Source organism: Marmota monax, unplaced genomic scaffold (assembly GCF_021218885.2).
Source record: "Marmota monax isolate L192 unplaced genomic scaffold, Marmota_monax_Labrador192_F-V1.1 WCK01_AAM20220418_F8-fsc00052, whole genome shotgun sequence".
Classification (NCBI taxonomy): Eukaryota; Metazoa; Chordata; class Mammalia; order Rodentia; family Sciuridae; genus Marmota; species Marmota monax.
The window spans coordinates 6,175,629-6,422,279 of NW_026693473.1; the positions used below are offsets into that span (position 1 = coordinate 6,175,629).

The following is a 246,651-nucleotide window of genomic DNA, read 5'->3' on the forward strand; positions in this document are numbered from 1 at the left end:
AGTTGCTAAGGCTGGCCTAGAGCTTTCGATCCTCCTGCCTCAGCCTCCCAAGTTGCTGGGATGACAGGCCTGCACCACCACACCTGGCACACACACAGTTTTGAGGATTGAGTCCACAACAGGGTCACTATTCTCTACAAATACCAGGGACTACTATACCCGTGTGTAGCAGAAACTAGCTATTCCACAAAAACTGACTTCCTTTCCTTTTGGCCGCACAGGTAGGCTACATTTCCCAGCCTTTCTGCAGGTGTGGCCATGTGACATGAAGGTGGCAAAAACACCCTGGGCCCCAGCTCAGGCAGTGGTCACCGTTCTGGGCAGCATCTCTTTGCTTTTCAGTCCAAGGTCCTATGGCTGAAGGCAGCTCCCAGGGGTTACTAATCTTCAGATAACCTGACTTTCACTCTTTGCTTCTTCAGCCTTTCCAACCCCCGCCCCACCATAATCAATCCTGGGTATCAGATTCCCTGTTTAATACCTACAATAGTTTCCATTTTCCTGACTGAACACTGACCAGGTGACCCCTATGTCTTCTTCCCTTCCAAGACCCTAGGATTTTAAACCATTGTTTGGCAGCTGTTCAAGCATGAGAGGTCAGTAATTGGTTCAACAGATTCTCTGCTGGTTTTTCCAAATCAAAAAATAACCAAGGCATTTATAAACACTCAAATAGAAACCCATTACTGATAAAATTAAAAGCTTGTGGAAATACTAAAATGATCTTAAGCAAAAGCAATAGCAACTCTTACTGTAAACTGTTCCTGCATAGATTGTGTCTTCCATTACCCTCAAACTATGCAGCAAGGATTAATGATTCTCCGTGAGCGGGTTGGGGTGGATGGGGAGGAGGAGGAGCCCAACTAAGAGCCCCTGTACAGTGATTCCATCACTGGTGAGTGTGTATTATCTGCAAAAGCATAAAATACAAGAGTGCAAGAAAAAAATCTAAGATCCAGAGTCACAGGGGCACGGCTCCTCAATGGCTAAGATCAGGAGATGCAGGTATCACCTAGGGCCAAGACTGGGGCAACTACTCTTCCTCCTCTCCTGCCACACAATCACAGGCAAGGAAGGGCCTCAAATAAGCAGTGGTCACTAGATGCTGGGAAGGAAGGGGGAGGGGAAAGGGAGGTTGGGTAATGGGAAGCAACACAGAGACAAGTGGAATTAGTCCTAATGCTCCACAGCACCAAAGGGTGACTATAGTTGACAACGACTTATTATATATTTCAAAATAACTAGAAGAAATGAGTTCAAAGGTTCCCGGAAAAAAGAAATGATAAATGTTTGAGGCGATAGAGATGCTAATTACCCTGATAGGATCATTACACATTGTAGACATGTATTGAATTCTTGTACTGTAGCCCATACATATGTACAAATTTTATGGGTCATTTTTTTCTAATTTAAAAAGATACATTAGGAAAATTTTCTGCCCTAAATTTGAGTCTTTCTGGTTTCAAACATTAACAGGAAAGAAGGAGGCAAAAAACAAAGGAAGGAAGGATGGAAAGAAAGAGGCTCAAGAAATAAGTGGAGACATCAATTAAGCCACATGGGACAGATGGTTTGGGGACTCCTTGGTTTCCCTATCAGTCCTGACCGCTGAGTTCTCAGCTCCAGCTGGAGCTTCTTTTATCTGGGTACATGACAATCACAGAACCTCAAGCAATAAAGGTGACAACAGTCATTGTGGTTCAAAGAGAAGACTGACAATCTATGTTTGTCCTTGAATAGATGGTACCAAGGGACCTGCCTGGTGAATGCAGGATCGTTTTCCAGGTTCCTCATCTCAAAACTCAGGACACAGAAGACTTCCTGCATCTTCTTGTGCTCAACTTCCTATCAGAGCTTGCTGCAGACCTAATATCATTAGAAGCAGTAATAACAGCCACTATCAGCAACAAATAAGAGGAATAGTGGGCTGTGGCTGTAGCTCAGTGGTAGACAGCACTTGCTTTGTATGTGTGAGGCACTGGGTTCAATTCTCAGTACCGCATATAAATAAATGAATAAAATAAAGGTCCATCAACAAATATATTAAAAAAAAGAGTAATAGTTTAGAGAGGGTGGTCAGCTTCCATAGAAGTCTTCTTCTTTGACCCTTAGTACAACAGCCCTGGGAAGCAGGCAGGGAGAGGGGCCCTGCTTGGAGATGGGAGGACTGGCTGCCCTAAGTCCCTCAGCCAGGGATCCATCCAGGCTGTAAAATTTGTGCTTTCCCCTGTACCATACTTACCTAAAGGTTACTTGCCCTTTTCTGCCCTAAATTTAAGTCTTTCAGGTTTTAAACATTAACATTCTGGACTAGACTTAACTGCGCACCCATCTGCCTTACCCACAAAATGCCTTTGGTGATATTTTTCAACTTTTCACTCTGAAGGTTGTTTTGTTTACCTAATTGAGTGTGGAAAGCCTTCCTTTCCCTTGATCTTTTTTGTCTAGAAAACTTAAGAGTTCTTTTTTTTATTATTACTAGTTTTAGTTGTTAATGGACCTTTATTTTATTTATATTCAGGGCTGAGAATCGAACCCAGTGCCTCTACACATGCTAGGCAAACACTATACCACTGAGCTACAACCCCAGCCCACCCTTAAGGGTTCTTTACTTCTACAGCACACAGAACCTTTAGGAAACCCTTTACCCAGAGAAGGAAAATGTAACTGGTTTGAAAAGGGTTTGGTGACTGAGCCAAAGCTTGTTTCAGGATGTTTAAGGGTGTGTACCTACTTTTTATCACCAATTGATCAAAGAACATAACTGAGTCTTCCCATAGCCTATTCAACAAAAAAGGACTGGCAGGAAGAGCCTGAGTTTGACCCTAAGATTGAAATACGAAGTTTCTTAGAGAGATCACATAAGCCCATTTAGAGGGAGTGAAGGAAAAGGAAAAAACAACAGCTTGGAGAAAGGGAAAGAGGAGGAGATGGAGAATCCTCAAATGAAATGCAAGATAAGTAAAGCAGAGACCCAGAGGACCGTTCCCCAGACTGTGCTGAAACGACATGCTACTTCCTAGGCATCCACATAAAAGCACCAGCTCCGGCGTCACCACTTGTGCAATGCCATTCAACCTTGTGCTATTGCCCAGAGTTGCTTCAGGAGGGTATGGTCTCCACCGTTCAACCACTACCTGGCACGGTGACTACCAGCTCAGATGGGCTGAAGGACAGGGCCACTGTGTGCAGAGAAGGCAGTATATCAGTTCTCATGCCTACCACACACTTTGTGATTCTCCTGGGACCTCAGACTCACCTCCTTCCTCTGGGGAAGGGGAAGGAATCCCCTCTCGTGTCCCAACAAAGCCCATGGCCCAGTCATTTCCACTGCCTCAAGAGGAATGGCTGGGATGAAGGATGAGGATAGTTAGGCCAGTTCTGGGCTAGCCTGCTGAGCAGAACAGAGGTGTGATCCCAAATGTTAGTAGCTACCTTTCGAAATTAGTTGTCCACGGTTTTGAGTCCTGGTCATCAATTCCAAACTGAGGAGAATCTCCTTTGATGTTCTGTAGACACACAGGCTGGGGAAAGGGAGGAAGCTAAAGGATGCTTGCTATGCCTAATGTGGGGTCCACTGGGAAGAAGAGATGCAGGCTGAGAAGGATGAAGAAAGTGAGGAGAATTGGTCCTGCAGAAAGGGCACCATAAGTCATTCTCAGGGGCCAGACTCCTCTCTCCCCTGAGGACCCTCAGCCTGGAGGGCAGGCTTGACAGGTTACAGGGGTACTGCTACTGGGAGCCTGGCCCCAGGCAACCACTCCTTGGACTGCTCACTGCTAGAGTTCTCCTTCCCAAGCCCCCAGGACAAGAAGTCCTCAGCACCCAGGGACCTGCACTCAACACAGGGAAAGCCATGGCTACCTGGTGGATGTTTTTAGGTCCCTGAGAGTAGTCTTTCTCCTGTGAATAGAGAACTTCCACATACTTGAGCAGAGACTAAAAGGCTGGGGAAAACACTAGGTAGGAATGCACCCAGCAAGTTGAGCTGAATAAGAGATAGAAAAGTCCTGCCAGAGGCAATGATATGGGCTCATGCCTGGGAGCCTTTTAACACACCTGAAATGTGAAATGACACCTTTCCTCTCTTCTGGCAACTGAAGGGGAAAAAAATTAAAAACTCACCTTCTTCCCATCTAGGTCAGGAGTGGGTCAAAGCAAGATAGGACTTGCCCTTTTCTCCCCAGGTATACCTGCAAAGACTGGCTCTACCCAGATTATGCTGCAAACAAATGAACCAGCAGCTTGCTTTCTGAAACTTAATTATTTAATTATTAATTAAACACCAGAGAATAGGCTCGAGCTGCTGCTGAACTGTGACCCAGCGGGCAGACTGGAAGATTTATTCCTTTCCTCTGGCTCCGAACAGGCAACATGTGCCCGACCACAGTGACCAAGAAAGATTTGGACAGGAGACCAGCCCAGCCATGGGCTCAACCTGCATAAAATGCTCTGACACACCTGAACCAGAGGGTTTCTGTAGGGTTTGGGGGGAAGATAATTGCGAAAGCTTTGTGTAAGGTTGAAACACCACAGATGATCCTAAATGTGGATGAGGTATTTCTTCAGGGAAGTTGGAAGGCAGACAAAGAAAAGAGTTCTTATGGACTGTGCGGTTTCTCTTTTCCCCAGCTGACTGTTCTCATGGTGAAGGAAGAATTCTTGCTCTCAGGCTCAGATCTCAAAGCTGCCTCACTAGCCCTACCCTGCCCAAGCACTGGCGGAGCCAGCCCTCTGCACTGCAGCAGGAGTTCTAGACTGTTTTAGAAATCCAGTAGACGGCCACCCCCACTCAAGGGGGACATGGAACTAGCTCTGCAGGATGCAACTGGATGTCACCTAAACCTTATTGCCTTGGATTAGGAACATGCTATGTCCTGGCCAGTTCTGAATTAGTGATTCCTAGAGAGGTGAGGTCTTCCTGGCAGTGTCGCTCTCCTCTGCCACAGAAGCAGCTGGAATCCAGTGTCCAGGTCCAGCAGGTCATGCATGTTTGACCCGAGTACTCTCCAGGACTGTGTATCCTCAGAAGTGTCCATGGCTGCAGCTTTCTTGAGGGCACAAACCAGTCACACGGTGGGGCAGCCTCAGAGGGGAAAGACCCTTAGAGGCTGTGAAGACATTGATGCTGATGCAGAAACCCTGCGTTCTGCCACTCAGGACCAAGAGCAGCTCCTTCACCAAGAGCATCCATTTCTGCCCTGGAACACAGAGTGTGCAGACACGTGCTCTGGACACCTGATGCCAGCCCCCAAGTGACAGAATCCTGCAGTGGCAAGGCTATGGCCACCTAAACAAGAGCTTCCCCTACCCTTTCCCATCTCCTTGGCAAAAGGGGAGAGCCTTTCCTACAGGGCTCAGATTGCTGCTAGGGAGTCTACCTGGATTCCACCTGGATTTAACACAAAGAGGAGTAACAGGGACCCTAATGCCCTCTCCACAACAGTAAACCAGTTAAAAACCAACTGCAGGCCTGGGGCAGTAGCTCAGTGGTAGAGCACTTGCTTAGCATGTATGAAGCAGTAAATTATAGATAAATTTTAAAAACTGTGCACTGGGATTGTGGCTCAGACAATGGGTGAGGCCTTGGGTTCGATCCTCAGTACATAAAGATAAAGATAAATAAATAAAGGTATTGTGTCCATCTATGACTAAAAAATATCATAAAGATAAATAAATAAAGGTATTGTGTCCATCTATGACTAAAAAATATCTTAAAAATTTTAAAAAACTGCAAAAGTTTTATTCTCCAATAGATCATCCAATATTATATCCATTTAAAGAATGTTTATGTAATGAGTATATCCTTTCCTATAGTTTAGAGTTTTGGAACCATGTTAATATTTTACAGACTCAAAATCAAATCTATGAGAATTAGAGGTAAAAACTAAAACAGAATGCAAAGAAAGGGAAATCAGTGTAACTGTCTTAACACAACCACACTTCAGGTGGAAAAAATGAGATTATAGGCATGGGCCACTGTGACCAGCTTGGCGTGTTTTTTTTTTCTGTAGGGGTATACATTATTAATTCTGAATATGTTTTCTGTCAATTAGAAGTCTGTGCAAATACTTCAATATATTAACTGGAAGTCAATTTTCTCACTATTGGAGAAGAGGTTCCAACTAAGGAAAGAGGAAGAATAGTATAATGAACCCTGTGGGGATGAGCTGGAATGAGAAGTATCAGTTTGAATTTGTAGTTTTTAATACATACATATATATGCAAACATATAATGTGTGCATACATATACGTGTTGCATACATATATTTAGAGAGAGATACATATACATATGTATATTTATCTTTCTTTTCTCTGTCCACTTAAAGGGTCTATAAGCAAAGACATCCCAGTAGCAATGAACATACCTAGTACTCAGATCATGATTTCTAGATATAATTCCTTACTTAAAGAAACCAGGCGGGGTTCTTTGAAGAAGTCACTGACTCAAGGCTCAGGCAGAAAAAGTATAATATGTACCTATAAGAGCTTGTACCATAAAGTAATGAAGTGCTAAAAAAAAATGGCAAAGATATGTCAAAAGTCTATAGGAGCCAGCCTGAAAGGTCTCCCATTGGCCAAATGCTGGATTATCAAAACAAATAATAATAGCAATAAAATATTCATAGAGTAGAATAAGAATCTGAATCCATGCAAATATAAATAAATGAGTAAATTGAAATGGGAAACAGAAAAGAAAACTTTTTCTTACTGCAGAAAACCAACTAGTGCATGTGGAAGGGATTACAGTGATAGAAAATTACCATTTGCAGCCATCACAGTGATAGCAGATTGGCCAAGAATCATCAATGGATGCTAAAGCTTGTGGGTAAAAGATCAGTGAGGAACAGGATATTTCTATAGTCTCAGATGAGCACCAACAAATGATTTATTAATTATAAAAGGAAAATTAAAATATTTTTAGATTGGATTAACCTAGTGGGCACCACCTTATAGAAGTAACCAAAGTTAACATCATCATGATGGGACAAGTGGAAATCATGTACCTCCTGGTAGATAGGATGCCTTGAGAAGAACCCAACATCGCTTCTCTAGTATTCCTGCCAAAATACAATGCCTTAATCAAGTCATGAAGGATCATGTTCCAAGCTGATGAACATTCTACAAAATAACTGGTTTGTGTTCAACAAAAAATGCCAAGGTCATGAAAGACAAAAAAAAAAAAAAAATCCAGGAAAGTGTTCCATGTTCCTCCCATCTCCTGTAGTATTCTCCTCTAGGAACTGTTCTTTAGTGTCTCCTGTTAAAGAGACCAAAGAGATACAACAACTAAATGCAATGTGTGATCCTGGACTTAATTCTTCACCAGGGAAAGGCAAGGAGGAAGTAATAGGATATTAGTGGCACAACTGGCAAATTTTGCATGTGGAACTATAGATAATAGGATCGTCATGGTTGGTCAGAGAAATTCTTATTATTAAGCACACATGGAAGCATTTATGGCATTTATGGATAAAGAAACATGAATGTCTGCAAATTACTTCCAAATGATTTAGGGGAAAATGAGAGAGAAAGAGATCAAGAGTGAGAGAGAGAGAGAGAGAGAGAGAGAGAGACCCCTAAGAAAACAAAAGGGCAAAATGTTAAACAAGTGGTCAAAGAGTCAAGAATACATATAGACTTTTTTGTTATGACACTATTGCAAGTTCACTATGAATGTGAAATTTTATCAAAATGAAATTTAAAAATAAATAGGTGGTACAACTTTATCAATGATTTAACATCAGCAAACTCAACAATGAAGAATGTTTTTAAGATGGTAAATTTTATGTTGTATATAATTTACCACAATAAAATTTTGGATAATGTTATAGTTTGAATGTGAGGTGTCCCCCAAAAGCTCATGTATGTTGTGAAGTAACCTGTGAACAGGTAAGTAGGTTGTGAAACAATGCAAGAAGGTTCAGAAGAGAAATTATTGGGCTAAAAGAACCTTAATGCAATCAGTGAATTAATCACCAGATGGGATTAATTGAGTGGTAATGAAAGGCAGGTAGGATGTGTCTGCAGGAGGTGTGGTTTGGGGGGCGTGGCTTTGGGGGTATATATTTGTATCTGGCAAGTGGAGTCTCTCTCTCTGCTCTCTGATGGTCATGTTAGCGGCTTCCCTGTGCCACACTCTTCCACCATGATGTTCAGCCTCACCCAGAGCCCCAAGGAATGGAGCCAGACTTCTGTGGACTGAGACCTCTGAAATTCCCTTACAATTGTTCTAGTCAGGTCCTTTAGTCACAGCAGTGAAAAAGCTGACTAAAACGAATATAAATAATAATTTCAATAAAAGCTCTTTTATAAAAGGATCTCAACACTTATTTAAAAAAGAAAAACAAAACAAAACACCTTGTTTGCTCTTGTACCCCTAGTTGCCCAACATGGATTGGATACAGTGGCACCTCATCCCGTTCACTATCCATGGTTTCAGTTACCTGTGGTCAACCTCAGTCTGGAAATATTAATATTTGCCTTGACTCTTTCAAGAAAGAGACCACATTTACATAACTTTTATCAGAGTACATTTTTATAATTGTTCTATTTTATTATTAGTTATTGCCTAATTTGTAAGTCACAGGTAAGTATGTACAGGGAAAAGCAATGTATACAGGATTTAGCATTATGAGTGGTTTCAGGCATTCACTAGGGGTCTTGGGATGTATCTCCTATGGACATGGACTGTACTCATTAAATGTGAGTTAGCTGAATCAATGAGTGAAATGTGCTTTAGAAAGTAACATCAAGCATCTCTTTTAAGATGGCAAAGTAAGCACTTTCCTACCTTCTAAATTACCATGGAAATGACAGAAAAGATGTGGGTTTTCTTAAAGTTTGAAACTCTAATTATAACTAGAAGTGGGGGAAACAAGTGCTACCAGACTTTTGGAAAGATTCCTGCAGATGGGGTTGGAGGGGCAGAGAAAAAGCAAAGGATAGAGCAGAGTTAAGGAAGTGCTGTCTTCCATGGCTCCTGAGAAGCCCCATTTCAGAGCTAGCTTGTCCCAGAGCTGGGGCCCTATATGTGGGCCCCAGGAAATCACAGGTGAAATGCTGTCTTGAGGGCTTCATCACATACATGAAGTAATATATGTAACAGCATAAAATATGGAAAGTTGGTAAGTGAGCCAATATGGCTGCCAAGTTCCTACATTTTATATGAAGTGGCAAAATAATAACTCTAAATAAACTGAAATGCTTTAAATATATATTAAGTTTCTGCAACAGCCATTCTCAAACTTTTTGTCTTTGACCCCCTTTACATTTAAAAATTATTGAAGACCCCAAAGAACTTTTGCTTATGTGAATTATTCCTATCAATGCTTAGCACATTAAGAACTTAAAATGGGATACTGAATAACTAATTAATTTTAATAGAACAATAATAAACCCATTTTGTGTTAAGATAAAGGACATTTTCACAAAAGAATGAAACCATTTTTCTTTGTGCAAAGAAAGACCATGTTATAAATCTTGCAAATCTTCTTAGATTTTTGTCCTGATAGAAGACAGCTGGATTCTCATAGATACTTCTGCATTCAATCTGCTGCAAAATGTTGTGTTTGAAGAACATGAAAAAAAAAAATCCTGACTTCCCACAGTTCTAAAGTTAGAAAAGGAAGAAGCCACTTACTACCTCTGATCCATGTATGAAAAAAATTAGTCACCCGAATGATAAGAGAATCACCAGGAAAAGGTGACATAAGATATAAGAAATAGCAGTAGCAGCATATGAACCAGAACTAAAGAAAACTTTAAGGAAATCAAGACTTTCAAGCAGAAAAGCTTGAATGACTTAAGATTCTGTTTTCTTCTCCACGATTCCAATACTATCACTTGGTTATACAGTTACACACACACACACACATTTTACTATTTTAAACACTGTTTATTGTTCTAAAACTTTAGAACCAACTAAAATAAACATGAAAATGTGCACTACAATTACAGAAAACATACACAAATGCCATAACCTTGACAATGTAAAAATAATAATCCAACTAATAAAAAACTAGAAATTAAAGAGAAATGGAAGGAAGACTATGTGTGCCAATATCTTATTTTTCATATCAGAAAACAGTGTATTGATAACTTTATCAAAACGTTGAGGTATATTGATATTATTTAAAGTAATATTAATAACCAATAGAGGAACTAAAAACCAGAAACCACCTGCAGGGACAGCCTCTGGCGAATGGCAGGGAGGGAGGAAGGAAAAAAGCTTTTTACTGTCTATCACTCTTGTCTTGTTTAAGTGCTTTTCCCTGCACATAGGTAGTACCTCTGTGACAAAAATATATAAACTTATTTTTATTTAAAGAAAAAAAGTTTCCACATCATTAGAAATATTTTAAAAACAGAACAGGTTCTTTAGCTGACTAAATGATAGTTATCCCGTTTACAGCTATATTCAGTGGATGAATTCACCAAAGATGTTTGTGATCTAAATCACATTTTAAACACAACGAATGAGATATTAAAATATGCTAAAGGCTTTTGTAAAATTAGTGACTGCCTCCAAATTTGTGTATCTTTAAAAAAGAATCATAACTTGTTTTTGCTTTGTGTTGTTCTGATAACTGCCTAAATTTAAAAAATGACTCAGAATGAGCCAAGGCTGTTTTCTTTTAAGTTAAATTCTGTGAATTCTGAGTTTCATGTTAGAGCAAGGACACAACTATTTCTGGCTTACTGAGGGTTGCAAGGCCACTGTGGCTTCATGCTATTCATAAATACCGATAGCCTGTAGCCAGTAACAGTGACCACAGATGCGACCTACAAGCCCTACGGATTAGGAAAAGAACAAGTCAGAATTTCTACACAGATGAATGGTTTTTAACTCCACTATCTTCTTCTTTCTTTCTGCTGGTGGGGAAGAAAACATTCTTATACCAAAATAAAAATAAACAAAGGAAATGTACGTAGGACCTGACCTGCTCTGGGTGTTGAATGTCTCCCAAAGTAATTTTTTTTTCTATATCTGGCCATAGATGAAATAAATGTATCTAAGACAGTAAGAAGTTTTGAAGTCACTTAGGTCATCCATTTAAAGGTTTGGTTCCCAGCTGGTGGCATTAGAGATGCTGTGGACCTTTAAGTGGTGGGACCTAGTGTGGGAGGTCTTTTGGTCACTGGGGGCATGCTCAGAGGGGACTATACGTCCCTGGTATGTGTGGGTGTGTGTAGGTATGTGTCCCCTTGCCTTCTCTCTCTGCTTCCTGGCTCAAGATGTGATTGCTCGCTGTGCCACATGCTCCCTCCAATGCCATCTGCCACCCTTAGCAGAACTAAGTTGATGCAGGCACCATGCCTTTGAACCTCCCAAACTGTGAGCTAAAGAAACCTTTCCTCTTTACAAGTTAATTGCCTCAGGTATTTTGTTGTGCTGGTAACATGAAGCTGGCTAATACAGGACCTCCCTCCGGAGAAGTGGTAAAAGCACTATCCTATTAGAAATGTATCAAAGTCTAAATGGGTGCTCCCTTGAAAGACTTTTCACATCAAGCTGTCTCACCTCTATAAGTACCACACCTTTCAATTAAGGCATTAAAAACTTAGGGGGAAAATTAATTTTAAGAATTAGATTAGGGCTGGGGATGTGGCTCAAGCGGTAGCGCGCTCACCTGGCATGGGTGCGGCCCGGGTTCGATCCTCAGCACCACATACAAACAAGGATGTTGTGTCCGCCGAAAACCAAAAAATAAATACTAAAATTCTTTCTTTCCTCTCTCTCTCTCTCTTAAAAAAAAGAATTAGATTAAATTATACTTGATAATTATTGGAAAGCAAAGAGATACTGATTTGAATTTTATTGAGGTATGCATATTTCTTTAAGTCTAACTACAATCAATTGATATTTTTCCATGACTATAGAACTATCTAGTATTTAACTATTATCCTGAAGAAATATATTTTGGTGAGAGAGGGTACAAAATGAAGCTAAAACTCAAATACCCACCCCCATAGTCTAAACACCACCTACTAGCACCATACACAAATTACAAGAATAATACTTCAGCCTCCTTAACATAACATCTAGGATACTTCTTGTAAACCCCTATCTATTAAATGATGGCAGAGACAGTAATTTTTTTTCTATATCTGGCCATAGATTCTTCTTACTAAGACAGTAAGAAGTTTTTTTTTTTAATATTTTAAAAATCTTTTCCTTTATTTATTTATTTATTTTTCAGTAGAATATGAGCACCGTCTTTACTTTTTTCTCTCCTTCTTTTATACAGCATTGTTAATTAAAACAAAGGGAAAGAAAAAACATCCTTTCGTCAGCTTAATCCTTACAAGCATGGATAAACATTCTCAGGAAAACTTTGTTTATGGTCACAGTGCTCCGTATTTCTTATCAATTAACTTGTGGTTAGTTATTCCCAGGCAAAAACACACACACACACACACATATATATAGAGAGATGGATAGATAGATAGATGTATATAGATATATATAGATATAGATATATATATTTTTATTGGTTGTTAAAAACATTACAAAACTCTTGACATATCATATTTCATACATTAGATTCAAGTGGGTTATGAACTCCCATTTTTACCCCAAATACAGATTGCAGAATCACATCAGTTACACATCCACATTTTTACATAATGCCATATTAGTAACTGTTGTATTCTACTACCTTTCCTATCCTCTACTATCCCCCCTCCCCTCCCCTCCCATCTTCTCTCTCTACCCCATCTACTGTAACTCATTTCTCTCCTTGTTTTTTTTCCCATTCCCCTCATAACCTCTTATATGTAATTTTGTATAACAATGAGGGTCTCCTTCCATTTCCATGCAATTTCCCTTTTCTCTACCTTTCCCTCCCACCTCATGTCTCTGTTTAATGTTAATCTTTTCCTCCTGCTCTTCCGCCCTGCTCTGTTCTTAGTTGCTCTCATTATATCAAAGAAGACATTTGGCATTTGTTTTTTAGGGATTGGCTAGCTTCACTTAGCATAATCTGCTCTAGTGCCATCCATTTCCCTCAAATTCCATGATTTTGTCATTTTTTAGTGCTAGGTAGTACTCCATTGTGTATAAATGCCACATTTTTTTTATCCATTCATCTATTGAAGGGCATCTGGGTTGGTTCCACAGTCTAGCTATTGTGAATTGTGCTGCTATGAACATCCATGTGGCAGTATCCCTGTACTACGCTCTTTTAAGGTCTTCAGGGAATAGTCCAAGAAGGGCAATAGCTGGGTCAAATGGTGGTTCCATTCCCAGCTTTCCCAGGAATCTCCATACTGCTTTCCAAATTGGCCGCACCAATTTGCAGTCCCACCAGCAATGTACAAGAGTACCCTTTTCCCCACATCCTTGCCAGCACTTGTTGTTGTTTGACTTCATAATGGCTGCCAATCTTACTGGAGTGAGATGGTATCTTAGGATGGTTTTGATTTGCATTTCTCTGACTGCTAGAAATGGTGAGCATTTTTTCATGTACTTGTTGATTGACTGTATGTCCTCCTCTGAGAAGTGTCTGTTCAGGTCCTTGGCCCATTTGTTGATTGGGTTATTTGTTATCTTATTGTTTAATTTTTTGAGTTCTTTGTATACTCTGGATATTAGGGCTCTATCTGAAGTGTGAGGAGTAAAAATTTGTTCCCATGATGTAGGCTCCCTATTTACCTCTCTTATTGTTTCTCTTGCTGAGAAAAAACTTTTTAGTTTAAGTAAGTCCCATTTGTTGATTCTTGTTATTAACTCTTGTGCTATGGGTGTCCTATTAATGAATTTGGAGCCCGACCCCACAATATGTAGATCGGAGCCAACTTTTTCTTCTATCAGATGAAGAGTCTCTGATTTGATATCAAGCTCCTTGATCCATTTTGAGTTAACTTTTGTGCATGGCGAGAGGAGGGGATTCAGTTTCATTTTGTTACATATGGATTTCCAGTTTTCCCAGCACCATTTGTTGAAGATGCTATCCTTCCTCCATTGCATGCTTTTAGCCCCTTTATCAAATATAAGATAGTTGTAACTTTGTGGATTAGTCTCTGTGTCCTCTATTCTGTACCATTGGTCCACCCACCTGTTTTGGTACCAGTACCATGCTGTTTTTGTTACTATTGCTCTGTAATATAGCTTGAAATCTGGTATCGCTATACCGCCTGATTCACACTTCCTGCTTAGAGTTGCTTTTGCTATTCTAGGTCTTTTATTTTTCCATATGAATTTCATGATTGCTTTATCTATTTCTACAAGAAATGCCGTTGGGATTTTGATTGGCATTGCATGAAACCTATAGAGAACTTTTGGTAATATCGCCATTTTGATGATGTTAGTTCTGCCTATCCATGAACAGGGTATATTTTTCCATCTTCTAAGATCTTCTTCTATTTCTCTCTTTAGGGTTCTGTAGTTTTCATTGTATAAATCTTTCACCTCTTTTGTTAGGTTGATTCCCAAGTATTTTATTTTTTTTTTGAGGATATTGTGAATGGGGTGTTTTCCCTCATTTCCGTTTCAGAAGTTTTGTCGCTGATATACAGAAATGCCTTTGATTTATGTGTGTTGATTTTATATCCTGCCACTTTGCTGAATTCATTTATTAGTTCTAGTAGTTTTTTTGTAGACCCTTTTGGGTCTTCTAGGTATAGAATCATGTTGTCTGCAAATAGTGATAATTTAAGTTCTTCTTTTCCTATTTTTATGCCTTTAATTTCTTTCGTCTGTGTAATTGCTCTGGCCAGTGTTTCGAGAACTATATTGAATAGAAGTGGTGATAGAGGGCATCCCTGTCTTGTTCCAGATTTTAGAGGGAATGCCTTCAATTTTTCTCCATTCAGAATGATGCTAGCCTGAGGCTTAGCATAGATAGCTTTTACAATGTTGAGGTAAATTCCTGTTATCCCTAGTTTTTCTAATGTTTTGAACATAAAGGGATGCTGTACTTTGTCGAATGCTTTTTCTGCGTCTATCAAGATGATCATATGGTTCTTATCTTTAAGTCTATTGATGTGGTGAATAACATTTATTGATTTCCGTATATTGAACCATCCTTGCATCCCAGGGATGAATCCTACTTGATCATGGTGCACAATTTTTTTGATGTGTTTTTGTATCTGATTCGCCAGAATTTTATTGAGGATTTTTGCATCTAGGTTCATTAGAGATATTGGTCTGTAGTTTTCTTTCTTTGAGGTGTCTTTGTCTGGTTTCGGAATCAGGGTGATGTTGGCCTCACAGAATAAATTTGGAAGAGCTCCCTCTTTTTCTATTTCCTGAAATAACTTGAAAAGTATTGGTATTAATTCTTCTTTAAAGGTTTTGTAAAACTCTGCTGTATACCCATCCGGTCCTGGGCTTTTCTTGGTTGGTAGTCTTTGATTGCTTCTTCTATTTCATCCATTGATATTGGTCTGTTCAAATTGTGTGTATCCTCCTGACTCAGTCTGGGCAAATCATATGACTTAAGAAATTTATCAATGTCTTCACTATCTTCTATTTTTTGGAATATAGGTTTTCAAAATAATTCCTAATTATCTTCTGTATTTCTGTAGTATCTGTTGTGATGATGCCTTTTTCATCCTGTATGTTAGTAATTTGAGTTCTCTCTCTTCTTCTCTTCGTTAGCATGGCTAAGGGTCTGTCGATCCTTATTTATTTTTTTGAAGAACCAACTTTTAGTTTTGTCAATTTTTTCCATAGTTTCTTTTGTTTCCATTTCGTTGATTTCCGCTCTGATTTTAATTATTTCTTGCCTTCTGCTACATTTGCTGTTGTTTTGCTCTTCCTTTTCTAGGGCTTTGAGATGAAGTGTGAGCTCATTTATTTGTTGGTTTTTTCTTTTTTTGAGGAATGACCTCCAGGCGATGAATTTCCCTCTTAAAACTGCTTTCATTGTGTCCCATAGATTCTGATATGTTGTGTCTGTATTTTCATTTATCTCTAAGAATTTTTTGATTTCCTCCTTTATGTCTTCTGTAACCCATTGATCATTCAGTAACATATTGTTCATTTTCCATGTGATGTAGGGTTTTTCCTTCCTTCTTTTATCATTGATTTCCAGTTTCATTCCATTATGATCAAATAAAATGCATAGTATTATCTCCACCCCTTTATATTTACTGAGGGTTGCCCTATGGCATAATATATGGTCTATTTTTGAGAAGGATCCATGTGCTGCTGAGAAAAAAGTATATCCACTTGATGATGGTTGATATATTCTATATATGTCAATTAAGTCAAGGTTATTGATTGTGATATTGAGTTCTATAGTTTCTTTATTCAACTTTTGTTTGGAGGATCTGTCCAATGGTGAGAGAGGTGTGTTGAAGTCACCCATAATTATTGTGTTATGGTCTATTTGATTCTGGAACTTGAGGAGAATTTGTTTTATGAACGTCGCAGCACCATTATTTGGTGCATAAATATTGATAATTGTTATGTCTTGTTGGTGAATGGTTCCTTTTAACAGTATATAATGTCCTTCCTTATCCCTTTTGATTAACTTAGTCTTGAAGTCGATTTTATTCGATATGAGGATGGCCACCCCTGCTTGCTTACGAGGACCGTGTGCGTGGTATATTTTTTCCCAACCTTTCACTTTCAGCCTGTGTATGTCTTTTCCAATCAGATGTGTCTCCTGGAGGCAGCATATTCTTGGATTTGTTTTTTTAATCCATGTTACCAGCCTATGTCACTTTATTGGAGAGTTTAGGCCATTAACGTTTAGAGTTACTATTGATAGATGGTTTGTACTTCCAGCCATGTTTGATTATTTATCTTTTTTTTTAATTTAGTTTGTTTCTCCATGATTAGCTTTCCCCCCGCCCTCTGTCTTTACTGAGGCACTTCCCACTGATGGTTTTGGTTATTGTTTTTCATTTCTTCCTCGTGTAGTGTTTTGCTCAAGATGCTTTGCAACGCTGGTTTTCTGGCTGCAAATTCTTTTAACTTTTATTTATCATGAAAGATTTTTATTTTGTTGTTGTACCTGAAGCTTAATTTTGCTGGATACAAAATTCTTGGTTGGCATTCATTGTCTTTCAGTGTTTGAAATACATTGTTCCAGGATCTTCTCGCTTTCAGCGTCCGTGATGAAAAATCCATTATTAACCTTATTGGTTTACCCCTAAATGTAATCTGCCTCCTTTCTCTTGTAGCTTTTAATATTTTCTCTTTGTTCTGTATATTGGATATCTTCATAACAATGTGTCTTGGTGTTGGTCTACTGTGATTTTGTATGCTCGGTGTCCTGTATGCATCTACAATTTGTATATCCGTTTCCTTTTTTATTTCTGGAAAGTTTTCTATAATTATTTCATTCAGCAGGTTGCTCATTCCCTTGGTTTGAACCTCTATACCTTCCTCTATCCCAGTGACTCTTAAGTTTGGGTTTTTTATGTTATCCCATATCTCTTGGATGTTTTGCTCGTGATTTTTTTACCAGACTTTTTGAGTTGGCTAGACTCTTTTCAAGATGATATATTTTGTCTTCATTATCTGACGTTCTGGCTTCTACTTAAAAAATATGGAATGCTTCACGAATTTGCGTGTCATCCTTGCGCAGGGGCCATGCTAATCTTCTCTGTATCATTCCAATTTTAGTATATGTGCTGCCGAAGCAAGCACGACAGTAAGAAGTTTTGAAGTCACTTAGGTCATCCATTTACAATTAAGCAGACTGAATTACCCATGTTTTCTTTATTTATTTTTTAAATTTCCATATCTTATAATGCTATGGCAACTTAAAAATTGTGCTGGCTTAGAAGAGACTGACCCTCCCAGGACTAGCCAATTCTTAGAAATAGCAAAGGGCTTGGCAAGAACATGCCTTTCATACACAAGCCAACCAGTTCTGAGTCTACAGCTCCAACCACCACCTTGTCTAACTCTTATACACCAAGGCACTATCTTATGTGACCTAAATCATCCAGGGCTGGGTACCAGGCAACTAGAGACCACTCCTACAGTCCATAGTCCATCCGAATTATTCAAAATGGCCAATTCTAAACTGTTTTCTCTACCTTGCCTTTCCTGCAGAAATCCCGATAAAGGCTTTGGCCTGGGCTCTTCCTTCACTCCTGTCTTTGACCATGTGACCAACCCTGGAGCTTCCCCTGTAGCCCTTCAAAGTGTGGCTTATTCTGTTCTCTTGGGAAATATAAGCAATTACAATATTCTTTTCATGATATTGATCTGTCTGTATTATCATTCAGTAACCTCCACAAATTGAAATCTTGCAGATACAAATGAGACACAGAACACACCTATTTCACTTCAGTGAAAAACACTTTCATCCCAGTTTTTAGGTAGGACCCCTTTATCCAGCAAATGTCTCCACTTTACTTTCTATAAACGTGCAGCATTTTGGGCCCACTTGTCATTTGGGGGCAAAGATGCTGAAACAGTCTTAAAGATATATACCTAGTAAAAAATGGGACTATAAAATGGAAAGAGGAAAGGCAGTGGAGAAAGAGAAGGGAAGGGTATAGTATCCATGTGAAATGCCTCAGATGCATCTTGGCCCTGAGATTCTGTCATTTTTTCTCTCCCACTGACTCCAGGATCATATGCTTCTTTTCTTCTGCTACCTCTAAACATCAATTTTGTCCATTTTCTTTTCTATTTTTCTAGTTTCCCAAGATTTTTATTATATAATATTAGGTTGGACTATAAGAAATTGCCAATGTTGATCTTTTTTAATGAATATTTGATATTTTTAATTTGCAGAATTAAGGAATATTTTCAGAAAATGAGCATCTGCTAAGTTATTTATATGGGGTTTTGTCCATTTTCCAGAGATGGATTTTATGTTGACACTAATAGTTTAGATCCTTCACTTGCACTGGATGCCTTCCAGAGATTATATCTAATTTTGTATTTGTAATTTTATCGTTTTTACTAAAGAGTCCTAAAAATTGTGTAAGTTTCTTGTTCTCCAAAAACCAAGAAGGCAAGGGGGTTCATGGTTCCCCAGAACCTAAGACAAGAGCCTTATTTTCCTACCCAATCATCTAGACCAAGGTTTCCTTGTCTGTAAAAGGAGGGGCTAGTAAGACTATTTTGTCCAAAGTTCCCTTTTCCTTTCACCTCAGTTGCATTCATTTCTGTACATACTAATAAATATGCCATTGCATAACATGGGATGCCCATGCTTACTTTACACATGTGTAGAGTTTGTTTTTGCTTTTGTTTTGTGGCACTGGGGTGGACCTCAGGGTCTTCCATATGCTATGCATAGTATGGCTTTTTAAAGATGTTAAAACAGTCTTTAAAAAATGCCAAGTACCTAAACTCATCAATCAAAAGACACAGACTGGCTGACTGAGTTAAAAAACAAGACCCAACAATACACTGTCTCCAAGAAATTCACCTCATAGGCAAAGACAACCACAGACTGAAAGTGAAAAGATGGGAAAAACCATCACCCACGTGGATCTCATAAACAAGCAGGGGTTTCTATCCTCATATCAGATAAAGTGGACTTCAAGTCAAAGTTAATCAGAAGGGACAAAGAAGGACATTTCGTATTGCTTAAGGGAATTATACATCAATAAGATGTAACAATTGTAAATATTTATGCTCCAAACAATGGAGCATCTATGTACATCAAACACACCCTTCTCCATTTCAAGAATCAAATAGATCACAACTCAATAATACGGGGTAACTTTAACATGCCTCTGTCACCACTGGATAGTTCCTCTAAACAAAAACTAAATAAAGCTATTTAAGTAAAAAATATAATTGATAATTTAGACTTAACAGACATATATGGAATATTTCATCCATCAATGACTGAATACACTTTCTTCTCAGTAGCACACAGATCCTTCTCTAATATAGACCTTGTTATGTAAGCTATCACATATGTTGGCATACAATTGTAATATTACCTTAGAATATTTTTAGCATCTGTAGGGTTATTTTGATAGCTCCATTTCCACTGCTGTTAATTTTTGTGCTCTTGCTTTTTCTTGATTAGACTTGCTTATGTTTTATTAAATTTTAGCTATAGTCTTTCTTTTCTATTTCATATATTTCTGCTCCTACTCTCATTTTTTCCTTCCTACTACTTCATTTGAAAATAATTTGTTATTCTAGTTTCTGTCTCAGACAAGTACTTTAAGTTATAAATGGTCATCTGAGTACTGTTCCATCCCAGAGATCCTGATATTTTAAGCTTTTATTTCACTTAGTTCAAAAGCACTTTTATTTACTTTTCTTATGCTTTCTTCCTTGACCTCTGAGATATTTATAAGTGTGCCATTTAATTTTGAAATAGTTGACATGTGGAGGTGGGGTTCTATATATCTTAAAGTGATTAATTTCTAATGTACTAAATCATGCAGGAAACAGTCTGCATAATTTCAAATTTTAAAAAGTAATGAAAACGCTTTTTATATTGATTGTATTGGCTATATACATGTCAAAACTTATCAAACTGTATACTTCAAATATGTGCATTTTATTGTACTTCAATTTTACCTTAAAGCTATGGGGAAAAAATGCCTAGTAAAAATACAAGTCAGTTCTGAAGAGTACACTGGCTAAACAGGATTCTGAAATAAGAGCAATTTGAGATGGCAAAACCTAGCATCAATGCTCAAAATTATAACCTGAAGACTGGATCAACCCAGAGCTGTATTTGGGTCAGTAGCCTAGGTTCCAGCCCAACTGTCACTCCTTGCATGTGTCTTTGCACAAGTCATTCAATATCTCTGGCTTGTTTCCTAACTCTCTAAACAAGGAGACTAGGCTAGAGGATCTCTGAGTACCTCTCTACCTCTTGGCCTAACCCAAACTTGGCCAGACTCTGTTACTATGCCAAGTTAATTTAGGTATGAAAATTTGAGAAGTTAAAAAGAGAGACCAAAGGAGGAAAGGACAGAGAAGAGAAAGAGCAGGACATCAGACAGTGCTGGGAGACAAGGGGCAGGTGGGTCATACCCTGGGACTCATGCAGGCCTCAGACACAGGGAAGCACCTCCTCCCATACCCCCACATTCCATGATGTCATTCTAGATTTGAGACTTCTGCCTTAAGTCTTCTCCTGACTTTGTTGTGCTGAGTCATGTGTTTATTTGCCAGCGGATCCTTTTGATAATTTATACACTACTCTTTGGATTCTATTCCCCACTTTAATTTTATTATTGGCCGACATTTATTGAATGCTATGAACCAATCACTATACTAAATATTTGCAGGAATTATCTCCTTGATTCTTTTTCATTTAAATGTAGCCATTTTATAGGTGAGGAAATGGAGGCTTAATGAGGTAAGTAACTGGTCCAAGGTCACAAAGTGTTAAAGCCAATACTTGAACCCAGGTGACACATGTACTCTTGACCACCACATCATCAACCCCTAGATCTAACTACTGCCTTTCTGTAAGGGGTGCACTTATGACTGACCAATATACATATACACAGCTACCCTATCTGATCCTAAAATGATTAAAGCCAAACCAACAAATCATACATCTACTTCTCTACCTAACTCACAACCTATGAGCAACCTTCTAGTCACAATGACCAAGAGAAATATAGGTCAAGATCAAAAGTTTGTCTTGACACCACTAGCCTGTCTTCTCACTGGGCATGCCTACTTAACCCCGTGTTCCACAGGCCACAAAGCTCTTAGCAGAATTTCTGACCCCGCCAATACTGGAGTAAGGGTTTAAAAAGGTTCACAGGAAAGTTCTTGAGGGCCAGCCAATCCCAGAGTTCAGATCCAAATGCACTAGCCACCCAGCCTATTCCCTGTTCCCCCAACAAAGGCCCTTGATTTACCATCTGGGTAGCTTTGCTTATACAACTGGAACAGGCAGAAAAGATAAAAAATTGTGCCTGGGCATCAAATATGCCTGCTTTCAAAGTGCTTTAGTCCTTCATCTATAAAACAAAACTAACCATGTCTCCTCCAGAATAATATTGTGAAGATTAATTAAGGTAATGCATATTAAGTGTTCTGACCACAAAAGGTACCCAGTAACTGGCAGCAATTATCATTTCCTTACCCTCTGGGATGTGTTTCCCAAATCTGCCATATGTTCCATTTCCTTAATGCAAATGACAGCTTCTCTAACTTCTAGTTGGAAGAGTCCAACTAGGACTCAGTAGGTCCAGCACTGATGAGCATCTTCTCTGCACTGAGCACTATGGCAGGTATTGGGATGTGACATGAATAAGATGTGTCCCTGGGGCTGGGGCTGGGGCTGTAGCTCAGTGATACAGTGCTTGCTTAGCATGTGTGAAGTACTGGGTTCAATCCTAAGCACCACATTAAAAAAAAAAAAAGATATGTTCCTGATCTTGTGGAGTTCATAGACTTGAGGAAGATAAGAAAGAAACAGCTCATTTCCATGCCACACAGGCAGTGACACAGGATCCCACAGGAACAGGACAGATTAGTCAGATCATGGAGGGCCTTGGGGGTCAAGACAAGGAGTCTGAACTATATTCTAAAGGCAATGAGAAGCCACTGAAGGGGTCTAACCAGAGGAGACAAATGTACAGACTGAGACTTCAGGAAAGAGTCACTTAGTAGCAATGTGGAGAAAGAAAGAGGGTATGAATAATCCAGAGAAGATGTGGTATCCTAGACAATGCAGGAGAGAGAAAAAGGAGTAGGTTTCAATGTGTCTAGACAGTATAGGTCAAAAGTCTTGACTCTGGACATTAAACACTGTTCAACCTCTCAGTGTTTAGATATTGAGGAAGAAGGAGCTGATATAAGCCTTAGTGTCCATCACATTTTAAAAGACAACATTCTGGGCTGGGGTTGTGGCTCAGCGGTAGAGCGCTCACCTAGCATGTGACCCTGGGTTTGATCCTCAGCACCACATAAAAATAAATAAAATAAAGGTATTGTGTCCAACTACAACTAAAAAATAAATATTTTTTTTTAAAGACAACATTGTGATAGGGCATGTAAAACAACTGAAATTGCACTGTTAATCAATGGACGTTCATTGTCACTTAAATGCCAGGCATTGCCACAGATACTGGGAGGGTTCTAATGACAACTCAGTCAAGTGAGAATTATCAGCAAAGCCCAGGGAAGATACAAGCACTGGGGAATGGTGTGGTTTGCCTGAAAGTGAGGACATAGAGTGGAAGATACTGGAAACCTACCAGGGTAAGACCACACAGGGTTTAAGCTAAACGAACTCATGATAGTGGACATGGGGAGCCACTGAAGGTCTCCAACAGGGGAAAGGATGAGAGAACAGATTCTTCTCACAGAGAAAAACCCAGAATGTCTGCTTTGATTCTCTTTTTGGAATTCCTGGACCTCACATTTTCCATTTGGGGTTCTTTTTCATGCTTGACAAAGTGCCGACTAAAAGTAGTCCATAAATAAATTTATAATTATAAGACTCACATACAGTTTTACATATCCAAAGAAAACACAGGGGAAGTATATGAGAGATCAGTCAAACTAAAGAAATATAAAACCCTTAACAAATCAAACTGAGAGTCCTCAAGCACACCAAGAGCATAGTCCTGGGCCTTTCACCTGGAGTGAACAGCTCTGGGCAAGGGTAATGAAGTATCATTGAGAAACAAGCCCAAATTACCACTCATTTCTAAGCAGCTTGAATATTTCTGGGCTGGAGGCAAGTTGCTAAGAGCTAAGAGCTGGGAGTGCAGGAACATGCCCTAGACCCAGGGGAAGGCAGCAGTAGTTTTTACTGAGCTCTTATTGCCTGCCAACCACATGCTATATTTTTTTCACATGTGCCTATGAATAGAGGGTTACCATCCTCCCACCAAGCCTGAGTCCCACCTTCCTCACCATCCCCTGCCCTTTGGCTCAGGGTGCATCTGGATCCTGCTCTCTTACTGTTGTGTGAGGACTTGGTTAGTTCTTTCCCCTCTTAGGGGGCTTATTCCCCCTGTCAGAATGCTGAAAAGTCCTCTTGCCTCTTTTCACAAAGCATGAGAGAAATCCAAGAGACAATGAAAACTTGAGTGACTGTGGATGGCAGAGATCCTGGGTGTAAGTAGTTGCCTGATAAATACCTAACTTTTTCATTTCTTTCTCCTTCCTCCCATCCCCCAGTGCCAGGGCATTCCTTTAAAAATCAACTATTGCCAGGTGCAATGGCATATGCCTGGGTAACTCCAGTGACTCAGGAGGCTGAGACAGGAGGATCTCGAGTTCAAAGCCAGCCTCAGCAACAGTGAGGCACTAAGTAACTCCGTGAGATCCTGTCTCAAATCCTGTCTACAAAAAGGGCTGGGGATGTGGCTTAGTGGTTGAGTGCCCCTGAGTTCAATCCTCGGTACCAAAAGAAAAAAGAAATCAACTATTTCTGGGGAGAGCCACTTCAACTGCATATCCACATGTGGAATATTTACTATAAATAATAATCAACAGAAAAAAGATGAAGGGAAAAAATCCAGTAGACATTAGACAATCCAGAAATCCATTTGACTTCAGTACCTATGAGGTTTTCTTGTAATGAGAACTTTACAAGGAATTCATATTTTCTGAGGTTCTCACTTTGTTCATGGAAGTCTCCCAAGATGGGGAGCAGGGGTGCAAGATTCAAAATCCATTACAAATAATACCAAAGAAGATTTTCTGCACATAGACATTGAAGAGTTGTCTATGAGGTTTTCTCAATTAAACTGAATGACAAAATGAATTTCTGAGACAACTGCTTTTAATTTCTGAGACACTGTCATGTTCCCATTCCGCTGGCTGGCTGGTGACCCCTGGCTCACAGGCCTCTGGCAGCTCCATCACCAGCCACATACCTACTAACCTACCTGCTGGGCTGCCTCATGGAAGAGTTCCTGCACTGAAGACATCTGGGCCATTCTTCTGGAAATGAGATCCTGGTGCTTTGGGTGGGGAGATCCCTGTGGAAAGTAAACACCATCAACAATCATGCTAGCTCCTCCTTCCCTGCCTCCTTATTGTCCATCTGTCCTCCATACAGGGCAAGGCCCTGAGTGCAGAAAAGACTTATTGTAGCTCTGGAGATTCCTTCCAATGGCCTCTTTGCTACCCACATAGATCCTCCCCATGCTCCAGAGCCCACCTATGCTCAAAAGCTGTTATTCTAAAGCCACAGTGCCCCAGCTTGCCTTCTTTTCTGAGCTCCTTCAATATGTGGGGGTCAGAGCTAGCTGCCCAGCCCTTGAGGACCCAGTTTACACTCCTCCCTCATCCTCCTGGGTATGTATGTGCCTTAGGAGCCCTGTGTCCAGGGCAAGGGTACCATGAGATCCCTTGAACTGGAGCATGTGGTAAGTGCTTGTGGACTGGACCAAGATCAGCGTGGGGGAGGGAAGATTAGGAGACTGTCTAGGGAGACTGAAGCAGGACAAGAATGGGGTATGGCAATGAAGCCAACCGCCAGAAAAAGATTTCTGAGCATCCTTGTAAGAGCATAGTACTCATCCACCAGAAGAGTCTTCCCTTGGCACCAGGCCTGGCTTTCCTTGGGGTAGAGACCTTATCCCCTCATGGTATTTTGGAGGATGGAGGAAAAGAGAGAGTGAGAGAAGGTGCTCTCTATACTATGGGAAGAATATGACCAGTGATAGTCGCCATGGATAGTGAGGGAGGGAATGGGCACAGAGGGATATTCAGATGCAAAGAGCCGGGGGGGGGGGGGGGGGGGGGTGGACAGTGTTCGCCCAGCAAAATCTGGGGAGACTGAGGGGACTTGGTGGGCTGAGGTCTTCCAAAAGCAGGAAGATGGGTAGGGTGCTCGGTCAGCTCCACGCCACATAGACCCTGCTGCCTGGGTGCTCTCACGTCCAGCAGCCTAGGGGCAATGACACCGTCTAACGTCCACCCTTCCCCACCCCAGCTGGTTCACTGAGCACAGCCCTGACCCGCGTCTCAGACCGCCCTGGGGTGCGACCCTCACCCCAGGCTCTCAGGATCGCTGAGGCAGGACTGGGCACCCAGCTTGTGTCTGAGGGACCGGGCTGGCAGTGGGAGGAGAGCGTCTCCCTGGGCCGGGGGACCTAGGAGACCCCACGCCTGGACTCTTGCTGAGGATCAGGGCTCCTCCTGGGAAGAGGCACTGTCCTCGAGACCATCTTCTCACTCCCCCCACTGGTCCCACCGCTCTCACCTGTTCCCGGGTCGCAAGCTCCCGGCGCTGTGCCCGCCCCAGCCCCGCCCCGTCGCCACGTGGCTGACGGGGTTTTGGCCACTCGGGTCCCAGCTGTCGGGCTGGTGAAGTGGTTCCCTCCCAGTTTCGGGCACTCAATCACCCAGCACCTCTGACTCTGGGTCTAGGTGGAGGGAGGGAGCTACAGAGACTTCCCTCTCCTCCCCCTAGAGTCAGCGGCACAGCTCCCCCTGGCCCGGGGCAGGGCTTTCGCGGACCTGGGAGGAGGAGACAGGAACCTTTACCTGGCGGCCGCGGGGTGGGGTGCGGAAGGTGCGCCAGGCTACAGACTGCACCTGAGCAGCCACTAGTGCAGTGCACCCAGCTGATGCCCCTCCCTGGGACTAGGGGACTGAGACTCCAGACTCAGGGAATGCTGGGGACCACCGCAAGCGTGTGCGGGAGACCGCAGCAGGGGAAGCCCACGCTCTAGAGGCAGAAGCATCAGGACAGGAGACTGAGACCCTGCGCTCCAGGGGTCCCAACCTCGCAGGGAGTGGAACTTCTTTGCTAGGAAATTGCCTGGGGGCATGCTGAGGTGTGGGGAAATTCCCCTCATCACCTACCGCAAGACCCAGAAACACCTTAACTAGGGGTGAAATAAGGTTTCCTCCGCCTCAGATTGCAGAAGAAAACAAATTAACATACAGAGAGATTAAATTATCTCCATTTCCAATCTGGTATATTTCCTAAACCTTGAATAACTTGCTAGGCTTCCTTGTAGGCTTCTGAGAAACAGGAGGGCAGCTGGGAGCACTTCCCACACCCACATAGGCCTTTGTGTGAAATCCCTAAAAATAGAGGTTGTTCTTTTAAAAACAAAAGGGAAGGCAAAGCTACGGGAACACTGACAGAGCCTCAACCTCTCTTTTTGCTCCAGCAAAGAGGTTGTATGTGTGGAGGTATATTACATAAAAGTTGCCATTTTCTTCCATTTTCTTCCATTTTTAAGGGTACAATTCAGTGACAATCACATTCACAATTTTGTGCAACTATCATCTATTTCCAGAAACTTTCCTCATCTCAAATAGAAACTCCATACTCCTTAAGCAATAACATACCATTTCCTCTAACTCCCACCTAAGGTGGCCTCTAATTTTCTGCCTCTTTTTATTTGCCTATTTTAGATATTTCACATAAGTGGAATCATGCTGCATTTGTCCTTCTGTGTCTGGCTTACTGCATTGTATAATATCCTCAAGGTTCATTTCCAGTAAAGAAGTTTTTAATAACCCAAGAGGAAAAAAAACAGAATAAATTAGAATACTCATCTGTGATCAAAGAATGGATGGGCAGACAGGATAACATACTTGGGGAATCTACTATATATCCATATATTTATCTGTATGGCCAGTAGACTGGCCTTTCTTACTTTTGGCTTATACATGACATTTTTTCGTTTGTTTTGTTTTTTGTTTTTGTTTTGTTTTGCCTGAAGCTGGTTTTTTTTTTTTTTTTTTTTTTTTTTATTTGCTGTCACCTTCTGAAAAGCCTCCAAGCATCAGAGGAAATTTTAAGAATCCACATTCAATTCTATATTAGCTTGTATTAAAAGAGTAGAAAAAGGGCTAGGGATGTAGCTCAGTGGTAAAGCTATATCCCCATAAGCCTTGGTGAAAAAAAAATTGAAAAGGAAAACCACTCCTCTTCATAATCACCTACTTCCTACCACTTTTCATTTTCTAAATAAACGAGTTCCCTTCAAAGCTTACAAGCAACTTCTTAACATCAGAACAAATGTGTTTGTTCCTTTCCCCTGGTGTCAAAGCTAAGTAGAGAAATCTACTCCTGCCAGGCGCCACCTACACCCACCTGTAAATTCTGAAACTCAGGAGCCTGAGGCAGGAGGATGACAAGTTCAAGATAAGCCTAGGTAACCTAGGGAGACCTTGTCTCAAAATAAAAAAATAAAAAGCTGAGTAGTGGAGCAACCCTGTTTCAATCCCTAGCACTTCAAACAAAACAAAACAATAAAACCTACTCATTTTGCAAAGCAAGAAGCATATCCTGCTTAATGTCAATTTCCCTTATAACAATGACACTAACTTAAAAGAAATATTCTTGTGTTGAAAAACAGTATCTTGCATGTCCTTACAAGAGAACATTTCCATTTTTAAGATACTACCCTAGGGCTGAGGTTGTGGCTCAGCGGTAGAGCACTCACCTAGCAGGTGCAAGGCCCTGGGTTCCATCCTCAGTACCACATAAAAATAAATAAAATAAAGGTATTGTGTCCAACTACAACTAAAAAATAAATATTAAAAAAGACACTACCCTACATGAACTAATAGAAGGATGTTCATTACATCATTAATTTTTAAGAGTTGAAAAAAATAAGAACAATTAAAAATCCATCAATAGAAGACTGAATAAGTACATATGGTATAATCATATAAGGACAGCCAGCATTAGAGAATTAGGTAATTTTATTTGTACTAACATAAAGTTGCTCATGATAGGGCTGGGGACATAGCTCAGTTGGTAGAGTGTTTGCCTCACACACCACATAAGGCCCTGGGTTCAATCCCCAGCACCACTAAAAAAAATCATGATTTAATATTGAATAAAAATAGCAAGTTACAGAATCATGTATATGGTGCATCATTTATGTACTTATATATGTATATAGTTTGCATTGAATATGCTAGCAGTTTTTATATCCAGGGAATGGGATTAAGAGAGTAAAGTAGGAGAGGAAACCATTCTTGTATAAAAATTCTGGGCTTCTATTGAATTTTTTCCTACAATGAGCATGTTACTTTGGAATCTGGGCAAAAATAAGTAGACAACGTAGAGAAAATTGTATTTTTCAAAGTAGGCTGTACTAATATATCTAGCCCATATGCTTTTCTTTCAATATGAGGTTAAGATTCCTTCCAAAGGAGACAGGTCCACGTTCACGCTTATTGAGCCTGAGTGGACCTTTTAAAGTACCTCAACTGATATAGTAGGAATGGGAATTCATAGTAGGAATTATGAATTCAATGTTGAATTCATAATTCAACAGCGATAGGCTTCCTCACTATTGAGTACTTACTCTTCATTTAGCCACCATGTTGTAAGGAAGCCCAGGCCACATAAAAAGGCCAGATGTGGGTATTCCAATCAATAGCCAGTATAACCCATCAGATTTATGAGAGAAATATTCTTCAGATGAATCCAGCCCCCAGCTGAGGTCCTAGACATTGTATATCAAGGACAAGCTATGCTTGCTGAACTCTGCCTGAATTCCTGATCCACACAAGCTATGGGAGAATAAATTATTATGGTTGCTTTAAGCCACTAAGTTTTTGGGTAATTTGTTATGCAGCAATAGAGAATGTAGAATACATCTGACCAAGGTAAAAATGTTTTGTCTTCTTTTAAAATATTCTTATTCGTTTCACTGCTTGAATTCACTGGTATTGCAGCCCAGTTACATAAAATAAAATAATAATTGTTATTAAACTTACTTTTTTTTTTCCTATTCAGTAACAACCCAAGCTCAAGTTAAAGGACACAACAGTGAGGCTGTTGTATGGATCTTACCCGGCTCAACTGCAGACGGATCCTCCTTCTTCTTCCTTCCAGTGGTTGGTACTGAGAATTGCCTTCTTAGAAGAATGAAGAATGGTGAAGAAATCATGTCTTAAAGTTGACTTCATTTTTTAGAAAGTGATCTCTGGGGAGGTACCAGAGCTTGGAGAGAGTCAAGAAGTATAGAAATGTGAAAGCAGGTTGGAAGCGTTAAATCATGATGTAGGTATGTATGTACACAAAAATATGTCTTTGCAGCCTAAACCTCAGAACCAGAGTCCCAGTGCCACAAGATGGGGATCAGGTGTGCATTTTACAATACCTGGATATACTTCAAAATCACCTATAGGTGGTTTTAGAAACCCACCCTCAGAGATTCCAATTTCTGTTTTAATTGGTCTGGGGTGAGGCTTAGGCATTAGCATTTTCTTTAAAGCCCTCCAACACTTCTAATATGAAGCCAAGATTGGGATTTCTAGCCCAATAGCTTTTTCCCCTTTCTAAAATACTTGAGAGATGGAAAGCACCTGCTAAGCTGTGGGGTCTTACTCTAGTTACAATTTTTAATGGCAAGAAGGAGTGTAAAATCTGTCCCTGAGAGTGCACAGGTAGTTTACCACACGATAAATATTTATTGGTCATTGTGCCATATCTCCAAGGGGTACACCTACCTATTTAAAAATTACAGCAATCTGCACACACTCAGAAAGCTGAGCTGGCCCTGAAGGTGGAGCCAGTATTTGAACCTTGGTCTAGTTCCAGTACCAAGTTCTCCTCTACACAATGCAGCTTCTTTACTCCTAGGAAGGAATAAAACTGAAAAAGGTTATCTTCCTTCCTGGAGTTTGAAGTGTGCTTCAAGAACCCCAGACCTGGTAGGGAAGTCTGTCAGAAGGGCTGATGTGAATTCCTGGCAGCTGGAGTGATGCAAACCTGCAGCACAAGCCTCTTGCAAGGCTGAGGGCTCCTGAGTCCCAGAAAAGTAGAGTTGGGACTCTAGGGAGAGCAGAGTGCTGCTCTGGCTCCTCTGGGTAGGGCTGAGTAGAGGAGGGGCCACCACTATCCTGCCATGGGTGTCCCCAGCTCCTGTAGAGCAGGTTTTTCCTCCAGGATCTAAGCTGTTTATTGATTCTTAACATTTGTCCTGTGACAAGAGAAAGCCATTCACCCTGTATCAGCCACCTGGTACCTGTCACAGGCCAAGACCTGGCGGGAGCATGAGAAAACATTTGATGCAGGGTGAAAGCCTAAGAAGCAGAGTGCAGTTTGCTTTGTGAGGACAGTGGTGGCCTTACTGGACTGTGACAGCAGTATAATTAGCATTCACTGTTTACTTAAATATTGTGTACAGGAGCCACCGTGACAGTGCTTCAAAAGTGTAGGTGTGAGTAGTCAGGTCTGAATTTGAGTCCTGGTTCTCTTTCACTGTGTGACCTTGCCCAAGTTCTTTAATGTGTTCAAAGCTCAGTTTCCTTATTTGTCACGTGGAGTTAATGATAAGACCTGCCAGGCCTGCCTGGCAGAGTTGTTATATGGACATTCTAGAATTTTGCCGGGGATTGAAATCGAGATCAGTTGTTGTTTTCAGAGCCCATTATACTTCCTCCCATTCGGAAAATCACATGACCAGTTTTCTGGGCTGCCTGCTGTTACCCAGACAGTCTCTAAAACTGCTTCTTCTATGGGATCTATAAGCCCTCTTGCACACTTGTATTGCCTGGGCCCTCTGTCAGCTCCACATCCACCGGAGCACTGTGGCCAACATGGAAAGCACAATGGGGAGCGAGAGTGTTCTGGATTGGCAGGGAAGACAGGTACCCATCAAATTCTTGCACTGATAAGCACAGCATCTCAGACAGATATCTATGCCAGGGAAACTATGTGGGCTGGTTGGAGACTCCAGTGATTGAAATTACCTAATCAAGAAAACCAGGGTATGCTTTTCTGAGGAAGTGACGTTAGGGCTGAAATCAAAGGATGGGTGGGTGGATGAGGTTTTAGTAGAGGGTAGAGAGAAAACAATGCATTTGTGGGGAAGGGGAATATCTAGAAGTACCAAGAGCTGAAAGCAGTCAGGCTGGCCCTCCCATGAGTTGACAATCTGATTGATCAGATCATAAAATATTTATTGAACCAAATCCAGCAGTGAGCAAGGCCATTTTTTATTCATTGGCCACACATGTGAACTTGTTCATTTATTTTCCTTCTTTCTTCCTTTGTTCCTATGCAACTGGGGTGGGAAAAGGACTGAAGTCTACTGGTTCATTGTTGGAGTCCTGGCCATTCTACCCTTTAGTCTAGTCTTACCTATTGAGATGCTCTGGTCAACCACAGGGTGCCAAGGGCAAGAAATGGCTCTAGAAGTCTTCAGTCCTGGTCACATCCTCTGCTTCTTTCTATGCTAGGATTTGGGAACTCGTTTCCCACTAACCTTGGATTCTTGGGTGTCTCCTTTAGGAATTTTGGTTAGAAGCCTGTGGTACCTGTGGTTGAGGGCAGAATTCCAGCATCTCCACCAGATCCTGGCAGCATCCCGTCACTGAAAATCCACCATCATTTCTAATACCTTCAAACAGCACTCATAGTGCTTCCCAGGCCCTGTAACATTGTTCATTCACTTATTCACACATGCTTGTGTGTAAGGAAATGTGTTTAAAAAGTTTTACAAACTAATACAGGGTTCCCACAATCTTCTCCTGATGAACAATTAGTTTCGAATTTCCCCAAAACATTAATGCTAAAACAAAACAAAACAAAAAAACAGAAGCCCTTAGGTAAACCTAACTTGCACAAGAGGCAGGGCATCACATTCCATCAGTCAGTCATTTGTTTGGTATAGACCTGCAACACACATATATAGTTGTTCAGGAAGATGAAACCAGGAACAGGCAAAGAAGGGACAGAAATAGAAAATAAATGTAAGATTAAAAAAAAAGTAAAAGAGAAGACCCACCACCTCTACAAGGATAGGCTATGCCTTCCTTGTGGAGGTAAAGCTGGCTACCATATTCTAACTTCATTGTCTATAATTTTACTTTTGCCTTACGGTCCCGCAGATTCCAGTTCATGAGTGACTAATAGCTTGGGAGTGAGCAACTGGGAACTTCTATTACTTCAATATATTGCATTATTCTTATAGGATATTTCTACCTTGTTTCTAATGGGTTGTGATATACCGCAATGTTAAATAAAGATTCTTCAGAATGTTTCATACCCTTCCAGGTTTTTGATAATGGAATATTTGTTTGTGGGGGACAGAACTGGGGACTGAATCCAGGGCCTCACATATGCTAGGCAAGTGCTCTACCACTGAGCTATATTCACTGGCCTTTATATTTTTGAGACAGGGTCTAAGTTACCCAGGTTGGCCTAGAGCTTGCAATCCCCCTGCTTCAGCTTCCTGAGTAGCTGGAATTATAATCATGCACCAACACTCAGCTTTTTTTTTTTTTCTTCTTCTTCCTTTTTCTTTGAACTGTTTGAATCTGTGTCCCTGAAGTTTAGGGCATGTACTTGATAAATACTCTGTACTCCATTTGTTAGCAAATGCAAATTATTCTTTCTTTTACAGAATTCCTATTACTTCCACATCACTACTTATTTTCTGCTGGTTAATTAAATCCAGACACATTGACTTTGTCCTATCTTCAGTCTTTTGAATGATAATACAGGTTGAATATTTGTTATCTGAAATGCTTGGGGTTCCAAGTATTTCAAAATTTTTAAAATATTCATAAATGCAATAAGGTATGTTGGGAATGGGACTCAAGTCTAAATATGAAATTCGTTTCATATATACCTCATACACATAGCCTGAAGTTAACTTTATACATTTTTAGTGTATCTGTCTATTGTCAGGAACCCTCACATGAGATCACGTGGAATTTTCCAGTTGTGGCAACATGTTAGCACTCAAAGTTTCTCATTTTGGAGCATTTTGGGTTTTGGATTACAAAAGGTCAGTTTAATATTTTCTGTAAGTCAGAAATGTAGTACTTGCTGTGCTTTATATTAAACGAGGTTTCCAACACTTGTCCAACTCTGCTCTTTTGCCTTGGTGATACTTAAACTCTAAACTAGAAAATGTTTACTGCTTTACAAGTTGTTAACTTTAAGACATTCACAGCAACCTGGATAGTTTATCATCCTCCTTCCCAGATGGAAAATATTGAGGTTCAGAAAGGGCAAGTGGCTTGAAAAGGGTTAGAGATGCTCAAGGCAGATCTTCAATTTGAAAGTCCCCTGCTCACTTCAATGCTCCTTATTTGCCCCTGTAGGCTGTAGATTACAATCCCCAGCCCTCCCACAATAATTTTTAACGAGAGATAGCTCATGTTAAGCTGTCCCACGCCGCACTGGCCTTGCTGCCTGGGAGTTGGTTTCCTAAATGTTTTTTGCACACATATCACTAGACTCTGCATATTCTTCTCACCCTATGCTGAGTGCACAACTGTTCTCAAACCACGAGGGGTCCTCTTCCAGGGATGGTGTCTAGAGGCACTCAGAATGGTTTAGTGTTTGACATACTGTCAGGCTTCCCTACAATACAGCCTCTAACAAAACCAGGCTGTCTCAAACCCCTGGTAATAGAATTGTTTACCTTTATACAAAGAAATTTGGGGAAGCACCAAAATCTGTATGTGGTGTGTGCCCAGAGAGACTTCGAGGGGTTCGTGCTGTGAGATTGTTTAAAACCAAAAAACATGTCAGCAGGGCCTATGATGGTTCGGTGTGTGCTAAATGTGTCCTACAGGCTCAAGCGTGCTTTCCTTATGGAGGAACAGAAAATAGTTGTTTTAAGTATTGAAGGCACAAGCATAGAGTCCAAAAGCTAAATTTAAAAAAAAAGGAAAAAGTCAAAAGGCAAACAAAACAAATCAAACCAACCAAACCAACCCAACCAAAACCCAAAAACATGAGAGCTCAGTAAGATTCACACAACTGTCCTCACCCAGTAACCTTCTGTGAGGTCTAAATTTTATTTCCAATGCTGTGTCCTCTTCCTGCCATTTTATCTTGTGTTCTAGAAGGATTAAAAATGCTAGAGCACAAGTTGCACTGCCAAGTTGCATACGCAGTGGTGCTATAACTCCATAAACAAAGGAAAGCTACCCTATTGGAGGTTTAAACAATGGCCTAACCACCTTCCAGGAGATGGAGCACCATACATGTTGTCTGGGAGTACTGCACATTAGTATTGACTTAAGGGACTTAAAAATATCGACTGTGCTAGTATGACTAATTAGGCTTTGGTGGTTAATTTCCCTACTTTTCAGGAAAGCATCCTTCAGCACCAACCCCAACACCCCAGGGGAGTACAATGATCCTCTCTTTTCTCTCTCAGGCTTGAGAATCCCTATTGAGCACTAATTTCCCACTCCTGTGATAGGTGTTTCTTTGGAAACATATCTATTTCATTTCCATAGACTAAGCTTGAATCTAATTCACCAACTTCGTATTTTAAGTAGGAGGTAATTTCTGACAACATTCCCTATTTCCATTGTATTGGCCTGCTTCTATTTTCCATCTTCTGGAACCACCTTTTTAAAATTGTATTTCCTAGTAAACTATCCTGAAATACAAAACTGTATCTACCCATTTGTTGAGGAATGAGATGTATTCAGCACAGAACGCAACACATCTTCACAATGAATGTTTGCTTTAATAATCTCAAGTACAATACTGTAACCTGTAACTGATAGCACTATCAATGCCTTCCATATGCTCACAAATGCCTGCAGCCTCAACCATCTATTATTTGCATCTAGTACAATGCCTACTACTAAGTAGGTAATCAATGCTGAATAAATGCAGGGTCAAAGTTCTATGCCCCAGCAAGTAGGAATTCAAACCAATAGAAAACTCCATGATATTACGGGTAATGCACTTCTCTGGCTTCCTTTCCCACCTTGACAGGAGTATCATAGTTTTAGAAGCTTATTAAGAACTGGAGTAGTTAGAGAAAATAAAGGTCACAACTTTAAAACTTTACCTGCATAAATGGGTAAATACGCAAAGGTTCAAATGTTCTCTATTTTACAATTCAAGACCATTTTTAAATTTGAGTTTTCTGTTTGAAAAATGTCATTCTTATTTACAATATTACATTTCTCATCCCAGCTTTTACACATCTGCATGAGTGTATGGGTAAAAGGTTTTATTCTAAATGTCCTTTTCATTTGAAAAACTAAACTTATGAGAAACAGTTTAAATTTTAGTTCACTTAAAAATTCACCCCCATTCTTTATTCATCATACAGATGTAACTTATTCTAATATTTTATAAGATTCACCAAAGAGGGAAAGAACAGATATAACTCTGAGAAAATATTAAAACTCTATCCAAATATATAATTAGAAAACTGTTCATATTCTTTTTGTGTGATAACTTGTCAAGTAAGACTCAATGACAACACATTAATTCAAGTGACTTCAATTTTATTTTATTTTTCGTATAATCTTCAGGTGGGAGAAGTGTCATGTAGAGTATTCTTCCCACCCCTCACCCCACCAATTTGAATCATTCAAGAACTGGGATCTAAGAAATGCATTAGTAGACTATCAGTGGTATTATTATGTACAATTGGTTACAGCACCATGCTAATAAGCCGGGGTCATAGGACTCTCTGCAAGGGCCAATTAATTTACCTTTGTCCCATGGACCCAGGCTGCACTCCTGACTGCTGACAGCTTTCTTACAATGCATCCCACTGTCATGAGATAAGGTACTGGCAAAAGTGGTAGATAAATGAAAACAAATTATCTACACTAATCAAAGGGGAAAAAAATCCCATGTATGCTACTGATGGTGATTAATAGAATCTTATCTGTAAAGAAAAAAAAAAACATATGCTGTTTGCTCTACATTAAACATTTCAAGTCTAAAATATTCAATGACAGTAACATTTGACTCTTGCACTTGACAACTAATAAATAAAACATTCCACAAAAAGCTACAGTAAAGACCCTGATAATTGTTATCCAATCTGTTAACTGTTAATTCCACACAGACATCCTTTTTTAATATTAACTATGTACCATGGTTTTTGCATATTTACCACTAGTTATTTGGTTCAAAAAACTGTGAAAAATCAGCTAGAAAATTAGACATAAAACTGTATTCTGTATTTTATTTTTCAAACAGCCAGTGTCCACATTTAAAATGCAGAATTTGAAATGTAAGTCTAATAATTCAATTTAAAATAAAGCAAAACAACTTCCTTTAGTATCACAATACATAAAATGTTATTATAAACTCCTTAAGTGGCAAGACTAACTATATGACAACAGTGTCAAAAGCTGTGAAACTCATTAAACCTCTTAATGAGTAAGTCAGTTTAAAGAACATTTCTACGTTCCATGACTACACATGAAACAAGCTTTCACTGTATTATAAAGACTTAGCAAATCATGGCAATCATATGGGGTCAACCAAGACTTTTTTTTTTTAACAATGATGATAAAAATGTATTTAAACATAAAATCCTCCCAATTGTTTAAAAACAATTAAATATGGAGGACAAAATATATTTTAAAATATTCTGACTAAATTTCAATCATCAGGCTGCTGACTACTGATGTAAAAGTTTGTATTTAAAAATATCACAAATATCTTATTTAACAGTGAAAATTTCCATGTGGTAAGTTTCATCGCAAAGCGATTTTCACCTGAGTAGATTTGGAAATTTAGTGCTCATATTTTGGGGGGAGGATAAGGAAAGAGCCACTTTTTATCTGATCTGAGTTTGCAGTTGATTCCTCCACACTGATTTCCTAGGGGGCTGAAGAAACAATCTGCTGTGACTTTCCCAAGTCATACCATGCCCCCCCTTCCCTCATAAATTTGCTCTGGCATTTCATGAATTCTCAATATCCATCAAATATTTCCACTTAGTTACCCATTCAAGCTTGGCAACTAGATCCATTCAGTTCTACACAACAGCGTCTATATTATGTACATGTTTAATTATCAATAGGAAATAGAAAATAAAATTTTACAGTGATTGAGAAAAGGGTCAGAAAATTGGATAGGAAAAATAATACTGTATAATCAGAATAGCCTATTATCCTACCAGTTTCAATGACAGGGTTTTTCTTTTATTAGCTGATATACAAAGAAGGCGTAGGGAATCCCAGGAAAATAACACTATGTATCAGAAAATTCAAATGCTCCACCATCAGGATTTCCATCACACATTTAATTTCTTCTGTACAATTTTTATAAACTTGTTTTCTTTTCAAAATCATCAGATTTCCAGATTAAATTCAGCACTACACAGTATGCCCTTGAAGTAAAATGAGGTTACCTGCTTTATTTGGATACCAAGTTCCCTTCCAGACAGCATTAAAATAAAGACAAGTAAGACTACACAGATAAAATCCAGTATAATTCAAATCCAACAATGAAAAATTTCCCCCATATTGTTGCAAAATTCTTTCTACTGAAATGCTTTGCTACAATAATAAAAAGCATACATTACATATAAAAGATACCAGTGTACTAAAAAGTGACAGAAGTGGACTAGCAAATCCTTCAAAGCACATTATATAAATGACTAGCATTTAAAAACATTTCTCCTATAAAATGTAGGTCATATACATTTATAAATTGGCGGTTTTATTTCTAAAGCAGTGATGTGTGTGTTCAAATAGTTAGCTGTTCTGTACAGTATTATATTGACTCACTTCAAACTACAATAAGTTTGTCTTTCTTTGTATTGAAGTTGAATAAAGTCATCTGATTAGCTGAGAAATCAAGCTTGAAAAATAAGTATCTAAAAATCAAAGTAGAAAGTTTAGAATTATTGAAATGTAGCTATGAAATATGAAGAGAACTATCTATTTCACAATGGAGCTGAAGTCACCTCAAAACTTACGGGCTTGAATCTATATCAGAAACAAATATTAAAATCCAAAGCAAATCACAAAGTTAGGTAGCAGTACAGAAGCAGGGAAAAACAACAACAACGACAACAACAACAACAACACATCCCTTCCTTCAGTGTGATGGGCACTAAGTTTTGCGGTCTTCCTCCATCTTGCAGAAGAGTGGTAAGGCCATTCAATGCTTAGTGAAAGTGAGTACAGATGAAGCCAGATTTAGCCTGTCTCCTCTGCAACTTCAATTATGCTGTGTAAACAGTGTTACGTTCCAAAAGGAGGAACAATGGAATTTGCTTATAAAAACTGATTAAAGATAATCATCATTAAATGAAATAAGGATAATAATAACTCTGAAATGTTTTTAGAACTTTCCTGATGCTACTTGTAAAGTTAGCACTGCTATGTATTATTGCTTACATACAGTACAACATCATATGCCTTCTAACATAAAGCAGTACTGTGATTTGTTTGTACATATTTACAGATTCTTAAAAACAAGCTGTAAAAACATTACATACTTTCAGACAATACAAATTAGCACATTGGTACTCACTTCAAAACAAATGGAATGCATAACATTAATAAACATCATAAAGGAAGACTCACATGAAAGTCCTTGATTGTCAAGACACATTTATATATAAACTCTAACTGTGCAGAATTAAAGATTCAATCATAGGTACATCCTTACTTGATGAACCATATTTACAGCATGGTATTGCATAAAAAAATAAAATAATGTTTACAGGGTTTTACTTTTTTATCCATTTTGGATTAAAGAAAGCAACAAACATAACAAGAAATGTTTGTCTGCTTTAGTTTGTTTCCTACCAAAGTTTAAGTGAAAAAAAGGAAACATATGGTTTTTATTTGCAGAATATAGCAAAACAACTGGAAAATTATTTCCCTGAAATAAAGCAATTTGAAACGGAAAAGGTTTAAATTAAAATTGCAGACTCAAAAATTTCTCATTGATTATAATAGTGCTTCTTCAAGTAAATACATACTGTGAAAAAATGAGTTCTAGTTTAAAATGTTCTAAGATACGCAGTACTACAATAATGCCTACTTTTAAAGTTTCCCGGCTTTTATTTATTTATTCATTCATTTACTTATTTATTTATTTTAAACAGCCCTTTAAATACCCAAATTAATAAAGTGAAAGAAGTGGCAAAAGATCTAACCTCATAGCACTTTGCAAGTGTCTCGCATCTGTGGAAATGAAAGCCTGCCCTGAGCACAAGGCCTTTTCTGCCTCTCAAGAGAGAAAATGACCCAATTGCTGGCATCTTCAGCCAGAGCTAAGAAGATGGATTTCTACCTTACCAAGTAGCACATTTGCAATGTAGATCTAAAAAATTTAGGAGCCACCCAAATATTCTAAACCAAATGAAATATATGTGCAATAAAATTTTAAGTTAAAAAAGACACTTTTAGAAGATGTTGAAGATACTACTTTATCTAATATGATGTTTCCAATGCTCAAACATAAAAGTAGAACCTAAGAGAAAAAAAAAGCACACCTCGCTCACAGAGATCAAGGATTTAAGGGTGAAAGAGCATGTTTTTATAGAACAATTTGTTCACTGAGCGAAATGAGAAACATGAATTACAAAGGATATCTCATATCCTCCATGTTTCAAATCTAAAGCAGCACACAAGGCCACTTATTTTCTCTATTAATGCCCAGATAGAAATTAAACAATTTTCTGAACCAAAATGGGGAAACCCAAACTGTCCAGATGTTTATCATAGGATGATAATACAAGGTAAGTCTGGTAGGCATTTAGAATTTCACAGTAAAACAGTGATGACTGTACTTAAATGGTAAGTCAATAAGTTATGCTGGCTAATTATCAGTTATCTGAAAAATGCTTATAACCTGGTAGAAAAGTCTGCCATTTTGTAGATTTAAAGAAATGTGTTGAAGACAGGAATGCAACACCTGAAAATCTGCTTGCATAACTACCATTTTAAAAGGCCTTCCTTCCTAAGCTTATCCAAACTGCTCAGCAATAGTCACATTCTTAAAACTGTGCTGGTGATGTTAAAACAAACAAAAAATTTTACACAGTACCAAGAACTGCATCAAGTTCCCAAAGGAACACATTTTTGATCAGGCTTAAAAAAATAAAAATCAACTCAGGAAATAAGTGCCTACTGTCATCAAAAGTACTATAAGAAAAATGCCTATAGGATGAGCACAGTTCCATTTTTAACATCTCACCTGAAATAATTCTTCTTGCAATTAAGTGATGCATAACACAACACACATCAATCTTAAGGTCAATAATGGCAGAACTTAAATATTTACTTCAAAGAAGTCTAAATTATTGAAAACTTTGGCAGCAAAGAAAGCTGTCAAATGGGAAAACTAGTATTTCAAACAAAGCTTAATAACCAAAGTGTAGAGGAAACCACATTAAACATAATTTATATTCCTTAACATAAAAACACCAATATATTCAAAATAAATGAATATAAGTGAAGAATGTTGGAGGGGATATTTCTTTGTTCCCTTTCTTTATGAGAACAGTCTTGGGATAACATTAAATAAGAGACAAAAATAATTTAAATGGATAACATATTCTATACTGAAACAAAGAATGTAGACCTACAGGACCAATATAAAAGTTAAAATGGAAATTAACAGCTTCTTCTTCCAAAGATATTAATTTTAGGTTACCACTGGTGCTATATATCAGTACGTGCATTGTGACAAAGATTGCGGAAATTTAAAATACAAAAACCAAAAAGTTGGAACAAATTAAAGAAGATGATAGCATCAATATGACTGTTACGCTCCAAAAATCAGACCTGTCCAATGTGTAACTTAAACCATCATTCTTCAGAAAAGTATATATATATATATATAAAAGTACTATTATTGTACCATGCTGTATTATTTTAAGACAAAGTATTAAAAAAAAAAAAACATTCATGGTATAAGGATAAAGTCTGTAGTTTATTTAGATTTTGAAATGCAACAAAAAATTTCCGGTCACTCATCTAGCTGAAAAAGAAATTGTAGTTACTGGAGTTAGTAAACACTTTTGGTTTGTAAAACTGTAATGAGCAGTGTTCATTAAAAAGTAACTCAAGATAAAATAAGCAATTAAAAAGCCCATTTCTTGTTTCTCTGGACACTGTTTAATAATCCAAGAGTCTAGAAAGAGAAGGATTAAACCAAGTTTTACAGTTCCAAAGATAACCCAATTTCCTTTTATTGCCCAAAATTAAAATTGTCAATTATGAGATGATTATGACACAACCATATCAAACCTAAAACTCTAATTTTTTCACTTTTGAGAAATCAAATACCAAATAGATTCTAAGTGCTCTATGTTAACTGAAGTGTATATGTAAAGTAAAATACAATTAAGATTTAAAATGTGGAATATACATTTTGTGTAAGCATTATGTTCTTGGGAATGTAATCTACAGAATATTTTTTACTAAAACTTCAAAACCTTGATACTTGCACATGAAAAAAAATCATAAAAAAATATCTAGGTACAACTGTACAAAGAAACTGACACCAATATGCATACTTCCATAGAGAAGTGAATGCTTCAACAGTTGTGTATTTTGGTAAAAGTTTTGAAAGTATGCATATATTAAAAGTAATTAGGCTTTTAAATAGTGGAGTCTTAGACTATCAGATTTTTATTACTTTTTTTCTTAAAAAAAAAAAAACACATGTCAATATAATGCAAAATGAAAATCAAGGGTATATGGCATATCATTCTTTTTGAAAGGTGGTTTTCTTCTTTTTTCCCCCTATAGGACAAACTAATGTATTTAAGCCATAATCTCTTGACATTTAAACTTTAAGTTCACTCTGTCTGTAAAGTATACTCAGATTCCCTGCTGAAGTGCAATGACTATGCTGAAAAACTTAGAAACAGTATGAGTAAATTTCACACAATTACTAATCTCCTAAGAATGTACAATGTTATCAGTTAGGAAACAATTGTGCGAAAGTCTTTTTTTTTTTTCCTTTTTAACTTGGTGTAGGTGGAATAGCAAGTTTCTGATCTAAAACAAGTATATGCATTGCTTCTATAAAGGTGACAACATGTAAGGCAGTTCAAAGAATGCTGACTAACCAAACAAAACGTAGTTATGGGATTATCTTGCTATTCATATCAGCTTAACTTGTTATAACGCATTGCTCTTAAATCTGTACAGCACTCCATTTTACACAGAGTAACCCCACTCTTGATTAATCTGTTCTAAAGTGCCAATATTATTTACATTTTTTTTTTTTTTTAGCCAAAAGTCTGGCCAGTTGTGGCATCTGGTGAAGATGTCATCCCAGCTCTGTTATCATTTACATTCACCAAGGGAAATTCTGAAAATTCAGCACTTGTCCCTGGTCCCCGAAGGTTCACCTGTCCATTGGCAGTGCTAAATTGAGTAGCTATTCCAGCTCTGGATCCATGATATGGAGCACGGAAAGGCTGTTCAAAGGAGCTCATTTGGTAAGCTTGGTGGACAGGCTGAGCCTCAGCTTTCTTCTGAGAAGTCACTTGATCCAAAAAGTCCTGTGTTGATGTGGCAGAAGCATGGTTTGTCTCATCACCTGAAAAGGGAAATGAGTGCTGTGAATCACCAACTATTAGTCCAAAGTGGGACTTATCTGGAGTTGTTCTTAGTGGAGAATTCATTCCTGATCGAAAGCTATTGATGGGCATGGCTGCATAGACTTGCTTGTCTATGGAAGAGAATGCTGGCTGATTTGGAAGGGTCTGGTTATCAGTCACAAAGTTAAGGCTCGGGCTATTCAAATAGGCATCATTTTGGCTAGTTCTGTCCAAAGCCTGCTGCAGAAACTTTGAGTATTCCTGCAACATGTTGGCTTTATCTGATGAGGATGCTTGGGAGCTTGATCCAACATTCTCTGACTGGGTGACTTCCGGTACTTCTGATGAATTTATTGATATGCTAGAAGTCACTTCAGTGTCTGCAACACTGAAGGAAATCTCATGCTGTCCATTAGCTTTATGGGAATAATGATCCAACAAAGTCTGCAGTACCTCATCGGGAATAACATTTTTGTCATGATTACTCTTAATCTCCACATTCAGTGCTTGTGAATCTAATATGGATGCTGTGGTACTTTCATCAATGACACTTGCCACAGCTGCTTGTGTTACAGAAGGCTGCGACGCTATGGTACCCACATTCAGTGCATACTCCCTGCTGTTGTTACTTGCTGCTTGAAGATACCGCTTTTTCTTCAAAAATTGCATGGCATCATCATAATTAGTACTACTATGCACAGGTTTACTGGGTCCCTCTTGCAAGTTATCAACCTGATCAATGTCAGTATTGCCTTCTGAGTCCAGTAAAGCTTGTTTATCCACAAGTTCAAATGCATACTTTGAAACTTTGCTCTCTTCATATGTAGATAAAGGTGAAATTGTTTGATTTTGCTCCAGTGGCTGTTTCAGACTTCTCTTACTATTAATTTTTTTGAGAACCAACTTTGGTGGGTGTATTTCTCCTGATGCATCTTCTAAATGAGATCCCCCAACTGAAGAATGTGGCATTTCAACTGCATACTCTGCCACCATATACTCATCTTTAACTTTAGTACTTGAAGAATAAAGAGGCAAGTAATCATTTTTGTCTTTCTTCAGGTCAGATTTATCCAAAGAACTCTCTTTGTCCATACCAGATGATTTCTTCTCAGTTTTCTGCCTTTTCTTTTTTGGCAGTGAATTATCTTTTGGTGATGTGGAAAAGCCAGAATCTTCTTCAGATGTCAGAAGGCCACCTTTGATGGCACATCTGTTTAGTTTTTTGTCATGATTTTCATGGCACATACGTTTATGTTTCAATACACGATCTGTTCTGGAAAAATACTGTTGAATTCAGAGGTTGGAAGTGGGTTTTTTGTTGTTGTATTTGAGTTTTTGGTCAAACAAAGAAGAGAAAAAAGAAAACAATTAGTATAAGCATAATATAAGCAATTCCAAACAAATTAACAGAGCCAATTTTCTATTATAAATCTTATCAATAAGAATTTAGAAGTTCCTCAAATAGTCTTAGTAGTAAACAGCATTTTCTAATTTCTTAGATTTTATAACTTAATAAGGATAGAACAATTGCAAACTATCTATCTTACCTGTAAACAGTATTCACACTGGTAAGGTTTTTCTCCACTGTGAGTTCTCTTATGCCTTTCCATATGGTATTTTTGTATGAATCTCATACCACATTCATCACAGCGAAATGGTTTTTCACCTAGTACATGATAGAAAGTTTAAAACAAAACAAATATTGTAAAATAATGTATTACTTTGCAATAAGAAACTCTAAATATCCTTTGATAGTTATGATAATTCACTCTTTTCAAATGATAAAAAGTGCTCCCTATTCTAAAAGCTGAAAGCAGGGATACTCAATTTTCCTCCCTTCTGTTATGTGTGCATAGAACATAATCTCTAGAATGACCTGGAGAACAAGAAATTTATAGCAATATGGACATTCTTTCAGCAGAGTAGTTGATAATTTCTTATCTTTCTTTTTAATCATTTAAAATAATATATTAGAACTTTAAAAAATGTTATTCATGCAGAGTCTAATATCATTCTTAGGTACAGCTTCTTAATTCTTAATCTATTTTAGAAACATTTGTGGTTAAATGAAAATATAAACCCTGGGAAAATACTCTTTAAAATCTAATGTAAGGGCTGTGGCTGTGGCTGTGGCTCAGTGGTAGAGTGCTTGCCTAGTATGTGTGAGTGAGGCACTGGGTTTGATTCTCAGCATCGCGTATAAATAAATAAAATAAAATCTATTGACAACTATAAAAAAATTTAAAAAACATTAAGACATAAAACAAGCTTAGAGACCAAATTTCAAAAGTAAGGTTTGTTTTTTATTTTTTTAAATATTTATTTAGTTGTAGATGAACATACAGTATCTTTATTTATTTTTATGTGGTGCTGAGGATGGAACCCAGTGCCTCACACATGCGAAGCAAGCACTTTACCACTGAGCTACGGCCTCAGCCCCAAAAGTAAGGTCTGTTTATACTGATTCTTTTTGGCGGGAAGGTAGGTACTGGGGATTGAACCCAGAGGTGCTTTACCACTGAGCTACATTCCCCAACTTTTTTTAATTTTTTATATTTTTAAAATATTGAGACAGGATTTCACTATTTTCACTATATTGAGGTAGGACTTGAACTGAACTTGAGATAGTGATTGTCCTGCTTTAGCCTCCAAGTCACTGGGATTATAGGCATGTGCCACCATGCCTGGCTATATTTATTCTTTTTCTCAACTAAAACCAGCATTTCTTGTCATCTGGGGATGAATTATAAATTGAGTACAGTTAATTATACATACAACTGCTCTATCCCCATCCCTTAATTCCTTAAGAACTTTTAAGCTATAAGATACCATTACTATGGAGTTCTATAGTTTTTACTGATAAAAATTTTTAAAAAACGCTATAATGTTTGTTCTTTTTAGTTATACGTGACAGTAGAATGTATTTTGACATATTATACACACATGAAGCATAACTTTCCATTCTTGTGGTTGTACATGATGTAGAGGAATTACACTGGTCATGTATTCACATATGAACTTATAGGAAAATTATGTCCAATGCATTCTACTATCTTTCCTATTCCCATCTCTTCTCCCTTCCCTTCATTATAAATAGTTTTTGCTGATAAAACTGAAGTCTAATAAATAAACAATAAGTTACCTTGTATAATACTTGTTCGGGAAACTGCTGTTTCTACCTATCATATGCTTAATAAAATTTGACTGAATACTGCTCCTTTACCCACAGCCCTGCTGTGGGACATTAAAAATATCAGACATGCTACTTGTTTTCCAAGAGTTTATAGAATAATTGGAAAAACACGATACACATATTATAAAATGACAACACATAAAACTATATCAAGCTCTGGTTTACTTTTACAACTTTTACATTACCCTGTTTCCCTTCTTAACTTTGTCCTTCAGTCAAAATATCTACCATCTCACACTTCCTACTTTCTTTCTTTTTTTTTATTGGTTGTTCAAAACATTACAAAGCTCTTGACATATCATATTTCATACATTTGATTCAAGTGGGTTATGAACTCCCATTTTTACAGATTGCAGAATCACATCGGTTACACATCCACTTTTTTACATATTGCCATACTAGTGACTGTTGTATTCTGCTATCTTTCCTATCCTCTACTATCCCCCCTCCCCTCCCCTCCCCTCCCATCTTCTCTCTCTACCCCATCTACTGTAATTCATTTCTCTCCCTTGATTTTTTTCCCTTTCCCCTCACATCCTCTTATATGTAATTTTGTATAACAATGAGGGTCTCCTTCCATTTCCATGCAATTTCCCTTCTCTCTCCCTTTCCCTCCCACCTCTCGTCCCTGTTTAATGTTAATCTTTTTCTCATGCTCTTCCTCCCTGCTCTGTTTTCAGTTGCTCTCTTTATATCAAAGAAGACATTTGACATTTGTTTTTTAGGGATTGGCTAGCTTCACTTAGCATAATCTGCTCTAATGCCATCCATTTCCCTGCAAATTCCATGATTTTGTCATTTTTTAGTGCTGAGTAATACTCCATTGTGTATAAATGCCACATTTTTTTAACCCATTCATCTATTGAAGGGCATCTAAATTGGTTCTATAGTCTAGCTATTGTGAATTGTCACACTTCCTACTTTCACCTTGATCCATGCTGCTCCTTCAGTCAGGAATGCCCACTAAGTGTTCAGACATCACCCTCCCAATGAGACCAAATCAATCTCCTATGGGATACTTTGCTCCTTCTTCCTGAATTTCCACAGAACTCCATTAAAACAACTCCTACGGCACTTATTACTTACAACTCAATAATTATTTCATACATTTCTATTTTTTACCATATTATGCTTCCTTAGACTTAAATTATATTTAGGTAGCTCAAAAATACCTTCTGTTATCTTTAGGTGCCAAACAAATGATTACTACAGTGAATTACCAGTGAGAAAAATGTTATTATGAGTTGTTATGATTTGGAAAAGCTTTTTGGAAATGTTAGGAATCTAAGTGAAATAGCACCTGAAGTTAAAATTCCACAGAAAGAAAATTTCTGGAAGAATAACAGAGCTGCTAACTGTTTTTAGATACTGTTTGATGTCCAGGAGAAATGGTGCCTAAGAATAGAATTTAATTCGGCAACAAGTAAATTATATAACCTGGTAAGTCCCAAGTTTTCAATTCTATGCCTATTTCAACAAAATCAACACAGGTGCATTAAAATAGGTTGTAATTCATAATCTGAGTTTGTATGTTGTCTGTTAATTAACATAATTTTATAATTATTATTGTTATTATGGAATTACATATTACATACTATATTTAAGGTTTTATATGTGTTTCTTTTTTAAAATTTTTATTAGTCATTGAATGACCTTTATTTATTTAATTGCTTATATGTGGTGCTGAGAATCGAACCAAGTGCCTCATGCATGCTAGGCAAGCATTCTACCACTGAGCCACAACTCCAGCCTCTATATGTATTTCTTATCTGGGACAATGGGACAAAATAGTTAAAACTTACAAGGTTGTAACTTCTGTAACTGCTACAGAGTTACCAAATTTTAGGGAAAAAGAGACTTTCCGGTGGCTTTCAAATTGTGCTCTTACAGGTTCCATAGAGGCTGCCATGCACTGCTGCTGATATGGCAAAAGGTTCAATGCTTATTAAGCAAATTCAGTTGCAGAGTAGCTCACTTTGATATACTGGGACTCCAAGGAAACATTCCAAGGGTCCAGAGGTTAGAGGTTAGAAAGCTTTACCAATTAATCTAGACTAATTCACATTAAAGAAATACTGAAGCCCAGAAAAGTTAAGGAACTTGCACACCAAATAATTAATACAGTAGAAGTCTGGAGAGGAGAATACTTATTCAGGAAGTTTGGAAGAAATGGAATGAGAAATGAGATGAGAAATAATAAAGTAATCCATTCAAGAATACATTGTTAAAGAAAAGGAGACAAAGCTGAAGGCAAAGGAATCAGTGTAGAAGAAAAACTGAACTAAAATTGAATTATTACAGTGAATAATCAAAGGAATAAGATTCCAAAGAACCAAGAAGGAACAGATAATGTTGGAAAGAAGTAAGAAAAGGTGCACATTTTAAAATACAGAATGTAGATGATAGAGATCATTAGGTTAGAACTTAAATCATTTATCAAAAGCAAGAAAGGATACAAGAGAAAATGAGTATGTTGATTAAAATTCAATTAAATCTGCCTAATATTTGTAGACTAGAAGACAACATTGTTAAGATGGTAACATTCCTCAAACTGAGCAGAAGATTCAAAGTAGAAATTCACAACCTTATACTAAAACTCACATCCAAAAACAATTTTTAAAAACCACATAATCAAGGTAATGTGCTAATGGCTTAAGGACAGATATGTATTAAGAAATGGAACTGAGTGGGCTCGGGTGTGGCTTAGTGGTAGAGCACTAGCATATATGAAGTCCTGGTTCAATCCCTAGCACAACAAAAGCAACAAACAAACAAATACAAAAGAAATGGAGTTTAGAGTCTGGAGGAAAACCTTTACATTTATGGTCAAGTGGTTTTCTAAAAAGGTGCCAAGGCGAGGGCTGGGGTTGTAGCTCATTGGTAGAGCATTTAACTAGCTCATGTGAGACCCTGGGTTCGATCCTCAGCACCACAACTTAAAAAAAAAAAAAAAAAAAAAGAGGTGCCAAGGCAGGCTGGGGTTGTGGCTCAGTGGTAGAGCACTTGCGTAGCATGTGTGAGTTCAATTCTCAGCACCACATATAAATAAATTAATAAATAAAGGTCCATCAACAATTTAAAAAGTATTTTTTAAAAAGGTGCCAAGGCAATTCAATGGAGAAAGAATAGTGTTTTCAACAAATATGCTTGGACAACTTAATACTCACATGCAAAAGAATGAAGAAGATGCCTCCTACCTCACATCATAAATAAAAATACCTCAAAATGTATCATAGGCCTTAATGTTAGGACCAAAACTATTAAAACACAGGAATAATCTTCATGACCTTGGCTAGGCAATGGTTTTTCAGGTATGATACCAAAACACAATAACCAAACAAAAAAATAAATGAACTTCATCAAAGTTAAAACTTGTGCTTCAAAGGACACTATCCTTACCTCGCCCTGCAAAAAATGTTTGCTATTGTGGGAAACTATGGCAATTCCTCAAAGACCTATCACATGACACAAAAATTCTATTCCTAAGTATATTTTCAAAAGAATTAAAAACAGGAACTCAAACAAATACCTGTATACCAAAATATATCACAGCATTATTCAAAACAGATGAAAGGTGAAGCAAGCCACTGTCGATCAACTTAAATAGGGAGAAAAATGTGATGGGTACAAACAATGGAACAGTATTCAGTTGTAAAAATGAAACCCTGATACATACTACCTACAAACATGGGATAAACCTTGAAGATATTTTGCAAAGAGAAAGAAGTCAGATACGAAAAGGATAAACAGGGACCGAGTCTACTTATATGACGGATATAGAATAGGCAAATTCAGAAACACTGAAAATAGACCAGTGGCACAGGAACCAGGGGAGGCATCGAGGGGATGTTACTGTTTAATGGTTGTAAAGTTTCTGAAGGCTGGATTTTTTGTTTGTTTGTTGTTGTTGTTGTTGTTGTTGTTTTGTCACTTTCTGAGATGGAGTCTTGTTATGCTGCCCAGGCTGGCTTCATATTTACAATCCTCCTGACTCAGTCTGGGGAATAGATGGACTCACAGGCATACAACAAGTGCCTGGGCTTGATTACAGAGGTTGTTTATATAACCTTATAAATTTGCTTAATGCTATTACATTGTATAGTTTAAAATGATTCAAATAATAAAATTCCATGCAATCATTTTTTTAAAAGTGAAAAGACAATTCAGAATGGGACAATTTATGAATCATATATTTGATAAGGGATATAATTTAGAATATAAAACAGCTCTTTGTATAAGAAAAGATGTAAAAATGACCAATTAGCATATAAAAAGATGCTCAACATCATAATTATTTAGTAAAATATAAATCAAAACCACAATGGTTTCAAACCTACTAGGGATGGCTAAAATAGTAACAAGTATTAGCACTGAGTTGTAGATGGCTGTTATGATTATGAAATAGTATGATTACTGTGGAAAACAGTTTTGCAAGCCATCAAAATGTTATAGCTGGGCTGGGGATGTGGCTCAAGTGGTAGCGCGCTCGCCTGGCATGTGTGCGGCCCGGGTTCGATCCTCAGCACCACAAACAAAACAAAGATGTTGTATCCGCCGATAACTAAAAAATAAATATTAAAATTCTCTCTCTCTCTCTCTCTCTCTCTCTCCTCTCTCACTCTCTCTTTAAAAAAAAAAAAATGTTATAGCTACCATATGACCCAGCGATTCTATTCCTAGGCTTATAACCAAGAGAACTAAATACTTAAGCCCTCATAAGCATTGTACACAAGTATTAATTAAAATACAGCATTATTTACAATAGCCAAAAAGTAGAAACAGTCCAAATATCCACCAGTTGGATCCATGTGTGCATTATTCAGCTGAAAAAAAAGGAATAAGATACATGCTACAACATGTCCAGAATGAGCAGATCATACTGACAGAAAGCAAATTAATGGTTGCCTTGAGCTGAGAGGAAGTGGGCAATAAAGGTGAATGCTAATAGGTATGGGTTTTCTTTTGGGGGTGATGACAGTGTTCTAAAAATTAGATAGTGATAGTACAACTCTGTAAGATACTAAAAACTGCTGAACTGCATACTTTAAACAGATGGGTTTTTCTGATACTGTGAATTTTATCTCAATAAAGTTATGATTTTAAGGGGCTGGGGTTGTGGCTCAGCAGTAAAGCACGTGCAGGACCCTGAGTTTGATCCTCAGCACCACATAAAAATAAATAAGTTAAATAAAGGCATTGTGTCCAACTACAACTAAAAAATAAACATTAAAAAAAAAAAGATTATGATTTTAAAAATACAGTATAAGGGCTGGGGCTGTAGCTCAGTGGTCAAGTGCTTGCCTAGCATGTGTGAAGCACTGGGTTCAAGCCTCAGCACACATAAAATACAGGTATCGTGTCCATCTACAACCAAAAATATTTTTTTTAAATATTGCATAAGCACACAATTGGTACCACCCAAAGTATATAAATTAGAAATTCTTTCTTTTATTATATTTGGATGATAAACTCCTAGAAACAATTCTTGATCAAATAATAAATATATTTATAATTCTGAAATATATTATCAAATATATTATCAAATTGTTCTCCCTCCACAGGAGACATTATCAATCTATATCCTCTATCAGCAAAACTATTTCCCTATAACATCACCATATACTACTATGTTGTCCAACTTTTTGATAACTATATACCTAACCTGAAAACATGATCTCAGCTTGAGGTCAAACCATCTTATATCTTATTCAGTTTCTATGAACTATTCACTCATACCTTCATCCAATTTTGTGGTAGGCTGTCAGTCTTTTTCTTGAAGACTTGTAAAGGTTTTATTAAGGAGGGTGATCTTTTGTTTTTGAGTTCTAGGTTTTTTCTAGCCTTTCTATACCCCCTTGAATGGTGGAGATGAAATAAAAATTGTTAAATTTTTACACAGCTGAATGTGTCAATCTTCTCCTTGATGGATATTGGATTCTCAGTATTATTTAGAAAGGACTTCCTTACTCCTATCCACATTTTTACATATGTACTTACAGCTGCTTCTGCTGCTTTTTTTTTTTTTTTTTTTAACATTTCATCTGATATATGGAAGTCATCTTGAGGCAGAATGGGAGGTTTGAATGGTTTCTAGATGGCAATCCAGTTTTTCCAGGACTACTGATTGAAAAGTTCAGGTTTTCTTTTCCCATTTTTCTTTCCCTCTCTTATCTACTTTCTCTGGCACTGTATGAAAAAGTAGTAGTGATAATGGATTCTGTATCTTGTCCCTGGCTTGGGTACTTTGAATGTTTCTTACTTTTGAATGCAAATGAAAGTAAAATAACTGTTGCCTATTTGCCTTAAGAAAAATAAAAACATCTAAATTTCTTTTGGAAGAAAATCCTTTTTTATTTTTCCTTTTGGGGGTCTAAGTGCTTCCACTGAAAAATGAAGACAATCTATATAGTAATTTTAAGATTAACAGGAAAAACCTTGAAGAGTAGCAAGAGGGCTGGGGTTGTTGCTCAGTTGCCTAGCGTGTGTGAAGCACTGGGTTCGATCCTCAGCACCACACAAAAATAAATTAAAAAAAAAAAGTAGCAAGAAATATATTTTTTTTAAGCATTCAGGAAAGTAATAACATGGTGAGAAAAACACCCCAACGTGTCCCACAAATGGTAATTTTCTAATACTCAAAGGCCGTAGAGTTTCTCTTCTAATGATTATCCACTAAATCCCCCACTGTGCTGTTTTTCCCTGGTAACTTTGACACTGCATATAAACAGTTTTCTATGGGTGAAAAATTCTTTCTATAACAGATGGGTAACTGCTATGATTTCAATATGGTTTGAGTGAATCCCCCAAGGGTTCACCATGGAGTGGGAGCTTGGTCCTCACTGTGATAGTACTGGGAAGTGATGTGGATTAAAGAGATGGATCCTAGTGAGAAGTACTGAGAGCACTGTCCTTTAAAGGATGTGATAGTAGTTCTCTTGGGACCCTGACTACTTCTTACAAGGGTGCTTACAAAACAGCAAAACTGGCCTCTCCATAGTTGTTCTGGCTTCCCTCTCACATTCCTGCCATGATGCCATCTGTAATAATTATTACAGTTATCTTCAAAACTGATATTTTCATCTGCAAAGTGGAAATATTAATATAAAATATCACAGAACCAAACGTTAAATTAGATAACTCATGAAAAGCAGCAAATTGAGAATAAAGTCTGGACTATTATAAGAGCTCAATAAACAATTAACAATAGAAATGAAGAAGTTGCAAAGCCAAACAAGTCCTCACCAAAGGCTGAATTAATGGGGCTACATCAGTTGAATTTTCAGCCTCCAAAATAAAAAAAAACAAAAAAAACCCCTCTTTTCTTTATAAAGTACCTAGCTTCAGATATTCATAACTGTGATCATTAGGGTAAATTATATATAAAAAAGTTATGAGGGGGCTGGGGATGTGGCTCAAGCAGTAACACGCTTGCCTGGCATGTGCGGGGCGCTGGGTTCGATCCTTAGCACCACAAAAAAAATAAAATTACAAAGATGTTGTGTCCACTGAAAACTGAAAAATAAATATTTTTTAAAAAGTTATGAGGATATAAGCTTTATGCATAATCTAGCTCACTGTGGCTTAACATTAAATCTGATTTTTGACAGTTTCAACTAACCCTTTTCTCCCACTCTTCACACCATTCCAATCTTGGTTCTTGTAAATCCCCTTTAGGTCATTAATAAAACCAAATCTCTTTCATCACTTCACTAGTCCTCTCAATGACATTCAAGTGATCTCTTTCTTTTTCCTGAAACTCACTTTGCCCTTGGCTTCTATGACATCCATACTTCTTCAACTTCTCCTGACTGTTCCTTCATAGTGCTCTTTTCAGCTCACCCTCCTCCCTCCAAATGTTGAAGACTTCTTTGTAGGCTTTCTGCTCTTCTCATTCTATATTCTTTGGAAAGAAGGGAAGCTCACCTATTTCCATGGCTTTCATTACTCTCAATCTGAGCTCCAGATCCACACATCCAAAGTGCCTATTTAATATATCCACTTCTATGACACAGATCTCAAATACATTATATCTTGCACTAACTTGTGATCTTCAACCTGCAGCTGGGTTGAAGGAAAGCAATAACATGGTGAGACAAAGGTCACAAGTGGCAAGGTTATCTACCTAGTTATGTGAGCCAGGAGCCTATATGACTTTTCTCTGCTTTACCTTCTCTCTGCATATTCAACCAATTAATAGGTCCTACTGATTCTGCTTACTAAATGCCTGTCAAATCAGCCCACTTCTCTCTATTTCCACTGTTATCACTCAAGTTCAAGATACCATCATCTCCTGGTCTGAACTATAACATCCTTTTAAATTGTAGTCTCTCTGGGATCTGCTTTCTTCTCCTAATTCCACACTATTAGTCATCTTCTGTTAATATAAGTAAATGTGATTATGTTTAAAGCCTTTCAGTGGTCTAAAGTTCTTAGGATAAAATAAAAACTGAGTGGCATTATCACCTGGATTCTGCCTTTCTCTTGTGCCTGATCTTTCTTTACAATTCGCCCAACTAATTCCTCAGCTCTAATCAAAGTGGTGTTCTTTTAATTCCTAAACTGGCCTGCTTCACCTTATCTCTAACATCATTTTCTCCTTAACTCCTCCACAAAATTTCTCCAAATTAGTTCATGATTATGATAGTGAATGTAAAGTATTTAACAGTCAAAAATGTTTTATCTTTCTTTATTAATGAGAATTTAAGTAGAAATTTTCATAGTCTAGTCAAAAATATTCATGATGATATCTATGACAAAGTTCATTTGGTCTAGTAATACTACTTGACAACAGAAGTTTATGACGTACTTTTGTTAAGTCATAAAACTTGATATGACTTTTAAGTCATTAAAAAGGACAGAAAGTTTTCAAGTAAAATAAATACTATACTAACAAAAAAGAAACAGAAAAGTACTTAAGAGTGCAGATTTTAGAGCCAGATTAGCTGGTTTTTAATGCTGGTCTCAGCATTTAACTGTGAGAAATTATATGTATTATATAAACTCTTCAAAACTGATATTCTTATCTGCAAAGTAGAAATATTAATATAAAATATCACAGAACCAAACATTAAATTAGATAACTCATGAAAAGAGCAAATTGAGAATAAAGTCTGGAATATTATAAGAGCTCAATAAACAATTAACAATAGAAATGAAGAAGTTGCAAGGCATGGTAGAGAACACCTATAATCCCAGCAATTTGGGAGACTGAGACAGGTGGATTGCAAATTTAGCTGAGATCTGTCTCAAAATTAAAAATAAAAGTGCTGGGGATGTAGCTCAGTGGTAGTGAGCCCTGGGTGCCACCCGCTACCCTAAACAAAAGACAGAAGGTAAGAGATTGACAACAAATGATTAGCATTATATTTACATGTTGATTATAGCTATAACCCAGTGACTGAATCAAACATCTCAAATGAGAACACGCGTACGATACACAATAAACTTAGGAAAAAAATTAAATGATTTAGTAACCACAGACCCAATAATTTTGCTTATAACTTTAAAGAACATGGGAGTATTTTTGGCATATAGCTCTTCCAGGAAGTTAGAAAGACTATTTACCAGACTAATAAGAGAGACCATACACTATCCAAAAAAATTACATTCTATAGGAAATCATCTTAGACTAAAGTACAACCAATTAAGTACAAATAAGGTTATTAAATGAAAACTGTAGAGCTGCCACAGTACCATGAAGACATTTCACTCAATGTCATTTACACTAAATTGACAAAAATCCCAGCGGCCCTAAGATAACTAATGAAAGATCTAATTTTCCAAGGTAGCAAATTTTTTAAAACCTACCTTTCTAGGATACAATGATTTTCTTTTCCTAGAATGAAGGGCAGCAAAATACTTAACTCCTATATTTTGAACATACTAGCAACGTTCGCCCACTTTTAAAAAATAAGAGGTTGGGGTTACCACTTCCCCCCAAAAGAAAGTAGAGAAAAATTCTGGGTTTCTTTTGTAGAGCTGTGAAGTTATAATTTATAGCCACCATAATATTTAAAGTGGTTTAGGGCTGGGAGGATTAACTCAGTGGTATACTACTTGCCTAGCATGGAAGGCCCTGGGTTCAACCCCTGCTACCATAAAAAAAAATGAATGAATGAATAAATGATTACAGCAGTCTCATCCTAGATAGAGTTCCTTAGGATGAAATAGCTTATGATAGGAAGAAAACTGTTTCTTGGCTCCTGCAGATTAGATTTTAGACTTGTACTTTATGGGACAGACAATAGTGGAAAATAATAAGTGACCTCTAGAGTAAGATCAACATCCCAGGAAAACTCTAATGACAATTTTAAAGATTTGAGAGTTGGTCTAGGAACCATGTGAAAACAAAACAAAGCAAAAACAAAACAAAACAAAACAAAAACCCACCACCACCAAACAACAACAAAACCTCTCCTTTTACAGCAGTAGGCTGAATACTACATAAACATGACCATTTCTACATCTCATTTTTCTATCATCACTCAGTTGGTACAAGTACCTAAATATCTTAACACTATATAATTGATGTCCCAATGATGGAAGACCTTACAGACCTAAATTAAAGGAACATTATTAATTTACTGTAAATATACCTAAATGTAAAATATCCAATTAGTTAAAATGGTTGGATATATGAATATCAGTGTGTCCTCACAAAAAAGAAATATGAATTAAAATTCCAAAACGTAAAAATACACTTTAAACAGTGTTTAAGTAAACACTATCCTGACTTCAAGCATTTCAGATCATTATATTTCTGAACTTTCAAGACAATTCCTGAGAATAATCACTCTAAAGTACAAGATCAATAGTGAAGACGTCATTAAGCACACAAGGGGTTGGTTACCAAATCAGATGACTCCATATTGAATCTGCTAAAAAAGAAAGAATCCCCTGTTACCAACTTATTTTATTTCCTATAAAATATGTTTAAACATCTGTGTTGTTTTTTGTTTAGTTTTTGGTTGTACTAGGGACTGAACCCAAGGGGCGCTCTACTGTTGAGCTACATCCTCAGCCCTTTCTGTTTGATTTTTGAGACAGGCCTTGCTAAGTTGCTGAGGCTGGCCTCCCACCTCAGCCTCTGGAGTCCCTGGGGCTATAGTTGTGTACCAACATGCCGGACAACTGCCTCCTTCCTCTTCTAATTATTTAATGTATCTAACAATGAAGGGCCAACCTCTCAAAAGGATACTTTTGTCATCACTAAAATCCTTTACCTAATCATAGCCCTAAACAGGGGTCTTTTGACTTTTTGCCATCCCCCACAACAATGTATTATTCTGCCACAATAATTTTTCATATTACCTGCAACTTAACATTTTTCCATGTGAGAATATATTTTTCCACTTCAGGAATATATTCAGATGTTTTAATTTGAGCACAGAGCATTAACACTACTATAATCCAAAGAATCTAGACCGTATAACTCAGAATGAGCCACAATTTAAGCAACTACATTTTCTGGATTTGGCTGTCAACTGAATAAATAAAGAGAACTAACAAACACTACAATATTCTAAGACAATAAAGTGGTCTGCTACAAGCACAATACTTTTTAAACTGTCACCTTAAAAATATAGGTAAAGGGGCCAGGATTGTGGCTCAGTGAGGGGTAGAGCACTTGCCTAGCATGTGTGGGGCACTGGGCTTGATCCCCAGCACCATGTAAAATATCCAATTAGTTAAAATGGTTGGATATATGAATATCAGTGTGTCCTTACAAAAAAGAAATATGAATTAAAATTCCAAAATGCAAAAATACACTTTAAACAGTGTATTTACAAATAAACAAATAAAATTAAGGTATTGTGTCCATCTACAACTAAAAAAATATTTTAAAAAATACAGGCGAAATTTACATCTCAATCTAGAACAACTATTTTATCACATCTTTAGCTTAAAATTTTATTGAGTATCAAATAAAATTATTTGTAATTTTACAATAAAAATCAAGTCAAAATGGATTAAAAACATAAAACCTGAACCTTAAAAATCCTTGGGGAGGGGTAGGGAAAGGAAAAAAGCTCCTTTACAGTGGTTTTGGCAAGGATTTTATGGATATGACTCCAAAAGCACTGACAACAAAAGCAAAAATAAATAAGTAGGACTAAATAGTTTTGCAGAGCAAAAGACACAAAGTAACAAACTGAAAAGGCAACCTACAGAAAAAGAAAAAATATCTGAAAACTGTATATTCAATAAGGGGCTTACAACCAATATATAAAGTGGTAGAGTACTTGCCTAGCATGTGTAAGGTTTTGGGTTCCATCCCCAGCACAGGGGGAGAGTAATACAACACAGCAGCACAATTAAAAAATAAGAGACCTGAATATACATTTTTTCCCCCACAGAAGACATCCAAAAGGCCAAACAGTACATGAACGGTATCAACATCACTAATCATTAAGGAAATGAAATTCAAAACCACGAGATATCACTTCACACCTATTAGAATAGTTATTACCAAACAGTCAAATGGTAAGTGTTCTTGAGGATATGGAAAAAAGGGTACTTGGTACACTGTTGCTGAGATTGTAATGTAGGACAGTCATTAATGGAAAACCTTATGGGGGTTCCTCACAAAATTAAAAATAGAACTACCATATGACCCAGTAATTCCAATTCTGGGCATTGATTCAAAGGAGTTGAAATTAATATACTGAAAAGATAGCTGCACTACCATGTTCACAGCAGTATTATTCACAACAGCCAAGATATGGAAACAATCCAAGTGTCCACTGAAAGATGAATAGATAAAAAAAAATTTACTATGTAAGTATATATATACAATTGAATTTTATTCAGCTTTAAAAAAGGAGATTTTGGCATCTGCAACACAGAGATGACACTAAGGACATTATCTTAAGTGAAATAAACTAGGCACAGAAAGATAAAGATCTTACATATAAGATATAAAGAAGGAGAACTCAAATACACAGAAAGTAGTATGTGTGGTCAGGGGTAGGGAAAATGGGGAAAGTTCAGTCAAAAGATACACATTTTCAGTTGTACGATGGTAAGTTCTGCAGACTTAATGTACTGCACAGTAACTATAGTTAAGAATAATGTATTATGTACTTGAAATCTGCTGAAAGTAGATCTTTAGTGTTCTCAACATATACACAAAAAGGTAACTATGTAAGACAATGATTATTAATTAGTTTGATTTTGGTAATCACTTCACAATGCGTATGTATATCAAAGGGGAGGGAGGGAATGGAAGGAGGCTTGCGGGTAGTAAAGATGGTGGGATGAGATGAACATCACTATCCGAGGTACGTGTATGACTAGTGGTGAGACACTACATTCTGTACAACCAAAGAAATGAAAACTTGTGCTCTATTTGTGTACAATGAATTGAAATGCATTCTGCTATCATGCATAACTAATTAGAATTAAAAAAAATTTTAAAATCACACTGTACACCATATACAACTTCTACTTGTTAAGTATGCCTCAATATGGCTGGGGTGGGGAGGGGAATTATCCCCATTCACCAGGTAATGAAAATTTTGCCCAATGTCATGATACTAATAATAAACCAGGTCCAGGGATGAACCTTGGATGACCATCTTTCTTCTTCAAAAAAGATGCTTCTGCACCAAATTCATCTATTTTAGTCTACTTTAGAGCAGTCCCAAAATGTGGACCCTCTGATCATATGTATACACTTTTTATTTTTATTATGTTATTGTAGATGGACAGCACGCCTTTATTTCATTTATTTATTTATTTATGTGTGCAGTGCTATGGATCGAACCCAGTGCCTCACACATGCTAGGCAAGTGCTCTGCCACTGAGCCCAAGCCCCAGCCCCAGCCCAAGCCCCTCTATATACTTAAAAAAATTTTTTTAAAAAAATTTATTCTTTAGTTGTAGTTGGACATAATACCATCATTCTATTTATTTACTTTTTTTATGTGGTGCTGAGGATCGAACCCAGGGCCTCACATGCGCTAGGCGAGCGATTTACTGCTGAAGCCACAACCCCAGCCTCTCTATACACTTTGAAAAATATAGTTTTAGTTGTAGATGGACTCAACACCTTTAATTTGTTTATTTATATGTGGTGCTGAGGATAGAAACCAGTACCTCACACGTGCTAGGCAAACACTCTACCACAGAGCTATACGCCCAGCCCCAAGTATACACTTTACAAGCTAATCTGTAGCTCGCCATTAAGAAATTAGATAGTGTCCACTATTTTGTAAGAGAAAAAGGGGGAGGGGAGCAGAACAATAACATAATAAGTGGTATCTCAGTCACACATTCATTTGGGAAGTATTAAAGAGTATTAAAGAAGATCATTAGATCTTCTCTCCGGAAAATGACTGTCGCTGGGATGGTTAGAACCTAGTTTTATGATTTTTTTCTTAACACAATATGACTGTTTGGTTAGTTTTCACAAATTCATATAACTTTGCAAGCATCACCCAAATCATGACAATTAATTTACATAAAAACACAAGTTTCCTATAACTCTCTCTAATCCCTCCCCCTGCTTCTCTGTCATTTCTTCCCTGCTTCTCCAGGTCTGCTTTCTGTCCCTACAGTTCATTTGAATCACTGTTAGGGATCTTTTCAAACATACAAAAAAGTAGACAAGAAAATAAAGACCCTTCACGTACCCATTATCTAGCTTCAATAATTACAAGCAATGTGCAAATTTTATTTCATCCAAATTGTCTCATAATTTTTTCCTTTATTTTAATCAAGTAATTTTTTTATTGGAGTCATAGAAAAAGTAAATAAATCATAACCATAGTTCACGTAACTTTTAACAAAGCCCACTAACTCAAGAGACATAACAGGATGAGCTCCTCCCAAGTGCTGCCTAAAGCCCCATCTGATTGCTACCCTCTCAAAGATAACCACTATACAGACTTGTAGAACCACAGATTCTCCCTTTTTTTTAAAAAAAAAAACATATTTTTAGTTGTAGTTGGAGACAATACCTTTATTTTATTTATTTTTTATGTGGTGCTGATGATTGAACCCAGGGCCTCGCATGTGCTAGGCGAGTGCTCTACCGCTGAGCTACAACCCCAGCCCCAGATTTTCCCTTTTAGTTAACCTTCTATTATAAAAATTTTAAAACATATCAAAAGTACACAGAAGTTACACTATATTTTTCAAATAAATTTACTGAAATGCAATATGCCCACAGAAAAGTACATAAACCATAATTGCAGTCTGAGGAATTTTCTTAAAAGTTGACACGTATAATTAGTATTCTAAGGAAGACAGAAGCACCTCTAACCCCTCCATCAGTGATCACTATGCCAATTTCTGTTACAATTTTGCTTTGCTTAGGAAATGGAGTCATACAATGTATATTTTTTTGTGTCTGGCTTCTTTTTACTCAATGTCATATTTAGCCCACAATGTAGGTCTAATATGGTTATACCATGATTTACATTCAACTGTTGATAGAAATCTGGGTTGTTTACAGTTTGGGGGTCATTACTAACAATGTTGCTTTAACATTCTTGCACATGTCTTTTGGTGAAAATACATACAGAATCATACAAGGCACATAGTTAGGAGTGGAAATAACAAATCATAGGAGTTTGCATGCTCAGTCTTAAGGTTAGATAGTTTATCAAAGTGGAAGTACCAATTCACAAGCCTACCAGCAGCAAGAGAGTTCCAAATAATCTCTAAACACTCTGCACTGCCTATAGTCATTCTGGGGTGTGTTCAAGTAGTACCAAATTGCAATTTTAAGATATTTTCCTGATGACTGATGAAGTTTAGCTCCCTTTCAATACATTTACTACCATTTTTATATCATTTTTTTGTGTGTATATGTGCAGTGTCTGTTCAACTATTCTGCCTATTTTTCTTTTAGCTTGTCTTTTCTTTAGTAGATCTGTAAAAATTCTGTATGTTTTATTGTATGAATATAGTCTAACAAATCCCACTGTTGTGTATAATTATAATGCGCCAATAAAAGAGGGAAAAAAAGGATTCAGAGGAGAGGCTGGCCCACCACACTGGCGGCCCGGAGGAGAGGCCTGCCACCACGACCACGACTGGAGGACCGGAGGAGATACACGGTGAGCCACCCCCCGACTGGGGAGCCAAAATGGCTCCACAGCCCAACATAGGCTTGAGGCTACCACTGCATGAAACTAGGGTATCAACGCTTCTATCAAAGGACAACAATAAGGACCTGGTCAGACATCACCAGGTCCCTGTGGGCCTGGCGGCACCAGAAATTTCTCTACCAGGGGTGCTAACATTTATCCTGTTGCTGAGGTAACAGGGAGTCTTGCGTGGGGTTGCCTATCTCTTGTTTCTCCTAACATCCAACTTCTTATGATTACCCTCTCACTTGTCATATAACCTAATACCTCCATATTCTCACATCCTACCTCATAAACATCTCAGCCAAACCCCAGCCCCTGCCTTCTACCATTAGAAACTGTAAACCATTATGTAAACCTATTGACTATAAGGTAAAAGACAACCGAACTCATCATTTCTGATTATAGTGACAAAACTGTAAATGTAAAAATAGAAGCTGAAATATGGCTGCACATTGGGTACACTGAGTGCTGTAATATTGATCTCTCCCTTAAAAATGAGGTATCAGTAACCTGCAGGGTCACTATAAGACAATACGGCAGAAGCTGTAATACCTCCGATCTACACTGCAAGAGAGGAAGACTCACAGACATCATGACAAAACAAGGGAGGAAAGTGCCCCAAACAAACCAATATACTACAACAATAGAATCCATAGATAGCACAGTAGGTGAAGTGTCAGAGAAGGAGTTCAGAATGTACATAACTAAAATGATCCGGGAATTAAAGAACGACCTAAGTGAGCAGATACAGGCAAAAATCAATCACTCCAACAAAGAGATCAGAGTACAAATATAGGTTGCAAGAGATTACTTCAAGAAAGAGATAAAGATACTGAAAAAAAAAAAAAAACCCACCAGAAATTCTTGAAATGAAAGAAACAATAAGCCAATTAAAAAACTCAATAGATAGCATCCCTAACAGACTAGATCACTTGGAAGTAAGGACCTCTGACAATGAAGACAAAATATACATCTTGAAAATAAAGTTGACCTCACAATGAAGATAGTAAGAAACCATGAACAGAATATCCAAAATTATGGGATAACATCAAAAGACCAAATTTAAGATTTATGGGATAGAGGAAGGTTCAGATATTCAAACCAAAGGAATACAAAGTCTCTTCAATGAAATAATAGCAGAAAATATCCCAAGCATGAAGAATGAACTGGAAAATTAAATACAAGAGGCCTATAGGACACCAAATGTACAAAATTACAACAGATCTACATTAACACACATTATAATGAAAATGCCTAGCATATAGAATAAGGATAGAACTTTAAAGGTCACAAGAGAGAAAAATCAGATTACCTATAAGGGAAGACCAATTTGGATCTCAGCAGATTTTTCAACCCAGATTCTCAAAGCTAGGAGATTCTGGAACAACTTATACCAAGCTCTAAAAGATAATGGATCCCAACCAAGAATCTTATATCTAGCAAAATTAAGCTTCAAATTTGACAATGAAATAAAAACCTTCCATGACAAACAAAAGCTAAAAGAATTTACAGCAAGAAAGCCTGCACTACAGAACATTTTTGGCAAAATATTCTACGAGGAGGAAATAAAAAACAACAATGAAAATCTGCAAAGGGAAGAACTACAATAAAGGAAAAGCCAACCAAAGGAGAAACCAAGTGAAGCTAAATACCAAAAATAAAACAAAAATGACCAGTAATACAATTCGTCTCTTTCAGCCCTTTTGGATAAATTTTTACACATAAAAATTTTTAGCTATAATACCATCTCATTTTTCAGGTTTTTGTTTATTTTGTATTTTTTTGTTTTCCATTTCTCTCCACAAAGTTACACAAACATTTTCTTTAAAAGTTTTAGCATTTTATATGTTATATTTTAATCTGGTATGGGGCTGGGGTTGTGGCTCAGAGGTAGAGGGCTTGCCTAGCATGTGTAGGGCACTGAGTTTGATCCTCAGCACCACATAAAGTAAAATGAAGACATTGTGTTCATTTATCTAAAAAATAAATATTTTTTTAAAAAATAATTTACATGGTATGTGTAAATACATTGCCTGTGATATGAGATGAGGTATATTTTACTCTCTTATAATTAAAAATCCATTATTCAAGATTCAAGGATAAAAAAGGTCAATTGAAAAAATTAAATCAATTAAAAATTATTTAATAAGGTGATTATGAAGGTAAGGACAAGGTTGAGGGAAACTAACAAATTTTGTGAAGTACCTTTTCTTCCATAAACTTGGAGAGGTAGGAGGTGAAAGAAGAGAGAGCCATTATGAAAAACTTGTAGGAGAACGTAACCTAACTGAAGTTATTCCCACCAAAGGCATTTGAAACCAACTCACAGTCTAATAGAGCTTTATAGGGAGGAATAAAACACCTCGCTCTACTCTTGTATATTCTAAGTTCATCTCTTTGGTGTCCCTTTCTGATGGAACTCACAAGAAACCACATAACAAGGGGACTTATCATGCAACCTACAGCATCCGTCTCATCAAAAGGTGAAAGATGGCGAAAGGAGCCAATATGGCAGACACTGGTTACATGAGGCTACTGAGTATTTGAAATGTGTCTAGTCTGAATTGAGGTGTGCTATGTGTTAAATAGACATAAGATTCAGGACAAAGAAAATGAACATGAAATATCTTATTAACAATTATTTATTATTATTAACAATTATTATGATATTACTGCAAATTATGTTGATAATCCATTGGGTTAAATGAAAATATATTAAAATTAATTTCTCTATTTGTTTAAAAAAGAAGTAGTAAAGGAGAACATGGTAACATTCTGTATCTTCACTCCAGTACTATATATCCATATTTATATGTTGGCTTTTTTTATATTTGTTATCAAAATCCATATAACTATAAAACTAAATGGGGCAAATTGTACCATATATAAATTATATCTCAAGAAACATGACTTTAAAAAGAAATCTAGTTCATGAAATGTTTTAAATATTGGGCACATACTAACCACCTGATAAATAATGGCTATTATTATGATTCATTAAAACAACCAGCATCAAGCTGTTTCATAGTGGGGCGGGGGGGGGGGGAGCATGGGAGGAATAGAAAAACTCTAGATAGGGCAAAAGGGTGGGACGGGAAGGGAGGGGGCATGGGGTTAGAAATCATGGTGGAATGTGATGGACGTCATTTATCCAAAGTACATGTATGAAAGACACGAATGGTGTGGTGTAACTCTACTTTGTGTATAACCAGAGACATGAAAAATTGTGCTCTATATGTGTACTATGAATTGTAATACATTCTGTTGTCTTACATAACAAATCAGAATTTAAACCATAAATTTAAAAAAGGCAGGGGGAAGAATTCTGTATGTATTTGTCAGGCTTAGTTTTTCACCTTCTTAATAGTGACCCTGGTGAATGGTTGGTCTTGATGTAAGAGAACCAATTTATCAATTCTTCCCACTATGATTAGCATTCTATATCCTATTTGAGAGGGGCACATTGACACCCATCTGCAATCCCAGAGACTCGGCAGGCTGAGGCAGGAAGATCACAAATTCCAGGTCACCCTGGGTAACTTAGACCCTGTCTCAAAACAAAAAAGGCTAGAGATGTAACTGAGTGGTAGAGCACCCCTAGGTCCAATCCCCAGTACTATTTAAAAAAATTAAAAATAAAAAAGATATGTATCCTGTTTAAGAAGATTTTTCTTACTCTCAAGTTAGGAAACTATTCTTCAATGTTTTCTAACACAGGTTTTATTCCTTACATGTAGATTGACAATCCATCTAGAACTGATTTTTATGCATGGCATAAGGCGGAGAGTTAAGACTTTTTTTTTCCCCCATAGATCCAGAAACATTCAATAAAATATCATCTTTTTCTACCATATTATACTGTCATCTTTAATATAAATCAAGTGAATATATATGTGTAGGTCTATTTCCAGACCAAATGATCCTTGTTTCTTCCTGTGTAAACAAAGCACTGTCTCAAATGATTATAAGTTTTATAATATATATTGATGTTCAATACTATAAATCTATCAGCTTCTCAAAGACAAGCTTATCTTGGCTATTCTTAGCTCTTTGCTTTTAATTAAAATCAGTTTCAAAGTTCTTCCCCCCCATTCTTCTCCTTCTGTTTCTGTCTCTCTTTATCTCTCTTCTCTCTCTCACATACATACACACACACAAACACACAATTTGTATTTTAAATAGAATTCATTCTATACATAAATCAATAAGAAGGGTAGAACAGTAAAGTCTTCTAATAAATGAACATATTATGTCCCTCCCTCTTTCTTTAGTATCTCCTAATATCAGTTTAGAAGTCTTGTGTATCATTTATCAGATTCACTTCCAATTATATGATATTTTCTTATTTTTAAGTTGTATCATTAAAATTCTCATTTTCTATTTGTTCATTGGTATACCTAACAATATAATTCATTTTTGAATACTGATGTATGCCATGATGACCTTGATGAATTCACTGTAAATTATCTGTATATTATTTTGGATTTTGATGTATACCAAATAATTTATGAATGATAGAAACTTTCTTTTTTGTTCTGGCCTTATTGCACTGGCTAGGACTGCCAATACAATGTTGAATAGAAGTGGTGATACTAGGCATCATTATCTCATTCCCACTCCAGGGAAATTTCACTGTTAAGTATTTCAATAGTTGCTAGAGGTGTCTGATACACAGTAATCCTCTCTTATCTGTAAGGGATAAGATCAAAGACCTTCAGCATAGGCCGGAAACCTCAAACAATACTGAACACTACATATACTTTGTTTTTGTTTTTTTTTCCTATACATGTATATCTATGATAAAGGCACAGTAAGAGATTATAAACAGCTAATACTAAAACAGAAAAATTATTAAAAAAAATACTCTGTAGTGAAAGTTAAGTGAATAGGTCTCCCTCAAAATATCTTATAATACTTGCAGTTTTTCACTTAAAGGATGCACTTTATTGTTTCTCTTTGGCATATTCAAATTGACAGCATTACTACTCTTGTGATTTGCAACCATTAATAAGTAAAATAAGGTTTACCTGAACCCAAGAACTGTGATACTATGACAAATAACCTGTTAACAGAGATGGCTACTAAGTGTGAATAAGTGAAACAAGGAATGACTCACATTCCCAGGCAGATGGAACAGGAAGACACAAGATTTATCTGCATTACTTAGAATGGCATGCAACTTAAAACTTATTATTACTAACAGTTTCTATGTACTATTTTGGACAACAATTAACAACAGGTAACCAACACCATGGAAAGTGAAACCAAGGATTAGACAGGACTAATATACTCTTATTCCCAGTTACCTAAAAGCTTACTTTCTTAACCATAAAAGAGATGTTAAATGTCATCAGGTTGAAATGTAAGTTAACTTCTGTCTTAAGAATCTAGAATATAACTAGTTATGTACTATCTTTGAGAGAAGTGAGAAATGCGAATTATGAAAGGTTGCATCCTATATCTCTTTTTCTGTTTTTCTTTTGTCTCTCTTTTTCTGTTTTTCTTTTGTCTCTGTTTTTCTTTTGTCTCAAATATCGCTATTGATGCCTTGCAATTCACTAGTCTTCTCTTTTATAACCTCTATTCTTTCTTCCAACTGGGCCTATATGTTGTTCTTTATATTAGTTATTGCATTTTTCAGTTCTAGGGTTTCCATTGCTCCTTTTTAAAAGAATGCAATTCTCAAGTAAAATTCTGTATCTTTTCATCTACGTTCTGTATCTTTTCTTCTGTTTTCTTAAATGCATTGGTCACAGTTTAAATTTTAAAGTCCTTCCCTAATAATCATATAAAGAACACGTGGAAAAATGAAAATTCATACCCTATTTGAATCAAATGTATGATATGTCAAGATCATTGTATTGTCTTGAGCAACTAATAAAAAAATAAATAAAAATAAAAATTACTTTAAAAAAAGAACAGATTATCTTATTTTCTCTTAGCTTTCTGATATTCTTTCCCATCACTTGGCAAGTGCTACAATTTTTGACTGAATGAGAAACACTGTGTATCATAAACTAAAAAGACTCTAAATGATTATCTTCTGAGGAGGGTTTTCTTTCTTTTCCAGAACACATAGAAAAGATTAGGACAATTAAGACTGGATTATTTTATAATAAATCTAAGATTCTGTGGCTTCTCAAAGAAATGCTTCTTTTCCTTTCTCATTTCCATTCTACCCTCAAAATTATTTTTTAAAAATTTTAAATAAAAAAAAAAATGCCCACAGCTTACCCCTGGCTTCACAAACACTTGCACAGTAGGAGAGATATTGCACTTGTTTATTCTTTCTTCTCAATTCTCAGATTTCCCTTCTTCTAAATACTACTTTATCCTTGTTTGTTTATTTATTAATTTCCTATTCTGTTTCCTTCACTTTCTCTACCTTTATAGTCCTCTGGTAAGTGACAAGCAAACTGTCATTGAGATTTACAACATATTATTTGGTATTAACAACCAAAATACTATTAAAATAGTTCATTTTAAACTTTTCTATAACCTATTCTCTTTAATAGCATCAGGTATTTATGAATTTTATTATGGACTTTTAGATTATTCAATGTGAATGAGGGTTTTTGTTACTGAGACTGCAATGGTAATTTCATATATAATGTGATAAATGCATTTTGGGGGGCAGGAGGTACCAAGGATTGAACTCAGAGATACTTAACCACTAAGCCACATCCCCAGCCCTTTTTATTTTGAGACAGGGTCTCAAATATGCTTGGGGCCTTGCACTTGTGATCTTCCTGCTTCATCCTCCCAACCTGATGGGATTTCAGGCCTAAGCCACCATGCCTGGCAGATAACTGCATTCTAATTGTTGCAGGTATACAGTGACTCTTGTGAATTCATCTTCTACTCACTAGTTTGGGGGCTTGAACACAGGGATGCTCTACTACTTAGTTACATCCTCAGCCTTTTTTTTTTTTTTTAATATTTATTTTTTAGTTTTAGGTGAATACAATATCTTTATTTTACTTTTATGTGGTGCTGAGGATCGAACCCAGTGCCTCACAGGTGCTAAGCGAGCACTCTACTACTTGAGCCACAACCCCAGCTCCCATTTTCAGCCTTTTAAATGAAACCTTTTACAGAAAATGTTTGTAGATGCTTTATTCAAAACACCAAATATTAGAAATAACCCAAATATACTTCAACAAGGGAATGGAGGAACCAATTGTGGTATTCACATGCAACGTAATACTACCCCCAGTAATAACAGGAATAAACTTTTGATAAATCAACAACATAGATGACTCTTGACTGCAGTATGCTAACTGGGAGAGGTTACTCAATGGCTACAAAAAGTCATGTGATTACATTGAAATGATATCCTGGAAAAGGCAAAATTAAGCAGAAAACATACCACTATCTGTCACAGGATTAAGAACTTAAGATACAAAGGAATCTTGGGGAATGACAGAACTATCTTGATTGTGATGGTGGTTCACAAATGCATGTCTGTTAAAAGCTAAATACAATAAAAAAAATGGTAAAGTCCATTGTGTGTTAATTATGTCAAAAGAACTCTAAAGTCAACAAAACACATTTCCCCTAAAATTAAAAAGACATTTTAAATAGATAGTTTAAATAACTATCTACATGCATACCTATTTAATGCAGGGGAAAATCTTCAGCTTTTTTGTAAAATAAAATAAATCTTTCCAAGCACTGCCTCCTATCATTGCTGCTCATGCCATTTACTATGCAGATTTCATTAATCTTTTGTCTGCACTACAATCTAGTGATTCTACTCCTTTCCATCAAATCTTCACTACCCTTATCCAATCTAAATTTTGTCATTATTCAAAGAAAAGTTATTAGCCCACCTTCCCCCAAAATATCAAAACCTTCCAACACATGAGTGAATAGATGTAGTACTAGGAACTTATTGAATTTCTCTTCTAGAGTAATCAATTCAGTTATACAGGAAATAGGCAACCTGTTAAATATGAGAAGGGATGAGGATATGTAAGAGGTTTGTGGAAACAAAGTGTGAAGAATTTGGGGAAAAAGGTTGATAAGCTTTTTTCTGAAAAGGGCCATAGACTCTGTCCAACTACTCAGCTCTGCTCTGTTGGGAGAAAACAGCCACACAGGTGTGTGTGTGCGCGCACACAAACACACACAAGTCAGTACAGCTGTTCCAATACAATTTTAATTACAGAAATAGATGGCAGGTGAAACTGGCTCACTGGCTAAACTATAGATCCAATCTAGATGAATAGAAAAGTGAATGCACTAAGGACATCATTTCCAATAGGCATTAAAAGTCCATTTAAAGCATAAAGTGACCTGAATTCAGTGTCACTTTCTGTTTTATTCCAACAGTTGAGCAAATGGAAAAACCCGAGTTAAATTTACCTAAAATTGTAAGCCAAGTAAGTACTATGTATGACAGAGAGCAAGGGAGGGCTAGGAATATAAGCCACTGGTAGAACACCTCCCCAGGAAGCATGAGGCCTCAAGTTCCACCCACAGCATTAATGAAGTCTTCTGTAGAAAGGGCAAGGTTATGAATGTAACCAAGCAAGCGATTATGATAAATGAAGACAGAATTCAGAGTGGATAAGGACAGTGAAGATTTGAGGGAAATGAAGGACAGTGAAAAGGAGGCAGAGTCACCAGGCTATAGGTGCTATTCGAGACAAAAGTCTGTTGAAATCTAAGTACTGAATGGCATGAGAAGGAATGACAGGAGGTAGTGAGATGGTAGGGCATTCATAGAATAATCTCTTTCTCTTCAGGGGCCAGATATGAAACACATTGGGCTTGTTGGACCAACGGGTAAAAATCAAGGCTACTGTGTGCATACTCTCATAACAAAGGAGAAAACAACTTCCACAAGGATTTTATTAATGAAGTTCAAACTATAATATGATAATGTATAATTTTTTTCCTCAAACAGGTTTACTAATGAGAATAACAGAATTGTCTTTTATGGGGGAAGCTAATATTTCAGTGAAGGGAGGTTTAAAATCAGTGTTCCCTGTCATAAAAGTCAGCTGCAAATAATTATCTGTTTAATGCCCGAATGCAATGAGATTTTTACATATCCCACCTTTGAAATTATTGTCAATGTACTGAAATCAATCCATGAAATTATTATTTTGTTATGCATTATTTATTACTTGGAAGGCATTTATAAAACTATATTAAGATTCTTGACATTTGGCTTTTCACATGTTATATCACAGATTAATCACATTCAATTGAAGATTAGGTGAAATGGTACATTAAATGGATTCTGAAACATGGGAAATTTTTTTGCATCTTTACCAAGGTCCAAAAAGTGATGAAACTATAGTTTGAGCTCAGAATATATGTCCATGGAATATTTGGATAGGAATGGAGTTTTTGCTTGTTGTTGTAACAATACGGGAAGTGTATTAAGTAGCATTTTGTGATTCAATGAGCTTCTGTCAATGTAACTTTATTACAAAAGAAGTTCTGAACACAAGTAGAAGTTCTGAACATAAGGACTGTTTTCCTTTGTAATATTAAGTTAAATATATAATACTTTAAAAACTGAAGCAAAAGCTAATTTCCAAAACTGTTTTTTGTTCCATAATAATGACTGAAAATGGTTTTATTCATTCAGAAAGTAATTAATCTTGGCTCTACACTCAAAAACTTCCAATAAATCTTTGCCATTTCTAACACCAGACTGATTGTTGTTTAGTAGGAAAAGTCAGGACACGCAGCTTCTTTTTCTGACAAAACTTCCCTGAATCTACGATGGTTAAGTTCATTAGAACAAATAAAGTTCACCGCAAACCATGCTGATTCAATGACAAATAATACATTCAAGTACATTCTTCAAAGTACTACCCAAGAATAATATAATGAACCACCACCACAGGTTTAAATGCTTTACATTTGCACAAGTTTTTCTGGGGGGGAGGGTGGTGGTGGGGTGTCACGGTTCTGGAGATTGGACCCAGAGGTGCTTTACCACTAAGCTACATCCACAGGCCTTTATTTATTTATTTATTTGTTTGTTTTGAGACAGGGTCTCCCTAGTAAGTTGTTGGGGCTGGCCTCAAACTTGCGATCCTCCTCCCTCAGCCTCAAGCCTGTGGAACCATAGGGGTAAGCCACCACCTGGGTTATATTTGCTCAAGCTTTGTAAATTAATCCAACTAAATTTTTTTTTTCTTTTTCACAAATTTATTTTTCCAACTTTCAATTTTAGTTAAAACAAAATCTGAAGTAGATTAAAACAAAACCTGAAGTAGGCCATATCAAAATAATATTTTCTCAAGTTCTTTTTCTTTCTTAATATTTTTTAGGTGTCAATGGACCTTTATTTTATTTATTTATATGTGGTGCTGAGAATTGAACCCAGTGCCTCACACATGCCAGGCAAGTGCTCTACCACTGAGTCACTACTCTAGCCCCTGTTTACTCAAGTTCTTTAAAAAAAAAAAAAAAAGCTTTATTGATTTTTAATTCACATACCTTACAATTCTTCTATTTAAAGTGTGTAATTCCATTTTGAAACTATTCTTGCCTATTAGTTGTTCCACAGAGGTTAATTCTTCAGTCACTTTAAACAACATTGACCTCTTGAATAAACAACAAAAAGTGCTATTGGTACAGCACAATAATAAGAAATATGTATTTGATCTTTGTCCACTGGCCCTGACAAAGAGCTCCTAAAATCCTTATAATTTCCTGAGTGATAGGGATGAGACAGCATCTTTTGTTCTAGTATCTGGTCTTTGACCCTGATTCCTGACACAGAGCTCCTAAAATGATTGCAATTTCCTGAGTGACAGGAGTAGTTAAGAGTGTCTTTTGTTCCTGACAAATACAGCCAGCAGAAATTCCTGGGCTACAGTTCTCTTTTATTCTAATGAGGTGACTCCTGCTAGAATCCTGGCAAGGGGGTCCTCAGAACAGACTTTGATTAAAGCCTACAACTTTCCGCCCTCCCCCCTGGACACTTGAGGGAAGGGCTGCAGACTGAGTTAATAATCTATCATAACTACAACATTAAACCTCCTAAGTGACCTTAACTGATCCAAGGTTCAGAGAGTTTCTAGGCTGATGAACACATCCATTTGCGAGGAGGGTGTTGCGCCCTAATTCAACAAGATAGAAGGTCCTGCTCAGGATACTTTCAGACCTCACCCTACATGCCTATCATCTGTATCCTTTTTTTTTTTTTTCGTTTTTGTACCAGGTATTGAATCCAGGAGTGCACAACCAGTGAGCAACATCCTTCACCCTTTTCATTTTTTATTTAGAAACAGGGTCTCACCGAGTTGCTCAGGCCTAGCTAAGTTGCTGAGCCTGGCTTTGAACTTACAATTAATCCTTCTGCCTCAGCCTCCCAACCTGCTGGAATTACAGCATGCCTAGCTCATAGTGTCCTTTTATAATAAAATAGTAAATGTAAGTAAAGCACTGAGTTCTATGAATTATCACACCCAAGAAAGGGATGATGGGAACCCTCAATTTATAGATGGTCAGAATTATGGGAGGCTGAACTAGTGACTGCAGTTTTAAGTAGGGGCAGCCTTGTGGACTTTAACCTATGTATAGGATACTAATCTAGGTAGTGTCAGAGTTGGATTAAAACACAGGGCACCCAACTGGCATCCAAAGAGTGAGAAAACTGGTAATGGGGAGGGGGATTTTTTTTTTTCTTTTGCAGTGCCAGGGATGGAACCCAGAGCCTCATGCATGCAAAGTACACACTCCACCACTGAGCTCCAGCCCTAGTTCCATTGTAGGCATCTGGTGTCAGAAGTGTTCTGTGAGGAGAAACAGTTTATAATAATTGGTATCATCTACCAGCATATCAAGAGCTTACTGAAATCATTTACCTTGAGATTTTTTTGTTTTAGGTTGTTGTTTTGTTTTTTTGCAGAGCCAAGGATCAAAACGTTTTTTAAAATTGATTTAATATTACTCTCAGGATGCATTTCATTTGAAAACCAGAGTTTAAAAAAAAACAAGTTCGAAAATCACTGTCCTACACTAGTTTCTCTCCTTCAGTACCTTCTTTTTAAATTGCTGTAAATTTTATCTGTATTTATTCTTCCTTAGAAACGTCTTTCACAGGCACTTCATTCAATTTTTAGTCTTAAAGCCTTGTTCATAGGTTCAGGCTCAATCAACTTAACATATACTTTGCTAGAGTATGACTGACAGTGGCATTCCTAAGGAATCTCATTATAAAAGCAATAATTTCAGTGAGGTAGGGGAAAGTCTGGGATTCATTTAAAAAGTTACTTTCCTGAGGGGGAGGGGGTTGTAGCTAATTAATTAAAACCCATACACTGCTGAGCAAATAAATCGATTTAGCAGAGTATGATTTAAAGTAAACCTTAATTTTATATACAATTTTATATATTGAATAACTCAATTAAAGTTAAAACAATGCAAATTTAACAGATTTGGAGGATAAAATATCACATACAAGGGGGAGAAAGGATCAAAAATGCTTTTATTACACTAACATACTCTATTATTATTGTTTATTTTTTCTCTCTCTCTTTTTTCAACATCAGAAAAGGCTTAGGTAATATTAGTCAGTCACTGGCCAAATTCTTCTACTCAATATAATCTAGCAGAAGTCTACATGATTAAAGTAGAGCACCAAGCACTGTTTTTGGTAGCCAGCCTGTGATTGTCACATCGTTCTCTCCTCTATCATTGGTTAGTATCTCATCTCCTAACAACAGCCTCTCAAATTTCTCCAAGTCAGATCCTAGAATTTATGTCCATGGTTTCTGTAGTTGACACTGAATGTTAACATTTTTTAAAATAACACCTTTTTATTACAGGTTCCCATAAGTCCACTGTCCATTTCTCTCAATTCTCATTAAAAATAAATAAATAATGTCTGAAGAACATGCAGAGCAAAATTTTTTCTATGTGGACAAAGCTAGTTAAACTTTCTCATAGTAGAGTTACAGCTGATCAGACTCCATGTCCCTCCCTCCCATCCAATATAAAGGACTAAAAGGGAGATGCTACAATGTATCCAATTGATTTTTTTTTTTTTTAAAGATGAGCAGAGTACCTTCATTACTGAAGCACAACAGGCCTACATAGTACATTATGTGGGCTTCAAAGGATAGCAAAAAAAATTTCTTGTTCTTTCTGTTTACAATCATTCATTTTTTGACAAACGCAATTGTCCTTTTAAATTTAAAATAACTGTACAACCTGTTTATTCACTTCTAGGTAAGTTGATTGGATATATTTTCTGGAATAATTTAAAATATACTTTTAAAGGACTCAGGAAAAAAATAGATAATCAATGTGGTTAAGGAAGCAACAAGTGCTGAAAAGCATTTACAGAGGGGTTAAATACATGTGGGGTAAATAAGATTTATAGTTAATTTTATCAGCTCTTTTTATATAGCAATTAATTCCTATTAATTGCAGACAGAGCAGAAACAAGAAAAGGATGTCCATTCTCACCACTTTTTTCAATAGTGTTCTCAAAATAGTAGCAGGAAATTAAGAAGCTAAACTGTTGACAATGTGATCCTATATCTAGAAGACCCCAAAAAAACTCCACCAGAAGACTGTTAGAGATGATAAATGAATATGGCAAAGTAGCAGGACACAACACCCACAAATCAACAACTTTCCTGTGCCCATCAGTGATTCTGCTGAGAGAGAAATCAGAAAAACTATCCCATCCACAATAAGCTCAAATAAATAAATATAAATAAAATACTTGGGAATTCATCTAAGGAGGTGAAAGATCTCAAAAATGAAAAATACAAATTGAAGAAGACCTTAGAATATGCAAAGACCTCCCATGTTCTTGGAGAGGCAGGATTAATATTATCAAAATAGCCATATTACCAAAAGCAACATACAGATTCAATGCAATCCCCATCAAAATACCAGTGACATTCTTCACAGAACTAGAAAAAACAGTCTTAAATTCATTTGAAAGAATAAAAGACCCAGAATAACCATAGCAAACTGGGCAAGAAGAGAGATGCAGGAGGCATCACAATACCTGATCTGAAATTATACTGCAGAGCTGTAGTAACAATAATAGTATGGTGTTAGCATCAAAATAGGCACAAAGATAATGGAATACACAGAAACAAACTCACATGCTTACAGTCATCTGATAGTTGGCAAATGTGCCAAAAATATTTGTTGGAGGAAAAGACAGCACTTTAAACAAATGATTTGGGAAAAACTAGGGAGTCACATGTAGAAGAATAAAACAAGATCTCTATCTCTCACCATGCACATAAGTCAAATCAAAATGGATCCAAGACTTAGGAATTAGACCAGAAACCTTGCAACTGCTAGAAAAAAAACACAGGATCAACACAGGTTCTGGCACTGACTTCCTTAACAAGATCTCTAAAGCTTAATAAAACAAACCAAGAATCAATAAGTGTTATGCCATCAAATTAAAAAGCTTCTGCACAGCAAAGGAAACAGGGCAAAAGGAAAGAGCATATACAATGGTATAAAATCTTTATAAAGAACTCAAAAAAAAAAACAAAAAAACCATAACATCATGAACTGAAATAAAAAAAAATCAATCAATATTGATTTTTTAAGCAATTTAATTAAATAGTTCTCAAAAGAAGAAACAGAAATACTCAACAAGTGTTCAAAAAAATGTTCATATCTCTAGCAATCAGGAAAATGCAAATCGAAACTATACTAAGCCTTCATTTCACTCCAGTAAGAATGGCAACTATCAAGAACACAAACAATAATAAATGCTGGCGAAGTCATGGGAAAAAGGCACACTTGTATATTCCTATTGGGCCTGAAGACTAGTACAAGCACTCTGAAAAGCAGTATGGAGATTCCTCAAAAAACTAGGAATGGAACCACCATATGACTCAGCTATCCCACCTCTGGGTATTTATCCGAAAGAATTAAAATCAGTATTCTCAGTGTACAACCACTCCAATGTCCATAGCAGAAAAATTCATATTAGCCAAATTGCAGAATCAACTCAGATGCTAGTCAATTGATGAACAGACTAAGAAACTGTGGTATGTGTATACAATGGATTTTTACTCAGCCATAAAAAATAAGAAAATTGTGGCATTTGCTGGTAAATAGATGGAAATGGAGAATATCATGGTAAATGAAATAAGCCAGTCTCAGAAAAATCAAGGTTCAAATGTTTTCTCTCATATGTCAAAGCCAGAGCAAAATAAAGGAAAGAAGGAGGGATGGATATCATAAAGAGATACAGAAGATCGGCAGAGTAGAAGGAGGAGATCAAGGTGCGGGGGAGGAATGAATGGTAAAGGGGAGGAAATGTGAAATGAGTTTTTAAAAAATCATGCTATGTGCTTGTGTAAATATACCACAGGGAGTTTCAGCTCTATGTATAAGTACAAAGAACCAATAAAAATAAATAAATAGATGGGTAAAAGGAAGATAAGTGGAGAAAAGAGAATTGGGGGAAAAGAACAGGGGAGGGAAAAGGAGGAATATGAACTGAAATCAAATTTCATGGATGTGTGAATTTATTGAGATGAATCCAACTACTATGTATAACTAAAATGCTCTAAAAAAGAAAAAAAATAGGAGACACAGTTTAACTTGTAAAACAACAACAGAAAGACCAAATACAACAGGAAACAAACAATGGGAAGTATTTGCATTGATGAACAATAAGGAAAGCAGCCGGCTGATGAAATTGGTATATCTTAGTATACCATTTCTATGAGCCATTCACTACGAAATCAGAATGACTCCAAAAGATTTATGGAAGAGCAAAAAATAAGAATTATTTTGATATAAATTTAGATTGATCAAAAGATTCTAAATTCTGGTTTCTTCATGCTGATTTGTTTCTATATCTGACAGTGTATTTTATTAGTCATTCTTCTGTCAAAGGCACCAATAAAATATATATAAATTTGAAGACAGTCATCAAAAGTTAGTCAATTTAGGCATAGTGGCACATGCCAGTAATCCTGGGAGACTGAGAAAACAGGATGATAAGTTAGTTCAAGGGCAGCCTGAGCAGCTTAGTAAAACCCTGTCTCAAAATAAAATATAAAAAGGGATGGGGATATAGCTTAGTGGTAGAACACTTGTTTAACATTTGTAGAGCCCTGTGATTCAATCCCCAGTCTGCATTAAAAAAAAAAAGTCAAATGAAAACCTTTATCAACAAATGGAAAAATATTGTTGTCAGTCAACCCAGGCATCTGAACACTCAATTAACTCATGATTTGAATACTGACGATACACTACATGAATACTGACTATCCACTAAAAAGGTTCCCCTGCACCCATAGTACTAAGGATTGAACCCAGGGCCTAGCACATGCTAGGCAAGTGCTCTACCACTGACCTACATGCCCAGCCCTCTACTGGGTTTTGAAATAAGATCCAGTAATTGCCCCCAAATGGGCAGCTCCAAAACACTAGAAAAGTCAGAAGGTGTTCAGGAGAGTGAGTTCAAAGAAGTAATTGGGTATTTTTCCAAAAGAATATGTTGGCAAAAGATTTGTAAAGCAAAGCATCAGATCTAGACTCAACTGCATAAATGCTTCATCTTCTATAGCAATGTAAAATAATTTTCAGAGGGCAAAGAAAAACCTTTTTAAAGGGAAAAAAGCTAATTAAGTAGAAGAGTAGATAAATTTACTTTGTTCTAAACTAACTATATTTTCTACTATTAAGACAAAAAAAATGGAAAAAAGAAAACATCAAAAATAAACTACTGGGTCTGGGGTTATGGCTCAGTGGTAGAGTGCTTGCCTTGCATTCGTGATGCATTGGGTTTGAATCTCAGTACCACATAAAATAAATAAAGCTATTGTGTTCATCTACAACTAAAAAAAAATAATAAGAAACTACTTCCATGAGTTAAATTAAATTTGGGGGATTTCTGAAAATTAGTGTTTTCTATACTGTTCAAAAATGAAAAGGCTCTAAAGTCCAGGAAACATCATTTTCTTTGTTTTGCTATAATATTCTATGGTTTCCAAGTTTAGTCTACTTCTCAACCTGGCCAGAACTAAAATAACGCTTGAAGCTTAACAATATTGTTCTATTATGTTTAAAACTATTTTTAAATATTTAAAGATGAACTTGACCAATATATTTGCAATTATACAAATAAATTATATTTAAGGTAAAAATATTATATTACAGAAAAATTCTTGTTATCATTAACAAAAAGTTAAATATTCCCCCAAATTTCCATCTTTTCTCACAAAATAGTCTTCTAATCATGGAAGTTAAATACCCTGTAATTTATAATGCTTTCAGGATAAATCTGACACTCCTTGGGCTGGCATCAAGCTAGTCAATCTACTGCTAAATTCAAGCTTTCTAGTCTTATCTCCTCATCCATACACTCTACTCACCCTCCCTTTCTGCTTCATGAAAAATGACCATTTACATGTTGTCCATCTTGCCTCTGTTTACTCCACACTAACTAAGATTTACTCTTACCCCTATAGCTGCAAACTTTATTTCAGGCAGGCATATACAATTATCCACAGGCCAGAGACTAGGTCTAGTAATGGTTTTGTTCTTGCCTTAACAAAATAAAAACCTTCATTGTTAAAAGCAAAGATTGTTGTCAATTCAAAAACTTCCTTTCCCACAGCAATTTGTTAAGGGCATGAACTCTGAAAAACCTAAATTGTGTCATTAATCAGTTGTGTATAGTTGGGCAAGTTACTTAAATCATTGTGAGAACCTTGGTTTCCTTGTCTGTAAAACAGGAATATGGGAATCATCTCCTTATAGGACTGATACACTGAAAATTAAAAGTCTGAAGGTGTTCAGGAGTTATATGTTGTGATTAATTCATCGATTGGCAGATAACAGGTATTCAATAATGTTTGTTGGGTTTACGATAATAATGAACTCTTAGAAATTCCTAGCTTTTTTTTTGGTACCGGGGATTGAACCCAGAGTTGCTTAACCACTGTGTCACATCCCCAGCCCTTTTTATTTTGAGACAGGGTCTCACTAATTTGCTTGGGTCCTTGCCTGGAATTATAGCACCCAGTTAATTTCTAGCTTTTATGTCTGCTTCTGGTTCTTTTAAGCCAGTATATATGACCCAGGGCTGGCCTTGTTGTTCAGTGTCTGCAACTGTCTGGTATCTGTTCATCTGCCTGATTTTTAACCTGGCACTCTCTGTGTATTCCTGAAGTAATTATCATTCCCAACTATAGTACACCACAGATTGTTCTCCTGGTCCTGGCTTCCTATAGTTCCTAAGATTACATGAATGAGATGGTCCTGACTCCCGTGTACCACACAGACTATATGATCTCTAAATCTAACTCATTATTAGGGCTGCTTACAGTCTACCTTCCCTGAAGCTATGCATCTGAATTATCTCTAGACCATTTCATCTGAACTCCTGAAGTACAGACTGTCTGTACCAATTTTTTTTTTTTTTTTTTTTTGGAAAATTTGACACATCCTTTGTTAATGTGAGTCAAATGATTCACATGTTCATTCATAAGAAAAGAATGAGACCACTGTAACTGCTCCAATTTATTAAACTAGAAACTTATCAAACAAACAGTAAATAAAATTTTTCTTTCTACTATAGCCATATGAACTAACAAAGAATATTATTAAACAAAATTTTTCTACTATAGCCATGATGAACTAACAAAGAATATTATATATTGTATGGCTATGAGAGCAAGGAATACTCATACAAATATATACTCAATTGAAAACAAGCCAACCTTCACCATAAAGCCTCTGATTCTCCATAATTTGGTTCTAAAACACAATATTAAAATGAAGTTAATCTTATAGATAACTTCCCCTCCTCCCAAACAAAAAACTTTAAAAAGTATGGTATCACTATGATTTTTGATGTCTTCAACTGAGATGTTTCATTGTATAGTGTTAAGGTGTATGTGTGTATGTGTGTGTGTGTGTGTGTGTATGGTTTGTGAAGCTTTTATGTTTGTGTGTAATTGAATCTTTTTGTAAGAATTATTAACAGTTTGGCAGAGCAAGGGGGAAAAAATCTGGTTTCTGAAAGCTTTGTTAAATAGAGAGTATCCACAGCAATTGTTTCTTCCTTGCTTCATCTTCTTTGGAAGCTCTACTCACACCAGTGCTGTCTGGCTTTAGCAATCACAATTCTAAGGGTGTAGTGCAAACAAACACTCCTTCAACCTCACAAATAAAGAGTTAAACTTTCCAGATCTGTAACATTTTCTTTCAGCAAGGCTTCTCTATGATGCTAAAATGGTATAAATTAGGGATTCAGAAAACAATAAGAGGGAAACTATTTTTCATCAGTAACTGAACCACATTGAAAGAAATATGAACTGCTGAGCTAAGGTAGTCAACATATTCTCCAACAACACTCCACTAACTCAATTAGTTAAATAAATTTTAAAAAATGCTATTATACATAGTTGTAAAAACACAGTCAGGAGAAGAGGCCCATCATGTGTTTTCAGGGTGAAGAATACTAACTTAGAAGACAGGTTTTCCAGCATTTCTTATTGTCATGGTAAGAGAGAACTGTATAATCTAAGAAATAAAGCCTTAAAGAATTTTGTGGGAAAATAAACCTAGTAATCAAGCACAATTCTGAATAATTTGGTTTATTTTAAAACTCTCTTTTATTTGGGGGGAGAAAAATTATTTACAAAAATTTACCTGTAAGTAGAAAGGGTTTCAAAACATTTTTATTAAATGAAATAAACAAATTATGAAAACTGCCACAACCATAAAATGCAACCATAATTTGCTACAACAGTCAGAATAGCAGATTAGGTATTCTGTGGCTTACTATTTAGAGAAACTTAGAAAAATAAAGCAAAATTTAAAACTATACTTAAGATTTTTTACTCCTTGAATTCTCCCCCACCATGGTGTTAAGACTAGTGTTTTCGTGGAGTAGAACAGTCACAAGATGAGGCGAAAAGAACACAACTGATTATATGTTGTTCTACATATGCATTTTGAAAACACAAGGGAAAAGGCATCATTCACCAAAGCACCTGATCACAAAGCAAATCTGTCAATAAAGGTTTAACCTTGATATATAACTGACCGATGATTCTGGTTCTGAACAAAATCATCAGAATTATCATCTTCAATCTTAGCCCCTATCTTCCCTTCATTCCCCAAATGTACCATAAGTAAAGGATCTATAATATTCACAAAGAGATACACATTTCCCATAATTGCTAAAAATAACGGTCTAGAGAACATTTGAATTGTGATAGTTTTCCAATCAGAATTTCAGGGATCAGCCCCTAGAGGAGAAAGTACTACCCCTAAAATAGTATTTAACAGACAAGCCCAAATTTAGGAATAGAATTAGGATAGTCTGTCTGGGACCAGTTAATAATATCTCTATTTAAAGATCAAATCAAACTAAAAAAGTTATCAATTTTAAAAGCCACAGAAGATATCCTTACTGTTGGTCAGATCAGCCAGAGAGGTAATGATTTTTACACAAGTTGTAAATGGAGCAGGGACTGGGTTTAAGGGTGAAGGACTAGGAGGAGATGGTATAATGAAACCTAAGGGGATGTGGAAGGTTGCAAAGAAAATAGGGACTTTCAGAACCAGTGGTCCTTCTCTCTCTACAACCTTTGAGGATTAGTTGATGAGTAACTTATTATCTGCTTGACAATTTAATAATGGTAGAAATATCAGATTTTTTTTTTTTACTGCCAGAACTACTTTAAACACATTCTCACCTGAAAGCCTACAGAGAAAGAAAGTCCCGACATGAACAAACTTAATGGCACTATCCTCCTCCTAAAATAAAAGCCACGAAAGAAAGGACCAAATAATAAGTGAAGAGAACGTATCTATGGGTCCATATATATTATCCCCAAGTTTAGCTTACAAATAATTTGACTATAAGACCCACCCCCACACACACCAAAAAAAAAAAAAAAAAAATCAAGAATATGAAGTAAATAAGGAAAATCTATTCCTTTTCTCAGTTCCACTTAGAGGTGTGGCAGGTAGAGGAGGGAGATGGGACAGGAAAGGACAACATTACAGAACTAAGTCTCCCTTCAAAAGAAACTTTCCTTTGTTAAAGAATCCTGAAGAATATGTTGTCCTGATCCCTCTAGCCTTATCTTCTTCTAAACTCTTCTCTATAACATGAAAACTCCAACCTTTGTTTCCACCTCTTTTAGATGTTTCTAAACCACAAAAGCCCAAAAGCTGTATTTTTGTTTCTAGTCCCATTCTGCACAGTCAGTGGTTGCACATTGTACTCTAAAATCATGGAGACTTGAGCTGGAATCTGAGCTTCATCATTTACTAGATTATATAAATTTAGGGAAGTCTCTCAACTTCAGTGTGCTTCCCACTATTTCCTCAGCTATAAAATGAGGATAGTAATAGCTCCTGCCTTTCAAAACTAATGTGAGAACTAAATGAAATATTTAATAAAACATTTAGTACAGTATCTGATATTTAGTAAATTCTCAATAAATGTTAACTATAATAAATCCAAGATGATCCCATGGCTTAACACAGTTTTTCCAATGATGGGTTAAGAGACTCATAATCAACACTTTAAGACTCATAATCAACACTTTTAAATCACTAAAATAAATATATATCTTAACATAATATGTGCACAATTTCAAAAAAAAAATTCAGATACACTCCTACCCAATCACACACACACATATATTTTGAACTTAGCCTGATGATGATTTTTTGTGATGCCTCTCCTAAGTAACTTTCAAACAAGAGCATAACACTTTGCATAAAACCCTACAATGCCTAACTACACTGTATGTTTATGTCTGCATCTCCAAATGGTCTAATATTCTCCCTCTATTCCTAGTGCCTAAAAATGCTGGAGGATCAGTAAATTCTTGTTGAATAAATCATCAAAACTTAATAGGTATTAAAAACATGAAAATATTTAACCACTTTTATTTTTTCTGATCACGTTTTATTACTGCATAGAAACTGAAATTTAGCTATAATGTCATACAAAATCTACAAAATCGTTCTTTCTTCCATAGTACCTAGTATACTCCCTTTTCACAAAAAATGAGGAATTAATGTTTACTTAGGAAACTAAAAAAAGTGATGTGCAAAAATGATCTTTAAAAAGGAGAACATCAGAGCTGGGGACATAGCTCAGTGGTAGGATGCTTGCCTAGCATGAACTAGGTTTAGCTGGGTTAGATCACTAGAACCACAAACACAAAACAAAAAGTAGAACATCAAAACATACAGATGGGCTATGTAATTGAAGTTTTATTTTAGCAGACTAGCCACAATCATGATTCCTTTTAAAGAGCAAAGAAAGCTGAAGACAAGTTATTAGACATAAAAGATATCTATATGATAAACAGTCCAAGGATTCCTTTTCACGGGTACTACATATACTATGAGAATACATCTAAATAACAACTAGGCAGATACTTGCTTGAGTACTTAATACAGAGAAATATGAAAAACTTCAATACTTTCAATATTCATATTATCACCATCATTTTCAATTCTATTGAAATGTAAAAAAGTTGTACAAATTTACTAACTCTACACATGATCTCCTTGCTATTTATCCCAGAGATTTTTTTTTATTCTGTTGCAAAAAAGCAAAACACTATAAATCACTTCTAATACAATACCTTTTACCATGTTAGAGGCATCCAAGATCTACTAAATCAAAGTTATTTATAAAACCTGGTTTTACATTTGTTTAAAAAAATACAAATAAATATTTGCTCTAAAATGAGACTTAAATTTTAAGGTATAGATTCCTTTAATCTGTCCAAATATTTGTTTCTGTATCCTTAATAACTTAACCGAGAAATTGGAAGTTCACAACTTTCTAAGATTATCTCTCTCTTCATGTGGTAAATTATATAAATGAAATAAAGAAGGGGACGGGGTAAGAATAGTACTGCTCAGGCTAATCAGTCCAGAGACTAATTAATGCAAATGATAACTTTACCCCCTCTGAAATTGTTAAACACCTAAGGAAACTGCTATTTCAGAAAAGTTTCCTACTTCTGTAACTTACAAAATATATTTTAATTTCTTAAGAGGTTCTATTTCAAACTGGACTTGAACATAAAAGCCAAGACTTAATAGTTAACACTGATTTATTTAAGGAAGAAAAAAGATAAGCTGTGACTTTTGGTCTTAAGAAATAAAACCAATGAAACTGGCAACAAGCTGTTGCTACTTATTTAAAAAAAAAAAAAAAAAAACTCCCCTACATTTGAAATAGTAATTTCAATGACCCTAGTAAGGGTGACAACACTCACCAGTATGAATCTTCTCATGTCTCTGTAGCAGGTACTTCTGTATGAAACGCATGTCACATTGACTACATTGAAATGGTTTTTCGCCTTAAAATAATTTCACATCCACAGATTAGTTAATGAACAAAAGAACAGTTGTTTAGTTACTATTTCTGAGGAAATATATATCTTAGAAGCCCAAAATTTTGGAAAATTCCAAAATATCCACACAATTTTTTAATACTTTTGATTAACTTATTAGCTTTATTTCCTCTCAAAATGTCCCCCAGGATTTCACATTCTCATAATCACAGAAAAATGAGATTAAATTTGATTTATATCAAAGAAAAAAACAAAGCAGAATTTAAAAAACATAAGTTGAGAAAGAACTCTACCCACCACCTTATAACCTTAAATATCTCTTCTTTCCAAGATGTATCCATCCTGTTCTCTGTGGCTAACCATCCCTTTTTTGCCCTATCAACTCCTTTCTTAAGAACCTTCAAAACTTTCTAAACATTCCTTTTAAACAAATTTCTGTCTCTTCAAACTTTCCCTCTCTGCTGAAGCTCCTCCTTTTAAAGGAGAGTACCTTTTAGTCTGCTTCACGCTGAGAAACCTTGCTCCAACCCTGGACTGATCCTACATTCATATTTTTCTCTCCTTCCCTTTCACCACAACACCTTCTTAAAAAAGGAGCAGTCTACCCAAGCCTCAAAACCTTCACCACTCATTTGTGGCTTGACCCTTCTATTCTGCTCTCTGAAAAGCTACACATGATCTCCTTCCTATTTATCCCAGAGATTTTTTTATTTTTTTCAGTTCTTCAATCCTCTCTATCCTGAGGATGTGACACTGTTGATCCTCCCTGGTATTCTCTTCTTTTGGCTTCGGGGATACCACTGTATTTTCCTAGTTCATCACTTCCTTTATTACTCTGAATTCCTCTTACATACCCCTATCCATCTTACTTGTCTAGCTTGTTTCCCCAAAGAGCTGTGTTCAGTCTTTAGTTCTTTTCTCAATAGTTTCATGATCTTAGCTACTACTTTTTATATTTGATTCTCAAATCCATATTTCAAACTCTGTATGGAGTATACTGTACAAAAAAAATAAATGTTGACAATAATACATTCTTTTAGCACTTATCCAGCTGAAAGGAGCACTTTAAGCCAAATAAGTGTCCAATTAAGACTATTTAACTAATTTTATACATCCATGTTAACTGATTTTTCATTTAAATTCTCTCCTGGTTTCCTTGTGATATTCTGGCCTATGAAATCTGATTGGTAATGCCAGATTAGTTATGGTCTTAGGAATGGATGACACTTACACAAAAATGAAAATAACAAAGATAATAATTTTAATGGCCATAAGCCCATTTTAATTCAAGAAATACCTGTATGAATGAAGACATGCCTCTGTAAGTGATAGTTCGTTCTAAAGGCAGCATTGCAGTGCTCACAAACGTGAGATTTAGGGGTTTTCAAACCAAGTGATCCATCCTCATTTATTGTAAGGATCTAGTTTAAAAAAAAAAAAAGGCAAAAACAAAGAAGTTTTTAAAATGTAATTAAATATTAATTTTTTAAAAAGGATAATATAAACAAAGGTCATCAGTGGTTATAAGTATTTTTCCATAAATAATCTTGAAAAGACTATTAAAATGATGCTATTTTAATTGTATGAAAGTACAATTTGACTCAGAATGGGTAAAAAGTCATTAATAAAACCCTGAAAGTTGGTTAAGATCTCATCACTCTGCCACCTCCCCTGTATTACTGATGGAGTCCCTAAGTGTTCTATTCTAGACTGAGCACAGTTATATTTTCAATTTAAAACTCTTATACATGCAGGGAGGAAAGTCTTATGTTTTAAACATGATCTTAATATCAATCAGTATTGGGCATATTAAATAAATCATGGGAAATGAATAAAATTAGCATTATATGATTGTAAAATAAAATGAGAAAACTCCCTATAAACTCATAGGGAAAGCACACTAGAATTTAAGTTAAAAAAAATTTATATATATAGAGAGAGGGGGGGGGGAGTGTTTAGAGCCCAGTGTATAATTTTCCTAATTTCTGTTTACAAAAAAATATATATAGAAATGTACATTTGTATATGCATAAAAACTACTTAAGAAAGATTTACACAAAATGTATATAATATTGTTTGTGATAGCTAGGGACCTGGGCCGATAAGAGATAAGACCGGAGGGATAGCTTACCTGTATATTTAAAACATTTTTTAACATGAAAGTATTTGTTTATTATATACTTTTAAAAAAAGAGAGAAAATTAAATTTTCATGTCATCCTAGAGTAAAATTTGGAGTTTCAGCCTGGGATCTCTAAGGTTAATCTAGAACTACTACCAGTATTAAACATATTCCTAAAAACATTCGTTGGTTAGAGGTAGGTAATGGAAAAGGAAGAGGGGAGACAAAGAAATCAACTTCATCTTTTTGGGATTCTTGAGATTGAGAATATTGTGAGCCTGGTCTAGACAGTTACCAGAGAACAACACACCTTGAGCCTTATGAATTCCAATTAACAACTTGGTCATCATGCAACATTAAACTGCCTCTCATCAGACATGTAATGGAATGAAAATAAGAAACGATCCCTTTTTCCATTACTGAGGAGAGAAAAAAGATGGCAGAATCTGATGTGAAGAAGCAAAGAAAATTAGAAGATCAGATCAGGAGGGACATGGTCAGTGAGAAGGAAAAAAATACTAGAGACAGAAGTACACAGAATGCAAGCTAAAACACTGTCTAGTACAGGAAAGAGACATCTTGAAAATATCTTTAACAAAGGACTGTGAAGTGATGAGGACCTACAAACACATAGCTATGATCCCTTTTCTAACCCAGGCAAAGGGTATAAGAAAAAAAGGCTTTAAACTTTAAAAAAGGGGGCTGGGGTTGTGGCTCAGTGGAACACACTTGCTTAGCATGTGTATAGCACTGGGTTCTATCCTCAGCATCATTCATAAATAAATAAATAAATAGATAGATAGATAGATAGATAGATAAATAAATAAATAAATTTTATCCGCCTACAACTAAAAATATTTTTTAAAAAAAAAATCTTTAAAACATTTTTTACTTTAAATTTTCAGGAAGGCAGCTCAGCCTATACTATATGCAAATCATTGGTGATTATTATGCAAATTACACAGGGCATTTGGGTTCTGGGCAAACTGCCAATGTGGTCAACAATGCTTCAAAGTCTATGCACTGAAGTCATAGAAGGGAAACATTGGCAAGAGAATGGAAGTGGGTGTCACAGCTTCCTGAACAGTCAGTGAGAATGGAAAGTTTCATCTCTGGCTGGTCAAACATTTTTCCACTCCTCCAAGTCACATAAAAATATGCAAGTTAATAACATTCAAAAAGAAGACACAAAACCCTTTAAATTATGATTCAAAACTATTTCTAAAATAAATTTTAAAAAAAGATTAAGTATTTTATATAAAAGAGAACTAAAGAAGACAGCATCATCAGGGTTATTTTCCCCCTTAATACATGTTGATAACAAATAAGAAGCTCTAAGTGCCAAAAAACATGGCAGTTCAATAGCTTTCTGTGGCATAGCAACTGCAAGGAAAGGCTTTATAAAGAACAAATCTGGCCCAAGTTGCCTAATGTGAAACGGATGTAATCCCTGACTGTACAAAGCCCTTTTATGAACCATTTAAGAAGTTCTAGATCATTGTTTTCTGGCACTGGAGGTATATTGCCCTTCACTGTGAGTTCAGGTTTAACACAAGGTAGAATTTAATGGATGAAACGGCTACCACTGCCTTGTAGATAAACACAATTAAATTTCTGGCATAGTTATAAATTCAAAAACAGTGTCACCAAATTCTAGAATCTTTTATATTTAATTTTCTTTTTTTCCCCTTCTGAAGGCCAGAGTAATAGAATCTTCTCTTAAAGGACACAGAGTAAAATCCACCTTGCCTCAAACAAATACCAATGGCCTCTCCAATTTCTAATGCTTTAAATGTATCTAAGGATTTTGTCTCTTTTATTCCCCACTAAATCTTGTAACCAAAATGGTGTTTAGCGCATAGTGGGGACACTATGCATATCTATTGACAAGGCTGCCTGCTATCTACACCAAAAAAATCCTTCACAGCTTACCACTTCATTCTTTTAAAAACATTTTTGCTAAACTAGTATTTTTCAGTCGTTCACAGTTCATATCATTGAGTAGTGTCACAGAGGTGGGCATGAAATGAACAAAATTCCTTAGTGGAACAAAAATAGCACACTGATGCAGCAACATTTTCTTTCTTCATATAGACTTGGCTTGGCTTCTTTTCTTTTTTGCATCCTTGTAAGATCTTTTAGTAGAATGTGCTCTACCAAAGGAATATGTTTGCCTTAAGAGATTAGCAGATTTACCGACTACTGATACCATAAAATAATTTTTCTTTTTTCCAGCAACATATGAATATTATTACAGTAAGAGAATCTGAAGTTTCAATATTTTAAATCTTAAAATGCCAGCTACAGCATCATTGGATGCTTTTCTTGTTTCTTGTCACTATTACAGAAATAAGTTATATTATAAATATCAAGCAACTGGAGAAATTAGAAATAATCTAAATAATATGCAACACAATTAGCTGTAAGTAGGATAGTCAAGATGTGATGGTTATTGCTCTGGGTGACTTTGTTCTTTTGTTGTATGTCTTCAAGGTCGCACTATTCTTCCATTTCTGATTGGATTTAGAGAATTTTAAAAGCTCTTACTTCCCACCATCAGTTGTACTAAAATGGCTCATAATAGATGAGAATTCAAATTCTCTGTTAAGTCATCTTTTAGATTTTAGTGGCTTAGATGCTGATTACAATAGATTTAAGAAGGTGTAATAAAACATACAGTCACTAATTTAAAACAGGAATTATGAATTATCCCATCTTACAATCAGTTTATCTTCAAAGAAGACACTTCTTCCTAAAGCAAACTAACATAACTAAGTATGACAAATTCCCGGTACATCCATTTCCCTGCTCCTTTTAAATAAATTAAAATTTTTTAATATAAAAAAATTGAATATTTTTTAAGAAACCAATGATATATAATAAGTTTCTGGGAAAGGTTTCTCTATATAGCTCAAAATCTATTTCTATGTAGAATATGTCTTCCTTCCTGAGTTCAGCATAACCTTTAATAAGCAATTTACCTGAAATATTCTAACACTGTCCTAACACCTAATAAGAGATCCCTTCATATAACAGCCAAATTTTTGTTGAATAAATTAAAAAAGGAAAAACATTTCAAAATAAAGAGAATTAAAAATATACTGCTCTTTTTCATTGAATTGCTAAGGAATTTGAAAAAACCTATAGAACATAAACAGTACTGGATTATGATATAATTTACTGAAAAGCATTCTTAGACCTCATCAATGTTAACCCAGCAATCCTGATAAAACCCATCTGCAGTGGAAAATAATCCCTCCTAACTCACCTAACAAGTCAATAGCAACATCAAGTGATAATACTCATTTATCCAAAAACTTCTAAGTTCAAGACTCGAAGGTCTTAAGCTTAAGTATACATCATAATCACCTTTGCTCTTTTTCATAGTATAGATATGAACCACATGAATAAGAATTTCCAGGGATGGAGTCTGGACATTAGTAACTAGAAAAAGTCCTATAGTTGACTAATGCAGAGCCAGGAGGTAGAACCACAAACATATAGCTACACAGACTTTTCATACACTTCTAATAACTTTAGCTATCTGGGGTCCTATCCAAAACAAAACCAAAACAGATTCAAAGGGGCAAAGGAAAAGTGGTGATAAATGGCCACATAGAGCAATGTAAAAATAAAATAACATTGTCCTTAAAGAAATGAGACAGTGTAGCAAGTATTAGCAGTCAAAAACACTTAAAAAGTCTAACATTCAAGTTTAACACTAGAGCAAGAGGATCAAGAGCCCTAAAACTGTCCTGAGGGCTTCATTATAATACATATATGATTTTTAAAAAATGTTCAAAACATCAGCACCAAGACATTAAAAGCTGACTTTTGTTCAAAAGCAGTGCATTTAAAAAATAAAATAAAATTTACAACAAAGCAGTTAAAATAAAATTTGGGCTATGGTGTTAGTTCAGTGGTAGAGAGCTTGTCTGCTATAAGCAAGCCCTAGGTTCCATCCCAAGCAGCACTACAAAGAAAAATAAATTTAAAATAAGTAAATAAAAGGGGCAAGCTTCTACTATGTAGAAATTTACTTTCATAAAACAGATAATTCCAAAATCCAGTAAATACTTTGACCTACATAATATTCCCTATTTCATTTACCCTCCTCTTCATCAGATATGTTGCCAAGTGTTGGGCCATTTTCAAGTACTAACTAGTATTAATATAACTAGATTTGCCATAAAAAATAGGTTCAAAAAGCAATTACTGCTTAAAACGCATGGCAGCTAAAGATGGCATAACAATATAATATTTCTTACAAAGGTTATTTTGAAGGGAATTTCATCTAGAAGTATCTAAATTCAGACATTACTAAAAATCACATTATTTTAAATATTTCCTGAATATATCTCTAATTTGACACAAGGTGACATCTACTCAAAATATTCATAAAAGCAAAAATCAAGATTTGGAAAAGGTGTTGGGCAGAGACCAGTCTTTGAAGCACAATAAATTACAATTCTCACACCCCTGTTACATATTATTTTTAGTCATTTCATCCTCCTAAGCATTTCCTAAAAAGAATGCTCCTAAAACAATGTCTTATATACATTATACTTAGAGTTGGCCAAAACTGTGAGGAACTTGTTTCTAAGCAATTTAAAAGAAGCAACACACTGATTTATAAACCCAAGATAAACTTTTATTTCTCTTCATAGAAAATGGCAGAATAAGTTACTTTAATGAAAAATCTCAAGTGTGACTTTTTATCACACTCTCGCAAAAATAAAAACAATTAATTTATTATACCTGAAAGTTCGGAGACTCCAGATACAAAAAAAAAAAAAAATTATCTGGAGACTGTTGATCAGTGTTAAAATTCTACACCTATTCTCTATATAATAACTCAAAAATAATTGTTTTTATTATTCATATACCCATCTGCTATATATTATTTCTGGTCACTTCACCCTTTTAAGGATTTCCAAAAAAAGATTGTCCTAAAAATGTTTTCTTATATCTGTTAGAATAGGCCAAGTCATTCATCTGACTACAACATAAGTGTAAATACTTAATACCATTAGAAATATTATAAAATAACAATGAGTTAATCTGAAATTAAACAAGCAAAATGGCTGAAAAGCTAAATATCTGATCTATATTTAGAAACACCTGGAACATATCATAATAAAAGGATTCCCAATAACATTAGAAGATAATAATTTAAATTTTAGTGGGAATTTCAGAAAGATATTACGCTCCATAATAGCACCAGAAAAACTTGGTACTAAAATAGCCAGGAAAACACAGAACTTATATATATCATGTTGGTTTAGAATCTTTAAATAGATTCCCCATAGATTAGCAGTGAACCCAAAGTAACACAATCAATCACTATCACCATTTTAGAAAATATTTTTTTCTCAACCCCTGGAATTATTCTACATGAGTCACTTGATTTACTCATTAATGTAAAGAACAAAAAATATACATCACATAGCCAGGAGTCATGGCACACACCTATAATCCCACCAACTCAGGAGGTTGAGGCAGGAGGATTTCAAGTTTGAGGCAAGTCTTAGCAACTTAGCAAGACCCTGTTTCAAAATAAAAAGGACTGGGGATATAACTCAGTAGTAGAGCACTTGCCTAGTATGTGCCAGGTCCTGGGTTCATTCCCTAATACCACATACACGTGCACACACACACACAAAATCATAAGAATCACTAAGAAAAACTTTAAGACCCCAAGAAAAAGAAGATGGGAGAGAAGACTTCAGAAAACGTGAAACATAAAATGCCAGTAAAAGGAGGGAAAAAATTAGCATAACCACAATTAAACAAATTCAAATTTAAACTACAATGATATACCCATTGTAAGCCATAAAAAAATCAAAGTCTGATACTCAAGGCTGATAAGAGTGTAAAGGGATACACTGTAGGTCCACTTGGGTAGGAATGTAATAGGTACAGTTCTGGAATGAGTAACATTATCTTCATGTCAAAGTTCACACTTTTTGATTCAATCATATACAATTATAAATACATGATTTTTTTTTAGTACAGCATAGTTTTAAATGGAGACGAAAAGAATACAACTTTCCAAGAACACAGCAATGTTCAACACAATAATCATTAAATACATGACCTATCAAAAATAATACATTAGCTAATAAAAATGTTTTTTAGCCATTAATAACTTTAAATGTAAAAACAGCTTACACACACTTTAAGGGTTAAAAATCAGGAAATTAAATCAGTATCTATTTATATCCCAAAAAATTGAAAAAAAAGATAGAAAGGGAATATGGCAGAAAATCCAAGTGGTTATCTCTAAGAAATGAAACTATGAAGTAATTTTAGTCTCTATATTTTTTCAAAAATTTCTATTTCATACCTCTATATCGCCCAAACTGACAAATGTTTAACAACCAGCTAGGTAATGAGAGGGTTGGAAAGTGTCTGCTGATTTCCATGGGATAAATACTCTCACCATGACTAATTATAAACTACCAATGGTTTCAGCAACTGGCTCACAAAATTCCTGAAATTTTAGCAATCAGCACTTGCAAGCCAGTGTGAGCTACTCCAGTACAAGTCAGCCTCAATACATTACAGTTTAAAAGGTATACAAGATATTTAAAGAATAGTGATAATTATGACTTCAAATCACATATACAAAGAGAGGGAAGAAAAAAGGATGAAAAACTGACCGTATAGATACAAATATACCAACTTCAAAGATTTCCTAAGAATATCAAAAAGGCTATATATAGCCAACTACCACTGTGCAAGACAGAAAAACAAACAAACAAACAAAAACAAGAGGTAACTTCCAGGGCTGGGGCTATAGCTCAGTGGCAGAGCACCTGCCTAGCATGTGTGAGGCTCTGGGTTCAATCCTTAGCACCACATAAAAATTAACAAAAATAAATTAATTAATTAATTAAAAAAAAAGAAGAGGTAACTTCCAATAGTATATACTGGTCATTTTTGTAATTTACTCATCATTCAACAACAAAATATTCACTAAGAGCCCATTATGTCTCCTATAATAAGCTCCTGGGGTATAATAGAGTAAAATGAAATCCCTGCCCTCATGGAGCTTACATTCTATTAAAGGTATTCAACAAGCTTTTCCTGATGAATAACTGGTATTTAATTTTACTTTACTTAATATTAAAGTAAGTTAAACTACCTGGGTACAGTGGCTCACATTTGTAATCCCAATAACCCATGAAGCTGAAGCAAGAGGCTCTCAAGTTCAAGGCCAGCCTCCACAACTCAGTAAGACCCTCTTCTCATAATAAAAGTAAAAATAAAAATAAAAAGGGCTGGGGATGCTGGGCATGGTGGTGCACACTTGTAATTCCAGCTACTCAGGAGGCTGATGAAGAAGAATCTCAAGTCTGAATCCAGCCTATGCAACTTAGTGAGGCCCTGTTGCAAAATAAAAAATAAAAGGGCTGGGTATGTAGCTCAGGAGTAAAAGCACCAACGGGTCCAATGCCCAATACCAGACATACGTGTACACACACAGACACACACACACGTATTAATAAATTATTATGTATACACGTGTGTGTACATTATATATGTGTATTATGTGTATGTAAAACCAGTATAAATGATAAGCAAGGTGCTACATATCATCCCCTAGTTTTAGGAGAATAAAAGACATGTGAGAAAAGAAAAGCTCATTTTCAGGAAAAAAGAGGGACATGATGAAAAGGTAGAAAAACTTGAAAGTCATGGTCCACCATCTCTGGGCAGGCATCCCTCCCTCCTCCCTCTTGTTGAAACTGGTGCAACATGCCAACTTTACTAAATCACACAAGATTTTTATATCTGCCTTAAGGTCCAACCAGGTTCCTGTCTATAAGCTATACCAATAGTTTGAGATTAAAAGATTAGCAACCACCACCTTAATACATTCTCTTACTTTTGCAGGAGACCGCTGTTTCCGCTTCTTCTTTTTCTGTAAGTCTACTGGCTCTCTGATTTGTTTTTTGTCTCTCATCAGTTGTTCAGATACATCAGTAAAAGTAATTTCCTGCTTTACACTTATCTGTTCAAAAAAAAAAGCTGATTTTAGAAATACATAAAAAGTCCATTGTAAAAAAAAGTCATTGTATGTTAAATCCTTTGCTGAACCTACATGTAGGTGCTCACACAGCGACTATGTGGTGTGTGCCAACTAAACAGTGTTGATAGAATTTATTAATAGGCAGTTGAGAAATAAAACTCAAGAGTACTTAAGCTGAAGGTGAAACTAAGATGTGTGTGTGTGTGTGAGTGTGTACACACACACACACACACACACACACGTGGTTTTTTTAAAAATCTACCTGGAATAAGGATTAAAGATGTCCTGAGAAAAGATAATCAAAGTGGAATACAGTAGAAGTCAGGACATCAAAACATCAATTTCACTGCCACATTTAAGAACTGATGTGAGATTACAAGCACCAAAAGAGGTTAAGTTCCAAAAATCAATACAATACTGGGGGGGACATAGGGACATTTAGATATCTTGATGGGGTTGCTTTTATAAAATATCAAGAATACAACACAAACTTATAAAATATGATACATTAAAAGAAAAGATAGACTAACAATGAAAACTTTATTATTTTATGTTCAATGTCTTTGCCAAGATAGTAGTCAGTATTTTCCTAAGCTTTACAATAAACCATCACCAAATAGGTGATCATGAGATTGTGTATGAATTAAGGCCACTACTCTGCCCAAGATCTGATGCTTACTATATATAAGTAGAGACATTATTCCATTTTTAGATCTCAGTTCTCACAGTGATGCTTGTCCTAAAAGAAACCAAAGGTCTAAGGTCACTAATGGTACGGTCAATTCTCATTAGAACTAACAGTGCTCCTTTATATCCCTCTTCACTGCTACTTTTTCAATCTATCCTTGAAGTGAAAACACAAGGACTTTAAAAGAAATCTTTAACAGGCTATGAAATATAGCAAAAATCCTCAAGAATCATCTGAGAAGCAGAATGTGCTAATGACCACATTTTTAAAGAACACTAAAAATGTGCAAAAGATTATCAGCATCTTATAGATTCATAGTATAAGCTGGAAGACAGACAGCTATGTAGAAAAGGCTCATGAATAAAATGTTTAAAGATAAGCCATGGATTTCAGATTGACAAAATAAGGAAGTAGAAACTGCCATAAATTCCTGAAATGTGGACAATATAAGAATCACAAATCAAGAAGCTTGGCATAAGAAAACTATGATGTAAATTACTATTTACCTAATTAATAATTTTATCAAGCTATAGAACAGTAAAATGACTGCTCTTAGGACTTCTTATATTACTAATCAATTAGAACATAAAACAGAAGGTCATATCACCACCAACAAGGCTTTGGGTAGGACATCATACCACCTCTGAAGTGATGTTTAATAAAATACAACTACACTCTTGGGCTAAGTATGAGACAAAGAGAGATAAGAGACTTTAAGCAGCTGTGGAATTGCTCTGTCCTATTTTGCAGGGCATCCATAAGCTGGGGATATAGCTCAGGTGGTAGAGTGCTTGTCTTGCATACACAAGGCCCTGGGTTCTAATCTCCAGCACCACACCAAAAAAAAAAAAAAAAAAAAAGAAAGAAGAAATGCCTATTTTGTAGGGCCTCCAAAAAAAAAGTAATCCAAACATTTCTGTAGGCTTATAAATTGCAAAGAAACCATGAAATGTAACATGCAGTAAGAAGAAACAGAGGAACTCTTTTCAGTAAAAGTATTAAGTACAGTCAAGCACAGTGAAACATGTTTGTAATCTAAGTCACTCTGAAGGCTGAGACAGGAGGATCTCAAGTTTGAAGCCAGCCTCAGCAACTTAGCAAATCCTTAAGCAATTTAGTGAGAACCTGTCTCAAAATAAAAATTAATAGAAATGGGAATGTAGCTCAATGGTCAAGTACCCCTGGGTTCAATCCCAAGTACAAAAATGGAAGGATGTCAAGTAGAGTATAATACAGACTTATAAATAAGCTATTCTCAAAGCAAAGAGCCTTGTGTACAAATATAAAAAAAGTTAGTACATGTATATTTAAAGCTAATACATAACCATTTAGTTACTATCATATTATACATGTAATCATATTAATTTTCAAATATGAGGCATACTTTTAACATTAAAAATACCTAAACCTAGAAGTATCAGTTGATCGGTAAGCACTATAAATTACATTTTTAGACTTATCTAAAATGTTCCATTAGGCTTATCACTCATAAATGGAATAATCTGTCTTTAACTTATAATCATACAATAAAAGTGGTCTAGCCTAAGGCACTTAGAAAAGATGTTGGCAAATCCAAAAACTTAAAGAGATATATGATAATAAGACAACTACAAAGAATGATTTGCAAAAGTCTGGAAAAAAACTTAAGACTTCTTTTTACCAAGGAAGACTACAATAGCAACCTATAAAAACAAGAAAACTTCTTAAGCAAGATGAAGAAATAATTCATTCTTATCTACCCTTTCCTTAAGAACTCTCTTTAAAAGAAAAATGTGTTCTCCATGTTACTTTTCACCAAAAAAAAAAAGTGTAATTAATAAAAAGTAGGTGTCAGTAGGAGAGTAATGTTAGAAAACATTGGTTTGCTGCATTAAAAAAAAAAAAAAACTGTTACCAAAAATTGATTTTTTTTTGGGGGGGGGGGACTGGATAGCAGCAACACCTAGAGAACATATTTATTTTTGTAAATATTCATATTACAGCAATCCAATCGTGAGATACAAAGTTTTACCTCAGTTTTCAACTTAGAAAACTTTGTCATTTGGAAAAAAAATTATTTAAACCTACTTTCTAATATCTATACTTATTTAGTTTCATCTCTGATTATTTTGGCCACAACTTTCAAATCCATGTAAATAAATATGAAGTATTAAACAATTACCTTGCCCTTAATTTTAATGGAAATGTTGGTAATAGTTCCCCAAAATGAGTATTTCAGCTTTTTTCCCTTTTTACTTCAGTTTTGAATTCCTTAAAATATCAGTAATGTATGTTACATACTACCATATTTTTGTTCTTTTTAGATTCACATGTGTATTTGGACACATTATACATACATGGTGTATAATTTATTCTAATGAAAAACCCATTCTGGTGGTTGTACATGATTGGAGTTACACTGATCATGTATTCATATATGAACATTAAAAAGTTATGTCGGATTCATTCTACTGTCTTGCCTATTCCCATCCTCCCCCCCATCCATTCATTCCCCTTTGTCTTAATCCAATGAACATTTTTGGGGGTGGGGGAAGAGGGATCAAGGATTGAATTCAGGGGCTCTCAACCACTGAGCCACATCCCAGCGCCATTTTGCATTTTATTTACAGACAGGGTCTCATTGTGTTGCTTAGCACTTTGCTTTTGCTGAGGCTGGTTTTGAACTCAGATCCTCCTGCCTCAGCCTCCCAAGCCACTGGGATTGAGACGCTGCTCCTCCCTTATTATGTGTTAGCATCCAAAATATCAGAGAGAACATTTGGCCTTCGGTATTTGGGGATTGGCTTACATCACTTTGGTTTGCTGCATTTTTAAAATCCACTAAACACGAAGAAAATCAAGTCTAGAAAAAGTCAATTAAAACAAACAAAAAACCCTCCTTTCTTCTGACATTTGAGTTTAACTATTTCACTCAATCTCATCAGCACATTCATGACTATTAGATCTGAATTTCAATGCACTCTCACACTATCCAGAAATAGCATCACCACTTCCAAAAAAAAAAAAGTTCTTTTTCATTTAGACTTAATTAAACCCAGAAAATTCACCTCCTAAAACTCTAGTCTCTGCTCATTCCCTGATCCAAGTTGTCTCCAACACAGAAGTCCTATAGTGTCATGATTCCTTGAGACTTCTAAAATGTATCTCCCTCTTCGTATCTAAAATTTAGGTCCCAACTTTGAACATAAAGAAGTCTTCCTATATTGAAAAAAAATCTTTTCTTGATTCTCAAGCTCCAAATCTAATTCAAGTCCAGAATCCAGAATGTCTTTCTTTTCCAAGACTTATTTCATTTTAGGCCCCAAAATAAAAAGTCTTTCTTTTATATTTAACTATCTTACATACATGTATTTTTCACTGGCATTTCTCATAATATCTTTCACTAATTTATTCACTCAACAGTTATTAGGGGCCTGCTCTGTGCTAAATTCAGTTAGACTAAAATAACAAAAACCAAAAACATTTACTGAGATCCATATATGTGCAAAGTATAATTTTAGAACGAAGAGATCATGCTAAACAGTAGTTTCCTCTTCAAAGGTCTTAACAATGAATAATTCAAGATAGCAATGTCCTGCTCTAAATGAATGGTACTCGGAATAAAGGTAGGAATTCCAAGGAAAGAATGGAAAATCAAAGATAGTTGAAATAACTGCAACAGACCTATGGATAAAAAATATGGATAAAAAAAAGTCTTAATTATTATGTATTCCCTTTTTATTTTTTCTTCCAAAACTGCTTTCTACTCTCCCCAACTTTTTCCTCCAAGACTCTTCCTTCTTTTCATTCCCAACATCCTTATTTACATATCCAGCGACATCCATTTCACTCCAATTAATAGTACCAATTTGCTGACTTGGGCATTATCATTATCAATTAATATAAAGTTGCTTACTTGTCATTTCTCTAGTAATGATTCTGCAATACTGCCTCGCTGCCAACAGTATCAACTGCAAGCTCCCCAGAGCAGATTATTCAAGATTCTATGTGATCGATCGATTTTTGCAAGGGACATAAGTCACCTGGTAGAAGTATCTATCCTTACACCATCTCTCCTCTCCATTTCTGGAGCTATATGGTCCTATCAAGTTTCAATTTCAATTTCTGGTAGTCTTTCTTATCCTCCCACTCACGGAGAAAAAGAAAGGTATTCTGCTTTCCTCTATACTGTGTATTGATGCTTCCATTCCCACCCATCATCAAGGGTCTGCAGCTTCATTGCCTCTCTAGTGCCCCTGACTCCCCATCAGCTATTTCTTCTCTACCCAAAAGCATACTGCAGTTTCTCCTATAAATTTCTGAGCTGGGCACTGTGGTGCACACCTGTAATCCTAGCTACTCAGGAGGCTGAGGCAGGAGAACTGCAAGTTAGAGTCCAGCCTCGGCAACTTAGTCAGATCCTATCTCAAAATTTTAAAAAGGGCTTGGGATTTAGCTTAGTAGCAGAGCACCTGCCAAGCATGTGCAAGGCCCTGGTTCAGTCCCCAGTACTGCAAATACATACATACATACATACATACACACACACACACACACAATTTTTGTGGATTCAAATATTTCTACCTACTATCCTTTTTTTGGCAAACATTTTGAAAGAATAATCTGTACTTGGCATATAGAGACAAAATAACTGTTCCCAAATTTAGGAAAACAGTTATCCTGAGAGTAAAAGTAGTACACAGCCATATAAAAAGAACGTGTTTAAATATCACCAGAAGAAATCTATTTCAAAATATTGCCTAGGAAACACTTAAGTTGAATCAAGGTGACCACAAGTACAAATATTTAAATGTAAAAGGATATAACACAACTGACTATACTACAAACATACATAATAGCTAAACAACAAATGTTAGCAATATTTGGGGGGTATCTATGGAATACAGAAAAGGAAAAACTTCAGAGAGAGAATGTGAGACAGAGCATGAGCACACACGCGCGCGCGTGTTGTGTGTGTGTGTGTGTGTGTGTGCGTGTGTATTTCCAGGGTGGTTTTGACAAGAACAGTTAGATGTAACCAGCCAACAGGAAGATTTCAAATTCCAAGCTTATAAAACTGCAGAAAATAGCAAGGAGGTAAAGCAGTACACTGACAGATAAGACATAGTGAAATATAAGCCATATCTTTCACTCTGCCTGACCCATAATTACATGAAAACTTTTCAAAGGAGTGACATTTGTCAGGAGAGAAAGCTGACCAACAGTCCTTTGATCTGAAAAATTTGAAAGATCTGCAATTCAAATTATGGTCTACTTTCATATATATATATATATACATATACATATACATATTTGTTACTATAAATTTATACTCTGATTGCTCTATCAGCATCTAATAGTTTAAGTAACTATAGATGGACAAAGTGATTAAATCAAGTTATCTTACCTGGAATGGTACTGACCACCCTACTTGGAAATGCCATTCTTCCAACTTTCAGGACATCATATGATTTTAGTTCTCTCATTTACCTTCTGGTAGTTCTGGATTCATCCTTCCAGTAAAACGTGCCTTTATTTTGTAGGAGTTTCAGTAAATCTACATCAATGGTTCTTAAATATAAGGAATCAAGAAGATCCTGACTCCATTTCAGTGTCAGGTTTCCTGATCAAACTACTTTCATAACCTACTATTTTTATTCCTTTCTCTTAAGGACTCCTTAAAGAAATGCATCAGTAGGTTTGAAAACTTAGTTATATTAAACTAGACAATGAAGAGATTCACAAATGTTTTTTAAAAAATCTCACTAAATTATTTTAGAAAACAGGATTATGTTTCATTTAAAAATGTTATATGCGAATGTGTAATGGGTCTTATTGTTACTTTCAAATTAAAAAGTAAAACTTAAAATTTCTGAATTTTTAGTTTCTGATACAGTAAACACTGGTATATACAATCAACATTAGCAAAAGCTCTTGGGAGTTCTCAATATTCCTTAAGAGAAAGGATCCCAAGACCAAAATGTTTGAGAATTGTTAATCTAGATATTATAACCATATTTTGCATTCCCTTCTCCTCCATTCAATCTCTTTTAATATAGATGGCTGGGTCCTATTAAAATAAGGAAATTAGTATGGATACTGTGTTCATCTGGGTCAGTACACATAAATATACTTCCTAGTTTGTTTGCTGAAGTTACCATGGAGGGATGACATTCACCATAAAGAACGTAACCTTTATTTTTTGGTTGTTTTTTGTTTGTTTCTGTTTGTTTCTTGTTGTTGTTTTTTTGTTTTGTTTTGTTTTTTTAACCAGGGATTGAACTCAGAGGCACTTAACTACTGAGCCACATTCTCGGCCCTTTTTTGTATTTTATTTTAGAGACAGGGTCTCAATGAATTGCTTAGTTGCTGAGGCTGGCTTTGAACTCATGATTCTCCTGTCTCAGCCTCCTGAGCTGCTGAGATTATAAGGATGCACCACCATGCCTGACAAGAACTTAACTTCTAAAATAAATTATCCAAATAAAAAAGGCTAAGGACTCTGGGAAATAGCTGATTCTAGAGCTAAGGCAGAGGAAAATGGATGATGACCATGAAAAGTTGTGGTGCCAGAAGCTAACATGCTTGAAAAGCAATCAGAGCACATCAAAAGGACATAGAGCTGAGAGTGGTGACAAAAGCCAACAATCCCAGTGACTCAGGAGGCAGAGGCAGAAGGATCCAAGTTCAAGGCCAACCTTAGGAACTTAGCAAGGCTCTATGCAACTTAGCAAGACGCTGTTTCAAAATAAAATGGGCTAGGGATGTAGCTCAGTATAAGCGCTCCTGGGTATAATCCCCATTACCTCAAAAAAAGGACATAGAACCTAGCCTGAAAGAACTTGTAATGGCCAAAGCTTAGAGCAATATGAGCAAGAACATATGATAATACTATATTATAAACCATACAATAAAATAAATATCTATACTAATAAATATACTGTTTCAAAGTATCTTCTGCAAGGTATTTGTCAATTGTAAAGGAAAAAGTAGTAACTTTACAGAGGAACAACCTGGAAGATACCACCTTAACAAAGGGTAAAAGTTAAATCACCAGTATGAAGACATAGCCATATTATGTCCACCTGATATGACGCCCTGAAAAAGACACAACATTCCTTTTTCAGGATTGTCAAAACTGCAGAGCTTCAATCTAACTAAAGGAGACATCAGACAAACTCAAATTGAGAGTCAGTCTACTAAATAATTGACTAGTGTTCCTCAAAAATATCATGGTCACAAAAGACAAGGAAAGTCTAAGCAACTGCTACAGATTGGAGGAATCTAAGAAGATACAACTACTAAATGAAATGTGGGATCTGAATCAAATCTTGGAATAGAAAAACGACTTTAAAGAGTAGCAACTAAAATTCAAATGAGGTCTATAGTTTATTGGTATTTTTGTCTAAGTTTCAGGTTTTGACAATTGTACTATGTTTGTGTAAGGTTTAACATTAGGGAAAGATGAGTGAAGGGTTTATGTGAACTCTACTATTTCTGCAACATTTTTTAAGTCCAAATTTTTTTCAAAGGTAGAAGTTAAAAAAATTGTTCTAGATCTGGCTTTTCTAACTTTAAAAATACTTTATCATTTATATGGTGTTTTTAAGTTTGTGATTTCTCTTTCTCAGCATAGTAAACTAAGATTTAGCTAACATTTATTATGTATCAGGTACTGTCCTTGTCACTAAGAACACAATGGACTTTAGTAGCAGGCAGGGGAAATATGGTCTGGACATATGGCCTGTTACAGTCTATGGCATTTAAGCTTATAGTAAGTCTATGGAAAAATATTTTTATCCCACTTTAAAAATAAAACTAAGCAACAGAAAGTGAATTACTGTCTAAAATCACATTAATCAAGAGTGAAAACCAAACTTTAAACTCATGTCTTCCTTATGCTAAGACTAAAATCCTAACTATTGTGATCTATGAATTATTCCTTATACTTATGTTGCCAATAAGGAAACTAAAACTTCAGAGGTGTCTCTTTCATCCATATTTATAAAGTTTTAAAACTAGCACCAAGATCTGATACTTTTCAGTTCAAGAGTTATTTACACTACTGTAACTGCTTCTTAATAAATCTAGGTTATTCAGATATGTTAAAATGCTTTTTGCACAAACATATTATATCTTTCTATATATTATCTATAGTTTGGATGGCTTCCAGAGTATGAAATGAATTTCTAGCTATTCTGGAATATGACTAAGGAAATGAAAGTAATTTAAAAAATAAAGTGGCCAAGTACTAACAATACTTAGGTAAAGCATTAGAAGACTTTGAGTTTTTCAATGCCACCTCGTCCAATTACCAGCTGAGTAAACTTGGCTTTCAGAGGTAGAATGGTTAAAAACATAGGCTGGGAGTTAAAAGAAATACAATCCAATTACAAATAGTAATATTTGCAGTGTGAGGATGAACAAATAAAATCTAATCATTTTGACCTTGTTCACATGTAACTTACAGAAAATCCTCAAAGGATTTCTGTAGCATTAAATAAGATTATATAAGTAAAATACCAAAACTACAGTACACAACACTGTACAATAGATTCTTGATGCTGTTCATTATTATAATCATTTCCTCATCTGTTAATTGTTGGTAGTAATACTATCCACCTTATCTCAGAAAATCAAGTGAGATTAGACAAAGGAGACTGAGGCAAGAGGATCCAAGTTCGAGTTCAACCTCAGCAACTTAACAAGACCCTGCCCTCAAAATAAAAATAAGATGAGCAAAACCTTGAGAACTTTCACGTACTAAGTAAATACATATGGTTATTAATCATTACCACACAACTGCAGATGTGTAACTGCTTGTATACACAAAGCTTTAACAAACGTTACAAAACTTTTCCACTCAGACATCTTGATATCTAAAATTCAATACAGCTAAAATTCCTTCACATTAAATCCTCCTTGTAATTTCCTTACCTTTCAATAAGACTATCCATCCCCCGTCTAAGTAGTCTCTTCTAAAATAATTTTCTTCTCTACCCTCCACCCAAGATCAAGCTCACTTGTTTTTTTTACCCCCTCACAATCATATATGAATCAAAAAATGATTTCACATTTCCCTTTAAAAATCATTATAAAGATATTAAGTTGGGAATCTTATATAGTATTAGAGGAAACCAAATTGGAAGTCTTTTGTAAATTATATTTTGGTCAATATGTATCAAGAGCCTTAAGAAAATTTAACTAAAGAAATAATTTCACGTGACAACAAGACCACATAACAAATATCACACTATTATTTATAATAAAAATTACAAATGTCTAATATCCAATAATAAATAGTAAAATAAGTTACAATATCAACTATATGGCATTATGCATATTTTGACTAATATTAATGACAGGATAAGATTCACAGTTTATGATTAAGTGATAAAATAAAGATAAATACACCTTTACAATTTCATAAACACAAATATACATGAAGAAATTTTACACAAACACACAAATATCTATACAGGAAAGCAACAAAAAAAGGAAACACTAAAATGCTGACAAAGGAACATAAATAGCAGTTATTTCAGAGTAATAAGGTTATAGCTATTTTTATGATGATCTTTACAGCTTTAAAATTTTTGCATTTTCTGTGTATATTACTTTATAATCTTAAAACAACATTAAGATGAATTTTAGCACAAATCCTAGTATAATCAAAGAAAAAAATCTATTCGCCATTATTTAAAATTATTAAGTTGTTCTAAAAACTAAAACATTACATCAGCAGCAGGAAACAAAATCTCTGTGGGTGAATCTTTAAAACGTAACCAACAAGTAAATCTTGATCCTCACCTCACATCACCAGCAAAAATCAATTCTAAATGGACTGTCAATCTAAATGGGAAAGGAAAAAAACATTAAGCCTTCTAGAAGTTAATAAAGGGAAATATCTTCTTGATGTTGGGATAGGCAAAAACTTCTTAAACAGGACACAAAATACTAGCAAAAAGGAAAGATTTATAAATTGAACCTTATTAACTACTTGTTAATCAAAAGTAAACTGGCAAGCCAAAGTCGAAAAACATAATTGCAATACACACACCAACAAACACATAAAACAATACCACTACAAGTTTATAAACATAAAAATAAAACAACCTAATAGAAAAGTGGGCAAGAGAACAACTTATCTTACCAATAAATAATATATAAATTCTAAATAAATGTGAGAAAGTAAGTATTCAACTTCATTACTTAATCAGTGAAATGAAACCTAATATCACACTGCAATTCCACTACACAACCAGCAAAATGGCTAAAATTAAAATCTGGTGTGTGACAATACCAAATAGCAAGGACACAGAGCAATTATTATAAATTGGCAAAACCAACTAGAAAAACTTCTGGCATAAGTGCTAAAGCTGGACATAAGCAAATTCAAATCTAAGCATATGACTAACAGAAATGAGTACAAACACGCACCACAAAGCACATCCAAGATTATTCACAGTGCCATTTTGCATTATAGCCAACATCTAGAAACTCTGGGCCGGGGGGCGGGGGGGACAGTGCTGGGGATCAAAACCTTGAGCAGGCTAGGCGAGCACTCTACAAAAGCCATAACTCCAGCTTCTCTAGAAAAAATCTAAATGCTTATTATACTAGAACAAATATATAGTCATACAACTGATCATACAGAAATGAGACTAAGTTAATACTATATGCAATAAGATAGCTATATCTCATAAACAATGTAAAACAAAGAAACCAGACATGAGAGTATGCTATATGTAATGCTATTTATACTGAATCCAAATTGAGTGAACTAAAGGCCACAATAAAAGCATTAGGGCAGTGGTAATCTCTAGGAATGAAAGGAGAGTTGTACCTAAGAGGGATAGAAGAGGTGGGGCTTCTGGGATGCTAGTGATGTTCTATGTCTTGAGCTGGTTAGCGCTTATACAAGATGCTCACTTTTGATTAAAGACACCAAAATGTACATGTTAGGGTTTGAATATGTGGTGTCCCCCAAAAGCTCCTGTGTTAATTCGGGAATGTTCAGAGGTAAAAAGATTGGATTGTGAGAGCTGTAACCTAATTCAGTCCACCCTAGATTGAATGGATTGACTGGATGGTAACTATACACAGAAGGGATGTGGACAGAGTAGATGGGTTACTGGGAGCAAGCCCTGGAAAGGTACACCTTTCCTGTAGCCCCTTCTCAACTCCCTCTCTCTCTGCTTCCAGGCTATCATGAAATGAATGGTGCTCTTCTGCCATGCCCTTCTGCCATGATTCTGCCTCACCTTGGGGCCAAGAGCAATGGAGATGGCTGACCATGGACTGAACCTATGAAACTGTTGAGTCGAAATAAACTTTTCCTCCTCTAAGTTGTCCTTGTCAAATATTATGGTCATGGGGGAAAAAAAAAAAACACTGACCAACATAGTACACTTAATAACTTGCATACTTTTCTATATGAATGTTATGTTTTAGTAAAAACACATATACTTAGGCAAATAATGCCAAAAATGTGCATGTACACACAAACATAAATGCATAAAAACATAAGCAAATTCCTTTTACTATTTTTTCACTCAAACCAACCAACCAATAACATAAATGTCTATCAACAGGGTGGTGGCTAAATAAATGATGCCATACCATTTAATCAGCCATTAAGATAAATAAGGCAGTTTTATATGCAATAACATAAATCTCTACAAAATGCCATTAAATTAATGCAGATTTCAAACACATACATATATTTATGCTAAATATATGTATTATATATCTAAAACATATTACACAGACATAAATACATACACAATATATTTGTTTATAAATTAAAAATTTCCAGAAGAATATCAATATTAGTAACTTCTTCAGAATTAAGAGTAAGCCGAGGTTAGGAACTTTTTACCTTTTCCATGTTGCTGAGGATCAAACCCTGGTCCCACATATGCTAGGTAGGTGCTATATCACTGAGCAATACCCTGACTCTAAGGAACTTCTACTTTTATATCATTTTATTAACTTCCATGTCACTTTAATACTTAGTAGCCCACCAAACTCCTATTGAATCCCTTAAATGAATTATAAAAGAAATGTAATAGCAACAAGATATGGCTATAATTTATAAATGGCTCTGAAAAAGTTTACAATATAATGGATGACAAGAAGGAAACAGCCAAAGATAGAGGAACAAACTTCCTACTAATGGCTATTTCAAGCAAATAAAAGGCAAAGAAGTTTGTCACCTTCCAGGATGATTTTGAAAAATCATTTGTCATCAATAAATGCAATCCAATTTCTGCAATTAAACCACAGTGCAAAATGTGCAGCAAAAATAATAAATACCTTAAGGAACAGTGAGATAAGTATAATGAATTTTTTTATTTAATAAGAGGAAAGAAATTACCTACTGCAAAATATGTACATAAATTAACAGCATCTGCATGTTAGATTTTTATTGACTTAACCATGAGATATTTGGGATAAATACTATACCATCCTCCTAAACTAATAACAAGATTTAAGAAAATTTTTAAAATAAAACAGAATTTTCATACCAAATATATGAAATATATTTTTAATTTTCTGAGCCATTAAACAAAATTTTTCAGACACACAAAATGCATGAAAGCATGCCTAGGATTTTATTCATGCTGCTTTATAGCACAAAAATTTGTGAGTAAAATAAAATGCCACACAAATGTTTATGTACATTTTTCCCTTGGAATTATACATATCAGAATATTTTATATTATTATATGAGTAGAATATTATTTTTTACGTATCTCCTAATTTATAAAAATACTTTTGCTCAAGGAGTATAATCCAACAGTTTATTAGAATACAAACGTAGCATGTATCATGATTTATAATTTGCTCCATTTTGTTAATATAAAACGTAAGTCTTTCCTCTTAACATGCTTGCCATCAAACTAGAAAAATAAAGAAGATAAAAACTTATATGACTTCCCAGGACTAGGGGTGTAGCTCAGACATAGAACATATGTCTAGCAAGTGTGAGACCCTAGGTTCAATTCCTGGTACTGCAAAAAAGAAAAATTATGACTTCCCAAATCTTCCTGAGTAGATTTGACAAGAATAAAAAGAATATCCAAATACTTTTCTTAAAATTTCTGAAATAAATTTAGTTTCTTGGTTGAGAAGCTTTCTACAGTACTATCAGCCTGAAATGATGGAAATCTTATTTATCTATGTTGTCAAATACAAGTCATGAGCCCAGATAACTACTAAGCATTTGAAATATATAACTAGTGAGCCTAAGTAACTGAAAAACTAATTTTATTTAATCTTCATTTAAATGTCTAACATGTTAGGAAACAAACTTCTAATAAATAAACTACAGACATTAAAAGGTTGACTTGTACTTTGCTATTGAAAACACAGGGTCACTGAGCTGAATCTGGGTGACTGATTTAAAGTAGTGATCAAGATAAATCCTGAAAACTAACAATTACCACAAATGAAGAACTGTTTACTTAAACTGTCACCAGACATTAAGGAGAGTTTCCATGGGCTACAGAACCTAAAAATCTTTAACCATTTAAGAAAACTCAACTTTTTGTTCTGAATGAACAAACAAAAAAAAAAAAAAATCAGTTCTTTGTAACTTCCAAGTGAATGAATCAATGAAAGAAGAAAGCCATTAACACCTTCAGTATCATTTTGGGGGTGGGGGGTATTACCAGGGTTTGAACTTGGGGCTCTTAACTACTGAGCCACATTCCTAGCCCTTTGTATTTTTTATTTTGAGACAGGGTCTCACTGAGTTGCTTAGGACCTTGCTAAATTACTGAGGCTGGCATTAACTTGTAATCCTCTTGCCTCAGTCTCCCAAATTGCTGGGATTACAGGCATATGCTACCGCATTTGGCTTAGTATTCATTTTTATTTATTTATTTTTTTTTTAACATTTATTTTAGTTTTCGGCGGACACAACATCTTTGTTGGTATGTGGTGCTGAGGATCGAACCCGGGCCGCACGCATGCCAGGCGAGCGCGCTACCACTTGAGCCACATCCCCAGCCCCCATAGTATTCATTTTTAAAAGGCTATTTATAGCACAATCTATATAGCATGTGAAGAAGACATGTTAGCTTTAAGTTTGATACACTTTACACTTTTTAATATAACATTTATTTATTTGTTTGTTGGTTGGTTTATTTATTTATGTGGTGCTGAGGAACGAACCCAGTGCCTCATATGTGCTAGGCAAACACCCTACCACTGAGCCACAACCCCAACCCCAAGGTTGATACACTACTGTAGACCTGGATCATATTGTTCTAGGTAAATGTTCTCTTTTCAGCTTAACAAATACATATTCATGCCATAATCAGCATATAGTTCTAAGTCAATGTTCTCTTTTCATGTCAAAATACCATAATCCCAGCTACTCTGGAGCCAGAGGCACAAAGATTGCAAACTGAAGATCATCCTCAGCAACTTAGGGAGACTCTGTCTCAAAAAGTTTAGAAGGGATGGGGATACAGCTCAGTGGTAGAGCACCCCTGGGTTTAATTCCCAGTACTGGGGATAGGGGTGTATATTCATGATACTAAGACCCACATGGACACATAAATAAGGAATAAGGTATAAGTACACGTATGAAGACATGAACTGGTATGAAAATACTTCATTACAAACAGAGATATGAAAAATTGTGCTCTATATGTGTAATATGAATTGTAATGCATTCCACTGTCATGTATTTAAAAAATAAAATTGAAAAAACAAGGGAATAAGGTATAAAATTTATTCTGTCTGCTATGTTCTATAAAAACAATGTTACATGAACCCTGAATAAAGTGTTTCAAAGATTAATTTATCATTATCTCTCTCTCTTTTTTTTTTTTTTTTTGGTATTAAAGCATCCCCAGCCTCTTTTTATATTTAATTTAAAAACAGGGTCTTGTTGAGTTGCTTAGCGCCTTGCTAAGTTGCTGAGGTGGCTTTGAACTCAACAACCCTCCTGCCTCAGTCTCCTGGGCCACTGGGATAGCAGGTATATGCCACCATGTCTGGGTTTTGGTTTTTTTTTTTTTTTAAGTTGTAGATGGACACAATACCTTTATTTATCTTTATGTGGTGCTAAGGATTGAACCCAGGGCTTCACATGTGTTTGGCAAGCACTTTAGCACTAAGCTACAACCCCAGCCCCTATGGTTATCTTTTAAAAAATAATAGCATTCGATTTTGGGTAATCATAAAAACAGAATATCAAGCAGATATTGGAGAACTTTTAGAAGGGGGTTGAGAAAAGTTCAAAATATGCTAGCAAGCAGAAAGAGTAGGTTAATATGTGCAATATGCATATGAAAAAAAAGTACAAAACATAGTGATTATATCTGAGAGACAAGGGAGTAGTAGGCTATTCTGGGAGATATGGACACCTATGTCATACAAAACCTGCATACCAATGTTCACAAAAGCTGTATTCATAACAGCAAAACTTAGAAACAACTACAATGTCCCCCCAATACAAGAATGGTTAAACTATAGTACAACCATACTGTAGAATACTACTCTATAATAAAAAGGAACAAATTACTGATACAACAATCTGGATGATTCTCAATAACGTATGTTGAGGTTAAAAAAAAAAGTCAATCCCAAAAGATCACATACTGTATGATTTCACTGAAAAAAACATTTTCAAAATGACAAAGCTCCAGGGATGGAAAAATGGATTTGGGATAGCCAGGGGTTAGGAATGGTAGGGGAAGGGGAAGAGATATGACTGCAAATGGACCGATCTTGTCCCTTCCCCTTTCTGCTCCTCCGCATCCCCTTTCCCTCATGAGACAGCCTGAAAGCTCTAGGCTGGGCCAGAACAAGGTATCCAATAAGAGTCAGGATGAAGACGGCATCAGTGTGAAAAAGGTGCCCAATACAAGATGTCAGAGGCCAACTAGGGTGCGGAGATTCTCCACACAGAAGGGAAGCTCAACATGAGATTTTAGGAATTCAAGCAGCATAAGGAAGGGTCTACATTGTGGGGGAGTAAGAGCTTAGAGCAAGGTATCAGAAGCTGAGTTACATGAAGAAAGTATCAGAGTTGGTGTGGATCAGCACAGTCTATCAAAGCAAGAGTGCCATAAGGATGAGGATCCATGTAGTGTCAAGTCCCAGTCAAGGTGTCAAAGCACATGCTGTGGGAGAAGGGCATCCATGCAGGGGATGGGGAGTCAAGCACTGCTATGGAGTAGAAGCTAGGGACAGCTCCACTGGTAAGGACAAAATAATAATAGGAAACACATTAAAGACAACCAAGTCAGATTCTCACTGTCTAATATACTCTCTAGTTGTTGAACTCAATTAGAGATGTTTGCTGTGAACCTAACAATATTTTCAATAATGACAGATGGATATTAAAAATATATATACAAAAGCAAATGTGTGCATAAATAAATGTAGATAATTACATATACAGAATACAAACACATATATACATACAGTATGTACGTATATACATGAATACATATATTTTCATATTCTGCAGCTATGTCCATTGAGAAGCCTGGGAGCAGCTATATCCCAATAACAGGGCACAGTGTGTTGAAAACTAAGATCCTAGCTTCTAAATACTATTCTCCACTAAAATGAACTAGAATTCCTTGGGGAAATGGCTGACTCCAGGACTGAGGCAAGAAGAGTACAAGATAAGCCTAGATCATCTTGTGCCAGAAAGCAAGAAAGTTTTTGAAGATTGATGGGGATAGGATCCCATTGGCCAAATCTTAAACAAAGCATTAAAATAACTTATTAAAATGATTAAAATATTTTTGTGAATAAAATAAAAATCTAAGTTTATGTTAATGCACATAAATAAATGAATAAATTCTTAAAATGAGAGAAGAGGAAGGGATATAGCTCAGGAGTACATGTGCTGCCTAGCATGCACAATGCCCTGGGTTCAAACCAAATACTACAAACAAAGGAAAGAAAGAAAAGAGAAATAGGATTAACTCTGTAGTGACAACTCCTAGTTGACACCACCTTATCAAGTAAGCAAAATCAATCAGAATAAAGGTAACAAAAATCATGTGCCAACTGTCAGAATGCAATGGGGAGAAATTAAGCATCACTTCTACAATATTCCTGCCAAAGATGATTAACTTATAAGGGGAAAAAAAATCAGATAAATCCAAGTAAAGGACATTCTGTAAAATAAATGCAAAAAATAAGTTTAAAACCTGAAAAACTGACCTAAATTAATGACAACTAAAGAGGGATAAGAATTAAATACAACATTAATTACAAAACTGGGTCCTTTTGCAGATTAACTTTAACTGTTGGAAACACCAACAGTCCTCTCTCAGTAATTGACAAACTAAAGCAAAGATACAAGAGTTGGAGAACATAACCATACAACTTGACCTAACTGACATATACAAAAAAATAACTCACCCAACAACAGCCAGACACATATTCTTTTCAAATGAACACAGTATATCAACCAATTAGATCATATGCTAGCCACTGAAACAAAAATCTTAATAAATATATTTAAAAGGACTGAAATCATACAATGTATATTCTGACAACAAAGATTAGATACCAGTGATAAGATGATACCTGGGAATTTCAAAGTACTCAGAATAGTTCTAATTATTCATCAGTCAAGAAGAAATTTTAAAAGTATTTTGATATGTAATAAAAATAACACATCAAAAGCAGTGCTTAGAGAAAAATTTAGAGCTTCAAATGCTTACATCAAAATGAAGGAAGGTCTAAAATCAGTCATCTCATCTTCTACTTTTTTAAGAAAAGAAGAGCAAATGAACATCAAAATAGTAAAAGGAAACAATATAAATAGTAAAAATTAATGGAAGTTAAATAATAATGAAGATTTTTAAAATGTCAAAATTTGATTCTTTTAAGAGATTAGGAAAACTGCTAAATATCTACCCAGCTTAATTAAAAAATAAGCAAATTACCAATATCAGGAATAAGAAAACATCACTATAGATCCTTTAAACAACAAAAGAAATTGTGTAGAATCTGTCCATTAAACAATTAAAAAGATAGAAGATAGGCACAAATTCCTTAGAAAGTACAATTTACCAAAAATTATTGAAGAAAAAATTTAAATCTGATTAGACTTATGCACATTTTAAAAATTAAATTTGTAATTTAAAGCCTTCATAAAAAGAAAACTCAGGTCAGACTAATCTTACTGGTGACATCCATCAAATATGTAAAGCAGAAATAACAACAACTATATACAAACTCTTTCAGAAAATAAAGGAGGAAATACTTCCTAACCCATTTATAATGAAGTCCACATACCTAAATACAAAGATATTGCAAGAAGATATAACTAGAGATTAATATTCCTCATGAATATACATATAACAATTTTGAAATTAGTAAGCTAAACCCAACAACATATAACCAAGTATAATAACATATAGCCAACATCATGACCAAGTGTAGTTTATCCCAGGAATGCATGATTTAATATTTCAAAATCAGTACAATTCATTACATTAAGAGAATAAGAGAAAAAATTTTTATGATCATCTCAATACATGCAGAAAAATCATTTAAATATCCCTTCATGGTTTAAAAAAAAAACAAAGCATTTAAATATCCCTTCATGGTCTTTAAAAAAAAAAAAAAAACACTGCAAATAAAGAGGAAACCTTTTTCAACCTAACAAAAATCACCAATGAAATCCCTTCAGCTAACAAAATTCTCCATGGCAAAATACTGGATTTGGACTCTCCTTAAGATCTAGAACAAATCAAGATGTCTGCTCTTACCACTTCTGCGCATCAATTATTCTGTGGGCCCTAGTCAGTACAATAAGGAAAGAAAGAGAAAAAGGCATACAAATCAGAAAAGAAGAAGTGAAACATATGGACAACATGATACTAAGCAAACCTAAAGAACATATAACTATAAGAACTAATAAGAAAATGTTAACAGTCTCAGAATACATGTTCAAAATAAAAAAAAAATCAACAGCATTTCTATATTCAAATAATGACATTTTTTAAAATGGCATTTTAAAATGTGTCCAATTACCCTACACTGAAAACTATATAACAATGATGAGATAAATTAAAGAAAACCTAAATAAATGTAGAGATATAACATGCTCATGGCCTAGAAGCTGGTATTATTTAAATGTTGATTTTCCTCAAATCAACATATAAAATCAATGCAATCCCAATCAAAACTCAGCTGGCTCTTTTTATAGAAATTGAAAGGCTGGTTCTATGCTTTTCACAAAAACACTAAGGATATAAAATAACCAATCAGTCTCCTTAAAATAGTAACAGGATATATATAAAAGAGTCACAGTGTGTCTTGTAAAAGTATCGAAAATGGAGGTCTTAATACTATCTGACTTTGAAATTTACTACGTAAAAACTCAGCAATCAAAACAATGTGATATTGATTTAAAGACAAATCAAACATAATGAAAACTCAAGAGATATAATATTTGTACAAAAATGTACCAAAAGAAGACTCATACAAAATTTTTCATAGCAGCTTTATTCACAATGATTAAAAGTAAGAGACAACAAAAATAACCATAAGGAAAAATGAGTAAACAAGTTTCATAATATTAAAATAGAACACTAATCAACAAGAAAAAAGAATAAACTACTGATACTCAACCAACATAAATGAACCATAAAAATACAATGCTGCGCAAAAGGAGCCAGAGTTACATATAATGCCATTTACAGGAAGTTCCCAAGGGACAACAATAATCTATGATGAAATAATCATTAACAATTGTGAAGGGCATTGACTACAAAGAAATACAAACAAAACTTATAGGATGATTGCATATCATGCATCCCATCTATACCTTAATGTATTGGAGATCATGTAAGTTTATGCTGTTGTCAAAATTCTGAACTATAAACAGGGTCTCAGCATTTTCCTTTAATTTTTTTCTCAATTAAAAATATAATATATGATTTGGGAGGGATGGCAAACATCCCTCCCAAATCAATAGATAAAAGGCCAATAAATTCATTAGAGAACATTAAAAAATAAAAATTAAAAATAAAATAAAATATATCTTTCCACTCAAATAATACCTAACTGCCTATTGTAGCCCAAGAACTAAAAACCATAAAATTTAAAGGCAGACTATAGGAAAGAAAAGTTAAAGCATACTGCATACTCACAAGAATCCTGCAAGCAAAGATAGTCAAAGCAAGTTAGTATCATAATGACCACCATGCAAAAGAGAAAGCACACAACTCTAGATTGCCAAACAAGAATACTACAGGCATACACTATGTGTTCAAAATAACAGAATAATATCATAGTGTGAGCAATTAAAGTAACCTGATACACTTAAAGCATAAAATATAGGAGAGGAGATATGAACTACTGTATAAGTTGGATAAGCAGGAACCTATATGTCAGATACAGTGGTGTATATAATTCCAACTAGTCAGAAGGCTGAGGCAGGAGAATCGCAAGTTAGAGGGCAGGCTCAGCAGCAAAAAAGGGCTCTATCTTAAGACTTTAAAAAATAAAAATATGGGCTGGGGATGTGGCTCAAGCCGGTAGCGCGCTCGCCTGGCATGCGCATGGCCCGGGTTCGATCCTCAGCACCACATACAAAGATGTTGTGTCTGCCAAAAACTAAAAAATAAACATTAAAAAAATAATAATAATAAAAAAATAAAAAAAATAAAAAATAAAAATAAAAATAAAAAAGGCTGGGAATGTAGCTGAGTAAGTAACCCCTGAGTTCAATTCCCAAGTATTGGGGAAAGGAAAGGAAAACAAAACAAAACAAAAAGGACCTGATTATAAGGATTCTTTCCATTTATGCCCCCCCCCCCCCAAAAAAAGGTTCATTTTATCTGTTTGGCACTGAGGAAACACTGAAAAAGTTTTAGTAGGGGAGTGAGAAGTTATACATCTCATATAGGAAGATCACTATAGAACTATCTAAAAGATCAAGGATGGCTCAGGCATTCACCAAGATAGATCACATCATGGATCATAAAACACACCTTAAATTTAAAAGGAGAATAATCATACTATTCATAATTCTGACAATAATGGAATTAAGGTAGGAAAAAAACTGGAAAATACCCCAAAGACTTGGAGATCAAGCAATATACTTCAAAGTAATAAACGATTGAAAAGAAGAAAAATCTCATGAGAAGTTAGACATATTTAACTAAATGAAAATAAAAATGCAAATGGGATACAGCTGAAGCAGTAATTCCAAGGAAGTTTATAGGATTGAATACACATATTAGAAAATAAAGATCTAAAATCAATAGTCTAAACTTCCCCCTATAGAAAAAAAATTTGAAACCACAGTAAACCTAAGAAATAATAAGACTCTGAGCAGAAATACATTAATTAAAAAAAAAAAAAACAGAAAAACCAAAACATTTTGAAAACACCAATAAAATCTATAAACCTATACTGGGGAGAAGGAAAATGGGGAGTTGTTCAACAAATAGTTTCAGGTTTTGCCAGATAAAGTTCTTTGCAAATGCTCAATGGCTGAGTATTTGCCTACTAACATGTTTAAGGCCCTGGATTTGATTCCTCCATTAATACTTGTAGAGAGCTATGGTACACTAAGAATATAATTACACTACTGAACTATAAATTTGAGAATGATAAAAATGGTAATTAAAAAGTCAACTCTGTAGCCATGCTAAAAGAAAAATAGAGAAGATATAAATTACAAATATCAGAAATGAAAGAAAGGAAACTCCATAGACACTAAAAGCATAATAAAAGAATGCCAAGAGCAGCTTCATAACCACAAATTTGATAACCTTGATGAAATGGACCAATTCCTTGAAAGACAATCTGGACAATCTGATAAAATTCACACAAGAAATAAAACAATCTATTAAAGAAATTTAACCAATGATTTATAACCTTCTGAAACAGAAAGTACAAAGCAAAGAAGGGTGTGCTGATGAATTCCACGAAACATTTAAAGAAATTATGCCAGTTCTCTACAATCTCTTCCAGAAGACAAAAGCAGAAGGAATACCTACTAATTCATTTTATGAAACCAACACTACCCTAAAATCAAAACAAGACAATGACATTACTAAGAAACTACAGATAAACAACTCTCATAAGCAGAAATGTAAAAATGTTATGAAATCAAACCCAACAGTGTATAAAAAGAATTATACTTGAAATTTATTCAAGACATTCAAGACTGATTCAACATTTGAAAATCAATTAATATAATACACGATATCAACAGACTGAAAGTAGAAAAAGTATTACTATAGACTAAGTTGGCAAGCCCACATTTTAGAACATAATTATAAGTAATTATCCATTCATTCAACCTATGTGGCAACATCTCAGAGTAGAAAATAAGAAACCTCTGCTCTTGTAGAGTATATAAGCCTATTACATAGACAGACACTGAACAAGTAAACATAAGTCCCTATGGCAGAGCTCAATCTAGGGTCAATAGAAGTGGGCAGGGTGATTATGACTGAAGCACTATCTTAAGTTAAAAAACAGGGAAAGGTATGGCTGAGGGGAATAGTCCAAGCAGCATATACAAAGATCCTAAAGCAAAGGTACAGTGAATTACATAAACTGAAAGGAACCCAGTTTTAAAACCACAGAAAGAAAAATGAGAATTACATTATGTTGGTGATTTTACTGATCATAGGGCAAGAATCAAAGTAGAGAAGGCAAGAAAGACATGAGTGACTACAAAAGACTACCTTAGGTGCTGAACCATTGTCTATGGTGGGGTAAGAGAGAATGAAGGGCTGGTATGATTTTTAAAAGATACATATTAAGCAAGGAGAGAATGAAAAGAAGACACAGAATAGGGGTGTATCACAAAAAGTTGTTGAAGGCAAGGAACTGGGTATAGCTCAGTTAAGTACAGTGCATACTTAGAATGCTTGAGGCCCTGGGTTCAAATTAAGCTAGAACTACCACACCCACTCCACCCACCCACCCTCAAAAAAAAGAGGTGGGAATTTTTAACATTTTTTTTAACAATTTAAACCTATTCTTTAAAAATAAAAATAGAATTTAAAATGTCTTTACAAATTAAACACTAAAAATTCAATACACACATAATTCTGAGAAATAAAAGTTATAGAAAAGACAAATTTCTATAATTATGTAATATGAAAACTTAATTTTGACTTCAAGTATGATTTCTGCCAATATTTTAGTGAATGTATTCAAGAACACTATTTAGCCTTTAAATATTTTCTGATATTTCTTCAAAAACACAATATTAAGACAAAATTAATACTTTTTAACCATAAGTTCAATGTCTTATAAATTAATTACTTACAGGGACATTAAGTGCATACTGAAGTCCTTGAGGAAGTCTTTCATGTGCTTCCATCTGTTCTTCATCATTTTTCACTGTCTCCTCATGAACCATGAGTTCATCGTGTGATATCATATCCTGTTGTCTCATTTCACTTTCTTGTAACACTTCATCGGCAGCAAGGATCTCTTGGTGTGGCATACTTCGATCCTGAAGTACTGACTCCTGCAGTTCTCCAGACACAGTAGACTGGCCAGACACTCCACCCATTACAACCATTGCCCTGGAAGACTGCATTTCGTCTATGCCGCCACATTTAAGAAACAATCCTTCCAGTTTGTCGTCAATGTTCATGCTTAAGTATAACTGCCTAGAAAGACCAAGTTTGGCAACAAAGCATAATAAATTAGTTTTATACGACTTATTGACATTTTTTTAAATTTCAAGTTATAAAAGGTACACATTTGAAAGATAAGTTTTTATCCATGAAATTCACAATTTTTAAATTACCAAGATAGGTTTCCAAAGACTAGTTGAGTACATTTTTATATTAAGGCATAAAATTCTAATCTACCTGATTATTGAAAAATGATTCTGCTATAAAGCAAATTGGGAGAAAGCATTTTCAACTTTAAAGGACCCATTTCCTTTAATGCATCAAAGTGTCTTAAGTCGAAAAGGACACATTCAAGAAGGCCTTTTTTGACAGAGAACACTCTCAAGCAAATCATTAAAGAAAACTTAAAAATAGTCACCAATCATATAAAAATAGTCATAGTAGTAATCAAAGATATCAATGCTAAAACAATGGTACCATATTCACCCACCACTCTGGTAAAAACTTTCAAATACATTCAATATGGAGATAGTAAAAAAAAAGAGACAAGTAACCTACAGAGGGAATATAAATTAGATCAATTATTTTCGAAGGCAACTTAGTAGTATATAACCAAAGCTACAAAAATGCATATCCTTTTACACCAGTAATTCTATGACTAGGAATTTATTTACAGACACATACAGAGAAAAGCAGTGCAGCAATAATCATCACAATAAAAAACTAGAAATACATCATGTGTTCAAGAAACAGGTTAAAATATGTTTCAACATATTTTTTTATAATTGGACTATAGTGATGGTTGCCAGATGCACAACTCAGGAAATTTAAAAAAAAAATCATAAATCTCTGAAATATTTCAAATGAGTGGGTTTTACTGTAGTTTTTTTGTTTTGTTTTGTTTTGTTTGTTTGTTTTTTGTTTTTTAAATAATAAAACCAGAATAGTGGGTGCCTCTTGAGTGGGGAAGGGACAATGCTGATAGGAGGAAGGAAAGGGAAGCTTCTGGGGACACAGTGATTTTTTTTTCTTGAAAGGAAGGCTGATTGCACAGGTAGACTCTGAAATTTCAAGATGTACACCTGTGATACCTGCATTTTTCTCTCAGTTATTACAATAAGAAGGTGAAGTTTGTTGCAGCTGAACAATAATTCATACAGTCAATAAAAAGTTTTCCTGAAAAATATCTGAAGACTTGGGGAAATAGCTTAAAGTGTTAAAGAGAATATATGCAAATGTATGTGGGCGGGAGTGTAAATGTACACAGGATTATCTAAAATGGTAACAACATTAACATTACCACAGGGTGATGAACATTCCTCTTTTTCTTATTTACATTTATCTCTTTCTACACTAAATTATTACTTTCATGAATGTTTTTAAATGTATTAATTATTAAAAATAAAATGTGTTAAAATGAAATAATAATGTCATTACTAGTATATTTTAAGTCACAAAGGACTAAATAGATTGTGATAAGAAATTAAGAACTAAACACTATAAAAATAATTATATTACCTTATTATAGAAAAGAGAGACAATATTTAAAATCTGCTTTTCTAATTTAGCTATAAATTCATGAATATTAATTAATTAACATTAATTACTATAATGACTAATATAACAATTATTAGGAAACCCAAAGAGATCTCATCTCAAAGAAGACCGAAATGTTTTTAAAAACTACTATTATTAAGATTATGAGAAGTAAATACAACATTCACTACCTAATATGAAGGACCTACAATTAGTAAATGTACTATATTTCAGTTTAACTACCTCTTTCCCAACTAAATCACATGAAGATCACCTCCTTAATCATGGTTTCCAGAGGTCAAATAAATAAGTTAAATTCCAACCACTACTGAAACCAAAATACTCCTTCATTTACTAACATCAAGGGAATAACCTTTACTTTAAAAAAAAAAAAAAGCCTTATTAACAGCAGAATAAACAAAAGCATACTTAGCACTTGCTTTTCTTGCCTTCCCTGTTAAGATCAACCATCTGATTTTACTTTTAAAAATCTTTAGGTAACAAACTTAAAATATTAAAAGTCAAAGATTTTAAATATATTACCAAATAATTGCTCTTTTCAAATATCCCAATTCCCTCAGCCATATCCTGTCCCTGATTTTTAACTATCTTACAACTAAGTGGATGTCTTTTAAGGCTAAACTTGGGTTACTCTAGCAATTCTTTGGGAATCTTTGCAAATCAATTATAGTCTTTTCTAAACTATTTACTTTTTTCTTAAAGAATGTGGAAAGTCCCTGAATTATTTATAAACTTATACATTCAAGGGCCCACCACTCTTATTTACAGTCATACCATTATTTTGGTATGTTGCTACTACAGTCATACCATTATTTTGAAAAACTTATAAGTTATTTAGAGAATATAGGAGATGTCAAAGAAGTTACTAAAAGACCAACTGAGCTAGGAGCACACTCTGATTTTTTGTTTTGTTTTTTAAAAAACACTCAAGAGCTGGAGATATAGCTCAGTTAGTAGAGTGTTTGCCTTGCATGCAAATCCCCAGCACCAAAAAAAAAAAAAAAATTCAAACTTGAAGCCTAATTTGTTAACTACCCCAAGCTCTTTATTTCCTTACGTGCATAAACCTCAACTTCAATACTTTTGATCACCAACTTTAAAAACTTTAGTGTAACCTAATATTATGCATACTATTTAAAATTATATTCCCATTTTATTATACCTATAAAATATGAATTTTTACTACCTGTGTTCCTAATACAAATCTAAAATAATCAGTACTGAAGAAATAAAAGTACTCTGGGAATAGACAGTATTTGGGGGGAAAAAGTGGGGGGGGATAAAAGTACACAAGAGTAAGGGAATTGGGACAGGAAGACAGCAAAACAAAAGAAAGTAAATTGAAAAGGAAATAGAAACATTGCCAAATAGAAGACAAACTTGACCTATTCAACAAATTTTCTGAAAACAGATCATGGGCAAAACAAAAGGAATCTGTCTTTCTTTTTAACCATAATTTGTTAATCCTATGGTCACCCCAAATTAAGCCAGACATCTGGAGTTAAATTGGATAGCCTGGACATTATTTCTGTGATAAATGCCCTGAAATATCAGAAAATACTACAATATTTACACAGGATTCATATCAATGAATACTGCTCAAAGTTTTAAAATGAGCTTAGAAATAACAAAGTAAAAACTGCATGTACTCTCTTGACCAAGCAACTTCACTGGTAGAGATATACATGATCCGCTAGAGTTATTTATATACATGAACCAGAATATTTGATGCAACTCCCTCATTTACAGCAAAAGACCAGAAACAATCAAACCATCCACTAATAAGGAGACTTCTTTACAATAATTATGATTCAACCATACAACAGAATGTATACAACCATAAAAAGAAGAGGTTAGCCATATGTGCTGGTTATACAACATAAAGCAGGTGAAAAAAATCAACATCTATATAGACAGTAAGACCCTTTATACATAATTTTTTTAAAAGAACAGCTCTGATCAATAGTTATTCTGGAGAAATTTTTTTTTCTTCCTGCAAAGAAACAATGGAATTTGGGAACTGAAATAAGAAAGGAATCTGCAGGGAAAAGACTAATCCTGATATTTTGTTTCATTCTTTTTTCAAACCATGTAAATCTTAATATAAATATATATGTATGTATTCTCATATACATTCTTATATTCAAATATATGTACATATTCTTATGTACATGTATTTTTATATAATATATATTTTATATATTTTATGCATGTGTATATATATACACATACACAAAAACATGTTGTTTTTATAATAAGGATGCTGATCAAACCCAGGGCCTCAACACATCAAACACTCTTAATTAAAATTGAGCTATACCCCCAGACCTTCCTTTTCTTTTCTAATTTTACAATATGGTAACAGGTGTGGGTAATATGAAAGACTTAGTGTTTTTTTAAAATGTGTTTTAAGACAAAATGAAGCAAATTAAGGTATTGCACACCTCAATTTGTCTCTGTAAACAGGATAGTAAACAGGACAGGAAATGAAATAAGGACCACATACAAAGAAAGAAAACTTCCAAAAGCCTATGAAGAAAGGAAAGAGTACAAACCTATGATACAAAAAGTGATAAAGTAGGAAAAGTACATTTATGTATTGTCCTTGCACCTCCCTTTTAAACCATAATAGTTTCATCACCACCCCTAATAACTCTTAGTCACGCCTCACTGCATGTTCCGAAATCCAAATACAACAAAGGGTCCCATGCTCAAGACTTAACACGTGTTACTTCCCTTCTGTAATTTAGTAATTTTCAGGGAGGCTCAGCAAAGCGTAAAGAAAAAAGAAAAGAAAAACAGATGTAATCAATTCACATTAATATGTGAATAGTTAAATGTCTCTCCCCTTTTACCCCTGAAAAAGCCAACTAATTTTTGACCCAAATGTGCCTATGGAAATTCAAAGGTTAGGAATGTTACACAGGAAAAGAAAAGAAATACTGCTTCCCTTAAGTCATCTGTCACATAAAAGACATAATACTAAACAATAAGTTCCCATGAATTTCTGTCTAACTGGAGAAAAAGAAAATAGGTGGAATAATAATCCACTCTGAGTATCCTGTGAAGACTATTTTATAATTGGATGAACCTTGGGAACTGATGCACAGGATACAAAATGGCAGAGCTGTTAAAAACCAAGACAGAGCCAGGCATGGTGCACACACCTATCATCCCAGCAGTGTGGGAAGCTGAGGCAGAAAGATTGAGAGTCCAAAGTCAGTGCAGCAACCACCCCTCTGTCTGAAAAGAGCAAAGTATGGGAACCAGGTATTTAAGTACTACCAAAGTTTCCTGACCCTTCATTCACTCATTAATATGGACTGACTATATCTGTTTCCTTTCTTTACACTTTGCTAAGCCTCCCTGAAAATACTAAACTAGAGAAGTAGCATGTGTTAAGTTTTGAGCATGGGACCTTTCTTGTATTTGAATTTCTGAATGTGCAGTGAAACATGAGAATTTTGGCTGAAATAGCCTAAGAGTTATGAGGGGGGAAGGTAATAATGATTATGATTTTAAAGGGAGGCACAAAGACAATACAAAAATATACTTTTCCTACTTTATCATTTTTTGTAGCATAGGTTTGTACTGTTTCCTTTTTCCATAGGCTTTTGGAAGCTTCCTTTATATATGTGTGTACATGTTTGGGGGGGCCCTGTCTGTACCCCTGTCCCATCCACCTACCATTCTTTCCTGACAAATATTTGGTTCAGCTATATAAAAAATAATCCTAACTATCGCAGTTTTCACCTAGTTTTTTAAGTCTAGTAACAAAGATTAACTTAGAGAGAAATAAATTTATGACCCATTACTTTCTCCTATTTTCTAAGAGAGTTTACTCTTCTTGTCATCTTCTACTTTAATGTTTCTTATCATCTAAGTGCAAGCAATCAGAAACTAAGCTTTACAGTCTTACACGCTGACACAGAACAAATAATCTTTGAGTCAGTGCTTTTAACAATGAAGTAAAATATGCAAGTTTTTAATACACTGAGGTGGTGGGACCAAAGCCTGTCTTACAGAACTATAGTGGCTCAAAAAAATGCGAAATTTCTTCCATGAAGTGTTTGGTTCTACCCTGTTTTCTTATGCCAACCAAAATATTTCATTGAATCTAAAACTTTGTGGGATCCCACCTACAGTAAGTCTGCTCTGTGATCATGGATCTTAACAAATATTGAAAAAGAGAATCTCAAGCTAGGTGTGGTGGCTATGTCTAACAATCCCAGTGACACAGGAGGCACAGGCAGGAAAATGGCAGGTTTGAGACCAGACTGGGCAACTTAGGCCCTAAGAAACTTAGAGAGACCCTGTCTCAAAACAGAAAATAAAAAGAGGTGAGTATGTAGTTCAGTGGTAAAGCACCCTGGGTTCAATCACCAGTATAAAAAAGAAAGAAAAGGGGTGGTAGAGAGAAGGGAGGAAGGGAGGAGGAAGGAAGAAATTCATGGATGGAAGAAATCAAAAAATGCATCCCAGCTGGTATTGAAAGGATTGAGAATTGGCCAAATTATGCTCTGGGCGTATGTGAATGTATCACAATGAATTTCACTTTTTTGTATAACTGTAATGCACCAATTAAAAAAATGTTAATAAATAAATAAATACAAAGACCAACAGAATAGAGGACAGGGATCAAGGAGACAGAGGAGGAGAGGGAGAGGAAAGTACTGAGGACTGAGAACGAGCATATATACCTTTATGAATATGTCACTATGAACCCCACTATTATGGACACCAATAATGCATTAATAAAAATATTAAAATAGGGCTGGGGTTCTAGCTCAGTGGTAGAAGACTTGTCTAGCATATGTGAGGCACTGGGTTCAATCCTCAGCACCACATAAAAATAAATAAACAAAATAAAGGTACTGTGTCCATCTACAACCAAAAAATATTTTTAAAAATTTTTTAAATATTAAAATAAAAAATTCAAGTTTTAATACAAACACTGCAAAAATTACTTCCAAAATCCAGGCAACTGTATGGGCTTCTTTCCAAAGACAAACTTAACAGAAGTATATAAGGAACTTAAAATACTTAATGAGGTTTCTAATTGGGGATTTAGGTAATTAATGAGGAAACTACCCTTCCAAATTTATTAATACGTGTGTATTTGTAATCTAAGTTTCAAAGATATGGGAACCTGGACAGGAAAGACAACTAACACAATGAGGACACACTAGATGTAAGATACTGTGCTGGACACATTTATACATATTACCTTACTTAATATTTATAATAATCTTCAAGACAGTAACAATGCAAAGACAAACTGAGGATTACTGAAAACTACATAGCTCCGAAGTAAATTGGAATTTCAAACCAAGTTTACTTGCTTCAATGCACTTTTTACCATATCATACCACTTCCTGACTTTTAAAGGCCCTGGAAACCTTAAAGTCCTTGAACTCATCCTCATCTCACCACCTACTTCTGAGGCCTCTGGATCACCAATGCTTGGCTTGGTAAAGCAATCTCCTTAGCTGAGCAACCCATCTCATAGCTAATACCAGAGAACTTTCTGATGCAGAATCTTTATTTCTTCTTAAAGTGGACTGGACTCTTTGCATATTCTCTACTTTCCAACTTCATCTACTATTCACACCTTAGAGAATTTCCCTTTAGCCAGTCCTTTTTTTTTTTTTCCCACAAGTTGACATACACCCTCTTAAATTAACTTCTTTCCTCCATTTTTTCTTCAATTACCAGAAAAATCTCTCTCTTAATATTCCATTTCCAATTAGAAATTTTTTAAAATCCTAAATATGGCTAATAAACCAAAGACCAAAGAAAGGATGGCTGTTCGTTTTTAAATGAAAACAGATTTGAAGGCCTGTGCCACAACCCTCTAAAATCCTTATCCCCCTTCAGATCATACACAGACTATCTACATGCCACTTACCACCTTTAATTAATCTGCATTCAAGCATGAAAGAAAAAAATATTTTTCATTTAATATCCCGCATTTCTGCTTTATTTATTGAGTTTGGCATTAATATTTTCCATCAACTATAACTAAATAATGTGAAACTTTAATTATATACTACGAGTCAAAACAGTATAATGGTCAAGGTTAGGAAACTAAAAATCACTGCATTTTCCAAGAGTAATTTTCAAATAAAATATTCTCCCAAATTCAACAACACCCCACCCTTATACCAGAAGTGATTACACCTAAAAAGAAACTTCACTTTAGGCAGGAGAGGCACTTAAAGGAATTTGTTCTGAAAACAAGAAACAGAGAACAAATTACTTCTAAATCCTACAAATTACTTCTGATCCAAATAATTTTCAGCAAACCTCTTTTGTATAGAGGATGCCAGTTACATTAATTTCTAACATCCAGTTAACATGCCAGTTACATCAATTTCTAACCTTTGCATGACTCAGGAAGAAATTATATTTTTAAAATGACAGCATTAAAAATACAAATATCAATCAAGGGCTGGGGATGTGGCTCAAGCGGTAGCGCGCTCGCCTGCCATGTGTGCGGCCCGGGTTCGATCCTCAGCACCACATACAAACAAAGATGTTGTATCCGCAGAAAAACTAGAAAATAAATATTAAAATTCTCTCTCTCTCTCTCTCTCTCTCTCTCTCTCTCATATATATATCAAGACTGAGGATGTAGCATGTGCAAGGCCCTGGGTTCAATCCCAGCACACACAAATACCTCAATTAAAAAAGAAATATAAAATATAAATATCAGCTTTAAGATAATTTGGTAAGATGAATAAATCAGTGGTCAATATAAGAAACTTAAAATTTTGTCATTCCTAAGAAGTTTTCTATTTTTCCTCATCCTTCAGAATATAATTATAAACTGGGCATAGTGGCACGTGCCTATAATTCCACTGACTCAGGAGGCTGAGGCAGAAGGATCCTAACCAAGTTCAAGGCCAGTCTGGGCAACTTTGTGAGACCCTGTCTCCACCAAATTAAAAAAAAAAAAAAATCTGGGGATACAGTTCAGTGGTAGAACATTCCTAGGTTCAATTATCAGTTACCCCCCAACACACACACACACACACACGTATATATGTGTGTGTACATATACATATAATGATTTAGCAAAAACTATGTATATATGTATGTGTACATAAACACAAAATAATAATTTAGCAAAAACTGCTTATCTCATTTAAAAACAATATTTATTGTGTAGGCACATTCTATATTCAGAGAACTCCTCAGATATACCTTTATGTAACTATCATTTTGTATCTTACGAAGCCTATATTGTAAACTATATTCATTTTTTTCTAAGAAATGTCTTTTAACCTTTTTTAAACATTTATTTATGTATATTTGTTTGTTTATATATGGTACGCCTCACACATGCTAGGCAAGTGCTATACCACTGAGCCACAACCCCAACTTTCGACTATATTGATTTTTTAATTTTTTTGGTACTAGGGATTGAACTCAGGGGCACTCAACCACTCAGCCACATCCCCACCCCTATTTTGTATTTTATTTAGAGACAGAGTCTCACTGAGTTGCTTAGCACCTTGCCAGTGCTAAGGCTGGCTTTGAACTCGTGATCCTCCTGCCCCAGCCTCCTGAGCCGCTAGGATTACAGGCATGCACCACCATGCCCAGCAATGTTGATTTTTAATGGGCTATTTTAAAATTTCCTAATAGCATCATTTACAATAATGAAAACTGGACAAAAAGTTATTTCAAATCAGGACTAGCCACAATAAAACATTTAAATAATAAACATCTAATTTAATACTTAAAAATTATTAGTCAGAATGTGCAATATGCAATTTAAAAAGTAACCTTTTTTTTAACTTATCCTGATTTTTTTTTACCTTTATTTTATTCATCCATCTATATGGAGTGCTGAGAATCAAACCCAGTACCTCATACATGCTAGGCAAGTGCTCCCCCACTAAGCCACAGCTCCAGCCCCTAAAAAGTAACCATTTTTTAACCATAGAAAAATAATTTATAATTATTTAAGCCAAAGTTAATGCTTGTCTACATAATACTTATGTCCCTCAACCAAAAAAAAAAAAAAAAAATAGAATCTAATGCATTCCTACTATTTACCACCAAAATCTTCTAAAACACTGAACAAAATAGTGATACTTTGAAACTTGAAACCATATTTATGCCAACTCAAAACTGTTTAAGAAATATCTGTGTGTATTTGTGTGCGTGTGTGCGTATTTATTTTTCTTTCTGTGGTGTTGGGAATTGAACCCATCAGCACTCCACCACTAAGTTACACTCTCAGTCCTTTTTTGTTTTGAGACTGGATCTCACTGAGATTGCGACTGGCCTCAAACTAGCAATTCTTCTGCTTCAACCCCCTGAGTTGCTAGGATTACAGGTATATACCATTACACCTGGCAAAGATGTATCTGTAATTTATCAGAAGGGGAAAGGTCGAAAAAAAAATACAAGCAAAATAGAAACCTATATTGTCGATTCTAGATATTATATTCATTGCACTTTATGCCAATCTCAAAAATTTAAACATTAACAATCAAAATACTGACTTTATCAGAAAATTTTCTACAGTTTTGTAAGTAAAAGGAATAAAAAAGTACTTCTTAAAATAAATTTCACTATATACTATAAACAAACATTAAACATCTAATGGTTATTTTTTTAAAATATGTGCTATATAGTAACAAAGATACACTCCAGAACAGAAAAAATGTTAACTGACACAAACCCTAGTGTGACAGATAGCTGGCTGTTCCTCCAGAATCTGTTCTCTCCTTCTTATCAATTAATAAAAATTATGGGAGACACATGCCTGCCTAAGTAAGACTCATTACCCTGCCTCACTTGTAGCTGGTTGTGGTTATGTGACAGAGTTACAGCAAATGGGATAAGGGTGAAAGTGATATACACAATTCCCATTAAAGGAAAGGAGAATGTAAAAATACTTTCTGAATTATCTACAAGATTGCTTCCTTATACGAACATAGGCAAACATACAAAAAAATATGTACACATGTACAACTGTTAGTGTGTTTTATCATATTTCAAAAATTATACAGCAAAAATAAATTAGGTTACTAAGTCAGGTTTTTCTATGGAGGAAAATAGAGTTTCCCTGGAAATTCTAGAAAATGTAATATGGATGATGTGTGTTTGGAATACGAAGGTAAAGAAATGCAATCCACTGTTAAGGAAGAAGGTTAAACAAGAAAACAATTTCTAACTTCAATTTCACTTGCGATTACATGACAAGCTACACACATTTTTCGGTGTTAAACTAAAACTTAATCTAAAATTATACCATTTTTCACGGATTTTTGTCTTAAAATCAATGTCTTCTCATGAAAAAAATTAAATCAAGAAAAAAGTTTCTTTAGATATAAAAATCAAAATAGAAAAAAACTATTATGTAAACACAACATGAAATTTTAACAGCAAGGTTTCACATTTGAAAAAATTTTTACTAATTCAAGATTATGAAAAATAAGTATTAAAGTTACCTGAGACTAGGGTAAAAATGAAGACTTTCAAGGAAGAGAATGCTGTAGAGTTGAAAAAGAAATCATGGTTGAGTTTCTACCTTTCACAGGCTTCAGAAACCCTGAATACCACCTTAATCACTTATGCCATCCAATTCCTACAATAAAACATACACATACACAACAAACAAATCATATTACTTATGGATGGAAAAAAAGCTATACAAATACAGTTATGTGCAACCTGGTATAAATTTAGAAATGATCACTTTTTGAAAATCTAGTAAGGCACATCTGAATGACCAATGTACTGGCTGGTTTTTAACATATGAAACAAAATATGATACTGGTAGTTAGGAACTGAGGATTAACCCTGGTCTTGTAAAGAATAATTTGCTTAGATCTGTAGTCTGCATTAGAGATATAAGATATTGAAGGAAATGCAGAAGACCTAAAAGGTTAGAAAAGAAAAACAAAGAAAGCAACCACTTAAAAACACCATTCTTACCTGCTTTGTAAAGTCTATAAAGAGAAAAGCAAACAAAATGGCAGGCCTTAGAAATAACACACACAACCAATAACATACCAAACACATGTGTACTCAGAAACTATTACAGTTCTACAATCATGTTAAATACCTAGATAAAAAACTTGGTGAACAAGGTTATCTTGGGCAGGAAAAGCTGACAAAAAGAATCATATAGAAAATGTGGAGTATATCCAAAAACAAAAAGCAAAAAAAGCCCAGGCAGTGCCTAAGAAAACTTCCTGATAGCATTTCTGAGCATAGCACCAGACTAAAGATTTTATGGAATTTCCTACCCTAAAGTTCCTTAAAAATATTAGATTCTTAAAATATATATATATATAAAGATTCTTGGGGCTGAGGCTGGGGCTGTACCTCAGTGGCAGAGCACTTGCTAGCACATGTGAGGCACTGGGTTCGTTCCTCAGCACCGCATAAAAATAAACAAAATAAAAGCATGCTGTCCATCTACAACATTAAAATATACATATATTAGATTCTCACCTATCAAAAATAGTTTGTGGGGGAGCTGGGGTTGTGGCTCAGCAGTAGAGCGCTCACCTAGCACATACGAGGCCCTGGGTTCAATCCTCAGCACCACATAAAAATAAATAAGTAAAATAAAGGTATTGTGTCCAACTAAAAACTAAATTTAAAAAAATTGTTTGTGCCGGTGTGGTGGCATATATATATAATCTCAGCTTAAACAGAGGCTTAAGGAAGACCACTGAGTTCAAAGGCAGGTTTGGCAATTTATGAAGACCCTATCTCAAAATTAAAGAGGTTGGGGGAGGGGCTGGGATTGTGGCTCAGTGGTAGAGTGCTCGCTTAGAATGCATGAGGCCCTGGGTTCGAACCTCAGCACCACATAAATGTAAATAAATTTTAAAAGAATAAATAAATAAAGAGGTTGGGGGAAAGTAGCTCAGTGGTAAAGTGCCCGTGGGTTCCATCCCCAGTGTTCTAAAAAAAAGTTTGTAAACATTCATTCATAGGAAGCTTGGAGATAAATGAAAGCTCCTAAAATGTTTTTATTGGTTTACAAGGACACAAAGAACTGTCTTTCCTACACATAGAGCAAATCCAGTAATAATTTCATCTATGAGCTTGAAGAAGTATTATATTAATTCATTTAAAAAATATTTTGTTATTGACATATTTTTAAAAGTTCGATTTCTGATAGAGCTATCTATCTCAGTATCCTTCAATTTGAGTTTTCCTGCATATTCATGCTTATTTATTTTTCCAAATAAAACTTCTGTCAACAATAAAATATGTTGCTTTGTTTCAACAACAGAATTGTATTATACAAAATCATAATGAAAACAACAGTAACAACAGAAACCTTGAGTGGCAGGGAGTAAGTAATCACAACCCAGAAATGCTACAATGTTAAGTAAAATGCCATTTTCAACAATCACAAGATACATAAAAAATATATGACCCATATTCATGAAAAATACCAGTCAATACAAACATTTTTTAGAGTCTCATATATGTTGGCTTAACCAAGATTTCAAAACATCTATTTCAGATGTGTTAACATAAATGAAGGAACCCAGGGCTGGGGTTGTGGCTCAGGGTAGAGTGCTCGCCTAGCATGTGTGAGGTGCTGCACTCGATCCTCAGCATCACATAAAAATAAATAAAATAAAGAGATTATGTCCAACTACAATTAAGTGTGTGTGTGTGTGTGTATAAAAATGAAGGAACCCATTTTTTAACTTTTTTAATTATGAAAATTATCAACTGTTAAGATTTTCAATAAAAGCACAGAAATTACATAAAAGAACTCTAATTCTGAAGTTAAAAAGTATAATAACTAAAATCTTTTAAAAACCTTATCAGAAGGGCTGGGCATTGTGATACATGTCTGTATTCCCAGAGACTTGGGAGGCTGAAGCAAGAGGTTCACAAGTCTGAGGCCAGCCTCAGCAACTTAAGCATCTTAGCGAGACCGTCTCAAAATAAAAAATAAAAAACGCTGGGTATGTAACTCAGCAAAAAAAAAAAAAAAAAAAAACACACACACACACACAGAAACACAGAAGGTCTCATCAGCTGATTCGAAATAACAGAAGAACATTAGTGACCTAAAGGCACATTAATAGAAATTATCCAATTAAATAGAGAGAAAAAAAATAGTTAAAGAAAAATAAACAGCTTCAGAGACATGTGGAACATCCAGCTTACCAACATTTCTGGAGTATCAGGAGGAAGAAAAAGTAATAGATAGATAAATAGATAGATAGATAGAAAGAAAATAAATAATAAATAGCTAAAACACAGGACAAAAAATTTCCAGAGCTGACTTCTTTTCTCCTCTCTTTAGGAAAATAAATCTATAGATCCAAGAAGCCCAATCAACTTCAAGTAGAATAAATACAAAGAGACCTATTTCTAGATACATCATGGTCAAACCATTAAAGGCAAATACAAGGGAGAAAATCTCGAAAGCAGAAGAGAAAAATGACCCAGCATGTGCTCAAAATCATGAATAGGTGAATGGCTAACTTCCAATCAGAAACAACAGAGGCCAGAAGGCAGTGAATCACACACGCAAAGAGCTGAAAGCAAAAGGGTGTCAACAAAGAAGAAAACACCAAGACTATTCTTCAGAAATGACAATACTCCCTGATAAACAAAGACTGAGAATTTTTTGCTAGCAGACTTGATTTACACGAAATATTAAAGTCCAGGAAGCTGAAAGGAAAGACACTAGACTCAAATACAAAAGAAGCAATGAAGAACACCAGAAATGGCAAACACATGGGCTAATCTAAAAAACCAAAAACTTACCTCTTTTAAAGATCTAAGGAGGTATAAAGCAATGATTGTAACAGTGAACTGCTGAATTTACAACACATAGATATATAACAGTGGCAAAATAGAAAAGAAAAATCACCTATAATGGACAAAGTTCCTATATTTTAATGATATTAAGCAGACTGATAAATGTGTAATGTAATGCCAATGGTAACCACAGGGAAAAAAAAAAACTTTTTAAATGTATAGTAAAATGTAAAAATGTAGATGTGTAATCGACGTGATTCTGCAATCTGTATTTGGGGTAAAATTGGGAGTTCAAAACCCACCTGAATCAAATGTATGAAATATGATATGTCAAGAGCTTTGTAATGTTTTGAACAACCAATAAAAAAAAAAAAAGTCAATGGGGGCTAGGGTTGTGGCTCAGCAGCAGAGCACTCACCTCACCTCATGCGAGGCCCTGGGTTCGGTCCTTTTAGAAATAAATAAATAAAATGAAGGTATTGCGTCCAATTACAACTAAAAAATAAATATTAAAAAAAAGTCAATGAAGTTATTCAAACGGCACACTAAAAAGTATGTAACACAAAAGGCAGTAGACATAGGAACAAAGCACAGTAAACATATATAAAAGAACAGTAAAATGAAAAATGTAATTCCAATGAAATCCGTAAGTAACAAGTGAATGATCTAAAAAATCCCATGCAAGATCAGAGACTATCAGATTATAGACAAAAAGGAAAAAAAAATCCAATTATAATGCTGTCAACAAGCAACACATTTTTACATTGAAATTTAAAAAGATTCAGAATCAGGGCTGGGGTTGTGGCTCAGCTGTAGAGCGCTCACCTCCCATATAGGAGACCCTGGGATCAATCTGCAGCACCACATAAAAATAAATAAGTGAAATAAAGATATTATGTCCAAGTACAACTAAAAAAAAAAAAAGTATTTAAAAAAAATTCAGAATCCGTAACAATATGTTAGCTGGAATGGTAATACCAGATAAAAAGACTTTAGGAGGGCTACTGATGAGGCTCAGTGGTAGGGTGCTTGCCTAGCACACATAGGTTCAATCACCAGCACTGCAAAATATAAAACAGACTTAAAGAAAAAGAGTCAGTAAATCTAAAAGATACAGGGCCGGAGATAGGGCTCAGTGTCAGAGTGCTTCCTTGGCATGCGTGAGGCCCTAGGTTCGATCCCCAGTACCAACACCAAAAAAAAAAAAAAAAAGAAAGAGAAAAGATGTAATAATTATATATGTACCAAGAAGCAGAGCCCAAAAATAATTAAAAAACATAAAATAAGCAAAGATACAGAACTACCTACTTGGCATATAAAGAAAACTCTACCAATAGTAGAATATACATTATTCCCAATACACATAGAACATTCTTCAGCACAGTCCATACACGAAGACAGAAGACAAGCCTCAATAAATTTAAATGTTATTCATTATAAATGAATGATTTATAATTATAAATTCAGAGTATATAAATTCTAATTTTATAAAAGAAATATATACTTTAAATTATAAATTATTTATAAATTTATAATAATTATAAATCAAATGTAAAATTTTATATAAAATTTGTGGTTATAAAACAAATTTAAAATTAATATCCTGATATTAATTTTAAAATTAAAAGCCATACAGGGCTAGGGATATAGCTCAGTTGGAAGAGTGCTTGCCTCGCATTCACAAGGCCCTGGGTTCAATATCCAGCACCAAAAAAAATAAATAAAAGCCATACAAAGCATGTTCTCCAATCATAACAGAATTAAAATTTAAAAAAATTTCTATTACTTTTTAAATTGTTCTATTATGACTTGTTTAAAATCTGCCTCTATAGATTGTAGAGACTCAGCTCCACTTTATTACAGATGGTTAACCATTTATCCTCACTCCATTTAATGAGTGATTCATATGTCTTCTACATTTTTGAAACACTGCATTATTCAATTTTGTATGTATTTGCAAGGCCTATTTCTGTAAATTTATTGTTCAATTTTTTTCAAGTACCATTGTTCACTAAATCTAAAACTGCCAGTATTAAGACACACAAGCATTTTATGTGTCCCTAAGAGAAAAAAAAAGAATGCCACATTATGACATGTGAGGGATCTGTGTCATTCAAAGATGTTATAATATGGAAGGAAAAATTAGTCCTATACTAAAGTATGAAAACCTTCGACACCTAACACAGAGCACTACTCTACCCTACCCCAACCATCAAGATGAAGAACACCATATTGTATCAGAACTTCTGTAGGGTGAAAACAAAACAAAAATCAAAAGATAAGCAAAAATATTTGCCTAACAAATGACACAGACGTTATTTCCCTAAATACACATATATACAGAAACCCATAAATAAACAAATGGCCAGTAACAATGAGGGAAAAAAGCAAAAACTGACATATGAAAAAATGTCTGACACTAGCTGGTATTATCAAAGAGAGTAATGGATTCCCACTGTATTGAAAGTACTGATATTGGGCATTCATTCTTTTATGGTTAGGCAAACTGTCTAGTAAATTCTCAAATGTAGAAGCTCTGTAGCTCAACTATTTTTTCCTTAGGAATTTAAACTCCACATACATTTTAAAATACCTACAAAGGTAAACCCACCTTCTTTATATTCATTTCATGACCATTTATATTATCAGAAAAACCCTAACAACCTAAATATCCATAAACAGGTGGTTAGTTAAAATAATTATGATATATCCAAATACTAGAATACCACACAGAATGAAATGAGAAGGAATGATATGCAAAGATACAGAAGACTTTTGCCTAATCCCACAAAAAAAATGCATGTTGCTGAAAGTATGCACAATATTTATCTAAAGAAAATGCAAATACAAGATACAAAAATAAAGGCTTGTGCATGTACAGAAAATGTTTGAAATAATATACAATGCTGATAATGAATAATAATGAATGAAAAAATGGAAGAACCTTTTTTTATGACATGATATAAATGCTTAAGTGTGCATTCATCTTATAATAAACCTGGGTAAAGGAATGAAAAGTGACAAACATGACAATTATCAAAAAATATGAAAAAGAGAAGGAAATCCTAAAATATGGCCAGTAAAATACTAAAATTTTCAATCCTCAAGTATTAAAAGAATTCTCAAAAGACATTTTCAAATTCATAAACACTTTTTAGAATTTTTATGATCATTAATAAATGACAGGAGAATGTATCTCTGAAAGATATGTAAATATCTTGAAAACAGTTAAATATTTAATTTTCTTTAATGTTGTTTGAAAAATAAAAGCACAAATTTACTATATGTACCAACACAGGCCAACAAGAAAGGAAAGGGTATCTGTCTGCCTGTTTTTAAAAAAAAAAAAAAAAAGCATATAATATATAATTAACTGGAAAAAAAAAAGATAATGACTTCATCTTACAAAACCAGTAACATGGGGATGGAGTTGTGGCTCACTGGTAGAGAGCTTGCCTAGCATGTGTGAGGCACTGGGTTTGATCCTCAGTACCACATATAAATAAATAAAAAATAAAGGTCCATCAACAACTAAAAAATATTTCAAAAATAATAACAATAATAACAGTAACAGGCTGGGGTTGTGGCTCAGCAGGAGAGCACTCACCTAGCGCGTGCAAGGCCCTGGGTTCGATCCTCAGCACCACATAAAAATAAATAAATAAAAACAAAGGTATTGTGTCCAACTACAACTAAATATATATATATATATATATATATATATATTTATTTATTTATTTATTTAAAAAAAACAGTAACAATTATTTTCAGCATACAGATATTCACATGTACAAATAATGATACTGTGTGATTTGTACTTAACATTTGTGTTACATATAAATGAGCATAAAAGGAAAAGGGATTCTCCAGTAAAAGCAAAGTACTGCCCAACAGTTTTGAGCATGTGTATTCATGTCCAAGGCCATGAGTATCTGAACATAAACTAAAAACTAAAGACTGAGTAAAACAATGCTGATTACCTCTATAAAATATGTCAGGCAAATGCCCATCCCGCCAGATCACTTGACTGAATTTCCAAGCTGCTGATTGCTCCCCTCTATCCTAAAAAAGTACAAAAATACAGGTTAACCCTCAAATAATCAGAATTGGAAATAGTCTTAGCTAAATGTGAAAAATCTAACATAATCCATAGTAGATACTGTTGGATTAAACATAATTAGCAGCAACTAATACTGCTTGGTTCATCAGTGCTAAATAACTACCATAAAGAAATGACTCAAACAAAATTGGACTTTTTCAAACATAATTTCTAGTTAAGCAGTAAGATTTCTTTAAAGTTGGGATGATAACTGAATCATCTTTAAACAGAAAAAGCAGAAAATGTATTTCATTAAAAGCATTGCTGATACTCTCCATTATTCAAATACTATTACTTTATTGATACAATCAGACAGTAACATTTCTCTCAGTTCTTTATTAAGAATGTAGTTTCATAAGTAACACAATTAATAAGCATTGAAAATTTTAAGGCAAAAGGTATTCATAATGCTATGTTGATCTGATGTTTTTTAAATGGCAATGGTGTCATCAACCTTTTGTGGAGACTAATAGAGAAAATTAATACTCTTTGATGGTACTGCATTGATACCGGACCACAAAGTTTTCTTCACATAAAACTGGGGTATTTTTTCCCAGCTATATGAAATAAAGGTAATGAAAATTGAAAGCAAAATTATCAGAAACAAAGAATAGGACAGATGAAACATTTTATCAGAAACAATAAAGCATTTTATGTAACAGCTCTAACACAATTTTAGGGCTCAAAAATATATCTTACAAATTAAATAATATAAAATAAAAGCCATAAATGTAAAAGCAAAACAAGAGAAATTTAAAATCTCTAGAAAATAATCTATTAACTCAAAGTTATGTTTATATAATTTTTAATTAAGGGACTACCAGTCTTTCTGTAACTTAGCATTTCTACTTGTTAGCCAGACAGAAGTTTAGTTGTTAAACTACTTTACCAAAAAAAAGTCTATTTTAAAATAAGCTAAGCTCTTAATTGACTTCCTCAAAGTTTTGTAGCATACAAAAAAAAAAAAAAAAACCACATACCATTAATCTCAATTATATTTGTTTGTTTCTTTATTAAGACAGGATCATCACACTATGTTAAAGGGCTAACTTAGAACTCCTGTACTCAAGCAATCCTCATGCTTCAGCCTCATAAACAGCTGGAGCTACACATACATGACACTATAACTAGTTCAAATTTATTTGTAAGACTCCTAAAGCACAAGAAGTAAAATCAACAATCGATAAATGGTATAGATTCAAACTAAAAAGCTGTTTCTCAGCAAAGGCAACAATAACATCATGAGAGAACATACAGAATGGGAGAACATCTTTACCACACACACTTCAGAGCACTAATCGTCCAGGATATATAAAGAACTCAAAAAACTTAACACCAAAAAACAAATAACCCAATCAATAAATGGGCTAAGGACTGAACAGACACTTTACAGAAGAAATAATCCGATCAACAAGCATATGGAAAAAGGTCCATCATCTCTCGCAATTAGAGAAATGCAAATCAAAACTACTCTTAAGATTTCACCTCACTCCAGTCAAAATGGCAATTACCAAGAACATAAGCAATAATAAGGGCTGCCAAGGATGTGATGTGCGGGAAAAGGCACACTCATACATTGCTGCAAGTTGGTGCAACCACTATGGAAAGCAGTGTAGAGATACTTCAGAAAACTTGGAATGACACAACTTTCCCACTCCTCAGTTTATACCCAAAGGACTTAAAATCAGCATACTACAGTGACACAGCCACATCAATGTTTATAGAAGCTCAATTCACAACAGCTAAACTAGATGCCCTAGATGCCCTTCAACAGATGAATAGATAATGTGGTACATATATACAATGGAATATGGCTCAGCCCTAAAGAATAATGAAAACTATCGCATTTGCAGGTAAATGGATGGAACTAGAGAATATCATGCTAAGAGAAATAAGCCAATCCCAAAACCCAAAAGCCGAATGTTTTCTCTGATGAGTGGTTGCTGATCCATGTTTGGGGGAGATGGGAAAGAATAAAGGAACTTTGGTTTGTGTAGAGGAAAGTGAGGGAAGGGGTGGGACTGTGGGGATGGGAAGGACAGCAGAATGAGACAGACATTATTACCCTATGTATATGTATGATAACACTATTGGAGTGACTCTGCACCATGTATAGCCAGAGAATGACAAGTTGTGCTCTATTTGTGTACATTATATCAAAATGCATTCTACTGTTAAAGAAAGAAGGGAAGGGAGGGAGGGAAGGAGGGAAAAACAAAAAATTATTTGTAAATAACATATCCCTAGCCTGACACATGGTGCACATCTATAATCCCAGCAACTCTTAAGGCTGAGGCAGGAGGGTCACATATTCAAAGCCAGCCTCAGAAATAGTGAGGCCCTAAGCAACTTTGTGAGATCCTGTCTAAAAATGAAAAACAAACATAAAAAGGGGTGGGGATGTAACTCAGTGGTTAAGTGCCCCAGGGTTCAATCCCCAGTACCCAAAAAAAAAAAAAACTTTTATAGCAATAGATCCAAAATAATAACAAAAAAACATGAATCTCAAACTATACTAAAAGTAGGTAAAAATAAACTATGTGCACTACACTGCTATTTACTATTAGAATAATATATATTCTCTATATATTTCATATTTGTTACTATATTCAATTTTTATAATTGCTGAGTTTAACAAGAAAAGCAACGCAAAACCTACACATAGGAAATAAAACTTCATCAATTAAAACATTTTAATTGTATGAGTTTTTTTCGTTAATTGATTTGGTATACCCCATTCTCCAATCAAAACAATATTTCATCTCATCATATAATATGGTAACATCTATAGAATTAACAAATAAATTTGAAATATTAATATGATCCTCATTTTCACAAAAAGTATACTCATCTTCTTGCATTCCTTCTTATTGAAAGCACTAAATTAAGACTGCCAAACATCGAAGAATATAACTAAATCCTTTAAAAGAGAAGGAAAAAATAAAATAGTGAAGCAAGAAGTGAAAGAAAATGTCACATACACAAAATAATTTAAGCTTAAAATCTGCATTTATAAACATTTTTTAAATATCTTTCTCATGACAACCTTTCTTCTACCATGGAAACCCACAATTACCACATAAGTATTATTCATTTAGTATCAACTACCAATTTCTCCTTTGAATCTCTATTCTGCTTTCTCCTCTCCCATTCCTCTCCACCATGATTGAGAAGAGAACCTACTAAGCTGGAAACTAAAACCCTAAGGTATCAAAGGTATGAAGCTACTTGGACAACCACCCAATAGTCCCCATAGTCAAGAATTTCCCCTTTCCTTGCCTGCTCTCCCACTTTAAATTAGTGAATATTGCTTCTTCACAATTCTTCTAATATTTCACTAGCTAAATGCTACCTGCATATAATCATTTGTGCAAATATAAAGACTAAAAATATACTTATCATGTTTACTCTATCAGGATAGTATTTTTTTAATCTCTCAATGACACCCTCTTATACAATAATGCAAATACAAACTTTTCTTTTTACATGGTATAAACTTTTATATCTATTTAACAATTAAGGTAATCCTCTACCAACACCAAGTTCAAAATATGGCCAGACAGAAAATGAAATATTTTATAGGGACCACTTACTACATTCTTTAGATTAGTTTTTTTTTCTGTTTTATTTCTGGGGTTTTTTTTGTTGTTGTTGTGTTTTGTTTTTTGTTCTGTTCTATTTCTGTGGGAACCCAGGGCTTCCCACATGCTACACAAGTGCTGTACCACTAAGCTATATCCCAGCCCCAAAATTTGTGATGGACTGGAACATACTTGCAATATACTCACTAGAAGGTGGTCTGATTTATTAATTGGGCTAACATTTTTATCATTAATTCAGTTAACATTTTGATCACCCAATTTATATCTACAATACCTTAAGATTTCTCACACATGTATAAATGCTGCAGTATCCATCCAAAGTTCACAATTTAGCAAGGATGGTCAATACACCTAATAGTTAATTGTTTATAATAAAATGCACTAAGTGCAACAATGGAAGCTTACATAATTTGTCATAGAAAAGACAAAGCAGAAAACAACTATCCCTTTGCTACCTTTTCAAAAGAAACTGACCTTTTAACGTAGACTCCACACATAAGAAAGCAAAGAGGATATACTCTAGATTTTGTTGAGTAGTGTTACAGAACTTTGCTGGTATTAACTAACTTAATCCAAACATCAAACTTATGAAAATGGCAGAGGCAATCTCTAATTTAAAAATCCAAAATCCAAAACTTTTTGAGCACCAATATTGTGCCCACAAGTCGAAAATTACACATCATGACATTTGATTTCATGCACAAAATTATGTAAAATATTGCACAAAATTGCCTTTAGGCTATGTAGATAAGGTATATACGAAACATAAATGAATGTCATTTTCAGACTTCAGTCTCATCCCCAAGATACCTCATTATGCATATGTAAATATTCTCCAATTTCAAAAATCCAAAACACTTCTGGTACAAGCATTTCAGATAAGGGATACTCAACCTGTATTATTATTATTATTTATATTTTACAGGTAAGAACACCAAAAAGTTATATAATTTATCAAAGATACACAAGTAGTAAGTGGTAGAGCCTAAGTCTTTATAATGGTCTACAAGGCCCTACATGCACTGTTGTGCTAGTCCCACCCCATCACTATCTCATCTTTACTTTCAGACCTCGTCTTCTAGAGTCTTCCCCTTAATCCCCAGCCACAGTGACCTATTTTTGCTAGAATGTTCCAGTAGGCCTTAAAGTCTACTGCACTGGCTGTTCCTCTGTCTTGAACACTATTCCCCCACAGATCCTCATAACCAAATCCCTACTCCTTCAAGGAATTTTTCTGTTTTATTCGTTGATATATCCTAAGTGCCTAAAACAGTGCTTTTGCACATAGTACAGATCTCTTAAGGAATTAAATAAAGCTGGAATTGTTTGAGAAATGTAATCACAACACATTTTCTCTTAATTATGAAATCAGTGATAACAAAACCAAGGCCTGTAGAAAAGACACACAAGGTCACGTGAATCGGGCAAAACCTCCTCTTAAAATCTAGTGGGGTTTTGGCAACATTGCCCATGAACATTTCCCTTCAAAGGCTTAAAGGTCTTAACAATAAAGAGATCCAACCTTCTGATGAGTCCAATATAAAATCTATAAAACACTGTAACAAATGCACACAATCATTCTTACCAATGAAATAGTTTAGTCCTACCTAACTTAATTTCCAGTGTCCATTTTAAAAGAATGCTAATAACAAATTTCAGAAGTTTTCTTTGGATAAGCCTCAAAATACTGCCTGCACTTTACAATAGACAGTAAGTTTACGTTTTCTCAAATATTTCACATGCTTCGAGTTTAATTCTAGGAAAATTAGACAACTTCTTATGATAAACTATTATCAAAGTATATCTTTTTATCTGTCTTCCTTGTCTAGAATAGATTGCAAAAGATAAGGTCTTATGAATTCACATAGCAAGATCCAAACAAAAGATGCTAGAAGAAATTCCCACAAAAAATTCAACATTAATTTAAGACATGAAATAAAAAATTAATGTAATTAAAAGTCAGCTAATATACTTCTTATATCATATTCAAATTATATATTTGAATATGCTTAATCCATGCTGCTAGCATGTTGGAACCAATTTGTAACAGTAGTTGAGCAGACAGTTAAATTCCAGGAATTAGTAAGCCAGCTGTAAACATATCTATTATCAAAAATTGCATTTTACTATAAAATTAATATAAAAGAAGGATCTAATCAAAACTCAACTGTTAGCATACACCTGTAATACCAACTACCTAGGAGGCAGAGGCAAGAGGATCACAATTTGGAGGCCAGCCTGTGCAACTTGATAAGAACCTATCTCTAAATGGAATAAAAAGGACTGGGATGTAGCTCAGTGGCAGAGCTCTGGTTGAATCCACAGTACTGAAACACACAAACATATAAACACACACAACCCTCAACTGTTTTGTAATTATTTCACTGTATCATATTCCTCAATGTTACTCCCAAACATGATTCCAGAAGAGCCATTCACTGATAAAGAAGACAATTCTTGATTAATTAAGGCTGTCTTTCTAAAAGATTCATTAAAATGTGCTTATAAATTTTTTCATTATGCTCCTATAAACTCTGCCAAATAAAAAGGTTGTCCTATAAATGAAATCAAAGCAACAAAAGAATAATTTACTGCACACATGGTATAAGAATCTGAAACCAAGCCAGGCACAGGTGGAGTGCACCTGTAGTCCCATTTACTTGGTAGGCTGAGGCAGGAGGATCACTTGAGGCCAACCTGGACAATATAGTGAGACCCCTGCCTCAAAAATAAATACATACAAAAAATAAATAAATGCATAGAATCTGAAAGCAAAATACTTAAAAGTCCTTTAGCATCTTGTAACTAGATCACATTTATACATTAAACATTGATCAAGTTATATTTTTTAATGTTAACTTCTATGACTTGATGCTTTAAACGATATTTAAAAAAATAAAAAGCAAAAGCTTATTGCATGCAAGAGACTTCTAGGAAAACAGTCGGAAGCACTATAGAGTGACAAAGGATATAATCAGACATGCTCATTCTTTCTTTGTTTGGATACTACAGATTGAACCAGGAACTGGAGCATGTTAAGACACTACTATTACCCACTGAGCTACATCCCTAGCTATGTGTCCTTTTAATTTATACTAAATGCTCTGAAAATTAAAGTTATTAAGACTCTAAGGAATAGAGTCCCTCTTTAATAGATTTTGAGCTAAAAATAATACCTGAATAATGGTATACTTTTCATGACCAGATCCTTTCAGAGGAAGAATGAATTCAAACCAATCACCCCAGAAATTACTCAACCAATTCTTCCTCCATTTTGGGGGGGTGAGGGTGGGATCTAAACCCAGAAGCCCTTTACCACTGAACCACTCCCCTACCCACCACCTTTGCTTTTTAGACAGGATCTCACTAAATTGCCCAGGCTGACCTCAAACTTGTGATTCCCCCTATATCAGCCTCCCAATTTACTGGGATCACAGGTGTGCACAACCATGTCCATTATTCTCCAAAAATCAAGCTCAGTATAGCTCAGTGGGTAAAACTACTACCTTAACATGCTTCACTATGTTGTCCAGGTAAGCCTTTAACTCCTAAGCTCAAGTGATCCTCCTACCTCAGGCTACCAAGTAACTGGGACTGCACAACACCTGTGCCTGACTTGGTTTCAAAATATTAAAAACTTATCAATTAATATAGTCGTTGCAGTTAGTTGAGAGAGTAAATGCTTAACGGGATAATCAAGCACTTAAAAGATAGTTGACCAAAGTAAAATAAAGCCAAAAACAAAATTTTCACCTCACTCTGACCTCTTCAAATCAACTAACCAGTAAACATCTGTCAAACAAATAAACAAAAACACCTATCAATCATATTAGCAATAACAATAGTAAACTTTTTTATAAACACAGACTATGAAGTTCTACAAGTATAGAATCCTTAATTCTAAAACACCTGTTGTTTGGGGAGGGGATCCTAAAAACTAACCCTATGGCAGTGAGAACACTACATTATCAAACTATGTAATCCTCCCCCCAAATTTATTAGTTAAAGTCAATTTTTAAGACAAGTAAGACACCAAACTCAAGAAAAAGTTGTTTTATTTTTACACAAAGTTTTAATGAATAAACAGTAATTTTGCAGATAATAATCTTAAAACATTTTTTAACATGATGATCAAGGTCACACAAATATTCAAATGATCTTCTCAAAGAAGATACAAACATATTCTGAAAAAGCACTTCACAGTTTATAAAGTGCCTTCACATGGTTATTTTATTTGATCCCTACAACTACCTGGGTGGTTTTATTGTTTGATTCATTCTATGGATGATGAAGCCGAGAGTCAAGAAGTTAAATATCCAAGGTTACACAACATGTAAATGGCAAGGCAAAGACTTCAACCAGATCCTCTGCTTCTTGATAAATGTCTACTCTAACTTAATACTATAGTAAAGGTCATTCCCAAGTTAAAAATCTGTTTATAATGTTATTCTTACCAATGTTCTGGAAGTCAGAAATAAAATAAAATGTCGATTTTTTATGAACCAAAAAATGTTAAAACTACTATTGAGGATGAGAGTGATCACACTGAAGCTCCCCATCTACCAACATGTGGCTCTCCCAGCCCACTTCCATCTAGAGACAACAGGCAGGACCTGGAAGACCATCACCAAGGTTCCTGTAGGCCTGGTTACACCAGAGGTATTCCTGCTAGCCTACTTCTCTTGATTTCTATTTCACTCTTCCTATGACGTCTCTATTCTCACCTCCTACCTCATAAACCCCACATCCTACACCCCACCCCACCCCTCCTTGTCCATCATTAGAAACAGTAGATCCTTATGCAAACCTACTATTTATTGTAGATACTAATCAAATACATCATTTCTGTTTACTGAAACAAAACTGTAATTGTCTAAATAGGAGTTAGTTTAAGGCTGTATATTGTTTGCGCTGGGCGCTGTAAATATTGATCTCCCCGTGAAAGGCAAGGTATTGTATTGATAACTGCAGGGATACTACAAGATTATAGGGTAGAAATTATAATACCTCAGATCCGCACTGCTAGAGAGGAAGACACATGCACATCATGAATAAACAAAGGAAAAACAAACCAAGATGCCACAATAATAGAATCCATTGACAGAACAGCAGATGAAATGTTTAAAAGGTACATAATTAAAATGATCTTCAAGCACAGAATGATATAAGAGAGCAAATCCAAGCAACAATTGATCACTCCAACAAAGAGATAAGAACAAATACAGGTAACAAAGATTACTTCAAGAAAGAGAGAGAGATTCTGATGAGAAAAAAAAAAAAAAAAACAGAAATCCTTGAAATAAAGGAAATAATAAACCAAAGAAAATATTCAATAGAAAGCATCACTAACAGACTAGATCTCTTGGAAAACAGAACCTCAGGCAATAAAGACAAAATATATAATCTTGAAAACAAAGTTTACCACACAGTGAAGATGTTGAAAAACCATGAACAGAACCTCTAAGAATTATGGGACAACATGAAACAACCAAATCTAAGAATTATGGGGGTAGAGAAAGGCACAGAGATACAAACCAAAGGAATGCATAATCTCTTCAATGAGATAATATCAGAAAATTTCCAAAGATGAAGAATGAATTGGAAAATCAAATACAAGAGGTTTACAGGATATCAAATGTACAAAATGACAACAGATCCACACCAAGGAACATTATAATGAAAATGCCTGGCATACAGAATAAGGATAGAATTTTAAAAGTCACAAGAGAAAAGTTTCAGATTACATAAGAAAACTAATTTGGATCTCAGCAAATTTCTCAACCAAGACCCTCAAAGAGAGGAGATCCTGGAACAATATATACCAAGCTCTGAAAGAAAATGAATGCCAACCACGAATCCAGATTAGATGATGAAATAAAAACCTTTCATAAACAAAAGTTAAAAGAATTTACAATGAGAAAGCCTGCACTACAGAACGTTCCTTGCAAAATATTACTTGAGGAGGAAATGAAAGACAATGAAAATCAGAAAAGAGAGAAACTACACGAAAGGAAAAACCAATCAAAGGAGAAACCAAGTCAAGATAAAAACTAAAATGACTGGGAATACAAATCATATTTAAATAATAACCCTGTATGTTAATAGCTTAAACTCATCAATTAAAAGACATGGACTAATAGACTGGATTTTTTTTTTTTTTAAAAAAAGGACCCTACAACACCCTACTTCTAAGAGACTCATCTCATAGGAAAAGATATCCATAGACTGAAGGGTAAAAGGATGGAAAACAAAACATATCACTCACATGGACCACACAAACAAGCAGGGATTTCTATCCTCATATCAGATAAAGTGGATTTCAAATCAAAGTTAGTCAGAAGGGATAAAGAAGGTCATTTCACACTGCTTAAGGGAATCATACATCAACAAGGCATAACAATCATAAATATCTGTGCCCTAAACAATGGGTATCAAACATAAAAATATCCCACGTGTATCAAACAAACCCTATTCAATTTCAAGAATCAAACAGACCACAACACAATAATACTGGGTGACTTTAACACATCTCTCTTACCAGATCTTCCAAACAAAAACTAAACAAAGAGGGCTGGGGCTGTAGCTCAGTGGCAGAGCACTTTGCCTACCATGTGTGAGGCACTGGATTCAATTCTCAGCACCACATAAAAAAATTAAAATAAAGTCATGCTGTCCATAAACAACTATAATTTTTTTTTAAAAAAACTAAACAAACAAACTACAGAACTCAATAATAATTTAGACTTAATAGACATATATAGAATATTTTATCCGTCAACAAGAAAATACACTTTTTTCTCAGCAACACATGGATCCTTCTCTAAAATAGACCATAAATTATGCCACAAAGCAAGTCTTAGCAAACACAAAAAATAGAGATACTACCCTTGCATTCTATCAAACCATATGGAATGAAATTAGAAATCAATGACAACATAAAAAATAGAAGCTACTCCAACACCTGGAGACAAAACAATATGCTATTGAATGACTGGATAACAGAAGACATCAGGAAGGAGATTAAAAAAATGCTTAGAAGTATATGAGACCTCCAATACAACATATCAAAATCTCTGAAGGCAGTGCTAAGAGGAAAGTTCGGTGTTACATTGAGCTCATTCATTAAAAGAATAAAAAGTCAATAAATAAACGACCTGACATTACATCTCAAAGCCCTGGATTAAAAAAAAAAATCAAAAGTGGTAGAAGACAGGAAATAATTACAATCAGGACTGAATTCAATGAAATTAAAACAAAAGAAAAAATTGAAAAGATTAACAAAAAGCTGGTTCTTTGAGAAAATAAAATTGATAAAGCCTTAGCCACCCTAATGAAAAAGAAAAAGAGAAAACTCAAATTACTAAAATTCATGATGAAAAAGGAAATACCACGAGAGACACAATTGAAATACAGAAGATAATTGGAAACTATTTTTAAAACTTATACTCCAGTAAAATAGAAAAGCCCAAAGACACCAACAAATTTCTAGAGGCATATGATCTGCCCAAACTGAATCAGGAGGACATATACAATTTAAACAGATCGATTTCAAGCAAGAAATAGAAAAAGCCATCAAAAGACTACCAACCAAGAAATCTGAACCAAGCAGATCCACAGCTGAGTTTTACAAGACCTTCGGAGAAGAATTAATACTAATACTTCTCAAATTATTCTATGAAACAGAAAAGGAGGAGACCCTTGCAAACTTGTTCTATGAAGCTAATATCACTCTAATATCAAAACCAGACAAAGATACATCATGGAAAGAAAATTTCAGACCAATATCCCTGATGAACATAGACACAAAAATTCCCAATAAAATTCTGGCAAATAGCATACAAAAACATATTTAAAAGATAGTGAGCCATGATCAAGTGGGATTCATCCCAGCGAAGGATGGTTCAACATATGGAAATCAATAAATGTAATATATCACATCAATAGACTTAAAGAAAAGAATCATATGATTATCTCAATAGATGCTGAGAGGGGCTGGGATTGTGGCTCAGTGGTAGAGTGCTTGCCTAGCACGTGCAAGACCCTGGGTTCGATCCTCAGCACCACATAAAAATAAATAAAATAAAGGTATTGGGTCCAATTACAACTAAAAAACAAATATTTTTTTAAAAATAGATGCTGAGAAAGCATTTGACAAAACATAGCACCTCTTCATGTTCAAAACACTAGAAAAACCAGGGATAGTAGAAACATATCTCAGCACTGCAAAAGCTATCCATGTTAAGCCCAAGACCAGCATCATTCTAAATGGAGAAAAACTGAAAGCTTTCCCTCTAAAAATTGGAAAAAGACAGGGATACTCTGTTTTACCACTTCTATTCAACACAGACTTTCAAACTCCAGCTAGAACAATCAGAGAGACAAAAGAAATTAAAGGGATATACACAGGAAAAGAAACTATCAGTATTTGCTGATGACATGATTCCATATTTAGAAGATCCAAAAAATTCCACCAGAAAACTTCTAAAACTAATAAATGATTTCAGCAAAGTAGCAGGATACAAAATCAATACCCATAAATAAATGCATTTCTATACATAAGGAATGAATCCAATGCAAGAGAAATTAAGAAAACCACAGGATTCACAATAGCCTCAAAAAAAAAAAAAATCTTAGGCAATCTAACAAAAAAGGTGAAAAAACTCTACAATGAAAACTACAGAACACTGAAGAAAGAAAATGAAGAAGATCTTAGAAGATGAAAAGATCTCCCATGCTCTTGGATAGGCAGAATAGTCAAAATGGCCATACTACCAAAACTGTTATACAGATTTAATACAATTTCTATTAAAATTCCATGACATTCTTCATAAAACTAGAAAAGCAATCATAAAATTCATTTGGAAAAATAAGCGACTCATAATAGCCAAAGCAATCCTCAGCAAGAACAGTAAAGCAGGAGGCATCACAATACCAGACCTTAAACTACACTATAGAGCAATAGTAACAAAAACGGCATGGTATTGGTACTAAAATAGACATGTAGACCAACGGTACAAAATAGAAGACACAGAGACAAACCCACATAAATACAATCATCTCATACTGGACAAAGGCACCAAAAATATACATTGAGAAAAGATAGTCTATTCATCAAGTGATGCTGGGAAAACTTGAAACCGTATGTAGCAAAATGACATTAAACCTCTATATCTTACCCTGCACAAAAATCAACTCAAAGCGGATCAAAGACTCAGTCACACACTAGAACAATGACCTTGCGTCTAATAGAAGAAAAAGTAGCACCAAATCTTCATCATGTTGGCTTAGGACCTGTCTTCCTGAACAAGACTCCTAAAGCGCAAGAAGTAAAATCAAGAATCAATAAACTAGGCCAAAGATAAAAAGGTTTTTTTTTTCTTTTTCCTTTTTTTGTCTATGAAGTTGCTGTTTATTTTTTTTGGCCTGTTTGATGTATGTGTGAAACAATGTTGTCCAACAAACCGGAATTTTATTTTGCTGGGTTGTTCTAAAAAAAAAACCATAAACTAAAAGGATTCAAACTAATAAGTTGATTCTCAGCAAAGGCAACAATAACATCATGAAAGAACCTACAGAAGGGAGAACATCTTTACCACACACACTTCAGAGCACTAATCGTCCAGGATATATAAAGAACTCAAAAAACTTAACACCAAAAAACAAATAACCCAATCAATAAATGGGCTAAGGAACTAAACAGACACTTCACAGAAGAAATAATAATCCCGATCAACAAACATATGAAAAAAGGTCCATCATCTCTCGCAATTAGAGAAATGCAAATCAAAACTACTCTTAAGATTTCACCTCACTCCAGTCAAAATGGCAATTACCAAGAACATAAGCAATAATAAGGGCTGCCAAGGATGTGATGTGCGGGAAAAGGCACACTCATACATTGCTGCAAGTTGGTGCAACCACTATGGAAAGCAGTGTAGAGATACTTCAGAAAACTTGGAATGGTTCCACTCCTTTGACACAGCTTTTTCACTCCTCAGTTTATACCCAAAGGACTTAAAATCAGCATACTACAGTGACACAGCCACATCAATGTTTATAGAAGCTCAATTCACAACAGCTAAACTAGATGCCCTAGATGCCCTTCAACAGATGAATAGATAATGTGGTACATATATACAATGGAATATGGCTCAGCCCTAAAGAATAATGAAAACTATCGCATTTGCAGGTAAATGGATGGAACTAGAGAATATCATGCTAAGAGAAATAAGCCAATCCCAAAACCCAAAAGCCGAATGTTTTCTCTGATGAGTGGTTGCTGATCCATGTTTGGGGGAGATGGGAAAGAATAAAGGAACTTTGGTTTGTGTAGAGGAAAGTGAGGGAAGGGGTGGGACTGTGGGGATGGGAAGGACAGCAGAATGAGACAGACATTATTACCCTATGTATATGTATGATAACACTATTGGAGTGACTCTGCACCATGTATAGCCAGAGAATGACAAGTTGTGCTCCATTTGTGTACAATATGTCAAAATGCATTCTGTGGGACTGGGATTGTGGCTCAGTGGTAGAGCGCTTGCCTAATAAGTATGAGGCACTGGGTTCAATTCTCAGCACCACATAAAAATAAAGATATTATGTCCATCTACAACTAAAAAATATTTTTTAAAAAATGCATTCTGCTATAAAATAAATAGATAGATAGATAGATAGATAATACTATTGAAAGTCAGGCCTGGGGTGGTGGCTCAGTAGTACAGCACTTGCCTAATGTGTAAGGCACTGGGCTCAATCCTCAGCACTACATACAAATAAATAAAAGTATTATGTTCATTTATGACTAAAAATATACTTTAAAAATACTATTGAAAGTCAAAAGAAAATGAAATTATTAATTTTAATATATAATACAGTTAAATATGCTTATTTTAAATCTTATATGAGCCCCAAAATGTCATATTCTATTTCCAATTCATCTTTTCACAATTTTCATTTTATTCAATGCCAAAGTTAATCATCATTATCAACTCTTGTCTAGAAAACATGCCAGGAATTATGCTAGGCACCAATCACAAGATAGAAATGTGTCCACATATAAAAGAAATGGCACAGTCCTAACCTAATGAAATCATTTTTAATCTAATTAGGAAATTGAGAACTGTCATAAGAGTCAACCAGAGAAAACCTCAAGAAATAACTGAAAAGGAACCCAATGATTTGTCCAAAATTCCAGTAAGTGTATTAAGTCTGAATAACTAGTGACAAATATTTATTGGTGAGTTATGTCTCTTTTTAATGGTGAAGGATGATTTATCAAGTTAATTCATCACTTAGAAACACTAGTTTCTACTAATATAAAACGAACATTTTCTTTTTGGGGGCCAATTTTCATTCTCATTTAGAAAACCAGGGAATATAGAAGCAGGACATTTCCTGTTTTTCAATCTATGAATTAGTAACATTGATTGCATGCTGTTAAGACTTTCAAACTTGTTTTGAAAATGCTTAATGGTATTAAAATACTTTTACATATTACTGAAATAAACATCATAAATAAAAGTAATCTCTTAAAAATATCTTTGAGTGCTGAATTCAAAACCGTTTATGAAATAGATGCATAATAAAATATGTATCTATTTCTTAGCACCCTCTTGAACTGGATATGACTGACCTCAAAAAACTTCCTAGAAGGCATCATCAAAAACTGTAGCTTATAACTGAAGCACCCATTTACATAATGCTTAAAAGATCACAAAGCAAATATACAGTCATGCCCCACTTAATGACAGGGAAACATTCTGAGAAATACATTAGGTGATTTCATTTTTATGCAAACAATATACTTACACAAACTAAGATAGCTACAATGTTATTAACTGATATAATCTTAGGAGACCACTATCATCTATGTGGTCCCTCAGTGACTCGAGGCATTACTATACAGTAAATGTATGACTGTACCGGTATTTTCAATGCTGAAACAACCCATTGCATGAAATTGATGAGGTTCACAAATATTAATGAACTTGAAGTTGCAGCACAGATAAAATGGCCTAAGACTTACTGTTCTCTGACCCCCCTCATGAAGCACAGCTATAAACCAACCACAGAAATAAAACAAGAAATAACCAAAGAAAACCTCTGAAAGACATTAAAGCAGTAAACCAAACTGGGACCCCAGGACTGAAGAAACAAAAAAAAAAACAGAAGAATATTGTATGTCTGCCGCAGTCTGGCTGGGCACAATCAGGAGCCACTTGTCAAAAGAAACTAACTTTATTTTTAGAACCACACACGCCAAACAAAACAGCCTCTCAGGAAAAACCCTCAGAGCCTCAACTGCCACCACCGGCTTCCCACAAGCCTCTCTCTCCCCAACCAGCTTCTCTCCACCTCCCACAATCCTCCTGCTCTTGAGGCCGATTGGCTGGGTCACGTGGGCGGAGCCAAAAAAGTCCCCCAATGAGCAGCTCCGTGGTCTGAAAGGGCAGGGAAACAGTCCAATGAGCATCACCGCAGAGGAGCCAATCAGCTAGATGTTGCTGGGGCCGCTGTGAGCCAATCATCAGCCAGCAGCTGGAAGTTTGCTGGCAGCTGGAAGTTTGCTGGGGCCCCTTTGGCTGTGGCTCTCAACATCTGTCCCTACACCCAACAGAAGGCAACCCAGACATGGCATTCCCTATTCACCAACCTAGCTCAGAAAGCAGACAAGAAAGTCACATTCCTTCCCCAAATCCAACAGGGATCTCTCTGACAACATCAGGTAAGGGAGATGAACTGGAAGCCCAGCAAAAACAGGCAACAGGAAGTACTCTCCTTCCCTACTTGGCTTGAGATGCCTATTTTCTGTCTACAGATACAGAAGCAAGTAGGCAAAACCAAGGGACTCAGTCATAGCAAGTGGCTCAATTTAAATCAAGACTCTTCTCCCTTAACCAAAGACATCGGGGAAGGAGAGAAGAGAAGTGGGGAATAAACAGGTGGGGATCCCACCAAAATCCTCTTCTACCTGAACACAACCAAAAACCCAGCAGAGGAAACCTCCTCCTGTTCCTCAGGCAGCACCAGAAGGGAACATCTGGATCCCAACAAATCAGACAAATTGAGCAGACTACAAAGTCTAAAAAGTAAGTGCACCACCACTGAAACCACAGACCTCAAAAGTGAGCCAAGACCTGGATGCTGAACCAAAGAGAGTAACTGCCTGCTAAAGTTAAATAATAATAATAATTATTAATTTAAAAAATTAAATAGGACCCAGAGCTTCCTAACATAATAAACAAAAACACTCAAGAAAATTACGATGTAAGAAAAAACAACTAAGGGCAATAGAGATGAATGGGATATGAATCAGATATCAGCTGATACAGATTTTAAAGCAGTCATCATAAAAATGTTTCAGTGGTCAATTAAACATTCTTCTGAAACAAGTAAAAAAAAAAAAAAATGGAAAATCTCAGCCAAGAAAGAAAAGAAGCAAAAGAAAATAGCAGATGAGGTAGAGAGGGAAGATGGGAGGGGAGGGGAGGGGGGATAGCAGGGGATAGGAAAGGTAGCAGAATACACCAGTCACTAATATGCCATTTTCTAAAAATGTGAATGTGTAACCAATGTGATTCTGCAATTTGTATTTGGGGTAAAAATGGGAGTTCATAACCCACTTGAGTCAAATGTATGAAAGATGATATGTCATGAACTTTGTAATGTTTTGACCAACCAAAAAAAAAAAAAAACCATAAAGTGCCAGCACAGTACCTGGCACATAATAAGTACTTAATAAATATAAGATGCCATTAATAAAAAAAAAAGGAATTAAAAAATACAATAACAGATTTTTAAAACTTGCTAGATGGGCTCAACACACACACAGAAATAACACAGAAGAGAACACACTGAACTTGAGAACAGAAAATTAAAATTCACTTAATCGAAACAACAGTGAAAACAGGAAAAAACAAAAAGTCTTAAACTGTCAGGCAATAACAAATAACAATCCATGTTATCAAGTCCCAGAAAGAGAGCAGAGCTGATATGGTATTTGGAGAAATAATGGCTAAAATCTTTCCAAATTCAGCAAGTACTAACTTGCAAATCAAAAAGGTGAATAAATCCCAAAAAGGATAAACTTATAATCCACACTAAGAAACAGGCGTATAGCTCAGCAGCAGCATGTGTTGAGGTTCTGATTTTGAACCCCAGCGTGGGGTGGAGGGAGGGAGGATCTACACTGACATATCATAATTAAATGTTCAAAAACTAAAAACAAAGAAAAAACCTTGAAAGCAGCCAGAGAAAAATGATACTTTACCCATAATGGAACACCAATTCAAATGACAGCAAGATTTCTCAACTGAAACCAGAAAGGCCAAAAATAAAAGTGGTGCAGAATTTTTCACATAGTGGAGGTTGGCAGGGAGTGGTAATAACTGTCAACCAGGAATTCTATACCCAGTTAATGTACACATCAGGAATAAGGGTGAAACAAAAAAAATTCTCAAAAGATGAAAACCTAAAAAGAATATATTGCTAAAAGACTTACCCACAAAGATTGGCTGAAGAAATTTTTCTGAACAGAAAAGATTATCTTTTCAATTTCATTAGTTTTGTAAATATTTGATGATTCCAACAAAACTTATAACACCACCTGACACTGACAATTGTATTTAAAACTGAAGAAGGTAAAAGATAAAAAAAAATAAAAATTGAGGTTTTCACACTTCAGTTAAACTGGTAAAATACTGACACAAATAGACTGCGATAAGACATATGCATATTGTAATAACCAGAACAACCACCAGGAACATCATTTCACAGAAAGCCTTTTTTAAAATTATAAATAAATCAAGATGAAATCCTAAGAAATATTCAATTAATCCACAGGAAGCCAACAAAGCAAATAGTAACAAACACTACAGAAATAAACAAAAAAATAATAACAGTAAACAATAAAATGGCAAGTTTAAATGTTAACACATCAATAATTACCTTATGTGCAAATAGTTTTAATAAATCAATCACAAGATAGATTAACAGGGTTTTTTTGTAGTTGTAGATAGACATTTTTTATTTGCTTATTTTTATGTGGTGCTAAGGATGGAACCCAGTGCCCCATGTGGGCTAAGCAAGTGCCTTGCCACTTAACTACAGCCCCAGCCCCAGGTTTTTCTTTTGTTCTTTTTTGCTTTGTTTTGTTTTTGTGGTGCTGAGGATTGAACCCTGCACCTCCTACACGTGAGGCAAACACTCAACCAACAGGAGCTATATCCCCAGCCCACTTTTTTTTTTTCTTTTTTAATGGCCCAATTATATGTTGCTTCTGAGAAATTCAAGTTTGGCCACATAAGATGAATAAAAAAGACATAACATTATTTTTTGTTTTATTTGTAGTTGTAGATGAACACAACAACTTCATTTTATTTATTTATTTATTTTTATGCAGTGCCTCTCACATGCTAGGCAAATGCTCTACCACTGAGCTATATGCCCAGCCCACAGTGTACGTGGTGTGTGGGGGGGGGGGGGGTGTGCGCACGCGCGCATATGTTTTAAGGAGTGTGGTTACCTTGATAACACAACCAATCAAGTCAAATTGGCATATGCACAATACTTCACTGGACAAAGCAAAATGCACATTTTTTCCAAACTCCCATAGAAACATTCCCCAAGTCAGACCACGTCCTGGAGCATATAATGAATCTCAAAAAATTGTTGAAATCAGAAATAATAGTGTATTCTTAGACCAAGTTTAACTAAAACTAGAAATAAGTAACAGAAAGACTTCTAAGCAGAAATAAAACAACACACTTCTAAAAAGTCCATGGGTCAAGGAAATCTCAAAATAAAAAATTTAAAATACATACATAAAGACAAAAATAAAAACAAGAGTCAAAATGTGTGGGATGCAACTAACACAGCAGTTAAAAGGAAACTTATAGCACTAGAGGCTTACATTAGAAATAATTACCAACAACATAATTATCTACCACAAGAAACTACAAAAAAGCCAAAATGAACCCAAAGCAAGTAGAAGGAAATAATAGAGCAGAAATCAATAAAATGGAAAATAGGGAAAAAAAAGAAACAACAATTTATAAACCTCTAACAAAACTAACTATGGGGTGGGGGAGGGAGAGCACACAAATAATAGAAGGAATGAAATAAGAAATTATCCATATAGGGCTGGGGATGTGGCTCAAGCAATAGCAAGCTCGCCTGGCATGCGCGCGGCGCTAGGTTCAATCCTCAGCACCACATACAAATAAAGATGTTGTGTCCACCGAAAACTAATATATATATATATATATATATATATTAAAAAAAAATTCTCTCTCTCTTTAAAAAAAAAATCCATATAGAGCCTGCATTCATTAAAAGGATAATAAGGGAATACTATGACTGTTATACTCTTAAATTTGATCCCCAGTTCTCAAGGCCACACTACCAAAGCTCAACCAAAATGAAAGAGATAATATAAGTAGCCCTATAACCAAGAAAACTGGGTTTTTATATTTAATAAGTCCCCAAAAAAGAAAGGTTTAGACAAGATGGCTTCACTGTTGAATTATTCTATCAAACTTTTTTTTTTTGCAGTATAAGCAATTGAACCCAAGAGTGCTCTACCACTGAGCTACATCCACAGCACTTTCTATTCATTCATTCATTCATTCATTCATTTATACAAAGTATCTCACTAAGTTGCCCAGGGTAGCCTGAAGTTTGTGATCCTTGTGCCTCAGCCTCCTCAGTCACTGGGATTACAGGCAGGCACCACTATGGAGGGCTTATCCTAAACATTTAATGAAGGATCAATACCAAATTTTCACAAACTCTTCCCAAAAATTAAGGAAGAAGCATTTCCAATTCCCTTCATGAGATATTGCTAATACAAAACAAGACAAAGACTTCAGAAGAAAATATTGATGCAAAAATCCTCAACAAAATACTAACAAACCAAATCCTCAACATATATAAAAGATTTTGCACCATGACCAAGTAGGAATGCCAGGTTGGTTTAACATCTTAAAATCAATTAATGTAATTTACCATATCAATAGAACAAAGGACAAAAACCTGTACTTTTGTCAGATCACCTCAGTGGATGCAGAAAAACATTTGATGAAAACCAACAGCCTTAAACAATTAACAACAACAACAACAAAACACACTAGGGAGAGGACTTTCCTCAACCAGATAAAGATCTATGAAAAGTCCAGAGTTAACATCACACTTAAAAGTGAAACACTGAATGTTTCCACTTAAGATGAGAAAAACAAAAAAAGACGCCTGCTCCTGCTATATCCAGTCAACACTACCATAGTGGTTTAGCAAAGTAAATTAGGCAAGAAAATGAAATAAAAGTTATGGCCTCAAACTTGTCATTCTTCTTCTTCAACCTCCAAATAGCTGGTATTATGGGTATACACCCTCATGCCTAGCTTACATACATCAATTATATTTCTATACATTATCAATGACCAATCCAAGAATGAAATTAAGAAAATGCCATTTATAACACCACCAAAAAGAAAAAAGTACTTCGCAATAAAGTTACAAAATAGACACAAGACTTGTATACTGAAAACTCCAAAACATCATTAAAGGAAATTAACAAAGACCAAGATAAATAGACATCTGGCATTAATAGATCAGAAACATCAATAGTTAAAATGAAAATACTTCACCACATTAATCTATAGATTCAATGGAACTCATATCAAAACCCCAGCAGCTTGAGGGGGTAATTAAGTAGAATACATGCTTAGGATGTGTGACACCTTAGATTCAATAAGCAGGACCCAAACACACACACACACACACACACACACACACACACACACCTTAAATATAAAAGCTGCAACTGTAAATCTAGAAAATAATAATGAGAAAAGCTTCATAACAGAATGATTTCTTGGATATGGCAACAAAGGCAAAAACAGACTAGTGGGAACTACATCAAACTAAAAGTCTTCTGGAGAGCACAGAAAATTATCAACAGACTAAAAAACTAACCTACAGAATACTGGAAAACGTGTAAATACATCTTAGAAGAGGCTAATACCCAAAATATACAAGAACTCAATAGCAACAAAGAAGAAAACAAACAAAACTGTAACCTTATTTAAAAAAGGAAAGGCTGGGGGTATAGGTCAGTGGTAAAGCAAGTGCTTAGCATGTCAGAAGCCTTTGGTTCAGGCCACAGCACCTAGAGGGAAAAAGGGGGAAAGGACCCGAATAGACGTTTTCCAAAAACAACAAATAGCTAACAGGGACATGAAAAATGCTCAACATCCCTTATCAATAGGGAAATCCAAATCAAAAACCACTACAATGAACCTCACATACGTTAGGATGCCCATTATCAAAAAAGTAAAAAACAAAAAGTTGGTGACCATGTGGAGAAAATTTGTGCACTGCTGATGGAAATTAAAAATAGTATAGCCATTACAGAAAGTTTATGAAGGTTCCTGTGTTCCTGTATGTGTGTGTGTGTATAAGTATGTAAATATATGTCCTGTATACACAAATATACAAATGAAATATTATTCCACCTTAAAAGGGAAATTCAACATGAATGAATTGAGAACATTATGCTAATGAAATAAACTGGTCACAAAAAAGCAAATACATCATGATTATACTTATATGGGTTATCTGGTTATCTAAAGTAGTCACTCAGAAACATAAAGTAGAATAGTGGTTGCCAGGGGATAAGAGAGGTAAAAATAAGCATTTGTTGTTCCATTGCATATAAAATTTCAGTAATACAAAATGAAAAGTTTCTAAAGGGAGCTGTTCTACAACACTGTGCTTTTATAGCAAATACCATACTGTACACCTAAGTTTAAGAGGGTAAATCATCTCATGTATTTTTATAACAACAAAACATCTTTTAAACTATTGAGTTTCAAAAACACTACTGAGAATTATTTGCAAATCATACATCTGATAAAAGCCTAATATCCAGAATATAAAAGGAAGTCTTTAACAACCCAGCAATTAAAAGACAACCTAATTTTAAAATGGGTAAAGGATCTGAACAGATATTTCTCAAAGACAAGTAGCCAAACACATGAAAAGATACTCAACATCATTAGGCATCAGAGACATGCAAATCAAAACTGTCTGTAGGAAAGTTTTTTGTTTTTTGTTTTTTTTTTAAAGAGAGAGAGAGAATTTTTAATATTTATTTTTTAGTTTTTGGCGGACACAACATCTTTGTTTGTATGTGGTGCTGAGGATCGAACCTGGGCCGCACGCATGCCATGCGAGCGTGCTACCGCTTGAGCCACATCCCCAGCCCTGAAGGAAAGTTTTTCTACTCTATTCTCACACCACAACAATCAACACAGAAGATTCTGTGACTTCTGGTCACCAAGAAGTAAGTGGAGATTTGTCCCCACCAACAACTAATCAAAACAGTCCTCCAAATTCTGCAGGGGACATCAGCTCGATGTTCTTTACGTTTATTCAATTCTGAAACTGGAACTTGTTTGGAATTTGTTTCCATATAATATAGAAGATCTTAAGTAAATGGAAAAATATCTAGTGATCACTGATTGAAAGTCTCTATAACAATTCATTCCAAATGAAACTACAAGCTTATTCAATTCCTATACACTTACAGCAAGATATTTTTACAAATATAATCAAGATTATTCTAAAATTCATATGAAAAGGCAAAGGAAGCAGAGAAGTCAGAATGAGTAGGAGGAATGCTCTACCCAATAAGAATTACTAACCAGCCATCACAGTCAAGAAAGTATGGTCCTGATTGAAAGACAAGACAGATCAATAGAACAGAGCTGAGAATTCAAAAATAATCCAACACAAATGTGTTTCGTTGATTTTTGACAAAAGGTAAAAAACAATTCAATGGAGGAAAGATAGGGGGGTTTTTTTGTTTTTTTTTTTTTTTAACAAATAGTGCTGGAGCAACTGGATATCTACAAGCCAAAAAAAAAAAAAAAAAAAAAGGCTTTTGGGGCTGGGGCTGGGGCTGAGTACTAAAGCGCTTGCCTAGCACATGTGAGGCCCTGGGTTTGATCCTCAGCATCACCAAAAAATAACCAAATAAAATAAAGGCATGCTGTCCATCTACAACTATAAAAAATAAAAACTTTTGTACTAAACCTCACAATCATATTCAAAAATTAATTCAAAATGAATCATGATTTAAATGCAAAACATAAAACTATAGAATTTGTACAAGACAACACAGAGGAAATCTTTTAGAACATTAAGCAAAGTGTTGCTGGACTTGGCAACAAAACCATGCCCCATAGAAGAAAAGAAACCAGACTTCCAACAAAATTAAAAATGTTTCCATGCCAAAAGACTTTATTAAGATATAAATAATCTGTAGACTTAGAGAAAATGTTTGAAAATTATATATCTAACAAAGATTATATACAGACTACATAAAGAATTCTTTTTGAGAATGTGGTGTAATAAATAAATAGATAGATAGTTGGTATCATGTCCATCTACAATTAAAAAAAAATTAAAAACAAAACAGAACAGGGTGCCAAGAAACAGGAAGGAGAGGGATGAGAGGGGATAAAATAGAAAAGTATAAATGAAACAAAACTGGCCAAGAATTACTAACTATTGAAACTAGGCCAATTCTCTTTTTCCTATATTTAAATTTTTCTATAATGAAAGATTAATATAAAAAAAGTCATACACACACATCAGAATATTAATTCTTGGTTTCATTTTTATTTTGCCAACATGCATTTTAATTCTATAAATTTCTTATATACTTTTTTTGGGGGGGTTACTGAGGATTGAACCCAGGGGCACTTCAATCACTGAGCCACATCCCCATCCCTATTTTGTATTTTATTTAGAGACAGGGTCTCACTGAGTTTCTTAGCCCCTCACTTTTACTGAGGCTGGCTTTGAACTTGTGATCTTCCTGCCTCAGCTTCCTGAGCAACTGGGATTAAAGGCATGTGCCACTGTGCCCAGCTTCTTAAATAACTTTTTTTTTAAATATCATTATTTATTATTTATTTATTTTTATGTGGTGCTGAGGATCGAACCTAGGGCCTCACACCTGTGAGGCAAACACTCTACCACTGAGCTACAGCCCCGGCCCCTTAAATAACTTTTAAAGAAATGTTTGCCCTGTCAGATCCTGTCACAAAAATAAGAAAATATAGAAGGAATACAAATAATATTGTTTTTGCCTTTGTTTTACTTATTTTTTAAAAAGGCAGCACTACAGAAAAAATGTTTTAAATATGTAAAGAACCCCATAGATCTTCTTTCTCTGACAATACATTTCTTTGGTAATTTGAAAATATTTCATCTAAATATCAGTACTATTTTATCCAATTATATTTCACATAAAGGCTCCAAAACCTTTTTCTAAAATTAACCAAAGGGACCATATTAGAAAGATTTAATCGGTACAATAATTCACCATTACAGTAATCCTCACACAACAGAACAAATGTATATGTTCAAGATACCCTAACATGTTTTAATAATTCCAGTTGGTTTTGCATTAGAAATTTTACTTAAACTGGAGTGTACATACACTCCTATAATCTTGGCTACTTGGGATGCTGAGGTGGGAGGATCACTTGAGCCCATGAGTTGCAACATAGCAAGATCATTTTCAACGACGACAAAAATTTTGCCTAAGTTATTCTAATTAACTTTAAACTGTTTTATCTCAAAATTCTCTGGGGTCTTTTTAAATTTTTCTAACATTTTCTTAGAAAGCAGAGAGGCTAAGGCAGGAGGGTTGCAAATTGGAGGCCATTCTGTGCAACTTAGACCCTGTCTCAAACTAAAATTTAGAAAGGGGGCTAGACCCAGGTGTGTCAGTGCACGTCTGTAATCCCAGCAACTTGAAAGGCTGAGGCAGGAGGATCGGAAGTTCGAGGCCAGCCTCAGCAACTTAGCAAGATGCTAAGCAACTCAGTCAGACCCTGTCTCAAAAATAAGAAAATAAAGAAAGGATATGGATGTAGTTCAGTGATAAAGTGTGCCTAGGTTCAATCCCCAGCACCTAAATAAATAAATAGGGGCTGGAGATACGGCTCAGCGGCAGAGCAATTGTCTAGCATGTGCCAAGACCCTTAGGTTCAATCCCCAGTATTGCAAATAAAAAAGAAATACTAAAATCTTTACAGTGCCTACTAATCCCACGCTGAAGAATTCAACAAATATATGTGAATCTGAATAATTCACTAAAAAGAGCCAGGCATAATGGTGCATGCCTGCAATTCCAGCAGCCAGGGAGGCTGAGGCAGAAGAATCCCAAGTTCTAGGCCAGCTTCAGCAATTTGACCAGACCTTCAGCAACATAGCGAGAACCTGCCCCACATTTAAAAGTAAAAAGGACTAGGGACATAGCTCAATATTTAAGCACCCCTTGGTTCAATCCCCTGTACCAAAAAGAGAAAAAAATACTTCTCAGTGCAATTACTTAAAATTTTTAATTTGATTAAACTTAATGGTATATCAAGCACAAATGATACAATGACCTTTCCCTCAGTAATAAGACTACAATTAACTTTAATTAAATAATTAAAACTACACAATAATTGAAATAACAAGACTTGAGTTCTCATTATCTGAGCAAGTCACAATCTTTCTGAAATTGTTTCCTCAAAAAACAAAAAAAAATTTTAAAAAACTAAGAACAAAAAAATAAAAAATAATTTTTTTTTTTAAAAATGAAATTGTTTCCTCATCTATAAGCCAAAGGAGTTATACTTTCCACTCCAAAATCCTGTGCTCTAATGTTCTAATATACATTAGAACTTCTGACCCATGATCATTCTAACCACAATTTTAGGAAAAGATTTATAATACATACGATATAGACATCAATTATATAACTCTCATAGGTTTAAATCATTTGGAAGAATGTTATTCTCAATATTTTAGATCAGGGTTTCTCAACAAAGGCACTACGACGTTTTACACAGAATTATTTCTTTTCTGTAGAGGCTGTCACAAACACCATGGGATGTTTAGCATTTACCAATGAGAAGCAAACAGTCTCCCAGGAAGAAAACCAAAAATGTATCCAGATACTGCCAAAATCATCTCTGGTTTGAGAACCATTATATTAGATTAAAATACTCTAGAGCTTTCTGAAGATGGGAAAAATGAAGAAAGATTGTTTTATTTTGTGATATAGGAAGAAAAGCACTGGGAATGATTTTCTATCAAAACAAAAAGGTCCAACTGCATGTCAGATACTATAAAAAGACAAGGTACTCTTTTGTAGGAGGCCAACTTAATAAACCTTAACCAAATGTTGTGTGAGGCCAATGTACTAATGAGAGAAACAGCCCACAAAGCTGTGGAGTAAATTCTCAGTTACTCTATCTCTATGCTGTTGAGCATCCTCAATAAAAAATAAAGGTTTTAAATAGAGATTAATAAAGTTGACATAATTCCTCTTCTACCTAGCATTTTTCAAGGAGGCTAAACAGTCAAGTCACTTGCTATTCTCTAATTAATGTGATTATCCACGTGAAAAACATCCACCCACAGTTAAATACCATAGCGGCTGGGGTTGTGGCTCAGTGGTACAGCACTTGCCTAGCATATGTGAGGCATTGGGTTCAATTTTCAGCACCACATATAAATAAATGAATAAAATAAAGGTCCATCAACATCTAAAAAAAAAATTTGAATACCATAAGCATCTATTTTAATCAAACATAAATATGGTACAAATCCCATTTAAAGTAACACTGAGGAATATTCTCAAGTCCTTTATGCTTGTAAAGAAAGGGCCAACAGGGCTGGGGTTGTGGCTCAGTGGTGGAGCGCTGGCCTCACACATGTGAAGCCCTAGGCTGGATCCTCAGCTCCACATAAAAATAAATAAATGAAATAAAGGTATTGTGTCCATCTACAACTAAAAAAAAAAAGTTACGAAAAAAGAAAGGACAACAATCCAGCACAGAGAATTACAGTTAAACTTAAGTACTTAAACAAAATTGAAGGTTCCCAAGTTCACTTTTTAGCTTATTTAAATACACACTATAAAACCAATTTGGTCATATTTTCCTCCAAACAGGCAAATACCCAGTTTCATTAGTCTATTCTTGGATAGGTCACCAGACTGGGAATAAGAGACCCAGAGTCTATTCCCAGCTGCAAAACAGACTGGTAATCTCAAGCAAATTATTCACTCAGGTTAAGGTTCTACACCCATATCATGCTGACAATACTGAAAATCTGCCCACAGAGAAACCCAGGACTACCTCCTACACCCAAAGGACAACTGCAAAAATATTTTTAGATTTATTAAATCAAAAAATCTGAATAGGATTTTATTTATAGCAATATTTAACATACTTGAAATTTCAAAATTCTGTGGTGCCTTTACAATTTTCCTCATAAAATTAATAAGAGAGCTTTTCTTTCAAATCACACCATACTTGTTTTGCAAAATTCTATATGTGAACAGAAAAAGTCATAATTATTATGTAAGACAAAAAGCCTCCTTTAAATTCCAGCTATGGAGTGGAGAAGAGCTTCAACTTTGTATTTCCTAACTTTAGCTTTTCGTCTACTATGTAAGTATTTCTTTCTCGGCACTGTGAAAGTGCTTGACAAAGTCTGGAGAGCAAAATTTGCAACGGCCTTAGTTCCTACCACCAGACTTAGAGGTTTTACTAGCTCAGCCAATATAAGGACAGAAGAATACATTTTTTGCTCTTGATTCCAAGTAGAAAACTACTTGTCTAGTAGACCAAGTTACCAGCCTGATCTTTTCACAGACCCTAAAACTGTACACACAACTCAGTCCAACAGAAGATTTGCAAGAACAGAGTTGGTGGGGAGAGGAAGGAGTCCATTAGCCTTCGGCAGCCCAGCTACCAGGCAGACACTTGTTAGCCATTGAGGAGCACTCACAAAGTTCCCCATCTCACGGCGGGCTGCAAGGCCGACCCGGAAGACTCAGTGTCCAGCGGCCGCGGGGCCCCACCGTCAGCCAAGGCCCAGGCACGCCAGCAGCCGCGCAGAAAAGCGAAAAGCGCCGGCCTCTCAGCGCCAACCTCTCAGCACTCCGCCACCGCCTCCCGGCACAGGCGCACGCCTGCGCGCACACACACTCCCAAACACAACAAAAGGAAGCCGTGGGAGCCGCGTGCGGAGGTCTGTTTGAACACTCAGCAAAAGACCCTCCCCTGACCCAGGCTGCCCGGACCAAGGGCCTGCTCACTTAATGGAGCGCCCCCGAGGAACCCCAAGCGCGCGCGGGTCCCAGCGGCCCAGTAGCGCCACTGGGCCTGGCTCGGCTGGGCTCGGCTCCACCCGGCTCCGCTCGGCTGAGCTCGGGCCCACAGCCGCAGAGCTCTGTGCTGCAGCTCCGCCCGCAGCCCAGCGGAGCGCCAGGGAAGTCCAGCCTAAGCATCTGATCCAATCCGGCCAGCTCCAAAAGCCCACCGAACCGGAATTCCTACTTCCTGGGTTTTTTAATAAAGACGCTTAATGATCCTAGGTAAAAATCCGCACCCCTACAAACCATGGCCCCTTTCCTTACAAAACCAGTCATCAAAAGTACTATCCAACACAACATCCCAGAACACAGCCCTGTAGTAACATAGGCTTACAATAAAAAAATCTTTCAGTAATGTCTTCCATAATCCTTCCTCTTACGCTTCCTTCTCCATATCTTAATTTTTCATCCTAGTTATCCGTGACCTGTTTTTAACCTAAAAGCTGTATTTTTCCCTAAAGAATTTTTCCCTGAAACATCGTTCCATTTTACTCTTTAGAAATTTACTTTTCTAATACTAACAAGCTTCATAAATTTCTTCCACAACTTGGCTATTCAAAAGTCTCTTAAATAAAACTTTTATTTTTATCAGCTCCTACCAAATCAATTCATACATAACTTCCAAACTGCATTTTTCTCATCTGTTCCTTCATTCCTTCAAAGCAAACACTTTACAACTTAACACACAAATTTGCCCCAAGATGCCCTCAAATTTAGTGAAACTATTCCAGAGCGGCCGCTAGTCACTGAAAAATCCATTTCCTAAGCACATCCCAATAACTTGACTAAAATCTTTCCAAATACTTTCTAACAATTCATTTGAATCACTCATAACTTAAAGACTACCAGGCCCATTTCCCTAAATACTAATTATATAACCTAATCGAATGAACAAATTCTTATTATGGGTATCTACACATACAAGTGCATACATTTTGACAAACACACATATTACAAGGACTCTGCACAACACCAAGTGTGTATTTCATTCTAATGCCTTGTATATTGGCTCTTCTCAAATTGGCAAGGAAAACATCCAACCTAGATGCTCAAGCATCCAAACCCTATCTTATGAAGTCAATTATCTATGTCAAACTTAAATAGTTATTATTTAAAACAACTCTCCATTTCTAAAATAACCCCTCCCAAGACCTTAAGATATCCATCACTATCCTAACCCACACAATCCACCCAAATACTCAGAACACACCCAACTCCACAAGGCTCAAGTATGGCTGAGGCAGGTCCTGGAAATAATTCTAGATCACTTCAGGCAAGGTTGTTGTATGTTAAGCCAAGTTTTGAGTTGAGAGCTAGGGATGTAACTCAGTTGTAAAAAGTGCTTGCCTAGCACATGCTAGGCTGGGTTGCATTCTCAGCACCCAAAAAAAAAAAAAAAAAATCTTGAGATGTAACATCCTCAGGCTTTCTTAGACCTTCAAACTCGAAGTCTTCCTTATTAAATTTGATGAGTGACCAGATGAAGAAGTTAAGGGAAAAAAAAAATAATAATGAATGCCAGCAGTCAGGATGCTGGAACTAAAGCTACACTAGGATGAAACACCAATACTCTGTGCCTTGTCATATTTTTCTCATTGCCACTTCATGTTTTTCCCTTACATATGTTCTCTCTCTGAAACATGAATATCAAAAGCTCTGACCTGAACAGGGAAGATCAGGAAAAGCATTCTTTACTCAAAGGATGAAAGAGTTAATCACGTGAGGAATATAAAATGTAAATCATATTTGGAGCATATAGCATTGATCACTTAATGGTTTAAAAATGTCAGTTGTTTTTGAACAACTAATAATAAAAAAAATTTTTTTTTTTTAAATGTCAGTTGCACCACGCATAGTGGTGCATGCCTGTAATTCCAGTTTAGGAAGCTGAGGCAAGAAGATTAGCAATTCAGGAGGATTTTTAAATTCAAGGCCAGTCTGTGCAATTAGCAAGACTGTCTCAGAATAAAATAGAAAAAAAAGCTGAGGATATAATTCAATGATAGAATACCCCTGGGTTCAATCCTCAGTACTATAAACAAATAAATAAATAAATGTATGCCAGTTGCTGGGACCACACTAAGGCACATTTAGTCACCTACTTGAGAGTCAAGTCTTTGGTAATACAAGGGAAAAGGCGACAGAAGGCAAAAGACTGACAAAAATGAACACTACTACACAAATGGACAAATTACAGTTCAGAAGCAGAGACATAAACCAAAAAATAAGAGGCCTGGTCTAAGTTTCAAATATCATCAATGAAGGTAAGTATATGGAAGATGACAAAGGATTCAACCCCTAAGATTAGAATGCTCAAGATTTAAAATAATAAAAAGTCCAGACACAGTGACACATGTCTGCAATCCCAGCTACTCGGGAGGCTAAGGAAAGAGAATCACAAGTTTGAGGGCAGCCTGGCCAAATTAGCAAGATCCTATCTTAAAATGTACAAAGAGCTGGGAACGCAGATCAGTAAGACTTCCCTGAGTTCAATCCCCATTGCTGAAAAAAGAAATACATACACTGGGGCTGGGATTGTGGCTTAGAGGTAGAGCGCTCACCTAGCACTCATGAGGCACTGAGTTCGATCCTCAGCACCACGTAAAAATAAAGATATGGATCCACCTATAACTAAAAAAAGTAAATATTAAAAAAATGCACACACTGAATTTATATCAACATATTACAAATGAGTAGTTATGCTTCTGCAAAATATCATCTATGCTCTAAATAAAAGAATTGACAGAAATGATGATGAATATAACAAACAAATCCATCTATTTCCCTCAATCCCTGGGCCACAAAACAACTTGGATTTTTATCATCTCTTAGGTGGATTGTTGTGACCATTTCCTTTCGTCTCAAGCTTGATTTTTTTCTGGAAAACCTGTTCCTTTCATGTCTTAGCTCTATCACTCTCCTATTCCTTCAGCTTGATAAAAAGTCTTACTGCTTTGGGCTCCTCAAGGTCATTCCCACTGTTACTCTATCACTAAAAAATTGGTTTGCAGTCCATCTTATTCACTTAAACTATTAACATCTATCAAACTTCAGAGTACTCTTTTCCCCAATAATTTCAATCCCATTCTGTCCCATATTCAGTCATTATTCTCAATGACCTCAACAATGAGGATAAAAAAACTTTCTACACTCTGGCCTTCCTCAGCTCCTAAAACCAGCATCTGCACTTCAGCTAGCCACATGTACATACTGAAAAACAGGCCACCAATTGAGACCCCCGTTCTTTTTAAACACAACCACATATATTCTACTTACACACATACTCTTTACCATCATTTAGCTCACTTGTTTCCTACATAATTTAAAACTGTCCCTCAGCCATTTCAGTACTGTCCTCTACAGAATATCATGACCTTCCATTATACTCACTATGCATCTCCCCAGAGACAGACTATCCTCATCATCTGTCTTCTCCACACCCACACACTGGGTCTTAAACACCTCCAGAAAGCCATGAAATCTCCCACAACAGATTAATTCTAAATACAACTCTCCATTTCCTTAACTAATCTAAATCAATTTCATATTTAAATCCTTAATCCTATCAAATAATCAATTCCTTCCACAAAATTCCCTTAAATCACACCTTCTCCACCTGTAATCCTCTTTACAACTTTTAAAATGCTCTATCTTCATCCATCTGTTACTTCTTGCCTCCAGTTTTAGAAAAGTTGTTCTTCCTTTCCAAACTAAACTTGTTAATACAATTCCTACATTCATTGCTTTCTATTCTTCCAATCCACTCTACCAGTAAGCCTCCATCTTGGTCTCTGAATTGCTCTCTTGAAGACCACAAAGGGAAAAAGAAAGAGAAGTAGAAAAAATTCTATGTAACATATCCTATGAGCCACTATCTAAGTCTTTATCCTCTGACAATGAGACGTGGACTACCACCTTGGTTTGTATAGGCACATGATTCTACTCTGTACACACTCTTGCAAATGATTCTTAGTGTATCATTACACTCTGATCTCTCTGCTTTCTGCTTCTGTCTCAAAAGACTACTGTTTCTCTTCTTAAGTTTAAATTGTGGGCACTTTCACAAGTTTTGTTCTGGAACTTTCTCTATTTCCCTCCACTTCGGGGTCTCATTCCTCACCAATGCATCTACATTTTTGTTCTCCATATGGATATCTTCCCCTAGGCCCCCTAAACGAGCTTTAAACCATCACCCTCTGCTACAATCTACATATATTCCTGAGGAATTTAATATATGACTTCTTTTTAGCTAGATTCAACTACTTGTTCCAATTAACACTTTAATTATCAGTCCAAATAATTTCATAACCATCACTGCCCTACCAAATCCAGAATTAGTAGCTTCAATTATCACTCTCTGTACATATTCCCAAATCTCTACTGAACCTCTTTCCTCAGTTTCAATCCAGTATTTTTAACTCTAGCTAGATAACTCCCCCATGGATATTTCCATTGGTACCTTACACACTGATCAACGTGTCTTAAAATACCAAAATAGTTCTAACTAATCAAATTAATTTCTGTTAATGGCATCAAAATTCTCAGTCACCCAGGTTACAAGCCCTAGAGCTTCCACTTTCTTTTTCTCTACTGTTTCTCAAAAGTCCCTTTCAATTCGCTTTTTATTAAATTATTTATTTATTCTAATTTGTTATACATGATAGCAGAATATAATTCATTTCATATTACACATTTAGAGCACAATTTTTTAAGCCACACACACAAAGTATTTTCACACCATTCATATCTTTATACATGTACTTAGGGTAATGATGTCTAACTCATTCCACCATCATTCCTCAATTTTTATAAATATTTTAAATATTTTTAGTTGTAGATGGACACAATACTTTTATTTTATTTATTTTTATGTGGTGAATAGGTAGGCTCAAACCCAGTGCCTCACACATACCAGGCAAGCGCTCTACCACTGAGCCTCAACCCCAACCCCCCCAATTCTTTCTTTGAGGTATTTTGAAGTATTTGTTTTGTTTGGTTTGGTTTTTTCCTAGTAGTAGGTATTCAAACCATCACTGACCTACATCCCCAGTCCTTTTATTTTTTATCTTGAGATGGGGGTCTCACTAGATTACACAGGCTGGCCTCCAACTAGTGATCCTCCCGCCTAAGTCTCCCAGGTTGCTGGCATTACAGACATGTGCCACCACACCTAGCTCTTTCAGGTATCTCATATCTATCTATCCCTTTCCTTTTATTTCCATTACCATCATTCCCAACTGGGATCCTCAATATTTCACACTCTTGCTGTAGCCTTCTTGTCTCCCAGTTACCATGCTCTCCTCATTACAAAAAAGAAAATGTCACCAGATAGCATTCTTAAGCTCCCTCATTTCCCCACTCAAGTCATCAATAGTTTCCCAATACCACCTGAGTCAAGTTAAAACTCTTTAGACATCCCCAAAATGGAAACTACTCAACTGTCCAACAGTTATGGAATGGATAATTACATTGTGGTACATTCACATAATGGAATCTCAAGAAGTAATGAAAAAGAATGAACTATAACTATATGCAACATGATCAACCTCACAGAATAATGTCAAGCAAAAGAAACTGACACAGAAAAGTATGATTCCACTTATATGAAGTTCAAAAGCACAGCATTACTCTATTATGATTCAGAAATCACAATAGTTACTGTGGGTTATAGGAAACAACTTGGAGGAGATACATAAGGTAGCCTTCTGAGATATATTCTCTCTATTATATATTCTCTATTTATTCTCTGTATTAAGCTGGGTAGTGGGTATATAAATGTACACCTAACAAAAACTCATTTACCTGTACCCTTAGTATGTGTCATATCTCAATAAATAAATTTTAAAAACCAATTAAGCCCGGATTTTGAGGCCTTCCATCTACTTCCCAGCTTGATTTCCCTCCATTCTTCAAAATGAACCCTAAAGTATAACTAATTTAAACTGTCAACCCCTAAACACACCCAGAATCTTTGTGTCACTCATATCTCTTCTTAGAATGCCAACTCTCACCATCTTGTCTACTACAATTCTATTTACCCTGCAAGGTCTAAGCTACACCCCAGTTTCTCCACAAACCCAAATCTGATCAAAGTTGCTATATTTATGTCATTACCCCCATTTTGTCCCCAGATAACTCCCTGAAGAACATGGACTATGTCATATAAAAATATGTATTCTGCACATTGCCTACCATGAAAACTTGAACACAGCAAGGGTACAAAAATATTCCATATAAGTACATCCTGGCAGTCCACTGAAAACACCCTAGAATCTAACCCCTCCGTCTTATATCCATACATCACTGTCTCAACTCTCAATTCTTTACAATTCCCATATTTAATCATTCAACAAATAATTAAGCACCTATTACATAAAAGAAACTATACTATCTAATCTACTGTACTCCAATAAACTACCCTAAAATGCAATTCAATTTCAGCTATTGCCATTTGAATTTTTCCACAAGTATAAATTTACAGTCATTTTTCCAGTCCTCCAGTCCTACCTCCAATCCCATCCCATCCCCTCATTTCTAATCCTACTGTTAATTCAAGCCCTTCTTAATTTCTCTAGTAACCTAATTGGTCTTCTTATCTCCAAACTTACTTTACTACCATAGTGGCCCCAATTCTTTATGGTATAGCTATAGTGAGATTATGTTTTCTGGGGCTAGGGGTATAGTTCAGTGCTATAATCTAGCATATTACCTGCCTAGCATATACAAAGCCCTGGGTTCAATATATACTACTTGGCTCAATTCTCTACTTAAAAATGCTCAATAGCCATACATTAATGATACATGTTAACATACTTTAATCCTTTGTTAACATACTTTAATCCTCAAATCCTCACAACAACCCCTCACAGGAAGGTATAATGATTACCAATTTCCTGATGATAAAACTGAGAATCAGAAAGGAAGTAATTCTCTACAATCATAGACTGTGTAAATAGAAGGTCTAAGACTCAAACCCAGCTTCTGTTTGCTTACTAAGCACAACACCATGTCATATCAAATACAAACTACTTGGTTTAGCTTTCAAGGTCATCCATTTTCTACCCAACACCAACTGACTCTTTTTACTTTCTATCATACTGTGTCCTATTCATGAATTCTATGTTCCAAATTACAGGTTGTGATGAATTGTTCAGTTGATCATGAAATCAGTTTAATAGGTAATGCCAACCCCACCCTGCAGCAAGCTCTGTTTTCCTTTTTTAAAAAAAATAATAATAAATATCATCCAGCTGGGCACAGTGGCACAGGCCTGTCATCCCCCACAAGACCCTGTCTCTAAATAAGATACAAAAATGGGCTGGGGATATGGCTCAGTGGTTAAGCAACCCTGGGTTCAATCCCAGTACCAAAAAAAAAAAAAAAGAATAAATATCATCCAAGCACATCCAATCATCCAATATGGTAAGGATAGTTATTCTATTAAGGATAGTATTAAGAACAGTTTATTATATGAAATTTCTGGGATTTTTAAATATTTGTATTAGTTGTTGATGAAATTTTTTATTTTGTCTGTTTATTTGTATGTGGTGCTGAGAATTGAACCCAGTGCCTCACATATGCTAGGCAAGCACTTTACCACTGAGCCACAATCCCAGCTCCTGAAATTTCTGTTTTATACATACACACAAACATGTATTTTTTTAAGTGAAGATGTGGCTTGTTTTTCTTACTGTGGATCATAGTTTAAAAAAAAAAAAAAACTTAACCATTTCTCTTTAGATCCTAGGCTTTTAATACCCAAGGTTTTATTTATGCTAATAATCCCTAAGGTTGTAATGCTCTCTTTTAATAACCTTTACCAGTCAGATCTACCTATCCCTTCAAAGTCTAGCTAAAAATCCAATTCTATGCCATTAAAATGCAGTCCCAGGTTCCTCACCTAGTCAAATGCATTTTCTACCCTTTAACTTAAACATTGGGAGGATGAGAATGTAGCTCAATAATAGAGCCTAGTGTATTCAAGGACCTGAGTTTGATCCCCAGCACCCACCCACCCCGCAAAAAAAAAAAACAGCTTTAGTAATATTTGGCATTACCAATTTCCTGATGATAAAACTGAGAATCAGTGTATTCTTATGATACACTTGTGATGATTGTATAAAAATTTATGCAAAATGCTTTTTCATATGACCAACATGTTTCATGTGTTAAGAAAACTCATCCCAATATATAATATATACTATCTGATAAAGAAAACTCATCCCCTTATTTTCTGAAATTCTTAATTATAAATCACATAATTTCTATAATATTCCAAATTTCTATTTATTCATATCCTTCAAACAGCCTTACCATCTTCCTCCTCAAAATAGCCCTTTCAAATAATCCTCTTTACCCTCCATATTCTCAAGCTTTCCTTGAAACATACCCGTCTTTACTGATGATTGAACCTCAGGGCCCTAAGAATACCAGGCAAGCACTCTACCACTAAGCTAAACCACCAGTCTCCTTTTTCTCCCCCATTCTGAGACAGAGTCTTGCTAAGTGGCCTTGAACTTATGATGCTCCTGCCTCAGCCTCCCAAGTAGCTGGGATAACCAGCATGCACCACCACACCTGGTAATCTTTTTTTTTTTTTTTTTTGAGTATGCTTCTAATTATAACAATCCTATACATTCTTTAGACAGATTTTGCCTTCTGCAATTTTTTTCTTCAACTAGACCTTCTCAAATTATTTTAATGCATTTCCAACGCATATTTTTATGAGCCCCATTAAATCCTGCGAAGGAAATGTCAAGTTATGAATAAATGAAACGGATACAGCAAACATACGGATAATGCAGATCTTCTAAATTATCTCACATACCTTCTCATTCACTCACTTATTCAAAAAATCATGTGTCCACTGGATACATGCCCTCAGTTCAGTCTGTTCTATTCCGTAATTCAGAAAGCAGCTTTGAGAAAAGTGTGCAGGAAAATGCCAGGATAACAGGGCCAAGTTGACTCATGCTTTTCACTCACAGAGACTAAGTAATTTACAGGGTACAGTCACAGAATAGGACAAACTAAAAGTTACACTGGACATAGATGGAAACAGACCCCATAGTTATTGCAGGGGGCTCAACATCTACCCAACAATCCCGAATTTGAAAAGAAACAAACCAGAAGGAGTAACTAAAGTGAAACAGGCATAAAGTACTCAGACAAAAATAGATCTAGACTCTAGGTTCATTCTAGGGCTGCAAGAGAAATTTGGAGCCATTTAGTTCCCCTCTGAGATCCCTATGGAATTCTTTCAAGTATATAGCTAAAGTTTGGTTCACTTAAATTCTTTCCCCAAACCTTAGCAAATATTCATGTCTCCATTCTCTGAACTCCTACAGCACTTAGTGTCTGTAAAACTCATTTGTGAACTTAAATCATGAAGTATCTTGCTTAAGGTAATGAAATTGTTAATGAATGCACCTAGAACTTATTTATATAGTTCAAATTATCATGGTCCTCTTTAAAATAAGATACCTTGGGAGTCTATCATTTATTCATTTATTTACTCCATCCACCCAACCATCGGATACACTCAACATTTATCTAGTGCCTAACTAATATGAAGTCATCACCACTGCTCAAAATATTTCCAGCTTCCTCTTAGGGAGTATTTTCTAAAAATCAGTTTCTTAGTCAACCAAGAAATCGTTCCTTTTTTTTTTTTTTTTTTAAACTAACTGAATTTAAAGTAAAACTTCTCTTCACTTACTCTATTTGATACTGACTGATCTTCAGCATTTCTTAAAAAATTCAATTTTTTTTTTTTTTTTTTTTTTGAGACAAGGTCTCACTAGGCCTTAAACTTTCAATTCTCCTGCCTCAGCCTCCACAGTAGCTGGGATTACAGGTGTGCACCACCATACCCAGCTAAAAATAAAATCTTTTAAAGTAAAAAAAAATCATCAACAATGACACTATTCAGAATAACAGTATAATTTGTATTATTTATAAATGTGCCATCTTGGAGGAATTATAAATTCTTGAAGAATAGGGACAATGTTTTACTCACCTTTATTAGTCCCCTTCTCCAATAAGTACTCAATAAATAGTTAAATTGTATAAATTAGCACTAGAGGCTCAAAGATTATTTAAAAAAAAATTCTGAACACTACTATTGAAAATGATTATCAAAATACAAAAATCTCACCTGGAGATATATTTTTTTTAATTTTTCTAAAATCATACACTGTTAGTAAATTACTTTACAACTGCTTTTTTCTCTTAAAATAATGTAAATATTATAAATTCCTTGAGTGAAAAAGAAATAAATCTAACTTTTTTTTTCAATACTGGGGACCAAACCCAGGGACACACATGCTAAGCTAGTGTTGTACCACTGAGCTGCACCCCCAACCATTTCACCCCTTTGGAGCCAGGGTCTCACTAAATTACCAAGTTTGGCCTTGAACTTGCAAGCCTCCTGCCTCAAGTAGTTAGGATTATAGGAGTACACCACCGCACCCAGCATCTAATTTTTTTTATTATCCTAAAAATGAATTAAATTAGGCTGATTCTTAAAAAGCTAGAGATAAAGCCCCAATTAAATCAGTGCCCACTCCAGACCAGATTTACCTCAGATTAAATAAGCCTTATGTTAGAAAAGACTTTTTGATTCTATCCATTTGATGTACTTGCAGGATTATTACAGTTTGATTCTATTCCATTCTGTCTTTTCCCCTTAAGCTAGCAACCCTCCAATCAAATACCCCTCTGTCCTCACTCTCTCAAACACACACACACTTTTGTCCACAATATTCCCATAGTACTCAGTAATTTCATACAGTCCAACTATTATCAGTAACAGTGAACACTACTTTCTAGCAGTCATTCAACAGGTTATTTATTAAACACTTAAGAATCAAGCTGTAGAGTTCCCCCAGAGATTAGTCTCAGCTCTAGAGCAGGTTACTTGCAAAACAAAGAGGATAATTCCCATAAGCAAATACAAAATTTAACAGTAAAAATCTACATAGGAATGCCATTTTTATTAAGAATAAGAACACAAGGCAAAGTGGCTCCCACCAGTAATTCCCAATGCATCTGTAATCCCAGGGACTCCAGAGGCCGAGGCAGGAAGATAACAAATTCAAGGTCAGCCAAAGCAACTTAGTGAGACTCAGTCACAAAATAAATAGAAAAAAGCTGGGGGATGTAGCTTGGTGGTTAAATAAATAATAAGGAATCCTTTCAAAAGGTGCAGTTACTTAAACAAGACTTCCTAAAAGAAGTGGAGCATTATCTTTCTGTTTTCCCTATATCCATCTCACTGGCCTGGACCTCATATACAAATTTTCAAAAACACTAATACTTTATGACTCTACAAGCAGCAGAGTTTTTCCACTACAATCCCACTGCATTAGTGGCTGAAATATGCTCATTTCTTTAACTACCAGTTTCACCATCATAAAGTAAATCTCCTGCACATCAATTATATCAAAATGCCCAGCATCCTCCCAAATTATTACTTCCAGAATCCCTATCCCTCATTTTTTGCCCTTATCACATTTCTCTAGTCCTCTCTCCTTACACACACACCCCAAACACACACACATAAACACACTCTCTCCACACCAATCCATTCCTTCCTAAAAGCAGGAATCAATCAGGGTGCAATAGTGCACATCTGTAATCCCAGTTACTTGAGATTGAGGCAGATCCAAAGTCTGAGGCAAGTCTGGGCAACTTAGCAAGATTCTGTTGCAAAATAAAATTTTAAAAGTACAGGAGATGTAGCTCAGTGGTAGGCCATTCACCTCATATACACGAGGCCCTAGGTTCAAGCCCCAGCACAAGAAAAAAGAGAGAGAGGCAGGGAGGGAGAGAGAAAAAAAAAAGAAAAAGAAAAAGGAAGAATTGCCATACAAATCATGCCCTGTAATTCATGCCTATAATCCCAGCAATTCAGAAGGCTGAAGAAAAAGGATCTCAGGTTTGAGGCTAAACTCAGCAATTTAGCAAGATTCTCAACAACTTAGTGAAACCCGGTTTTGAAAAATAAAAAATAAAAAAGAGCTGGGGATGTAACTCAGTAGTAAAGCAACCCTGGGTTCAGTCCCCAGAACAACCACCACAAAAAAAAAAAAAAAAAAGCCATAGAAGCCTAGGAAGAACATTCAGTGGTCATTTCAATAATCTTCCAGACTTCATGCACTGAAATTCTCCAGAAGACTATCAAAGAATACTGCAACCTGGTAACTAATTCCAAGATGAATAATTTTCACTGTCAAGCAACTCCTCCTCACCCCTAACCAGTATATCTAATGCTTCAAAGATACTCTTTTCTCCAAGGCAGTTTTCCTTAAAGGTCCATCCAAATTTCCCTTTATTATCTCACCCAGTATTTTCAGCCTAATTCTAAATGCTTCTCTCAACTTCATGTCCTGCTAGTCTAAATCCTAATCTAACACAATGGGAAGTGAAGACATACAGCCTTAAATTGTTGGACTCTAAAATGAAGCTTAAGCATATTATTTAAAGATATAAGACATCAAATAAAAGAACTAAAATAACAACTATAAAGATGAAAAAGGAGAAGGAAAAGGGAGATAATATCAATAACAAATCCTTTTCATTCATTGCCAGACTCAGTGGTGTACACTTATAATCCCAGCTACTCTGGAGACTAAGGTAGGATGATCACAAGTTCCAAGGTCAGCCTGGACAACTTAGCAAGACCCCAAAGAGCTGGGTATATAGCTCAGTGGTACAGCTTCATTTCCCAGTACTCACCTCCCCCCACACACCGGGGGAAAAAAATCCTTTCATTCATTGAAGCATGACTCCTTGATAATGTCATTTTGATAAATCAAAAAAAATGGTATATGCCCATTACACAGAGACCTGGAGAAAAGTATGAAAAGAACTTAAAACTTAGGCTTGGAAGTAGTAGCCTCTGGAAAACAGAACTACAATGGACAGGCAAGACTGGGCTATTGCTTTTCATTCTAAGTCCCCTAAGAACAATTTTTATGAGACATTATTTCATAATGTAAGACAAAAAACCTAACATACTATATTTAAGTGCATCATAATTACAATTAAAAATATAATACACAGTATAAGAAGGGAAGAAAAACTGATCCTCTCATAGTACAGTAAAAATAGTTACCTCATACTATGTAACACAAGGAAGTCCTTTTAAAAGGTGAGTAATTCCAAATAAACTGAAACGTTTCCTAATATTTAAAATAATGATCCTGGATTTTTCTATAAGAAAATTTGTAATGAAAGTCTCTCTCCAATCTAATCCTAAATTAGCTTAATTCCTTAAAAATTTTTGCTAAAGGAATGCATGACTGATTTTTCCCTTTCCATCTTCCCCATTAATCTCCTGACTTAGACTTACATTAAAAAAATAAATAAAAATAAATTCACAGGTAACATGCTTACTATCCTCTTTTCAACATAATGTGCATATAATTTCTCTCAAAACAAAAGGTGAATAATATTCAGGTAAACTTTAAGAGCATGGTTCTTGCCCAGAGTTCCCTCTTGGAAACCAGGTCTAGTGTGGGCTCAGCAAATCCAACAGAGAGAGCCTGATTCATTTCCTGACATAGAGATTCTAATTGTCCCTCCAGCCTGGCTCTAGAAGTATCCAGTCTCTTCAGGTTCCTTTAGCCCTCATGATAACAGAGATCTGAACTAACAACCTAAGACCAAAACATATATTCTAGATCCTCTAGTCTGCATGCCCACATTTTGCTGGCAGATTTGTTTTCTTCAATACCACCATGCCTTAGTGAGAGTACAACAGGAACTATGTGTGAATGGCAAAAGATCTCCCACCATCCCCAGAGGTATGAGATACCAATCCAGTATACCAGACACATTTGAGCAACAAATGGAACTTCCAAAGGGCCACTATAAACGGACTCCCCGCACCATCAATTATAATCTTATGTACTGCAATCCAGGCTGAATAATAAGGCACAAGCTCCACTGGACCAAATAAAGCTGGGCAGTGAAGAAGAAAACCGCCAAGTCAAGTAATTTCTATTACAGCATTTGCTAGGATAGTGTTCATCCAGTCTCTGATGTGACAATACTTCAAATTCGCTAAAAATGTAAACTCCATGCCTCAAGAATTCCCATAGGCCAGGCTCTTTCTCAAGGTCCGTTTCAGAGGTTTTCATATTCACTGGTGCAGGACCAAAATGTCTCAGACCGAACTATAATTCTCAGTGACCCCAACCACAGCCAGGAACCACACTTACCAGATGTCATCTACTGAAGAGCCCAAACAGGTCCGGAACTAGGCCATCCTGGACCATCTGAAATAACTCTTTAGTCCTTGGGCCAGCATTTATTAATTATGCCACGTCTATTTTATTATGCATTCCCTGCATCTTTTCTAACATTTAGCACTCCTTCTTGCTTCAAACGCTCTCCTTTCTATTCGCGGAAACTCCTATATTCCTTCTTTCCTTGCCTTGGAAACGCTTCAGTTCTTTCCATAATGAAATACCTAAGGTATCTGCACAATGAACACCCCCCAGTATCCTCAAGACTCCTCCACAGCCACCCCCTGCATTCCTCCACCTATCCGGCATCTTCCCTCCGGCCTCTCTCCCCCCTTTCACACTCCCACTATGTTTCTCGCAAGCATTCCCTTTTCTCCAACCCCTGCCCTTCCCTTCTACCAAAGAGCACACTCGGGCACCACCAGTGACTTGAGGCCTGCGGTACATAAAGCACTGCACCAGGCACGGTGGACAGAGACCTGGTGTCTCCCCGGCCTCTTACACCCTCGCCCAGCACCCTTGTGGCCTCCGCACGCGAGCATCCCACCTCTCTCTCTACCTCTGACACCCCCCTCACGCCTCGGAGGCCGCCTTCTCTCCTCTGCCACCCCCGTCATTATCCGTTCTCAACCCCCCAACCCACCATCCGCGCCCTGCTTCCTCCCGTCCTCCAGCCAGCCCCTCCGTTCCCTGCGGCCTCGGCGGGTCGGTCCCCGGGCCGACCCCCGCCCCGCCATGGCTCGCTCCCCCCAGGGTCAGGCCGTTACCGCCGCGCGCTCCCCCCGCGCGCCGCCCCCTCCCCCTCCCCCGCCCTCCCCCGGGCCCGGGCCTGCCAGGCCGAGCGCTTTACCGCGGGCGGGCGCCGAGTCGCGCGGTCACCGACTGCAGGCGGTGGCAGCTTCAACCTTCCTTGGGGCCGTGAGAGGAGGGGAAAGGGGGAGGGGGGAGAACTTTTACTGTGGCAGCTTCGGCAACAGCTCCCACCCCTGCGCCTTTCTCCTCTTCCTCCCCCTCCTCCTCCTCCTCTTCCTCCTTCTCTTCCTCCTCCCAGAGCAGTAGAGAGGCAGACATGCCGCGGCTAGAGCGCCGCCGCGGTCGCCGCCACTGCCGCCGCGGTGCATTGTGGGAAGCCCCGTACTTGGGGAGCGCTGTGCGGCTCCCGCCCTCGCCTGGCGCAGAGACCTGCTGGAAGACCCAGCGTGGCTTGGATTCCGGCGCCTGCGTGTCACCGGCTCTGCGTGGCCGGAGAACCTGGCCCCGAACCTCAGGTCCCCCGCTGCTGAACCCCGTAGAGAAGCGGTTTGGAAAAGATCGGAACTGAGGAAACCTCTTTTAGATGGGGTACCCCCGCTTTCAGTCTCAGTCTGTGCCTGGCGCCCGAAGAATTGGAGGACTTGGGAGTCGGGAGGACATCAGGCCTCGGGAAGTGGAAGGGGCGAGGACCTAGGTGAAAGGTGTCGGCTAGAATTTCTTGGATTTTTCATTTATCCTCTTACCTAGCCCTCTTCCCCATCAGCCCAAAAGCTCCTTTTCCGGAAGATGAAACCATGTGCCCTTGTCACAAACCCTGTTAGTGTCTGCAAACTGAGATTCAGGTTTTGAGCAGAGAAAGATTAAGAGTTCTGGCCCTGGACCCTGTTGGAGAGGGTCTTATAGTATTTCGTGCTCGTTTCGCCTGAAACCCAAAACTCGGACGGTACAGCCCCAAAGGTCTTGGTAAAGCTCTCTTCAGAGATAGAATTGCACAGTTGTCTCATTCTTTGGGACCCTTTAAGTGACCTTCGCCGAATTGTGACCTCCTTAAGGGGTACCTTCATTAACTAACATTTATTAGGCGCCCTGAGGTGCTTGCCGGTACTAAAATGGCTTACAATTACTCATCTTTGTGTCCGCACCCTAGCACAAGGTCAGCCAGGTAACATAAAAGATACTCAGTGAATATTGAACATTATGAGTATCAGGAACTTTCTGTAGGATGAAACACCTTCATTATGATTTCTTAATAATAAGATGTAGGTTTTATTTAGAACATCTCTACAATATTTAAACAAACTTTGAAGGGAAAGGAAAGGGCATTAAAATATCTATATAACCTTTTCTAGAATTCTTCCCTGGTCCACACCCACCTTGCCAACTGAATGTTCATTTGAATAGTGCTTTTTGGCAAAACTCCAGACTCCCGCATTATGCACTTGTGATGACACTGAATTAGATTACTGTCTGCAAGGTTAACGTTCCCTCAGGCATTAACCTTAGTAAATCGTGATGCCTGTTTAGAAATAGCTGAGGCCCAGAGGGTCAGCTTAATTTAGACACAGGTAACTAAGAAGAGCAAGGATAAGCCACAGCTTCACAATCAACTCTCCATGTGCTTCCTCCATTAAAAAATATAAATTTTAATAAGATGACAGTGCATATTCTGTATGCTAATTGCAACAAAACAGTGATATAAGCTAGAGCAAGGGACAATTATCTGGAGGACAGCCTTCTGGCAACTTCTAATATCTGCAGTGGCATCAAATTCAGATGTTAAAATAAAAAAATCCCTCTGGCAGCAAAGAATTAGACTTTCAGTATTAGGCAATGGGGAAACTAATAACTAAAAAGGGCTGAAGTCCTGGAGATTACACCATGGGGGCTAAAATTGATTTGTTTCCATTTGGAATACATCTAGTTTTTTGCCCCAAATGATAACCAAGAAACAATAAAGAACAACTGTCAGCTGTCTAAAATGGGCAGAATAAGGAGCACTATAGTAGTTTGACAGCAGATGTGATGGTGAGGAGTCAGTTTAGGCCCTAAATAGTTGAAACTTGTGAAACTCTTTCAGCCCCAGTTTGTTACCCCTACTTTTTTTTGCTACCTCCCCAAACACCAGCCCTAGGCATTTACATTCATTCAACTTTGTTCTACTTTCTTTGTTTCATTCTTTTAATGTAAATTAACAAGCCCACCTCTCAGTGGTACACATCTGTAATCCCAGCAGCTCAGGAGGCTGAGACAGGAGGATTGCAGGTTCAAAGCCAGCAACTCAGTGAGACCCTGTCCCTAAATAAAATATTAAAAAGCTCTAGGGATGTGGCTCAGTGGTTAAAGTGCCCCTGGGTTTAATTCCTGGTATCCCCAAAAGATGGAGAGACTCACAAGAAGTTGTGAATAGCACCGAGTCTCATTTATCCTTCACCCAGCTTCCCCCAAAGGTGATGTCTTACAAAGTTCTAGAAAGACATCAAAATCAGTAAAATTGACCATGACACATTACTGTTACCTGTACTACAGAACTTCCTTAGTATTCATTTTATTTTTTAACCTGCATACTTCTACATGGGATTTTGTGTGTGTAATTAAATACAACTTTATCCCATGTATAGACTCATGTAACTACTCCTACAATGAAGACAGAACTGTTTCATCACCTAAAAAGAACTTGCTTTTTTAACTGCTGGGCATAGTGGCACATACCTATAATCCCAGCTACTCAGGAGGCTAAGGCAGGAGGATCACAAATTCAAGGCCAGCCTTGACAACTTCAGGAGATACTGTCTCAAAATATATTTTAAGGGCTGGAGTTACTGTCTCAGTGATAGAGCGCTTGTCTAGCACATGTAAGGCACTGGGTTCGGTCCTCGGCACCACATAAAAAAAATATAAACAAATACAATAAAGTTATAAAAAATATGTGTGTGTGTGTATATATATAGATAGATAGATAGATAGATAGATAGATAGATAGATATTATCTGGGGACGTAGCTCAGTGGTAAAGTACTCTGGGCTCAATTCTCAGAAGGGGGGGGGCGGGAATCCCTACCTTTTTGTATTCATAAATCCCCTTCCCACTCTATCCCTATCCTCTAGTAACTACTAATATGATCTCCATCTCTGTAGGTTTTTCATTTCAAAAATGTTAGATAGAGGGCTATACCATGTAACCTTTTGAGATTGAGGTTTGTTAGTTGTTTGTTTTGAGGAGGTATTGGGTTTTAACCCAGTAGTACTTTACTACTGAGCTACATTCCCAGCCCCCTTTTTCTTTTCTTTTTTCTTTTTTTTTTTTTAAATTTTGAGACAGGGTCTTGTTAAGTTGCTCAGGACCTCACTAAATTGCTAAGTCTAGCCTCAAATTTGTGATCTTCCTGCCTTAGCCTCCCAAGTCTCTAGGATTACAAGTGTGTGCCAACATCCCTGGCCCTCTGAGTTTTATATAAGTTGTTGCATATCTCAAACATTCATTTTTATTCCATTGTATGGATGTACCAGAGTTTGTTCATCCATTTACCAAGTGAGATACATTTAGATTGTTTCCAGGGTTTTTGCTATAACAAAACTACTATAATAGGTATCATTTTGTTTGCTTATCTTTAACAGTGCTGGGATTGAACCCAGGGCCTTACACATGCTAAGCAAGCACTCTGCCACTTAGCTACATCTTCAGCTCCTAATTATAGGGTTTTTTTGTTTGTTTTAAGAGACAGAGAGAATTTTTTAATATTTATTTTTTAGTTTTCGGTGGACACAACATCTTTATTTTATTTTTATGTGGTGCTGAGGATCGAACCCAGCGCCCTGCGCATGCCAGGCGAGCGTGCTACCGCTTAAGCCACATCCCCAGCCCAAATTATAGGTTTTGTGTGAACTTAAATGTATGCTTCTTTTAAGAATATGATTGATAGATCATGGTAAATGCATACTTAGTTTTTTAAGAAACTGCTATGCTATTTTCCAGCATGACTCTTACTTTACATTCCACCAACAATGTATTAGAAGTCCAGTTTCTCCCCATCCTTCCCAGCATTATCGCTTTTTTTTTTTTCCTCTTTGTTTTGTTTTTGTTTTCTGGCAGTATGGAACTCAAACCCAGGGCCTCATACTTGCTAGGCAAGCACCGCACCACTGAGCCACATCCCCAACCCTTTATATTTTATTTTGAAACAAGGTCTTACTAAGTTGCCCAGGCTGTTCTCAAATTTTCAAGCTTCCTGCCTCAACCCCAAGTAGCTGATATTACAGGCATGCACCACCACACCTGGCTGGTTTTTGCTGTCAATAATAGGTTTATCTCTCTCTCGTGGTTCCTTTTCTTTAAAAAAAAAAAAAAAGTGGGGGGAAGGTCTCACCCCAAAACTGATTTCTGAATAGGATGTACACTCTCTCCCCAAATCCTACTTTCTTTTGTGTGCTTACAAATGAAGGACTTGAGCCCCTTTTGTTGGGATTGCATTACCTGTCATTGTAAAGAAACAAAGCCCTCATGGGTAAGTTATAAAATTGCTTGAAATATTGCAGGGCATGGTGGTACACACCTGTAGTACTGGCTATTTCAGGAGCTGACACAGGAGGCTCTTGAGTTCAAGGCCATCCTCAGCAACTTAACAAGGCCCACAGCAACTTAATCAGAGTGTCTCAAAACAAAAAGGTCTGGGGATGTAGCTCAGTGGTAAAGCACCCCTGGGTTCAATCCCAGTACCAAACAACAAAACCTAATTCATATAGTCTGTGTCTTTTTTAACTCCCTTTTTGAGATGGCTCTAGGAAACATCTGTTAAATGAATCTAGACAATTCTTTTGAGAAGTGATGTGAATTAAAATAACCTACATAGGATGCTGTCCACAGGTGGCAAACTTAATATCCAACAAGCCAAATAAGTAAAATGAACAGGTGAAACAGACGTAATGACAATGGACAGTGAAAGTGACTGTGAAGAGGCAGAGAACTCAAGCAAGTCTAAAGGGCAAATGCATGACTCATTTCCAGCAGAAGGTTTCTAAGTAGGAACATGAAGATCAGGAATCATGAGAAATAAAGAATCTTGAATTTTGGGGTGAACTCTCCCAAATATTAAATGCTGGCAATTCGTTCCATTTCTTTAGAACATGAAATCATGTCAGACAAAACATGTCTGGACCAGATTCAGCCTTCAGCCACCAGCATATCTTCTCTGATGTGGCCTAACCTGGAGAGGGCTGGCACCACTCTACTGCTAGGAGATTTTCAGGGCCTCCCAAGATCTCTCCTCTACTCTGGGTCTGCAATGTGCTCTTGGTCTTGGCACTCTGGCTTCTTTAGGAAAAGAATATCTATCTCTTGTCCTCAGAGACTTCACCAAGTATTCAGTCCCTCCTTTACTAACCATTCTCTAAGCTTCCAGGGACTCTGAGGCTCAAGGAGCATATGGTATACTGTCTCCTCTGCCCATGTGGCTGCCATTTGTCAAGGCCAGCTCTATCTAAAGGAGAATGTCGGCTTTTTGCAGAGCTCTAATATGTAGCCTTGTCAGAAATTGGTCCACAGGAGTCTACCTCCACTACATCTCATCACTCTCACTCTTGCCAGAAAAAAAAAAAAAAGAAGTTTTCCTGTTCCCAAGAGCCCTCTTTTCCTAGGACACCTTCCCCTGAGTTCCTGCTTCACATTGCTGATACACATTTAGTCCTCCATATCTGTGGGTTCCACATTGGTGGATTCAACCAACCAAGGATTTAAAATATTCAGAGCCAGACACAGCACAGAGCTGTAAAGTGACACAGGAATCAGAGACTGGAGGATCACAAGTTCAAGGCCATTCTTGGCAATTTAGAAAGACCCTGCCTCGAATTTTAAAAAGGGATGGAGATGTAAATTAGTAGTAAGATGCCCCTAGGTTCAATCTATAGTATCAGGAAAAAAAATGCTCAGGAGTAGTTGGGCATGGTGGCAGAGGTCTGCAATCCCAGATGCAGGAGGTTGAGGCAGGAGGATCACAAGTTCAAGGCCAACCTGGGCAATTTTGCAAGACCTTGTTTCAAAAAAATTAAAAGAAATTTAAAAGGCCCAGGAAGGTAGCTCAGTGGTAGTATCTCTTGTCTAGCATGCAGGAGGCCCCGGATTCAGTCCCCAGTGTATCAAAAAAAAAAAAAAAAAAAAAAGAGGGAAAAATATGCCTGTACTGAACATATACAGTCATTTTTTTCTCATAATTACTCCCCAGACATTATAGAATAACAACAATTTACAAAGCATTTATATGGTATTAGACATTAAAAGAAATCTAGAGATGATGTAAAGTATATGGGTATGCACACGTTATATCCAAATGCTATGCCATTTTACATAAGGGACTTGAGCATCCATGGATTTTGAAATCTGTAGGAGTTCCTGGAACTAATCCCCCTAGATACCAAGAGGTGATTGTACTGTATTCTAAAACTAACATGTTGACTACTCTCTCCTACTTAGGATATAGAGCATAGGTAAATCTTGAGTCTGGGAGAATAGGCCTCCACTACTCAGAGGCACCTAAGGGAGGTACTGGGTTGCACTACATTTCATTGGCTGTAACTATTATTTGAAGAATTAGAAGGGAAGATTCAAGTGAAAAGTCAAGATATACAAGAACATATGAATGAATCAAAGTGAAGCGTAGGACCAGGATTATATCAGTAGGAAAGGAAAAATAAAATAAAGCAACAGTATAATAATCTCTATTAGGGCCTAGAAGTTAGTCTATTGTGGAACCCTCCTGGGTTCAAATCCTGACTCTACCACTTTATAGCTTTGCAGTCTCAGTTCCTTGACCCTTTTGTGTTGCCAGTATCTCATCTATAAAATATGGCCAATATTCCTTTTAAGGTAGTTATGAATATTAAATGTTAATACATGTAAAAGTATTTAGAATAATATCTGGCACATGGTTAAATATTCTACTTGTTATTGATATTATTGTTCTTATTGGTTCTATTATAAAGGTGGTGGTAAACCAAATTTCCTAAAAATAAAATTCATAAATTCAGTAGGGGAAAAAAGTTCCTGCAAGTAGATGGAGGTTGGAGAAAAAAAAATAAAACTACACCAGTACCACCCTCAAAAAAAAAAAAAAAAAAAAAAAAAAAAACCAGCATGGGAGATAGGGAGATAGGATAGGATTTAGGTGGGAAAATATCTTAGAGAATTTTGGCCATAGGGAATAAAAAGAAAGTGTAGAAAAGCTAAATGGAGCTAGGGTAAAAATTAAGCTGCAAGAAAAAAATACGTAGCAGTATTCAGAATATTCATTTCTGAGCATGATCTTTGCCTGAATAATTTGATCAGGCTGATGAAATTGTTCTTTTGTAAAGATGCTTGCTACTTTCTACCCAGCAAATACCAGGGAATGAAGTGCTTATCTCTTCTTTCCCAAAATTTAACCAGATAAAGACAAGTTGATTACTTTTTTATATACTGAAGCTGTAGGTTTTCATAAAATAGAAATAATGGCAACTAGAAATTTTTATCACTTAGAGCTTTCAAAGTTTTTACACCTTTAAGTCAGATGGATGGCACACCCATGTAGTCCCAGCTACTTGGGAAACTGATCACTTGAGCTCAGGAATTCAAGGTCAGGATGAGCAACCTAATGAGACCTCACCATCAAAGAGAAAAAAAGATTTTGTATATTTGCTTTTTGCCAAAATATGTGATATATGCAGAAATGAAATTTTCTTTCTTATATTTTCTATCTTCATATAATTGGGATTAAAAGCATGTCAAAGCCTGAGATGTAGCTCAGTAGTAGAGCACCTGCCTAGCATGTGTGAGGCTCAGGGTTCAATCCCAGCACCACAACAACCACCACCACTACCAAAAAAAGTTAAAAAGTTCAAGATTCTGGACTTAATGAAAGTATATTAAAACTATCCTGTTATTACCCCTAACTGTGTAAATCAACAGAGAAGGAGGATTCATTTCCCAAAAAAATGACCATCTTCCTACCTGACAAAATTTAAATATTTACTAAAACCCATGTACCAGGGGTGACAAAAGTCATCACAAAGGGGTAAAAGGGGTACTTGGTTGTACTAAAGTCCATCAGCTATGAACTAACTGTGGTTTAGAGGGAAACTGGGGAAATGGGGGGAAAGCTCCAGACACGGCAGGACACAAGAGTGAAGTGATGGGGTTGAGATAAACTTCACATTTTTATTCACTAACTGATTTTTCATGAAAGCAACCATTTTATCCTTTCCTAAAGAGGATAACATAGTTACAAAAGAACATAAAAGCTGGACTGGGGTTGTAGTTCAATGGTACAGCACCTGCTACCTGGATCCAGTCCCCAGCGTGCACGCATACATACACATACACACACACACACACACACAAAATGCTAGGGTTCAAAGAAGACTAAGATTGAGTTTATAAGAAGCTCTTAAAACTACTGGATGAGACAGATAAATAGCAAGATGTTAAGGTCACTTTGGGTTCCCACACAAACGGAGTCCACAGACTGGTATATCATTTGATACCAAAATAAATAAAACTTTTTACATTGTTTATACATCTTCAAACTTACAGGTGAAATTCTGAACAAATATCAAATATTACGTGGAACTTTTTTCCACATTAAGAGAAATATTTTTCTCCTGATAATTAAAAAATATATAAGCTTTGAGGCAGGTTCTTTTCAACACACACACACAACTTCAAATGACTGTACAATAATCCTCCACACTGCATGAACAGAGCATGAACAAGTAAGGCTGAAGAGCAAATGCAAGTTGGAAATCAGATAAAGTTACCTACAGCAATGGAAGTGAAGGAATGGGAGTTATCAGCCTGAAGGAGATAACTTTCTAACTTTCGGGTAGGAGGAGACTATTTTACCTTTTCTTCTTCTTATTTTTTTTCCAGTACTGGATATTGAATCCGGAGGCACTTTACCACTGAGCCACGTTCCCAGCCCTTTTTATTATTTTTTTTCTTTTTTATTTTGAGGCAGGATCTTGCTAAGTTGCCCAGGCTGGACTCCTACTTGTGATCCTCCTGCCTTGGCCTCCTGAGTAGCTGGGATTACACGCATGTGCAACAGTGTGCCCAGTTGTGTTTTACCTTTTCTTTTACTAATTAGTGTTTCCTAAAAGGCATCCATTTTGTATTTTCTTGAATATCATTCAGCTATCATTCTTGAATATCATTCAGCTACATAAGCCATATTCTTCTTTTTTTTTTTTTAAATCAGGGATTGAACCCAGGAACCTTAAGCCACATCCCCAGCCCTTTTTTATATTTTATTTAGAGACAGAGACAGGGTCTTTCTAAGTTGCTTAAGGCCTCCAGGAAAAGTTGCTGAGGCTGGCTTTGAATTTGCAATCCTCTTGCTTCAGCCTCCCAAAATACTAGGATTATAGGCATGCGCCACAACACCCAGCACATAAACCACATTCTTACCTTACCAAAAATAAAATGGCTGGGGAGCTGGGTATAATATAGAAAAGTTGTAAAATCATCTGATTTGGAGGGTTTTTTGTTTGTAAATATAGGTTTCACCATCACTATTCATCTAGCCTTAGGCCACATATCATCTGTCTGCACATGTCCAAGCCTGCATGCATTCCTCTAGCACAAACATATTTCATCCAAATAACTGATATCCATAGGGAGAGCCCAAGATGGCAAGGACTGTGAATATTAGAGGCATTTTGTTTAAAAATCCAAGGAAAAATGCAGTATACTGCAAAAGTTTTCATCTTTTTGTGTTTTAATGTTTGGTGTTTATAAAATTAAACATCAGTTATTTGGAATCTCTATCCCTAAAAACCACACCCCCCATGCCAGACAGTAGAATTCAATACCCAGTATTAAAAAACATGTTTATATAAATACACACATATGTATATGTGTGTGTGTGTGTGTTTTGAATGCCTAGTATGTATCAAGCTATGTGCTCAATGTAGGAATATTCATTCCATTGAGAAATTCAAATATTTGCTCTTTTTATTCATTGCACAAATTGCTTTTGAGTGTCTAATACTAAACTAAATACTAGAAATATTATGGCAAATAAAAATACTCTTGTTCCCTAAAAAAGAATGTACAGTCTCCAGTTAGAGGAGCAAGCATGTGAACAAGCTACCTCACTTTAGGAAATACACTCTAACAGGGGGATGAGCACAGGAGGCTGCTACCCAGACCCAGGCCAGGACAACAACTTTCCCCAAGGTGACATTTAAACTGAGACCTGAGGGGACAGCTACTAGCGCAGTTCTTGGCAGAAGGAACTGGCATGTGTAGAGTCCTAGTGCCAGAGAGAGCTCAGTGCATTCTGGAAATGATTATATTAAAAAAAAAAAAAAGTAAATGCAGCATAAATCACCAGCTAACTCCAAGGGTACTTCAAGACTAAATTGAGGCATCTGATAATTATCCCAAGAACAGATTTCCCCAAAGTGTGAAGGGATGGTAAGCAATAAGATTATAAATGACACAAAGACCAATGATTTGTTTTTGTCTTTGTTTTTTGGTAGTTAATGGATTTAATATGCATTACAAAAATATCTAACCCCTACTCCCATGCATTACTTTTCATATTATTGCTTAGGAAGTTTAGCAACAAAACCAATTCAACTGACACACAAAGTGATAAATATATCATGCTACAACTGGGCATGGTGGCACACATCTATAATCCCAGTGACTGGGGAGGCTGAGGCAAGAGAATTGTAAATTGGAAGACAGCCTCAGCAACTTAGCAAGACCCTCAGCAACTTAGCAAGAACCTATTTCAAAACAAAAGCAAAAAATTAGAAGGGCTAGGGATGTAGCTCAGTGGTAAAGCGTCCCTGGGATCAATTCCCAGTAACCCTGCCCCCACAATTGTGTTACAGTTGGTTCCGGAACAAGTATGAATGAATGATGTTTGGAGTAAACTCCCTCAAGTCAACAGATTGCTATGGAAAGTTTTTATGAAGGGAGGTAACATGACAAAATTCGAAATATTATTAGGGTAGAGAACTGGTGGCAGTCCTGTCTCAATCCATTTTCTGCTGCTTTAACAGAATATTTGAGACTGAGTAATGAATAAATAATAGAAGTTTATTTAGTTCATGGCTCTGGAGGCTGGGAAGTCCAAGAGCACATGGTGCCAGCATATGGTGAGGCCTTCTGTGCTGTCAACGCATGGCAGAATGTGGAAGAGTAAAAGCGGGCAAGAGGAAGAGCAAGAGAGGTCCAAACTCACTTTTATAACAAACCTACTCTCTCCATAATTGGCCTTCTCCCACAACAACATTAATTAATCCATTCATGATGGCAGAGCTCCCATGGCCTAATCATTTCTTATTAGGCTCTACTTCCTAACACCTTTGCATTGGGGATTAAGTTTCCAACTCATGACTTTGAGATTAAAAAAAAGAGAGAGAGAGATGACTGTAGCAGATGAAAAAAAAAAAAAAAACAAGATTAGTGTTTTTCTTATTGTTGGTCTTACTGTGAGACATTTGAATCATGGCAGGCAATATTTAGGAGGACTTAAACTTCTGGCTAAGTCCTATTAGTATATTCTTTTTAAAAAAATATTTATTTTTTAGTTTTAGGTGGATACAATATCTCTATTTTATTTGTTTATGTGGTGCTGAGGATCGAATCCTGTGCCTTAGGCATGCTAGGCAAGCATACGACCTCTGAGCCACAACCCCAGCCCCCTATTAGTATATTCTGAAATCAAATTTAAAGTTGTAATTGGCAGAGGTTTTTTTCAATGAAACATAATAAGACAGGATAAATAATATGTGGCAGATTCACACATAATCCAATGACATCACACACAATAATACCTTTAATTATATGTGCATGTGTGTGTTTATCAGCCTACCATAACTAGAACACATACCTGAGAAAGTCAGCTTATCCAGAGAAAAGGTTTATTTTAGCTCATGATTTTGAGCTTTCAGTCCATGATTTGTTGGTCCCATTGCTTTTGGGCCTGTGGTGGAGCAGCATGTTATGGTGGCAATGCATTGCAAAACCACCTACTCGTTATTAGGATGCTAAAGAAAAAAGGAAAGAGATGGAGCCCATGATATCCCCTTTAAGACATCCCCCTAGTGACTGAAAGGCCTCTCACTAAACTTCAACTGTTAATGCTCCTATCACTATGGGCTGGGGAACTATGTGTCTTTTTAACACATAGTCCTTTGGAGGACACTTGTCCAGATCACAGCATATACATGTATGCATGCATATGAGTCTTTACAGATCACAATATAAAATATTTTTCTTGGTTGGGGATGTAGCTCAGTGATAGAACACTTGCTTAGCAGTCACAAGGCCCTGGGTTCAATCCCTAGGGCCACACACACATAAAATGTTTTTCTTACCATGGGTCAAGATCAAAGAAAGAGTTTTTTTGGTTTGGGGTTTTTTATTTTCCAAGTATTAGGGATTAAACCTAGAGGCACTCAATCATTGAGTTACACTCCCAGCCCTTTTTATTTTATTTTGACACAGGGTCTCACTACGCTTCCCAGGCTGGCCTCAAACATCCAGTTCTCCTGCCTCAGGCTCCTGAACTGCTAGGATTACAGAGGTGTGCCACTATGTTCAGTTTCTCAAAGAAAGTTTAAAAGCAACTAGAGCTAGATCAGTTAGGAGGTTGTTGCAATATTTCATTCATCCATTCAACCCATATTTATTCACAAAATGTGCAAAATGCTGTTCTAGGCACTGAGAATATAGTTGATGGACTAAATAGATAATAGAAAAATGTACCCAATCTCACAAGATTTACAGTTTGAAACCCAGGCTTCACACAGGCAACATGTACACTCTACCTAAGAGCCCCTAAGTTACACTTTGGTGAGGAGATGATACAATGATCAAGTAACCAAATAAATTCCTAAGGCAATTTAAAGGTTGTCAAGTTCTTAAAAGTAATAAATCCGAGGGAGAATCATAGACTTCACATAGGCTGTTTTGCTATTGCTGTCCTTGTTTGGCTTAGGTAATGACAATGAAAATTAAGAGAAGTAGAGAGGATCAAAGTACATTTAAGAGTCTGGCACAATGGCACACACCTGTAATCCCAGCAGCTCAGGAGGCTGAGACAGGAGGATCGTGAGTTCAAAGCCAGCCTCAGCAAATTAGTGAGGCCCTAAGCAACTCAACGAGACCCCTTTCTGTATTTAATATATAAAAAGGGCTGGTGATATGGCTCAGTGGTTAAGTGCACCTGGGTTCAATCCCCAGTATCAAAAAAAAAGGAATAATTTTGCTGAAGCATATTATTAAAAAATATTTTTAGTTGAAGATGCACACAATACCTTTATTTATTTATTTTTATGTGGTGCTGAGGATTGAACCCAGTGCCTCACACATGCTAGACAAGCACCCTACCACTGAGCTACAACCCCAACCCTTAAGCCTATTTTTTTTTTAGAGAGAGAATTTTTTAAATATATTTTTTTAGTGTTTTTTTTTTCGGCAGACACAACATCTTTGTTTGTATGTGGTGCTGACGATCGAACCCGGGCTGCACGCATGCCAGGCGAGCTCACTACCGCTTGAGCCACATCCCCAGCCCCCTTAAGCCTATTTTTAATATGGAATGTAGAGTAAAGACAAAGTGATCATGTGATTGCTCTGCTCCAAACCCTCCCACAGCTCCCTTTTGTGTTCAGAGTAAAACCCAAAATCCTTCTAATAAAAAAGCTCATATGACCTGGGCTTGAGTACCTCTGACCATATTATCTCTAATAATACCCTGTCTCTTCCAGCTGCATGGCCATCTTCCTATTCCTCAAGCCCCCTATTAAGGTCCTGATCCAGGTCCTTACCAACTGTCCCTTCTTCTCCAAGCCCTCACTTCTTTCAAATGTCTCCTTTTTGAAGAGCTCTCTTCTACCACCCTGTCTAGTACTACAACTACAGGAAATTCATTCCTCAGCTCTCTCAATTTGTCCCTGTAGCACTTACTGTGAGACAGATAGATAGATAGCACTCTGACATGCTATAAAACTTATTTATTATCCTCATTGTCTCTCTCGCCACAGGACTGTAACTCTCTTTAAGACTAGAGTGTTACTTGGCACCTTGTATATGCTCAATAAATATTTGTTGATTAAACCAAGACAACTCCCAGGTTTCTAGTTGGAGCAACTGGGTGATAGTGGCTCACTGAGGCAGGAAACACAGGAGGGTGTAGGATATAATGGGAAGTGATAAGTTCAGTTTGGGAATGCTGTCTGTCTTGAGACCAATATCCAAGGGGGAAAGCCCTTGAGGCAGCTGAATATATGAATTTGGGGCTCAAAAGAGCCAGAGACATACATTTGTTGGTCACTGGCTTATAGAAGGTATTTAAATGGGTGAGAATGACAAGAAAATGTATTTAGAGGTGAACAGAAGAATCTTGGGAAACAGCAGGAGAAACAGAAGAAGAGCCCACAAAGGAAAGAGATGGAGACTGAGAGTTAGGAGGAAAAGGAGGAGTTGTAGAAATCTACAGGAAAGTAATTTTAGGAAGGAAGGCTAAAATTACCCCAAAACTTAGTGGCTTAAAACAAAATACACTTATCACGTCACTACCTGATAAAACACAGAATGCTACAACCATCAGATGTACAGATGTTTTCCACACTAACAAACTCTGTGACACTAGGAGGGTGTCCTATACTTCAATTCTGACCTCATTTACCTAGGGTCAGGTCCCACAAGTTAGGAGCTCAATGCCACAAGACTGCCCCCATTTCAGATGCCAGTTGCAAGGCTAGACTTCCTGCTTCTCCCTGACTAGCTGTAAATCAGAAATTCCCATGATTCCCTTTCCCTGGGAACACATCCACATGCACCCTCTTGGCATGTGGATATGTTCACCAACCTAGAAGTTCATTGAATCTGGTTGTGCAAGAGCTTTTGTGGACTTAATCTCCAGTTCCTTCCAGGTTGGTAGGTATCTCCAGTTCCTTCCAGGTTGGTAGGTAGAACTGAAAGTTCCAACCCTACAATCACTTGTATCTTCTGCTGACCATTCCCATCCTGAGGCTATCTGGGGCAAGTTAACTCGTTAGCATAAATCCAAGTATGATCAAAAAGGGGCTCATTATGGCTATCATCAAGATGATGGTCTAGGTTGTGGTCTCATATGTAGGCTTGACTTGGAAGTTACCTTCTTCCAAATTGTTAGTAAACTGTTCCAGTTGTCATCAGGATTCAGTTTTTGGAGGGCTTTCAGACAGAGTGCATCCAATCATTTCTCTCATGGGGCACCTCACAACATGGAAGTTTTCTTCATTTGAGAAAAATGCAAGACAAATCAGAAAAAATACAAGCCAGTCTTTGATTATCTACCCTCAGTAGCACTGTCATCCTATCTCACTTTTGTCTTTTTCTATTCATTCCATGCAAGTTGTTAGGTTTAGCATACACAAAGGGAAAGGATTTCAAAAGGGAGTGAATACAAGGAGGTGGGGAACACTAGGTGCCATTTTGAAACAGCCTGCTATGGAAGATGTGTCAGCAATGCTAAAAGTCAGAGAGTGGCCAAGTATCCAGGAGATGTGGCAATGAGGATGAGCCATTTGTAATTTTAGAGAGAGCTAGTTTAGGAGAATATGGGGGGAAAGACCACACTGTGATGGACTAAAGAGTGTGTCAGAATTGAAGGATAGGGCAGAGAGTATAGATGATTTTTTCAAAATACTTAGGAGAGGGCTGGGGATATAGCTCAGTTGGTAGAGTGCTTGCCTCAAAATACTTAGGAGAGGAAAAACCGAGATAGGATGGCTGGAGGAAGGAATGGAATCAAAGCCAGTTTGTAGAGTTGTTTTTATTGTTTTGTTTTAATTGGAAGAGATTTGAATGCATTGAAAAGCTATTGGGGGGCTGGGGATGTGGCTCAAGCGGTGGCGTACTCACCTGGCATGTGCTGGGTGCTGGGTTTGATCCTCAACATCACATAAAAATAAAATAAAGATATTGTGTCCACCTAAAAACTAAAAAATAAATATTTTTTAAAAAAGCTATTGGGTAGGCATGAACAGAAGGAAGAGATTGATTTAAAAAAAAAATTTAAAGGCAATACTCCTGAAGGAATAAGCTCCCAATACAAGTAGTACTTCTAGGCAATGGGATAGGAAGAGAAGTCAGGTGTGGATGCAGGACAGTTTTTGGAAGGGGCATCAGGTAGTCAGCAGAAGCTTCTAGTTTATCTGTTAGTGAAGAATATTCTCCATATTCTTCATCCACTGAGAGAAGAGGGGAGATGATGTGGTAGGAAATTTCCAAAGTCTGAAGAAGATTTAAAATGAATGCATTCAAAGGAAAAAAAAAAAGAGAGATTAAGGGCAACTTTGAGGACTCTTTGAGATTAGAGACCCTGAAGTTGCAGGTATCATTCTGTTTTTGTGTTATTTGCTCCAGCACACTAGGCAGCTCAGGTATAATTTAGGAGGGTCAACAAGTAATCAGATCGAGCTAGAGTCAAAATTGCATAAGGTGGGCACTGCAGAGAATATGGTGCAAAGAAATCAATGGCATTGGCAAGAGAAATGGACAATGTGACCTAGCTAATGTCAATATAAAACAATGACTTAATTTAAAGGAAATAAGAAAATAGTTTATTCTGAGCCAAATATAAGTGACCATCGCCTGGGAACACAGATTCAAGTTACCCTAGATAACATGGTCCGCCGTGAAAGAGGTTATATGAATTTCTATAGTCACAGCAAAAGAAATTTATAAATTAATACCAATCATATGAATGGGAGCATCAGGTAAGTAGACTACAGAAAGCTGGGAAATCTAGGTTTCAGATGTTACCCAGAGAATTCTTAGCCTTAAGGTTGGTAGAAGCTGGAGGTCTACTAAACCTGACTATCTATTCCCAGAAGTATTTCCATTGGTTAGGAGAATGTTAGATTAGACACAAAAGGTAAGGCAAGGGGCTGGGGTTGTGGCTCAGTGGTAGAGCACTTGCCTTGCACACATGAGGCACTGGGTTCAATCCTCAGCACCACATAAAATAAATAAATTAGTAAAACAAAGGTAATGTGTTCATGTTCAATTAAAAAAAAAAAGTAAGGCAAGTGGCTTGCAGAGTCAGGAAGTAGAGAGAAGGTGGATGGAGAAAATAGAAGGGCCAACTTCTCAATACAACTGGAAACCAGGCACAGGGAGCAAAATGAAATGAGAGTGAAATTTATAGTTGTGATCAGAGATAGAAACAAATCACTTGGATGATGTTATAAGGGATGGAGAAAACCAGTAGTGAGTATGTGAGAAAGATGATATATGCTTAAATAGATGCCACTTGTCAAGCCCTTATTCGTCCAGGCTTACTGTGTTAAGTGCTTTATCTGTATAATTTCATTTAATTCAGCCAACAAAGGTAAAGCTTTTATCAGCATTATATTGAGGGAGAAAGAGGCTCAGAGAAGCTGAGTAACTTGCCCAAGGTCACATAGGAAAGAAAAGGGGTAAAATTTGAAATCCACCTCTAGACCACTAGGTCTCCAAGAGTAAATCCCCACCACCAGCAGGAGGATTGCTTGACAGAACTTGCTAGAAATGCAACTGATCAGGTCCCACCCAGGACCTACTAAATCAGAAACTCCTGGGGTGTCTTTTATGTTTCAGTGTGCCTTGTGCCTAACTCTAAACATGCTGAAACCTGAGAGGACTATTCCAGGGGAAACTGCCTCTCAGGTGCCCAGCCAGGCAGGTGTGATAAAGATGAGTGGAGGACAGAAGAAAGAATGATTTTGAAAGTGAAGGAAAAGTAACTGGGTAGAGAGTCCCAGGATGGCTGGGGGGTGTAGCTCAGTGGTAGAGCATTTACCTAATATGTGTGAGGCCCTGGGGGTTCAATCCCCAGCAACACACACACACACACACACACACACACACAACCAGAATGGCACCTAACTCAGAAGACTGAGAGAGAGAGAAGAGGAAGAGGGTCTTTGCCCTCAGGTCTCATTTGACAATGTCTGGAGATATTTTTGGTTGTCATGACCAAGGGAGCTCTTCTGGCATCTAGTGCATAGAAGCCAAGGATATTGCCAAATATCCTCCAATACTGAGGCAGCTCCCCAGTAGAACATTCTCCAGGCCAAAGTGTCAATAATACCAAGGTTGGGAAATCCTGGCTAGGCATATGTGAGTTGTCAATGCCCAACCTTGAGTGAAGGCAGTAAGATGTGAAGGCTCCAGATACAGACAGCCTTGGGTTCAAGTCCAAGCTCTGCTACTCACTGCCTCTATGACCTTGAGCAAGTTCATTAACCTCTCTGAGCCTTGGTTTTATCATCTAATAATCACTCTGATATTTATACATATGTGTATAAAATCCTCTAATATATATTTAAAATCATTTTGTGTTGAAAATGTTGGTACTGTGACTGGCACATGTTAAAATAATAAATATTAGTTCACATAAACATAGGCAATAGCAAAATACTAATAAAAATGATAGCTAAGGTTTTTTTAAAATGTCAGTTTTATTGAAGTATAATTTGTATAGAGTAAAAGTTATCCTTTTTAAGTATGTGAATTTGGATAAATGTATGCAATTGTGAAATGATTACTACCACAATCAAGGAAGGTATCACACAATGTCATCATCTCCCCCCCCCCAAAAAAAATTCTCTCATACCCATTTGTAAAAAAAAGAACAAGAACAAGAATTCATCTAGGCTGGGGGTGCAGCTTGGTGGTAGAACATATGCAACAGGGCCCTGAGTTCAATTCCCAGCATGGGGACTTAGCGGATCCCCAGCTATAGGCAACCACTGATCTGCTTTCTGTCCCTACACTATTTAAAATATGTTTTAGTTGTTTATGGACATTTATTTATTTATTTATTCATTCATTCATTCATTCACATGTGGTGCTGAGAATCTAACTCAGTGCCTTACACATGCCAGGCAACCACTCTGCCACTGAGCCACCAGTCCAGCCCTGTCCCTACACCTTTGAGCCTTTTCAAAATTTGATGTAAATGGAATCACAGAACATGTAGTTCTTTTGAGTCTGGCTTCTTTTGCTTACATAATATTTTTGAGATTCGTCATGTTTTCTTTTCATGTTTAGTAACTTTGTTCCTTTTTTATTTGAGTAGTATTTCATCGTTGGGCTGTAATACAGTTTATTCATTTACCAACCAATGGACTTTTAATTTATTCACCAGAGGTGGAATTGCCAGGTTCTGTCTTAAGGGCATGTTAAATTTTGTAAGAAACTGCTGAACAGTTTTCAAGGTGAATGTCATTTTGCACGGTTGACCCAAATCTGTGCCCAAACTTGATGCTGTCAGTTTTTGTCTTGTTTTGTTTGTTTATTTATTTATTTCAGTACTGGGGAATTGAACCCAGAGGTGCTCTACCACTGAGTGACATCCCCAACCCTTTTTTATTTTTTTATTTTGAGACAGGGTCTTGTTAAGTTGCTAAGGCTGGCCTCAAAGTATGATCCTCCTGCCTCAGCCTCCCTTAGTAGCTGGGATTACTGACATGTTTGTTTTATAATTTAATTTTAGCCATTCTGGAAGGCAGGTGGAAGTATCTTATTGTTGTGGGTTTGGGGGGTTGTATTTGTTTGTTTGTTTGTTTAAAACAGGGTCTCATTATGTTACCCAGGCAGGTCTTGAACTCTTAGATTCAATCTTCCTGCTATAGCCTCCTCAGTACCTGGGACTACCACCAGGTAGCTCTTGCGTTTTTGACATGCATTTTCTCTAGTACCTAGAAATGTTAAGCCCCTTTGTTCTGGTTTCATTTTATAACATATAGACCATTTTTAGTGTTTTAAATTTCACAAAAGACTATAGTAGGTAGGTAGAAGTAAACAATATATTCATACCGACAGGAATCAAATGCACGCCTTCTCCCCAGGGCTCTCTCTCCAAAGGGGCTGCTTTCCCATCTCCCATCAGGAAGGAGATGTCTGGTTTTGTGTCCTCTCAAGCAGCCCAAGCTGCAGCCAATCTGCGTCATCCTTGCTGTGTAATTAGAGGCTGGAGGTGCCCACGTGTCTCATTTTTAGGATCCTGTGGGCTACATTTGGCCCAGATTAGGTTATACTTTAGGCATTTCACTGCATATACTTTTGTATCTTCTTTTTCCCCTCAATGTTCCATTCCTCAGAAGGTGCTTCAAAGAACAAACGGAGCCGGGCTGTGCTCAGAGTCTCATTCTCTGAGGACAGTGGGGCGGCAGAGGTCTCCGTCACACGTGACCACCAAAGCAGGAAAGGAAAGAAACAAAACCCACCAGCCGTGGATGGCTCACAGTCTTGGACTCAAACTGCTGCACTTACTAAAATTAAAATTGTCTGTCCACAAAAAGCTTTTTTTTTTTTTTTTTTTACAAGTGGGCACTGGCCCGGCTCACCTCATTCACGTTTTCCTCTTCCTTTTACTCCCTGAGCTCCATCACCACCACCACAGCTTTTCTTGCCTCCTAGTGATGGGTGCCAGAGGAAACACAGGATTCTCAATTAAATGTGAATTTCAGATTCACAACAAATACATAAATAAATGTTTGCTGGTGCTGGGGATCAGACCAGAGCCTTGCGCATGCTGAGAGCATGCTTTACAGCTGAGCCGCACTTCAGCCTATATATATATATCACTTTTTTTCATAAGTTTATCTCGTGCAATACTTAGAGGCCTCCTCCACTACTAATATTGGGAGAGTTCACTTATTTTTATCAAGGAAGTCATATTTGGGGAGAGAGACAAGAACCTACTTGATGTCTACTGTACCTAGGCTGGTTTGTTTTCAGAAGCACAGACTATAAACAACTACTAATTATTTTACCCACCGCTGCAGCCATCATGAGACTTTGCAAGCATAAAGGACCAGAGCTCCATGGTCCTGGGTGACCTACCTTTCAGGAATAATCCCTGTTAAAAAGAGAGGGGGAAAAAAAAGCAAAGCAAAGCTCCTTCTGGGCTGCCTCTGTGGAGGACCAGATGAAAGACGGACTACCCCGCCTACCCCACACAGCGCGGCCAGGGAAGGAGTGAGCTCATCTTATTAAAAGGCTGTTTAAACCCATTTCTAGAACCAGCCTGACATAAATTCATTCGTTTGATTTTAATATTTTTGTATTGTTGCACTGGCTAGCAAATCTAGATTTAATTTAAATTAAATTTAATTTAAATTCATTCGTTTAATTTTAATATTTTTGTATTGTTGCACTGGCTAGCAAATCTGCTAAGGTATGCAAAAAAAAAAGTATATTTCATTATTTTTGGTTTTGTTTTGGTGTTCATGGTACTGGGGATGGAACTCAGGGCCTCAAATATGCAAAGCAAGTGCTCTACCACTGGGTTATCTCCAGTCTTTTTTAAATTTTTATTTAATTTTTATTTTTTTATTTTGAGTCAGTCTTGCTAAATTGCCAAGGCTGACCTCAAACTTACGATCTTTCTGCCTCAACTTCCTGTTGCTGGGTTTACAGGCATGCTCCACTACACTTCAAACAATGTTTAAAAATAAATTTTATAAAAGATGCTGTTGGGGGGCTGGGGATATAGCTCAGATGGTAGAGTACTTGCCTCACAAGTGCTTTCCTGGGCTCAATCCCCAGCACTGCCAAAAAAAAAAAAAAAAAAAAAAAGTGTTGTTGGTATATCTCCGTAATATAGCTCAGTGGTAGAATACTTACCTAACAAGTGTGAAGCTCTGGGTTCACTGAAACAACAAATAAGAAAGAATTTACTGAATGCCAGGTTCCCTATGTGCATTATCTAAATGTATCTAATTTTACCTAAATACTTCTGGGTTGTATGCTGTGAGACTCCGAATACTTTAGTAAATTTCTCGGAGCTAATTGGGGAGCTTGGATTTGAATTTGGGTCAGTCTGATTCTGGAATCAGAGGTGTCCCTTCTAATTCATACAAGTCTGATACCACAGTCATCCTGGAAGAGGAAGGAGAAACTTCCCAGTAAAAATGCTAAGTAGTATTCGGGAATTATCTCACCGGGTCAGGCCATAGTACAAGACCTGTGAGTCCACCAAACACACAGAAGCCATCTGGGAGCTCTACAGCAACACAAAGGGTAGGTGTGAGATGTTATGGCCAGGGATGTTTAAAAGGCAGCATTGGGGCTTGAGAGGAGATTCAGGACTGCATATTGTTGTCCAAATATAACTGACATAAAAGGGAGTACAACTGCCTTGTAATTGACAGAAGCTAGAGCAGGGAGGAGAGCAGGAATCCAGGCAGGCAGAGAAACCCGATCATGCTTCGAGCCATCAAAGCACTATGACGTGACTGTGACTCTGAGGTAATGTCTGGGCCAGCCATGTCAAGGACTGGGACCGGTGTCCTCAGGTGTGAATGCCAATAACAACAAAGCTAACACTTTACACAGAACTTTCCATGTGCCAGGCCAGTGCTATATATCCATTCACTCATTGAATCTTCACAACCACCATTTGAGATAAGTACTCTTTTGGTACCAGAGATTGGACTCAGAGGCATGTGACCACTGAGCCACATCCCCAGTCCTATTTTATATTTTATTTAGAGACAGGGTCTCACTGAGTTGCTTAGCCCCTTGCTTTTGCTGAGGCTGGCTTTGAACTACGATCCTCCTGTCTCAGCCTCCTGAGCCATTGGGATTACAGGCATGTGCCACTGCACCCGGCCGAGACAAGCACTCTTATTATCCCCTTTTGTATATGAGGAAACTGAGGCAGAGATATGATAAGTAATTTGCCAAAGATCCACAGCAAATAGGTGGTGGAACTGGAATTCAAATTAGGCTCTTTTCCATCAGGCCAGACTGCTGTGTGGTAAATATCTGCACCTGTCCAGGAACTAGACCAGTATTAAGAAGATCTGAAGGATTGAAATTATAAATGGGGATCAGTTTACCCAAGGAGGATACATAATATAGATGAGAAGGCCATTGGAGAAGGTCACAGTTAAAGGAGCAGTCAGAGCCTCTGAAGTAGACAAAGAAGGAGCAATCAGAGGGTTGGAAGGTAATCAGGCTTGTGTACTACCAGGGAAGTAGAAAGAGGAGGAAGGTAATCCACAGCACCAGTGCTACCAGGAGATCAGAGAGTGGGGTCTAAGAGAAAGTCACTGAAACTGACAATATGATGCTTGTTACTCTGAGTTATTCTATAAGGATGCAGATTTGGCTACTGTAATAAAGACCAAAATAACAGGGAGAAGTGTATTTCCCACACATACAGTCTAGCAGTGAACAGCTCAGGGCTAAGATGGTGGAGCTACTTTATTGGGGACCCCTGTGCCTTCTAGCTTGTTCAGCTTGATGTTTCTATCTCAGGTCTACAATACTGTTCCGGACATCCCTCTACCAGTGTGAAGGTGAAAGCAAAAGTGGATGGCATGCCCCTTCCTTTTATGGGCATAACCCAGAAGTTAAAAACGTGGCAGCACCTAGCTGCAAGGGAAGCTGGGAAGGGCAGTTTCTGCTGGTCAATCTGTTATAAGGTAAAACTGAGGTTCTGCTTCTAAAGGAAGAAGAAGAAAACAGATATGGGGATATAACTCTCTCCCTTAGAGGTCATTGGCCATCTTTACAGGTACAGTTTCCCTGAGGGAACCTAAGGCATTTGTAGGCAGATGATGGAGTGAACAGAGATGAAGAAATATATCTGTGAAGGCCCATGGTCACTGGATATAGAGAAACTCAGTAGTTTGAGGAGTAGCAGAACTGGGAGATGGTTTGCATAAGAAAGAGAGGAACTGAGTATATTTGTGGGAAGCAAGAAAAATCAGGAGGGAAGAGAGATCAGCTGCTGGAGCAGATAAAGACAGTTGATGGGGGCTGGGGATGTGGCTCAAGCGGTAGCGCGCTCGCCTGGTGTGCCTGCGGCCCGGGTTCGATCCTCAGCACCACATACAAACAAAGATGTTGTGTCCGCCAAAAACTAAAATAAATAAATAAAAAAAAAAAAAAAAAAAAAAGACAGTTGATGGCACATGGCTCCAAGGAGAAAGGATTGAGGGTACATTTGGAGAGGTTAGCTTTAGACACTTTGTTTTTGAAATGAGAGAGAAGATAATGAGTCAAGATATAGAAAAATTTCAATGTGAAGAGGAGGAAAGTCGAGGAAGCCTGGGTCCAGGTAGCAGGTGAGATCATCGGCCTTCACGCACTGTGTTTGCAAATGTGAAGGTGCTGGGAGCTTATGAAATCGCAGTGATGCTCCATCTGCCTGACTAGCATCTGATTGCCTGCAGCCACCCTAATCTCTGAGGAGATTAATGAATATGCAGTATTTCCCTCCTACAGAGTTAGGAACCTATGGCAGGGATGGAAAAGCCAAACAGACACAGAGTTGCCCTCAATATATGTGTTTGTTAAATAAGTGAATGCATGAATGAACAGACAAGCACGTTTCATATTCTGCAACTTTGGATAGTTGCACATGTTCAGCACATTTAAATTCCACTTCAAATAGTGCAATTCCTAACATTCATTTCAACAGATTCCATTTCAAAACTTGCTTTCTTCTTTTCTAAAGCATGGAATTTCTGAGGTATGGATTTTACAAGACAGCATCTAGGCCTTGTGTCTGTCGGTCAGGCTAAATGTTGTCTTTCTCCAACTTAAAAAAAAAATAGCATCAGTAATAAGTTGGCTGGGCTGGGGGTACTCAGTGGTAGAGCACCTGCCTGGCATGGAGAAGGCACTAGGGGTTCAATCCCCAGCACTGGGTGGGGAAGAAAGGTTAGGATGGGTTTTAGTTTTTTTGTTTTTTTTTTTTTCCTAAAAGGAAAACATTCATTCATGGAAGTCTTTTGTGTGTATTTTTTTTAATATTTTTGAGTTATTGATGGACCTTTATTTTATTCATTTATTTATATGTGGTGCTGAGAATCGAACCCAGTGCCTCACACATGCTAGGCAAGTACTCTACCTCTGAGCCACAACCCCAGCCCTTTGGTATGTATTTGTTTCCAATAGCCATAATGTCGCTTCATTTCATATGTCAAGCAAGCCATGAGAAAACTTGAGTGTTCAGATATTTTAGACAAAAAAAAAAAAAAATACCAACTTCCCCTCACCACCCCACTCCTGCCCTCAGGTCATGTTTCTCACTTCTATTTCATATTTCAGAGATTATTTCTAAAGAAGACAGTGGAATTAGGAGAAGATCAAATTACCTTATCGATCATCAATCATTCATAAAATCAGGAAGCCTTTTATTATACTGTTCTGGAGTCTAAACAAAATGACAGAGCCGGTGGCTGCAGACACAGAGGCTCAGAGGCGCCCTCCTGTGGGATGGTCCCCACGCAGTGACCACATGAGACCTGGGCCCTCCCCTGAGCTGCTTTCCGCAGAAGCTGTTCTGCTACAAGACACCAGCCGTCTTCAGGACAGTGGGAGAGTCTCCAGGTTAAATTCTCACCACTGCAGGGATCCTGAGCAAGCAGAGGGATTACGTCATCTGCATTACCGTTCCCCTTTCTGGCTCCAGCACAAGGAAGCAGAGCCCTTGCTTTTCTCCTCACCTTCAGATGCCAGTGCGCCAAGCAGCCTTCACCTTCTGAAGGGCAAAGCCGCCTCTGGTCTGCTCCCCCTGGAAATCCCCCTGAACTTGGCTCTTACCAGACAAGCAATCCCTGACTCTGGTACAAGACAAAAAGCAGATGGGCAAGGGACCTGAGAGTACTGTCCTCTCCCTTCCTCAGAGGGAATGGCTTTTGAAGAATACATTTGGGACACTACTTCTGCCTCCTGAGTGTTATCTGAGAACACTGAGCTTCCCAGTCTGCTGGGCATGAGCAGGGTACCAATGGCAACACCATGATTGCTCTCCATCCCTCCCTGCCTTCCACAGTATTCCACCATTCCACCAGCTTTTGGTTGAAGACAACCCACTGGCCCTATATTCCATTTTTTTTTTTTTTTTAGTACTTGGGATTTAACCCAGGGCTGCCTAACCACTGAATTACATCCCAGTCCTTTTTATTTTGAGACAAGTTCTCACAAAATGGCTTAGGGCCTCGCTAAATTGTTGAGGCTGACTTTGAACTTTCAGTCCTCCTTTCTCCCCCTCCCGGGTCTCTGGGATTATAAACATGTGTGGCCACCCTCAGCTGGTATTCCCTTTTTGGCATCAGAGCCTCTGACTTCTCAGCTAGCAGCACTCAGAGTGGGCAGTGGAGCTGTTTCTGCCTAGGGCAAGGGGAGCACTCTCTTACCTGACTTTCTTTTCTTTTTTTCTGTGACCTCCCTCTTTTCCTTACTACAAAGACTACATACTAAGCAGACCACACATTTCCCAGATGTTTTACTAATGAAAAGTAAAGGAATAGATGCACTAAAATTACAATGTAGCATTTGTGTCAAATCGGTTACAAATTAGTCCTAAATCTCATCCATCCTCTCTGACCACATGGTTTTGGTCACCCAATATAGACCTCTTAGCCCATGCCACTGTCCCCAGGCTGACCCGGCCTGGGCCTGGCTTCCTTTCTAATTACAGAGAAGCTACTCCATGGAGCTTCTGTGTCTGAATCTTGCCCCAGCACTGCTTGATATATCTGATATTTTATACCCAGTGTTTAGTTCTGGGTGTCAGATTTTAAGAAGCACGCTGACAGATCGGAGAGAGCAACCAGGTGGTGAGGTATCTGGAAACCATCTTACACCAAGAATGATCAGAGAAACCAGGGACACAGGCCAGAGAAGAGGGCCATGGAAGGATATGGATGTCACAGATGCTCCCACACTGGAAGAGGGCAGAACTGGGACTGATGGGACACATGCAGTGTTTTCAGCCCAACATAAAGGATATATTTCTTACACTAACCCAGTTATACTAAAGTGGTGCAGACTATTCTCAGAAAACAGTAAGTTCCTCTTTACCAAAACTATTCCAGCAGAGATTAGCTGGTCCTCCAGCGGAGATGTTCTAGACAGGATTCTTTTGTCAGGCAGGTGGCTGGCCTTCCAACTTCATATGAAGAAGACAGAGAGAGGGTCCGGAGGTTTTGGGTAACTGTGATCCTATTAAGCCTCACTGCCTGCTGCACTCTAGACATCAGTCAGCTTCCACCTATTATTATTACCCTTTGAAATTCTGACATACTGTCCAGGAATTTCAAATGTTCCCTTTTGTAGGGTGACACGGCCTGCTTGCTTTACATTTTAAACTTCAAAGCTGCTTTGGGACATAAAGGTTTGCTTTTACCATCTTCAAGGTTTCTAGCCATAGGAAAAGTGACTTGAACTTTGGAAATTTACTTTTGAAATTGACACCTATTGACCAACTTACTGGTTAGCCTGAAAGTCCCTCTGGTATGTACAAGCATCCTGGTGAATTTACCTTTGCTCTCTGAAAGATGAGGTTTACTTCTAATCTAGAACAGTCTAGAGCTACGATCTGGGACCCTGCCTGCACATGGGCATTTCCACTGGCTGTCCATAAAATGTTCCACTTTCAGGGCTACCAGCTTCATGGAGCTGGGCTTGAGTTAAGACATGGAAACTTTTCCAAAGTCTCTGAGTCATTCTAATGGGCAGTCAGGGGTGAGAAGAATTTCTCGAAGAGTTATTACTTGACCCATGTTCCTCTCAGACATCATTTCAGATCAAGCCAGTTTACTAGGGTTCTAAAGGATTCATAGTGTTATTATATTCCAAAATACCATTCAGGAACACACAGATGGGTTCTTTCTTTTTTGTTTTTCTTTGGTGCTGGAGTTGAAACCCAGAGCCTTGTGCATGCTAAGTAGGTACTTTACCACTGAACTACATCCTTAGCTCCAGATAAATTCTTTTTTAATTCACTTTTCTGCAGTGCTGGGAATCAAACCTAGGGCTTTAAGCATACTAGGCAAGTCCTCTACCTCTGAGCTATGCCTGAAGCCCCTTTATATTTGTTTTGTCCTCAGGAGATAATGGGCCTACAGTCCATTAGACTCAACTATGTATTCAACAAATGAATGAATGAATGAGTGAGTGAATGAATGAATCATATGATCATCGGGCCCAGATAGAATTCCAGAGACTACCAGATCATTTTAAAAGTAAGTAAACACTTGTCTTCACATTCTTGAAGCCCCAGAATTTCATAGGAAGAGCTCAAATATTAGAAGAGGACTTCTGAACCTCTTCACACATAGACCTAGTGAAAAACAGGGTGGCCAAAACAAAACAAAAGGTCAATCTGTAAGAAGCCTCGGAACACTTTTAAATCACCAGCTTCAATTGTCTTGTTGGCAGAGCATCTGTCTGAGCTTCATGGAAGCCCCCTTCACAGAGCTGCCTCCCTGAACCCAAGGATTCCTTGCTGTTAACTGTACTAAAACCTCCTCTAACTAACCTGCTCTCTTCCATGGATAACCCCTCTTAACTCTATGTATTTTGCCCCAGGTCAAGGCCAACCTCCCACCCTTGCATAGTTCCAGTTAGGCAGGGTAGGTACTCTAGAATTAATTTCCATAATTATTTCCATAATTCTAGAGCACCCTGCTCAGCCCAACTGGGGGATACATCACCAAGCTGCCTTCTTCAAAATCTTTTATTTTATTCTTTTTTTTTTTTTTTTTGCACCTCAAAAAAATTAGAACTAGGCTTGTCCAGCCCTGGCACTGCTAGCAATCATCTACTAGAGAAGCATACAAATTTGAGTTTTAAAAGCCAAGCAGCTGCATTCTCCCAATCTCCAGGGCCCAGAACACATCCTATAGAGAGCAGAAATTCTTCCCTGGAATATAAAATGTGGGGTCTGATGAAAAGATTCTGACCTCATGACTTTTCCTCTGGGCTTTCATGATACCTACCTAGAAGAGGCCTGGTTATAAAGGGGAGTCTACATCTCGTGCTTTATAGTTCTCCCTTTAGCCTGGCACTGACCGCATGACTTGGCAGAGCTGAGCAGTTCTCCCTGAGTCTCTGGCTAGCACAATAGGAATTTTTACTTTGAGTCTCAATCATCTTTCTGATGAAAATAATTCTCTGGGTTTCAGGGTCGATCAGTATTGCCTGTGTCAAAGTGCACACGCAAAACTCAGATGCTTGGACCCAATGGCTAATGAGTTGAACCTTTTGTATTTATTAGGTTCTTTGTCTAGGATTTGAAACGAGAGTGCTGGTGACCTGGGTGCTGGTCTCATTAGTGGCTCCAGAAAAGTCCCTGATCTGCCTCATTTGGAAAAGGAAGATTGTTCCTTATGGATAACACCTTCTGAGATGTGCATCTCAGTAGAAGGGGAAATATTCAATCAACTTGATCTGCAACAATAACCTGTGATTATTAACTGCAGGTTAGTGTTCTCAGAGAAGCAGCATTCAAATGTCTAATCAAAGGGCCATTGTTACTGGTAATAATTACCCACTCCCTGCTTATCCCTATCTCTGAAATATGCATCCTACACAGGGTGGAAAGTGATCATGTGTTTAGGAAAACTTCACTGTTCCCCATTATTCCAACCCCTGGGAGGTTCTCTCCAAGGGATGGTGGATTAGGAACAGAGAGACCCGGCTGAGAGACAAACATCACATTTAAAGCAGCATCTGGCTAGCAGCCACCTGGTGGAGCTTTATCCAACTTCCCCTTAAAATATATGCAGACGCAGAAAAAGATTAAAAACTCTAAGTCATTCAGACATTTAAAGAATGTTCATCTGACAAGTGCTGAGTAAACAGTAACTGCTTTCAATCAACTTAAGGTCTAGTCACTAGACCAATGCTGCCTCAACTATTGCTGCATAGCAAATTACCCCAAAGCTCAGTGGCTGAAAAACACATTGATTATCTCAGAGTTTCTGTGGGATAAGAGTCCAGGCCCAGTTTAATAGGATGTGCTGGCTCTGGGTTTCTCACAAGGCACAGTTATGTTAAAGCTCAACTAGGAAGGATACCATCTTCCTTCCTCACTTGTGTGATTGTTGGTAGGATTCAGTTCTGCAGAGGTTGTTGGACTGAGGATCCCTTGTTCCTTGCAACACAGGCCTTTCCATAGATTATACCACATCACAGCAGCTGTACTTGCAAATAAGCATGGAATCAGTCCAATTCCCTGCCCATCCCTGACTCACTACCAGGATTAGACAGGCATCTGAAATGTTCAGTGCCTATCCATCTCCATTTAGACCTTCTTCCCCTTCCTTCATTGATTTGTCCATTCAGTGACTATTTTGGGGATTCTCTCCACATGTCAAGCACTATTTTGGGTAGGAGGAATAAAGCAGTGAAAAAAAAATTTTTTTTTCCTGTTCTCAAGGAGTTTACATTCCAGGAGAGAAAATAGAAAGTAAACCAGAGATGTATAGTACAGCAGTTCTAGTGTGATAGAAGAAAATTAGGCAAGGTAAATGGAAAGGAAGCGCTGAGAAGTGCATGTGCTTACAGCAATGGGAGCTGATGATAAGGTGGCTAGGAGGGGAAGCAGAGGTCTTATGGTGGGGTGTCGAGGGAACAACAGTAATCATTGGGACTGAACAAAGGCAGGGGAGTTAACAGTAAGACATGGGCAAAGGGCATGTTGGTGGGGGGCACTGGACTTTGTAAACCACTTTGAAGTTTGGATTTGACTCCAAGATGGAGCACCATGGGCAGATTTGGAGAAGAGGAGCAGCATGATCAGGCATGAGCTCATTTGGGTTGCAAGATTTGAGAAGTAATTGTCAGTGAGAGAAGAGTGGAAACCCAGGAGACCACTTGGAAAACTACTGAAAAAAATCCAGGCAACTGAGCATGGTGGCCCATACCTGCAAATCCCAACTACTGGGGAGTTTGAGACAGGAGGGTCACAAGTTTGAAGCCAGCCTGGGCAACTTAGCCAAACCCTTTCTTAAAATAAAATAAAATGAGTGGGGATCTCTCAGAGACAGAACACTTCCAGGTACAATCCCCAGCACCAAAAAAAAAAAAAAAAAAAAAAGCCCAAGAATATTGGCCTTTGACACCGGTTATGCAGTGGTGGAAGTAGTAAGAAGTGACTGGACTCTGGATCTATTTTAAAGGTAGAAAGAACATGAGATGTGAGAAAGATGTATTAAAGCTGACTCTGAAGTTGTTGGCTTGAACAACTGGTGCCACTTAGAGGAAACATCAAGGGAGGAGCAAGTTGGCCAAGGGCAGCAATCAGTGATTCTGTTTCAGACATTTTACTGGGAGAACCTATTATATGCCCAAGTGGACACCTCACATAGGCAATAGGATAAAGGGTTCTGGAGTTCAGGGTCTGATTCTGGAGTAGAGACATAAGTCTGGGACTCACCAGTTTATAGACATCACTGTAAAGCCAATGAATTCACTAGGATGTTAAGAAGGTAGAAAATAAAAAGAGGTCCCAGTGCTCAGGACTGAACCCTGGCCCACCCCAACATTGAAAGGCAATAGGTGTCCACAGGAAAGCAGCAAAGTGGCAGTAAGGTACTAAAAGTCAGGTTCAGTAAAACAAGCGGACAAAGTATTCCAAGGCCTTGGATCTTCCTTAGGTTTATCTAAATATTAAGCAAGTCCTAATGCACATAAGAATCACTGCCGTAGTCCGGCTGGGCAAAATAACCGAGAGGTGACAAGCAACTTGAAGGTTGAAGCGGGAACTGAGTGAGAACTCAAAGTAGCAGGAGCCGCTTCTCTGCGGGACAGCAGAGGTACATATACCCAACTAATTACACACAGCTTAACTCAATTAACATCATCTAGATACAGCAGTCAGCCAATAAGGAATCCCCATCATCTTAATGGCTTGCTGGCCTTGCTTCACAAACCACTCCTCCTGGCAAAGTGCCAGGGGCCATCTTGACTTGATTTGCATCCCCAACAAATCACTCTACAAAGATAGAACCACAACACCATATTTCTTTCTTTTATGGGAGATGCAAAGGATTTTCAAGGTAATTGAAATGCTGACTGAAAAACACAATGGTGGGTAATGGGACCCCCTTCTAGATCATGGTGAGAGAGGAGGATTCCAAAGTAGTAAGGACAGGAACAGTGTCTAGGGGAGTGTAGTCTTGGAGGTTTAGTTCACTGAAATTTTTGAAATTGCAATTTTTAAAGTTTTCTATTATAGAGAACATCATATATACAAAATTCACAGAATGGTCTAATGAACGTGTATTCCCATTGCCTCCTTCAACAATTATCAACTCAAGGCCCACCTTGTTTGTTTTATATTCCATTTACTATCCCCTATCCAGTCTTGAAACAGATTGTAAATATCATATTACATCATCTGTTCAGCCGCGCAACCAGCACGCTAGCTTCACACTAGAGGTTCTAAGCATAGAAGTTAACTAGTGAGATCAAAATAAGCACACATAAACTCAATTTACCTTTTCCTTTGACCGGGTCTGAGACGGCCCCCCTCTGGCTCCTGCCTCAAGCCACCCGGTGGGGCAGCGAGGCTTACACAAGACTAGCAGGAGAGAGAGAGAGAGAGAGAGAGAGAGAGCGAGCATGCCAGAGAATGGCCTTTTATTGGGGAACAGAAATTCAGGGGAAAATTCCATCCAATGAAGGTCCGAGGGGGACAGCATTCCAAGGTCAGGGTCAGTGATTGGTCTCAGGGTCAATGGTCAGTTACAGCCCCACAGGGATGGGCTCTCACACCTAGAAAGGGTAGGGATTAGTTCTGACACAGTTTAGCCTGAACAGAACGACTCACACCCAGTCAGGGAGGTGCCCAATCACGTGCGAGAATGGCTTCCCACAATCTGTAAATATTTTAGCAGGTATCTTTAAAGACTTTTTCCTCCATTTTAACACAATATCATTATCATCTCAATAGTTAGAATTATTTTTTCCCCCCAGTGCCGGGGATCAAACCCTGGGCCTCTTGGATGCTGGGCTATTGAGCTACACTCCCAGCTTTTAATTTTTTTAAATCATAAGAAATCCAGAAGTGCTCAAGTCATTCAATTATTTTATAAAATATTATAATTCTTAAATTGTCCACTTCATTCCCACCCACCCACCACCGCCCCCACCCCCGGGTAAATTATTTGTGGAAGAGAGCAAGTTGTTCTGTAGAGTTTCCCACAGTCTGGATTTTGACGATTGTATCCTGGTGCTAAAATGTTTAGCATGTCCTTTACCCTCTGAATTTTCAGTAAAGTGGCAGTTGAATCTAGGGCTTGGTTACGTTTGTTAAATATTTTTTGGAAAGACTACAGGCATGATGTTTTCTTGCTACGTTACCCAAGCTGGCCCTAAACTTCTGGGTTCAAGAAGGAGCCACCACGTGTGGCTTTTCTTGTGATACAGCTTTTTTTTGGCAGTGCCAGGGATCAAACCTGGGGCCTTGTACAATGCTAGGCCAGTGCTGCGCCGCTGAGCTATGCCCCAGGCCAATATTGGTAGTCCTTGTGATCAAAGCCTAGGTCATTATATGAGGGGTTGCAAAACAGTTCCCCTTCTCTCCTGTTTTCATGTGTGAACTATAATACTTCTATGAAGAGAAATTTTCCCGCAAATAGTATGTGGTTTCTCACTGATAGTTTATACAGGAAGGACCACATAAATGCTTGATTTCTTACCTTTGTTGATCAGTCTTCAAAATGCATAGTTTCTAGCATCCTTGCACAGAAACCAATTATGAATTAATGAATTAAGGAATTTAATTATTTGATGTGTTTTCACATTTCACATACATTGCAATTATCCTCACTGATGATCAGATTATCCATAATTGGTCAATGGAAGACCTCCAAGTTGGTTCCTGAGTCCTCTGATGCACAATCCTTACTATCCACTATTAGATATTCAGGTTTATCGTGTGCATTTCCTACACAGATCCAGAATCGGCCATATCCCTTAGAAGCCCTATTTCCTTTCCCTAATGGAAAGGGACTACCATAAAGGATCACAGAATTAACAAGCTGGGTAGAAGTTGTCATAGAAGTTGTCACCTCAGTTTCAAAATTGTACCTGAGTCCTGTAGAGTTCAGAATTTGACAGAGAACCATTCATGCCAATCTCCTTTCAAGCTGTTACTCCAGGAAAAGAATGGTATTATTTCCTGAGCAGATAATGAAGAACGACTTTGTTTCATTTATTTCATGTGAGTAAAAAGAAAGAAGGGGGAGAAGAAGCCCATAGGAAAAAAAAAATGCTGTTGAGAAAGGACAAATCCTCCCTACCTGCCCTCCCTGCCCCAAAGAACAAGAGGAAGGAAGAAAATCCCTGAAAATGCAGACTACTACAGGTTACAGGCAGAGAATGTTGGAAGATGGTTTGACATCATCAATAAAATGGAAGAAGATGTGTCTTTCATAAAATATGATGAAAACACGCAAAGAAAAAGAGCAAAATAAATAGAGAGGAAGAAAGACAAGATGAAGAATTCTAAGGAAAATTAAAAACACAAAAGCATGTGGCCAAAAAAACTGGGATCATCTAAACTGAGTCCAGCTGGCTAATTCTAAATATATGGTTTTTCACCATTAAAAAAAAAAAAAAAACGCACAAGAGCAAAAATATGATCAGACTACAGAACTTTTATGGTGCAGGGAATCAAACTCAGGGTCTTATATGCTGGGCAAGCATTCTGCCACTGAGCTCTACCCTAGCCCATGATCAGACTATATAAATATACATATAAGATATCATTTTTTCTTTCTTTCTTTTTTTTTTTTTTTTTTTTTTTGGTACTGAGGATTGAGCCTAGGGGCACTCTATCCATGGGCTATATCCCCAGCTCTTTTATTTTTATTTTGGGACAGGATCTCACAATCTAGGGCTTAGTTACATTTGTTAAATATTTTTTGGAAAGACTACAGGTCTGCTCTTTTCTTGCTACATTGCCCAAGCTGGCCCTAAACTTTTGGGTTCTGCTGAGGCTGGCCTCAAACTTGCAATCCTCCTGCTTTAGCCTCCTAAGTCACTGGAATCACAGGTGTGTGCCACCACACCCAGAAAGATACTGTTGTTTTCCTTTAGCCATATATGAGAAGCATGTTTTCATATATTGTTTACTACTTTTTTTCTATGATATTCCTATGACTGGATTGCATGAGTAGTTCAAAACATGAAGAGCCATGCTTTCTTTATTCAACCTATCCTCTCAGAAAATTATGCAGTTTCCAGGCTCCTTTCCTCTGTTCTTTTTCCTTTTTCTTGTCATCATAAGCAATGTGAAAAGGGGCACATCATTGTACATCTGTCTATGTATTCTATAACCATTTATTGGGCACCTAATGATTGCTGGGCAGTGCTAGGTGATAGCATATGTGGTGATGGAAAAGACTGGCACGGTTGTCATCTTCATGAGCCTTGTGATCTAACAGGGAAAGAAGACATGATGAAATTTCAACACTTGTCATAAGTGGCAGAGAAAAGCAATGTGTGGTGATAAGGAAGCACGTGGCCAGGGAGCAGAGAGAACAGCATGTTCAGAGGCCTGACTGTGAGAGAGCGAGGCACACTGGAGATGAAAGAGATTCAGTGGAAGCTCACCCAGGGCCTTTGCAGCTGAGGGATTTTAAGCATGAGAGTGTCATGGTCAAGTTGTTGTTGTTTTTGCTAAAGAAAAAAAATTCTGGAGCCCAGTGGATATTGGATTGGAGTTTGTCATGATTAAAAGCGCGGAGGCCATTTAGGAAGCTATTCAATAGCCCAAACAGGAAAGGGTGGTGGGCTAAAAAAGAGAGTTGGTGGTGAGGATATAAAGAAGCAAATAGACTTGAAGTATCTATTTAGGAGAGGCTGATTCATGTGATGTGGGTGGCTTGGGAGAGGGGAATCAAAGCTGGCTCCCTGGCTTCTGACTTTAGCAACTGGGTAGTGCCATTGTCTAGGAACAGGAGAAAGATGCAGAGAAAATTATGAGCTCAATTGGATAACATTGTCTTTGAGATTCCTACGAACTTCCTAAATGGAAATCTCCTAAATGCAGTTGGATCTGGAATCCAGGAGAGAGGCCTGGGCTGGATTCTAGATGTGGGGTCCATTAGCCTCGGGGTTATAATTGACACTTTGGGAATGGTTGAAAGAACACACGGAGGGAGAAGAGAAGGCAATAGAATGGATCCCTGAGAAAATTGCCAACGTTTCAGGAATGGGCAAAGGAAAAAAACTCCAGAGGAGGAGTAGCCAGAGAGGAAGGAAGAAAACCAGAGAAAACAGCTCAACAGAAGCCAAGGGAAGAACCTGGGTTAGCTCCTTGGGAGCCTCCACTGACTTCCTCCATCTTGACAGTGGCTTGTTCTCTGGCCTCTGAGCATGCGCCTCTCCCCTCCTGAAATATTTGTAGCTGACAGTATCACATATTTCCAAGAGATTAAGAAAAACAAGGGCTGAACAAACTCTATTGGATTTAATTACCACCTAGATGACCTTGGTCACCAAGAAAAGAGCAGTGATATCATGGGTAAGTTGGGCGTGGTGACCAGGTTCCAGGACAAAGGGTTAACTAGCTGAAGGCCAGGCTGTCTGGGGTCTCTTGCTTGACTTTTGGCAATTTGAGACTCATTGTCTTTTACCAAGCAAGTTTAACTCATCTATGTTTATTTTCATAAGGGTTGTATTTGGATTTCCTTATTTCATTTTTGTTTTCTGCTTTCTGGTTTTTATGTTGCTTTGTACTCTTCTATTTTTTTTTTCCTGAGTACACCACTGGTTGGGTTTACCGATATCTCCTGAAGTGAACCGAAGGCCAACAGGCTGCTTTTAATCGTCCTCTGTAATAGAACCAGAATTTGAACCCAGGTTCTCCAGAATCCACACACTTACCACTGTGTATAAGAGACAGCGCAACCAAATTAGCTCTTGGAAACAAATACATCATATTGGGCAAGAATTTCTTTCTTTTTTGGGGGGAATGGGGTTACGAGGATTGAACTCAGGGCACTCAACCACTGAGCCACATCCCAGCCCTATTTTGTATTTTGTTTTAGAGACAGGGTCTCAGTTGTTTAGCGCCTTGCTGTTGCTAAGGCTGGCTTTGAACTCTAGATCCTCCTGCCTCAGCCTCCCGAATGAGCCTCTGGAAGTATAGGAGTGTGCCACTGTGCCCAATGGGCTGGAATTTCACTCCTAGAAATATATATTAAAGAACTGATGAGAAAATTGTACATATAAGTATTCACTGCAGCGTTTTTTTTATAATAGCAAAACAATGTGAATTTTCATAGTTTTTAATTTTTTTCTTTTAATGTTACCCAGGCTAGTCTTGACCTTGGGGCTCAGATGATTCCCCCCCCCCAACTCAGACTCCCAATTGGCACACCGGGTGTGTGTGTGTGTGTGTGTGTGTGAGTATATATAACATATATAATATTTTATATAATATATAAAATATCAGCCTGGCTGATAGTCCTTAAAAAAAAAATCAAGCAGGTGTTCCTCTTTAGTGCTTGACTTGTCTTTTAATAACTTTTGGTCCTGTGTGTGAATTTTGGCTATAAATTGATAATATTCTTTTAAAAGTTGATTGAAAAATATTTATAATAAAATTCATGCCCTGCTTGCATTCTGAGGTGGCTGTTTAAAATCCACATCAGGACTTGACTTCTAGGGGTGGAGTTCATCTGAAGGTGGCAAAAGGAACAGGCATTTTCTGGCACCAGAGCTGAACATATTACAAGACCGGGAAGTTTGGTTCTAGGATGTCTGGCAATGAAGCAGAAAGAAACACAATAAGTTGCCTAATTTTCATTGTCCAATAAGACAAAGCATTCTAACTAATTCTTCTGCGGAGGCAGGTTTTAACTGGGATCTAAAATCAAGCAGGAATTATGTGAATTGTTATAGAAAGGGTATCAGGGATACTGAAGACTATCTTTAAACAGTTTATAAAGAAATCCTCTTAAGCCATTTGCCTGGATGGCTCTCTATGAACTTGCCACAAAAGCTCACAGTAAGACATCAGCTCCTACGCAGGGGAAAGTGTTTACACAACCGGCTGAGGTGGGCCCTGCATTGTCTTTTAGTCTTAGGGTTCATCTATGGAGCTCCACCACCTGCAATCCTCTTTTCCATCCCCTACTTCTTTGGCTGTGCCAGGAAAGCACCCTCACGTGAATACAAGCTGGGGGCGGGGGCGGGTGAGAAGAGGTTGTAGCCCAAAAAAGGCCAGCTGTAAGCTAAAAATTTCTTTGAAAATTTGCAATTTATATTTAAAAGCCATGTGAATTTTACAGTCTGTTTCATAATGTGTTTATAGAAAAAAATGTGTTTTCTTTCTTAAAACTTCGAAAAAAATTGGTGCTTGCAGAAGATGGGCTGTATTTATCCTATTTGATCTTTTTTTTTTTTTTTTTTTTGGCAGTGTGGGGATTGAACCCAGGGCCTCACACATGCTAGGCAAGCACTCAACCACTGAGTTATATCCCCAGCCCTATTTTTTCTATTTAAGTATCCCTTGGTAGTTACTTTGGACCTTTTCACCCAATCCCCCAGCTCCACAGACATGTCATTATTTTAATGTGACTTTGGCCAGGATTCCCAGAGTCTAGATGAGTAAACTGCCTCTTTCAATTATTGGATGTCTCAGAACAGAACATGGTATCTTCTTCTAACATAGAAAAGAGGGTCTATATAGGCTTTGGCTGGCAGTTGCTTTTAACTTTATGAGTTGGATTTCCTGTACAGACAGCAAAGAAAGCCATCGATCCTCATAGGTACAAATATCAGGGCCAATCTATTAGGCAAGAGCCATACTTATTACTGAAGAAGGATCTGTTCAGTTCTGGTGTTCTGATTGGTTATGCCCTATCTGATGTCTCAGGGAGAGCATGTCTGGGTGGCACTTGCCAAAATAAGAAGACTCTATTTTTTTTTTTAAACTTATCTCTTTAGTACTGGGGACTGAACTCAGGAGCACTGGGCCACTAAGCCACATTCCCAGCCCTATTTTTGTATTTTATTTAGAGACAGGGACTCATTGAGTTGCTTAGTGCCTTGCTTTTGCTGAGGCTGGCTTTGAACTTGTGATCCTCTTGCCTCAGCCTCCCTAGCTGAGATTACAGGCATGGTGCCAAGCAAGAAGACTCTAAATGAAAGGTGAAACCCCTGAGAAACTGATGTGACTTCTTTTTTGAGAAACCCAGCCTCTACCTCAGAGCAAAGCCTGTCCAAGGAAGGGGGCGTGACCCTTGTCCTAGGAAAAACCCACAGAGCACTCCTAGGCACATATCCACCCTGCTGAGTTGTTTGTCTGCAAATAACAGCAGAGATCTGCAGCGCCAGGTGTCCTTGACTCAGTTAGGCTAGGTGAAGGCCCATAGCAACCCCCTAGCAGCCACCAATCAGCATGAGACAGGGAAAATAACTGGGATGCCAGATGACCCTCCCAGTAGTTTGTGGTGGTTGATAACATGTTGGGAAATCATGTAGTTTAGCACATATTCCCCTCGTGGCTTAAACCAATCACCTTGTACTAACCAATCACCCCTACCCAACTTGTTCCCGCCAGTGAATGTGCTAATCAATGTTAAGAGTTGTTGTTTGATTTTCCCGCGGTATGGGATGATTTGCTGTGTGATGTTGTGACACATAGAGTATCCCCCCCAAAAAAATCTCACTGGACAAAGGACTGGGGCTCACTCCTTGGGACCACTGCGTCGGAAACGGCTGTGAGTCCAGGCTAGAGCTTGCAATAAAGACTCTAGTGTTTTTGCATCAGATTCGGCTCCTGGAGGTCTATTGGGGTCCCACGAATTTGGCATTACACCCTCACTCGGCAAGCCTCTCTGGGGAGCAAGCATGTTCCAAGAACTTCTGCACGTTGAGTTGTTCATCCTGTATGCTCAGTCCCTATTTCATGAGCCCTTCTCTGGTTAGGACTTTTGAGTTTTAAAAGCCTAACAGTGGGTTAGAACAGCTCTAAAGGGAAGGTCTTGTGCGAATCCTCTAACTGAATCTCGGGCGGAGACTGGCTGTGCCCGGGTATTTACTGTAGGCTAGGAGGCCTCAGTCGCTTAGGAAAGGATGTGGGGAGTTTGCAACCTTCATGAGCAAGACTTCCTAGACTGCAGGCCATGATGGGTAGGCCAGCAGACCTCATGAGGAAGAAAATACTTCACTGTGAAAATGTTGAAAACGGTTGCCAGCCACCTCTTTTCCAGAAGAGCCTCCGAATGGCCTCAGCAGTCCAGACATTTTAAGAAAAACTTCCTTTTGAAGCCATATTTACAGATAGGTAGTTAGTGTAGTTAGGTAAATCGGGTCTAATCTCAAGTTAGATGAATCAAATGGAGGCCATTATTTCCTGAGAATGGAATCCAGGAAACCAGAGCAGCACTTGGGGAAATTGAAATGTTAATGTCCCCAAGGCCTGTACCCCTTCTCAAGGAAATATTAATGAAGCAACTCCCAATAAACAAGGAGATGCTAATCCAAAAGCCGCCCCAGGCCCTTCCTGCCCAGATTACTCCTTCCAACCCACCTGTCCCCCAGCCTTTGAGCCTTCCCACCTACATTCCATCACTGCAAGATAACAGAACAAAGGACAGGAATGTGACAGGAATGCAGGAAAACTGAAAGTAGACCTTAGCTATAAAAGAGGGAAGATCTTGCCCTTCCACGGATTCCACTTCTTGGGTCCCCTTCTTCCTCCGGGGAGAAGTCTTGTCTACTGTCCTTTAATAAAGCTTCAACTTTGCACTCTAAACTTGCCTCAATGTCACCTGTAAACAGAGGTTACAAGAGGACAGGTGGGGTGTCTATTCCCCAGAACCTTCTGTGCAGGGCGGTGGTTGGTAGTGTGGTCGCATTTCTCTACAGATTGGCAACTGCTTCCTCCTCTGCCCTTCAGGCTTGAGGGTGGTACTGCAGGCCCAGGGGGGGTTCTACCATCCCTTGTTAGTTTCTGCTGAGCCTAACTATACATTCCTTAAACTCTCTTCATCTCCCTCTTTGCCCATATCAACTTTTCCTTGCTGAGACCCTGACCCAGGCATGGTCCTCACTGCAGGGCCAGGCTGATGAAGCCACATGGCTGGATAAAGAGCACAATGAATTGTACCGTGTTCTTAAGGCTTTTTCCTGGAAAGCAACATGATACTTCTGTCCACCCTTCAAGGCCAAAAAAGCATGCCACTAGGTATATTAGTTACCTCTGGCTGTGTAACAACCCAATAGCAATAAGCATATCTGACCTTCACAGTTTCTGAGGGTCAGGAATCTGGATGTGGCTTAACTGGTGATTCTGGCTCCAGGTCACATGAGGCTGCAGTCACGGTACCAGGGCAGCAGGCATGTGGAAGCCTGACTGGGACTGAAAGCCCTTCCCAGGTGGTTCACTACCATGCCTGGCAAGTTAAGACTGGCTGTTGACAGGAGGCCTTGGTTCCTTGCCACAGGAACCTCTCTACAGTGCCACTTGAGTGTCCTCACGACATGGCAGCTGACTTCCCACGGAATGAGTAAACCAAAGGGAGCCCAAGAAAGAAGTCATAGAACCTTAATGACCTAATCTCAGAAGTCAGACACCATCCCTTCTGCCATGTTCTATTTTTTCTAAATGAGTCATCAACTCCAGCCCATAATACAGATGGAAACTGGAGGAGGACCAAAGAACATGTGTATGTTTTAGAACCACCACACAAGGCCACACCTAACTTTAAAGCACACGCTGTGGCCAGGAGATGAAGCAGAAATATTTGGTGTATAATACTAATGACTGGAAAAATCCCAGCAGATTTTATTAGCCACTTAAAAGTTAAGCATAATCTAGCAGGTGGCACATACCCACAGTCCAGCTACTTGAGAGTCTGAGGGAGGAAGATCATTTGAGCCCAGGAATTCAAGGCCTATCTGGGCATCATAGCAAGACCCTTCTCAAAAAGGGAAAGAAAGAAAGAAAAAAAAGCCAGTTAAGCAAAATCTAGATAAAAGTTTGACTGTTGAATTTGATTTATGAATCTCTGCTCTATCAATTGTGGGGTTATGGTATTGAAATAGAATTTGAAGATGTAGCTCAGTGTTAGAGCCATTGCCTGACATGCTTGAGGCCCTGGGTTTGACCTCCAGCATTGTGAAAAAGAAAAGAAATATGATTTCCTCACATAGCAAGCAATTTTTCAGCAGAGAATTTACCAACTGGGAGTCCTACAGTTTAACTTCATTCTGATATTATCTACCTGAAGATAGGGTTAGATCCTACAAGTTAAAGGCTCAGTCTTATAAGACTGTCCCCACTTCAGATACCAACTACAATAGTTCTAGAGATTGAACCCAGGGCACCATTGAGCTATATCCCAGCCCCTTTTTTTATTGTTTTTTGTTTTTGTTTTTGTTTTTGTTTTTTTTTTTGAAACAGTGTCTTGCTAATTTACCAAAGTTGGCCTCCAACTTGTGATCCTCCTTTCTGAGCCTACCACATTGCTGGGATTCCAGGTGTGCACCACCATGCCTGGCCCTTCCATGGGTTTGATTAATTTGCTAAGATGGTTCACAGAACTTGGGGAAACACTTATGTTTATAAAGTGTTTATAAACATTATAAAGGATACAGACGGACATCCAGAGGAAGCGGCACATAGGGAAATGTCTGTGGAAAGCAGTATGGAGCTTCTACTCCCTGTACATTACCCTCCCAGTATGCCCCACCCCCCACGTGTCCAGCTCTCTGGAAGCTTATTAAATCTTGTTTTTCAAGAGTTTTTATATGGCTTGATCCCCAGTTTCCCACCAGCCCCCATTCCTGGTGGAGCTGAAGTTACTAACCTTCAGTTTTCTGGTGTCTAGGGGTCCTCCTTAAGCTATCTCATTAACATAAACTCAGGTGTGATCAAAAGGAACTTACTATGAATAGCAAAAGACACTATCACTCAGGAAATTGAGTGGGCTTTAGGTACCCTGGGAAAGGAATCTGAACAAAAATCAAATATGTTTCATATTATACCATAGAAGTCCATCCAGGAATCCTCAGTGAGGACAGGACAGCCCAAATCCAGGACTTTCATGAAAAGATGTCGTTCCCGGGGCTAATCCCTGGGGCAGAGAAGGTCCTTTATCTAAGACACTAGGTCCTTAAATGAGGTCCTGGGCAGAAAGGATTGGGGACTCCATTTCTTTCTACCAGCTTTGCCGTCCTGACCTAGGTCTTCCTTGGGGAGGGGGCCCACCTAGTGTCCAGCCATGGAGTTAGGAAGTCCAGAGCCAGCCGCAAGTTAAACCCTGCCATGTGAGCCAGAGTGCCACTTTCACATCACCCCTGTGTTCATTTTTCGGTTGTGTGTCCTAAGCTTTGGTAACACCTTAAGTGAGCTAACCTCGTCTCAACTATAGAGATCATAAGAGAAAGGTTAGATATTCACTCTTGGGACGGAGCATCAGCAGGGGAAGCAGTGAATGGGAGGAAGAAGCAGCTGAGACAGACTCTTAGGCAAAGAATAAAGTTCCAACTCCAAATTAGAAGCCATATGGTTCAGTTAGCCTCTCTCCACCAGAGATTCTGCTCTCGTGACTAGACATAGAAAATCTGGGTTGTATTTTATTAACATATCTGGCTTTTCCTCACTATTCGCTACCTTCAATCTGCTTGCCCCCATAACCACACCTGTCAAAATAGCAGCCAAGGAATCCAGGAAATATTAATATATTGGCCTGTGGGTGGAAATAACCAAAGATGTGATGGAGATGCGCAGTCATTCCCAGATCCAGGACCCGAGGCAGACAGGTGGAAGAGAGCTCAGGCCAGGGTGAGCGCTCCACAAAGACTGGGGATTGGGGATTGGTTCTCTCGGATGGTCTTGAGACTCTCCTGGGAAATTAAAATCTTTTCCATCTTTAAAGTCTTTCTCAGGATCTGGCTGAACTTTCTGCTCAATCTCTCTCTTCCCAGCTAGGAAAGGCCACATAGTGGTGCCTGTTTCACACCATGGCCTTTGGACTACTTGGGGCAGTGGCAGCCTTCCAGCCCTGGAGAGACCAGGCACAAACCTGGGTCTGAGATTCTCCATGGTATCTGTATGATGAAGAAGTGTGGTTTGTGACCAAATCAAAGATTTTTATTTTTGTCTTCCCCTACCCTTTTAAATACTTTTGAGGGGGAAAGTTTTTCTTCTGTTACAGGTTGAAAACTCTACAGGCCTCGAGATTGTTTTCCACCCAGTTTTAGGTCACAGAGAGCCTTCTGGTCACTTTAATTGGAAGGACCATCTCAACTCAATAGTTTAAATTAGTCCCTCTTTGATTTTAATTTGAAAGAAAGCCTTGCCCTCACCCTTTTATGGTTTGGATGTGTGGTGTCCTCCAAAAGCTCACGTGTGAGACAATGCAAGAAGGTTTGGAGGAGAAATGATTGGGTTGTAACATTAACCTAATCAGTTAATTAGTACCTGAAGGGATTAACTGAGTGGTGACTGGAGGCAGGTGGGATGTGGCTGGAGGGAGTGGCTCATGTGCAGCGTGGCTATTTTGTGTCTGGAGAGTGGAATCTCTCTCTGCTTTCTGATCGTCATGTGAGCTGCTTCCCTCTGCCACACTCTTCTGCCAAGATGTTCTGCCTTACCTTGAACCCCAAGGAATGGAACCGTGAGCCCTCAAATAAACTTCTCCTTCTCTACAGTTGTGCTGGTTGGGTCTTTTAGTTACAGCAGCAGAAAATCTGACTAAAACACCCCTTTGTGTCAGCCAGTGTTGCTCCCAGGCATAGGTGCTGCTGTCTGTGAGGTGGTAGGTTGGCTTCCTCCTCCAGCCCAATCCACAGCACTGTTTTCATCAGACCAGGTGAGAGGAAGAGCAGGAGATGAGATAAGGGGCTGTCACTTGCTACTTGGCCCAATGACTTTGCACTCTCTGGTTGGCAGAGAACAAAAACTTTCTGCTGTGGGTTCTTTGTGGCTTGCTCAGACTCCTATCCTTAGGATCTTTCTCCACATCTGTATTGTGGATGGTCACTTGTGACATCTTTACTTCCAATTGCTTGCTCTTGGAACCCCTCAGGCTTGCTCTTCTGCTTGGCCCACTTTTTTTTTTTTAAACATTTATTTTTTAGTTTTAGGTGGACACAATCTCTTTATTTTTTATCTTTATGTGGTGCTGAGGATCGAACCCAGTGCCTCATGCATGCTAGGCGAGCGCTCTACCACTGAGCCCCAGCCCCAGCCCATTGGCCCACTTTTTGATGCCTGAGAAATATTCATACTACTCTTTGTTCCAATGAAGTCTGGGATAATCCTAAGATACCAGAAAGTTCTATGCTCCAAAAGCCCCAAAGCCCCAAGTCAGTTCATTTTTCTATCAGACATGGGCGAAGGGACTCAGACCCCAGGCCCTCGTGCATCCCCCCAACTCCAGAGGTCCAGTCACTATTTCCAAAGATGGCTGCCATGGATTCCTTTCCTCTCTTGATAGGCATGCCACTCAGCTATGGAGATGTGGAGTTGATTACTCCACCCCCCCTGAATCTGAGCTAGCTTGTGACTGTCTAACCAACTGCTTGTAGTAGAAGTAACTATGGCAGCTTCGCCTCTCTCCCTGTTGGAACTCAGCCTCTATGCTATGAGGAAGCCCCAGGGGCCACATTGGAAGAATCAAGCCCCTCAGCCAATAGTCCCAGCTGACCTTCCAGCCAAAATGTGAGTGAGCCATTTTGGAGCCGACACCATGTGAAACAGAGACAAATTGTTCCATGGAGGCTGGCCTAAATTGCAAAACTGTGTGAACAAATCAATGCTTATTGTTGTTTTAAGGAACTAACTTTCTAGTGGTTTCTCTTGCTGCAATAGGTAACTGAAACATTTGGTGAGTTCTCCGAGTAGCCTTACAGAGGCTTTTCCACTAGGTTTCAGGTGCAGTCGATAGCAGCCCCCCTTGCTTCCCACTTGAGGTGGACAGAGAGGCAGCATGGCCACAGATCTTGCCAAGGAACTCTCTTTGCAATCCATCTTCTGTGCCCACATTCTAAATCCTTTTTCTATGCTTGATCTGCCTGTGGAATCCAAGATTTGTGGACCTAGCTCTTGAAAAACTTTCTTTGGGCTGGGGACGTAGCCCAGTGGTAAGGCACTGTAATGCCAGATTCGTGGGACCCCAATAGACCTCCAGGAGCCGAATCTGATGCAAAAACACTAGAGTCTTTATTGCAAGCTCCAGCCTGGACTCACAACCATTTCCTACACAGCGGTCCTGAGGAGTGAGTCCTGACCCTTAGTTCAGTAAGGATTTATAGGGTTTTGGGGGATACTCTATGCGTCACAATGTCACACAGCAAATCAATTCATACTGCGGGAAAATCAAACAACAACTCTTAACATTGATTAGCATATTCACTGGAGGGAATGAGTTGGGTAAGGGTGATTGTTTACTTCAAAAGGTGGATACATTTGAACTGATTGGTTTAGGCCTCCAGGGGTTGCAAGAGTGTCTACACTAAACTGCAGGGTGGCCTAATCATGTTATCAATCACTGAAACTACTGGGAGGGTCACCTGGCATTTCAGATATTTTCTCTGTCTCATGCTGATTGGTGGTTGCTAGGGGGTTGCTCTGGGTCCTCACCTAGCATAACTGAGTCTAACTGAGTCCGGGACACCTGGCACTGCAGATCCCTCCTGTTAAACAACTCAGCAAGATGGCTATGTGCCTAGGAGCCTTCTGTGGGTTTTTCCAAGGACTAGGGTCACGCCCCCTCCCTCTGGACAGGCCTTGAGGTCCAAGCTGTTTTCTCAAAAATGGAGTCACATCAGTTTCTCAGCATTTGCCTAGCATGTGTGAGGCTCTGGGTTCAATCTCTCACACTGGGGGAAAAAAATCTTTTTAAAATTCAAGATGTGAAGGAATTCTGTCTCATGATTGCTTACTTGGATGGCAAATGCCTTTCATAATAATTCCTCAGTTAAACCTGGGGCCCAGAGAACCTCATGTTCAGATCTGGTGACACTGAGTCTAGGATTGTCTAGACTTCAGGCAGAAGATGAATTGTGCAGAGCAGTGATTTTTCAATTCTGTTTTTAAATATAGGGAATCGCAGAAGAATTTTCTTTGAAGGCCTAAACTAGGTTAAGGTTACACTCCAGCTGAAGAGGAGGCAGGAGGTGAAAGGGGACCAGGAGACTCTTCCCCACTTCCCATAGTGACCCCTGAAATGACAGGCAAGCCCTGGGTTCCACAGAACAGAGTTTGAAAGCCACAAGGGTAAGGCTAAGAACATGGGCTCTGGAGCAGGTGAACCTCGTCTTCTTCATTTGTAAAATGTAGGCGATGATAGTGTTCACTCCCATCTCCCAGTTCCAAGGTGCTATTTCACGCCTGTCCTCTTTCTCCTTTTGACTTACATTTTGAATCCACAGTGGTAGAGTTTCCTTTTTGGGCACAGGGGAGAGCCTGCTGCCACACCCCCAGGCCTCTGGGGTGACAGAATGTCACTGGGGGGGGGGGACAACTTGAAGCTCCTCTTCTAGAGAACCTTCCCACAGATTGCCAGTAGCACCTGGATCTGCAGTCAGACTCCCTGAGAGAAGAGAGAAGTGGGAACAAAAGTCCCTTGCCCACAAGTGAAAAGCGGCGGATCATAAAAATGTGGGGATGACCCAGCCCTTTCAGCATCCCCATGCCACACCCCAGGGAACTTCTCCCTCTCAACTGCTATGCAGGGATGCCAAGTGCTGTACCTGTTTTACTTAATCCCACAACAACCCCATGGGATAGATGCTATTATTCTTTTTATATAGGTCAGAAAATGGAGATTTAGAGAGGTGAACTCAGAAATCCCCAAGCTTGGCAGATCATCAAAACAACTGGGAGCGGCTGGGGCTGGGGCTCAGTGGTAGAGCATTTGCCTGGCATGTGTGAGGCACTGGGTTGGATTCTCAGAACCACATATAAATAAATGAATAAAATAAAGATCCATCAATAACTAAAACACACACACACACACAAAGAAAAAAAATGGGAGCTCTTTTATTCATGTATTTACTTATTGATGCTGGGGATTGAACCCACGGGTGTTCCCACATTGAGCTGAGCCCTAGTCCTTTTTATTTTTTTTTTATTTTGAGACAGAGTCTTAGAAAGTTCACACTCTTAGGCACAAGACTTCCACAGCCCCAGCGTGCCCCAGCATGGGGCTTCTCCCACTGGAGCCTGTGGCAGCATCATCTGGGGCGCTTGGTGAACACAGTGCTGGGCCCACCTAGAGGTCCTGGTTCTGCAGGCCAGGGTGGGCTGAGGATTCACCCCTCTAAAAAGACCCTGTGCTGACTCTGCTGATCCAGATACCCCACTTTGAGATTCACTGCCTTAGGCTGGGTGTTAGTCAACTTTCCATCCTGTGACAAACACCTGAGATAAATAGCTTATAAGGAAGGAAGATTTACTTTGGTTCACAGTTCCAGAGTTTTAGTCCACAGCCGCTTGCTTCCCTCCATTGTTCTGGGCCTGTGATGGCATGTCATGGGGGGCACTTGGGGGAAGAGGTCCCTTCACCAAGGCAGCTGAAGGCAAAGAGAGGAAGGAGCCAGAGCCCCACCATCCCTTTCAAGGTTCTTTCAAGGTCCCAGTGACCTAACTCCCTTCCACTAGGCCCCACCTCTTCAAGATCCTACCACCTTCCAAGACTGCCACAGGCTGGCAACCGAATTCTAAAAGTATCTAAAAACCTCACCGAGCCTTCACCTTTGGTCTATGGGCCTTTAAGGGACATTTAAGATTCAAATCACAGCAAAGTAGAAAGAGAGCCCCTCCTAGCACGACAGCTGCTTTGCTAGACTCTTGCTGCAGGTCCCATGTGCTCCCAGGGCTGGGTGGCCCTCTCTGCCATCTGGAGATACTCTAAGATGGAGTTCATTTCCCAACACTCACCTGTACCCAGCAAATCCACGCCAGTTCTCAGCTGCCCCTGGATTCAGTGAGGAAAGAGCATCCTTGGGAAGGGCCTAAGGTTTCTAGCAGGAAGAGACCAGGCCAAGGCCAGGACAAATAGGGACTTTGGTTTCCAACTACTCAGCATGGACCCCTCTGTCTGCGAGGGGATCCTGGGGCGATGCCATGGTGTTCATGTCTGTCTGTGCTTTACCCAGCTGACTGGGAAAAGAAGAATATGACCTCAAAGTTCCTAGGCCCTCCCTGCTCCCTCCTTGAGTAATTGTCCTGAGAGTAGATGCAGACATTTGCACTAATTAGTTAATTTAATTTTATGTACGCCTAATTAGGGACCCAAACGGGAATCTACAAATTAATGGCAGCTCACATGCGAATGAATGGGATTCACAGCCCTCAGACTTTATGGTTTGGATTTTAGGTTTTCAATAGCCCTACAGTTCATAGGCCAGCACTGGGTATTTCTTTCAAATCCTCAAAAAAGCATTTCTGATTCATTAAGTATCTAATTGCACAGCTCGTCAGGGAAGTTCCCATTAAAAATGAGAATCTGGCATCCTGTGGGCCCCTCCTTCACTTCTACCTTTATTAACTGCAGACTCAACTTCCCCGCCCAGCTCTCCTGGTGCCCTGACTTGGCTGACCTGTTCTGACATCTGCCCTTGCCTGCCCCTTCCTCCCAATCTCACCATTCTAATCTGGGCCCACTGTGATTTGAGGAAAAGCTCTAAATTGGGTGTCAGGACATGTGGCCTCACTCCCAGCTTCATGTACTTAACAAGTCACCTTTCCTCTCTGGGGCCCCAGTTCTCTCATCTGAATATAGGGACAACAGAGGGCTAGTTTCTCCTGAAGGAAATGGGAGGCCCTGGTGAGCAAGGGATCCAAGGCAGAAAATGAGTGCCCTTGGGACTGGGGAGGAAGAATGTTCTACGGCTTCAGACTTGGAACTGCCCTGGCCACGGGGAAGGATCTGTCCTGGGTAGGTGCAGGAGAGGCTCCCTGTGCCACTGGGTGCCATTTTACTTCTGCTGGCAGCTGCAGTGAGGGGAAGCTTCCTGCTTCAAGCTGATGCCAAGAGCCTGGGTGCTTCTCCTCTGGGCTGCAGGGAGGAGTAGCACGGGCTGGCCCGTGCCTGGCTTGTGACTATTGCATGTGCATAAGTTCCAGGAGCTCCTTGGGACCCAGGCCAATCCTAATCTGCAGGGACAGAAGTCCTCATCCCCATCCTAAACCCTGAGAAACAAATGTGGCCTAGGAGGAGGGTCTCAGTGGCCTGATAACTTCCTGAATGGACACAGCCTCACACTGCTAGGCTACTTAATTGGCAGCCACAGGCAGGGAAGAAAGGCCTTTTGGGCCTATTTCTTCTCAGAAAGGTGAGGTAACCAGGCCTGGGAAACACCCAGGAGTCTCTAGTTTGGCTGTGGGAGGGAGGAGTCCCAGGGAGGACTTGTTAAGAAGTAGTATGAGGGGGGCTGGGGCTGTAGCTGAGTGGCAGAGCACTTGCCTAGCATGTGTGAGGCCCTGGGTTCCATCCTCAGCACCACATAAAAATAAATTAATAAAATAAAGGCATGCTGTCCATCTACAACTACAAAAAAAAAAAAAAAGTAGTAGTAGTATGTGGGGAACGTGGAGTCACTTATTTGGACCTTAAAAAATAATTCGTTATTTTCATTCAAGCTGGTAAAACAAAACATTTGGTTATTTGAGAGATCTAGACGATGATCTCATGGGCCATGAGCAATAATGTTCCATGATCCCAGATCCCTTACTTAATTGAACAATAGCCAACATTAATTAGCACTCAGCACAGGGCGCCAGGGACACTGGCCAGGCATGGCAGACGGCATCTAACACGACAGTGCTGCCCAGCAAGTGCTGGATTTATCCCTGCTTTGCCCTGAGGAATCTGAGGCTCAGCAAAGGGAACATATAAGTCACAAGATTTGAAAAAGGTGGAGCCAGACATCAAGCCAGGCCTGAACTTGACTTTGGAATCTCCCGATAGCAGCCTAGAGGCCCACTTCTGGTTGCTTCTCCTGGGCTAGCCCCACATGGAGGTCCCTAATTCTAGTTCCAGTCCTGGATTTACCTCTGTGTGGGGAGCATGAAGACAGGGCATTGGGAAGGACACTGGTAGGAGTGGGTTGGAATGAAACACTGGACCATCCAGGTGGGACTGATGTGTGGTGGAATATTGAGAAAGTCCTTTTTATCTTCTATTTCTGTTGAAATATAATGCAGTTCAATAATTCAAATGTATGTGCAGATGGTTTGAAAAAGATGCTGCTAACCAAGAGGGAAAGATCAGCAAGCTAAACCTCAAGTTAAAAAGAAAGGGGGAGCTGGGCATGGTGGCGCATGCCTGTAATCCCAGTGGTAGGCTGAGGCAGGAGGATCGCAAGTTCAAAGTCAGCCACAGCAACAGCCAGGCACTGAGCAACTCAGTGAGACCCTGTCTCTAAATAAAGGCTGGGGATGTGGCTCAGTGGTGGAGTGCCCCTGAGTTCAATCTCCAGTGCCCAAAAAAAAAAAAAAGTAAGAAAAAAAGAAAGAGGGAAGTTTAAAGAAGAAAACTCTGACTCCAACCCTCACCGCTGAGGATCAGGCTCAGGGGTTGGTGATGTGAGGCAAGCACTGTACCACTGAATTACACCCCAGGCCTATTTATTTATTTATTTGGCAGTGCTCTGGGAGTACTCTATTATTGAGCTACTCCTTTTTATTTTTTAACTTTGAGGCAGGGTATCACCAGGTTGCCCAGGCTTGCCTCAAACTTGCCATCTACATGCCTCAGTCTCCCGAGGATTCCAGGCTTGTGCCGTTTTACCTGGATGCCCCCTTTATTTTTGATGTAGGGTCTTGCTGTATCGCCTGGGCTGGCCTCCAACACCTGAGCTACACTCCCAGGCTCAAGTGATCCTCCTACCGCAGCCCCCCCGAGTATCTGGGACCACAGGCCCACACCACCATGCCTGGTTCTTTTGTCAAAATATATGCATTTAAAAGGCAGAAAAATATCAATGTATGACTGGTAGAATGAAGACAAGGGACAGGTTTGCAAGCACTTGGTTTAGAGAGTAAGAGGCATGCCTTTGCTGGCAGGAAGGGTGGCTGGTGCATGATGATTGGGGATTCTCTCCAAAACTAGGAATGTTCCCACGGATGGGCACATCCATATCTCTTGGAGGGCTTTCCCTACCCACCAAGGTGCCACTGTCTACACCCTTTGCTCCAGATGCTGATATGCTGTCCCAGTGGAGGACACAACCTCTTTCACTGCAAGGAGTGTGCTACTGCAGGGGACAGAGGTGGCACAGAGTAGGCAGAAAATCAGGGGCATCATCCTAGTGTGGGTGAGTTCCAAAAAGAGCGATTTTCCTCAAAGGGATTCTATTGATGAATTCTAAGTGGAAAGGTCCAAGTTCAAAGGTCTGTTTATTTTATTATATTTTACCCTGAGGAATGTTCCTGTCTGGTTAATGTTTATTTTATTGAAAATCTAGTTTTAGTCATGTCAATAAAAGTTATGGCTGCTTTTATAAGGAAAAAAATGCATTTTTGCAGCGAATTTCGGATCTCAAAACTAGCGGTTCTTCCTGGGCCCGCTGACTCGACTGCCACCTGGTGGCAGATTTCTGTAGATCAGGGTTGCAGAATCCCAGTCTGGAGCAGAAATCCACTTAGGAACAGGGTGACCAGTTAGAGTTCCTCTCTCTGAATTTCAATTCATAGATCTTAAACTAGAGACTGTATTAACTAATTTTGAGGATGGTTGTAATGATCAAACAAGTTAACCTATATGTAATGCATATATATAAATTAAATATATATATATATATATATATATAATATGTAAGTATTCAATAAACTGTAACTATTAGCCTTATTGGAAAAGAACTTGCTATCCCCAGCGTGATTTTCAGTGGTTTAACATGAAGTTCTATTCTCATCGTTTCCATCACTGATTAGAGTGAGGGTATAGAAGGAGATATGGTCCCATATCAGTGGCAGACACTCTGCTAAATTGAAGGCTGAGGGAGATTGACAGATTAGGAAGGATAGGCCATATCAAGCAGGTGAATCTTAACAGGAATGATGCAAGTTCTAAGTTACAAATGTTTGGTGAGGGCTGCCCAGATGACAAAAATAAATAAATAAACACTGAGGGAGCTGGTCTTGGTGGCACATGCCTATAATCCTAGGGACTCAGGAAGCGGAGGCAGGAGGATCTCAAATTTGAGGCCAGACTCAGCAACTTAACAAGGCCCCATCTCAAAATAAAATCAAAACAGGGGCTGGGGATATAGGTCATAGAGCAACTTGGGTTCAATCTCTAGTAACACACACACACACACGGACACACATGCACACACACACACACACAGTTACTAAGGAAGAAACAGTTCAACAAGGCCAACTGAGTGACACAGCCACTGGAAATTCTAATTTGATCAAATATGTGAAAGAGTGACATATATGAAAAGCCTTAAAATGTTTGTTCACCCTGACCTCATAATTCTCTTAGGAGAAATCTACTCAGAGAAAATCATCAGAAATAACTGCACACGAAGATGCTCTTTAGAGTGTAATTCATAAAAGTAAAAAGTAGAAACAATCAATGTCCAATAATGGAGGACAAAATAATTATATTGTGGTTTATCCCTGCAGTCCTTAAAAATTTTCAAGGGAAGTGAATACAATATAAGTTGGGGGCAGTGATGGTACTCAGGCTGTTATTATAAAGGACACAAAATAGACATAAAAATTAAAAAGCCGGTATGCACCAAGTTGGGTACAGTGGTGTGGCAATGTGCCTGTGGTCCCAGCTACTTAGGTAACTGAGGCAGGATGGGCTCTTGGCTCAAGAATTGGAGGCCAGCTTGGGCAGCACAGTGTGAACCTGACTCACACCTCACACACACACACAAAAAAAAAAAAAAAAAAAGAGAGAGAGAGAGAGAGATCATGTACTTCGGGGCTGGGGGTGTAGTCCAGTGGTAGAATGCTTGCCTAGCATGCATGGACCCCAGACTCCAGATTGAATCTCCAGCACCTTAAAAAGAAAGAAAGAAAGAAATGCTATATGTACTTATAAGATAGGTCCAAATTGTATAAGAGATTTTAATGTACCTCTCCCTGTAATTGATAGATCATGTAAGCAAAATAATGATAAGAGAAAAGCTTTGAACACCACAATTTAGATGCTTAATATAATAGCCTTACTTAGTAAGCTGAATCTTACAGCTGGAGAAGACACATTTTTTTTTAAAGAGAGAGAGAGCGAGCGAGAGAGAATTTTAATATTTATTTTTTAGTTCTCGGTGGACACAACATCTTTGTATGTGGTGCTGAGGATCGAACCCGGGCCGCACGCATGCCAGGCGAGCGTGCTACTGCTTGAGCCACATCCCCAGCCCTCATTCTTTTCCTTCTTTCCTGTACTGGGGCAGGAGGTGAGCTTAGGGCCTCACTGGGGGGTTGGCAAGTGCTCTACCACTGAGCTGCATCCCCAGCTCTTTTTATTTTTATTTAGAGATAGGGTCTTGATAAATGCCCAGGCTGGCTTTGAAGTTGTGGTCATCCTGCCTCAGCCTCCTGAGGAGCTGGGGTTTCAGGTGTGCGCTACCCCACCTGGCAAAATATTTTCCTTCCAAACACACATGGGGCATTTATAAAATTCAGCTACACTTATATTCAAAACGACCCCTTTAGCACTTGGTGCTAAGTTCTTAGAGATCTTATAGGGAGTTTTGGGAGCCAGAGCTTCTTCAATTAGAAGTTCAGGGATGATCTCCCTGAGGAGGTACTTATTATTGTTGTTGGTGGTGTTACTATGTTGAGAAGGCCATGCTATCATGTTCCCCAGTCTGGCCTTGAACTTGTGATCCTCCTGTCTCAGCCCAAGATTTTAGGTATAGACCAACCAACTAGGCCAAAGGGGGTTATCACCAAGATGTGCTTGAGGATAAGGTGTCCTTACACCTTATAGGGGTGAGGAATAGAGGGCTGGGGCTGAGCAGGGAAAGTAGCAGGTCTGTGGGCCCCAAGGCAAAGAAACACCAATTTTGTTGGGCAAGATAGCACAGGCCTATAATCCCAGATATCTGGGAGGCTGAGGCAGGAGAATCACAAGTTCAAGGCCAGCCTCAGCAACTTAGTAACATCCTCAAAAATCAAATAAAAAGGGCTAGGGATGAGTCCCAGTGGTAGCGCACTTGCCTAGCATGCAGGCTGCAGGTTGGATTCCCCAGTACAGAGGGGTGGGCAGTGAATACTGTGGCTTAAATGTGTCTGTCAAAGTTCTTGTCTTGAAAACTTAATTCCCAATGCAACAGTTTTAAGTGGTGGAAAACTTGAGAAGTGATTAGGCCATGAATGGGTTAGTGTCAATTATGAAAAGGGCTCAAGGCTGAGAGCAGTGTCCTATGAGTGTCTCTGTCTCTCTGCCCCTATCCCCCTCTCTCCCCTTTACCTTCTGCCTTCTGCTGTGGGATCTGGCACCAACAAGGCCAGATTCCAACCCCTCAGTCTTGGACTTCCCAGACTCTAGAACTGTAAGAAATCAATCTCTGTTCTTTACCCAGGAGGGCATTCTGTTATAGCAACATGAAGCAAGACTAAGATGGTGAGTTCAGAGATCTGCAGATTGCTTCCCAGAAACTGTATCCCTTGCTCTCTTAGTGGACCTACCTCCAGGGAGTGGCCCTGTCATGAATATCCAGGGCCCCCACTAAGAGCTATGGTTCAATTTCCATCTCTAACAGAAGATGGGGGTCTTCAGTTACCACCAAGCCAGGGCATACCCCCCAGGGAGAACTCGAGCTGGGCCCGAAAAGGAGCTGCCCAGAGCTCAGGTATCAGGTAGGCTTGCTGAGCTCTCCGCAGGTGGGAAGGACCCAGGGCTCCTGAGGCTCTGCCAGCCCCCAAAGAAACCCCTCCTACTGTCCTCAGGCACCCCTGGAAAGCCCTACCTACTCTGCAGGTGGGCCAACCAAAGTGGATTCCCAGGCCTGGTCCACCCATGTTGTGTGACGGGGCTCAGGCCACCCGTTAACACATCTATCACCAACTCCCTGTATGTGACACATAGGGTGTCACATACACCAGCTCATGTTTAGGAGGGAACTCTAGAGGAGTTTGCAACTGTAACTGTCCTGAGTCCCAGGATAATTGAAATGCAGTGTTTATCTCCAGCCAATCACTGTCCTAAGTCCTCCCCAAGAACCACTCTCAATTTCCCCTCTGGCCCTGTGTGAGGCCTGGCTTTATTCCTTTAAGTCCCCTCCCTGGTTACTGAGCAAGCAGTGGGGATAAGGTAGCCACAGAGGCTTGGGCAAACCACACAGGCCCATCAGCTCAGGAGACAACACACAGAGAGAAAATACACCAAGGACGGAGCCTGTCCAAAAGTCAGAAGTGTGCACTAATTGGCTGTGTGACCATCAGCAATGAGCAAGTCATCTTTCTCTGGTCTTCTGTTTCCTCCCACTGACCCCCAGTACTGGGGATCAAACCCAAGGCCTCGTGAATGCTAGGCAAGTGCTCTACCACTCACGTATCCCCAGCCCTTTTCAAATTTTATTTTGAGACAGGATTTTGCTAAATTGCTGAGGCTAGCCTCAAACCTGTGATCCTCCTGACTTAGCCTCCCAAATAGCTGGGACTACAGGAGTGTGTCACTGTACCCAACTATTTCCTCGTTCTTGAAATGAGATAAAATCATCTGTAAGCTTGTTTCTAGCTGAAGATTCTGGGCTCCTATCATGGAAACAACTGGGTCTATTAAGTTCTCAATCAGAGGCTATCTCTCTTTCATTGATTTTTGGAGCTGCTGGGAGGTGGAAGGCTGTTGAAATAGGCACAATTGCTAAGCTATGACTAGGTTTAGCCCTCACAAAGAGCTGCTACCAGGACCTGAGGCAACAGGGACAGTGTTCTTCAGTCGTCTCTACCCAAGCAACACAGAAACACAAGGATAACACCAGGGTTTCCTTCAAGCGTGACTGTTATTTTTGATGTTACTAAGTCCTAATGAGAAGCCTGTGTGTATGTGTCGCAATATCTGTAGCTCTATCCACTATAAATACACACACACACACACATTGTGAGTCGAGGACAGAAGACGGTTAAAAGTGGTTCTTGAGCATTTTTAGGGGTGAATGGGAAACAGTGAAGCCCCCTGGTTCACAAGGCGGTGATCTTCAGGTGGCTCACAGGAACCCAGTGGCACCTCAAAGCCTGGAGTGTAAGCACCAGCAGTATGCAGTCTCCCTGAGTCCTACTTATGTGGGGCTGACATGAGAGGGTCAGACCATTCTGGGAGCTCAATTTTGAGAAGGATCCTTTAAACCAGACACTTTCAGCTAATATCAGCTCAGGTGGGGAAGGGTCTGGAAGGCATCTGGGTGTTCAGAGCCTGGACCAGAGCAGATAGAAGGTCATAATGGAGCCCCAGAAGACAATGGGTATGTGAATTAGGATAGAAATATAGAGATGAATTTTTACCAAAATGTAGAAGAAAGGTTAGATCACAAAGGCCACACATTTAGTTTCAACCTTGTGTCCCCCCAACCCTGCTTCTTCCCTCCCTCTCTCTTTTTGTACTAAAACCCAGAGATGCTTTACCACTGAGCCAAATCCCCAGCACTTTCTGTTTTATTTTGAGACAGGGTCTCACTAAGTTGCTGAGGATCTCACTAAATTGCTGAGACAGGCTTTGAACTTGAGATCCTCCTGCTTCAGCCTCTTAAGTTGCTGGAATTACAGGTGTGTATTACCATGTCCAGCCCTGGGTCCTGTTTTAGTCAGCATATTCCCTTCGGGAACCTCACTTACTTCCAGGGTTAACTTTCCGTCTACAGCCAACATTCCCCTCCAGAGCTTCAGACTCCCTTCTGGACATCACCATACAGAGGGTTTCCTGCAAACTGAGCTCAACTGAACTCATGGCCAGATCCATGACCTGGGACTATACTGGGAATGGCTTCAAATTTTATTATGAGCTCCATTTGAAACCACCATGCCTGGAAGGCAAAGAAGAATGGACATGTCATTTAAAACCAAATTTCAGAGTGGAGGATATTGTTTCTATTGCCTCTGTCCTTAGAACATGGTGTTTCCTCCAACTTGGTTGCTCATCAGAATCACTTGGGAATTTTTTTTTAATAATTTTTAAATCTTTTTAGCTGTCAATGGGCTTTTATTTTATTTATTTATATGTGGTGCTGAGAATCACACCCAGTGCTTCACACATGCTAGGTAAGCACTCTGCCACTGAGCTACAGCCCCAGCCCACCAGGGACATTTTTGAAAAGTGAAGATTTCTAGTCGTTGACCAAAATTCTATAAATCAGAACCCCACAATTATTTCCTAATTTTTTTATTGTGGTAAAGTACCCAAAAAACATAATATTTGCCATTTTAACCCATTTTAAGGGTATAGTCCAGCAGCATTAAATACATTTGTATGATGTAACCCTCATCACCATCTATCTCCATAATCCTTTTTATTTTATAAAGCTGAAGCTCTGTACCCATTAAACAATTCTTCATTTCCCCCCCCACCCCTGTCCCTGGCAACCACCCTTCTAACTTGTCTTTAGGTACCTCCCATAAGTGGAATTCCACGGTATTTGTCTTTTTGTAACTTGCTTATTTCACACAGCACGTCTTCAAGGTTCACCTACATTGTAGCATGTGTCAGGATTTCCTTCCTTTCTAAGGCTTAATAAAACTCCATTGTATGCACATTCCACATTTTGTTTATCTATTCACCCATCAATAGACACTTGGGGTTTCCCATATTTTAGCTATTATGAATAAAGCTGCTATGAACATGGCTGTACAAATATCTTTTCTTTTTTTTTTTTTGTATCAGAGATTGAACCCCCAGGGGCTCTTAATCACTGAGCCACATCCCCAGTCCTTTTCTATATTTTATTTAGAAACAAGGTCTCATTGAATTGCTTAGGGCCTTGCTAAGTTGCTGAGGCTGGCTTTGAACTTGAAATCCTCCTGCCTCAGCTTCCTGAGCTACTGATATTATGAGCATGTGCCACCACAACCGGCACAAATATCTTTTTGAGATCCTACTTTCTATTCTTTTGGGTGTATATTCAGAAGTGGAATTGCTGTAACATATGGTAATCTATTTTTAATATTTTGGGTAGCTGCCATACTGTTTTCCACAGCAGGTATAAGGTTTTACCTTCCCACCAACAGTGCACTAAGACCACTGAGCTACATTCCAGCCCTATTTTGTATTTTATTTAGAGGCAGGTCTCACTGAGTTGCTTAGCACCTCACTGTTGCTGAGACTGGCTTTGAACTTGTGATCTTCCTGTCTCAGCCTCCCAAACTACTAGGATTACAGGCACCCAGTTCTGTTTTTTTTTTTTTTATTATTATTTTTGCTTAAAACTCCCAAACAATAGCCATTTATTATCATTCTGGATTCTCTGTATTGACAGGGATGACTGGGTATTTTTTTTCTCTATGTGGTATCTGGCATGTAAGGGTGCCTCTCCACATGTTGTAGTCACCTCTGTCATCTTGAGGCTCCACTCATTGGGACATCCAAGAGAGGTCACTTCCATGGATGATATGCGGTCCTGTCATTTTTGGGGAGTTCAGCTGGGGCTGTTGACTACAGCACCCTATACAGTTCCCCGTGTGCAGGCCTAAGCATCTGTATTTTTAGTTTCTACATCTTTTGGATGGAAGTATTGAAGGCCTCCTGAGCACTTCTGCCCTTCAGATCTGGAGCAGAAGCTTCAGCAGCCATCATGTCGCACATCCTCAGAAACTGTCTTCTTCAGACACTTGTTATGAGCTCAATCACCAGAGGAAGAGCCCTTGGCATGGCCCTACTCTCAAACCATAGCCTCTGTTTGCTTCTGATAATAGCCATCCTACTGAGTGTGAAATGTATCTCCTTATATATTTTTTTAATTTGCATTTGCCTAATGATAGTGATGTTTTTTCATGTGTTTATTAGCCATTTGTATATTTTCTTTGGAAAATATTTAAGTTCTTCTTCTTCTTCTTTTTTTAATCACTGAGTCACAACCCCAGCCCTTTTTTATATCTTATTTAGAGATAGGGTCTCACCAAGTTGCTTGGGGCCTCCTTAAATTGCTGAGGCTGGCTTTGAACTTGAAATTCTCCTGCCTCAGCCTCCCAAGCCACTGGGATTACAGGCATGGACCATTCTGCCTGGCTTCTTTGCCCCATTTTTAAATCACATTTTTGTTGTTTTAGGGTTTTTAAAATATTTTTGGATATTAATTCCTTCTCAGACTTATGATTTGGGAATATTTTATTCCATTCTATGGATTGCCTTTTTACTGTGTTCCTGTTATCCTTTGATGAGTGAATTTTTAAAATTTTCATAAACTATTTTTTTCTTTTGTTGCCTGTTCCTTTTGTGTCTTATCCAAATCATTGCCAAATCTAAGTCTATAAGGCTCTGCCTAACATTTTCTCCTAAGAGTTTTATAGTTTTAGTCTTACACGTAGATCTTTGGGGCATTTTTTGATCTTTGATCCATTTTTAGTTATTTTTTGCATATGGCATTATAGAAGCATGTAAAGGTTTCTCTAAAGAGAAACCACAGAATATAGTATAGATATGTAGAGGAAATTCATTATGGGAATTGGTTCCTGTGATTATGAAGGCCAGGAAGTCCCATGGTCTGCATCTGTAAGCTACCAGAAAGCCAGTGGTGTATAATTTAGTCCAATTTTGAAGACCCAATAAGCGGGTGCTAATCTATTCTGGAAACACCTTCAGAGACACACCTAGAAATAATGTTTTAGTAGCAATCTGGGCATCGCTTAGCCAAGTTGACACATAAAATTAACCATCCCCGTGGGGATCCAACTTTTTTCTTTGCATGTGGATATCCAGTTTTCCCAGCACTATTTTTTTTTTTTTTAAAGACTGTGAACTGCCCTTCATGCTGGGCACATGGTCACACATTGCAGGCAGTGGCACATGCCTGTGATCTCAGCTACTTGGGAGGTTGAAGCAGGAGGATAGCAAGTTGGAAGCCAGCCTCAGCAAGACCCTGCCTCAAAGAGAGAGAAAAAGGCTATCCTCTTCTCATTGCATGGTCTTGCCACCCTTGTGGAAAATCATTTGGTCAAAGATATGAGGGTTTGTTTCTGGGCTCGATTCTATTCCATGTCTTATAAGATTGTTCTGCCAACACCATATTAGTGTAGCGTGTAGCTTTGTAGAAAGGTTTTGTTTGTACTGGGGACTAAACTCAGGGCCTCATACCATTCTAGACAAGTGCTCTACCACTGAGCTACATTCCAGGGTCTCACTGAGTTGCCCAGGCTGTCCTCAAATTTGCAATCCTTCTGCCTCCTCTCTGGAGTAGCTGGGATCACAAGCATGTGCCGCCACCATTGGCTTTGTAGTATTTTGAAATCAGTAAATCTGAGTCCTCCAGTTTTGTTCTTTTCCAAGATTGTTTTGGCTGTGTAGGGTTCCTTGAGATTCTATATGATTTTCAGAAAAGGTTTTTCTATTTCTGCAAAGAATGTCATTAGATTTTTATAGGGATTGTATTGAATCTGTGGACTGTGCTGGGTAGTGTTGACATCTTAACAATACTAGGATCCCACAGATATTAATACCTTCAAAATTTGAATTCCATTAATGTCATCAATGAAATCAATCCCCAACATCTAATTAATTATGCTAACTAAATAGCCATAAATTTATTATGCTCAGTAGCAAATATCAGTAGTTGATTTTAGGGGAATGGATAATTTGGTCTTTACCACTCTTAACAAGAAAACACACCTATTTGCTCATTCCTTTCCTTGTTCTCTTAAAGTTTAGCTCTTCTGGGACACATTATTTTCTTGCTGTTATAGTTTAGAAATCAGGTGTCTCCCACAAGCTCCTGTGTGAGACAATGTAAGAAAGCTTAGAGATGAAATGATTGGGTAATAAGAAGCTTAACCTAACCAGTACATTAATCCCTTAATAGGGATTAACTGAGTAAAAACTGAAGGCAGGTATGGTATGGTTGGAGGAGGTGGGTCATTGGAAGGTGTGTCTTTGGCATATATAATTTGTTCTTGGTGAATGGAGCTCTCTCTCTGCTTCCTGGTGGTCATGTCCTGAAGTGCTTTCCTCTACCACACTCTTCCACCATGATGTTCTGCCTCAGGCCCCAAAGAATGGAGTAGGTCATCTATGGACTGAGACTCTGAACTGTGAGTGCCAAATAAACTTTTCCTCCTCTAAAATTGTTCTTTTTAGGTCTTTTGGTCACAGCAGTAAAAAAGCTGACTAAAACGTGACTCCTGATAGAATCTTCATTTTATTTCTCTGGACATCACAAACTTGATTATACAATATTAAAGTATTCTTACAATTACGTCCTTTTAGAGGAAATCTCAATCAATTTCTTTCTGACCTGGAAGTTCAGAAGCAGAGAGTAAGCCAAGCAGCCAAGACAGGGAATGAAATGCTCATGTCCATACTGGTTCACACCAACCTCAGTGGGCTCAAATATTGCCTCTTAGCTTGTGTAGGGCTCTGAATTTCATGCCTAACACTTGGTTCTCCTGACAAGAAACTGTCATTTTGGAGTCTGAATGTTTTGCTCTATATTTGATAGATTTACCATTAGAACAAACAAAAATATAGTCATAAAAAATTATATATACACACACACATATAAATAGTAATGTATAGTCATGTACATGTCGGGATTGGGTGGGTAAGGTGTAGGCAATTCCAAATGGTAAGTAATGCCAAATTTATTTATTTATGGTCCAGGGACTGAACCCAAGGGATGTGGCCACTGAGCCATCTTCCTCTGGCTTCCGCTTCTGGCTGCCCTCTGGGACGACTCTTCACCATATCTGGGCATACCTTTCACCTCCTGTGTTGGAATGCCTACTCTCTGTATCTCAGCTCTTCCTGAGTTTTGGTTTACTTTCCTATTTTGGTGAAACACATCCTCTAGTAACTTCTTGAGAAAGAGTGCATAGGAAGAGAATTTTTTGAAATTGCATATCTAAAAATATCTTTGTTCTGCCTCATACCTAATTGATAGTTTGGCAGTCAGATTATTCTTTTATGGAAGCTAAGACATTTTGGTGTTAGAAAGCCTGCTGTGGGCGGGGATGTTGCTCAGAGGTACAGCGTTTACCTGGGATATGCAAAAACCTGGTTTAATCTCCAGCACTGGAGGGGCGGACGGGGCTGATGCTATTCTGAAGGCAATTTTTTGTATTTTAACTTTTTCCTGGAACCTTATCCACAGTAATGTGCACATGATGAAAGAGCGGGAACCTGGTCCATCTAATCACTCTGCACAGTTTCACCCAACCTCACACTTTGACCCCACACTTATTCCTTCTTGCCAGTACACCTGTTTCCTCCAATTTCTGAGTCTTTCTGGGATTTTCTTGGGAAAACCAGCTTCTCATTAGTATCCTCAGCTTCAGGCACTTAAATTTCAGCTCCTACAATTTTGCTGTCAGCTAGCAACCATTCATATTTTTATTTTCCAAATTTTTGTGAACACTCCTTTTCCTTTCTTAAATGCTTGACAGAACTCACCAATGAAGCCATCTGGACCTGGAATTTTCTTTGTAGAAAGATTTTTAATAATAAATTTCCTTGTTATATGACTATGAGATTTTCTATTTCATCCTATATAAGTTATTGTATTGTATTTCACTGCAGAATTGTCATAGATTTTTATGCCAAAATTTTTTGGCAAAAAAGTGGGGTGCAACCATTATGTGGTTAACCATTTATTTCTCTACTGTCTTATGTAAGATTAGGATGCATGAATATACATTAAGACTGGATACTCCAAATCAACTCTTTATCATGTCTGCATGACAGTTTAGCAAACATTTTTCTAGTCTGGAAAAAACAAAGTTAAAGATTAGTTGTCATTAATTTGTTCATTACAGTTGAAACATTGCATTTGAGAAAATAAAGTATGGACTTAAAAATTTAATCTTCTCTGTCTAAAGATTCTGTGGCACTATCGTTGGTTTTATTATTTGATGTGCTGTACTCAGTGCCACTCATAAGATGTGTTTAATGTGTTTACCTCTAGTATTGCAGTGCTCTATAGAAACCACACAAATCAGCTTTTGGATATATTTTGATGTGGCACGCACCGCGAATTCTAGGCTTATGGCTCATAGTGCACAAGAAGACCAACGTGCATTCACACACCACTGCTGTGAATATATTGCTGCTGTTCACCTGTTAAGCACTGTGAAGAACAGAACTACACTATGCAACAATTATATGATGAAAGATTATAAACCAGTTTTTGGACTGAAAAAACAGGGTATGACAATTATGTGATGGTGATGATTATATGGTGAAATAAAGCATAGTAAGATCTGTTTTTTAAGGAACTTGCTGATTTCATCTAATTTATTGGCTTAAAGTTGTTTATAATATTTCCTCATTATCCTTTCAATGTCTTGTAAGAGCTATAATACCGTCTTCTATTTCATTCCTAATATAGGTGATTTGTGCTTTACTATTTTTTTTTTTTTTTTACAGT

The 246,651-nt window shown here is 37.4% G+C and overlaps 1 protein-coding gene and 1 non-coding gene across 8 annotated transcripts; both read right to left on the reverse strand.

The window, feature by feature from the left end:
• Window positions 1-17,498: 17,498 nt before the first annotated feature.
• LOC124101900 (U6 spliceosomal RNA) lies at window positions 17,499-17,605 on the reverse strand. Its single transcript, XR_006854740.1, has one exon. It is a non-coding gene; the product is annotated as a U6 spliceosomal RNA (small nuclear RNA).
• A 19,971-nt stretch (window positions 17,606-37,576) lies between these two features.
• Znf148 (zinc finger protein 148) lies at window positions 37,577-182,681 on the reverse strand. Of its 7 annotated transcripts, none has more exons than XM_058583528.1 (10): window positions 182,483-182,679; window positions 138,435-138,516; window positions 134,873-134,949; window positions 131,157-131,198; window positions 119,817-120,165; window positions 95,719-95,844; window positions 87,004-87,127; window positions 85,629-85,712; window positions 44,649-44,767; window positions 37,577-44,385 (listed from the first exon to the last, which is right to left on the reverse strand). In XM_058583528.1, exons 5-10 carry the CDS (start codon window positions 120,147-120,149, stop codon window positions 42,787-42,789), a joined length of 2,385 nt encoding a protein of 794 aa, XP_058439511.1. In that variant the 5' UTR covers window positions 120,150-120,165; window positions 131,157-131,198; window positions 134,873-134,949; window positions 138,435-138,516; window positions 182,483-182,679; the 3' UTR covers window positions 37,577-42,786. The 7 variants fall into 7 exon arrangements, with proteins under 7 accessions (XP_058439511.1, XP_058439510.1, XP_046313854.1 ...); XM_058583527.1 differs by having other exon boundaries at window positions 131,157-131,293; window positions 182,483-182,678; XM_046457898.2 differs by lacking the exon at window positions 134,873-134,949 and having other exon boundaries at window positions 138,435-138,511.
• Between the last annotated feature and the right edge of the window lie 63,970 nt (window positions 182,682-246,651).

Bases quoted from the DNA above. Each gene is read 5' to 3' on its own strand.
- Znf148 (XM_046457898.2), bottom strand. From the start codon at position 120,149: ATGAACATTGACGACAAACTGGAAGGATTGTTTCTTAAATGTGGCGGC. The intron at 95,845-119,816 runs GTAAGTAATTAA...TTTTTTGAACAG, and splicing joins AGTATGCACTTAATGTCCCT to ATAAGTGTAAAGCAGGAAAT. The intron at 87,128-95,718 runs GTAAGAGAATGT...TTTTTAAACTAG, and splicing joins AACAGCGGTCTCCTGCAAAA to ATCCTTACAATAAATGAGGA.